This window comes from Metopolophium dirhodum, chromosome 3 (genome assembly GCF_019925205.1).
Source record: "Metopolophium dirhodum isolate CAU chromosome 3, ASM1992520v1, whole genome shotgun sequence".
In the NCBI taxonomy this organism is placed as follows: Eukaryota; Metazoa; Arthropoda; class Insecta; order Hemiptera; family Aphididae; genus Metopolophium; species Metopolophium dirhodum.
This window is the reverse complement of record NC_083562.1, coordinates 9,337,705-9,626,062: the sequence shown is the minus strand read 5'-3', so window position 1 is coordinate 9,626,062 and position 288,358 is coordinate 9,337,705.

The window sequence follows — 288,358 nt, the reverse complement described above, 5'->3', positions numbered from 1 at the left end:
AATACCTATTGATAATATCAATATTATCAGACATTATCAATAATTAGATAGGTACTTGATATTATTATATTATTAGATACATTGAGTAAAAATTGTCACGGTATTTTTGTGTATATTACTTTTATTTAATAGTTCTTCGTGGTGACTAAATGAAACGGTAAAGTGGAAAAGGAAAGTTTTAACAAAATGCATTGTGTTTAAAAATTAAGGGGAACATTTCAATATAACTGTAGTATCAAGGTGCCACCAAGGTGACATAAAATGGGATCAAAATATTCAATAACTTCATTCCTAAAGCTTAAATAAAAACCGAAACACCAACGTCAAAGTTAAGAACATATACAAATTTTGTTTCTGCTCTCCTGAAAAGTTGTAAAATTGTCGCTTTTGCCTTTTACCGATCGAATATTATGCTCAATTTTTCGCACGAATAATTTTACTATGGTATTTAGGTACATCATACATACAGCATATCGTAAATTGGATACGGATAATTGTAAATATAAAGATACGATTAAAACCTGCAGGTATATATTATAATATATGGGTACGTGATTTTTAAATGAATACAAAATATACTCGCAATGGTTCTTTATACTTGCGAATATACCGTATATAATATGTAGGTAGTTCCAGTAAATAGTTATATAGGTAAACAAGCATAAACGCTAAAACATTATAATTTGCATATTAATATCTAACATAAATGTCTATGATTTCATATTTTGTTATTCGGTCGAGGATAGAAAAATAATGTAAATTATTGAAATCAATAAAAAGTCTTGTATACGATATCGTAAAGATTTGCGATATTATTCAGCATATACAAATGGGTACAACAGGACTCTGCTGCAGGGATATAATGTATTATGTATATGTATATTATAGTTCTATACATAGATGTATACAAAAAATAAAACGGCTTGGGAAATATCATATTTTTCGATGAGTCGTGTAGGCGGTGGGTTAAAAAGTCATTAAAAAAAAAAAAAAAGAAAAAAAAAGAGAGTTATAATATAAAAATAATAGCAATAATAATAATAATAATAATAATAATAATAAAATAAAGAGTGCCGAGAGCAGATATATTTTGGCGGTGACCCGCAAACGGTTCGTGTAATTAATTGCTTTTGATGGTTTTAATGTTTGGCTGTAAAACGCAGCGGATGACGACGAAAAGCGACTTTGTTTTGTTTTGTAATTTTTTTTCGTTTTTTTTTCCACCCCGTCCCCAGCCCGGACACGTGTACCGTTTTATGCAAACACGGCGCGCGGGATAGAATGTGTTTAGGACTTGCGGCGCACAGAACGAATCCCCAAATATATATATATATATACACCGATAATATGTATATATAGTGGAACGTTGTACTCACTCGCACACAGCGACCACCGCTGTTATGTGCTCGTATAATACCATAATATATATTATACGCTCATACATGTGCGTGTGTGTGTAAAATACGTTCGCATTTATATCCGCGGTGGATATATTAAACGAGTGTCGTTTATCTGCAGCGAGCGGAACGGAAAAGAAGTGGAACGAAAAAAAAAAAACCCCCGAAAAAACGCTCGTCGGTGGGCGTAAAAACGCCGCTTGTGGGGGCGGGGGGGGGGGGGGGTACAATATACATATATATGTATATAAAAAATATACATCATACGGCTTACAAACCGAAACGGTTGCTGTGTCATTCGCAGAGCGTGGCGAAAATGTGTCGAGTCGTTAACACGAATACGCCGCCGCCGCCTCCTCATCGCCGCCGCCGCCGTCGTCCACCGAGGGGCCTATATTATATACGGTGTGTGTGTGTGTGTGTGTGTGTGTGTGTGTGTGTGTGTGTGTGTGTGTGTGTGTGTAGAAAATGGATCGCAATTATTCGGCACATTGTTTTCTGGGCATATACACGCGGCGACGGCTGTGGTATTAAATAAATATGATAAATTGCACGCACATCACGAGGAGGACACCGAAACGATTTACACTCGTCGGAGCGGTTTTCGTTTTGTATGACGGATAAACACACGACTATATATATATATATATACGCACACGCGCTGTTGCAGTGGTCAAATGATTATAATATAGGGAAGAATTAAACACAATATATATTATTATAACTGCAGCGCCAATAATTTATTGGTGCACACCATTCCCGCGGGACCGGAATCCGTGTTCAAGTGGTCGATATAGCGATATTACTCGCCAAATCTATACCTGTATAATAGGCTATAATACTAGGATTCAATTCGAAACATTTTCGTCATTTATTTAGTCGATGTATTAATAAGTATGGTTATAGATCCAAAGTCAATATATATACGAGTAAGAAAAGTTCAAATTAACATCACTTTTTCGTATCACCTATTAATTTGGTATAATGGCGTACTACTATATATGTAGGACCTGTATATATGCCTTTGTGCATACTGTTTCATCAAATGGGAATAACTAAATAAATTATGATATAACTATGAATATATATTTATAGTAAGTTGTGAAATTACCGTGATAATACGTCATATTATTATTAAATTATAACACTTTTTATGTTAATTAAATATTAATTTATTAAAAATCGATCGTTTTACTAAAAATATATAGGTATAGGTAACTATGTAGGTATATCAAAAAAGTTAATCCAACCTATATAATATCATAATTTAGTTTTGCTGCACAATAAACTTTTTACATATATAATTTTTTACTGCGGGAGTATAATAAGTATGTATTTTTTGTTAAACAACAAATGTGTGGGAAAAATATTTGCGTAATTTAAAATATAAATTATAATTTAATAAGTATGTATATAATATACATGCGTTAGCGCTGTGGTTGTCGGCAACTGATTTAGGGTTGTATATTATGTTTTAAACAATGTGTTTAAAATGTATATAAATATTATATTATAATACAATTGTATATAGTAAAGTATAACATATACAAAATCTGTGTGTATAGAAAACAACAAAATATAATTTTATTTATCAGTATTTGTGTTTTCATGTTTGAAAATCTATCAGCTACTCCATCAATTAGTATTATTTATCAACAACAGCAATATAATTATAAATGTTAATAGGACGTCACACTCATCACATTCTCCACCTTACAAAAGGACCAAGAAAAAGTAATTTGCGAACCAGTTGTCACAACAAAACTATATTGGTTGAAATGATAAAACAAATTTTATTTTTCGACAAAATAATACATGTAATATGACTCACATAATTTAATTACTATGAAAAAGTGTAATACATGTAGTATGACTCACATAATTTAATTACTATGAAAAAGTGATAACAATTAATATTTTTTCTTATTAAAAAACAAAATTATTCATCGTTTATTTGCAACGGTTAAATGTAGAAAGACTTAAAACAATATAAAATATGATTTTCAATTAAAATCTAAAAGACCCAATAACGTCTTTTGTCGAAATGTTGATAAAATTACGCGTCGCGCAGAGGTAAAGTTTTCGTCCGAACTGCACAGAGTTCATTCGCGCGATCAAACAAGTGCTGCAGCTGCCGTATACATTTATATTATAATATACATCATATATTATAATTATACCCAAGTTCCCATTAACAGACCCGGCGGTGTTGACTATATTATGCGGCAGCTCAACCAGGGCGGCGGACAGTATATTATATACAGTTTTTTTACATTAAAACATTCTCTCCTCTCCGACCCGCGTGGTCTATTATAGTCGAGAAACGCTTCGCGAGTAAATCTCCGGCGTGGTTATATAATAATATAAGCTGTATAACATGATATATATTAAATGTACGCGAGCACACTTCACACTGCTGCAGTCGTCCCGCGGTACGAATTAGCGTGCAACAAATTAACAAAGTTAGCCATGCTGCAGCGGCTGCTCGTCTTATGCATATATATATATATATATGTACACTCAATAAATTCACCGGCTCCGACTAATTTTTAATGGCCGTACTAAAAAAAAAAAAAATTTTCCCATTTTATTTCTATATTTTTATATCTTTTTATGCGCCGTGCGTGTCGAACGGCATACCTTCTATGCACCGAATCGCGAGCGCGCGCCGTGGCAATATACATGAAAATAAAAAAAATACAAATACAAACGCAGGTACCTATACCTAGGTATATATTATAGTATGGTAGCCCGCAGCAGCCGACCGCCGCCTCAGCTGTAATTCATGCGAAGTGCGTACTCGTGTTTCTTAAGCGGCCATAAAACAATTTCCACGGACTGACAGTCTTATTTTGATATTAAAAAGTTATATACCTACTCGTATTATGTACACATACCTATATATAGGTACACGTGTCTCGACGAATTCCTGCGAGCGATTAAAATAAAATATAATATACACCTATATATCATACTTAGAATACATATATATATATATATATATATATATAGGTACCTAACTTTGTATAGCCGCGGTATCATCAATTGCGTGGATTCTCGACCGGCGAGTACCTACCTATAATGTGTGGAGAAAACCTATACCTAGGTATGATATATATTATAATACGAATATATACCTACACATCGTTAAAGGTATGACGCACTGTTATTAATTTCGTATATACCTAATTGTGCATGGTGCAAGATACCGCAGTCGGTGATATTGTCTTATTATTTTACCATAAAGTTATTATATAATTAAACTACGTAAGGATGTAAAAAAAAAGGCGTATGGCACTGCTCAACCGAACTACACAATAAGTGGGTGTATGAATATATATAATATACGCCGCCGAAGAAACGGTTATATAGCGTGTATTATATGGTAATATAGTGTTGTATAAAATTACTCAAAGCTTTATACTGCGATTATACGAATTTGTTCTTCTAAAAAAAAAAAAAAAAAATAGGACAAATTATTAAATACAAAAATAATGTACTCGCTATAACAATAAGATTATATAGTTTTTTGAATTAACGGTTTCGCAACACTGTAAAAACTTTTTATGTATAGGCTGTGCGTATATGTCCATGTCACGGCGCGCCAGAGCACACTCGACCTGCACAGTCATAGTCGTCACCGCTGTTTGACAACGCCACAAACGCACAGCTGTTGTAGTGGCATAATATGATGAAATGCTCGAAAAATTTCGGGCAAAATATTTCTACGAATACTATATAGCTAATCACGTCTTGTGGTTCTTAATTGATAATTATTATGTTAATTTAAGGTTAACTACGAGGATTTATAGGTATATATAATAATTATATATAACATTAACATAATATAATTGAGCAGTATAACATATGCGGCTTCACACGATCAAGCTCCTGGACCCACCCGCCCCGTGAAAAAAATCTAGCAACCGCCCCTAAAAAACCACGGTCACCACGTCACTGCAGAATAAATTTACATTATTAAACCGTTTCAATACAATAAAGGTATATGTATATGAGTATATATATATAGTCGCGTTGTATATTATACGTGTGTATGCGGCGCGTGTAACTCCGCAGGTGTGGAAAAAGAGAGATTTGTAAAATTTACAACGAAACTCTGTTATAGATTTTTCCTGGTGAAAAAAAAAAAAAAAAAACCAAAAGCGACTTACGTCGCGATAAGAATGAAAAATCGCCGCCCTGTCGAGAATAAACCGTTGGGGCGTTGTTAAACCTCGGCGTAAATGAGAAAATTCACTTACAGCGTATATACATAATATAATTCAGTGTAGTAGCAGCAGCAGCAGCAGTGGTGGTAGTATAGTATCAACAGTATAATATACAACACAACCCGTCGCGCCGTTATGTACGTTGTAAGCGGTCTAATCTCTAGCCGAATTGCGCGTTATTACAACCACCCCCGCCGCCCCCCCTGCACCCCCTCCACCATCAACAAGAGCGTTGTTGTTCCACGTCCCGCTCCTCCCCGCGCGACTACATTATATAGTGCAAAACGCGTTACCACGAATTATCCCGAGCACGGCCCGATAAGTCTGCAGTATAATATACAACAACATAATAATGTGTATTGGTGCAGCTGTATATTATAATATTATAATGAAGTGTATCATTACATCGCTTAACCGTTCTTCAAGTTTACTGCTGCAGGTCACCACCTTACCTGCCGTCCGCCTTTTAGATTTTCGGGTACGATTTAATATAATACATCATATTATATATTATATTGTTATATCATGCACACGCGCGTATTATGAATTACCGATATAATATTATACTGATAGTATTGTAGGAAATTGATACAATGTTACCAGCAGCTGCCGGATACCGCGGGAATCTCAAAAGTTTTTTAAGTCACGCCTGCAAAGTTTAGTTTTCGATAACGGCTGGAGCGTTGGAAAGCGACCTTTTTCCGTCCAGCGGGCGGTAAAGTGACTAAAGTGGGAATCCCCATAGTGCCGGGTGGTAAAATGGAAATCCCCAAAAGTGTTGGGCGGATCCCCCGCACAACCAGACACTGAAATCTATACCACGGTCCTTATACAAAACATAAACTATAGCTTACATCTTATATTCGTATCAAAATGTATATAACCTCTCTGCATATGACGTGTAAACATTTTTATTTTATGACATTTTTTCGTAGAATAGTCTTGTTGTTGCATTGTTCCCCTTTGCCGTGATCGATGAACGCTGAGGCGTGCCAGAAAAATAGTATGTGTGGCTCGTGCGAGAAGGCAATTATTTCAGTCTTGGGAGAAATGCGGACTTATGGCTTGCGGCTCGTGCCGCACAAGTCGCCCGCGAGCTACGATTGAACTAGCTCACTTCCCCGTCGCCCTGGCCACACGACACACAATTTTCTATTTCCGTTCAGTTTCTATATAAGAAAAAACATGTAAGTTTCAGTGCGGTTCATGAAAGGAAAAAATTGTTTGGGTCCGGTTCTTCAAAATTTAAAAATTCACGAATATAATTTATACATAAAAAAATAGTAAATACAAAACACGGAAAATCGACTGGAATATATTATATTCTAATGACGACTAATAAAGAAGGTTTATCTCAAAATATCGTTTCTGCGTAATATGCAGGTTTCTAAAATATTTAGTTGTGGGCCAGTTATTGCTTATTAGATGTACGTAGGTACGTATAATATCGTCGCCGGCACTCGTCGGTCCGAATATCGCGTGTTGTATATTGTGCCATCACTTTTATACATAAGACATTATAATTTATTCGCCCAATCGATCGCATTACCTATATAGCCACGACGGGAATAAACGGGAATATAATCGATACTTTAAACGGTGATCTTCATGCGGGATGAACGAAATCTGACAAATCGAAAGTCGCAAAAACTAGGGAACCGCGCTGCAAACAGACATCTATATTATAATGACGGTCGTGTACGACAAAAAGTTGTGCCTCTATATACATTATACACAATAATTTACGCGCATGCGCCGTTATCGGGGGTTGATATTATTGTACCATCACACCATAGTATAATATCGTTGTCGTACGCTGCAGTATGCATACCGCGTATACCTACACGATTCGAGATTGATAATATATGTTTACCGAGCAGAAATTACATATTCATAACGCACGCGGACACCCGAGCGACTATATTATGCACCGTCCGTTCGGCTCGCTGTGTGACCCAGCTGGGGCGTAGGTATAATAATATAATAATATGTAATTTAACGACCGAGGCTCTTTTTCGCAAACAAATAATATTATCAGACTATATTTTTCTCTGCAGCGAACTTTCGTCCAATATTATCGCTTGATCTCCGTCCCGTCGTCGTCGCTAAATGACACCGTTTCTGTTCTGTGTTTTTTCGCATTCAACATTATATATATATTACTATTACACGATGAACCAATTTGGCTAAAAAGACGACGGACGAGGATTATATACTATATTAATATTATATACTATAATATACTGTCTAAATCGCTACCGCATGCGATATGTCGTATACCGGACTGCAATAATATATACGATCGCCGCACCATACATCAATCGAAACAGTTTAATTATCTTTATATATATATATAATAATTATATAATAATAATATATAATATTATATATGTTGTACGAGTGAAACGGTCGCGGTCCCCGGGCATATATTGCGGTGTAGCGTGCCGTTTTTTTTTTTTTTTCATCTCAACGTCGGCCGAGATTTGCAAAATGAAAAAACAAACGCAGACGACAGTGTACGTATCGATGTAATTTTTTTTTTCCTTTCTTTGCCGTCCGCTCGGATTCCCAGTACTCGGAACCGGGTCCCATCAGTCATGTCCTCGGCGGCGGATCGTCAGCTCGCGACTAGCATATGTATTCCGCTCCTCCTGCACCACCGCTCCACGATTACTCTCAGACACACACTCGTATATATATATATATGTATATATGGCGATATACTACTTACGTATAACATATATATATATATATGTACACAACATTGTATACCTATCGTCGATCGGACGTCGGATATCTGGCGCACGCGTGGGATCTCTGTCGGGGCACAAAGGACAACGTCGTATAATATAATAATAATAATAATAATAATAATGATAATATACGTATATAAGAAGTAGAAATTATGTCTTCATTAGTTGACAGTCGGTGGGTGGGCACGGCAGCCGCACGGGTATACAGACCGCGTGTGTGTGTGTGTGTGTGTGTATATAAATATAGTAGTAATCCGCCGCCGGCCCATTGTTCTCGCCGGGAAGGGTACGATGGCCTGAATTTAGACGTACAACGACGACGACGACGACGACGACGACGACAACGACGACGACGACTACGCGATGACCGTACGGAATATTATTATATAATATTTTACGATATATATTATATTATGTTATTATATGTTTATACATTATTATACAGACGCATACGCGATCGGATGGAGACGTCGCAAGACGGGCACGACCTGCCTCGTCGTCGTATATGTTCGACGAGCCTATATATATAATATTATAATAATATTATTATACATGGGTATATTATATTGAGTGTATGTATATGTATAATATATACGCAATGTGAAATGTATACAGATATATATTATTATTACATGTTATGACCGATGAAGTATGACCGGATATACACGAGGGATCGCAAAAGATATTTTTTTTTATATAATAAATATTTTCGGTTTTTACTCATTTTTTGTTCTTCGTCCATAACTGCGCGCGTTTGTATTATTTAGTGATACCATCGTTATACAAAATCATTATTCCGCTGGCGTACCACCCCACCCAACCCTGTAAGTACGATGTGTATTACGAACCATAGTGTTAGCGTTACACAAGGGTGTCGCCGTGCGTCGTGGTAACATTGGTAACAATAATATTATATGTGCCCGAAGTCGTTTATTATAAGCGATCGCTGATCGGGTATTCTTGATAATGGGTATAATGAATAATAAGCAATAATTAGATAACTAATGACACATGAATGCAAAGGGGGTCATTAACTTGTTAAAAAGTTAATTTTTTTCAACTTTTTAACTTAACTAGTTAATAATTTTTGTTTTTAACTAATTACCTTATTCAGTTAAATGTTGTATTGCTGAAACTTAACTTTTTATAGTTAACTATCAGTATCGTACAGTTAAGTTAATTTTCTTTTCGTGCCAGTTAGACAGTACCGATTCGTGTTAAATCTTTTTCGATTTTGGTAATTTATTTTCTTATTATATTATATATTATAATAATCTAATTTTGTACAGTGTTAAATGTTCACGTATATCAAAATACTAGGGCAGTTTATGACTAAAATATAATTAATTGAAAAAAAATTAATTTTTTAACTGGAGTTAGTTAGTTTTATTTTCTATCTTAACTTTAAACTTATCTTGTTAAATTTTTTTTTGTTAACTTTTAACTTTTAGCTGAAGGCAATTAAATTGAATTAATTTGACTTGCCACAATTAATTATTTTAGTTAACTTACCCGCCTTTGCATGAATGCATGCTGATATAACACATTATATATATATAAAAACCGTTATGCATTTGCCTTATATTATACAAATTAGGAATATACAAAATAGTTTATTACTGTGAATAGACATTGTAAAGGTTTTTCATACTTTGAAGATTTGTAAAAATACAGTGTATAATACAGTGTCCCAAACACTATTTGTGAAACCGCTCTATTGATGTAGAAAAATAAGTTTCATCAATTTCCAGAACAATTTCAATTTTAAAATAGTTATATATTATATTATATAGTATATAATATGGATTTGTGTACATTAAGCACTGTATAATTCTGTAAAGCCACGAGTCTGTGTATGATTTTTCAAACTATTTGTTAAGGGCTCAAGCCTTTTAAATCAATTGAACGAGTTAGACGTAGGCACCTATACCTTAATGCAACTTTTAAAATATAAGCTACCTACATAATGGTATATTATTATTCACTATATATATGCACTCAGCTAGACTTTAACGACCATGTGGTGGTAAAACGGTTCTAAAAATTAATTATCAAACAAATATATATATAGTAACATAGTATACCATATAGAACCTATATATTTTACTCTCCTCGTATAAGAACAAAAATCATCTCCTTAATAATATTGGTACCGAAGGTACACATTATTAGATTATTTTTGCTCATCTTAATTGAACCATTTTTGATTTTAATTTTTTAATGTTTCAGTACAATTATTATTAATAATATTTATTTATTACCTATACGTTTTTTAGGTGGTTTGATTAAGCCCAACGACTTTGTCCGATTGACTCCGGACCACCGCAAATATTTTGTAAATCATTCGTTACTATTGTACATTTGTAACTCACTTTTAAGAATTTGTAAATATACCTACTTTTGGCACCATCAATGTTTTTTAAATTGTATTGTTCGGTTGTGTCTAAAGCGACGACAAGCTTACCCACATAATATCTATAATATAATATTTATTATTTAACATTAATATATACATAGGCGCAACTTGGGGTACAATTCTGGGGTGGGGGGCTACAGCCCTCCTAACAAAACTATTAATTTAAAATAACCCATAGGCAGTTTATTAAGAAGGAAAGTTTTTAGGGGGATGAGCCCTCTAGGCCCTAGACTTCCCCCCCTCTAGGTGGGCCACTGCTTAGATACCTATACCAATACTGTTCAAACTATTATATTATAATGAAAATTCGAATGAATACAATTTTCTATAATATATCATACAGGTAAAGTATCGAGTATCGGAAATGTTTAATTACAAGTATGCTTGTCCAACGGTGAGAGGAGTCATATAACGTTTCGTTGATTTTGGACTTTGACTGGTGCGTATAGGTTCCCTCCAAGTTCAGAATTTTTTGCCGGACTGGTTGCGTGAGTTGCGAGTTTTTGATAAAACGATACAATGATTAAACAATTATTGCGGTACTGTAACAATTGACGTAAAATTCGATTGAATTCGTTTCGGTATTATTAAAATAATGTTCTTCTTACTTGAAGCTCTTCTTGGGCGCGTTTCACAACAGGTTGTCCATTATACTTGGTGCGTGTAAAACGCGCTGTACGCCTGTGTACCTATAAGTATACACATATTTCATATTGCGTATTATTATGTAATGTCTGCACATGTACAAAGTATGAATTTAAGTAGGTACTCGTATTTAAATACACTATATAGAAACTACTAATTAACGAGTTTATCCTCAGAAAAAAAAGTAACATCGGTATACATTATAATATGTTTCTGTACTTATATATATATATATATAGGTATGCATTAAATATATGAATATACCTACTGCTTTACGCCCTATCACTCAAATGGTTTACCTAAATCCGTTATGATTAAAACCGTATTCATATAAACGAATTATAATTAATGTAAATTAAAATTCCTATACCTAGTTGTATACTCTATGATATGATATGTAAAAATATTCGCATCACCAGTATGAAATGTATAAAATAATATTATAATATAAGTATACAATGTACGAGTTTATTATATTAAAGCATTATTTTAATAAGCAGTTAATATAATAACGACGTGTTGTTGTAATATTTTTTTTACCGCGGTTTATCCGTGTTCGTTCTTAATTAGAATCGTGTAAATTTGTCATGAGCATCGTGTCTGCAGTAATTAAAACATAATTTTATATTTCGTGCAAAGACTTGACCAACGGACCGAAAATAAGTAGACTATATACACCGCAGTATTGAATTATATTATTCTAATCCTTCAAACTATATTAAATCTTATGAAACTGCTTTACACACATGTATAATATATATATATATATTGTACGGATATAACTAATAATTAAATTGTGTTTAAAATAAAACTAATTTTTACAGTTAGTTTTTTTTGGGGGTAAGCGTCTGTATAAAATTAAAATGTTATGTTGCAACGGCCTCAAACAATCAAAAATGAAAAAAGTTGTTATATTCTACTTGTGTGTTTATATTTTTTATCGAGCATGATCTCACATAATTATAAATATTGAATTATACTTTGTATATAGGTACCGTGGTTATTCTTTTGCAGGATAAAGATAAACAATTTAAAAGATTAAAACAAAACTGAAAAAATAATGTTTTAAATAAATACTGTACTTACTCCTAAGTCCTAACAGGGCAGCTGCAGTGCATACGGTTGATTATCTATAGATACCAAAATGGACAATATTTTGTATAATATTTTGCTTTCAATTTTATTTTTCGTTTTCGTTTCCCGCGCGTGGATACGAAATACTCATCCACGTTAGTTATAAGGTGCAGTATTATAGATAAGTATACCTAATATGCCACGAAGAGAAATAATAATGGTTGTAATATTATAATTGTATCGAGCGAAGTTTTTATACTTTTTTTCATCATTCACTTGGATAGGTTACTGTTAAGTATAGAAGTATAATATTAGTGTATAACATACTACAAAATTAATTTTAAATTAACAAATCAACTAAAAATATATACCTAATATATTCATATATGCGTAACACGTAAGTTATTCATAATGGTTGACCATCCTGTAAACTTGTAAAATATATAGAAAAATTATATTTACCATATATTTGTTATACTATACGTGGCATATTATGTGAGATTATTACTTCTACACACAGACACATAATGGTTGATTCGTATCGCAAAGTATATACCTATATAATATATTAATATTATATATATATATATGATTGATACACACCTAAGTTGTCATTAAGTTCTTGGTATCCATTAGTATTGTTTTGAATATGTACATGTTTAAACACGCTGGTATTGGTGAAATAATGTATAAAACCGTTCAAGACTTTGGAAGTTCCTCAAAGTTTAATGTTTACAAGTCAGCGTGAAATGTTGATGCTTCGCGTATACCTATGGCAATCAAATGTCTAATTTACGACATATTCGTTGTTATCATGCAACGTTAAAGTGATATCGTGATGAATATACGTAACTTGTTTCGTGTTAACAGGCTCTTAACTATAAGTAAAACAAACGCAGTCGGGTTTAAAAATGCGTCTTGAACCAACTTTTAAACGGACGGAGCGCAGCAACTATAATTATACCGTATTTCATATTGATGATGACATTTCTGCAAACGCTGACACACCCGCGATTTATAACACTTATATAATGAGTACAATATAATGTATAGAGCAGTAATAATTTATTCCCACGGTACCAATATATTATATACTCGATCATCTTTTTTCTTCGTAATCTGTCTGTACGATAGAATGCGATCACAAGTCGATTACTCTTCAATACTGCAGCAGACTATATCGTACGATTAGTGAATCGAATAATAAAAATTATTGCTGTCCTACATAATATAATGGCGCGTATTCCGATATTACACTTATATATTGCGAGTATAAATTATAACGCTGTTGGTGGTGGTAGGTATACCTATACAGTGCAGGGCATATTATATTGGTATATACAACTTTAAACTTCAATACCTTATAATTGACTCGAGGAATACAAATTTGCGGCGTAAACTTATATAAAAATAAAAATATACAACTCTTTACAGACGCATTTTAGATACGTTTAAAGTGTTTAAACGTAATAATATATAATATATAATATATATGCAATTTATGAATGCATTGTGTGTTCGTTGAATGGACCAATTGAGACGTTAAAAAATGTATATATTATAATATATTCCTAAAACGAATGTGCAGGATAATCGGAGTAGGATATGCGCGTCGTGTTTTCATATAGCTATGGTAATATAATATAATAAATATATCGGGTGATTCTTTTAGTGAATTACTTTTCTTCCATTTCTTCGAAACCAACGATACGTTTTCACGTTTCCACTACATCGCTCATATTTAAACATCAAATACTAATGAATTATAAGTTATAACTAATAAAGTACTCGTTTAAAATTTGATTTTTACAAATCGTAATAGATACTCTGAAAAATATTCTGCTTTGGAATATGAGATTATAAACCTGCACGTCAATATTATGTATGTCATTCAAAAAAGTATAAAACTCAAAAATTATAAAAGGTAAATAAATAGTAAAAATATAATTAAAAAAAAAAAAATTCAGTTTTGCAATGACTTCAAATTATGAATTTTAAAAATACGATCGAGTGTGTCACGTTTAAACAATCACCCGGTATACATCATAAAATAATCACATCATTCGTAATCTATACGCGGTCGCTTGTACAAAACGAATTCTATCTATATAATATATAGGTACATGTGTTGTCCGACGAACGTGTGTTATACCTATAGGTAGTAAAATAAAAATCGTTTGGATATTCATTCGGTTTTTTTCGGCTCGTAATTACACTCCAATACCTACACAGGCTACACACACGCACACACACACACACAAACAATCAAACACACACACACGCGTACACGTCCACTGACGTATATAGGTAATATCGCTTGTCAAAGAACCACCTGTACCTATAGGTACTTAGTTACGCCGACGGTCGTGTCGAGATTGAAAACCTAACGAGTCAGCCGATCTACTCGACCGGATCTATTCATTAAAACGTATAGGTACATCTATATATATATATATAGCTTTTAAGACGGAAGGTACCTCAGCTGTGTATATATTGTGTCATGTCGTGACAACCTATCAATTTGAATCGATCGTCCACATATGCGGTGATGACTTTAACGTCCGCGGTCCGAGCGGACGAAGACGGGGTGGAGGCGAAAAGACGGACGGTGGCGATGAAATAAGAAAGAAAAACCGAATAATCGTCGGATTCGCGTTTAATATTCTCCGCGACGACTGCAGTACTGTGACTATTATAGTATAAAATAATAAAATATATATATATAGCTAGTGCCGGTGAACCCGTCGTCGCGGATGTAATAATGTGTACCTATGCATATATACACTGTACACGTACGACGGATAAATATATTATTATTACATATTATATTGTAATGCTCAAAAGAACGCTTTTATCTACTGGTTCAACGACGATACATAATATAGTAAATACTATTCGAAACTGCGGTTGATTGATGGGCGACGGCGAGCGTTCCTTTATATTATTATTATTTATTATGTTATCGCCAATTACGGGCGATGACGACGAGAGCGCTTCCGCGTGGACACGAAAACGTTTCGGCGTCACGACGGTAACAGCAGCAGCGTATATACCTAATAATATATACCATTATTATATTATATTATATATATATAGTTTGATCTCGACGTAGGTGTACATCTCTGCAGTGTATATACATTATGCATGCTATATAGGTATATATATTGTGGCTTATATATAGTGTATACCATTTCTGGCGTATCCGCAGACGCGGGACGCGAACACGAAGTAGGACAATAATAATAATAATAATAATAATAATATAATAAATAAATCGCCTCGTATATATACGATATAATGTACAATAACAATACAAAATTTAAGCACACGCACCGCACGCAATATAACAATATACACATACGGAATAACGTTATGTCATTGAATTTAAAAAATAATATACATACGAGAATGAGAGGTATACGAACGCGCGTGTGTCTCCGTCCGTTTCCGAACGTTATAATTTTATTTACGTGCGCGCCCGGTTAATTATATTGTGGTTTCCGAGTGTGCACGGTGCAGTGTATATACAATTTAATATAAATATATACACATGAGTGTGTATTATATATAAATAGGTACGCTGCGCTGGTGCGAGAAACACACTATATTATAGTACACACGTTGTTAGGTACGCATATATAGCGAGTATAATGATATACATGTATATAGGTTCTAGGTTATAGGTGTATACAAGGTGTTACAGCGAAAGACTAAATGGAAATGATGCTACGTATGACAAAAATTGTTAAAATTATATGATTAGTAGATGATTTAAGAATTTACTAGTGTCAGAAAATTCCCAATAAAAAATATTTTGAAAAATGTATTACGTTCCAAATTCATTCAATCAAAAAAATATTGATATTTAAAAAAATTCTAAAAACTAAGCTACTTGGCTTAGATAATTGTTTTTAATATCAAAATAGTTCTTATAGTTGGATTCACAAATTTGCTATTTTAAATATATCCAAGAAAATTTAAATTTTTTATGTTCAGTGCTAAAAAATGAAAATATTTTTTTGTATAATATATGTGTAGCGCAAGTGACTATAAATTATATAATATATATAAAAAAATGTTAAATATTGATTAGAACAAAAGTTATTCCAAAAGTCAATTCTATCTGTTACTCCCTGTGGCCATGTAATATACGCGAGTGTGTGTGCAATGGTATACTGGATGCCTCACACGACCCCTCCTAGTATATGGATACCTATTATAAATATGATATATTTATTATTTTATTATAATATAGATATAGGAACGTTTCACGGCGATCACGATAAAACTGCAATGCGAAACAGCAACCGCGGTTAACCGATACTATTATACCTAGGTATATGCACATAATGGCCGTATTGCGTATAACACCGCAGACGATCGAATGTCGATCGCTCCCGCTGTCGCGCGGTTTTTAAACGGCCGCAAAAATATAACGTACCTGTTGTATTCATTGCACGACGTAGGTAGGTACATATTATATTATGTTGAATTCAGTCGAGGCGCACCTTGGAATGGGGTGCTGTTCACGAAGGTGAAATATCGTCTCTCAAACCCTGCATCATTTTCAACATCTTCAAAATTACAATTACATTTATTGGATAGTAATTGGATCAATGTTATTGGGGCTTGCTTTTGCTCAAGTAATACACTGCGCCTTTTGTAAAATGTGTGTGTTGTTTTTTCCGGATCTGATCCGGTGTAAATCACCAATGACTTGGACTGCTGATTTTCAGTAGTTTTGATTATCCAAAGGCAACGGTGGTAATTCATTGAAATATATTTCATATTTTTAATTTACTAGATTTTTCCTTATTATTTAATTTTAATACAAAATTACAAAATTAAGACAGTTTTAAGAAGCTGAATGTACTTTGATTTGAAACTCCGCAGCTCAATCGCGTAACATTATTTTATAGGTCCAACAATACTATTCTAAACAAAAAAGATGAACAACACATAATATTTTAAACCAGATGGTTGTATTTTTTCCATCCAGATTTCCTACTTTTCCAGTGGATTTTCCTAAAATTGTCTTTCATAAAAGCGTTGTCCTGACAATTACGAATACAACAGAAAATAAATTAGGTAAATTGGTATGGGCATTATCAAGTAATGGCGTGACCTGCAAAAGAAATAGCGATTCATTTTTATATAAATTACTATATAGCTGAATTACCCGTCGTTGCCCGAAAAAATAAATTATTCAACTCCTTTTAGGTGTAACTTGTTGTGGAAGCAATGTCTTTTTAATTGTAAATTACAATAGTCGATTACACTTCGATTATACGCTTAACCCACTTATTTTACCGGCCGAATTCTGTGGCTTATCATTAACTATTGCAATACGGGCTCTAAGTAAGCTACTAAAATCTAAATCCTATCAATAAATTCAAAAATCTTACTTTCTCTGAGGCTAATTATTACTTATGAATGTGAAACATGGATACATGGTCTTCAATGAAAGGTGATAACAATAGACTAGCAATATTTGAAAGAAAGGCATATTATGAAACATTTTCGGTCCAATGTACAATGCAGAGTTAGGAACATTCGAAAGAAGAAAAAATGATGACCTATCTAGATTGTATGACAAATTCAATATTTTAACATACCTATCTAAAAGTTAAGAGAATGGCATGAAAATTATTGTATCGATAAAAAACGAACATTGGAATACAAGCTATTGTGGTCATTAGCGAAATCGTAAACCAAATAATTTTTTGTCGTACGTACCCACCTATTTAATCTTCTCATGACAACTATTTTACCGGTATGATACCATTCAAGTCGTCGAAATAATATTGTAGACACCGCTGATGAACGGAAAAACGGGAACACCTAAAAGCAGGTGCGACGCTAAATGTAATGACGGAACTAAGTTGCAGACGAAACTACTGCAGCGGGATATTTCAACAGTAAACCATTTTTTAATTTTTTTAATTAGTTATTAATTATTCATCTAGAATCTAGATAATGCTCAACACTGATTACAGAACATATAATACCTATATTATTATTTAATTTAAATTACACATAATATTATTATCATCGCCGAACGCGACGATAATATTTAAAACTGCACGTTTATACATATAATAATACAGTGCAATATCATTAATGGATGGCTGCATCGAAATGAGCAATTATTGAATTATAAAATATTAATATTAGAAGGTGTATAGTTATTATATGTGTAATTTAAAATTATACTCGTCGGCAACCATAAAATATATTATTTTATAATTTGTACATGTGGTATTTCCAACGCATAATTGTATATTACTGCAGTCGAAAATTGTTGCTACTACAGCGGGAACTATAGCAGGCGCCACCGCGGAACCAAAAATATTTGAGAAACCGGAATCACGCACGGCGAGTTCGTTGTACGTGGACAGGCTGACGGGTAGATGCAACAGTACCGAACCATTTACCAGGTCATCGGTCGGTTGGCCCTATCGGTGCTGCATCCAAAATATGTAAAGACTGCAGGTCCCCGCAAGAAGCTCTCGGCCGCTTCGGTGGATACTACGCATACTGTGTAGTTTACACCATTACACAATCTTAGGTAACGATTTGTCAAATTTACTAGACTGTGGGTGGGTTGCATGAACGTCCTGTACCGACTTACCGAACCGTTACCTAATGGATCTGTAAATATAACTGGGTGTTACTAGAACGATCGTTAGCGTTAACAGATCTGTAACTTATCGGCTCCTGGACCTGTAAAGTACAGGTCCGATTTTGGTTCTGTAACTTTAACAGATTGAGATAAGAAATATCGCGTCATATTATAACGGAATTAAATGCGATATAACTTATTTGGCAACCACGGTTATCAACAAAGTACAAACTTTTAGCAATCTTTTAGCATCTTTATGCAACTCATTTTTTTCTTACATGCCATTAAAACATTACAGAATGAATAAGTTACAGACACTTTAACACATTTACAGATTGCAGTTCTGTGTTCGGCCCGATCATGTCCAGCACGATGTAGTGGCATTGCATAATGCATTTATTAATTTATCTAATAATTTCTAATTTTAATAAATTTACTATTGCTTTTCATGCGTGTACACCTTATCATCAAATTAACTACTATTTGAGTATTCCTGAAAAGTATGAAATTGATTTTATATTTTATCTTTCAGTTTAAAGTTGATAAATTATTTTTGCTCCAGAATAAATGTAATGTACAAACGCAGGTGCTTTTGGTTAAATTCACAATTTTATTCATTAAGAGCTACACTGTATAATTATTATAATCATGTTCGTATAATATGTAAATTGTAAATGTAAAAATAACATTTGTAAGCAACGTGAAATATAATTACATAATAACAAAAAATATACATAACTACAATGTTTTCGCTTGGGAATCATATTTTTAGTAGAATATTATAACTAAACATTTCTCTATTACAACAATGCAAGATACGTGCGTGTTAATTTCATTTAATTAACGTGTTAACGTTGTAACTGTTTTAATCGAGGAAAAATAACGTTTTAAGTATACAGAACTGTTATTATGTTTATGTTTATAATTATTATTATCGAGAGCAATCCCTGACGTTAATTAAAACATACTATAATATATTATACTAGCTGATCCCGTAAATATTTAAAAAGTAAAAATGTACCCTTTTCCAAAATTTTTCTAAAAAATTAACTATTTTTTTAAAGTAAAAAGTGAAAAAACCAAATGTAACCCTTTTAAAAATTAGCCTATCTTCTTCACAGAGGTCTAATATTCACACAAACATTCATTTATATATATTATATATGTATATATAATTGTATCCTGCATTACGGCGATACTGCATATCGGCATAATAAAACAAAGTCGTACGTAGAAAATGCGTGATTGTGTAATTATAATACATTTATTTTATTTTGTTTTTTGTTTATTCAAATAGTTGCTATTGATTACAAAAAAATATTATAAATTAATATTATTATTATTATTATGTATCTATATAAAAAGACTAGCTGTTCCTGCGCACTTCGTGGCCTGTTAACAAAAATGACAACTCTTAAAAAAATTGTGATTGTTCAACTCCTTTTTGGTGTAACTCACTGCAGTAAGTACATATCAGCCACCCTGGTAGGCAATGTGCGAAAATTCAATTTGATGCATGCTTGTACCTGATCTGCCCGATTAACCAATGGCAACCAATCATAAATAAATACTTTATCTATTAATTATTTCTTCTATAACCAATAGCGACCATATATAAACAGACATTTCCACCGTAAATCTCAAAATCCCTGTTTGAGCACTTTCCCAGGCTTCTATTAATTTGTCGTAGCGAGGTGTTATATAGCCTTTCTCGATGAATGGACTATATCCAACAAAAAAATAATTTTTTCAATTCGAACAGGTAGTTCCTGAGATTAGCGCGGTCAAACAAACAAACTCTACAGCTTTATATATTAGTATATATAGATTATAGCTACTCCCGATATAAAAATGTAGGTACGTGTCGCAAACAACGAAGTAGGTCGACAAAATTCGATTTGTCAAAACAACATTTTTCGCTTCAGGTCAACCTTATTTATACATTATATTCGGGTGGTTTGCACAAATATTGAGTAAATAAAATCAAAAATCTCTAACCCTTAATAGTATTGTTTTAACTTATAAGGTCATATGCGGTTTTACAAACTACCACTGGCTCTTGCTCCACCTGATTATATATATTATATTATGTTTATATAGTTGCATTGCTATAATAGTACTTGGATTTTCGGAATCATTTATCTCGTTCTTGACCGAAGATACCTACGCTTGTAACACGAATTATACAATACAATCTATAACATGTATCATCAAGATCCACTGTATGATTGAGCATGTGAACAATTTCATGTTGAGGTTGCATAATATGGTTCTGTAGGTACAATTTTTACAACGTACAACTTACGCATGACGAATAACTTTCTAATCATAATTCTACAGTCCGGTCGGCTATCAGTATATAAATATGTAATAAGTACTATCACGCATAAATCAATGATTTATTATGATGGTAAGTTTTAAACTATAGAATAGGGGCATAAAGATGCAACCTTACCAATGTGTAGTTTCGGGGTGAAATGGATACAAAAGGGGAAAATGCTGATTCGAAGAAAGTTTGAATGCTAGTTTGTAATGGAAAATGTATAAGAGTTGTGACTTGTAATTTGCAATGATACGTCAAATATTTATAAGATTTATGAAAAAGAGTTTAGAGTTCACGTAAGAGTGTGGCTGCACAGTACAACGTTCGAAAATAGGACATGTGCCCAAAAATATTAATTTAGGTATCTACCAGCTATATACTGTTAAAGACAAATGCATATAAAATAGTTGTCCGTGGTTTTAAAAGTGATAATTCGGTACATTAGGTTTTTGATAACCAACTAATAACACTATACGGCTGTAGTATAATAATATACTGCACTCGTATATATATATATTATGGCATAGTATTTTAGCCTCCCGCCCCAGCAACGAAATCAAGAACGATATTAACGCTAAACACCGAGTTTATGATAATTTATGGAAATTGTGCTAGCCAGGCCTCCCTCCGCCGACAACTCTATACCACTACACGTTCGTGTAAATAAATATATATATATAGAGAGAGATAGAGAGAGTGTATAGTTATTAAAGTTCGCCCCGGAGCCTTGTGCCGGAGAGTCTTGTACTACACTACTACCACTACTACTATTATTATTATACATATACATTTACATCAACCCGCCCCCGCCGCCGCGACAATAATAATTATTGTTATTATTCCTCTAAACTAGTAGTTGCCCGGCAGCGGCAATTTCCATCATCTCCGCGACTATATTACACTACTTGTATTACACGACCATTTCTGCTTCGCTCGCATATATACTGCGACGACGACACTATATAGTATGTACATATATTTATATATATGCATTTTATAACGTATATAGGCGAGAATGCGCCTTTAAACGCGTCCAATGTATTCTATGTGCGATGGTAAACGATTCGTTGTATTAATAAACGCCGCTCGACCAGAAAGCGATGGTTGCAAAGTACGACACATAATATTATACATTGGTACTCGTATGTACGGTGCATAATATAATAACGAAACGGATTTCACGACGCATAATATTACACGCTGTACACTCTAATCGCTATACCTATAATAGGTACCTACGTATTATTGTTTGTATATTACATATTATTATATTAAAAAATTGCGCTCTCAATACCGCGATAAATACCGTAGATAAATGTCGTTTTTTTTTTTCGTCCTGCAGCTGCAGCGGTGGCCCGCCCACACGTTTCGGTTCGACGTATTTTACAAGTCGCATAATATGTGACACGACCACGGACAAGTGCGTATTTATACTCGCGGAATGCGTATACATCACGACGGTAATAATAATAATTATCATACGCCCAACAAACGCTGCAAAAGGAAACGGTTTTCAAAAAAAAAACAAATGCTTAACGATTATATACCGTGGAAAAGCCGCGCGAAGAAGATAGATTATACTGCACCGTGACTTAACGACTTGTAAATCGTCGCGTCGCTCTATATGCGCCCTGTAGCATATAGTCTCGTATATACATATGTTATAGTGTAGACTATTTTACACGAAAAAAACGTCCCGAAATATCGTGTTCGAGCAGCGTCGTCGTGTCGCACGTTTATCGTATAATGACCGGAGTGGAAAAAAATCGAAAATATAACGAGTGCGATGTCGTCGTTTCCGCGTGCGCGCACGGATATTAACCCGGCCCGTGTCAATCGACACCGATGGGACGACGACGACGGCGGCGTTTTTTCGTCTGCTCGCGTCTTATAATGATAATAATTACGATATCGCACGATGTTCAGCTGGAGCATACATAACGAGTTGAGAAAATCTCGTCGATTCGGCGCTAATATACCTAAAATAATATAACGACCGTGGTCGTTTAACGCGACCCGTCCCTCACACGTACGGGACAAAACGCTGTCGCGACGGTTTCGACGCCGCCGCGATCGCAACACGTGTGTCCGAGTCCGAAAATACACGAGCAACCGAGCCGGAGCAGACCTTCTCGGGACTTACATAATAATATCACAGTAAATATAACGCGGCGGCGGCGGCGGTACACAGGAGGAGAACTATATTACGAGAGAGAGACTTGCGTATAATTATAAGGTTTGCCCCGAATATATATATCAAACGCAATGGTAATAATAATATATTATTACACATAATATTATTGTCGACGATTGATTTACAACGGTCGCCGGCCGCATGTGTGCAGCACACTGCCACTGCTGCTGCCGCAGTCGTTATTATTGACTGTTGTTGTTATAATTATTATTATTATTATTATAATAAACGCGCGTGTATATCATTATTATTATTTTGTGTTTGCGACACGACACGCCGACATCATAACACAAAATAATAATAATCACACTGAATTTAATATACTCTGTGTAGGTATGTCATAATCAAACCAGCGACGGGGCGGCGAGCCAGCCGCGACTTTGACTTAGCCGAGGACGCAGGCGCGGGATTCCGTCATCGGCGGACGTAATTAGTATGTGCATAATAATATATAATAATATTATCGTTCGTGAGCCGGATTCATAAATTTCACAAAACCGCACACGTGTTTTCGTGGTCCCGCTGGCTTTGATGTTCTCCTCTTATATATCGTGCGTGTGATATAATTAAATTATTATACAGGAGACGACCTTTATACATATTAGATAAAAGACACACAAGACGTCGTTAAACCAGGTGCGAACACAACTGGGACGATATTATTGGCACAGGTCTCGGCGCGTTTTTCCGAAAAGAATTACGCGGACGACGGATTTATAATATCGCCGTCTCGACGATGGCCAAAGGCGAAATCGCATTGGAAATAGAACGAGAAAAAAGATTTCCCCTCCTCGTCTCGGCGACATAGACAGATATAGGTAACTGTAATGGTATAATAATATTGTGCTCATCATATATACGCGAACGAGCGTTATTATGTCACACGTTTTAACGCTTATTATATTACCACGGTCGTGTATGACGGGACCGTACATTTCTCAGACCGAATGAAATCCTAGCAAAAGTATTAGATCATAATATCGTATTGTCCACAAAAATACATTATATTGGTAATATTTATTCTGGAAAAAAAAACATTTACACTTATATTACATTATAAAGTATCATGAAATTTGTAAAAAATAAATTCTTTGAATATACACACCGTTATGCCATTAGAAACATTTGTACTATTTTTCTTTTAATTTATATAATTAAAAATAAACACATACCTACCTTGCAGTCGTGGTACCTACCTATATTTTGTATATAATGACGTTAGCAAAACGTTATTTCTTCCGGTTCTCGCTCATTTAATGTTTCAAACGCGTTTTTTGTGAATAAAATAATTCGCTAGGCAGTATATAATATATATACATGTTATTGTATTTTAACACAATTAACAATACGGTACGTGGGTTTTTAATGTCATTTTCCTTTTTCGAATCGTATAAAAGACACATTCGTCATAGGCGCTTATGGCCATAGATTAATTACAAGGCACGCACGCACGGCTCAACGTATAGTGTAAACTATATGTATATAGGTACTTATCGAGGTTTACAAGGTTCGATTAATGCTCGCTCATTTTGAAGTTTGGTATACCTATTACAATAATATAGTGTGTCGCACGGATATAGTAAAACAAACACTGACGAGGTATGTTCTATCATATAGGTACAATCATATCATTATTGTGTGTGAGAATAGACATGATGTTTGTACGCCGGTAAATTGAACGTTATTGTCGTTATTCACTTTTATCGTATAAGTTCCCATAAGAAACGTTGTGAACACTTTTCATTAGATAGGTGCCGAGACGTGACACCGCAAAAAAAAAATATAATAAAATAAAACCACATATAATAATATTTATTTAACTGTGTACGAGAACGCTATTTGTTGTATGTATATTCGTTTGAATGAAGTAAAGTAGGTGTAATAATAATAATAATAATAATAATACTATTAATGTATATAATAATATATGTTTCTAAGGTTGAGAGTGAGCTGCTGTTGCTGCTAATTATGAATAACAGGAGAGTATAATAATATATAGTCATATATTAGACACCTAATATACGTACGTATTATTCACATATCATGATACCTATGTACGTAGGATAAGTTTTCCCCACCCACCGGTACGTCCATAAGATTTTTATCTAAAACAGCACTTATTTTTATGGGTTGGTTTTATTGCGCCTGGCACCGAAAAGCATTTTTTATTTAAATAATTTGTTTCGGTAACGACCATAATAATACATAACACATATAGGTACATATATTATATCCCTATTCCCATACACAAACGAATGATATATATATATATAGTTGTACATATTATTATACTCTCCAGTATTCATAATACAGGATTCGATCGGAGGAGCAGTCCGTCACAGTTTCGTCGTGCCGTCGAGTACCTATTTAAAATTTAAACGCCTCCTTATCCGCGATCGTATAGGTAGAGTGGTAAATTTGAAATTTCTTAGTTTCGAGATTTTCATCACGACGTGAACCCGGGGGGGGGGGGGGTATTTATAATGACCAACCCGAATAAGGCATCCACTCATCGAGCCACTTCATATTGTTATATGACGTGTTATCACGATATGGTTCGGCGTTATTTCAGATAGTTAGATATTCGTGCGGGATTGCATTTTCAATAATTGTCATCCGTTTTTCGACTGTTAACAATAACTAATACGCGTCGAACCATATAATATTATTATATTAAATATTAGATCTGTAGGTATATAAAGTACAAGACGTGTCATAACGCTTAACCTTTGTCGAAAGCAATTCTGTATCCACTCGCGGAACGGAGGTACCATAATATACGCCGACCGAGACTAAAAATTTCAAAGCTGCCGGTCGTAAAATAATACAAAATGTGTAACACACTACATCACTAATATAATATAATATTTAGAGAGCTTACATTCGGCAGCGGAGCGTTTTGTTACATTAATCGTTTGATTTATGACCCGCTAAAGATGATAACCCAAACCGTTTCAGCGTTTCCGAACGCGCGCACCGTGATTCCGCCGACACGCTTTATTTGGCGGTAATTTTTTTTTTTTACACACACACGCATGACCTTTACCCAAGAACCTCGATAGGAAAATAATTATATATTAGGTATTAATGTTTTATAAGGTCTAACTAAAGACGTCTAATCTTCGTCAAATCCGCCGATAAAACATACATATTGTATACATTGTGTACATTGTATACATAGACCTGCACGCGCCTATAATACAACTATGCGGACTACAATTATTAATTGTTTCTTTTTGAAATTACTCGTGTTATACACCTTACACGTATGGTTGTTCTATTGACGGCATACACTCGAAATTAATCGCTCGCATCTATGTATAATATAATATAACACGTGTAGCGAAGTCGTGGGTCGTGATTTCGATGTATGGAAATTGGAAATGGTAAAACGTAACTAAAATAAAACAACTTCAGAACATAACAACTATATGGCATGTACCGAGTCCATGCATTAGTATCATCATAATGTACAATATATTATTGTTGTAGGGGATTTATCATTTGTACAATATATGATATTGTACCCGTCTTATCGCGCAATATTATATAATAGGTGCGTTTCGTCGATCATTACGCCCGAATCCGTGGTGTGTGGGTTTGACTGTGGATTATAATAATAATAATATATTAAAATTAATATTTCTGCACAGACAAAAGCGAGCTTTTATTAATGTACGCTTATTGACTACATCGTAATAATATAAAGACAATAAAACACGCGACGTATACAATATATTAAATATATCGTGCAACGCGAGTGTGGAGAAAATAATATTAAACGTGGTCCCGGTGATTGGACCGCATTATATATTATTACGAAGCGGTGCAAACAATGAATAAAAGGTTCCAATATATATTATATACCGCGGTTGAAGGTTTAATAAGTCATCGGCAAAGATCGGCCCCCTCTCCCCCGAGTGTCGATTGTTAAAAAAGTTTGCGACGGTCGTAATACAATATGAAGTACGCGAATCGCTCGTATATATATGAAACTCTGCAGTGCTAAGTCTAATAATATTGCAGCCCGACGAATTCGTATAATATAATTTTCCAAAAACTCGCGTGTGTATGTGGGAGGTGGCCGAAATATGACAAAAACGGACTCGGCCGAATTTATCGGTGTTTTATATAAACGCGTATTATTACACACATATACGCACAATACGGTCGTATATACGTCGAGGCTCGAAGAAATATCCGAAGGGCAATTAAAATCTCTGGTTTTGACTCTCTCTCCACATATATAATAATATATATATATATATATACGACCACTATATAATGTGAGATATAATATAAAACATGCCCCGGCGCCGGCAATCGTTTTGTTTTTAAAAACGGGACTTTTCGACCCGAGCGCGTGTTTTCTTTTTCTCCTCCTTCACTGCACGCCAGAGCCTCCCCACGACCGCTTTTTCACCACCCGCACCACGCCGTGCAAGATCCTTTATCCCTCGATCCGACCACTGTACCGCGCCCAGACCCTGTTTAATAACGTTTTACACAAAATGGATGACTATATACCGTATATATACTCAGACACACACACACACACATCCGAAGAGAGAGAAAAACCCCACTCCAATTTTATAAAACAATAAAAGGGTGGAGACGGTCCGCTCCTCTTTCGTACATATACATATATATATCGCGAACGCGCGGTGGCAGCGACAGCCAACTCTCTCGACCTTTTTATTTATTTTACTTTTTTCCCGTATACACTCCGCCGCCGTTTTGTTCGCAAGTCCACCGCTGCTCTTATACACGCACGTATATAATAATATATATATATATAATATAATATGTGTGTTATATAATGTGCATGTGTCCGTCGTCCCATACCACTACTGCACCGAGGCCGACACTGCGGTCTCTCACAGCATTGTTTTTTTTTTTTATGTAAAAATACCCGCGTAATTATTATATCCTCACTCTCTCATCATTCCCACTCGCTCTCTCCCACTCTCTCTCTCTCTCTCTCTCTCTCTCTCTGTCTCTCACACACACTCCCCCTCACTCACTCGATCCATCTTTCGCTTGCAAGCTGTATGCACACAACTAATATCGTCGTGCGAATGCGTATGAAATAGCACAACGACACCGACGATTGTTTCGGTCTCGTTAAAATTCCCCGGACGATTGCCACCCGACTCCGCCATCGAAGTGTACTGCAGAGTCCGCCCGACCGTCGAATGGCGCAGCATTTATGTAATAATAATAATACCGTGTGTATGCTATGTATATAACATAGGTATATCTATAATATATGCGTTCGAGCATATAATATATTGCCCGGATGACCGACTGGAAGACCGTCTCTGCAGAACAGCTATGTTCGGGTTATTTTGAAAATTCTGCACCCCCGGAGACAGGAGACAACACCCATACGTATAATATAATTCTCATAGTACATAATGATACGACTATCGATGTATGCAGACTGCAGTGGCGCGGTTTCAAAGCACGAGCAACAGAGACGTCGGCGAACTCACGACGAGAACTCGTACCATACATGTAATACTGTAATAGCCAATATATATGTACATATTACCTATATACTATAACAAATAATAATGTATTCTAAATAAATATTATTATAATTTATAGTACATAATCAAGATCTGATGTTCCATTTTCTATTGCCAGTGACATAATATAGGTACTTAGGTATATTCGATCAAATTATATATTTTTTTGATAACTAAATTCTAAAAAACTGATTCAGATTTTACTTATATAATATATAACATAATATTATCAATACATCGAATTACCGAATCACTGCATTTGCAGCTGAGTTCTTATAATATCGTGAAGATATTTCAATGTTATTGAAATTGTAAGTTGAGTATCACATAATTATTATTATGAACAATAAAGAGGTATAATTAACCTATAATTCCTTGTAAAATTATAATATAAACATTTAGGAAAGTGTTATACACACCACTACATGCACGCATTTACAATAAATTATATCGAAACTTTGTACGAATTGAATTTCGTTTGTCCATTTCAGCAATTCGAAATTTCGATTATTTATATGCGATGAAATACTTACTACGGCATTGGCCGTCGAGTAGGTACAGGCAAACATTCAAATAATGTTTCTCGCTTCTGAAGAATCAAATTTAAAGGTAGGTACACATATAGGTAGACACAACGTGTTAACACCTTCAAAGTTCAAATATCAAAAATTTCTTATTCTGATACGGTGCAGCCAAACGTGGTTGATCTCACACTACACATCAGTACTTGTATACCTATATAAATGTGATCCCTCGTAGTCACGTTCGGCGATGATTACATAGGTGTAATTTAAATTAAATAATAAATAATAGTACCTATATAAGTGATCCATACTAAAGTCAATGTTGAGCATTATCTAAATAAATAAATAATTAATCATATTTAATCTTATCTAGATAATTAAAAAATGGTTATCTATTGAATTATCAAATTAATTCCACACGCAGCAGTTCCACTTTGGTTCCGTCATCACATTTGGCTTGGCCTCCTTGGCTAGTGCCTGGCACCTGCTCGTCGATTGTCGTACTATAATAATATGTAGTATGATTTCTTGTTTTTTAATTTTTTAATTTCTTGTTTTCCGCTCATCAACTAAGTCGAATTCCAAAAAAAAAACAATCATTCAACTAGACCGTTATAATATATATATATACCATTATTATATACAGTAAATTAAATTTCTTATTCTGTAATTGAGATTATTTTGTAATACTAAAATTTGACAGTATTTCATGTACACCTAGGTTAAGTCCCGTTGAAAAATTTGAATAAACATCGAACCACCGTATGATGTTTATTTTGCGGCAGTGGTGAACGCACTAACTGATAGTATCCCCTTAAAGTGACGTTCAAAACACGCACAGAGTTTCACACCTATCCGCGATACGGGAAAACGCATTTTTTTAATATCTGTGACTGGACGACATTTTGATTAATAGGTTGCTGGTTAGTTGTAATATGCACATCGAATCACACAAATTCGGTCTTATGTGGAAACACGTGTCGCCTTAATTTATTGTCATTATGAAACTTATGCCTTATACAGTTATGTTGGACCATGTATAGGTACGAATAAGATCATACATCACAGTATCACACACATAAATAAATTATGCGTAAGCATATTTTTTATAATGCCCTATACGTTGTACTAATGAGTTAAGTTTGTCCCTATTCCGCACTTCCATGACAAGAACGCACATTAACCCCATCCCCATACGTACCTATACAATATGTACAATATGTGTGTGTGTGTGTGTGTCTATTTATTTGTGTCCATGCACTGCATCGGGCGCGTGTGATACCGCATCGTTTAGGTATTCCAAATTCTATACCATATCATGTTTTTAAAGATGTCTGTATAATATTATGATTTACTATTTACCACGTTTATGCCAAACTCAATCGACAAAGATCTCAATCGAACTCCTGAAACGCTGTATCAGCACTATTATATATACTACGTTTGCCATGATACGAGTTGAGCCGTTCTTAAATCAAACCGATTTTATTATGAGTCGACCTAAATTTCCTGACTTGTTTACACATTGTGTGTCTTTAATTTTAAATCGGTATGTTATGAAATTCATTATTCCATGAAATGTATATTTCTTCCAGCTCCATTATCATATTTAATACTAAATGTCTTATCAATATAGTGTTTACATGTACAAAACTACAACAGCCGACCTTATGTCCTTATTTATTAAACCGATTTAATTTGGTTAAACTTCATACTCGAGCATCTTTAAAATAAAAACGGTTTATGTTATTAAGGTCGCTTTAAAGCGTTTACATGATGCATGATTAGAGCGCTTTAGTTTTATGGACAACATACACATAATATATATATACGGACATCACACATTCACACTGATCGGAAGTAAGTACTTACTATGATTATAGTGCAAAATACACATCGGTATCCTAATTTCAGGAGAGTATACAGCCTAGGTACAAATAGTGTGGGGGGCTCGGGAGGAGGGGCAAATATATTCAATGTTGTTTTAGATTAATCTAATATTAATATTGTATAGTTACTTATTAATTAATAATAAATGTATAGTTATATATTAAGTAATATTTTTGTTTTATAGTGGAGGGGGTGTGGGGGATTTTTTTTGTTAAATAAAAAAGGGTTTGAGGCCTCGTCAATGTGATTCCCTACTTGCACCTGTGGTAGGTATACAGTATATATATAGTAGGTATAATATACGTTACAATAATACGCTATATTTTTTTTTTTCAGTTTATCATAATATTGTACAAAATATTCTTTCATTTCTCGAGTCTTGACCATAACTTATGCCTACATTTTAATTCAATAGTATAATATTATATAAAAATAGTTTCATTGATGGATCCATATAGGTATATTGTATTTGCTGTATCTACTATTCACATACATTTTTCATTACTGAAATTTGACTATTTTCAGAAATAAAATAAAATAAAATGTTTTTTAAACATTGTTTTTCGGCAAGGAATAGATACAACTAAGCGGCATTATGGTACTTACTGGCGGAATTCATCTCCTATGTTCTTTCATTTTTAAATATTTTATTTTTGCTTTTTTTAATTATGATTTATGACAATGTGTAATATTGTTATTATTATTTGCAAAATAATAATAGTAGATAGGTACTGTAGTAGGTATACGAATAATAAATTAATATCAGTACTTATATAATTTGATATAATATTATATAATATCTATAAAGTTGTATTTTATTAGGTATTAAATTATTGTTGGTACTGCAGTATCCCCACTTTAGAATTTTGACCCATGGTGCACGATTAGTTCGGTTACTATATTAACTGTTGGCATAACGTGTGGAAATGTCTACTATTTTCTTTTTATAAATAATGACTTCTATATGGGGATTCTATATACGTATTATTATAATGTAATATATTAGAACACTACTCCGAAAGGCTTACGTTTTAATTATGCGATTGTCTGTCCGTTGTCACTATAATTCATATAAAGGTTTTTGCCCAATTAAGCGGAACATAAATCTGACACGCGCAGTTGTTAATGTACACGTATAGTGCGTCCTATAAAAATTACGTCTATGTGCGTACAACCATATAATAAAATGTGGAGATAGATCAAAGCGGGCGGCGTTGACCGCTCGTGTTTTTGATGATATTGTTTAAAAATATAGTTGTAACCTTTTCTCTTTTTCATTTTTCTCTCGTTACGATCGTTATTACAATTTTTTTCAATGAGGGTCATGTACTAAGTACATATTGTGGCATGGGCGATGTTAATAGCTGACTGCGATATTAAACACATACAAACGTACAGTAATATTTTTAATATACCCATCATTGATCGATGGATGGATCGTTTCCGAGTAATACAAATGTACTTGGGTAATAAAAATAGGAAATCATCCGATCATCGAATTTCCCGTTTCCCGCGCGGTGTACGAACACAGAATACCGTATACCTTCCCGGTACTACACGTCATCGCCGCATCATCATCAAAAGGAAATACGACGGCTTGCCGCTGCCGGCGGAGTACCGTCAAAGGAAAACGACTCAACGGCGGGATTTAGGTAAACATCTAGCGCTTTGTCGGCGGCGTGCATCGAAAATAATCACATTTTCATATTATTATTATACAGGTATATTTAATATCTATATAATATCATATATTATTGTGTGTGTATATTCACTATCGACTGCAGCGGTAGATCAACACCGTATTATGTATACTTAATAATATACACATATAAGTATATATATTTAGACAACGTTAGAGAGAGAGAGAGAGAGAGCGATAGTGCGATAGTGTGTGTGTGTGTGTGCGCGTATTATCGTCTGTGACCCACGTGTGCGCACAAATCTGTAAACGGTCAAATGTCAATATGAGAGGAAATGAGTAATACTACATCACGACGACCGCGAAGAAGAAACGAAAAGCTGTAGCAGCGTAAAAATGAGAGACGACGCGATCTAAGACAAATAGATCATAGACGACGTATTTATAGATCGCACTTTGTTGGCGATTTATCATTGTACGTATTATTATTAAAATTATAATATGATATAATGTACCGTTCGGTCGTTCGTGGTTAAGCTCCAGGATTCGGGTTTGACAATAACAATGTATTATTATTATTGTATAGAAGTGCATATTATTATCGTTTATTGTCGACGAGTTAATCGCAATATATATATATATGTATACAGCGACCGTCGCTGCTCGTTTGTACCGTATCGTCGTCCCGCGGCAAAAGGGTCATCTGTCCACGGTCTGATGCAATTGTGTGGGGGGGCTTCTCTCGAACCGTAGAACAATTTCATTACTATAAGTACATACATTGTACAAGAACGATATCGTTGTATTATTGCACGTATATATTGTAAACCGTACCGTTAACTGTTAAGACTATTATGAGATTTATTACATTTTTTACTCGTTTCACGTGCGACCGGAAACGCATAACAATATCGTATGATATTATGTTTATAACTGCATTACAAGCGTGATACGAATTATTTTAGGCGGTCGTGTATATCCGTACATCGAAGCGCCACAAACTGATTAGATTAATAATGGCAAGATAATATTTGTATCTCGTTCAATTAGTCTACCGCCAATTGTGTTGTTGATAATTCCGACGCATTTAATTACTGAATAAAGTCAGACTTATGAATTTTTGAACGTATCAAAAATTATGTTTGATTAAAATTAGTGATTTACGTTATACATATTATCATACTTATATATTTTGAGCGGCAATATTTATATTAGCGTCAGTGGCGAGGCGTCTCTGAAAAAAATGAAGTTGGCCTCCGGACTTATGCAGACATTTTAAAAACTATTGTAATCAATTGTAAATAACTTTAGAGTCAATTTCCATATATTTTGTAAATCGTCAGAAAGCTATCATAAATAACATCGGGTGTGGGCGCAAATTCACGTTGCACCACGGTTATGGCCTATTATAGATTCCGAACAAAATGGAAAATAATTGTTAATCATTTTAAATGCAACTCGGGATTTTGTTCACATCGTTCGATTCACAATTTTAAATTGTTATTCCGCCACGATTATCAAATTATTTTACTGTCATACATTTGTTATAATAATATATTAATATATATATACGTAATATTATATTGTATACACATAATATAATATAATACGTTCGTAAAACACGGAAACTCGAATGTACGGATAAACGGTAATTATATTGATTGATGACATAAGCACGCATATTATATATGTACCTGGAGTGCCTATAATAATAATATCCTACATTCCTACTTGTGTTTTCATTTAAATATGGCAGGCATACTTATACGAGCGGTAATGTATCTTGAATCGATTTGACGAGTTAATTATACATAGTAAACGTACAAACATATTATTATAGCGTTAATATAATTCCATGTATATAATATGTATGTACAATATCATCATTATTCATAATATAATAATATGATTGTTGGGGGTACACAACAACAAAATGTGCGGTCACGTGTTAACAAACTGAACTACACTAAAATATTTGCGATTCATAATTATTATAAATTATAATGCAGGTAGGTAGGCAAGTAGGCTGCCACTATACCCGGTAATAGGTAGATTTCAAGTTGTGTTTGCGTAACAATACCGACAACGATAAAATAATAGATATGTATAGGCGAGGCGAGGCGCTATCGTCACACTATCTCTGTGTTTAATGCGTTTTGCATTTTTACAATCGCGAGACTCCATTACAAATGTATTTAAATGTTTATTTCACGGATACCCGCGGATACGCCTGTATATACAATATGCCTACATATAATAATAATATAGTATATAGTATAAAATACGCCTGCCGGATAATGTTCGGATATTTCCTGTATATATGTATTTTAAAATGTGCGCTAGTATACGTCATATAATAATATGCTATTTATTTTACACGTGTGTAGAAGAGCTTTGCGGCGGTTTCAGTTGGTGTACATACTTTAATATAGATCCGTCCTTATCACTCTTGAAACGCGGTAATGCGTCGTCGTGGGACAAAATGCATATATGTATAACATTATTATTATGTACCTATACATACCCTAGTCGGGTTGTGTAGCATAGGTAAGTATATATATTATTATTTTAATAGGTTGTTTATAGAGGCGGTTAGTCGCTGTAGTTGTCGGCTAGTGGCTATGCTCGAGGAGGACACTGCTGCGGTGTGTCATAAATGGGTAGTGATGGTGGTGGTGGTTGTGGAGGGGGGGGGAAGTCAAATATTTTGACGTCACTTATCCCCCCGATGTGCGGCACGACGAAGGACGCGCGTATGACGACGGGCACATATCACAATACTCGTAAATACACACACACACATATATATACTTATATATCGGGTTTCGGCGGCGGTGGCATAAAAACGTGAGTTACAGTCGATTTAAAAATGTTTACAGAAAGAATATATCATTAATGTGTAATGAGAGAAAGAGGTCCTCGCGCTCCGGGGACCGATGTTTGCGGACCGTGTGATTTATTGGCGACGGGGGATTTAAAAAGTCTACACACAAATATACACACGCGCGAGCGGGCCGGGCGGAGGGATAGACCACAGCCTGCAGGAGATCGGAGTTTTTGCCGTGGGGGGGTGGGGAGGGTTGTAGGTGAGTACGCGCGGGTCCGGGGGCCTAAGGGGGTCCAGCTGCATGCGCGTGTGAGAACAGGTCATGGTTAATAGAATCGAACAAACACGGCGGACGTTTTTCGTACAATATAATATATAAAACCTAAACGGTGTGTTTACTTTGGGTACTGCAAATGGTTTTATTTTTCGGCGGTTCGTAATATTATATTATACATTATATAATTTAATATTATATTATACCGGGCATATATTATTATTATTATTATTATACGTCGAGGGACACGGACGATCGTGGCTTTATATATTTTGATGGGTCCACACAAATACATATGTACACATAATGTTACTATTTACGCAGCAAACGCATTAGTGCGCATCGTCCTCCCCGTCGAAAACGTAGTTCTTCTGCGTAATAATTATTCGCCAAGGATATGGACAAAATCGGTATGAAATTATAATAATAATAATAATAACAATAATAATAATTTATTGATCGTCCGAGTCGTGTTCCACGTATCGATATCACGAGCTTTGCTCGTTTGAAAATATATAATAATAATATAAACTTTGGACGGATGGACGTCTGTAGTTATACTCGGCGTATCATAATAATAATAATAATATATTAGGTAAATGAGTCAGCGCCGCCGCCGCGTAATTGGCGATGTCCCCGCAAATCGCTTCAATATAATAATAATTAACACAATATCAATAATAATATAATCGCGGTTGTGAACGCAAAATCGACAGTTCTATCGACTGTTTCGATTTGTATACCAGGTCAGCTGTACATATACCGCGGGAATTATGCGTACGTAATATTCATATAATTTTAATTTACAATATCATCATACGACGCGTCTGTCAATTCGGAGAAAAAGCGCGCGAGAGCACTGTAAAATTAATCGAGTTCCAAGTTCAATTCTCAGTATATAATTATTATTAAACGGGAGATTTATAATACTATACGAAACCCGATAGTGAAATATTTATATCGTATGGAATAGAACGTAAAATACAAACGCATATTATAGGTAGTATATAATATAAACAACTTGACAGGGGCGGCCAAACGGTCGACCGGGGAAAATTTCAAAGTCGACCTTTGTTAGATTTATTATTATACATTTAGTATACCCATTTAAAATTCCCGGTCACCGGAGCAGCTGTCGAAGATGGTTGTATGTTTTAGGCGTAAGCTCCTCATAGAAAACATATTATTTATTGAATTCAGTAGATAATATTATCAAAAACAATTTGGCCACCCCTGGTACATATATTTTGATGTTTAATTAATGCATACACTTGCAAAGAAACGGCGGCTGATAATGTGCAGTTCGCATATTATTCTATATTCTAATAAATTAATAATAATATTTCGTGCTAAATATAAACTTGAATCACATCTTCGCTTTTCGCGGTATACTCGTATTTATTAGGATGATAAATTTGTTCCGTTTTTTTTCTCTCTCACTTTATCCGGCATCCGCTACTCATAGAATACATTATATTATAGTAATCGTTTGTGATGTATCGTACATAATAAATAATCGTATACGGTGTGGAAACTTTAGTAGAACAAAAATAAAACCGAACACAATATTACACTTCAAAACGAAAAAAAATAGATAATACGCGAGTAATTATTATGATATCACACGTACCTATACAATATATAACATATGATATACGAACGTTGCGATAATCACACACACACTCACACACACACACACACAGACGACTTCACAATATTATCGTCTTTAATTTATGAAATCGGTGAAACGTGTGCCAAAGGAATATATAGGTCTGCTTATAAAAGAAAAATCTATACATTTTGAGTAATACAATAATAATTGTATACTTATACGATAAATAATTATATGGACACACTTATAGGCTGTATTGTATACATCGATGCATGTATTGTACTTGTATTATTATAAGTATATATTATACCTACAGTCAATACGATGATGAATTAACGTCAATATTGTAAGTTATAAACTTATAATATAGTTTGCAACTCGTCAGTCGTCTGATAAAATCGACTGTTTTATATCGTTCGAGTAATATGTATATGATATTAAAATGTGTCACATGCACTATCACGGTCTTTCGACTTGACCGCAACGGACTATATACTGCGTAGATGACCGAATGACGGGCATAATGTATAATATGTATCAATGTATAATATCTACCTACAATAGTATCAAGAAGACACGAAGATTATACGTGATGTATAATATTATAATAGGTATGAGGATATGATAATCATAATGATGATAATGATACGTAGTCATTAGTAATTAAAACTGAAAACCAGTGTGACGGACAGCGGATGGACGCGACCACCCGTCTGCGGCGAAAGGGTATTGACAGACCGACGAGACGTTCGGGTAACGCATGTGTGTAATATATTATACTGTTATATCGTACATCGCATATAATAATATTATAGGTATACAATTATTGTCCGACGACTCGCGATAATAGTGCGAGCGACGACGTAAAGCTGTATCCGATATTCGACCGTATTGTTGGATACGACTTGCGTACTATATATCATTTATTTAATTCACATGGTAATATTTAGTTTACAAATTAAGATTGATACTGGTTTAATTCTGTTGCGGGACTTTGTATATGAAAAAAAGATATCGATAGACATCGATATCGCAGTGTGTGCAGGGTCGGATTGAAAGTCCTAAACCTATACCAAGTTCAAGAATTGTACCGGCTTTTTTACGGTAAAAGGCGGCCCATGCATAATGTAATCAAACGTACTTAGGAAGGTACGACAAAAATGTTGATATTTGCAGGTGGAATACCGCTGAAATATAAATATATATGTTATCAGAAACTAGACTACCATTTCGAGGGCCCTATGTACAAGCAAATCGCAATGATTGTGTTTTTATTGTACTTGTCCTGCGTACACTGCAAAACAATGTCTCGAAATATCGACATCGATATCGTTTAATTGTGACATCGTGTATTATATTCTCGTAATATGAAATACATATACAGTTCTGCACGCACACAGAGCAAATATAATTTCACGTGTCGCACGTGGTGATTTTTCTTTTAGCGAAATCATTTTCGACAATCGGATGTCAAATCGGAGGGAAAAATGAAAAAAATGAAAAAATGAAAGCGAATGCGCTGCCAATTAAAACCGCGTCGTATATACCTCTATAACGCAGCCAGACAGGTACATATATTGTATGGTATATACTTTATACACATTTTAACGATTTTATATTATGTACATATAGTATAGTGTTTCCGTTTGAGTATATATTAATGAGCCGTGTTGATTTATATATTATATTATTATATTGTTTATCGCGTGCGTTATTTTACACATTATCTGTTAGTACTATATTATTATTTTATTTATTACGAATTGGAAATTGTAGTTCTACAGGCAATCGGCTTCTGTGAAGTGGCGTATTTCATTATATATTGAGCAAGCACGCGGTGAACGTTAAACTCATATCAAAGGATCATATTATTATAAAAAACAATATTAGTGAAATGTATACATATATATATATATATTAAATATATGTATAAATTATTGATTAAACACAAACAATAAACGAACATATTATATTATGTGTTTAATAGTCAGACATCATAATGGTATAATTGAATGATAATATGATCGATTAAAGAGGAAGTAGGTACCTAAATACGTTTTCTTAGTAATTGTTTTTTCACGTGCTATCAAACACAATTCATAATATTTTGCCGTATAATATAATATGCATGCGTAATTCATCCGTTGGCTGAACATCGTGATAAAAATAATATTATGACATCATAATAATATTATTCTTTCTTTGAAATGAATTATCAATTTGCGTATAGGTACTTACCAAAAATAAATCGTATTTTTAAATATGCAGGATGAATGTAACTATAAATAGCCTTTAATGATTTTCCGAGAAAACTCTGAGAGCTACATAACCTTTGGAATATAATATTATCCTATTTAAGTGTATATTGATCTAGGACCTAGTCATATTATATTATGTAGATAGAAATACATACATTTTATTTAATTCGGTATGCATCCATAGACTATGAGAATTTGTCTGCAATATTTGTCAGTTAATGTCGCAATGAGCACTATGATATAATTCAGATATTATTATTATGATTATGTTATTAGCAGGATTGTATCTGTTTCAGTAGGAGATATTTTCAACGACGGACTTTTGTCAGCTCCAAAATAGTAGGTAGGTATATCAATACATCAAAATGTATATACTATGTATATAGGTACTAAAATCATCGGTATTATAGCTTGAAAGCAGCGCGATAATGGCGGCGCATCGTTCGATACGCGTTTGGATCAGTGCTCGTGACAGGACCGGGTAATGTTGGCAAGTTGTGGTGGGCAGGGGGTGGATTCGAATATTCCCATTATATATTATACGTACCGATGACCGCACGCTTCAATACGTATATTAGGTATATATAGTTACGTATTACAATAATAGTCAATAGTCATATTAAATACAGTCTGATTTCCCTCTGCCGCCGTCGTGATCGACAGCATTGCAGTGTCCTATACTCTACACGTCCGCGTGGACTTCTCTAGCGACGACACAATGGGCTTAATTTGACAGTGAAGTGTTTTTTCAGAGGAGGGACGCGGCGGCGATGATTGATCGGGCGCGGGAATCACGCACGCCGCCGCAAGAGGAATTCCCAGTTCGACTGCCCATTCGTATACACTGCTCGTGTGCGTCTGTGTGCAGTGTGTCTTGGATAAACACAGCTTCGATGGTACTACACACACACACACACACACACACACACAAAGACGCACTCGTAAGCATACGGTTTTCGAATGGAAAAATAAAATACAATGAACCGCCGATCCGGTCGGCAAAGACAAACATGTTTATCGTGGAACATGTTTTCGATATACTATGTACGTGTTTCGGATTAGTCATATCCGAGCGGCCCCAAACGAAAACACTCATCGAACCGTGTGTATAAAAATATATGTATATACATCAGTGCAACAATATTACAATAATTCCGAGGCCCCGGTGCAACAGTATTTTACATATATATAGGTACCTACACCTATACGACTACGCTCCTGCGGGTACCGAGTTATGTGTCTTGTGTCATACCGCAGCGTAGGTCTTGTTAACCCGACCGGAAAAGTGAACCGAAGGCGGGCAATTGAAACCGAACTGAAAATATATTGTTGTTTCGTGTTTGTGTGACGGTTCGTGGCTGGTCGAAAAAAGAAAACAATAACGTAATGCCGTGTTACTTCGGCAACCATTAACATCCCTAGCTATACTATAAGTATAATACAGCACCTATATATAGACAACGAAAATAAGAAAACATTTCTATGCAAATGAATTGTTCACATAATTTTAGTCATCTATACTCATCTCTATTCAGTTGTACAGCTGCAGCATACTACTATTCCTCATTCGTTAGTTAAAAAATCAATGTTTGAAGTTTTTTTTTATTATAAACAAGTAATAACTGTTTATTTTTATTTTATGAAATATTATGATGAAACATGTAGGTAATTTGCATAATCTGGATCGTCAAAAATCGACATCTATAAGTTCCCCCTGTTTATGTGCCTCCCCACCAAGACAAATAAAATAGCACTGAGGTATGGAAATACATTTTTAAATACTTACTTTTTTTTATTTAAAAGAAATATTTGCAATCTATACCTAATACCACGATGATAGCTTACTTTAGATAATTGCATTCAAGTATGCGTAATAATATTATTTTAATTCAACATTTTATATTTAGACAATTTAATAAAATATTTTATTATTGTTGATTATAATAATTTATAAACGTTCATCAAGATGCGGTAGTACGAAAACGAAATACCAAAGGCGGTAACAGGCGTATACCACGAGTTTACGCATGAAAGAACGAGACGTGTCATTCGTGGCCTGCAGTAAGTAACTTATCGTACAGTATGACATCCGCTTTTGGAGATGGTGCACCGTCGTTTGAAATCGATGTTCAATTTACCGAATTGGTAAATTCCATCGCTAATCATTATCATAATATACTTATAACTAATTAGTAAGCATTACTAACGACCAGCGGACTTCAGATGCTCAGCTTGTAATTTTCGGTTTTTATATAGAAACTCCGTAAACTAGACGCGACGACGCGACGACGTTCCGTCAAAAATATTTTTAATATTATGTAAATTACTATGCATAATTGTGTCAACATTTTTCCGTATTCGTCTTGACCAAGACGTGGTATCTGGTAGGTTGGGTGGTTGTTCTGTTATGCGGAGTATGCTTCAAAATTAATTTTTATTGTATTATAACCGTACAATACCTATACATGCATATAAAATATTTACTAGTAATATAAAAGTTATGGACAAAAGTCCTTAAATTCTTTATTCGTATTACATCCTATTTATTACCTTACAGCTTCTGACTTCATTTCTTTTTTTTCTCCTTGGTCCGTCTTATTTTTAATTTATTTATAATGTCATTTTTGATTTTAAATTTTACCCAAATTAAATTTATAAAAATAGCAATAATAATATTTAATAGGTGACGTTAATATGTCTCGTTACCAGTATTACTGAGAACTGTTTATTTTTGAAATGCACAGATTTTCTGAAACGTTCAAAATGATTATAATTAAATATTCTAATGTTTTGTATTATATGTTTTTTTTAAATGTGATTGATAAAATCGGATGTTCTAGAATATTATATACTATATAGATTTGACTTGGAGCAGTGACACTATCGATGTATTATAATTTATTATAATATTGTGATCGAGTAGTGGCGAGAAGTGTTGTAGTTACTTAGCTTTCATTGCGCCTTTGGCAAAACAAAATGTTGCGCTCTGTGTATTACTAGACACGTTTTGATAATATTTTACTCCTTATCGCAGTATCTTTGACCATACATATTACGGTATAAATAACCTAAATATAAAATTCTTAAGTTTCACAAATGCACGACATTTATTTTTCCGAATCTTTCGTAAATATTGTATTATTACTTTATTTACTTAATATATGATTCAAAAAATAAATGCATTACAATTTTCCCATAAGAAAATTAAAAGTATTGTGGGTGGGTGGGTTCTGCGCCCGAAACTTTCCTGGGATTTTGGCGATTGCACGTGTCCTCTAGCTACAGTACTTGTGTTGAGTAAAATCTAATTCATTGCCTCGTTTGTTTTTCGGGGCTTTAAACTACCAGGTCGTCCTCATTAAGATTAATATTGGTTTAGGGTTGCACCACGATGTCGAACAATAACGAGTCTGTATAGTCGTATAGACGACTATATAATATAGGGTCGTGTGGTTTACCCATTTCTATTCCGAACACTCGCAAGTTCCAAAAAACCATAACCAAGGAGTATGTACGATTTAGCGATTCCTCGACGATGTAAAAATGAATTGCAGTCTTTAGTAATAATAGTTTATGATATGATTCCGGAAAAGCCACCGTGATGAGTGCAATACACTTAACACCCGACTACCCAAAAGTATGTACTAAGACCGTCGGCCGTTTGTCGTACGTCGGCGAGACGTACGACGATAATAATATAATGTATTGACGATAGGTATATATTATATACAAGCACTTTATCCCATATTACACCTGTCACTGGGTGGTATACTCGAAGGGTTTAAATTAGCTAGTTTTTGGGTGCGTCTAGTGGATGTATAAAAAAATTTAAAACGTCTCAATTTGCGAGAGACGCTTGAACACGAGTAGGGTTCACCCTCATCATCGAGATAATCGAACCTAACGTGTAATATATTACACATTTATATATATATATAAATATATTTATAGATAATATTATATGTTTATACACGAAACCCTTGTCCTTATTTTATCCCACTCGTAACCCGTATTATGGGCGAGGTGCCTTTTTCGACAACACATACTGTTATTAAAATCTGCGGTCCGACAGAATAACTTTATTTATATACTTGAGAGATTTGTATAGATGACGTGATGAGTTTTTTTTTTACCATCGAAAAGACACATAATTATATGATAATATTATACTATATATTATAGTCTTTGGAGATTCGAGACAAAATGTAGAATAAACAGCAATCGTATACAGGGTGATTCACCAAGTATGCTCACCTCCAATTTTTAATTTAATAATACATTTATTAAAATTCTGATTTTTGGAATTTTGAAGTAGATTAATTTAAATTACCTTAATTGTTAATGCTTAGATTTTTTAAGCCATTGAAATTAAGGAGTGGCTATTTCATATAAATCGGAAAAAATTATTATTATTATTACTATTTCAATTAATCCGAAACAAAAAAAGTTTAATTATTTACAGTTATTGCTTATTACGTATTTACACGAAATTGACTTGACGTTTCGTAGGTATACCTATAGGCAACGAATAAAAATAATTGGGTGTGCAGTCGGCATAGAAGCATATTATAGTGTGCCACATCCGCCGCAAAGTAGTTCAAAAATTAAAATAGTTGGCCAAGTAAGTTTCTAATTTCTTCACGAATAAGCTCAATTTAGTTATTTACTTATCATATTATTCGCAGACTTCAGAAATTACGCATAAAACCTATATTAACATAACAAATATGTCAACATTATCAAATGCTTCCAAACATACAATAACTGCAGAATATGGACTAAATAATAGGTTATATTATATATATACTCCGGGGAGCTGTAATGCAAATTGTGGTTCTCTCCCAGGTCCTCGATAATACGAAAAAAAATTTTTTTATACTAGTATTTCGATAATACCTAGGTACAATATAAGTATATGACTGTGCGGGATGGGGTGTATTCACGATACATATTGTTTAGTATATTATATACAACGTGTAGCGTTAACAATTTTCATTGAGGAAAACCCGTAATATTATTATATTTTTATAAATGAATTTTTGTTTGGAAATTATGAAATTTGATTTGTCACAGTCTCGCCCACCCAATATAATATATGTAATATAATTATATAAAATAAAAATTTATGCTTGGAAAGCAATAGTTAATTCATTATTTTACCCTGAATAATAATTATAATTTGTGTAGGTACATAGTAGCATAGTAATGTCCCGTCTACAGCCGTATTCTTGTGCCATCGTTTCCCTAGGCACACATTTATTAAATGCAGCCCCTGCAGTAGTCATAAAAAATATAAATGGTTTCAAATGATTTTTCTACACATTATCCATTTTTCCATCATCTTTTCTTGATATTATAATATAATACTGTAGAATACCTATCGAATTATAAACGGAATTTAAAGAAAATTTGTAGCTTGATATATTCTTATCAATATAAATGAAATATTATATAATAGCACTACGGGTTTTCCTTCCCAAAAAGTATCACCCTGGCCCAGGGGCTCCGATCCAACGTATAATGGATACTATACACACGCATTATACCTATAATACGTAACATTATGTATTTAATTTCATTCAGGGCGTACAACGTGGAAAACGGAAGTTTCTCGTTATAACGCGACGCCAGGGACAAAATACGACGTCAGACGCCCAGGAATTATCGGTTCGATATGTTGTGAGCTCATGTCGCGATATGCGTACACACATATATAACGTGTATTTCACATTGTTATAAATTATAATAATTCATACACACATGTTATATTATATGAACACGTTATATATTATTATTATAACCTACCTGAAATAATAATAATAATAATACGCTCGCGACGATAATATTGTCCGGGTGTAGGTTTTCGTTTTACCCGTCCGGTGTGCACCGGTTGATTTACGTCTGCGCGCACGCACACACATGACGTATATCCACATACATACGCACATACATATATTGATATATACATATAAACATATATACATGTACATAATATACTATATACTTATATGTATATATATATATATATATAACGCGTACGAGAATATACAGGAAACCCGTCTCGGTGTAGCGCTTTTATCGCGGACGACGATCGTCGCGCGACGCGCAGGCTCCTCGCGCGCCGAATCCACGCGACTCTCCGGTAATGAGTGACCCCGACGTCCTTGGCCGGGTAGATCGTATGCTTTATACACTTATATTATACTTGTAAATGTGCTGGTGGAGGTGAGGAAAGGTTCGCTGGTAAGTGTACCTATCTATATATATATGCGCACACGTATAGGTACCGGTGGGGAGGGGCCGCGTGTAGGATCGGGTCTACGTCGTCGTGGGATGAATGAAAGATGGTGGAAGGCGATAGGTGAAGACCGTATGTACTGGACGTGTGTGTGTGTGTGTGTGTGTGTGTATGTGTAATGTTAGGTATATAGGTATAAGGTATATTAGGTATATGCGCGCGCGCCGGACACCCAAAAACGATATAGATAGGTATAATAATATACGATACCGCGTCCATGCAGAGTATATAAGATATTATGTAAATAATCCTACACACACGCGTTCACAATATAATATTGTTATACATGTATACATAAACATAGTACATATAGGTGTAGACGTCTAATTATGTCCGACCGCGTAATATAATAACGCGTATAATTATTATTCTTTTCGGGTTTTTTTTTTTTTTCACGTTTCGTTTTATATACTATTATATTGTACGCGAGCGAGAGAGAGAGCGCGCGCACACTCTGCGCGTTTCGGAGATTGTTATTTATTTACACAACACCTGCAGGACCACTATAATGTGCTATATCAATTGATATATAAGATATTGTTCACATATTATACAAGTGTATAATATCTACCGTAGACATCGTATTATGTTAAGGTATATGTATATATATAGTGTAGGTATATACTATATACGTCTATACGGACGCGACCACGTCGTAAATATAAACGCTTACGTTTTTTTCCAAAATAAAAGACAACCGTAGAAACTCAACCGGAAATATGCGTAAACAAAATAACCTTACACGTTTCTCATCGCGGTTTTCCTTCGCAGCTCCGAAACGTATCGCTCCTCCGCACCGACTGTATTATAATATTACGGTGACCGAAGTGTATGCTGACTTCCAACGGTGGTCGCGACATTTATTATTATCATTTGTATACACATCCATGCACGAGCGTCAACGCAGAAAAAATTATGCTCACATCGCAATATTATTTCTATTTTTCGACGTGCGTTCAAATCTTCTAAATAGTACGCTTAAATACACTCCTACGAAATCGCTGTTTGTGCAGTGTTGTGTACCGTTCGATGTATACATACAAATTATTATGTGATTCAACTCGAGTTCTATGATGGCGGTTTATAATAAGTGTGCACATTTTTATTTTTTTTTCAACAGACCGTTTGTGTTGACACTAAAACAAATTATCATACAGAAATCGTACGTGTTTTACGTGCACCTCCTATATATATACATACACAACCTACGCATATTATAATGCAAATCGTTCGAAATCGACGGCTATAATAACACGATATTATAATGTATATTTGCGCGTTCCGACACGTATTCAAATATCGAAGACACATACACACGACATCATACACGTTATATATATATACGTATGTGGTGTAATAATAATAATAATACGCTTGTCGTCGATATCGCGAATTGGATTTGAAAATCAATTTTACGCAACCCTCGGCGCGTATTATTTAATTTATTCACGCGAATCGTTATGATAGTATTGGCGTTCGGTTCGACGCGTGCAGAGGTTTAGCAGTTACAATATCGTATATTATGGCTATCGTATAATACCGATATAATGTATTGTGTATGTGTATGTATATGTATGTATATCGTATTAAATCACGAAAGTATAATATTATAGCGGCGATATATAGGTATAATACAGGTGTTATACATACTATCTTAGTGAGATCTGCGTGTGATTAATTATACTCGATCGTATATTCGCGTACGGGTACCTCTACCTCTAACTGTCCGAAATGTCAATTTGAAAAATTTTATTTTTAAATCGTTTAATTAATTACACCGGACCGATGTCATAGACGCGGACGCGGGAAAGGCCGTGATAGGTACGATAATATAAAAAATAGCGAAGCGTGTATAATATTAATTATTAACCTGTATAATATACCTTTATAATATATGTGTATATACCTGCCTGCCACCGGCATAATAATAATAATATGTATAATGTTATGTGTTCCGTTAATTTAACGACCGATGAGCAGGCTCCGTTATATTTTAAAAGCGTATAATTATTGTTATATATACGCTCATGATAATATATTAATATCGCGGACCAGTGTTCGAACGCGGAGACAAGGACAGGCACGTGGCATACAGCTACTTGCTACACGACCGAAACGACTGTAACATTAATTATTAATAACCTATACAGTAGCAGGATTTTCTTCGGAGGGCGAGGGGGTTCGTATAATAGAGGGGGGGGGGGGGGTAGGTGACCACCCAAATCGCTGTTGAGCTAAGAGTTCTAAAGTATATGCATTTCTCAATGTATTTTCGTTTTGAGATATGGCCGAATGCATTTCATTGTCTGATTGTTGGTTCAGATGGTTCCCGTGTGTCTGGATCGAAACGATTCTTAAAGTAATCTACATCTACAGTTGACAGTTTACAATGACTATGACTGTAAACGAGTACCTATAGTTATTGGTTTGCAAAATTTGATATATAAGCGGTTTCCACCCGTGTGATACAGTTGTAGTTTCTTGTTTTATTTTCAAATAATGGCATAACGGTTTGCCTATCTTGACGTACAACAACAAAAAAAAACGTTTTTACACAATTCCATCAAGCTGCCACACATCTTCAAAACCAAAAGTCCTTCATTCAAAGCCCATAACATCTTTTACTGTTATTAAAAGGAATGTTTTTGCAAATCTGAGTTAGAGTTTTCATTGTCAGTTAAATAACTTAAATAAGCACCGCTACACCGCTACGGTTAGTCAACAAAATCCAATCTCTTTTGCTATATATTCGTTTTCCTTGTGAATTTAGGTTGCAATGTCTCGTCAATTTGAACGTCTTTATTGTGTCCATGGTCCGTCCACCCGTAGGTTTTCGGAGTTTTTTATAATTTATTCCATAGCACAGATTACGCGGCTCATGGCATAAATATTAAATTGTACAAGACCATAATACTATTTCATTAGACCGTCTAGCGAGTAAACAAACATTCACCACTTAATTGACTCTAATATACAACTACAAGCGAATTGTGTACCTATATCATGTAACCGCAGTAAAATATAGTTACAAAACGATCTAGATAATATAAATTACTATGAAAAGTTGAATCGTCTTTTTCAAGCTCTGGTAGTTTGATATCATAAAATATATATAATTAAAAATGAAAAAATAAACAAGTATACAACAATTCAGAATGCAGATATAGGTTAGTACGTTGATCATCCGATGTAAGTACCTAATATTGATATTATAACAGACGCTAGACGCGTTCACAGACGAAATATGTACAGCGGCCTGCAGTAGCCCGTAGATAATGAAAAAATGCGCATTTTATGATACATGATGCTTTGAAACTTTACAACAACATATATTTCCATACGAGGCCGTGAAATAAGTTTAAATAACCAAAGTAAAAAGTGACTTATACGATTTACCCAAGGTGGGCCTAGCAAACCAAAGGTACATGGATCAGCTGTTTTGATTAATTGTCTGGGCCCCGTAAAGAAAAATTGTGTCTAAAAATTACGTTCTATTAAATATTTCGACACACACTTTGCAGAGTCCCTACTCCCTATATAGACCAGGAACACAAATAATCAAAATTTAAAAGATCCTAAAACAAAAAACGGAGTGGCCCCGGTCGCGTTTGTGGTCCAGTGGCCATGACCAAGCCGACACTGGATTTACCGGTAACTAATATTAAAAAAAAGCCTATTAACTAAAATAAATTAATCGTGTAAAATACTCTGATGAATTCACCCTTTGGTTTGTATTTGGTGGCACATTTTCAAAAAAATCAATACCGGTAAAACTTATATCACGGCGATATCGAGTATCGGTTCCGTAATATTGATCTGCACCCCTAAACTTATAACGCCGTGATATTTCGTGTATTCAGTCGTGTGAGTTTGTTTTAATATTCATTAGATATATATAGTATATATATATTATAGTGGTGTAATAATTGTGAGTAGTTATTTATTTAAAATTGTTATTGAATCACATTTGTAATCCGTCCGGTTACATATCAAACGGGTATAATATATATAATATATATGTATAGGAACATTACCTATACCTACATTTTAGTTTAATTATTATAGACAGTAAAAATACTGCTCTGCTAATAAAATAAAAAACCAAGGATAGACAGGTGTCACTTATGCGTGCTCACTCGTATACACTTATAATAATATTATGTGGATTGATAATTAATAGTTCTTTTTAACCCTGTTTCCCAAGGTCGGTGCCGTTCTATATATATTATATTATGCGTATTATACTAACGTAGCTTAAAATATCAACGCTAAAATATAGGTCACATAATAATATGATATGTAAACTTCTGTACATCATATACATACCAACTACGCCGTACTGCAGCTGCAGACAGACAAATATGTATTATACATAATAATGATTGACATATGTCCGTTCCATTGGATGTTATCATCTATCAAATGCGAATCCGAGTGCATTAAATATATATTATGGTTAAATTAAAGAACTTGCGGATAAATTGTTTGCGAGTTATAATGATTTATTCAAAATGCCATATAATATTTGAAATCACATTGTGCAGGTATCGCGGCCAACCGGTTAATATTATGTCGAGCGTGTAACTGTAATTACACATGGGTATTATAATAGTATAGTTATAATAGTTGTGGTCCTAAAATGACAAATAGTTTATTTTTATGAACTCGAGTAAGTATATAATATAATGTATTGTACGAGCCATATTAGTAAACTGCTGTGAAACCTCTTCGATTAAAATATTAATATATTATGAGTATAATACGACGCGTCATACCTATAATATGTTTCCGCTGGGCAAGAACAATTTACAGGTACCTACATAATATATTATGTAGCCGCGTATTTTGATGTTTTTCATAAAACATAGTTTTATCATCGATAAAAATTATATATTATAGATTACTGGTTTACACTATATCGCGATACGACCATGACAATTAATGCGTACAACGTTTTAACTTGTAGTATTAGATTATTATGTATACCAACACTACTTTAAAGTGAAAAATCAAATTAACATATTATGTTATGCAAATATTAATAACTTGGCAAAATTCGATATTAAATATTTTTACAAGTAGATAGAATATATATATTATATTATACTTTTAAGTTATAATTTATACTAAAATATAACGATTTATACTTAAATTCTCCTTTTGTCATATTTATAATTTATATGCGCAGTGCAAATAAGTGCATCACGCACCGATGGAATAAATTACCGTATCCAATTTCCACTAAATAGTTCTAAAATATTAATATTCAATAGTTAAGATAAATACCATACCTACTTTCTAGCTATAAAATATGTCATCGAGATCTATACAGGCTATCTAGACGATCTAGTCTTCTAGGGACTTTATACACAGTATAAGACGGTTGAAAAAAATGAGTAAGTATTTACTAAAATATTTGTTGACAAAGCCACCGATTTTATTATTAAATAAAAATACTGTTCGCTTGGTGTACCGAATAATACCGTAATTATTATTGAATATTGATGATTGCCTCGTAATATTATTATTTCAGTGGGTGTAAAATAACTCAAAATATCCATTAGAACGATTTAATCTTGAAAATAAGAAAATTAAAGTTTTTATAATTGTTAATTTTGACTCTGCAGAGTGAAAAAAAATACTTATTTTATTGAATAATATGCAAGACTGTAAGAGTGTTATTCTAATGCAATCTACATCTAAAAACTATTTTCATGGAGAAGTTTCCACTTTCGGGGGATTTCGCATTAAACATGCTTTTAAATATTTATACTTTACTTACAATAACTATGCATACACCGAACTGAGATGGTTATTTTGAAAAGAAATTATATATGGTTTGATCCGTGAAATCGTTTGTAATTGTATATTAGTAAATATTTGTTGTTTCATTTTTAAGTCCCGGGCCATTTGTTTCGCCGACAAAACATTTTATATAGATACATAATAAAATAACAAAATAGGTAGTGTTTCTATTCATCGTCGTCATCTCGCATACTGTAATATATATATGATAAACCTAAGACCTAACTATAATACCGTATACCTACGCCCGTACGCCTGTTCCTCTGCTATATTGTATTAAATGGATGGATAGATATTTTTCATAAGTAAAAAAAAAAATACACGTCGTAATACGCCTATTATATGATGTGTAAAACGCATTAAACGACCACTATACATACACAATACACATTAATACATTATATATATTTATAATAATAATAATAATAATAAGGAGTTATAATTAATAGTTAGGCACATATAATATATATATATATGCTGATGTGACTAACATGATTTCATGACGAATAAAGTAGGTCTCGTGAAAGTTCTTTATTCATACAATCATACATGAGATATAATATTTGTATTAATATTCTGAATGTACCTACCTACTATATTATGACTATATTGTTGTCGAATACCTCTGTATACAATGTATACAGTGCAAGGCTTTGGAGAATAGAGCCTGTCTAATATTATATACAGGTACCTAGGTACTATTATATATTCAACCTACCTATATAGACTATAGCATATAGGCAAGTACTGCAATATTGAACAAAATAATTTTTGAATTTGTGTTGGGAGCGAAAAAAATTGTATTCCCATTCCGACCGGCGATATAAATTATTATAGTAACAATAAAGTTGATTGGCACGTGCCCATACCTATAATATAATACGCCAGCTAATATATATATATATTTAATGATATAATTTTGATCTATTGTCGTATAAATATAGGCATATGCCATATCATAATTATTTGGAAAAATTCTAGATTAAGCCACGATTGATGGGGAATAAAAGTGTATTTTTTTTAACCTAAATTACATATTATTCTGTTCGTGGAAAACGTCATATTTAATTATTATAAATGTTATCCGGTGGTGTCGAGTTGTATACATATAATATACGAAAAGATGAAAAATTTAATTTATTGGATCGTATACCTACAAGTGTCTACATATACTTACTATACATAAATACTCGATAATATATACTTGAATTATTAAGTTGAACGCAATAATTATTATTTGCCTGGTACCGGGTACGTCTTATATAATATTAATAATTATTATAATATACATATACCTTTTATGAATACGATTAACCAGAAAAGCAGATTGTAATGTATGGTCAGATATTATAATATATAATATGACTATAATATGGACTTTAATATATTACATATGCCTAAATATAATATTTTGTTTCTCGTGATTCAAAATGTCAGTGTCCTCGAATAAAAAAAAAAAAATAAAAACTTGTAATAACTTTGCGCGTTCATGTGGGTGAACTTGTGTGGAGTAAATACCATACTTAAAGGCCACATCAGGGGTTGTCAGCTCTATAGGAAACAACCCCTCAAAGACATAACCGGTCGCGCCTCAACGGAAAATGTGTACCGTGAACATAGTTTACATGTATAATATTCACGTAGTATTAAATTACACTTTCCAGCAGATATTATAATATTTGTATGACTCGGCGCGGCGCAGTGGCTGAAATTAATCACGCGACGTGACTAAGAGTAAGCAACGGCTGCTGCCACTAGTTCTCGGATGGGTGACCATCTGGGTTCGTTGTGCGCAAAAACCTTGTCCACACATACACGTGTTCCTAACCGACCGTACCAACCCTACCAACGTTACAGGCTAATGACCTCAGTCGTCAAAGCCTTAAAAAAAAAAATATAAAAATAATATTTGTTTATTCAAATACCATGTATATACGGGATTCCATGATTGAAAAGCACTGTTGTAGCCATAGTGTGTTGTTAAGATTTTATTTTTCAAACAATACACAGCGTTTAATTATGTGGAAAGCTATTATTTTGCTTTTTTACTGATATTTTTACTTTAAAATTTGCTTATTTTGCCCCCTCCAGTGCCCTTAATCTTTAAAAAGTAAACCTATAAAATATATATTCTGCGTAGCGAGCTGAACACAAAACAATTTGCTAGGAGAATTTATGCGGTGCATGTCCCGTGGACATTGTCCACACATTAGTATACTATAACCGCTATACCGCTGCATGCTGCTTTGTGGCCGTTGTTCATTCCATCCGTCAGACACACGGACGACTGAAGTCGTATAATCGACGTCGGCCGACGAAAGACCACAAAAAAGTTAGAGTTTTTTCTAGTTCTTTAGTTCTAAAGTTCTGTTTACTGAAAATTAAAAGAAAGTTTATCATGAAGCCACATAGTTTTTCTGAGCAAGGATATTCATGCGTAAAACAACGATTTCTCATCGAACAATTTTTGTTATTTTGTTGTAATTATAAAACAATATATATCATTCGTATATATATAAACATGAAACATTAAATATATTATAACAACAATATTAATTTATGAACATATTTAGGCACCTACGTGTTACACTGCTATATGGTATTCTGTGAATATGCGATAAGCCTCAAACGACTTTTCTGTTGAACACAGCATAGCACCTCCACGAAGCAGCTCCTTACGAGAGATGACCATCAGCCGCACTTAAATTTTGACCGATCGTTCGGTTAAACAAACACGGATCAAATACTGCAATAATCCATAATGATACATATATAGTATATTAGGTATATTATATAGACGGTGTCCGATTACACGACTAATGCATTCGATGAGAGAACGTAGCGCACGAGGTCTTCGTCTCTCACCACCCTCTTCATGACGCGTTTAATAATGATTATTGTTCATATTATAATATACACTACGTTATACTATTATGCATGAGTATATTATCGCCAACACCGGCTGGACGTAAATGAATAGAAACATTTAGATGTAATCTCGGGGGGGGGGGGGGAGGGGTGCGTGTCCTTGAACTGTCTGAACATTTTCAGGCCATGAAATATTATGTCATTTTGCTCGCAGTCTCGCCCGAAGCATTTTTCATCGGGGGGTTGGTATAGTTTGGTACATTTTTTCAACGTTAAGAGACCCACACGCACACACACGACTGCCGTCCATCGATCAGCTGCAGATTAGTCAATGCATAGAGTTTTAAAAGATTATAGAAAATATTGAAATTCAGATGTTGGTAAAAATATGAAATGTCGCGGCGACGAAATTGTGAATGACTGTGAGCGTACATATTACAGCGACTGGTTTTGTAGATAGAACTTTTTTTAGGAAAAAATAAGCTTGCAGCCTGTAGTATATTTTTTAGTTTTTCAACAAAAAGTATAGGTTTATATTGACGTTAGTTAAACATATCAGATACAATGTAAATTAATTAATAATAATAAAACTAATTATTCTATATTTAGGTTGTTTGGAGGTCTTTATATCCATAGATAATATTGATATGTATACTATATAATATATATAATAAAATAGTCAACGATATTCTTTATATATTACAGGGATTCCATTATCATCTGATTAGATCAAAACCCAATTTGAAAATGTTCATATCGAACTGAACTCGGATGAACTCAGGACTTCGTCTATAGACGTTAAAACCATGAAAATAATGACGTTTTATAAATCATGTATATTATATATTTTATGTCTACTACTTACTATATCTGTACTGAATTTACTTAACTGTTTTCATGTTCATAATTTCAATTTCACAGTGCCTCTGTCAAATCGTACACGAATCATGTTAACCATCGCGTTGTATACGATGATACTATTAATGATGAAAATCCTCCGAGTTCAAGAGTTGCTAAAGTCTTTGCAAATATATAGGTGTTCACACACACACACACACACACACACACACACATATATATGTAATATATCGTTTCCAAATCTACGAGGGTCACTGATGTAATTATAGAAGAACAACGTTGCACGTGAAGTGTTGTATGTGTATAACATAGACACATATATAGGTGCCTATAGTATATATATATATATGTATATGTATCGTATATACACGCTTGGAGCAAAGTTTTCGGGTAAACCCTTTATAAAGTTTATAGATCAATACAGTATACATATAATATAGTATACAATAGTGTGTACGTGTACTATATAGACGTATATACAGATAGGTAGTGTATATACGTGTATATCCGCATATGTGATCATAGTAGTCTTTGTAAAGTTCACTAAAGTACACACGGTTAATCTGATATAATGTAATATAAGTATTAGTGTAGGTAGGTGTATATAAATATATAATATAATATTCTGTATGTATCGTGTACAAATGTGCGTTCATTATAGCATGTTGGTGTACGTGTGTGAACCGTAATAATGTATTACCTCTGCCCCCGGTGGCAGGCTGCTCGATATATATTCTTACCCCGAGCTGTAAGTATATTATAATGTGTCGTGACGCATCGTATGTTAAAATATAACCCACACTATTATACAGGACGTATGCTAGCTACTCTATGGATTACAACGTTCTAATATATACCTACATGGGTGTAAGTTGAATTAGTTTCCGGCTGTAATACACGGTGTACCGATAAAATGTTCGCATTCAACCATGACGCGATCGTTCAATCATATTCCTAAGTATGTATATTGTGTATATACACGTGGCGATGTGAAAACCCCGAGCCATTGAATATTATGTAGTATGTGTTATAGGTAAATTGGATAATCGCGCGGGCTATATAATATGTATTATGATATATAAATCTATATACTTCATAAGCGAACCTGCACAGTGAACCAGCTGGCCAAGTATATTATTATTGGGTATATGCTATATCGTATGGCTCACCAAGCATCATGCGCATAGACCTTTTATCATACTTATAGTTTAAGTATATTAACGCATTTATTCAAATTCTGGTTTTAGGGATTTTAAGTATAAGTATAAAGACCTTATACATTCAGATACTTAGATTTTTTATACCAGTTGAAAATTATCATTTGTCGGTACAAACTTATTTTGTTCAAATGAGAACCACCTTTTTCACTTTAAATTATTGAGCTCGTGATTTTTGGAAAATTCTGATGCATCTAATCAAAATTTGAAAGAGTGGCTTTAGTTTTTACACTGTATTTGTATACTAACTATACTAATCAATAGTAAGCATAAAATTCATAAAATAATCTCCTTATTAATGGTTTCACATATAATTCCAAATATAAAATAGATGTAATATATTCGGTCTAATGTATAGGTACCTACTTATTATATTATATTAAGTTGGAAAGTCGAATCTAATTTTAAAAAACCGAGCCTAACCCCGAACTCGCACAAAAAAGTTCGAAATGCAATAATTAATCTGAATTCCAAAAAAATGTATTAACTCATTTTGGTTTCAGTCGTAATTTAATTCAAAAGCTTGGTCCGAATTAAGTTCGGTATTAAACAAAATGTTTGGTACGGGTTTGGATCGATGTTGAATATAACATATCGTTTGGTTCGAGTTCGACATCAGACTGACTTGTTGGGTTGAGAACTCGATTAAAAAGTCTGGTTTGAGTTCGGTTCGACAATCTATTAAAAGGTTCGGTTCGAGACGATATTGTTAATTATTGTCGAATTTCCAGCGATAATTTCAACGCCCGAAGGTCGAAATGAAAACGAAAAAGTCCGCGATGCTGGTATAAAGTATGGTAGGTAAGTCCATCATATTTTACTATTTACGTACAGCACTAATCCGTTATCGAATATCTTATACTAACGCATCACTTTATACAAAAGATCGATCTAAACGTCAGAAATACGAGAATATACGAGTAAAAACGACCCAGCATGTGGGTGTATTATGTCGCGCGCGCCTGATAGCAGACAGCGGTATAATAATATAGTATTCAGCAAATCACCGCCTCCCACAGCAGTCGCCCTTTACTGACTCACACGATACACACTAAACGTTTGCGTAAAATCAATATAGGCACTTGTCTCGTAACCGTAATAATGTCGTTTAACGGATAGAGTTCGGAGTCGTTAGTATATACGGACATAAAATAAAAAGCTTCGCTCATACGTGTACATATATATATATAAGTATACATTACATATTGTATATGTATATTGGTACTGCAGAGGAGGAAATAAGCGAACACTGCGTATAGACTGTATAAGAGCGGATGGGATATACGAGCAGGGAGATATATATATATACGGTCGTTATTGGGGGCGCAGGTTATACATTCGGCCGTCGTATAAAGAATATATATTCGATTATATTATTATGTACATCGATACATATATATATATATAAACCACACGTCGGCGGTAGTTGAAGAGCAAACAAATCAACGTCGAAATTGTTTTTGGATTTACCGTGACCGGAGCGGGCGAGCAGGAGATTTCTGTTCAAACTCGAGTCCGCGCGCTGTCGTATGTATATACCATATACATATATCATTATGCGATTACGATATTATATTATTATTATGTTATATACGTTTGCGGGATACTCTATACGCTGGTTTGTTTGTCTTAACATCGTCGTCGTCGTCAGTGAATAATATCATAATATATCCTTTCGAGCGGGTAAGTCCCTTTGACGTCACGTGTGTCTTGATCATTGTAAACACGCAGGCGGTAGACGCACATAATAGTAGGTATATATATATATATACGAGAGACTTGAAATATGACAAAAACGAGGGTCAAAAGCACGGGATTTTTTTTATTTATTTATTTTTAATCATACCCACTTTGCATTTTTCAGCGTACAATAATAATAATAATAATAATATTAATACGATACGAATAACAAAACCCATTTTGCAGGCCGCTGCTAAAGTATATACGTATTTAGGTACCAATACGATAAACAACTAGTGGCGGGCACGGGGGAGGCGGTACACTCGCGATTGACATGACCGCCAAAGCCGCCCTTTGCAAATTAATTCTTCTAAATTCGATTTCGAAGCGTGTGTGGTGTGAGTGCATAGTAATATAGGCGTATACTCGGACGGCGATCAATTGAATATTATTATTATAATAATAATAATATAGTTGGTGTGTGCGCGACCAAATGGATGACAAAAAAAAAAAAAAAAAAACCATCTCTGTCGAATATTTTTTTAAATATTTATTTTTATTATTATTGCTGCCACTGCGTATATCATAAAATATATTATATACGAGTGTGTGTGTGGTTTTTTCACTCCGCAGTGCACTATTTGGGGAGGTTATATCACGCGGTGGTGTACCTATATGCCTGTATGTATATATATATATATATTATACATAAATAAATAGCCGTTTAAGTCGCGCGTGAATAATGGACAATGTGTGTGTGTTTAGTGTTTACTGCTGTCCGCGAATTATAATCGCAATAAAAATCGAGATATACGATTATGCGCGTTTGCGTGTTCAATAGCTGTTATATTCCCCGTGCCATATTTCCATTGTGTATAGTTGTACAACGACGTTGTGCAGATGGCTCCCCCTCCCCCCTCCCCTGCATCAAATACCCACCCACGGGGCGAATATTATTATTATATTAAATATATTATATGCGCGGATTTCGGATGTACACGTACATAACATTATATATTATTATTATTGTACATGTAGGTATATAGAAACTCACGCTGCCAAGGTGCGACTTGTGTGGGGTCACCGCTGTTAATGGATCCGATCTATACGATTCCGCGATGTATATGTATATATTGTATTGTATAATGTGTGTATATACATAATATATCGCCTAAGTCGTGCTCCGCGTCCCCGCTGTTATCGATCGTCGTCGCGCGAACACACAATATCGTATTATAATATTATCATATATTGTATTATGCGTGATAGCTGGTAGGTAGGTATGTACATCGTATTATTATTATAAGCAGCAGCAACAGCAGCAGCAGGGCAGTAGTTATCGATGTGGTTTTCGAATCGTAAATACGGACAACGGCACCAACTACCCTCTTCCCCTTATGTTGGCCGCAGTCGTCTGTTAAAACCATCTATCACTGAGCGCCGATCATAATACAATAATAATAATATTATAATATGTGTACCTACGATAAGTTAAACACTGTACGACGACGTCACTTAATGCCCTCTCTGGTCCCTCTCGATTCGCATAGTATACGTGTTTATTCGTGCGGTTGTTCCAAGGTTCCCTATATTATGTTGGATTGCAGTTGTTCCATACGTTTTCTATAAACAGTTTATTGTGTAAAAGCTCATTACGATATTATGACCGTTTCGATAAAATATTATTGTCTTGATGACTTGATTTATAATGACTTAAACGCGGTTATATTGCGTGCACTCGAATAATATCGATCGCGAGTATGTAGGTATACGTGAAAGTCGTTACAACTTAATATAATGTACAAGTACACCTATACTAATATAAGAAAAATGTAATTTTTTTGCATGATGTCGACGAATCGTAGTACATCTACACAATACTCGAATAAGATTTTTGCTGTCAAAAAATCACCAATTTGATGAACCGTAATGATATGCCGTATGATATTGCACAATATGATGTATACATAATTATATGATATACAAACACAGTTGGATTTCGATCGTGTTGGATACAGAAATGATAATATTATAACCCAAGTATATAAGTGGGATACGTGAGTAGTGAGTTTACACACATTAAATATATCAGGTCGACTCGACTGCAACATGTATAGGCTGCAACGAAGACGTGAATAACAGGATTAGCCTCGACGCAAATAACAACTCGTGTAACATTTCGAATTGAGACGAACTACAGTCGAATACGTTTGGTGCAATGATAACACGGAGAAGTGTCGACTGTAAAAATAAATCCGAACGTGTATAGGTGCGAAATAACAATATTATATTATAATATATTATATAATATAAAAAAAAAAAAATAATAAATGAAAACACAATGTATACTTGTGGAGAAGATTACGTCTTACTTACCCGGTGCAGAGGGTGACAGCAGTTGTACCGATACACAATACGAATATTATTACGCATACAGCCGTGTGGGTCGCTATAGGTCGCTTATATTATATACCTTCGCGGTCGTCGAGAGGATGAGATGAATGAAAATACTAGAATTTTTTTTATTGTTATATTATATTATTTATTTATATATATGTATATATATATACACACGTTTGGATGAGGTATATACATATGCCTACGGGAATAATGCGATTTTAAGACGACAAAATTTCAAACATAATATATACATATTTCACTCCGGCATGTATCATAACAATAATACTAATAATAATATATGGTATTTATGCGGGGGCGCATCGATAGATAAAAAATAAAAAAAAAGAGGAAAAGAGAATAATAACAAACGGGTGGCGGCCTATTCAGTCGAAACGCTCTATAATAATAATATAATAATAATATTATTATATAGGTTATTGTCGAGTCGAAGAATCAATGACAAATGATAACGTTTGCGATGCCCATATATATACCGTAGTTATCGTTTTACTCCCGAAAATAGGACCACTTTTTACGAGTGTCTTGGCAGGTTTATGAGCCAACGTGAATTATATTAATATATCATTTCTTTATTTAACTCACTATAGCCTGAGGTCTCGGCGAGGATCCGAATGATATTTATTGTTCGTCGAACATTCATTTTGCGCTTGTCAAGTTTAATATATATTACGTAGTTTAGTTTTGTACAGTTTATTTTATATATCGTACCGGTATACTTATATATTATTAGGTATATAAATGTATATCACACGAATGTTACGCTTAAATAAAAAAATATAATATAATATGTTTCAAACATCAGTTTCGAGACTTTCAAGCTCAACATTATTACGTATGGCCCCGGTATAGGTATACGAACATTAGGCGTTGCATGTGGCGAAAATCTGCGAAAAATCGTTACACGTTAACAAAACCTAGGTAGGTTAAATATATTAAAACCGCGTGGCTGCATCTTTATAGGTATCACCTACCGTACATCGGCACGGTCTATATTCAATCATTAAATATTATTATTATTATTATCGGCCATAAAAAATTGTGTGATTAAAATATGTTTTATCCGTATACGATGAAATTACACTCTATATCCATGTGCACACTACGTTTTCGCTCGAAACGAACGCGACACACACGATAACGTACCTTTGTATAATGTATAGGTACATATTATACAGGACGAGTGAATCGAGAGACAAAAGTATATTGTGTCCTATACAATATAATTAAATGCAGTGGCTGCGGCGCATCTATAGATATAAACTACACACACACTATATTTCACGGAATTGTGTCGAATTCGTGTTTCGCATGGTACTATAATATAATGTGTGGAAACTGCACTTGATCATCGCACAGGAACTGTGTTCTGCTGTGCCTGAAAAATTATGCTTTCGACAATAAAGCCCTTTTCTCTCATGATTAATTCAATTACTTGTTCCGACAACGTGGCAGTTATGTTACCTACACGGCAATGTGTTGTCGAACATAAAGGGCCCCCTTTCGTCGGATAATATTAATTAATCTTCGTGCGGTTTATATATATATATATATTCAACTTGGTCAGCGAATTCGGCACGCCATATATTATTATCGTGTAGGTACCCATGTTGCGACTGAGTGAAATATGGTTTTGTATACACATGAACAACTGATAGCATAAATATGGCTAGTAAATGGAAAAAAAACGTTAAATACGAATCGTTTAAAAAAAAAATGTCTTTATGTTATCATCGTGACCAGAAAGTTGAATATTGAAAATTCCCGGAAATCAAGAGAAACACATATTGACACAAATTATTTGGATTTTTAAGGAAATCGTGAGTGAGGAACGCGAAATTGGCTTTATCGTGTCTGTGTATTCGCGAAATATTGGCCTATCTTCACGAGGTCCATATTTGTATAACAAACTATATTTAATATTTTTAATATCTATGCCATATTATAAATATAGCTTGTTGCAATTTATACCCGGCATAACATACATATATATATATATATAATAATATTGTGTATAATACATAAATCTTGATTCTTGGAACACAGCGATATTGTGTTAGGTTTATTGCGTTTGAACTGCGTTTGATATAATATAATATAGTGGGGTAGATTGTTGGCGATTTACCCTTCCATAGGCTTACGATTTAGCCCCTCCGCGGGCGTCTATCTATACACTGTCGAAAGAGCATTTATACGTATATAACATGTTTAGCGTTTGTTAAGTTGTGTTGGTTAGATATAAATGATAAAATATTTTAGACAGCAGGGGCGTCGATACGAGTGCTATACGCAGTCGCTCTCAAACGAATACACTGCAAGCGGATATCGGGATATGCGACGTGTCTTATAATTTGCATGTTTTCAAATTTTCCCACTAAGTTAAACTTCTGCGGAAATCGATAAGCACGCAGCTACGAGTAATAAATATATGTGCACAGTGTACACCGGTTTTCAACAAATCGCAACGGAGCGATTCGTTTTTCGTTGGCGAAATGATTTACAGTCGCTGTCGCGAGCACCAGCACGGTGGCACGCACCCAACTTAATTTTTTTTCCTTTCTTCTCTTTTAAGAAATATTTTCAACCAGTCAGGTTGATTATTGTAATTTTTTTTTTTTTTATTAACCCGTAGGTCGGTTTACACTCCAATTCTCCATTCTGACCGATTGCTCGCTTTTTCTTTAAATTCCTTAAAGGTTTTGACTCTTGCATCACATTTAAATTGTGCTACATAAGAGTAGCTTATGCAGTTCTCTGCAGTTCTCTTTCCTTCTATCGTACCCTATAATGTTATATTATGTTACTCTTCGCCGTATATGTCTCTGAGGGTATGTCCAACCATTTTCCAACGCCTTTAATCGCGTCTATGAGTATACGTTTTTCTCCCTAGGTTAGCCCCCTAGTTTTATTTAAGCCCCCTTAAGTTCTTAAATATATTCATTCTTAAATCCGCCTATTAAAAATATTATGCTAGTCTGTATTGATTTTATAAATTTAGCCCCCCCCCCCCCCAAATCAGTTGTCTAAATTGCGCGTATGGTGCTCAGTACTTGTTCATATTTTGTTTTCCGCTCTATCCAACTCATCCTTTTCATACGCCTCCAACACCTCATTTCAAAACCTTCTAGTTTTTTCTTTTCTGCATCATTTATTATACCCATGTTTCACATCCATATTTTCAATATTGCAACACTCCTCTCCATACATAATATGTGTCTTAATAATTATCGTAACAATCAAACGAAAATATGGGTACGTCGATACACTTTCGGCCGAGCTAAAGAATCTGTAGTACAACCGCTTCCGTATAATATAATATGATATATAATAATAATATAAAACCCACCGGAGAAACAATAAGTTTAAGGCGAAAACCATTATTTGTACAACCGGCGTATATCATATACGCAATAACGTGTATTATGCCGGTCCCCTCTTCTACTATATTATTATACTACACGAGATTCCGGAATGATCTCCAGCGTTATCTATATAATATAATATATATATATATATTATACATATCCAACTGTCATCTCCCGCGATGATCTATATATAATATTATATATCTGTACGGAATTCTTCGCAGTCCGGAGAACACGCGGACGATTTGATGTATGTGCGCTCGGTGGCGCAGGTATATACGTGGTAAGCGAAAATTGTTGGGCTAGGGGCGGTGAGGGGTGAGATTCAGACAATAATAATATATATATAAGCATATTGTCCTAATGTTCTCGCCGGCGAGGGGTCTCCTGCCGATATTGAAGCAAATATCGGGAATATTTGTCCAACCGGGTGCGCGGAATTCGTTTAATAAATAATATTATATAATATTTATAATATACATACCGCCAAAAACAATAAAGTCACACAGGCTGCGAAGGAAACCTCTCATAACCGGCCCGTGTCGCCGTCATATAATATGATAATAATAATAATTATTATTAATATATCGTAAGTTAGTGTTGATAAGACTAGTAGTTATAATATAGCCTTATATTATTATCCTATGTAGGTATACATACTATATACCTACTTGTTGGTCACGAATAGTTAAGGATAACTACCATAATTATACGCACCGTAACGACGCTTATAATCTCGATATATTTTTTATTTGTATATACACAGAAAACTGTAATACCAGCACGGAAAAGAAAAAATATCATTGAAAATTAAAAAAAAATGTCTGAGAACTACGAGAAATGTTTGGCATTCCATGACGACACGTCTTATATTGGTATACGACGTATAATATGAAGGATGTGTATTGTGAATAATTTTACGGGTTAATTTTTTTTCTCGTATTTTTTCATATTAATCACATTATAGATGAATAGTTTCCATACAACTATTATGCTATATAGTTATTTCTTAACAAATCGACAGAATTATTTCAATATAATATATCTAAACTGTCGATAATGATGGCTGAAAAACGAAAGAATAATAATAATTTTTATATAAAACCAATGTTTAATCATTTACTATAATTCTATTCGTGAATATAGATCGAATGATGTATAATATAAGAAATTATTATATGCCAAGCCCGAATTGTGTTTAGATGTCATTGGTTCAATCCAACTATCCTGCAAGATAAATTGATATTCGTCTGTTTGATCCATATCGATCTCTGATTTAAAACTGCCAGGACATTAATTACTTATATATTTAGTTACAGTCGGCCGTTTATGTTTTCAATACAATAAATGATAATATGTAAGTATGTATTTTTTTTTCAAACGACATAGTATAATTTTACGTAATATATAATCATCAATACATTTTGCGCAGATAAAAAACTCATCACTCATCAGGAACGGTTTCGGGCGCTCTTAACACTCTCCCCCCTTATAATATGTGAAGCTATAATATATGTACAGAATAGCACCCTTACGCCGTCGTATCGTGTATGTATATTATGTTTACCTCCTGTGAATATAATCACTTATACTTGATAACAATACCGCGGCATAATATATTATAATATGCGCATATTCTCAGGATTTCTATACATTATAATAGGCATATATTAATTAACGAGTATAAGTGCGAGCGGTTTGTGGATGGAGCAATAATTTTTTTTTATGAACAATCAAGAGTTTCTCAAGACTTGACTACGTTATCACGCACGTACGCGTTGCATACGGTATAACACATTTATTAGGAACGCTAACCGTTGACCCCTATAAAAAAAATTTCGTTGCGTTAGTCTGTAATTTATAAAATATTATACCTATATACGCACGTTTGTATGTGCTTTTCCGCTGTCCTCGTAAATTTCGTTTGACATATTATTGTTATAACGATAGTATATTATATATACCAAATTATAATAATTATATGAATGAAATTCGTGCAAATCGCGCATATCATGTTAAAAATGTCAATAATGTCAATATCGTTTTAAATGCCTATTATATACGCGCGCACATATTGTACACGCACACAGACACACTCATATAAACAGACCGGTTACAGAGGAGAGTTCATGGAGGTCTTTCGACGAATATTGTATAGGTATAATATATTATTATGTATACGCAAACACCACACACACACAAACACACTCGAGCTTATGTGGAAGCGATAGGAAAAAAAGAGAAAACTGTAAATCATAATTTTTTGCCTCGTTTTGGCATTTATATGAAGAGGAAAAAAAAATCATATCATCGGTATATATAATATAATTGAACTCCTCACACCTTCGGCGTTTTGTCGAGGAGGATAAAAATATAATTACGCAATTATTTGCGGCGTCTTTTTGCCGCCATTGCTGCAGCGCGCACGCACATATATGCCACGCCGCCGGCTTTCACAAAGTTTTTAATCGGTGAAATATGCCCGAGACAATTTCACATAAAAAATAATATATATTATACAGGCGGGTATATATGTGTACGATTTTTTTTACACCGTCGTTTTTTTCACTTATCTGTGCGCGGTCTGTACCGTGTATGTATACGGTCATAAATCGTTGTCATACGAAAATGTCCTAGAAATCGACGGCCACTGCGCAACGTTATGTATATAGGTAGGTATATATATATAATATATAATATACGCTGCAAGAGCCGGCCAAGGTCCGAAAACGATTTCCCGCCACCGGGGATGGGCAAAACGTGTTCTCGCGAGAGGGAAATAATAATAATCATAATAATAATAATAATAATAAATGTGAAAAAAAACGGTTCGGACTTGAGGACAAAAAAAAAAAAAAAAATGAAAAAGAAAAGCCGACAGGTGTGGGTATATATACCATTCCGTTCCGCAGTGCGGCGCACGCGGGTTAAAAGTCAAACGAGTATTACACGATATGCTATGCGTTTCATTTTAAATTGTCGTATATACATACGCGTGTATGTGTGTGTGTGTGTGTGATCATTATGTAGCCATGTTTTATATATTATTTATTTGATAAAAAAAAAAAAAAAATGATATATAAAAATCGTATCTAGCCGGTTGTGGTTGATTTATATGTAACGGGAGGTTGGTAACCTGCAGCGTCGCGGTATATTATGTTATGGATATATATATATATATATAACCGTTCGAATGCATATATATAGGACCCTGCGTAGTCCGCAAGGTGCACGATCTGAACTGCAGATGAAAGACAATTGGTGGTAGAAGTCGAATCGCTGCAGCCTTACGAGATGTGACTATAAATCGCTGGTATAACCGAACGTCGATATTGACGCAATTTTAGGTACGAATCGGCAAAATATTATTGAAGAATTTCAACTAAAACCACGGCGGCGTTACAAATCGAAATCGTAATGAAATATTTATGTGTAGTCCACGACAAGAAAATATAGGTACATTGTACTATGTGAACTGATCAAATTTCCTTTTGCGATGCATCTTTAAAATCGACTTTATCTGCAGGCCCGAAGGGGTATCCTATAATAGTTATAACAGGACACACTCATTTAACTCACTCCTTTCACTTCAGTCATAACCAAAGAACCGGCCCCAACATGCGACACGGGCAAGAAAATCATTACGATCAACCGCATTGTCTTTTAAATGTCCTATAACCACGCAAGAGCGTGAAGAATCTTCACCAACTCAACCACAATCCAACAAGCTCTGAATGGAGAAAACACCAAAGTTATTTTTCTATTTTTCAATCATATATAAGCTTAAGAAAAAAACTGTAAATAATGTAATAATTTTTCTCTTGATCTTACCTACAACTTTGAACTTATTATATATGTAAGTTAAATGTAGGCTATATACCCTAGATGTTGAAGTCTTACAGTTAAATAAATGAAAAAAATATTTATATTTATACGATAGAACGAACCGTATTAAAGTTATTATCGCTGCTGTTCGGTTATTATATTTATATTAATTTATAATATTATTCGTTAGGTATATAATATTATTGCATACACGTGTTTAAAGCAGTTTAAATTGCTTAAATGTATAATATTATTTATATCAAATTCTGATTAGATCCATAAATTATAAATCAGTTAAGCCGAGTAAAAAATACACGAGCAACATGTGTTAAATTATCTAAATGTTTAATTATAAAAAATATCATTTCGATAGTGCCTACTTATAAGTATTATAAACAAATGTAATTATATATTATATTATATATAAATATATATTTAGAATGCAATAAAAATAACCTAAATTTTTTTCCAAAGACATAAATCAAATTTAATAACTGAGAGTTGCAGTTTTTTATTTTCTAATTGCGTTATTAACGCGATGATAATAATATACGATATTATATGTTATCTCCCATCTGGTACATACACGCGTACTGTCTGTGTTACCTATACTTCTTGTTAATAACGCAATTTTGGCGAGGCGCCTGTCCAAATTTCACGCACACATGGTAATAAAATCATATAATGAGTGTGATATGAACGCGTGATATAGGTATGATACCTATATATCTACACTGTTCGGCGGTTAAAAGAACACGCAAAACTGCTGATTCGGTGAATAATAATTTTACTCATATTTCACTTAGCCGTGTCTTACCAGTCGCCAATGATATGTGATGTGTGTAATACAGGAGGTACATATGCGCAGTGTAACGTCAATATCGTCCAGACTTTCGCGGTGGTCGTGTGAGGAAAGCCCAAAGGCCTTACAAAATGACACACACCTGCGACATACTTAGATCTCTATATTGGCTGTATTGGTGTTCTAAGTGGAAAAACGCACACATGTATATGCGCATAAATAATGTTTCATTTCATATATGATACCGGTCGCGGGGTCTCGCCCCCGGTTAAGTCTGTATAATACAGGACGTACATGCGCAGTGTAACGTCAATATCGTCCAGACTTTCGCGGTGGTCGTGTGAGGAAAGGCCAAAGGCCTTACAAAATGACACACACCTGCGACATACTCAGATATCTGTATTGGCTGTATTGGTGTTCTAAGGGAAAAAACGCACACATGTATATGCGCATAAATAATGTTTCATTTCATATATGATACTATGGTTGCGGGGTTCAACCCCACGTTAAGTTTGTTAGTTGATAATTGCAGTCGCGACACCCCCCTTCCACCGCAGATAAAATTATACCTCAAAGTCGTATTACTGATGCAGTCCATTGCAGCATCCCAGCAAAGCCGCGTGCTAAAACAAAAAATTATCTCGACCCGTATATTAGTCATTACAACCGAGTTGCTTCGAAAATGTGTTCGACTAATTTTTTTTTTTTTTGAAATCGGTAGTTTACACGTTGGCTGTCGTTGACGTGGTGGTGGGGGCTGGAGGGTAAAGTGCAGACGTATATAGAAGCCGGGAAAAAAGCGTCGCGTTGGATTTGGGCCAGCAGTATATACCTATATGGTCGATAACGCAACAAAACCGATTTAATTATACTCGTATCATATTATTATTATTATTATTATACCGTTTACGCACCGGTGCAGGTGTGGTATATGTATATTATACCACTATAGGTACCTATATATATTATAATACGATTGTAAGAATTATAACGCTCGGTGGCCAAATCGAGCCCGACATAAATAACGCGAAACCTATTCCGCGACAATATCTATTTGTACAACGACCACTCGGACACCAACCGGACACGGTATATTATTATTATATTTTTATAAAATAATATGCTTAATGTTTATTATATATGTGTGTATGAATTTAGCGGCAGATAGATACGTATCGCGCGCAAACCGTACAGGTATACGCGTTTATAACCGGGGGGATACCAGTTTTTTTTTTTCGAATATAATATTGTGTAGCAGCGCACACATTTTGCGACGGTATATTTTATAATGTGTTACTATATTATTATTATAATATATATATTTTCCATACGCACAAACAAACACCTATATGGTATTAATATTCATTCCGAACACGCGATGTGTGTTAACGCGTGAACCTTGCAGTCTTTTATGTGTGTTTTATACCAAACCGTTTCAATCATTATTGCATAGAAACTATGATTAAAATAAAAAACTTGAAAACTGCGTCCAAGACATTTTTATTATCAGCCGAAAAAAACGAAAACGAATCACTTGTTCACGACGTGTACCCGACGAGAAGCTTTATCCATACGAACTCTTCGGTTTATAATATATCATACATATTATTATGATATTTGCAACATATGTAGGTTACTATGCTATACCGTAGGTTCTTTACAATTTGTATAAAAATATGCCTATTATGTAGAGCAAAGAGCACAATTTTGAAAGTTCCACCATATTATTTATAATGATGTATAAATTAAATATATTAAAATGGTCGTAGTATACTACCTTGAAGGTTGATCGCTTAAAATCAACAGACTATTGTTAATTTATAAGTATTCAACGTTTTTAATTTTGTGTGCGTTTGGGGAGGGGGAGCGGTTGTTTTTAATGCACTTGTAAAATTTTGAACGAAGATCAGTAACAACCATACCATTTTCCAAACGTCTTATAGTGAGTGTTCTGATGAAGGCTATTACATGCCTTTATTCGTGCATATAGATAATAATAACAATATGATAGACCACGATAACAAGGATTAGCGGATGCCGGACACTACACTATACTGCCATCAGATATTATGTCGATGAAATAAACAATTAAAACAAGGAGCGCATCTTTATACAGATAAATACGGGTACGACCTTCGAAATATGCAGCAAGATATATATTATAATAAAACATAATAATAATAAGTGCCGTATTCAGGTATACAATAATACACATAATATCTAGTATACAATTACGTATTGTGTACATTGTTTGACTAAGCGTAAAATATGTTGTGTGCACAAAGACACGCGTATGAACTTGCTGTTTTAACCTTTAATTACTCCATAATAACCCCATCGGAACGCCACGCTTCTATATCTAAGTACATACACCTATGCTACAATATTATCCTTAGAGTTTATTCAAATTACCTCACAAATTACTTTTTTGAATGCGGATTTAGGGCCAAGACAAATTTCAAACAAAAATGTTACACATTATAGTTTTTTTTTAAATATTTTTGTTTCTAAGCAAAAAAGTTCGAAAATTGAGCACAATATTCCCATCCGCTGTTTTTTTTAGCGATTTAACAATATTAAAAATATATATAAGCACGATATTTTTATAAGCGTTTAAATTCAAAATGAATATTTAAGCAAAGAATAATCTCATGGATCCAGTAGGTATTTTAGTATTTACCATTTATTATACTCAAACATTTTAACAAATTATAAAATGTTGAAAGATTTATTTAATTACCTACTTAAATTTTTACATCACCATAGCCCCCGTACCTTCCAAACCCATCGTAATAATCCTATAATTTTAAGTGTACAAAAAGTTTAATAACTCAAAAATACTTGTTCGAATTCAGATTTAGGTATATCAGAATCCTTAAAAAACTTATCTGATTAACGATTTACCAAAAAATAGTGTGATTCTCAATTGGAAAAAGAAGTTGGTATCGCTACAGTGCCTATAATATATATAATAGGTACAATCGAAATATTTGAAAATATGATCTTTATCGAGTACCTAGGAATATACTTAATAATCAAAATTCGGATACATTAATTAACGAAAGAAAAAATGAGGTTTCTCATCGGTTGATTATGCCCTGTACATAAACCTGAGAAATCATGATATTATTATTATGACATTGCCTCGTGATTAAGAGACTAAGTGGGGGATTGATGACATATTTTAATTTACGAGCTTAAAATAAATAAATTGAACATATATATTCGCATATTTTATGCGTATTTGTAATGTGCCTATATATATATATGACGTATATAATCAAACATATATCCACTATCACGTCGACGATGACATCCATTTGTTCTCTAAGTCAACACATTTTGAAAGCAAACGAAACGAAAAAAAATATCTTCAACGGTATACTCGCTCTATATTTAACGAGTATTATATCATGGGTATGCAGTACGTGTGTGTGCATATTACACACACACACACATATATATATAGTGAACTAAAGTACGGCGTAAATGCATATCGATTTCGTTATTTATGCACTATATAGCTGTTAGACGTTCGCGAAACAAGTGTAAAATAAACACTATATATAATATGGTGTATAGTAATTAAAACGTGACGCTTCAATGCTGGTAAACTATAATGTAAATGCACTGTTAAATCACTTTAAAGTATCCGATAGGCGATATTTAGGTACTCCAATTTTCAATTAGACCTCGATAGAACAGTGCTTGTTGTGTTCGACGTGAAATGCTCGGTAAACTGCAAATATATATATAATATCATATAGATAGGTAAATATACGTATACTGATAATCTGACGTGTTTCGCTGTCCTATATTTTGTTGATGCATATAGCGAATTACAAAAAATTATATCGAATGTTAATTGAATTTATATCGACGTTACACGTACATGTGCCTGTACAGCGAAAACATATTGTGAATGTGTACCTAAATAATGACTCATTATGTTTGTTATTTGTGAATATTAAATATTTTTGGTACGATAAAAAAAAAAATTACAGCCGTTTCGTGCCGACAAAAAGCTATTGAGTTATAGACATTCAGTATTTTCGCACGAATTGGTTTTGTACGAGATTACATTTCATTGTAATTTGTTCGACATGATGTATCCGGCTTGCCTAAATTAATATAAATTCACATCTGAACACGCTATTAGATTAGGTAACTTCTATTTTTGTTTGTGATCTCATAAACCACGCGTGCCTATTATCTAATTCGTTCGTGGTTTTTATTTGTAAAACTGAAAACAATATTTCATAATATTGCCACCAATAACTTTAAAAGTCAAGACTATAAGTACACGTTAACGCAATTTATAATATTATGTTAAGACTATATTAAAATATGTGTTTTGAGTAAGTAATTAGTTGTGTTAACTCCGGGGAGTTGATTATACAACTTGTACGAAAAGTCCGATAGTTATCAATACTCAAAACTGTTTAGACATAATAATAAAGTATAATAAAACTAGCTGTTTAAAAATCGTTGGTCTATTTAAGATACGGTGGCCATATAAAATATGATGAGATTTGCAGGGTCGGCTCAAGCGAAAACAGTGCACTAGGAAAAATAAAATTTATCCACCCCTAAAATAATAATATTATCACTTTTTTGAAAATACAGCCCCCTACTAAGGCAGGTGCCTAGTCCCCCTATAACTTGAGCCGGCCATGGAGATTTAGACTGTTATAATTGTTAATAATTTAATGGTTACTAATCAAAAACATAAATAATCGTACCAATACAGAATGCTAATATAAGTATGATAATTTGTTTAGTATTTTCATTTCTGATGCAGTATATATATTTATATTTTCATCACTAAATCTACAGCACCAAAAAGCTTGAAAATTTTGATACTGTTAGCTAAAAAAGATGTACAACATTTAAAATGACCACCCAATCTCACTCAATATTGCTAAATATTCTTCTAGAAAATAATAATCTATTATCATATACATACAATTTGGCTTTAGACTTGTAAAAACACAGTTTAAGCTATTGAAATCCTATGAAGGTATACGAATAATTTCTTCAAAACTAAAAAGAAGTATTACTTACCGTTCTTTTAATCTAGCAAAACCCATTCTATACTATAAAGCAGGAGTGGCCAACGATAATAGAGCCGGGAGCCACATAGTTTACCTAATTAAAAATAAACAAGAGCCAAGATCGGGATAAAAAAAGTTCTCAAATATCATAGATAAGATAAGATATCAAATGTAATAATATTTAGGTCATATAATTACATATAATGCAAAACAATATAATAACGTACAATATTATGTCAGATTACATTTTGTATGGGACGATTGTCTTCACCAATAAATTATAATTATATTAGTAAAAATATGTTTTGCTTCTTACGATAAGACGTGAGCCGCACGAGTCTATGACGATGACGCTAGCTGCGGTTTTGCCACCCCTGCCATAGAGTATAGACACTATTATAGAATGACCACATAATTTTCCCACGACGTTAGAAAAATTGTGTCTTAATTATAGGTAACCGTACACTTTATTTAGTTCGTGTTTACACTATAAAACACGTTTGAATCAATAAATATAGAATTAAGTCAATAAATTGTAATACTACCTATGTAGTAGTATTGTGGTGTACCTACCTCAAGGGACTATCTTATCTCCTTCGCTTTTTAATGCATACAAATTATCTATAGTTTGTTGCATGCAGCTGGCTCAGTATTTACTGTTAAGAGGCCATTTTTGGGATGATGCATTTGCTTGTGTCTATTTAGGTGTATAAATGTGACATATAATCGTTTAGAATGACCATATTATAAAACAATAACGATTGTACCTAATAAATAAAAACAATCTATAGGCTCTCAAAAGCCTAGCTGATATCTTAGAGTTTATGAAAATCAGAATATCAACTATTGAGCATCAATGGTCAATAGATCTACTATTAATCATGGGCCTCCCACAAGAGGGTCACCATGGGGGCCATTTCCGCTCTTGGGAATTTTTAACTGCATATACTTTAAATATCAATATCGCTGTAAATAATTTTAGATTATAAGTAATTTTTATGTGGCCCCGGGTGGGATTTTATCCTGCGGACGAACTTGTTATTAATCGTGGTATTTCCGTATGGGAAGGTACTTTTGGAATAACTATATTATAAAAACTACAAAATAGAGCATTAACAATATTATAATAAATATTAAATTCTAACAAAAAGCACACAATATTTTACATAAAATACTTAGGTTACCTTTGCGCTTACAATAAAGTGAACGTATTATCAGTAAATAAATTATTTAACAAAACTTAATATTATCAAAAGTAAACTCATTTCCAAAAATGTACACGAGTACATAATATAATATATGACAATTATTATCAATCATCTAGTACCAATGAATCGGTTTAATTAATTCCAACCATATGCATGTAAAACTAATAGATTTAAATCATATATTATAATATAATATAGATCCAGAAATATATTTGGTAGACCATTATTCCAAGATTATTAAAAAAACACAATTTAGCTATTTTCTCTGTAATGCAAGAACAAAAATACAAAGCATAGAAGTAGTACTATATAGCTGTATTAGCAACTAGCAATATTCCTTTGTTTGTATTATTAGATTAATAATATGCTTGTATACTAAACGATTTATAAATATAAAAAATGAATTTATAAACAATAATAAAAGTATGGGTTTAGACCATGTTTTATCGGTCAACTGAAAGAAAATTAGTCCCATGTGCTATACAAGAATATGGAACAGCGGGACATCATCCACTTCATTCATACTGCGTTATATATTTTTTTTGTGTTAAAAAATGTGTTTGTTCCTTTTTTTACTGAGTGATATAATCACAGGCAAGCAATAATAATATATAATCATTTAGTTGAAAAATTAATGTATAAGACATGCGTAAACGAGTTTACCGACTAATCAATCTTACATTTTGCTATGACCGTAACATAATAATAATAAATTATGTATAATTAAACGTCAATAGTAAAAATGATAGTAATAAATACATTTATTTAACTCATGGACGATCAATTGAGTCAAAAAATAATACAATAATAAAGTTATACAGTCAATGCAAAATAAAAAGATCATAAATAATAACATTAAAGCCAATAAAACACACAATAACGCACTTAAGATTTTTAATTAAGTTTTAGGTACCCATATTAGAATTTCTGATTTTTGACAAACTCAAAAAAAACCGTATAGTATAAAATAACATCTTTCCAAAAAAAAGGTTACTGTTTCAACGGTTTGCTAGTTTAAATTATCAACCAGTTAGAAGTTGTTATCGTACCTAGATTTCGTTTTTGACTGAAACTAGGCATTGAACACCAAAATGATGTTCAGAAAAATACGGATATTAATTGTATAATATGTATAAAAAGAGGAAATATTCATTATGAGTTGTACGACTGTACTTTCAGTCTACACGTATAGGTATACATTTAACATAATGTAACATAATATCTTTCTCTGTATTACATAAATTGCATTTTGTTTTATTTATTATTATCATACGTTACTTGTGTAATTTAAATCGTCTACTTGTGTAATCCTGCTGTTATTCATAATTAATATTATTTTATAATTTATATTTCCTACGATGCGTAAATTAATAATAAATGAAATAAATATCTAACTGCAATGTAAAACGAAGACGTAACTGCAATATCATCCGCGTTTAAACTTTGAAAATACTGAAAATTTATGCTACGCTACGTACAGTAAATTGTAAATAAATTTAACTGTCTACCTGTACCAGCTATAAGCCACTACAAGTCTACAACATTCACAATGTTATTTTGCATTTTTGGCATCTATACTATATAGTGGATAATCAAATAATAATTATAGCGTTAAAATCTTAATAATTCTACGGGAAATGAAGGAGGTGAAAATCTACATATTTGTAAAATATTGTTACACCTATAATATTATTTAGATCAGTACTTTTTTTTTTAAATATTAGGCATTCGTAAAATAGTATAGTATTAATTTTAGAGTGATGAATAATTCTGTAAATCACACGTGTTATCATTACTTCTCATTTTTTTAATTAGTATATCTATTATAACTATTAAGTGATACACTGTAAAAACCGACGAGTAAAAATGTAATTAAACAACATATTGTTTTTGTAGTTAATATGTATTTCGCGGCTCTCTCAAAAGAATAATCAATTAAATATTTCAATTGAGTACCTATACTGTAACTGGTAAATAGATTACACAATATTTACAGATAAAACAATGATTTATTGACCGAATTTTATCTTTTTGAAAACGTATTTCCTACCGACAATCGTTTATATAGTTAAAGTGTTTAATGTATTGTTGAATAATAAGAGGTTAGGCAATCATTAAAGTGTTATAATTTTTACTAATTTCTCTAAACTAATTCAAAAAGCATAATCTCCGTAAAAAACTTGTATCTAGTCTCATAATAATATGTATTGGTCTTAACGTGTAAACTAAAAATCAAAATAATCGTTAAACATATTTTATTTTTATTTCAAAATAGCTAATAGGTTGAGTGTCCGTTAACTTAATAACCGGAGATGATAAGAACGGCCCTTGGTTCCCCAAAAAACGTAAGTATTACAGTAGGGATTCTTAATCGGAAATTGTTAAATTATTTGACTGTAGTAAATATTTTTCATACAGGTTCCATACAGTAAGCAGGCAGTGTAGGCACTGTAATGCAGTATAACAAAAAGAAACTTTAGAGAACAATGGAAATGGCTTATCAATACCTAAATTATAAAAAGTAAAATGTATTAAATACATATTTTACGATTCCTCGAATCGAGCGTTATAAATCGAGCGCGGACGAACAATAATAAATCAAAAAATAGCTACTTAATAGCGCGATAACTATATATAAATGCAGAGTATATTATATTGCAAATATATAATAAATTATACTACAAATCGACGAAAGAACATCATATTATAGAATACACTATTGTTTAGTAAAAATATCATATTGGACAGGGAGGCGCGAGTGACCGCAGCGGTGTACCCTTAAACCTGCCTATATAATATATTATTATCATATAATAACTATTGGAGTTTCCGACGGTTTGAGACATACGTTTCGGGTAAGACCCCGTCGGCGGGCGCATATTCAAGACGTACATACGGTCGCAACACAACAATCATAATAATAATACGTCCAAAATAGGCTGTACGGACGGGCATATGCGCGTGTATAGTGCGACAATAATGGAACCGCGTGCCTCTCGAATTCGGTAGTCGGAGAGTCCGCGGGGTGACGCAAAAATTCGATTTATCCGTTTCCGGTGTGCCCATACGCGGGCATTTGTATTTCGTATAATATTCACCACGCATGCACCGCCGTTACAATGATTTCATACTGACGAGTTTATATATATATGCATGTGTGTGTGTGTGCAGGTACGACGAGACGGATTGACGTGCGTTTAGATATATTATAAATTTTTTTTTTCCACTCTCAAACGTATCCCGGAGTACAGTCGTTCCCATTGTGCGCGGAAATCATCCGGCTCGGGGAGACCGCACACGGGGCAAATTGGATTTGCGGCGTGTTCCCGACATTTATACATACACATGCGACGTGTCACGGCCGTTTGACGGATGCTCGTTCGGCGATTTATAAATATAAAATTTTTTTTTCGTTGTCCCGCTCGTACACGCACGCACACACACACACACCCGTACGATTTACCTATATATTATGCGTATGCGAGTATTGTGATGATAATAATAATAATATATGTTTTGCCCCTTAACGCGCGCGCCGATTTTACCACACGCGCGATTGTTGCGGATTGGCAGCACCCGGTGTCGAATCGATCGCGGTCGAAAGAGACCCGTCGCATACGCGTAGGTATATAATAGGTACCTATCCTATACCTATGTATTATTGTACCGTGCCTATTATGTGTATACGTGTAATGTGTGTGCGCGAAAGGTGTGCAAATAACAAACGCATAAATGTAAACAAACCGGTTCGGCCTGGGTATGCGGACAATATTTAAATACACGCCGTACGTGTACGTATATGTATATATATATATATATATATATTACAATATATAAGCGTAGTGATGCACTGCAGCGGCGTGTGCAGTGTGTTTAAAGAGTTCACACGTACGTCTCCGAAGAGTATTATAATGATATGTATAATAGCGCATTGTCTCTAAAATATATAATCGTTGCGGTATATACATACATATGTATATGGCGGCTGCTGCTGCTGCTGCTGCGGTGTTCGAAAATGTGTTTCTCTTTTATTACTGCATTTTCAACATCGCTAAACGTATATAATATGTCTCCGCGGCCGACTTCCCGGGGGCCCGGGCATGACATTAATTACTATAATTGAGTATCATCTAGTAAGAAAATCGATTCGATTATATACAATATACAGGCATAATGGGTACCTACATGTGTACACCGATGAGGATTGAAAGTCGCTACGGCGCTAAGTCTAATAGGAAAAAAATATGCTCTGCTGTAAAATTACGACTGCTGGTATAGTATGCAAATGCAGAGAGAGTTTCGTGATCGTAATATACGCTACTTTTTAGATACAATAATAATATCTATAATATAGGCTCTGGTTAGGAGAGAATATCTCAAGCTCAACTGTATATAGTCAAACCGGCCGTTTCCGAAAAATCGCAATTTAAATTTTTTGAATCATGAGCTATAGTAATATGAGGGGCACATGGCAGTGATATGATTATAGTATAATTTGTTAGCATATTGTTATAATATAGAATGGATGGGATTTATTTTAATTTAGGATAAAATATTATAAATATTTTAATTGACCCTTGTAAATGAATATAAAATGTATAGTTCAAAATATTTAAATTTGTGCTATTTATAATAGGAAATTAATAATTATACAGTGTGTCGGTTTTACTTTATTATTACCTATACGCTATATTTGAATCGCTCAAAAAAGTAATGCGCTAAGACTGTACAACGGCGCTGCAAATATCGTCCTACTTCCAACCTGTGTAATGTGTGTGCAATAAATACATAAAAAGATCATACATATCAGACGCCGATACGCAGGTATCTAAAAGGTACATAAATCGGTGGAAAACATTTTATATTGGCTCGAGTTGATACATATTATACAATCAATAGGTTTAAGTTTAAAAATTATATGAATCAAATATAGCAGTACAACTTAGCCGAAAACAATTATTATACTAGGTGTATTTTTTATCATCAAATTGGGAGATAAATTTAAAAAAAAAAATACTATGAAGTAATTCTTAAAAAGTATAATGTCGGTTTTGTGCAAAAATGACGATTTAGTTAGACGTTCATGACAATCAACTGATATTCTGTATCGGTTTTTTCGTTAAATTACCTAATTGCAAATACATCTACCTAATAATACTATTATAGTAATAGATAAAATGTAAATTTAAAATATTTAAAATGAAATATGAACAATTAACTTTAAGCGTTATTTAACCATATAGTTATAACTATAATGGCCCACATTTGTATAACACATGATATCGATATCATATATTATGAATTGTCAATATGGGTAAACATTTAGGTACCTGTATGCACTACAGATAATGAACCAAACTTGAAATAAATTATGATAATGCGCGTTTTTATAAATTGTACAATGTACTAAAATGTTCATACTAGATGTGTAATGTGAATACAATTTTTTTCTTACAAGACGCGTGTAACACACTATAGTTAATCACTAGCTGACTATAGACTATATAGCTTTCGATAAGAAAAATCAACTTTTCCAATACAGTTTAATTAGTATATTTTCCCAAGTGCTTTTCTATAGACTATAATAACATTTAATTAAATTGTTATTTATTACCATTACATATCATAAATGTATAATGTTAAAGTAGTTATACTAATATTATGTACATAATATAATATAATAATATGATTAGAATAAACTTTAAAAATCTATTATAATATAATATGTGTTTTAATAAAAATATTTTATCTAAATATTTAACTGAAGTTCTACTAATTTAATGTGTTAAAAAGCTAGTTGCAACTTATTTAAAAGAACCATGTAGCACACTAGTACTTATAAAATATTCTAAATTTCGCGGTTTGGAAGTCACACAAATATCATTAAACTAATAGTAATAATATAAAGGTAGGAACCGTGTTTCTCAAAGTGTTTACTGTAATATATATATAATATTACAATATGTTAATCGTGAATATGCGGGCCAAACTATTTTTATTATAATGTAAAAACATCCACAACTCGTGTAGCGATGCAAAATGGATGTTTCGAACATTTTACTAAATGTATCTTTTAAATATCACAGAACCATTTGAACGCCTCCTTATATTGACTTCTACTTTTCATTATACTAAAAGCGATTAAATAACATGTTTAAATTCATCCCATTAAATATAATAGTGTGTTGAACCGGTTTCCCGAGATAAAAATATATGGGCAAATTATAAAAACACAAAAATCTTTGTTTCTTCGGAAAAAGTTGTTCACATGCGCGTTATTTCGAAGACCTATTCGGTAGACTGTGTATTATACAAGAAATTCATAAATCAATTTTTTCTTGAAACCTATTATAATCGCTAAGTAGTTACTCCTATTTTATTCCAAATACACCGATACACATTTGTGCTTTAATGGTATAATATATGTTGTAGAAATCGTTTTTTTTTTTCATTAATAAAATTACCCTCGGTGACATGCAAGTATTATTTACATCAAGAACTTATTCCAAAGTGGTATTAAGACAATTAACACAACTAGTTATTAGTGTACTTATTTATAGAAGTTTTTTATAGTTTGTTTTGAAGGTTTCATTTAACGATGATTTCGAAGGCGGCTGCGAGTGAGGATCTGTTATTGTAGTCGAGTGATTCTGAAAGGTGTTCCGGAAGTTTTGCGATCGATCGAATTGTAGAAATTATTATTATTGTATTGAATAATGAATAATCAATTAAGTTATTTCAAACTCAAATTCGCTTTGAATAATCCTTTTACAAATGTAAAAATCGTGTCCACCGAATTGTCGAATTTGTTTAGTTTTTTCTTTTACAATATTTCCCGAAGCCCGAACCCTTTTTTAAATGAATTTCTCTCTATTTGACATGGTATAATCTGATATCGATTTTGGGACAGTATATGAAACATATGTTGGTAATTTTTTTTACAAAATAATGCTCTTAGTATTGCCTCAAAAAAGATCCTATCGAAATGACACAATACATTGAATGTCGAATGGCCTAAGGTTGACCCTCGTATAGTCGAGACAGGTGACATTTATGTCCTCCTCTGAATGAAGTCGTAAAATGTTTGGAGACATTTGAAAGAGACGCGTGGGAGCTGAGTTTGCGTTTTGTAATACCCTATGGTATACAATGCATACGCTATTTGGGTGTTCCAGCCAAATTTGAGTTATTTCCGTAGAAAATCTTGTTTTTGGATCTATTATATTCCGTACAATTAATATAAAGTTTATTACCGATAAATTTATTTTTTGATTTCATCGCTAATGGAAACTAAAAAATAAAAAGAATAAATTACAAATCTCGATAGTCATACTGAATGAGAATGCATACGAGTATACGATTAGTGATCACGTATATATAAAACACAACATGATATATTAATGTTTTGATATAAGTGATATTTTATATTCTCTGATCGATATCGTGTAAACCGAAAACAAAATATAATTGATCAGCTTGAACAGAATATAATAATATTAAAATGTCCATTGAACAAGACATCGGACGTGATAACTGTTTAAATTCAATTATGACTGGATTTAAACCCAACGTTATGATATTCTATTGAAAAAAAATCTTGCAGATGGAAAAGCAAAACGAAAGAAACGTTTGGTAATAAAATCTTTAGTTATTTATTTCCCATCGAAAGTATATCATAATGAGTATATATCATATAACACATTTACATTTAGTACAAGAAACACATTGCACAATTTGGAAACATTAACTGTTTGTACCTAAAATATTTTCTCAAGTCCAGTTTTATACGTACTACGTACACGACTACATACCTAAGAAAATCTTGTTGTATCATCATCATTCTGTCCGTCTCAAATTTATACGTTTGACCATATAAATATTCCTTTCGTTTTCATACCACATTATATTATATAGCAGGCCGATACAGCAGGGTGTCCGCTTTTCGGTTTCGTTCGAAAATCATAAATCCAAACGGGGTGCCACTATATAATATTATATTATATATAATACTAAACATATGACACACGTATTATATGCATTATATATATATAGCTAGTCGTGTGCGCCGGTTCATTGTTGTTATCGTATTGTAAACACTGGTTTGGGGGTCGCCCTTAGTATAAAATAACGACGGAGCATCGAAAATGGACCAAGATTTTTATCCGAAACACACGACTTGTCGATTACGGAATAGACGAACGTTCGATCTCCGGAGAAAAAAAAAACAAACACGGTCCTTTTAATAATAACGAGAACCCAGCGCGATAAACAAAACATCACACGAGCTGTAAGTGATAAATAATGTTACTCGATGGCCGAACAGGGGATCCGACGTGTCCACGATCACGTGACTACTTATATATACGTACGGTAATATAATATAACATTATACGAGCGTAGAGGTATATGTCAGTATACGCATAAACCGTGTTTTGTGACCAGAAATTGTGATGTCCGTTTTAAGGAGAAGTATGGAAAACATTTTAAACACGTGCCATTCGGACGGCCCTAGCTGGCGTTCTTCGCACAGGAAATGTATGTGTGTTTGTGTGTGTAAATTGCTAGTGTGTGTGTGTGTTATTCGTTTATATATTATTATATTATGTGCATATGATATGCGGACACGTTACAGAAACGAGGCCAGCGCCATATAAGAGGAAACAATTAACCCCTCGTCACTGCAGTGTTTGACTGGATATGATATTATGCGTTTCTCGGAAACGACTCTGCGGCTCGGCGGGCGTCCCGTCGAATATTTTATGAGCGATCTCGTCTTAAGGGCGGCTATACAGTGATGGTTTCAGCTAAAACCATATGCTCGCTTAAGGGTAGAAGCTACGATTATCGTTAGAGTTCTGTTTTTAATGTAACGAAAATCGTTTAGATATTATTCAATTTGAAAAAAAAAAAAACCAATCGAATAATAGTCGAGAAAAAATTATTGCAGTGGGCACCTATTTGTTTGAACGAAAACCGTATGTAAACAGTAGTTAAAGCCCGAGGGATACAATGCATCAAATACAGTTTTTAATAATTTAATTTATAACGATTCGGGGGTTACAGAATGCGGAGCTATTATAATTTGAAACAATCCGAATATTATAATCGTTAGCATTACGCGTATACATTATTAGGTTATAACATTGATACATTTAAAACAATATTGCAATTATATATAATAATATCATGTAGTATAATACTGTGTATAATATACATCTATCCTTATATTGTATATATTGGTAACACGCTAGTAAACAGAATAAAGCACGTTCGTCTAGTATATCTATGGGATGTACAACAATAAAATTGGTTACATCATCCGAAAATTACCTTTATGAAAATCCAATTTGAATGAACGCCGCGGCAATATTATAATATCATTGTTGTAATATTATAATATTACAGCGATGAGGGACCAATGTGATATAATATATTATAATATTATATATATAGCCACTGCCACTGTGCCACGCTGTTACAAAATATCGTTAGCGACAATAAAATAAAATTTGCATTGAATACGTGCCCGTGCAAACATTTTAGTATGCACAAATGAAAATTCTCGCAATCGTTTGCGGAGAAAACGCTATTCAATTCCCCGGGCTGTCGAGAGTTGTGAAATTGTTGATATAGGCACACTGCAGCGGTCTGAGCACACATTTTACAGTTGTGTGCAGTTTTTATTTTAGATCGGAACGAAAAGTTTATCGGAAAAAAATATAACGGTAGTCTGTTAGATCTTTTGATTTCCAACCATAATATTTTGTACCGAAATTGAGAAGGTGTTGTAGACAACTAGACTACAACTAACCTATATAATATATATAATCGTGGTAACATAGGTATATCGGATGGTAACCGTGGTGGGTGCGAACAAACATTTTTTGCGCATGAGTCTTCCCGAACCCATCCAGAAAAACGTAGGTTCAATAAAAAATTGTCGGTTTTTAAATAATATTTATAATATGTACAGGAAAAGAACATAAATAACAAGCAAATATGTCATACCTACTACAGTCGGCGGGGCTACCTTATACCCGGGTCTATCCGTAGTGTACGATATGATTATTAATTTTTATTATAAAAAAGTTAGAAGAAATATTAATCCTAAAACTACATCAATAAGTTTTTTAAGATTCACGTTAAACAAATAATAATTGCCAAATCAATCATAAATAAGCCAAACATATATTGTTTTAGGTGCGGGTACTGTGTTACTGTCACATTTGTACGATTTAATGCTTAGTTATTTGCTCATTGTTACCTATTATATTTATGACTAAATTAATTTATGTGGGTTGGGAAACAATCAATACCTAGTTACGTAAAAACATAAAAAAAAGATCTTAAGTACGCGCCCGCATGATATTATTCAAGAATTTCCAAAAAGTGGTTTCCGTTTTTAAATCTTTGTTTATTTATTGATACAAGATTTTAATAATTCATAATTTATACACATTTTTTTACTACTGCCTGTAAACTTTTTTTTTTTATGTGAGGTGAATTATGTTTTAAGTGTTGAAAACCTGAACGAAATCTTTATGTTATAGGTACCGTATAATTTGTATTTAGTTTAGGCTATTAAAAATGTCTAGGTTCACATATACATACTGTACTAATATGATTACAATTAATATGTTTAGTTAAATTGATAGCTGAACATAAAACTAACAAATGCACGATAGATAAGTATCGCTGTGTTAATTAAACTCATATTTTAATATGTATAATTTATATTAAAATAAATTAATCGTAAACTAAACAGAAAATCCGATACGAATATTTCATATTATAATATTTACTAATTACTAAAACGTGATACGTCTTTGTAGTGAACGCTGTGGTAATATAGTAATTAGTAGTGGTATTTGTATTTTGTATAATATTAAAACATATTATATTGGATTCGTATAGGCCATAGGGTATAAAAACTATAGAAATATATTATATCGACCACGAACAAAGTGAACTGTAAAAGATAAACCTAATATAGGAAAGGAACGAGTTGTTTACGAACAAAGAGACAAAAGTATAATCGTTGCGACTTTTGATACACGCGCACTGCAGAATGATAATAGTTAATAAGTGAACTTATTAAAATGATTTCAAGAATTTTTTGGGCTCGACCCACGTCCGAAATGTCGCTCTTTCCTCCGTCGCCACCGCGGCTTTTGTTCTCCGGTCGTCAAACGCCCGTATACGACGGTAATAATAATTATAATAATAATAACGTTAACGTTGTGTTCGTACAAGCCAAATGTTTTCATAAATATTTATTGCGTGTATAAAATATATGTACAAATAATATTGCGCTCAGCGACCGTCGCAGCCGTCGTCGGTGCGATAAATAACACAAGTCTGGTGCTCCTGCTGGTCCTACTGGCTGCTGCTGCTGTTGTTGAGACGGACGTCATCAATTCATTAAAAACCAAATACAAAAAAAAAAAAAAAAACCGTAAACAAATATTATAATATAGGCAAAACGCCGTCGAGTTTTACATTATGTACACACACACGCCACCGACCATAATAATAATATTATCCGTCTTAACTATTATAGCGTGTCGACCGTAATAGGTGTTCGACGCTCGCCCCGCGAGATCGTATTTTTTTCTTTATTAATAATATTATTGTCCGTTTTCGTGCGTGTGCTGTGCTTACGGGTGCTGTGCGGTTACCACGACCGGTTTATTTTTTCGGGATCGGTTCTTGTGTTTATTTATTCAAAGTGTCTCACGCCGAGCACGCGGCGGCGACAACGATATCGTGTCGGGTGTATTCGGGTCTTCTTTATTCGGCGGCGGCGGCGGCGGTGGTGGTAGGAGAGACGGAAAAACAATGACAACCAGACTTATTATGGTAATTAATTATTTCCACTCGGTGTTCGTGCCGATGTTTTCACCTTGAACGGTGGCCAAACACCTTTCGGTTTTTTTCTTCCTCGTCCGCCGTGCAGAGCCCTCTAGGAGGGACCGCGACGACGACCATCGACGGTGGAAGAACGACGGTGAGAGTGAGGCGAGGGACGAAACCCTAATGCGCGATGAACCAGTCCCACTGTCGTCGACGATATTTACATAATATAATATTTGTTGTCGTGTCGCGTCGTCTTCTCAAAAACTTCGATCGAAGCGTATACTCGACGTGCCCTGTGCGATCACTTCGGCCTGTTTTTAAATTCATAGGTCGTGTGAGTGAGTTTGTCACGATTGAGCCGCGCAAACGTATCTAATAACATAGACACGAGGGAGCACTCTCACTGTGATCTTGGAAAAGGTGAACCTGCGCTAGCCGCAGAATTTATTATTATAAGACGAATGAGATTTCATCGAAATATACGAATAATAATAATAATAATACATAATATTTTTGAATTATTGGTTTTTTTTTTCCACGGGCATTTCGGAAACGTCTTCCCGCTATAATATTAAAGTATTGCCCAGTTTTTTTTCAACTGACTTAAAAAACAGTATATATTATTATTATACAGCTGATATTTTATTGATAGGTTTAACGCAATACCTCGTTCGTTAATGATGTTATCGAGGTGTATCGCGTTGATTGATATATGCGGCAACGACGCCGAGGGATTTCGTGATTGGAAATTGAACGAGTGGATGGAAAATAACGGAAGGAAGATTAGCGTGTCGAAAGCGGATTTGCCGTGCGCGCAAATGTATATTAGGCCACCGGAGGAAGGGAACAATAATAATTGGCTTTCTGATATGCGCGCGTGTGATCACATCTGCGAACGATCGAGAAATGTGTAAAATATATTTTGGGGCGTCAAGGAGATTGTAATATAAGTATAATATATATATTATACGCATAATATTATGTATACATTCGTTTGGCGGGAAGCGACAGACACACCGTATACGGCATTATACCGCGGTTGGTAGTCAGCAGGCGTATTGTAAAATCCACTGAAGTTTGATGACTAATTGCAACACGCATATGCCACGTCGTCGCCATATCAAAATATATTTCGTTTGGCAAGTGAGGATCGGACGAGAAGAGAAGTTAAAAACGTTAACTCTGCGATGGTGAACTACTGCAGTCAATTTATTGTCAAGTATATAATATTATAGATGTCTATTACGATATACGTACATTCAATGGCGACGACCGGACTGGACCCAAACTTATACAGAATTTACATATTTTTTTAATGCAGTATACATCGATCGTTATTGTAAATTGTAGTTGAAAATTTTAGTTTAAAACACCTTCAACACCGTAATAATTCATGGGCAATAAAAACGATACACGTTATAATATAGGCTATTAATATTAGGATATAGTAATATATACAGTGGATAGAATACATATCTGATATGCAATATCTACACGGACATTTTTAGTTTAGATTATTATTAAAAAAAGAGGAAGAGTAGGTAACCACTATACTGTGCACTAGGTGTCGATTGTACCTAGTAACATATCCAATATCCATTTCAACGACGTGCTCGACAATAATTACTGTACAACAGAGCGGTATTGACTTGTCCATCTTTTTTTTTTTTTAGTTTTTCCTTCATATTATTTTAAAAAGTGTTGAGGATTTTCAATTTTTGCCTCCTAAAAGTATACCAACTATATATATACTAGAAACTTCTACAGAAGTTGATGACCGGAGCATTTTTCCACTAAAAGTGTCTATTCAGACAAAAAAAAATTTTAATTTAAAAAGAAACATATCAATATAAAATCAAAACATTCAGCATCTATAATGAAAATAGAATGAAACCATGTTAAGAATAGGTATACAGTTTTACGTGTAAACTAGCTTACAACTATAATTGACCTTTTTTTACAAAGTTTGACGATAGAACCATGATTATTTTGTTCGTGAATCACAGGACGTCTTCGAGAGAATATGTTTTCAAGTTTCAATATTAGCCGAAAACTTCAATAACAGCGATTATATTAAGTAAAATATTTTAATTGACTTCATAGAGGACTGGACGACTAAATGTGAAAAGTCTATTGGTCATACTAGGTCAAATTTATCCCCACTTTGGACAATATAATGCATGTGCGTAGAATATGGATGGTTGCGTTCCTTGAGTTTTTATATATCAAATTAAACATGTTTATTATATGCGTCTTGGGCCAATGTTTTTTAATAATTAATATGCGCTAACAGTATACCATATACATTTAAATGTATATTTTGGGAGGTTCTATGCCTAAAAGCTTGGCCCCCTCCTCAAAAAAAAAAATATTACGGTCCGCCTCTGTGCATACTATTCATGTATACTGTACTAATATATTTTTCATGTACAGAATAAACATTGTACAGCTGTAAATATATTTTGTTATTATATAATAAACGTTATTAAAAATGTTCTCACTAAATAATGATCAGGTAATACCAACTACTTCACTAACGAATATAGAATTTATTATAATAATTAAGAATTAAACAAAAATGGTTAATATGGCTGGTTGGGTTTTGTGCGGAAATTCTTAGGTATAATCACATTGTGTGTAGTTTTTTAAATTAGATAGAAATAAATAGCATGTCACAATTTTATAGTTGGTTAATTCATTACATAAAATAAACAAGTTAATTTGAGTGCTTTAATTTTACACTACAATGCATTCCAAGATAATAATTAGAATTTAAGAGAGGGATAATTGTGTTATAATAAAAGCCGATGCATGAGATAATATCAAAAAAACGATTGTTTCAAAAATATGTATAATTAATATGATTTCAAGTTCCGTTAATTAGGTATTTTCGGGATATTTTAATGAGTACCTAGATAGTTTGGCTAAACATCATTAATCCTGAATATAAACTAATATGGTTCATTTTTATATCATGATTTTATTTTAGTGAAAATTAAAAAAATAAATGTATTTCAAATATCTATCTTAACTATAGTAACTATATGTATAGCTTAAATAAAAATTAAATAAAATAACCAACCTAATTTTATATTGTATAAATTAATAAAATAAACCTAATTATAATATTGAATTATGCATATTATATTTATCACCAAATTATATTCATAGTATTGTTTAATGTTTTGGTTATATTTGTTCATATACAATATTTTAATCAACTAATGTAGTCCAACTTTTTCATGTATTAATCCTATAACTCTATAGTGAAGGTTAGGTTAGTGTTTCTCAGTATTTTTGATATGGCAACTCTTCGTATTACACCCCACCTATTTCTAGTAATTTTTTTTGTAGTTTTATTGTTATACTGTAATAGGTTCAAGTATAATAATATAATTTATTATATTATATATATATATATATTTTTTTTATAAGGAAACCGTCCACGACATCTGTGGTCATTGGACGTAGTAACATTACACTGCATATATAATTTATAAATTACATAATTATTTAATTAATGATAATAATACAAACTGTCATTTTTAAGGTATAACAAATAATGAGAAACAATAAATTATTAAGTATTATATAATAGTAAATAACAGTAGTAATAGATCTTGATGTTATATATTGCTAAGCAGAAACGCATTACAAATCATTTAATATTATTATCTTTTAATAAACGCTTTTGTAACCCATTATACAATTTTGCGACCCAAACTCATGTACCGACCAATATGTTGGGATACACTGTGTTAGATGCAATGTTGTTATGTTTCAAACAAAACAAATCGTTAGAAAACCAGTTTAAAACAAAAAATACAGTTTTTTTTGAAAAATGAAAAAAAAACATCCTTTCTGGTTAGATGGATATTACTAAAAATCTATTCATTGAATTTAGCTGAAATCAAACGATTTCGTGTTATTTTCCACGAGCTAATACTTGCAGTGATTGCTACTGTTTAACATACATTTATAATTTACAAGTAATAGGTATTTTGCAATGTGCACTTAGAATGTTTTATTAAAAAAATTTAGTATAGTGACCTGAAATGCACAATAAAACTATCACATTACTTATTAAGTTTTATTCGAATAAGTGTAAGTCTTATTCATTTTAAATAATGAGATAATATGAAAGATATTTCGAGGATTACGTTAGTTCGATGGACTGTGGTAGAAGCGTTTACAGAATATTTTGACCATAAAATATAAATTATATTCTTTTTAAGTATTTTGATTTTTCAAATGTATTAATGTTTATAATTTGAAATTAACTTGAGTTGTTTATCATTTAACTAAGTATATATTCCAATTCGTATAATATGGTTATATTTTATTGTGATTTATTGACTTGAAACGTGGCGTGTAGAACAACTGTAATGGAAACTATATGGGAAAAGTCTGCGGGGGCACTCCTTCTTGCACCCTTGAATAGTTACGGTTGTAAAACATTTACCTTTAGGAGCACAATCTGTTTAGCACATTTCGACTAAAGTTCCAATTCATTCACAATAACTAACTTCTAACTGCACTTATAATTTAGTTGTAACTAGATTTTTGGAATAACTTGCACAACTGTAAAAGCCATAGCTTGGATTCCTCTGTATAAGAAATAAGTGCCTACATATTATTATGATATATTTGTCTTATAATATTTTTATCAACATCGGTTTCAGTCAACACTTGCAGTTAAATGATGGCATAGTACATTAGTACACCTAACAAGGTTATAGGTTGCACCAAAAGCCGGACGGGATAAATATCATACAGCGACAGGATACTTTTCAGCGCAGGATTGTGCCCATATAATATTATAACGGGGTTAATTTTTAAAAATATTTAAATATTTTAAATACAGTGATAAACCATAGGAGTGGAGACGCCAGACGTGTAGTTCGATTTACTATGTATATTATTCTTTAGTAGATAATTGTACTTAGTCTTTAGCTATTTATAAAATATATAGTTTAATATTAATTACCATTGATGATAATATGAAGATAACATAGTATGGAGATGTGAATGATTTGTAAGTATATTTGCAACTCTTTTAATATCTAAAGGCCAACGCCAAACAGGATACAACCTGAGAAAACCCATTTAAGCCTAAAACCTGACGATATTATGATAACATTCTATACTATAATATAATATAATAAATAAATAAATATTATAAATAATTTACTAGAAGAATTGAATATGGGTAAGTATTTACAAAATATAAAGTGATATATGAAACTATTGTATAATATAATATTGGACTTTATTTTAATGCGAATAAAAGCCATTTAATACATTATACTAATATTATTTTGCATCAGTCTATACATCACTAATATAAAAAGGTCAAAATCAACAGTAACAGAATTTTTTATTTTAGAAAAAACCGATAGGAATCAAAACTAAATAAAAACAAACGTCATTGTAAAATCAATATGCGCTCATATCGTTTCGGTCAGAATCTAAAACGGTTTTGAACTTTAATCCGTACAAACATTTTTCGCGTGTTGTACACTTAACCATGAATATAATACACGTACGCATATTATAATATTATATAGTTGTACACATCATATTTATGGCAATATCTTATTTTATACTTAACGTACATGTCGTATGTTAATAATAATAATACAATATAGGGCCATATTCAAAACGAGACACTGGTGCGAAGGCGTGAATAATTTTAAATGCATTGCGCCTTTAGCCAATGGATATAATAATACGGTGACAGAAAAACGTTAACCGAACGTTATAGTATAACATGACAATTATTAGGCATTTCAAAGCGCCGGATCGGGTTAAGGTATACTTCTGTACAGGTAATATCATTTTGTTATACTCAATGGCAATAGCGGTGGTATTATAATAATAATATGTATCTTACATGCATGCAAACGACTTTCTCGACACATATCGCACGCAGGCTACTGCATTTCCGGTGCACCTTACGATTAGATTATACGACCCTACACGCGGTCCCATATGTAGGCACAATGTATAAATTGTGCACGGGCTATAGTCCTGCAGGCCATTGTCTCGGTAATCTATCGCGCAACAATTTCGCGTTCGTCGCAGCTGATACTATCGTATTCGTCGTCCCGAGACAAAAATTTCGAACATGTAACTATCATGTGTACACGTTTATATTCTACAAATATATATAATATAATATATAGACGGAAACACGCATTTTTATCGCCCACGGATACCGGTTTTTTTAAAAAATAATTTTACAATTTTCTTGTATATATTTTATCCGTGTGTTTTCGTAACGAAACATTTGTAATTCCAATGTTCTCTAAGATCCGAAAAAAAAAAATAAAAACTGTAAAATTCAGACATTTGCATTCAAAAAATAAAAATAAATAAATAAAAACCGTTGACCTCAGAATGTATATCGTTAAACGAAGACATCATTATTTTATATACGATCATAAATTATAATGTGCTGTTGTAATAGCGATCGAGGGTTGAGAATATTACACGGACATTTCAGAAAACTGCAGCGACATGACCTCTGTATAATCTCAACGGAGCTCATGTAGATAATCCTTTTTTTTAATCCGATGAACAATTATTCGGACACTCTGTCACTTCATCCTGAGTAATATAATTATATTAAGTAGATGTATATATACATCGTATGAACCACGTGTTTATTCATTTAAGCCGTCAAGTTAAAAATATTAATAATGTTGAACGAAAATTGCAAGCGATTCAATAAACGGGCTATTCGATAGATTTATATGATATAGCCATTAAAGAAAATTATTAAACACGTCAATTTACTATTTAGGTATGTGGAATTCAACTGAATTTTACTGAATATTTTACACCTTCTTGTTCACTTCGGCGATGATGATGAATGATGACTGCCACTTTACATTTTCTGTATGAGCGGGTAGGTAACGTACAGTTTATAATAAGATATATAAACACGATAAGCATGTTATAATTATAACAATAAACGTAGGTATGAGGTACAAATGTACAACGTTAACGTACGAACAATTAAGTCGTATAATATTCAATTTAACGTTCAATTTTCCATTAGGCATAAACAGTTTCATTAATTCGTGTTAAAAAAACTAATTTTATTTAATATATAATATATAGGTATATCATTATTAGGTACACCTACCAAAAGTGATGATAAGAGTGATTTTTTAATTAATAAATCAAATATATTTGATGAACTCAAGTAAAAGACGTGCGATGAACATTTTCTGAAATTCATCATTAAAAAAATTGTTGTTTTTTAATTATTTTATGATAGTATATTATAACATTATTCATTATTCATTTATTTGATGATTGTAACATTTTTAGTTAATTTTATATATTTTCAAAAACTAAATAATTATCACATCTAACCATAATATTACAATATTATGTTTGAGTACTTTACTACCTAAGTCGATAAGTTGTAGTACATCAACATCGACGTTTGGATCTAGAATTGTAATTATTTCATAGAGCTTAAAGACTTGAAATAATTTCCATTATTGATACATCCTATACATTCCTATGCGTGTCACTGTGTGAGGAATAGTAGGGAATAATGATAACAAAACTCAGTTTGCGGCGTTCTCAGATATTGTTGACACATTTTTGGAAACATATAAAATGGAAAAAAAATGGGTAGGTAAGTGGGTTTCTCTCTATTATAATGTAGGTGTGAAATGGTTTACTAAAATGAATATGTTCATTATAAATATGTGTACGAAAAACAGTTCTGAGCGGAGACGGTCTTATAAAAAATAAAAATAAATATTGAATAGACAATTATTTAAAAAAAAGTATAAATAAATAGAATATAATTTTTCACGCCTATAAATAGATTAAAAAGACAAAATATTTTGAAAATTTTGTATTGTATACTAATTACTAATTAGTCATATAACATACTAAATACTACAATACTAAATTTGGTGAACATTTCAAGTGACTTTGCCCCCCCCCCTTCTAAGTACCACTAATGGATTTACTTTCTACCAAAAAAATGCTGAAGTAGAAAATCGATGCATTTTTACTGCCACAACGGCAGATAGCAGACAACGCTCTACTCAGAATCTAAAATGGTTAATATTATATACGATTATATTATGATATGTGATTGTTTTAGTTTAATGTAAGTTGAGATTCAATGGTATTTACTATTTGCATTAATTTATTCAACTTTATAAAATATTTAATTCTTTATTATTATGCATAGGTATGTATAATTTTAGATATCCGTTCATAGGTTTGTTGCACCTAAAACATGTTTTTTTATTGTCATTGCTTCTTGCACGCTTTACCATTATATAAACATATAAGAAGTTAACTGTAGATGACTACTTATATACATTGCTATATAATTAAAACTTTGGCAGAAATCCAAAAAAACAATAATTTTCAATTATACAACTAAGAACCAAGTACATGTTAAGAAATAAGAAGTCTTGATCACAAACCTTTTTTAAAACTAGGTAAGTGATTTCAACAAAAATTGTATTTTAAATAAAAATATAATTGGAGCTGAAATCGGAAATAGAGCTGAAATGAATACAAATTGTATACGTACTCGGTAGAGATGGTTAGAAAACACTAACACATGGTTGCCTAATGCCTGAGTAGTAGTATAAATTATGCTATACCGGTGTATAATTCTTAATTGTTATTTGATTTCTAATTTTCGTATGCTAATTCGATAATCAACGGAGCTATAAACTGTAGTAATCACGAACAGACAACCATTGTGCTAGGACTTAATGAAAACCACTTTTTAGTAATGTATAGTAATGTGATTATAATATATTATATATCTGCCGGAATCGTTTTCCCTGCAGAAGATTATTGTCCGACGGAAAATGTTGGCTTATATTATTTTCCCACGAGTGAATTTTCCTCCTCCTCCTCAAACCGCGAACGGATTAAGTCGGTTGTACATCTCAATAATTTTTCGTCTTTCGGGTAAACACGCACGCACGTGTACGGTGTAAACTATAAACCCGACACACGTCGTGATATTATACGGCCACAATAAGTACCTCGAAGTGCGTTGACTATCGCCGCCGTCACTATACATAAGATCGGAACGCAATACGGTTATTACTATTGTGGTGCATTATATGCATAGAGAGCGCACATATAATTATATTGTATTATTATTGAATCGTGTGTAGGCACCGCCCGCGTGCCAACGAATATAGGTACGAATAAACGGTGTGAAATTAATATTAATATTGTCGTCGGGGACATATTAAAATATATGGGAAGGAAAAAAACGGATATTTTTACGCGCGCGCGACACGACGAAAGCGCCGCTATTGTACATGGGCATATAGGTGTCTACATTATACGCCCCGCAGTGCGTCGCTTTGTGTTCGAGTGGCTCTGTCGGACGACGATATTTTTAAATAAAAAATCGACAATAAATATAATAACACTATTGTACGCGAACGCAAACAAATCCGTGATATATATATATATATTGTACATCATCGTTGGATATATTGTGTGTGTACGGGACGACGGAGGCGCGAGGGGGCGACCGCGAATAATTAATGAACGCGTCGGGTGCCCGCCCCCGGACGTGTGACTTCCGCGAGCGGATTTTCAAAAGGAACGCAAGACGCAACTGTTGTTATTGCTATTATTATTATTATAATATACGCGCGTACGTATATGTATAATATTTTGGGGAAAAAGAAAAAAAAATAATAAAACGGAACGTTATTCATCGCGAAAACGTATATGTTTTGGGCGAGTGTAAATCTCTCGGCGTACAATGCGGGACTCCCGACCGGGGTGGTGGTCGTCTCGATAGGTTCACACGCACGACCGCGAGTTACGCGCACATACAAACACTTATTTATTACTTTATGATGATACGCGTGTATACAGTGTGTACATGTTATCATGATAAGTGTGATGATTTTATCACTGAGCCTGGAAAATCCGAGGAATATTTAGGTTTTTATTCGTGGTTTTAAGAACGAACACCGCAATATAACAATAGACCCGCTACCCGTGGAAAATAGAAAACGGTGTGGTTCGAAGAAAAAAAAAACCGTAGCACGCCACTCGATGGTATCTATTTCCTCTACATGGGTAATCCGTATGAATCATGAACATGTTTCTTGAGTATAACCATTACGAAAAATCTGCCGGAAACAACAACGCGTGTATCCATTATCCAGCCCAAAAACAGAGGTACTCGTGTTAAAAAAAATTCTTGAAAATTCTTTTTATCGTTTTTCACCTTAATATATTGCTCACGGGGAAAATGATACACCCTGTACGTGAAATGATATTGAGGTATATAATAATATTATGATATGCGTACACACATAAATATGAGGTATAGGTACCGATTTGCGAGTACCATACAACTCACTACTGCGGGCCCACCTGCGGACACACACACACGGTCAATGTACATATTTTGTTGACATCGCGCGTACACAGACACGGGAGTCGTATATATAATATTATATTATAATCTCATTAGTCGCGTCTACCGGTCGATCGGTAAAGGTATTTTTATTTTTTATTAAACGCTTTTTTTTTTCGCTCCAGCCTGCAGCCACTCGATCCGGTCGCGCACGCACTCCTGCAACAAACGACGACGTTATAATATCATTATCGTCGTCGTCGTCGTCGTCGTCGTCGCATTATAACGGACGTGAAATTATATGATAAATCTGCAGTCGTACAACAATATACATATACACGCATATACGACGGGGAGTTTTTCGTCCATTCTTCTCGTGTATACGCGTATACAAATATATACAATACATCACCCCGCACGTACGTACCTATATACTAAACAAACGACATAATTTATAAGTCTGCGCGCTATTTGTATCGCCCCGCCCGCTCGACACCGACACCGCCGCCGCCGCCGCGCGAGACCGGACGGCGATAAATAATTATATAATATTATGTGCCCGGAGCGACGGCTACCGCGGGGTTTATGTTTTTTTCCCGCGTTCGCCCATTCCGTAGGTAGCTGAAGCAGTGTAGGAATTTATGATTATTATATTATTATTACCGAACAACGCCGAGCAAGACGAGCGATATTATAATAATTTAAGGACACGCGTATTCGCGGGCCGGACGGAAACGAGCGGCGCAGAGGTGCGACGGTGCACACGCGAAATACGCGTGTCCTGGCACGGAAACGACTCGCTCAACCCGTTCGCCACCGTCGTCGCCTCGATTCGAAGCACATTATCTTATATTGTGCATTAATATTATTATAATATTCTAATATGTATAGGTTATTATTATACACCAACACCGCCGCTGCTGCAGATAGTCATCTATCCGTGGCATGACTATACTAGGCCGCACATTTGGGACAACGCTTTTATAATTTATAATGTTGCGACGTAGACTATAATATATTATATAATGACGTGTAGGTTATAAATACTGTAACATACGCCGGTGCAGTTCGAACAGGTAGAACGGATCGGGGCGTCAACCGTACACAAGTGTGTCGAATTTAACATCGTTCGTCCGCTAAAAAAAAAAAAAAAATTCGTATATTTCATGATATTATAATATTTCACAGCGACACGCCATGCTGAATTCGGGACTCGGAGCGGGTCCGATGTCTATATTATGTTATTATCAAACGTTCGTTGTACACAATATATTTTAAGCGCAAAGTGAGTACCATAAGGTGAGTAAAGTGAGTACCGTAGTAAAATCATTTTTAAGGTTTTTCCGAAATCTAGCATTGAGGACGAGGCCGCGCCTATATAGAGCAATGGTTCTACAGTTGAACAGTTGCACCTTCGTATGGGTTGAAAATATTATCTATATAAAATACCGTGTACGACATATTTTTGTCGTTTTTTATCAATGTTTTTCTCAAGCGGTTAGGGAAAAGTCCCCCCCAGGCAATCAATTTCGAATGTGTTTCAACAGGTTCTATGGTGTTTTCACTCTGAATCTTTTTTGATTTTATTTTATAATCCATATCATCGATTTAATGTTATAATATTCTTCCCTTTCGATCTAATATTAATAAAGAGACGTCTAAAGTTCAAACTTACATAAATACTTACTTAAATTAAAAGTCAAAGTAAATTTATTTCTTAAATGTACAGCAAATAAAGACGATTTCCAATCATATGAATCTTTTTGAGATAAATATCGTACGTTTTCCCGTATACGTATGTAATATATACCTACATATGTATATTATGTAATACGTATGTGTGTAATACTATGTATTTACCTATATAGCAAATTCTTAGACATATATAAATTGTGAAATAAATTAATAAATTGCGATAGTATAAAAATAAACAACGGTTTAAAGATACTGTAGCATACTCGCTAGAGGTAGACGAGCGAATAGGTGTTCGAAATTGAACATGACATTCACAAAAGTTAGAAGATGTTGTACAATTTTCTACCTAACAATATTGTATGGAAAAAGATTTTTTTACACATCACATACACATATATAGGTATTATTTATAGTGACGGAAATATACATTTGAAATGATATATTATTATAATAGTAGAACTGCATCATGTGTTACTTTGCTAACCATATGTCAACAGTCGTGACACGTGTGTAATCCGGGAGAGGGAGGAGCATTATTTTTTTCCATTGCAAATTTTCTCGATGAATATACTTTTTTTTTTTGTCGGGTGTGCAAGCGCCAGAAAAATCATATAAAGTCATCATATGGTCCAGTGAACCACACCAGACGAAGGATATTAAAAAAATATTAATAACGAATTCTAGTTATTTGTTATTAATATTATTATTATTATTATTTATTTATTTATTTTTGTATAATATATTTCAAACATATACCGTAGTGTATATTATTATAGGAACTGCTTGGACTTAATTTGCAGACAGTAAGGCCACTTGGAAAACGTATTTCTCTTTTTTATTTTCATTTTACCCCGCAAAACCGAATTTAAATTCAGCCCTTCGAAATAATTTTTGAAGTATTATAATGTATATATTTTTTTTTTTTTTTTGTTTATACCACAGACGAAGACAAATGCGACCGCAATATAGCCAATACGCTGGGGTACTATTCAAATGATTTGAAAATGACGGGAGAATTCTTATACAGCGGGGAGTGTACATTTTTTAGGACGGAGAAACGGGAACTTAATATTGAAATGTAGAAATAAGAACTTTTGTCGGGTTTTCTTTTATTAAAAAATAAAATAACTCTTATATACACGTTTACTATATTGGAAACTCGTGCCCCTCGGCTCTTACCTCCCTTTATATATCTTCCCGTATATACTTAGGTGGCTTATTGAACTGCAATAATGAGAATAAAAGTTATTATTGCAATATTGGGTATTAGAATATTCTGGAGTACCCTTACATTTTCAGATTCAAAGATAAACACGCGGTATAACCGATCGTTTCGAGCGGCAGAAAAATGCAATTACGTGAAAACCCAAGTAGAACTACTCCAGTGGTATTTATTATGGCGAACCTGACGAACACGACATTTTCATCATTAATCAAAATACATCATAAATAAATAGTGATATTCGTGAGGACTAAATATTGTGCAACAAATATAATTTTTTACTTACAATATTTCAGAGCTATATTTCTTTACTGAATATTAATTATTATTATGACTGTTTTCCCAGCACAAAGCGAAATAATCATATTAATTCATAATAATTGTATACCTACCTACAATGGTACATCTTATAAGGGTTATCCCCATTGTGATAATATATGGATGCTAATAATAATTAAAAGTTACTGTAACAGTTGTCTGCAGTTATATATTTTATACTAGGTATTATTGTAGTAAAAAGTTAATTATGGAGATCTCTGAATGTAAAAAAAATGTTATACTAAATTATATACCTAATACTGCTCCAGCGAAAAATGCATTATTTCAATTTTATGACGTTTTTTTTTTCGATTTGTTGTTACTGTTTTTATGAATTTCCAAAGAAACTGATTGTAGCTATAATTTGTAGGTACCTAAATGCATATCATACATTTATATATACATGCATAAATAAAAAACAATTTTATAATTTTATAATTTAATTATAAGAACATTGATATTTAGGTGCAGACATAATTAAAGATAATTATACCTATCCGTAGCGAAAAACTATTATTTATACATATTACCGAAGTTAAATTTGACACATCAATACGAGTAAATGGTTTATGTTTGAACTCAGTTATGTTAATGTTTTGGTCTGATTATTTGCATGTATATATTATTATTTAATATTAATTATTATACTGTAACGTCTCCTCTCCACCTTTCGCTTCTTACACTGTCGTTCTGTTTATATTTACGAGGTCTCGGATTTGTGTTCAAAAATATCTCTCGTGACATGTACGAAAGTTGACGAATAAAAATCGAAAGTCTGCAGCCAAGTCGCAAAATATACGTCATGGCACCGTTGAATATCGTTTCTCTCAGAACAAACTATGAAGCTATAACAACATTGGCGACGGTATAATGGTTTCCTGCCGCATAACAAAGTATAATGTCATTAAAAAAATATTAATAAAATACGCGACGTACACTCCGTGTAAATAATATTAATTATGACGATGGTGCAAACATATTATAATTACAACAATAATAGTTTATAGAAGGGTCTGTTTATTTATCTGTATGGTAAATCCGTAGTCCATCAGTACGCGAACACACCACACCATATCACATACATACGCACTAACATAATCGTATCATTACATTCGATACGATATAATAATATTGTTATAACTTATAATATATTATGCGACGGAGAATTATCGACGCGGGGTGCGGCGACGTGACGATGATGGTGTCAGCAGATAATAATAATAATAAGGGTTGTCAGAAACACTTATATATTATAATATTGTGTCGACGTGGTTCCATAATGGCGACGGGAAAATTTGCCTATGAAAAAAAGGATGTACAATAGTGTCAAATTGTACTGATGAGAGTATATAGCCGACAACGCCTCTCCACGACGGTGTTAATGCGCGGTAGTGGTCGCGGATTTGATGATGATAACACGTTATATATATATATCGGCCGAAGGAAATTGTATAGGAAGCTTTCGTGGAGCGGGCGGTTGGCAGTGGAATCGTGTACTTTGGCGTGGCAAGGTAGGGGGAGGTGAAAGTTTCGGTAACGGATGACGGAGCCATCATCTCCGTTGGTCGGACGTGGAAGGGTTGTGCAGCAGCGCTCCGGGAGGGAGGACGGGAGCTCTATCCCCTTACACGAAGGGTTTTGTGTGGTGGGTCAGGCGCGAGGGTGGACGATCGGCGCCCGTTTAGTCGCGAATAATCGTTTTTTCTTGCAAATGAGAGATTTCCCGCAGAACAGTGTCGCAACACACTAAACAGCGTATACCTATATAATATTATATAGGTGACGAGACCGCCACCGCCGCACATTTCTGCGTTCGCGTTTTCGGCAAGCGTATTATATTGACAAACGGTTGCCCTGGCAATACATACAATATATATATATATATATTGTTTGTGTACATAGTTTTGACTTTTGATGATACTCGCAGATTTTCTTTGTTTGTCCGCACGTCCAAGAGACTTTGTTACTGCGTTTTGCAATTTTTAACCCTTTCTAACCCAACTGACCCTTCGTTCGGTAATTTACTTACATACATACCATCATATCACTATGTGTATACACAGGTATATGTATTAAATTAAAATAGCTTATCCGAATCATATTAAATATAATATTGATATATATATACAATGCAGATAGGTAAACCTTGACGCCTCCGCAGATAATATTACATCATATTTGGTTAATCGAATACAATGGTATAGTATATACTAATATATTGTATTATAATAGTTACGCACATTATGAGTTTTGATAAAACGAATTGACGATAATCATAGGGTAACAATTTGTTCTATGTACGAAAATAAAGCTGTTTTTGACGATTATGACACCATGGCGGTGGGTGTATTATACATTGTAGTACATATGTTCAAAAATTACTAATATTATAATTTACAATGGGATTTTCAAATAATGTTAGACTAGTAAAATTTAAATCAGTAACAATGATGGTTTCAAGATGCATAGTTGATTTAGAAATTATTTTAAATTCTGTGGACATCACAACTATTCTTACTGTATTGTTTATTTAATGTAATATAGAAGAATTTCGGTTTTTAAGGCAGATACATGCATTTATAATACTTTAGACTTTAGAGTATAATTTAAACTATATAGTTAGAGTTATAGTTACACGATATCATGTGATATATTCAATATTATATACAATAATAATTTCAGTACATTTTAAATATTAATTAAAATTTGAATTAAATTTTTTTTTTTTTTTACATAATATATACATTATTATTTCATTTTAATGATATTTATCGAGTACAATTATTGGAAACACATAACATGCAATTGTAGGTATATATATATTTTTGTTTTCATAAATGTACATATTGTATACGAATTTCTAATATGAAATATTTGAGTACCTCGTTTGCAGAATATACCTACATTAGTATCCTAGTTTTAATGGCTGGGGACAACTTCTGAAAATTTAGCAGTGAACTCATTAGCAACTCTAATTCGAGACTATACTAGTACTACTACACGCAATAAAATTGTTTAGTACATAATTTATATCTGAGTTGAAATGATTATCGTCTAAAAATAATCGTTAGCGTTAATGTTTTGATAAAAAAAAAAAAAAAAATTACTAAAATCGTTAAGTCTTGTTTTATAACTACTCATTTGTCGTAACGTTTTATTGGTCACATTAAACTAAAACCATTTTCGTTTTAGTTTTAATGTCTATGTCGTGATGATTGTATTATCGTGCGTCTAAACCGTATACCTACACACGAAAATACACAATACGATTTTACGGACCATCTGTTAGTATATTTTTAAGCACACCGCAATATATATTATACAGAGTAAACGACAGTTATATAGGTGTATTAAGGTATGCGTATACCAACCATTGAGTTTCAGATTTTTTTATTGATAAAATATATACAATCACACACACACACACACCTGTAGTATTATCACGTATATAAAATACTTATGAATTATTTGTCATTACCTAGGTATATTATGTTCATGAAATAAGAGTATCGAAACCGGCGAATGGACGGTACGCAAATGGACTATATTATATTACATTAATATATTATTATAGATATTTTAGGAACTATCATTGATCGCACTAATACAAGTATAGGTATTATATATTGTATAAATTGATTACTCAAGCATTTAAAAAAAAAAAATATTAAATTTCTGAGTCCATATACTACATAATATAAGCTTTCATAATTCTGGGCAATGTTGGCATCAATAAAATTCTGAAATCACGCGAGTGATAATAATTATTATAAAACAAAGTTGCCCATATACCTAGTAAAAGCGGTGTTCATATACCTAAGTATTACCATTCACTTTCAAATATTAAATATGATATTAAGACACTGACATCTTGTGCGAGTGTAAAATAAATGTACGTACAGTCAGTAGTATTAATCATACTTAAAACCACAATATTACAATGATATTTTAGAAGTATTAAACTAAAAACATTACAAAATAGGTACATACAAATGATATACCCGATGATACTGATTGTAAATAGAATGAAAAGAAAAATAACTTGAACTATAAAAGTACTTATATAGGTAATGCACTATTTTAAACAACGACACATTAATCAAGCTTAGGGAACCTAGTGTTCTAGTAATATTAATTGTCTATTACGTCACCTAGGTTATACGTAAAAACAATTCAAAATTAATTAACATTCACATCGGAAAATGGTCTATTTGTTTTATACACGTTTTCTGGAACGTGGAATTTGTATGGGGCTTCCGTAATATTTGGATAGTGGATGACGATGACCTAACCTAATAATAATGTAATCTGCATGCCATTGCCATGGTAAATCAGCACATTTCGATAAATAAACCAAAACAAATCTCATTTAATGTGATGATAAGTAAATATTAATATCCTGTTGCTGTTACAAAAATGTCACACTTATACATACACACACATAATATATACAACATACATTATGACGTATAGACGTATAGTATGTAAAGTATTGTATAGTTGTGTATTATAATTTCTTACATAGTATAATTTTATTTCATTAGTAGCTATAATAGCCAAGTCTGCTATAGAAGTAGTAAAATGTACCTATATGGTACAATTAAACCGTAATTGAATTCAAACTTAACAAGCTTAAAAGTTAAAGATTATTAATCTATAATACATTTAGGTATGCAATATTATACTAGGTAATAGGTATATATCGTTTGATATGATTTAATAAATGTATGGCTATTATATCCACACTACAACTTACCTATACAATATAATTTATAATATTTTGTAGTCCTTTAAAATAATATGTGACAAATTTGAGAGAGGTTTTTTTTTGTATGTTTTTTGCATGTTTCCGATTAGTGAAAACCTGACCAAACTTGATGTATAGAGTGTCTCATAGTGATAATATATATTACGCCGTTCTTTTCCGTATACGTATGTACTGGTCCACTTGACCACCTAGGTATATTGATATATTCATCTGATACCTGCCTCTTGAAGCCTAAAACTTTAAAACTTACATAGCTGCATGTTTGAATACTTAATTAAAAATAATAAGTCAACTTTTAAAATATTATAACATAAATTGCCTCTATAAATTTACCATCATAGGTACGTATATATTTACCTATATTTTTAATAAACACAAAAACAAGCATTTAATTTTTTTTTTTTTGTGAATTTCAGTAAGTATAGGTACTATAAATAATAAGTAATTGAACAGTAAAAACAAATAATAATAAGTCAATAAATTATTTTTAAAATCATACTTAAAATATGGATTAGACAAAAAAAAACCAAAAGAGGTGATGTGGACTAAGACCGCGGACATTCTGTAAAGTGTATGGTTGACACTCGCATAATATATTATATTATAATATGTACATATAATATTTTACAAACATGTGGGTTATGTTTGAGATGTTTGATAACACGAGACGACAAAAATCACTAAAAATGTATCATTGTGACTTCGAATTTGTATATATCTATAATGTTATTATTATTATTATTATTATATAATATATACGCATGTACAGGTAGCTAGGTAATATGGGTATTCGTGGGTAACATGTATAGGTTACAACAATATGTTACTCTGTATAAGTGACATACGAAAACAGAATCGTTTACGGTCGGCTACATAATATTGTACTTAACGCATAGTATTTTTATAATCCAATAATAACGGAATAAATAGGCATAATTGCATAAATGCATATAGTGCTCGGAGACTTACAGCACGATTATACTTTCTTATTAAAACGGTCAGTGTACCTATACAGTATAATATACGTTCAGGACAAATATAAACACTTAAGATAATTATTGCGCTATTTCCATATAAAGCGTAATATCGGCTTTGTCAATAGGCTGAAAATGTTGTTCGAATAATCTGTGTGTTTTCCATTCACGGTACATTTATATATTTAAACAAATCGACAGCGTAATTCATGTATATACAGTCAACGTGGTTTCAAACTCATAGATTTTTTTTTTCCTGAATATACACACTATTAGATTTTTGAATTTTTCAGATGTTAATAACTAATATATATAAATAGGTATGATTATTGAATTTTTTTTTATTTTATTTCGATAAAAAATTTTTTGATCGGTGAAGTATATGTTGAAAATGTAATACAAGGGTCCTCGTAACAGTTGTTATTGCATGGAGTAAATTCATCTTTTATCTTTATTTTTCTCTTAACAATAGAGACTGTCAACTAATTTGGGCCAGTTGTTTAAGTATGGACTTAAATAGTTGAATGTATCAAAATATTCAAAATATCTCCCTATGACCTTTTTTCGGGATCACACGCATATCATTTTTGCCAGTGAAATCACTGGTTCCCGATTAACAGTAGTTAGTAAGAATAAGGATTTAGGAATCAATTTCGAACTGTTGCATTCATATTGATTTAATTACTCGGGCATGTAACCTTGGTTTTGTTAGGAGGATGTGTTCCAATGTTATGCTACTTGTTCTTTATTGTTCATTTGTTCGCTCTATTCTTGAATACATTGCTATCCTCCAGGATCCATTACCAGGTAATATTTAAAATTAAACGTGTTCAGAGTGTATTTTTAATTTTTTTAATTCATACGTAAAAATTGGTCATCAACATCATGATTATGCCCCAATATTGTCCACTAACCTATTGGGTTGAGTTCCTCAGCTGGCAGCGGTGAACTTGCTCTAATTTTGTTTTGCTTTTATCTAAGGGTTTTCCTGGAGAGTTATTAATGATACAAATAATAAGCTTTTATGTAAAAAATTAATTTTATGCATAGAGTCCATTCTTGTTAGTCTTACCTTTTTATAGTCCAAATTAGTCCAACAGTTATTCGTTTAACAAGCCATTAATTGTCAGAATATAATTATATAATATTAATATAATAATAATATACGATTTTGTGAGTAATGATTTTATTCATATTATATTATTATGAGTTATGACCAATTTCCGTTGTAACGACAAGAGAAGGCTACATATCGCTTACCGCCGGTCACGAACGACTTTTGTTCCTTTATATAAACTATACATATTATATTACCATAGTCCGTATAATATATAATTATTTTGATTGTGTACGTTTGAAATCAATTTCACAATATTAAGAAACACACGTGGACCACAATCCACGAGCCATATCTCACTGGCACACAGTTGAAGACTGAAATATAGCCATTAGCCATTTTGTTGATGAAATTATAACAAATGGTATAAACTCATTGTTAACCATCTAACATGAATTCATGATATATATACATTACAATAACACACAATGCGGAAATCAAATATCCAATTACTGTTATAATTATTACACGTCATAACAAATTATTGTGAGTAAAATAATATACAAACGAAAATTCATCTACAAATAATTTATGAATAATTTCAGTTTCCTGCATAACAATAGGCCAATATTATACCAATAATTTTCTCTATTGAAGATTCCCGTTCTTAATTATACTACTATTACACCTATTCTTAAACAAATGCTGAAATGATATGCTTGTATAGAGTGTATACTGTGTATAGTGTGTACGTTTAAAAGAACAATAATATTACCATATTTTTACTCGCGTTTCCCAATTTTTCGATCTCGTACGCTTCGGATACAGTTTCTATTTCGGTATATCTTACACCCTGACAAGACATATAAAATATATTCTAAACTTTTACATCGACTATACACATACAGCCTAGGTATACCATTAACGCTATTGTTTAGTTTGCTTTATCCGTTTTGAACATTACGGACGTGCATTATACCTATATTTTGCACACGTACAATATTTTCAGTATAATATTTTCTTTTACGCCGAATAGCTACATAATATTTGGGCAACTACTATGATATGGGCAGGAGGCAACTATACTGTTCGAGCTCGCGCTATATGAACGCGCGAAGAACTTATAACGTTACAAACAACTATAACCGATTTTGGTTACACAACGAGAAAACGACCTGATTATCTGGTGCAGTAGTGGCATCTGTTTGTGTATAATATAAGATATATATACATATATATATTATAATATAGTGCTTTATCGCCACCGCCGCCGAAGCCGTTCGGTTTCCAAGGCGATAATTTCGCTATTCCACTCCGTGCCCGCCACCACCGTCGTCAAAGCGGATGTGTGAGCGCGTGTGTGTGTGTGTGTGTGTGTAATCGAGAAAAACTTTGTCGAGGCCGCCATTAAAACCCCGTGAGCGTGTGTATATGTATTTAAACGCGCGCTCAACTCGGCGGCCAACTCTTGTAAATTACATCGGCCGCAAATGGCTTCCTGTCGAGCCGAGGCTTGTAATTGTGTATATATCCCTTTAAATCCCCGAGGGACGCTTCGCTGTATGAGCGTGTGTGCGTACGTGTATCGTGTATGGCATGTTCATATATGTATATATGCGTACACGTATGTATATATATATATATATACACGATATATGTATAGGTATGTACGCACAAGCACACACGATGTATAGGCACACATATATATATATATATATATACAAGTACATAATATATACACGCCAGCGATATAAACTGCAAACATATTTCCACAAACGCACACGGGAGCGGGCGAGCACACACGCACGCACAAGTTCGGGGCCCGGGAAACGTGTGTTAACATTCAGCCAAACAAGTTGGAACACTGGTCTTAAACGCTATGTAAAGCCATTTATTTCCTCGGGTTTTCCCAATTGTATAGCGCCGCCGGCACAGCCGTTCGATATAATATATATATTATATAATACGCGAGCTTTCGTACAATAATAATAATAATATATGTGAATAATATATATAATATATTTCGTCAGACCGTGCGAACGACGTGTACAACAATACAATGTACCTACGATATAATATACTATGCTATGAATATATATATATCATACGTAGTAATATAATATATTATATATACACGGGAAATTACTATGGAAATTACTGCTGTGCAATTGAAAGATTACATACTATATTACGCACACGAAACGATATTATAATGTAGAAATATATACAAATCATTAAGTATTTTATGATGGTATTTTTTATATTGCATTTGCCACTGCGGTAGGGCAGTCTTTGATTGCGAGCTGAAAAACGGGGAAAGTTCCGCGGTAACTCGTCTTCTAATATTCCCGCCAACTCTGTAACACGCAAATCTCTAGATATTGTTGTAATAGAATAGATAGTTACGTGTCTTTTGTTTTTAGTAAACCGTTGGTATCTGTCATGACCGGGTGGGGGATGGCGGCACTTGTTCTCCGGACACCGTGACTTGTCCGTAGAAAAATGCCGCCTATGGCCGAGGTATTGAACCGGCGTCGGTGTGCGTCGCAACCGACGCCTTAGTCCGCTCGGCCACTCCGCCCCCCAAATGATTTTTATCACACGCTGAAAACGAAAAGTCGAAAATGTGTACGAGTCAGCGAGTTAGATTAGATAAATTAGTTTGTATAAGTACGTACTTACATTGTAACAGGACAAATTTCGTGAGCCAGTACTGTCCCAGCATCACAACGCATGACATAGAATAATATACTCGTGACGTTTAATTAATATGCCTGCAAAGCTACGGACGAAAACAATATCCGAAACAATATGGAAAACATATTTAAAAAATGCTATAATGTTGTAGGCATCACTGCAACAACAAGTAAACAGGTACGCGAGACGGACAATATGATATTTTATTACAATATTATAGTGTTTGTTTCTATATATTACATTGTCGTATAACAATATGATCATATTATTATTATTATGTTATTAAACAGGGTCGACGAGCGTGCAGTGCCGCATAAACGGAGGCGTTTAATAACGTGACGGACCCATTATAATATGTCATTGTCGCGAGTTCAGGAATAAAAAGAAAATAGGAAAAAGGAGAGAGAGAGAGAGAGAGAAGAAGAAGAAAAAAATGGAGATGTTTAAAATATCGACTGCCCGCCCCCGTTTTGCCCGGGTGGCAGCCCCCCGCGCCGCTGCCACCCACCACCCACCGCCTTGGCGTCTGTATATATGTATAGGTTTATATTTGTTATCGCCAAGTGTTACAATATAATAATGTTATGTCGTTCGAGTGACTGTTGCCGCGGGCTTTCGACCTTTCGGCCGCCGTTACCATGGTTACCGTGTCGCGCGCCGTGTGGAAAATGACAACGACGACGACGACGACGTCCGGTGTACGCATGTCTTTTCCCCGTCGGACGACGACGACTCCGACTCCTTTTTCACCGCGACAACCGTCGATGCGAGGGGATGATGCTGGGGGGGGGGGGCGCTAGAACGTAGGGGAGGGTACCCGCGGCCGCCCGTCAAGTATAACCACCACCGCCGCCGCCGATCGCCCCCTCGTCGCACGTCTTCCGCCCCGTCACGGTTACACGGCCGGGTAGTAGGTATATTATATACCACGTCGATGTGTCTCTCTATCCGATCCCGAGGCTGGGCCCATTGTTGGTACGCACTCACCTACGATTTTCAATTATCATTTGTCATAATATTGTAGGCGTGTAACGAAATACGATAGCAAAACGTATGGAAAAACTGAGCAGCAATACTATACACGACCATTTTTGGCGACATTGTGGAATTGATCGTTTTAAGATGACATCGCCCCACAGTGAATTTTTTAAACCGCGAGTAACCGATTTTGTTCGGTGTAAAACTGTAGTCTGATATCATAATATTGTCTGTCTTCACGCTAAATATTAATTGTCATAATAATAATAATAGTCCCACTTAATACCGCGTTGTTATCGGAATTCACGCAGCCGCTACAGTGCTACAGCAATAATGGCGGCATGTGACTATTGTTTAGTTGTTACATAATAAACGTATAGCAGTGCGTAAAAGCGGAAGCGGATTCGTTTACCCGGAGTAGGTACATTCATTTGAAAATCAACTGTTGTAACTATTGTAGTTCTCTTAAAACAGAGAATGTTCTGTTGATTGTGTTGTGTAATTGCTTCAAAGTTACCAACAAAAAAAATGTCATGTAGGTACTTGTAGATATTATATACCTGTATTGTACATTACCTGTACAACAATGTGCAAAAAACACAAAATGTAGTTGAAAAAAATTCAGGCGTGTCATAATTAATTATAAGAATTATACGCATGCACCTGAACATAAATAATAACTTAATAGTCTGATATAATAATACTTTTTAGTTGTTTATGACGATCAGATATAGAATTTTATATAGCACTTAAAAAGAATTCTTGAATTAATTAAATATGCACAAAAAATAATGGACTTACGACGATAAACGGATAAACTCACGTTAACTGAAGTATACGGTCTACTAGTAATATTAAATACAATTTTGTATATGTAAATACATTTTGTTGCGAATACTGAATGTGATGACGACAATTTAAATAAGTTAATAATAATTGACTGAAAAATATGATATGGAATATATATGTAAAAATACATACATGATGAACCAAGCTAAAATACGCTTGGTATTTCAGGAAAAATTAAAATTTTGGCTTATACTTTACCAAGATTTTATAGGTATTTATGAAATTTATATCGTACAATCACAATTAAATAAAATCAATTTAATATTATAATAATATATAGAGTACACAAACAATATTATAATTCATGCTGTTGCTCCGATGCTGTCGGTAATATATATCACATCACATCGGTACCGCATTCAATAATAATATTAACTGCAGTGTGCGATCGTGCGTTATTATACATGTTCAGTGTCGTAGGTGCCTAAAAAAATACAAATTGCCCACCTCTGAACAGAGAATTTTGTAAACGAGTAAGGGCACACGACACCTGTGGGACTCCCCTTGCACTGCGTGTATACTGTAACGGAGCCTCCGTATGACTTGATAGTTACCCTTTATTATATGATAATACGCATTATACCACGTGCGTTTTTTTCCTAATGGGGCCCATTATTATATATTCAGTGAAGCGCTCGCCATGCATATAATGCACGCGTATATTGCAGTAGGTAACATATATTAGTATAGGTATGCATTATTTGCAGCAGACCGTTTTTCAAACTTTCATCTGACGTTTTTTACCACTCTTATAAACATGTATTTCTACATTGCATATCGATTACTGTAATATATATGCATATTAAACCAATCAGAGTATATTCCATTCGACGTTTATAAATGAATTAGGTACCTTCCGTCACACTGATCAATCTTTTCTTTTTTTTTTTTTTTTATATAAAAGTTTTCTCCAAATGAACAATCACCGAAGAGATGGATAGTAAAAAGTTCATTTACCATTTTTAGTCTGGAAATCTTTTATAGTTCAATAAATAATAACATATATCATATACACTCTATGATAATAATATGTACTATGTAGGTGGTATATCCACTACTCAGTAGTCAGTTGTACACATGCACTGCAAATATTTATGCAACAAGTGGTACTGAACAGTTATTGTTTTAAAATCAATAATAGTTAGTATTTATATTTATATTTTTACCTACTATTGAATACATTTGATGAAAATAAATTATAATTGATGGTTTTGATATTATATTATATTAAATTTAAATTATAAGGACTCAGTACGCTTGTTGGCTTGTATGCTACACTGCCAATATTTCTATATCTGTTCCTCTCCGACGGCTTTACAGGAAAAATAACCAAATAAGTCACTCTGCGTAGTCGTACTTGGATATACATCGTCATTTAGTAGATTATTATAATAGTATAATGGGATGTGTTAAATCAAAACTAAATGATAAAGCAATATTGTAATATTTATTTCATTATACGGTAGATTTAACTAATTGTTGTCAAAAACATGGCAACATGGCAAATATTATATGATATAATTTACATTATATAAGGTATATCATAGTATATAATATATTATTTTATTTTTATAAAGTTAAATAAGTCAATACGGACGTACCGTAGGTATAGAACGGTGTGAATATAGATTCGTGGTATAAAATTTAAATATAGCTTAAAGTTGATATATATTAAAAATTATACAACCATATCGTCAAGAAAATTCTAATTTAAATACACTTTAAAAGTTAAAGTCTAACTGGTTATTAGTTTTTGAGTTATAGCAATAATAGGTTTTTGCGTAAATATTATCGGTTTTCCTTAATCTTTAGTTTATCCTGATTATTTTGAAAAGTTTTGGGAGTTTTTTCTTTTTTACAAGCTGAATCGTTTAAGTACGTCTTATCAGGAATCATTTATAACATTGTCAAGTTTTTTGATTAAGCTTAAAAATCCTTTTCTATACATCATTTTAATTTTACTATCTTAGCAACCATTCGTGTATTTTTATGTAAATTTAGTAAAAATGTTATTCAGAATCTGTAAAGAGTGAACTATATGAGTGGAAAATCGTCGAATAATACATAATATCATCGTCGACCATAACATCATAACCAGCTAAATACTTATCTATATTGTAACATTACACTATATTATATGATGTAGTGTGTTATATTAATTTGTTTAACTTCCTACAACGATGAACTCGTTTACTCGTTGAAAACAACAGCGCGTGTTTTAGTATTCAACATTCTTGCTAGCCCCTAAATCATGTCGGATAAAAAATAAACGTATTGCATTTGTGTGGACATTATAATAAATTACTAACAAGCAAGAAAATAGATTCTACTACCAAACTTATTAAATTCTTCTGTCGATGCTACCACACGTTTTGAATAATCTTCCACAAATTATTATTCCCATGAAATGATGGCTTTAATAAAGAAACGAATATTTCATAAAACTATCTGAAGTTTACAAGAATCTTATTTTGTATATATTATTCGAACACAAAAAATGCATATTATTTTTAATATTTAAAAACAATGCGTGTCGTACCTACAACTCTGAAGATACTTTTTTTATATAGTTTAATGTTACATATAATATCTATAAATGCTTACTAAATTATTACAAACGTATGTATAAGCGTATATATATAAATATTAAAAATGTGAGATTATAGCCATATGCAGTTATTTATTTATTTTTTAATATATTGTGATTCACATCGCTATCACACATTGTTCTCGATAACACTTAATACATAAAACAGTTATTTAAAAAAATATTTCATTTATATTCATTAAATCTGATATTATAGTCATATTTAAATATATTTTATTTAAACATATTCTACTTTCTAAAAAAAAATCGGCGTGTCATATTGAATTAAATGTCTAGAGCCTCAAAACGTTATAATGCCATCACAGCATAAGGCACAGTGTAACTGGTCCTTATAATAATTAAATTGCAGTTAAACAATAAGAATATTATTACTTAAAGATGATAATAATATTTATAGTGACGAGTGGGCGTATGCGTGTGTGCAAACGGCAAACTCTATTATCGGCACTGACAGGTAAGTATATTTGAAGAATACGTCGTCTTCGTCGGTGCCTGGGCATTTTTAAACTTCCCTTCGGGAAAGGGATTGTTGACATAATTGGGGGTAACCTCAATGAATACTAATAAAGTACACACACGACGTAAAGGCTTTTGAGATACTTAATTTTGTTGGTTTTTCCGTCAAAAGTCTTTTGGATTTGTCATAATGCTTTCGTCTCCTGTATACGACACGAACACCATACCTACTCTGACTATATATAGATAGGTAGTCATAACGCCGCACGAATGATTATAATAGGGCATTTTCTTCCAACATTTAAAACTTACAGTCAAACGTGTCTTTAAGATTACTAAACCTAACGTGAATATCATACAGATTGATATCATTATTAATTATAAACAATTACCATAATAATACATTTCAAAATAATTACCCTATATTATGTGTTTAATAATGTAGGTAGGTTAATAAGCTAATAAATATGTTACATCATGATTCGTGATGAAAATAATATAAATTTATGGCTCATTTTAAATACAACGTTGTAAAACTGAATATTATTTTTATTTTTATATTTATATTATCAAATAATCGAGTCTATAGAAGTATGTCAAACACAATATAACATAATATTATATCATAAATAATTTTATCGACTCAACATAGGCAACGCGAGGTTCATGCTTAGAAATGTTCAAAGGGTTTCCTGAAAACTAAAGTAATCATTTATTTATATTATCAAAAATAACTGTACATTGTAAAATAAATAATAAATATCAATATACAGGCACTAAAAAATAAATAAATAAAAAATGTGTGGTATCAACCATCAGAAATATAATAACATTATGTTTGACATTAATCATGATAATTGATATTATATGGTCGCACCTAGACCTAATATTTCAAAATATATTTAACGAGTCGTTAAATTACTACTTTGAATTTTTGGGGATAATACATGTTATTCATTTCATGTCAACATTGTTTAAATATAATATCCCAAAAATTACTGAAATGTAATGTCAACCATATCAACAATGTGTTAAATGTGTATTTTTGCAAACATCTGTTTCAGATATATATTACATATATTGAAATGAAAAGCAAACACTATATAATATATTAAAAATAATAAAAGGTTGTGTACATAAATCATCTAATTTGCTTTCATACCGTCTAATTGGGGTCTTGGGGACCTTTTTCGAAATTTACTTCCAATGTTAATTTACAGCTCCTGGTTGACACATAAATTAATGTGCTAGAATTGAAAAATCAACAGTTGGACGTGTCTCAGAACACCTGCTGGTTCAGACAACGCGCTACCTATAAGTAGTTATATATTTTAGTTGCGTCAAACCAGTAACCACAAAAAAAACATTGTAGGTATCTAAGATGACCTATAGCTTACACTGTGGAATAGTTTTGTTTTCGATGATATAAAAAGTACATGTGTGTATTAAGACGTCATTAGTATAAAAAATAAATTAACGATGTAATTTAGAATACATTTAAACATAAAATGTTTTTGGTGCTTTAGATACGATCAAGTAAATCTAAAATAAATATGATTAAACTGTTTCTATATATTTATTCGATTTTTATTGCATTATAAAAACTAATAGTAACACTTAACTTATTTCGAAACTTGCAGATGGTTATAGGTTACGAATGAAAACGATAAGTTATATACCTAATACTATTATATTATATTATATAACGTCAATTCGTCATACAACCAGCTATAATATACTCTTACAAAATATATATTATATGTATATTATGGATTTTTGTACGCAATGTACATTATACTTATATAGTATGACTTATAGTATGTACCTATAACAGGCCCGAAGCCTCCTTATTTTTGTGAACATAATCATTTAATGCTGTTGGACTGTATTTATTATGTAAATTGTAGTTATATGTATTATTAGATACCTAACCTATTGATATACATTTATTGGTAATATAATATTATGTCTTAATATAAAGGTGTTAATGTTTACGACTTGGTTTGATAACAACGAGATATGACGACCGAGAAAAAACTTGTAACAATTTACCTATTTTTTTTACTTATAATAGTGAATGTCGAAAATGTATATCAAATAAAATCGTCCTTATACTACAATAGACGATAGGATATAATTTTTGTATTCTCTTGAGACGCCAATTTTTTTTTTTTTTTTTACGCACAATACAACAATCGAAAAATATCATGCTTATTGGTATTCGAGATCGGTATTCGGCAATCCATATACGACGTGAATATGTCTTATAGCCGCAGAATAATATTGTATTATTATATTATATTTAATGATGACGGAGTGGGTATAACGACAGTGTAATGTGCGAATGCCGTCCGTGAACTTGCCGCGGGTCATTTTCTACGAATCGCCCGGACCGGGTCCGCTGCAAACGGGGGCCCGTCGTCTCCGACATACACCTCTTGTTTCGCTGGTGGTGCCATTCAAAAAGCAATAAATATCCGAGCCGTATAATAGTAATGATATAATATAAATATATAATATTATATATTGTAATACGCGCGGAGTCGTCTCGCACCGTCACCCATCCCCCGAACGTATCAATTTCGTTAAACAGATGTTCGAGAGCACATAATAAACGTTAAAGACGAGTGAAAAAAAAAAAAAAAAAACGAACATTTTTAACTCCGAACGATCCATTCAACAATACGAACGAGCGCACACACACGTCCGACGAGCTCGCGCGCGGGTGACTGTGGGTGGCTTCCTGCTGCAGCATAATATTATATTATATTATTATATTATTATTATTGTAAACGCACTCTTTCAATACGATTTTCGTATTCTTAAGGTGTCATTATTATATTATTACGTATATAATATAATATAATATATAATACAATATTATTATATTATATTGTGTGCGTGTGTATTATTATAATAACTATATACGCGTGTACGGGGGAGAGAGGGGCCCCACGACGACGGTTTCGCGTTTAGCCCCCATAACTCATCGCGTGACGTGTGTTTCTCTTCCTCCATAACCGGACAACCACCATCGTCGTCATATTATTATTACTATTATCATAACTATAGTAATCGTCGTCGTCGTCGCCGTCGACGTTATTTATGTACGGTTTATTATTTATTTACACAAAACACTGTGTGTGCCAACCATTGAATGACTCCTACCGTTTTTATGAACTGGTTTTTATTTCACGGCATTATTATATGGTCGCGTATGCCTACACACACACACACGCGCGCGCGAGCACACATTGGTGGCGATAAAGAAGAAGAAGAAAAAAAAAAACGCCGTAGACGAAAAATAAAATAATAATGTCAATGAATTTCCAACGGACGTTTCTCGCGAATCGCGCCACGAGACGTCGCGTCCCAACCACCGCCCCCTGCACCCACCGACCCGCCGAAGACGATGTTCTAACTGCGGGTCTTCTCCTCCGTTCACCATACCCATCCGTGGCCTGGTGCACAGTTCTACTTACGTGTACATAATATTATAATATATTATATTATTGTATACGTTCCCAGTGACCGGTAACAACAGCGACAGCGACACACACACAGACACACACACACACACACACACACACACACACATACATACAACCTAAAAACACGTGTATACGACCGTGCCGGTGAATTCGAAGTAAATCTATTAAAAACGAAAATGTGCAAAACCGAACGTTTAAAAATTCCTTTTACACACACACACACACACACAATGTTCGGGGACATTATTGTATTATCGGACGGCAAAATTATGGATTTATCACAATGCACGATATTATATTATCAATATCGAAATGGAATTTCACTTGTCCGCGAAGCGTTTAGGCATAATATATGTGTATACGCGTTTTAATACACCGTTTTACCAGCTATACCTACTTATATATATATATATAGTGTTATGCCACCTACTGAGTACTGGCATTATATAGCACGGGCATCAAATGATTTTATTCAGCAGTATATTATGATATGAAAATATCGAACGTGTAATAAAGTATTTCGGATAGAGAAAATGTAATATTTTTATAGACGCGCGTATAGGTCGGTACCACGGCGAGAGTGACATTTTAAACATTTTTTTTTACCTGGCTATGAATTTTCAATAAATTACTTTATAGACAACGTCAAGACACAAGACAATCATAACATTGTGTATAGTTAAACATATATTGTATGAATAACGATATAAAAATTGATGTACCTATGATAGGCAATAATAGGTATAACTTTACTGGTTTTTATAAAGTTCAAAATATAAATAAACCACCCATCACGTTTGATTGGTATACACAGACTATGTGTATAATAGTATTATATTGTAATAAATGTTTCAATTAGTTTCTGAAATAATAACTTACTATGCAATTTAGAATATTGTTCATACACTGTTTTATTAATATTATATTTTTTTATACTGTCGTATACTGTAGATGGTCGTCAGTGTAAAATGGCCTAACCTATGTCAATAATTTAGTTTAATAAGTTCCCATCTATATTACATATATTATATTAAATATATTAAATAATATTCAGTGACTGTCTACAATATACATATCTATAATATGGTCTTATACTCCCCGTCACACAGTGATTAGTAATGTCTACAATATACAACAGTACATTTTAAAATGTATATTCATTATAATTTATAATATTATTCACAATTAATATTATATTTGGTTATTAATTTGTAATCATTTTTTATAGTATTGTTTCCCCTCCCCCCTCATGTTCCGTATTGAATCCGATACGAGTGTCAGAAGTCGAATCGATCACGAATCCGTCGAGCCGTATATTATATCGGAAACCGAAAAAAACACTCACAAACATAACACGAGAAGACGTCATGACAAAAGGTCTGTGTGTGTCAGTACAAGGTTGGATTTTTTTCCCTCTGCTATATGCTGTACAGCGGTGATCTTCCCCCTGTTATTTTATTATTATTATTATTATTTTTTTTTTTCAGTTTATCGTCTAACCAAGCGTAAGTAATCGCGGCCCACAGAAGGCGTTTTTCGGGGTGGTAAGGAACCCGCGGCTTAATAAATCTGATATTAAATACCCACCATTGCCGACGAATTTTCTAACACATTTAACACGAATGAGGAGGGGACACACTCGGTGGCCTATTTTAATTTTTTCCTGCCATTATTATTTATCATTATAATATCGAAGCGAATTCGCCGCAGTGATTACGTGCTTTCGCGTACGTTTATACGCGTATATACTACACAGAATGTCGCGTGTGTGTGTGTGTGTGTGTGTGTGTGTGTGTGTCGAGCTGCATACGTTGAACCAGATGCTCGCGGCGGATATCGGGCGAGGGTATAGGCGAGGTTTATGGGTAAAGGATTGACGAATATAGTGTCTTGTCTACCGCTAAAATCGCGGTAATCATATTCAAATCTATTCGACTATGCAAATACATCATCATCGTGATACATCTCCACTACCTATATATGCCGCCTGTGCAGCGTTGTGTGTGCGCGATGATATTAGACACGGGTAATCCGTTAACGAGACGTGATTAGAAACTGTAATTTAGACCGTTGCGTGATCGGGTTAAGTGTGATGAATTTCAATGAGACAAAGACGGCGGTCGTGAAGTCAAAATTATTATATATATATATATATATAGAGAGAGAGAGAGAGAGAGAGAGGTTCCGGTGAATATAATAAGTAAAATGCGTCGTACGTATATTATAGGTGTATTATATTATATTATAATATTATATTATACATTATGATATCATAACTGCAGTGACGGTATACCTATTCTGACGAACGCAGTAATAATTTCAAAATTGCCTTAAACAACAATCTAGATTCAATCGAGGACTTAGTTTCAAAGTAATCAAATGAATAATTAAATACAAATAAAAACTGTTAGAAGCTTAAGCATGATATTATATTACATTGTGAATATGCGCATGCGTGAACGGCAGACTGAAATAAGATGTTTAAATTAATTAGTTCGATGTGAAGATAACCGTTTATTTCTACAAAAGGTATATAATCAACGATTTTAATGCTATATACTTTGTTATAAATGGTGAATTATAAATAACAGATAATTTATTTTATTTTGCTAAACTCGAATAGTTTATAATTGAAATTACGTGTATCAATGAACAGTGGCCTAAGCCCATATAATTTATAATGTATAGGCGTATAAATTACAAATACCTACACAGTGCTTTACACTTTACAATATTATCAACTTTGAAATTAACACTGCTTCGCGTTTACGTATATTATATTGCGTTTATTTTAAAACTGTTTTCCGTTTGATAACGGTTTTAAACATAATATATAATACATACACCGTCCCGACGCATAAAACCCCTCGTTTGTATGTCTACTTTAAATTAAGAACTACAGGCGAAAGGGTAACCCGAGTCTTATTAAGTACAATAGACATAAAAACGTCTGAGCACCGAATAAACCGGTGTTTTCATTAGTCACGAACACACAAAGAAATAATGACTCATGTAGTATATTATGATAATAATATTATGGAAACATCGTCGTAAGATATCAATGACACTACACAATAATGATGACATTATGCCCACAACAATGATAATATTACAGTTGAATGAAAAATACGACAATTATAAACCTACAATAATATTTTCGCTACGTTTCAATTCAAGTCGTATGACCGTACATATTAAAACGACATATTAATTCATTACTTACTTTATTCCAGTATTTTATTGTAAAATATTATGTTTCTTTTAAAGATTTTACGACCAGCTTGTATTATAAGCCGTGTAAACTGTTCAAAATTTTATGGAAATCTCAATTATCTTTACTGCAGCAAACTGAACACAACATTGTAAATTTTTTATCAAGATTCAAGCAGTGACTTTTTGATGGGCCATTAATATTTCACGGCACTATTTTTTTCATATTCGACTAAATAATAGTAAGTTACCTAACAAATGATTAAGTTATTTGTAATTACGTTTCTAATTTAAAATTATTTTTAAGTACTCACATAATAAATTAAACTTTTATATGAAAACGTAACTGCGATCACAGCATGAATATCTTAATATTTTTAAATTTCTCAACATTTTTTCAGATGCTTGAAACAGTATTACTTCTTTCGATATATTATTATAGTTAAAATCATTATTTTTTTGTTATTTAGATAAGAATACTTCATTTTTTATATCAAGCCCGACGTTATATTAATATGGAAAACTATGATTTGATTTGCTAATTTTACACAAAGTCGACGTTTTGACTTTTTTCCAATAATAGCGGTCTTAAGAAATATAATATAATATATAGCTGTATATTTCCTGAAAAACGCACGTGCAGAAATCCACAAAAACCATTAATAAACATTTTTAACCAATTAAAAACTCTATACAGAGAAAAATCACTCGTTAAGCTAATCCGGACCGCAAGCTGTGAATACGCGTGTTTTTCGTTCACGTGTACAACACACATAATATTAGGTATACGTGGTATAAACCTTTATTATTACATCGAGCCCCCCGAGTAGCGGCGAACAATCTATCGTGCGCAGTGTGATGTGTATACTATTATTATTATATTATACACACCTACCCCCCCCCCCCCCCCATATATGTATACTTGACATACTTCCATCCTCGTGGATCTTCCCGTAAACTCGCGGCAAGTATTTATTTTTTTCACCCTCGCCGTGAAGTTGACGACACGCAAATGCGGCGGCGGGGGAGGTTTTTACACTTGCCACCGCGCAAGTATGTGTATATATAGGTGTATAGACCTGCACGTCTTGTCATTTTTCATCGGCCTACCACGCCGCCGCCTCCACGCGCGATGTCGCCGCGAACAACAATTATACAAAACGATTTACCATAAGGTGTCTCGGGGGCCCCGAAAGTGGCGGCGCAGGGTATACAGATATATACATATACGGAGAGACTATAATATTATATATACTTCCCCACGCGCAGGGGTAAACCTTGTCTGCGCGCTTGGATTCCGGTTGACATGAATTGATGATTCGGGCCCTTCATCAATTACCTGACTTACCATCAGCAGACGAAGAGTGTGCGTATATATAATAATATAGACAGACGCGCGGGGAGAGAGTATATATATATTTATGGTGGGCAGGCGTGCGCGCGAGAGAGAGAGAGAGAGAGAGAGAGAGATGAGAGAGAAACGGGAAAAAAAAAATGCCTCATCGGTTTACCATTGAACTGCCACCGGTGCCGGTCTATTTATTAGTTCATATACACTTTTTTTTTACTGTCAGCCCCCCCCCCCCCCCACCACCACCAACCCCCACTCACTCTCGCTCTATTTCGGTATGCGTGTGCAGCACACTCTTTTTATTCAAAACTCCTATACACCTCCTCGGTCGTCACCCCCCGCCCCACCCACCCCCCCATCTTGTCCGCGGGATCGCGTTATTAATCACCGTTGATTAGCGGTTCCCCGGGTACCTCTATCGCGCGGCCTGTCACAATGACAACGACTACTAAATTAATCCATTGCCGCCGCCACCCCCCGCCACCCCCACCGCCGCCACCGCAATCCCGCGCACCTGCCCCAGCTCGTCGTATATATCCGCACCCAGTTCGGAGCCGTCTCGGAGCTTTTGTGTTAATGAAGACGTTTTATACACATTACACACACGCGCGCGCGCAGGCGTATACAATATATATTTTATATTATTATTATTATTATTATATTATAGACGTGCGTGTGTGTGTGTGTGTACGCGACGACGCTGCCGTCTGTTCCGAATTAGAAGCAAAGAAATAATATTCGACGAACGGATCATTAATTATTTTACACACGCACGACTGCTATATTATAGTTACCCGCCGCCGCCACGCCGTTGTGTCGCGCGTGAATATTAAGACGCGTTGTTTGTTATTATTATTACGACGATTCGTCTGCTGCTGCAGTAGTCGTACAAGGCGGCCACCGTTTCCCGTCCGAACACCACAACTCTGCTGTTGCCGTGGTACGAGACGAAACGTTTCAATTCGATTATACATTCTATTGTATACGTTGTACGCTGGGATGTGATAATTGTATGTACCGTTACTTAAAAAGTGTAAGAGATGAAAATTGTCAATTAATATTCAATATTTATCAATTAAGTTCTTATCATTAAACTATTAAATATATATTTACAATTATTGCAAATGTATACATTAATGATAAGAACCGTGTTCCTACACAGGCTCAGCTTTAGGGGGTCCTGATAATATATAGTTACCCGCCGCCATCATCACAACGTCGTGTCGCGTGAATATTACGCGTTGTTTGTTATTCATACGACGATTCGTCTGCTGCTGCAGTAATCGTACAAGGCGGCCACCGTTTCCCGTCTGAACACCACAACTCTGCTATTGCCGTGGTACGAGACGAAACGTTTCAATTCGATAAATATTGTATACGTTGGACGCTGGGATGTGATAACTGTAGGTATTGTTAGTGAAAAAGCGTAAGAGATGAAAATTGTCAATTAATATTCAATATTTAGCAATTAAGTCGTACAAGGCGGCCACCGTTTCCCGTCCGAACACCACAACTCTGCTGCTGCTGCGTCTATATTGCCACGGTACGAGACGAAACGTTTCAATTCGATTAATATTGTATACGTTGGACGTTGCCACGTTGGAATGTATATTTTGTAGGTACCGTTAGTGAAAAAGTGTAAGAGATGAAAATTGTCAATTAATATAATATTAATATTAATTTATCAATCAAGTTCTTAACGTTAAAGTATATATTTACAATATTGTACAACAATTGTAAATATATACTTTAATGATAAGAATCGCACCCCCGCACAGGCTCAGCTTATAGGGAGTGCTGCAATTTTACACTAATATTTTGAAATAATGTATAATATATATTATATTCTATAAAGTCGCAATAACGATTAAGATTATAATGTCAAAAATTATTGAGTTATTACAAAAATGTAGAAATTAAAATCTATTCAACCTTAACCATTTCAGACTGTTACCATTTTTAATATAATTGAATTCAGTCGATTTGAAATAATTTTAACGTTGGACTATATCGTTCGGATTCTGGACGTATTATAAAACAAACTTAAAGATTTAGTTTAAATTTAAAATAAAAAATGGTCAAATTTGTTGTTCTACTGCAAATACTGCAAGCAATCATTCAATATTATTTGAATTTTGTCTAAAATTACAATTAAAAAAATTTATAAAATCTACTTTTTACAAAACGTATTGATACAAATTCTCAAAATTGTCAAAGTTACGAAACTTACGAATACAAATAAATTATAGGTACCAAAAAACATTTGATTTTTAACAAAAATGTATATTAAACAAGAAACGAAAATGAAAAAAAGATAGGTACCTAACCTATATGGATAGGTATACCTATTAAAATTTAAAATATCAAAACGCTCACTTAAATAATTAATATACCTACGTACGAAAAATATATGACCGGTTCATGATTATTATAATATGTAGATACAAATTTTATTTTTGGTGATTTTTTTTTTTAATGATTTTACTTTTATTTTAGTAATCAGATTTGATTGTCTACTAACCAATTACCACTATAATAATGAATATGTAGTTATTAGCTATAGTGGCAACCACATGTCTAAATTAAACTTAAATAAACTAACTACCTTTATTATAGCCTTCAAGTAAATTACTACACAACATGAAAGTAATGTTACCGAGGTATAACAATTGTTTTAATATTTAAAATGAATAAAATATTCCAAGATAAGATTTTTGTATTTTTTAATACGTACTTACGTAATATAATCTATATAAGTAGGGACAGATCATAACACATTTAACTTACACAGGAATTAGTTTATCCATTTCCAATTCCCATTGTTAAAACTATTTAATAGGTACCTAGTATATTCTCGGGGATGACAGATAACTATTATACATAAAATATAGGTAAATATATATTATTTTTTTATAAATGTAATTGCATTTATTTAAAACTATATTCTATTTTATTAAATTAAATCATGAATACAGTATATATATATTGCTATTTATATGGTATCGTATGAACTATAATAATTTTCAAAACTCATTGATCAATATAAATAAGCAATAACCTTCAATAACTAATAACCATTAGAGTTATTGAAGTTACTAGGAAAACTAGTATATTTTCAGAGAAAAAAAAATTATTATGTTTGTTAAATCTACTTTCAAGATTTACCGATATTTTTTTAAATTTTTTTTTGCTTAAATAATAATATTATTATGAAACTAAATCATTATTATATAAATAAGAAACTTAAATTTAAATTATATATAAATATTAATTTGCGCTCTCTGTTAATGTTATATAAATTGATAAATAATTAAGTATTTTTTATATTATAAGCTGTGAAATTTTACTGATAAGACATGTTAACAAGTTACACAATTTTCTAGTCATTGAATTTAATTCTCCTAAGAGTTTCTGTATATGATTTATTAATAGTAATGAATAATACGAATGATTAATGCATTAATTTTTTTAATTGACATTAACTTTTAAGTATACTAAAGGTACCTACTATTATACTATTAACCTTGAAATGTACCTACAATATATTTAAAAAAAAATATTTTATATGCGATATTGTAAGTATAGGTTCAATAGTGCGATTAAATGATTTATGACGTTTATTATTATAAGTTATAACACATGTAACGTAAAATCGCAGTAACCTGGTTACATTTTTTATGGGGAGTGTAGGTATATGTGTTTAGGTATTATTGTACTAATGAACATTTGATTATTTTATCTTATAGTATTTAAAATTAGAGTACTATTTTTATATACGTTTATTTTAATTTGTTATGTTTTTTGTAGTATTTTGAAGAAATTTAATATATTTTCAAGAAATTGTTATTTAATAGATAGTCCTCAAACAGTAAAGATTTCAATTTTTTTCCAATGAAATATATAAATGTTAGAAAGTAACGCAAATAAGTATAGATAATTTGTGTAATAATAATAATACCCGTGCATTTTTTATAATATGAGCTATTTATTTATGAATAAAAGATTAATTTGTTGAATAAAATCATTAAAACAAAATTGTCCAAATAACTAAATAAATACTTTTTGACAACTGTCAATTTTTGATATGCATACCTATGTATAATGTATATGACTTGTTTAAATTCACCACTAACCGATTTAAACGAATAGACATGGTCAAAACAATAAACAATATAAAAGTGGTCAGTGAAATTTGAGTCCGATGAACCTTGATTATAGTATATTATAGTGTCATTAAAAAAAAGAAAAGTAATATTAATTAAAAACGTAGATCGTAGACGAATAAATATAGTTTAGACCGCGTAAAATATATTTATATTATATTATAATATAGGTACATAAATTTAATCGGTTACACGTATAGAAGATTGTTGTCAGTCTTTTGACTGTCACTAAAAATTTGCATACATAACTTTTGCCATCGTAATAATTATTATCTCCGTCGAATGACATGTATAATAGCTTACACCGCGTGTATATATTATTTATACGAGTATTTATATATATTATGAGAACACAATACAGCACTTAAGCATCGAATTTTTATCGAACGATCAAATGAACGACAAGTAGAAGGAGCATCGAATGGGTGTATAATGTATATATTTCTATGTCTTTCCGGTTCTGACGTCGAATTAACGTCGTGTTAGTGTTTAGATAATTGAAAATAACGTTTTTCGTTATTTTATCCAAATAACGAATGCGTTGTATACAAAAACATATGCGTGCAGTGTATTTGGACAAACCGTAGATAACCTATTGACACCGGATGAACATCTAGGTACCCAATTAGTCGGTAATTTATACGACGAATATTGTTGATAACTATAATATTATTTAATTGGTATAGTGGTGGAAGTCACTGCGTATGGTCGTATTATAGTAGTTGTCACTGTGCACAAAACGGAGAGCTAGAGAGAGGACCAGCGAGAGAGAGAGACAAAAGAGAGAGAAAATGATAATGGACAGGAGAAATTAATTATATTATTATTATTTTTTTTGTTAATCCAAAACCCCCTTCTTTTTCTGCCCCGTTGTCCGTATGTCAACCGTGTTATATGCACAGGACAGATGAGAGATTAGCACCGGTTTGTGTTTTGACTTGAACTGTTTCCTGAATTACATACATACGTATACACATTATATACACACATGCTACCCATTATGTACACACTATACAGTGTAGGTACATTTTTTCTCATCCTATTCTTATACAACCGTCGCGGACGCAAACAAAAAACAACATATGATAAATCATGTCGTTTCGGATCACAGTCTCTTGAATGGACACAATGGCGACTCGTGGGGAGGGTGTTCGCTACGGTCTGCGTAAACGATAAAGAATTATATCAGGTCACGAGTGATAGAAATTTATGTATTTGATTCACGAAAAAAAGTACGTTTCTATACACCGTCGCCTTATATATTATATTTATATACAACGTTTTGGCTTAGATGTTATTTTTTCGTTTTACACTGTTCGAAATAATGGTTTTTTCTTCTCTCACATATACCTCATTCACTCGTTTAGAAAAAAAAAACATTTATACGGTCAGATAACATTTATTTTTTATTAATCCAATCCTCTAAAGGGTTGTATATGAACATTATATTATATCATATTCGAAATTCTAGGTTAGGTCAAGTGATATGGGCTCGTTTGACAACAATATATTTAATTTTTAAATGTTTATAAAATAAACATTGTTTGTTAAGATCTTTGAAATATATTGTATTAAAAACAAAAGAACCAGTGGTGTATAACTTTTGTGCTGATCCTCTAAACCAGTAGAAAAACCTTTATCCTATATACAAAGAAGAGCCATTTTAAGGTGGGTGTTTAATGCCATGATCATATCCAAATATTGTTCACAACATTTAATGGACGGCTTGTCTATAGTCCAATAATGAGAGTATAATTAACGTAGTATAATTAAAACAGACAATTAGCTACTATTATTATAGTCTTGGAATCACGGCTGGTAGTCGAGACTCGAGGTAACGGAAAAGTACCGGAATATTGTATTTTAGTATTATCGTGTAGAGCTGGATCAGCAACAAGTGATGATGAGATAGGTATTTAGATCTATTGTCTATACTCTATAGGTATATATTTTATATAATATTTTACACTATATTAAGTTGTAGGAGCTACCCATTACCTACATTAAAATACCAATATCATGTTCGTATATTGCTGCTGCTAGCACTTGTGGCCGCGTCGGTGTATCTATACTATATTATACGTACGTTTCTCCAGCCCCCCCCCATTTCGAATTTCAAACTTTTTTTCGGTTAAATATTTAGCGTGCAATTAGCGTGAATTGGCGTGACTGGTTTTGAAATTTGCGTGGCACTAGGTCAGGTTTAAAAATGTAAACAAAGTGGGGGGGGGCTGTAGAAACGTTTCTACAGCCCCCCCTCATCCGAATTTTGAACTTTAAGGACTTTTTTTTGTCTCAATATTTAGCGTGCAATTGGCGTGAATTTGCGTGACCTATTTCGAAACCGTAAACCCAAAGCCCCAAGTACCGTGGGCTTTTCCCCTTTATTGCCATTTCCCCAGCCCCCCCCAGACGACAAAAACATTTTTTTTCGAATATTTTTCAACGCCAATATTTAGCGTGCAATTGGCGTGAATTTGCGTGACCTATTTCGAAACCGTAAACCCAAAGCCCCAAGTACCGTGGGCTTTTCCCCTTTATTGCCATTTCCCCAGCCACCCCAGACGACAAAAACATTTTTTTTCGAATATTTTTCAACGCCAATATTTAGCGTGCAATTGGCGTGAATTTGCGTGACCTATTTCGAAACCGTAAACCCAAAGCCCCAAGTACCGTGGGCTTTTCCCCTTTATTGCCATTTCCCCAGCCCCCCCCCAGACGACAAAAACATTTTTTTTCGAATATTTTTCAACGCCAATATTTAGCGTGCAATTGGCGTGAATTTGCGTGACCTATTTCGAAACCGTAAACCCAAAGCCCCAAGTACCGTGGGCTTTTCCCCTTTATTGCCATTTCCCCAGCCCCCCCCCAGACGACAAAAACATTTTTTTTCGAATATTTTTCAACGCCAATATTTAGCGTGCAATTGGCGTGAATTTGCGTGACCTATTTCGAAACCGTAAACCCAAAGCCCCAAGTACCGTGGGCTTTTCCCCTTTATTGCCATTTCCCCAGCCCCCCCCAGACGACAAAAACATTTTTTTTCGAATATTTTTCAACGCCAATATTTAGCGTGCAATTGGCGTGAATTTGCGTGACCTATTTCGAAACCGTAAACCCAAAGCCCCAAGTACTGTGGGCTTTTCCCCTTTATTGCCATTTCCTCAGCCCCCCCACCACCCACCAGACGACAAAAACATTTTTTTCCGAATTTTTTTCAACGCCAATATTTAGCGTGCAATTGGCGTGAATTTGCGTGACCTATTTCGAACCCTGCATTCAAAGCACCAAGTACCAGGAGCGATACCATTTTTTAGATATTTCTCCGCCCCCCCCCCCCCCCCTAAATGACAAAAAAATTCTTGGGCTTTGCAAATACGAAATACGAAGAACATACGAAATAATTTACGAAAGTTATAAACTATATAAATATATAGGTATGTATTTATTGTTTATTTATGTAATAATATGTTTTTATTATTATGTAATTATAATTTTGTTAATAAAACAAAACCATTTTAAATTTGAATTTCAATTGTACCTACCTAACGTCACTTTGCCTATCGCCTAAGCCTACGGGATAACCTAGCTAATCAGATGATTTTTCCTGCAAAAATTCGAGCATTTAAACTGTTTCTACTCAGCGTCGAAGACTAAATTAAACATTATTTAACCGTTTTAATTCGTATGAATATTGTGTGTAATAAACCTTAAATCGCTTATTTGTACCTACGTATTCGGTGAATTACCATTTTTAGTATCAATAATATTATATACCTACATAATGTAGGTACTCAATTATATTATATCCATACACTTTTTAAATATTTCTTTTATTATTATTATTATTGTACATATTGCTTTGTCTTCGGTAGCCAAACAGACCTTTATTTATAATATATTTAAGCTCAAGTAGACGACGGTTTTTACAGAGACGTTGATCGACAACTTCCGAATACTCCTACAGATAATATAGGTACTACAATACTTTTTATAATAAATTAGAAGAGGTAATTAAATAGCTACTCAGTTACATCATGAGTAGCTTACATGTTATAATATGTAATGTAATATATAGTATACTATATAGGTATATACCTGTTCATCGACAACATTAGTATCAGACATCAGTCTGACTGTACTGCTACACATACTATATATATACATAAATGTTACTATTGACAGGTAAGTTAACTACTATGAGTACTCTATCATATTGATCATTCAATATTGAATTAACCACACAAACGGTGTAACCAATAACCATTAAAATAATTAAATTAAATGAATGGTATAAACGGCTATTTTTTTTAGCATAATGTTATAATCTTTTTTTTTTTTTTTTTATAATTTTAACAAGATATATACAATCTGTACCCATTAGGCACAATAAGAATATGTGATATAATATTTTGTACATGAAATCGTGAGGGAAGAAGCCAACCAGTGAAGGCACTACCTAATTGTATTTATATAATATTATAATATAATAATATTATTTATATATATTTTTTTTTTTTTTTTTTTTATTAATTATTTGGATTATTCATTTAGTAAATCACGACACCAATTTCTTTTTAGTCGTCGTGAGGGGTTGCCTGGAATTGTGCGAGAAGCTAAATTGGATATAAGGGGATTAGGATGATGTGGAAGTCTGTTATGAAATCTTTTGTAATAAGTTATGGCTTCAGCATGAACAGTTTTTATGTTTAGATCTGTGTGGAGAGAGTAGTTGGAGACATATGGTGGGGCTTTAGTGATTAATCTTAAAATTTTATTTTGAACGGTTTGGATTTTATTTACATTAGATACTTTCGCATTGCCCCACAATTGTAGGCCATAAGTCCACATGGGCTTGATTAATGACTTATATATGAGAAGTTTGGTGTTTAATTTAGTGTGTTTGTTAGATATTAGTGGTTTAACTGAGCGTAGTCGTTCGTTTAGGGCGAGTTTTTTAGCTTTGATATGGGGTCCCCAGGTCAGGCGACGGTCAAAGATTAGGCCTAAGTACTTAACGGATTGGGATGAAGGGATTGGCATGTTATTAAGAAAGACTTCTGGGCAGGGAGGGAGACGAAGAGTGAATGTAGAATGTATGGATTTTGATTGGTTGACTTTAACTCGCCATTTATCATACCAGACAGACATTAGGTCAAGGTGGTTTTGAAGGTTTAAAGAAGCAATGTGAGGGTCTTCATGTACTGATATAATTGCCTTATCATCCGCAAATTCAGCTACAGATGTTGTTGGAGAGGTAGGTTGGTCTGCTGCATATACATTGTATAGTATAGGTGAAAGAATGCCACCTTGAGGGACTCCTGCGCTAATTTTTTCAATATTTGAAAAGGAAGAGCCAAACTTGACTTGGAAGTGACGATCCGCAAGGTAAGATTTAATGAGCAAGAAATATGCTGTGGGAAGAAAAGCTTTTAGCTTAACTAGTAGCCCTTCATGCCAAACCCTGTCAAAGGCTTGTGAGACATCAAGGAACACGCACGTGCAGTATTTTTTCTTTTCAAGAGAGAACGAAATGGCGTCGACTAGTCTATGCAATTGATGAGTTGTAGCATGAGAGGCACGAAAGCCAAATTGCGTGTTCGGAATTATGTTGTTTGAAAAAATGTATGGCAAAATTCTTTTAAGAATAAGCCTTTCAAAAATTTTTGCGAAAAAGGGCAAAAGACTTATAGGACGATATGAAGAGAGAATATCAGGTGGTTTTTTTGGTTTTGGAAATACAATTATTATTGAAAATTTCCAAAGTTGCGGGAAGTAAGCTAATCTTAGGGAGGCATTTATCAGAACTGTTAGCAGGACAATTGCTCTTTTTGGGAGGCATTTGGCAACTTCCGCAGTTATTAAATCATAACCAGGGGATTTCTTAAGGCTGTAGTTTTGAATTGCATTTTTGATATCATTGGGAGTAAAATATTTCGATGGAAGGGTAGGTGGAAGAGGGCTGTCAAGAAATCTGTTAACTAAAGCTGTGTGATGGGGAATTTGTATATCAGAATGTGGTGTGAAGATTTTTGCTAGGTGATTTTTCAACAATTCAGCTTTATCAGCGTCTGTAGTAGCTAATCCACCGGATGGATTTATTAGTGGAGTATTCGGGGCTTGATGTCGCAGGGACTTTTTTGTGGCTTGCCAGAGGCTACCGTCTTTCGATGACAAATTTGTAAGGTAGTTGGCTTGTGCTTGATTTTTGTGGCTCGAAAGAATTTTTTTTAGAGAGTTTGCCAGGTTGTTGAAATTACGCTTGAGGGATGGGAGGCGATATCGTTGGTATAGGGCCCTTGCTCTGCGTTTGTTAGCTATTAATATGCGAATATATTCAGGGATTGAAGGGGAGTGGTTAAAGTGTTGTCCGTGTGAAGTGCTAGCATCCCATGCTGCGGTTTGAATAACATTCGTGAAATTATTAATGGCATCATCAATTTCTTGGGTGGTTTTAAGACTAATTTTAAGGTTAATGTTTCGATCAACCAAGTCATGGAATTTTTGCTTATCAGTGGTCGAGTGGAAAAGCTTTGGTGGACAGGAACGAATTGGGGGAGCAGCACTAACAGTTAAAAGGACAGCGGAATGGTCCGAACTAGGTTCAAGCAGGTTACTAGTTGTATAGTAAATGTTGCTCGGTGTGTTGGAAACAAAAATGTCAAGTATATCGGGTTTTTTGCGAAGTGAGGTTGGCCAATAAGTTGGTCCAGGGGGAGCAAGAGCTTTGAAGCCTTTCTGAGTTATGAAATTGTGAAGTACATTACCTCTAGGGTTGTTTGCGCGGCAGCCCCAGCTGTGATGTTTGGCGTTATAATCGCCGCCTATTATAAAATTATGGCCAAGTGTGCTAAAGTAGTCAGCGTAATTTTGAAAGTTCATATTATGTCGGGGTGGAGAATATATTGCTGCTATTGTGGTCGGTATGTTGTTGAGGTATATTAATATGGCACAAGACTGTAAATTTGGTTGACAGAAGTTAGGAAGGGCTTGGTATACCAGGGAGGTTTTGATATAAATTGCAGCACCTCCATGGGCAGTATTATCTGGATGGTTGGTTTTTAGCAGATTATACCCAGCTATGGGAATATGGGAATATTTTGTGAAGTGCGTTTCAGATATTAGAGCAATATCAATACGTTTTTCTTGTAGTACTACCTGTAATTCATTTTGGTGATTTTTGAGGCCGTTAGCATTAAAAAGGAGAATTAGAAGTGAGTTACTTGTAGGAGATGACATGTTTTTTAATCTAGAAGTTTTGTGATTACTTTGGTTAGTAGGGCGATTAGAGGATTAATTAATTGTTTAAACTCGTCAATGAAGGTTGACATTATTTTGTTTATGTCTGGAGCAGGTGAAGGTACCGTATGATTGGTATGAGAATTGGAAGTAGCTTGGGCGTAGGTAGGAGTCGACTCTGAAGGGTGTGTTGTGGAGGCTTTCACTGTGCGGGTATCTTGTACATTGGTATTATTATAGCTAAACTTATTAGATAAGTGATTACTTGATTTTGGATTTTTTCTTCGTTGTAGATCTTTATAGATGGTGCAGCCTTTGTAATTGGAAGGATGATCGCCAGAGCAGAGAGCGCACTTGGGTGGGGCATCGCGGGTGTTCGGACAGTCTGATGATAAATGATGACCACCGCAGCGAACGCAACGAGCTGGATAGCCACAATAGGATTTAGTATGTCCGTATACTTGACAATTGGTGCATTGGCTAATAGTTTTAGGCTTGTAAGGTTCCTCCACCTTTATTTTTGTGTGGAGAAGAGACGTGAGTTGAAAGATGTCGTTGGATTGGCTGGTTGGTTCGAGGTCCACAAAGAACAGTGGTAGTGGATTTTTATTTACTTTGTGTAGGACGGCTGAGACCTGCCTGACTTCAAAGAGACGTTGTTCGAGCTCTGATTTGATTAACTCCGGCGGAGTAGTCGGATGAAGATTGCGAATGACAACACGAGTTGGTTTATCTTCTTTAAGCTGATAGGTATGAAATTCAGCTTTTTCTTCTCTTAAGAAGCGGACCAGCGTTCTGTATGAGTTTGGATTGGTTGTTATTATTTTGAGGCGGTCTGCCAGAGCTTTGCAGTGAAAATTGTCGACACCAATTATCTCAATGAGCTTAGTGCACAGATCAGTAAAAGTAACATGTAGTAGTCTTAAGAATATTGGTGGGGGTAAGGCGGTCTTAGGTTCAACGTTAAGGGTAGCCTCAGGTTTTGTATTATTATTATTAGTTGAATCAGTCATTGGGAGTGTTGACTCGTGATCATTTGGTGATAAAACTTCGTAACGATTTGCGGAAAAAAAAAACTTTTTATTTTTATTCACCGAAGTTTGTGGGGAGTTTTGTTCGGAAGAACTAGAATGATTACGTTTACCATCCTTTGTTGATTGGACCATAGTCCAATTCATCGGATTGTCGTCTATGTTGTCGACGTTGTCTTCAAGATCATTAGTTGTGTTTAAATGTGTAGATTGTGTATTATTATTATTTTTACTTTTGTTTTTCTGTTTCAATAGCAGATTAGGAGGCCGCGACATATTATCTTGAGACTAAAGGTCGTCGTGCACGTTGGAGCGATACGCGACGAATGTTGTTGAATTAACGGTAATTGATTGGTTTTAAACGCACAATTTTTATTTTAACATTTTGAAAACGAAGCGCATTGAGCGCACTTGCACTTTTATAAGTTATATATTATTATAAACTAGGCGATTTTGAATTTTTTGGTAGTAAACTTGTCGAATTCGAACGCGAAATGATAACGGGATCGCAAAAATTATAGGAGCGTACAACATACGTGTGTACCGGGCAAGGTGCAAATCGCAACTATGTTATAATCTACATTAATAAATATAGGTACTCACGTATATAGCCTAACATAAACACAATTCTGTAGTATGATTTCAATTAATTTATTCAAAAATACATACATAATAATAATAATAATAATAATAATAATAATAATAAATAAATAAAAGACAATATTATATTAAACTGACCATTATAATGCTAAATACTATGATATTATACTGGATTTTATAATGATTAATATACTCTACAGTCTACATTTAATAATTAACGTTCAATTGTATATAATGCTTTATTAATATATTTATTAATGTATTAATTTTCTTCATACCATAATATTGTCATCTCTGTGATCAATTTTGTTAATTATATGCAATATAATAACAGTCAGATCACTAATTTTCTTTTAATAAATAATATTTAAAAAGTGTATGGATATAATATAATTGAGTACCTACATTATGTAGGTATATAATATTATTGATACTAAAAATGGTAATTCACCGAATACGTAGGTACAAATAAGCGATTTAAGGTTTATTACACACAATATTCATACGAATTAAAACGGTTAAATAATGTTTAATTTAGTCTTCGACGCTGAGTAGAAACAGTTTAAATGCTCGAATTTTTGCAGGAAAAATCATCTGATTAGCTAGGTTATCCCGTAGGCTTAGGCGATAGGCAAAGTGACGTTAGGTAGGTACAATTGAAATTCAAATTTAAAATGGTTTTGTTTTATTAACAAAATTATAATTACATAATAATAAAAACATATTATTACATAAATAAACAATAAATACATACCTATATATTTATATAGTTTATAACTTTCGTAAATTATTTCGTATGTTCTTCGTATTTCGTATTTGCAAAGCCCAAGAATTTTTTTGTCATTTAGGGGGGGGGGGGGGCGGAGAAATATCTAAAAAATGGTATCGCTCCTGGTACTTGGTGCTTTGAATGCAGGGTTCGAAATAGGTCACGCAAATTCACGCCAATTGCACGCTAAATATTGGCGTTGAAAAAAATTCGGAAAAAAATGTTTTTGTCGTCTGGTGGGTGGTGGGGGGGCTGAGGAAATGGCAATAAAGGGGAAAAGCCCACGGTACTTGGGGCTTTGGGTTTACGGTTTCGAAATAGGTCACGCAAATTCACGCCAATTGCACGCTAAATATTGGCGTTGAAAAATATTCGAAAAAAAATGTTTTTGTCGTCTGGGGGGGGCTGGGGAAATGGCAATAAAGGGGAAAAGCCCACGGTACTTGGGGCTTTGGGTTTACGGTTTCGAAATAGGTCACGCAAATTCACGCCAATTGCACGCTAAATATTGGCGTTGAAAAATATTCGAAAAAAAATGTTTTTGTCGTCTGGGGGGGGGCTGGGGAAATGGCAATAAAGGGGAAAAGCCCACGGTACTTGGGGCTTTGGGTTTACGGTTTCGAAATAGGTCACGCAAATTCACGCCAATTGCACGCTAAATATTGGCGTTGAAAAATATTCGAAAAAAAATGTTTTTGTCGTCTGGGGGGGGGGCTGGGGAAATGGCAATAAAGGGGAAAAGCCCACGGTACTTGGGGCTTTGGGTTTACGGTTTCGAAATAGGTCACGCAAATTCACGCCAATTGCACGCTAAATATTGGCGTTGAAAAAAATTCGGAAAAAAAATGTTTTTGTCGTCTGGTGGGTGGTGGGGGGGCTGAGGAAATGGCAATAAAGGGGAAAAGCCCACAGTACTTGGGGCTTTGGGTTTACGGTTTCGAAATAGGTCACGCAAATTCACGCCAATTGCACGCTAAATATTGGCGTTGAAAAAAATTCGAAAAAAAATGTTTTTGTCGTCTGGGGGGGGCTGGGGAAATGGCAATAAAGGGGAAAAGCCCACGGTACTTGGGGCTTTGGGTTTACGGTTTCGAAATAGGTCACGCAAATTCACGCCAATTGCACGCTAAATATTGGCGTTGAAAAATATTCGAAAAAAAATGTTTTTGTCGTCTGGGGGGGGCTGGGGAAATGGCAATAAAGGGGAAAAGCCCACGGTACTTGGGGCTTTGGGTTTACGGTTTCGAAATAGGTCACGCAAATTCACGCCAATTGCACGCTAAATATTGGCGTTGAAAAATATTCGAAAAAAAATGTTTTTGTCGTCTGGGGGGGGGGGCTGGGGAAATGGCAATAAAGGGGAAAAGCCCACGGTACTTGGGGCTTTGGGTTTACGGTTTCGAAATAGGTCACGCAAATTCACGCCAATTGCACGCTAAATATTGAGACAAAAAAAAGTCCTTAAAGTTCAAAATTCGGATGAGGGGGGGCTGTAGAAACGTTTCTACAGCCCCCCCCCACTTTGTTTACATTTTTAAACCTGACCTAGTGCCACGCAAATTTCAATACCAGTCACGCCAATTCACGCTAATTGCACGCTAAATATTTAACCGAAAAAAAGTTTGAAATTCGATATGGGGGGGGCTGGAGAAACGTACGTCTATATTATACTTTTACAATATGTGGTGATCATAATGAAGGTATCGCATTTCCTTATGAATATGAACAGCAATATTGGATTTATAAACTTTAAAAAAAAAAACATTATTTCATATAATTTCATATAAAAAAAAATCCATGGGCAATCTGCTGATTCACCTACCACCTTTTGTATACACCCCTGCATTCAAAGTCAATATTACTTTAGTACCCATATAGTATATACATTATATTCTTATGTACCAAACACAATAAACATGTTGCCTACCTTGTATATTTATGTGAACTATAATTGAATCGATATTATAAATGTATTGTATTTTTTAAAAATAAATGCCTCGTTAAATAAAAAAAAAAAATGCAGTTCTTATATTATTATTTTATGTTATTTTTTCATCTATAGTATTAGAATAAAACTAGAATAAACATAGGTTATTCATTTCTCCATTGAAGATAATAATATTTGTAAATCGGAACTTTGAAAAATTCAAATAAGGTTAGAAAGTCAAGTACTCGGCAATTATGAGCACTTGTAATTATTATGCCATGTGTTAATTATATGACTTGATGAATAAGTGTTTAACTATTTCATAATATGTTTTTATGAGTTCAATAAAAAAAAAAAACGGTGAAATCGTTTTCAACACGGCTGACGTATTATGCTTTATGTTCTTCCTACTCGTAAAGCCTTCCGAAAATGAGTGTTCACATCACACAGGCTATAAAACACTTTTATTCATAACGTAGGTAGGTATTTATATATATGCATAAATATTTCTTTGATATTCTCGAAATTACCATCACACGTGGTGAAACATTAATGATAGTCTGTTTAACCGTTCATGCACGAACAAAAAAAAAAAATAAAGAAGCACGATTTGTGATTGTATTTATTTCTTTTAATCATAATTTTCATAATTTTAGAATTATTTGCAAAAAATTTGTTTTTATATTTTTCACTTGTGGTTATTTTATGACACGATGCATACCATTGTAAACTCGGTTCCCAATAAAAATATAAACATAGGAAATGTCCACTAGTAGGTACTTATAATCAAACAAGAAAAACATAGGTATTATAGAACAAATCAATTTTTGGTTTACCACAATATGCTTGAAAGCTCTGCGAGGAAGTTCCAAGGATATTTTTACAAACAGCTTTCTGTTATATGAAACTGTGGTTCGACACTACGAAAATAAATAAAAACATCAAATTGAAAAACTTAAAATTTCAAAATATTAATTAAAATAATTGTACAAGACTCAATTTTAAAATGAATTATTAAATTTCACTTAATAATTACAGGATACGTTTTACAAGACGTTATATCAAACCAAAACAGTTAGTTAAATTTATACTCATTTAATTGTACATGCAATTTAGTACTTTTATTCTATTATTTTAATTTGTCTCACGTTTCAAACATTATGTATATATTTTGAGCATTTACAAATGAATATAGTGATGTAATTATCCTCGTCACTTATAGTTTGAACTTAATAAAAAATAAGTTTAATAATTAGTACGGTATATTCGGTAAAAATTATATATGGTAACATTTTATCAAGTTGATTTTCTACCTATATATTTTTATTGTACACTGTATGAAAGAACCGTTATAAGTTGGCATTTTAGGATTCGTTTCAGAAAGACTATGAAAATATTGTGGGACGTCACTTTCAAAAACGTGGTGATCCGCGTGTGTTTTGTAAACATTGTATAAACACGGTTAGGGTGGTGAGGTTGTGTATAGCATTTGAATTTGAACGAAAAATCACCGGGGTTTGATGATAATAATAATTCGTATCGGTCTGAGTCGGATTATGACTGTATATATATACAGTTGCTGCGTGTTTGGCCAACAATGCCGCATGCGATAATCCGATTCCAATTGTACGTACAAATCACACACGCACACACATCATATAATATACGAAAATCATCGTCCCTCTCGTGTGTACGCGGGAAAAAAAAATATAGAACGCGAAATGTCCACATATTGTATATTATAACTGATGTGGGAAATATACAGACCGACTGCATCCCCGCCGTACACAAGCCAGCTCTCTGCGACCGCGACGACGCCTCCCGAAGGATTATGAACACGTCTTAAAATCGTCTTTTCAGCGCTGAATTATTGGTACACAAATATTTGTGAATCAACACGAACAGAGTGCCGGGCAACCCATAAATCATAGAGAGCTGTCGTGTGCGCGTAAACGAAACAGAAGTGTTTCGCCGAGGTCGTCTTAGGTATACCTATATATGGTACCTATATATATATTATATGTCCTATAGGTATACGCGGTAACACCGTCACTTTTCGTTGGAACCATTCGCGTGTAACTCGAGTTTCTACCAACAGCGTACAACGGGTGGCCAATAAGTGATAACTAATAGCCATTTACGGAGCTCACTTTATAAATACATTGCATGGTCGATATTCGAATAACTTCCTATAAGATTTTTTTAATTGACTACGCGTCGGTTAGCAAACTTCAATTATAATAATTATTTTTGATATGAAAAAAACAATAACGGAGAAAGACGCGCCACAGTTAAAATCCAAGAATTAAAACAAAGTAAAAATCTTTAACTCACAAGGACCTATACATATACAACTGTACCTAAATTATGAAATAATGAATAAATAATTTTCAAGATGGCCAACCTCATAAACGTTGTACTATTATTTTAAAGCTCCCGGGTTATCTAAAGTTTTTGTTTATTATTTGAATCGAAAAACGGGACTTGTAAGACATCGAAGGAACACTATCCAATTTACGACTAGGATTTCGCTTGTTCCATGATATGGAGGGTCAGAACAAAGACTATATGGACTCTTAAAGTAACCCCAAATAGGACAGTGTATACAGTACAGTTAAGCTCTTGAATCTTGCGTATAGCTTTTTATCGATTGGTATTTGTTGGATATTGAACGGAACCATAAACTGAACAAGAGACATATAGAATAAGTAACGATTTCTTTTTAATCTACTCCGTTGTTTATCTATCACATATATAAGTATACATAAATATATCGACTACCTCCCCCATATAAAGACGGAACATTTTTTTTTTATTCTGTAGCTATTTTTATTGAGTAAATTAATTAAATATCAAATCACCGCACATACATAATATTGTTAACATCATATAGGCACCATTTATTCAGACATGATTTTTATAGAGTAACATTTTGTACCTATACGGTACACCTAACATACGCGTAATGACTCAGTAACTAACATATTATTGTGTATATTAATTTAATAGTTTTTTTAATGATTGACGTTAAATCGTGTTTGATATGATACGTCAGTCCAGTTATAATAATGCGAACTATAATTATAATAATATGATATTATATAAGTCATAATGTTATAAGCACTATTAAAGTATTAACTAATTAAAAATACCTAACGTGGGAATCATCGATCTTAATAGGTGTTGAGATTTACACACGTCATAGAATTATAAATGTTTATGATATTTATACGGTTGCAGGCATATTATATTAAAAAATTTAAAATCAAATTAAAATGTAATATTAAAAAAAATAATAATAACATCATTAAGATCATGAAAACAAAGGTAAACCTTACAACAAATCGATTTTTAAATAGTTTTAATGTGAATATGAGATAAAATAATATTCGTTATGTGTATAGTTTATTATTATTCATTTTTTTGGGATGTTTATAACTGTAAATGTTATTCTTATATTACGAAATAGTGAAATATACCATCGATACATGATTGAGAATATGGTTTCTTAAATTAAATTAAATTTTGACGATTGATATTTCATTAGAATATGACGTATACTGTATAATATTATTATTCAATTTATTTAAAGAAAAAACCTATAATAATATTCGTTCGTTGGCATAATAATATTATATTTGCGAGTGGTATCCGACGTTAAGCGATTTGCAGCTGCTATCGAATCAAACAAGATGTATCAATTACCATACGTCTTCGCTAAAGTAGACGAGTTCATTTTTATGCTGCCAATGTTTACATAAAACGTCTGATCGAAAAAAGCGATTTCGTGGGTAACCGGACCTAACACCGTGTCAACCCTGCAGTGTCCCCCACCTGTCGACGTGTTCGACATTTCCTTTACACGTATTTACATTTTAGCGACCGGAATAATATACGCGGGCCTATAATACATATATTATTATAATATATAATGATTACGAACATACTTATATATATATATTATATTATATTATATATGCATACACACGAGTACCTATGTGTGTAGTGTAAACGTGTAATGGAACGATCCGTGAAGGTCGACGATATAATAATGATAATAATTTAGGTCCGACTGCAATATTTCGGTCACGGTGGCGGGCCCGTCGGGCGTAGGTATAAATCCTCAGACGCATTCATAAAAATATCAACGAAACGAACAAGACGTGTCGTATATTGTCGTTATACTGCAGTGGAAATATGACTCGGCGCGATGTCCATACATTACAATATAATAATATAACGAGTGCGTTGACAATATCGTCGGGTCCCATCACCGCCGCCGTCATCATGGCAGCACCCGGTTTCGGCCAATTTATCATGACACCGAATGGTATATACATCATATACATATAGTACGCGTTTAGTGTGTATGTACGGAAAAGCCGACGACAAGGTTAGCGTACACGTCTGTTGGTCCCGACGACGTTGAACGGCAAATGATTCGGCACAATTTCCCAACGATGACTGTTATTCGACGACCGTGAACAGAGTAAAATAATAAATAATAATAATAATAATAATAATAATAGAGATACACGCGGTAGAAAACAATATTTTGATGTTTGTGAAGTCACGCCAAGCAGGGTGACGCGTGTGTGTGAGTGTGAGTGTGTGCATGTGTGTGTGTGTGTGCATGTGTGTGTGTGTGTGTGGGTTGGTATATGTCGTGTGTTGTTATGTATATACCTATGTGTGTGTGTGTGTGTGTGTGTGTGTTTCTTTTTTCCCCGCAAAGAGTGATGAATAGTGTAGACAGAACCAATTTATCTTCGGATTTTTACGCTGCCCTGGAAAGAAATCCTCCAGAGACGACACGGTGTGCCTCAGCCGAGACGAGCTGAATAACAAATTATATTGTCCGGACCAATGTGCAAGCGAGGTGGTGGTAAACATAAAATGAAAATAACAAAAAAAAAAACTGAGAAAATATCATAATTGAAGAAGGGAATGTCAAAAGAGTGTAGCGGATGTTGTCTTGGGCGGGTCAACATGTGTTGGATGCGTCCCCGGGGAACTAGGTCCATTAGTGTTCGCCGCCGGAGCCAGGTGATCATATTATACACCCGTAAGATTGTATAATAATATTATCTACATGATATGCAAACGGTATACACAAACGTTACGACCCGGTGCGAAATAACTATTATTTTTCACGCGCTGCAGTTGTATACCGAAAAGAAATATAACGGTCGAAGAGGTTAATCCGCAGGTAGGTACCGCATATTCGATGATAAAGGCGAATTCCGCGTCGGGTAGGCGTGAACGTATTATATAAATCGAATAACGATGTACGAATGTTCGAGTATACATATTATTATGATTTTCGTCGATGATCAGTAAATATTGTTCTAAAACGTTTATATTATCTTTTTCAGTCGGTGAATGGTCCGTCGCACGACAATCGGTTACGCGTGTCATTAAAATTCAGAAAAAAAAAACTGTTAACCAATTTACATAAAAACGAATACTATACGAAACGAAGACTAGAAAACATCATTTGTATTCTGATTTCCGATTTGAAAAAAAATATGTAACTATACAACTTAAAAGTATTCGAAACACTTTTTAAAAATATTTTTATAGAGCCGTTGCGTTTTAAAAGATTAAAATACCGATGATTATTATTAAAATATAAAATATAATATTTTTTATGAAATGATTTCATAAATTGTAGGCATGACCTTTGAAAATTGAATTTGTGAAACTTTAGAGTGTAAATAAATAATATAACTATTTAATATTTAAATTCATAAGCTCATTCTCCTTTGGATTTGTTACAAAACTACTTAGTTGCTATCAACCGTGTAAAACTCATGATATAATTATTCACTTTAAACAAAGCTAGCACATTATACATAACAAAATATTTAGTTTCATGTTATCAACATCGTTTTATGCTAATAGCAAACGTCTGCAATTTACCCACGTTAATTTCGAAACGCTTTTAACCCTGTAATAGATTATAAACTTGCAGTCTTTTAGGTGTAGGTATTCACGGTAAATAAAAAGTCACGAATCTCAACATTTTATCGTGTAAAATGTATAATATGCATTAAACTATCTTTTAAATGAAACTTAACAGTTGAAAAACACAGTAGCGCAAATAAAGTGACTACATTCGTATTTATGGTTATATGAAATATTTTTTATTTAACAAAACTAATAATTATATTGTTTTAAAATAATTACAGGGTAATATATTGTATTAACTATTTGTCTTACACGAAAATCGATAGGATCACAATATTGATTGTAATTATTATTTAGTATAATTTCTGATACACCATACAGGCATGAATGGTTTTATGATTTATTGTTTGTTGATAATTTATTATGTATATGTACCAAGTTATATTACCAAGTTAAGCTAAGTTATACTATTAAACGCTAAAATTATATATTAGTTGATTTTGCTCGGTAAAAGCTGAAAATCATTTGTTAATATGCATCTATTTTGTTTGATAATTTTATTATAATTATACATTATTGAAACAAATTAGTGATATTTATTTAAATTATTTATAAGAAAATAAATAATAGTTTGAGAAAACCAATTATTATTTAATTTCACAAGGTATACCATAAGTCATTACTCATTACATAGTATACCTATACTTAATACTGAGAAATCAATTTGATTTTTGTGAAAAACTGTTTTCCATTTATTTAAAAACAACAAAAAGCTAGAGGCATATAATTATGCACGTTCATATTAAGCTGTTACTCAATTTTCATCGTCGGGCGAGTAAGGATTTTTGAGATGCAATTGCCAGAAAACACGAGTAAAAAGTATCTTCCATCTTTATATTATATTATGAATGTAGTAATAGATGCCTCCACAATTGTACACCCTGTGCAAATAAACAATAATTAATCGGTCAATTAATTGTCTTAAATTACCTATTATTTTTTTTTTATTAATACATTTTCATAATTTAATTTAATAATATTCTGAATATTCAATCAAAAGAAATGTATAATATCATTTAATATATAACATAGTTTTTAATTTCCAACTAAAATAATTAAATATTATATTATTATGCGGTACTGATGGGTATGATTACATTTTTGATATTAGTAAAATTCATATTAGTTTTTTATTGTGGATCAAATAGCTCTTACTGACATGATTTTGTACATCATAGGTTGTACAAAACGATTTTAGAAAAAGTCCTCTGCTTTTCAGCCTTTACTTAATACGGTCAGTAAATCCTAGAATTGACTAGAATATTATATACACATTGATTTTTACTATGTATATGATTGATTTTACAGTGTAGTATATTTCTATTGCACTTTCAAAACTGAGAATAGAAAGACATTTTCATTTATTGACGGTGAAAACTTTGGATGTCCGAACCCTTTTGGGATACGACAGTAGTAAACCGCACGTGTTGCTCGACCGTAAGGGTAAGTTTAATATTCAAATAAACGGGGTCGTTTTTTCTTCTTTTATTTTTTATTCCAAACGACGTCAAAATACTTAAATAAAATTAATAAAATAAAGAGGGATGGGTAGGAGGAAAACGGTTTCATGTCGACTTGGGTATCGGAGGGATTATAATATCGTATTTGGGGGCAGGGTAAAAGCGTTGAGGGTTTAAGACTACATTCCCTTTGCACATTCGCAAATCGTCAACACACGGCCACCCCCTCGATTGTATTATCGTCTGTATACCATCTGCAATTGAATTGCCACGTTTAATTGAAAAATTATATTAATTGAGAATGTTTTCAGCCTGGGGCGTTATGGTGTTTTTTTTTCATATATTTAAATGTAATTGGATTTTCATAGGCGTTACACCGATCTGTGGGGCTTGGACGTGTCCGATGCCAGTCATCGTGTGAAGACAAAGCGGAAGAGAGATTATGTGACAATGTGTTCGATTAAATTTGTTTTAAAGCCATTAAACACTATACTATATCATATGATTATAATATGCTATTTTTCAAGTTATGGAGGACGTTAATTTGTTTTAACAAGTTGTTTAAGCACGCCTGGAGCTTAAAATGGTTTGAAATATTGTTATATGGTATACATATAGACGAAGTACATACAATCATGGAAGTAACAACTTCGGTGTTGTTGAACATGTGCTTCGTGAATTACGTACTTGGTCCTCAGGGGAATGGAATAACCTTAATAATTTGTTTAAAATTACACTAGTTTGGTATAATGCTATAAGGATTAAACACGTTGCAAAAATTTAATGATATACTATATACATGCTTAATACGTTTTAAAACTAACTAGTTATTTTTAAGGGTAAACTTTAAAGTTGAAAGTGTTAAAACTTACAACATAAATAAATTTTCATTTATTTTTATTATAATATATTATATAAAACCATAGAAAATACTTTGAATGTAAAAACAATGTTTGGTACACTGTGATGAATTAAATTAATTTAAAAATTGTATGTCTTGGATATTATAAAAATTGTTTATAGCGTATTAATATTATTAGAAACTATAAATTAATCATATAATATTTATTTATTTAAAAAAATTTATAATTTAATATTAAAATTGAATGTATTTAGTTTTGTACTATTGTTTCTTGTAATTTAAAAATTATAGATTTTGTATAAATAAAGAATATACTTCATTGATTATTACTACGAATACAACAGTTGTGTAAAACACATTCTTAAAATACATTACATAAATTAATTTATGTTTTACATAATAATAATTACTTATCACATTTTATATTATATAGTTACTATATAACGCTATTAAACTCAAAGTAACGCACCCTCAGTAATAGAATATTTTTAAATTATTAGAAGGGGCGAGTAAGAAAAGAGGGGACAAAAAGTGTCATTTATATAATTTCGTAGGCGGAAAAGATAAACACAATAAACGACATAATAATATAACATCACAAAATCTATTTAAGTGTTCATTTTTCTTTTGCCTATAATAACCATACAAATTGTATAATATTTAAATATGTAATGTTGTTTTAGGCAACCAAAAACTAGTTAAATTATAATGTTCATAAAATATGGAATGAAATGTAATTTTTATGTTAAGAGGACGCCACACCCGCACGTGCAGTTGTCTGGTGATGACCGTTAATAATTGTTTTATTTTTGATCCGCAAAAATTCAAATTATTTTGTAAATTGTATTGTATAAGTTTGTTCATCGCTCTATCACCTATCAAGAGGGAGTAGTCAGTGACTTCACTATGTAGATTGTGAGTTTATTGTAAAATACATATTACCATTCAGTTAAAAAGAAAAATTTTCTAATAATTTATTACTATAGACATTTATAGAATATAAATAGAGTTATAATAGTACTTTTTTAACTGGTACCTATGTTTTTATCTTAGTTTATTGTAAGCTATTATAATTCATTTTTCCTATTATTCTGTACGTTTTTGGATGATAATAAGTTGTTGTATTTGTTAATGTTATCCTTTTTTATTTGTTGTGATAAACATATATTTTTAATATTTTTATTATTTTATAATGAAATCCAGAATTTTAAGATGCTCAATAGCCTTCACATTAAACACCTATTTTTAGTATAACATAAATATCAGTATATAATATAAAAATTATTTTTTTGAGGTTTCTTAGTTTCTTATAACTTTGAAATATCCAAAAATACAGTTTCTAATATAAGTTTTGTACTTAGAATAAAATATCTAAAAATATCATTGAACGTTTTATTATATTATAAAGTATTATTTTTTTTTAATGTTGAGAACTTAGTTTTCTTTACTAACAAATACACTGTTATCCTCATAGCTCAGCGAAATCCCTGAGGTAGTACGCGGTTTTCGTTTTAAAAATATGTCGTAAAAATATGTTTTATAACTCTTAGAAACATCCCAAAAGTGTGAGAAAACACCAACCGTAAACACCTCATGGGACTAATAAGGCGCCACGTGTTGCCTAGCTTTTTTCATGAGGATGTCCAAATAAATATCTATCGAACTGGTTCCACAGGGACAGCGACTTCTGGGGTAGTTCAGTAAATAAAAAAATAAAAAGGGTTTATACAAATCGTTATTAATGATCCTTTTGTATACTTGCAGGTCCTTCCGATGGTCATCATTCACTCAGGACTTTGGTTTTTTTTTTATTATTCACACCAAAGAATAATAATAATAATATAAAAAAAACATAGATCGTTCTCTTTTCCCCTAATTTTTTGTGGGCTCATCATCAGGAAGTGCACCGACCGGCGGCCACACGTATCAATGGCCAGTCACAATAGAGATGGTCCATTAATTTCGCTTCTAATTTAATTAACAATGGGCAACTGAAGAGAAAATAACAACGAAATGAAACCGCGTGTTCAACTATCGTATATGCTTTAAAAAAAAAAACTGGCGTTTCATAATGGTCAGCCTTTATGGACTACATAAAAAAGAAAACCGGACAGAAACCTTATATTTTTCATGAATCATTGTAAAAAAAAGGTGCAAATTCAAACCCTAATTTCTGCATAGTTTTTTTTATGAATACTTTTATCCTAACGACTAATTAACTTTATTGTCAGTATAGTCATAACTATTGCTTTTTAACGCAAAAAAGGCATTAAATTGAAAATAATAATTGATATCGAATAGAATAAGGCTTTTAGGTCTGATCAGGTATAGTAGTCTCTGACACATGCATAATAAAGCATTGTACTAATAAAACGTTTTAAAATATTTCATTGTATTAAAGTTTAATCAACTATCGTTTTTCATGTACTTTAAATGTGTATAATACTTTATTTAAACGAACAAACTTACGTGAGTTATAATCACTAATGATTATCTTAATTAATATTATAACTTCTGTCTTTACTTTATTTCATGTGTTTAGTATATACATATATATATATATTATATATGTTTACCAATGCGTTTGTGTAGGTATCACATAATATTAGCACTGGTTTTTCAGATATTTTCAACGTTTTAATTATATGTCAGTTAGAAAACTTTAAATTTGGCTGTGCATTATGTATGTACTTTATCTATACATTTTTTTAAATATAATTTACAATTTTAAAATTGTAACAAAAACGTTTTTTTTAAGTAAAGTACCATTTAAATTTTAAAGTAAAGAATAATATCTATTACATTAATTAGAAAAGAATTCATGTGTTAATACTAAATATATACATATTATAATAAGTAATTATAGATATAGAAAATGTTTGTAAAAACGTATTTATAAGAATTATTTTTACTTTCAAATTTTAAATAAATATTGAATTCTACGCCAATAAAATATAGGTAGTACATTCTATTCTTAAACTTTTACATTTACAAGGTTTAAGTCGATATCATTATGATTTATATAAATAATATTATATCTTAATTACTCAAAAGGAATAAGAAATTAATTGGTTCTTAACCTATTAACATAAATCAATATTGATCTAATATTAATTGTCAATAGTTAATTACAATTAAAAGTTAAAGTTAAATTATTAATTATTATTGTTAGTAAAAACTAAATAAGCAATATTTACATTATTCGATTAAAGCAAAATGCAAATTAACACCAAACGAATTTGTCCAAAATATGTTTAATAACACATCACCATTAAATACGTAGGTGTATATTGTATTTACGAGATTCATGTATAATAATAAATTACGTAAGTTCTGTTAAACGAATAATAATATTATGAGATCATCAATTAGGGTGTATTATGTTACTCTTGGGGAAAAAAAACAATACCTACGTGTTATTGACAATTCAATTTGAAAAGGAAGAAAACAATTTTCATTTCAGTCAATTTCAACAGCTGTGAACAAGTTTCTGAACCATAAAGTCTAATGGGAAATGCCTACACTGCACGCCGTTCAATAAAGTGCAATGAAGATTGAAATATAAAACGCACATGCAAACTTTGTAATGCGTTTACCATCATACGTGTATGCATTTTTACGGTCTCATTTCATTATATTACACGGGACCTACAGCTGAAATTATCATGAAGGAATCTTATATTACACGTATAAAACCGATAATCTCGGAGAAATTCTGCGTGTTAAAACTGTCACCCATTTTCTGTATACAGCTGATACGACGACATCGGTGCGGAAACTCGGCCAAATACGATTATATTATTATTATTATATTATACAACACAATATCGCCAATAAAAACATCCATTGAAACGCATATCCTGTTCCAAGGGGCACGACGATAATACTTGTAATATTAGGGGGCCTATTAGCATTACAGCGGAGTACAATGGACCGAGACGGTAATAATAATATAAGGAGGATATAAAGATACATTCGTGGCACGGCCACCGGTAGACGTCTTAATGCATGTTTATAATACAATATATATATATATATATATTATATACCTATGTGTATATACGGGAATCCGGATACAACAAAACGAGGCTCATCGATTATGACCGAGATGGCGGCTAAGGTGGTTAAGGCCGAGGGGGTGGTGTATATTGTTGGCCGAGAGTGTTTACCGAACTGCGGGGGTTGGGAGGCCTTTAGGGTGTATATATAGAGTGTTCTAATTGTGAAAGGTGTGACAACAATAGGGAGATATTCACCGTGTGTGCGTGCAGCGTATATGTATACGACGTGTATGGGATTTCCAAAAACGAAGACGTTCGGTCTTTGGCATCTGTGCACGCTGCACAACATATATTTCTGGGAGGTCTTGACGTAACCCTCGCGCGCTCTTTCTACACCTCCCCACATTACTCCCCCTGATTTATAATATAATAACAGCGACTACTATACACTGCTGCTGCTTGTGTGTGCGCACCTCTTATATAATAATAATAATAATAATAATGCGGAGAAAGAGACGTTTCTGCCGATGACAATGATAATAACACCTACAGTGTATACGGTAATTTCTTTAGACGTTCAATCCAATCAAAACACCACGCGCTACCAGGTGTGTGTCCGTGCCAATCCATCAAAACCCCGATGCCAGTGTACAAAAACGTTATTGTGCACGTCCGGCGCGATATTCCGGTCAATAAAAACGTCTAGGGCCACCTCTATCGGGGGACAGCTGCAGCACCACTACACTGCTGTCGCGCCAAACGGATAAGTCGATTCCCATGGCTTATCCACGTGTGTTTTATTCGATTTTTTCCCATGTTCAAAATTTGTTTGGAATGTACTTGCTGGTTGATCACAGTCATACTTATATTCCATTCAATATATGTGCCCGACGTCGGAATATAATAATAAGGCACCGTCGATTCACGGCAAATAATATATTATACTATTATGTTTGTGTATATATATATATGTGTTTATTATAAATAAGATATTAAGATATTATTGCATTTTTGTGGAATTGAATCAAAACCGGAAGCTGTTTTATAGGCCATACGATTTTAAATAATTCCATCATGCGATGAGTAATAACTTATAAGTAATAAAAAGAATCTTGAAAGTACCTATACTCGTATATACGTCTTCGCGAATGCCAAAGTATTGTATAGATAGTTTGTTTAATAAATAAAATGAGACAACGAATAGATATATATAGTCATAAATAAGTGATCATTAAATATTTATGCATATTCATGTACAATCATATGTACTACTTATTTAATATATCTATTTACAGAATGGAGACTGCCAACTTTTAAAAACCACAAATATTAGATGAAATACATGTTATATGGTACGTATTTATGTTATTATTGGTACTATTATAATACGTCAAACATCTAATTACCGAGTTAGGTATATTCAAATATATAATTTCAGGTAAAAATGTCTAATTTGTAGGATTCTTAAAATGTTCTAAATAATTTGTCTTTAATCCTTAAAATTCAGCTCCTTAATCATGCTTGAAATATACAAATAATCTTTTTTTTTATGTAACTATAAACAGCGTGTGTCTTTATGTAAATGTTCTAATTTTTGTAAAAGTATACAATTAAATTCTGAAAACAGTATGATTTGCTTTAATTTTTGAAACGAAGTTTTTAAGGCACGATGCGGGCTGGCCGGGAAAAACATTCCTGATGAAATAATATCATTTATAATATATTGAACAGTTGAACAGTTATTTTAGCCAAAACTTCCAATTTTTATTCCATCATACTGATTGATCTAGTAATGCGATAATACTTTTTAAAACTGATTTGAATTCGTTATTATGTCTACTTGAGATTGGCTAGTTCACTTTTTCCAATTTCTCCCCCCCCCCCCCCCAACATCTATAAATTTAGCTTGAGTATTTTGAAATTTCAGAATTTTCAAACGTTGATTATTCGGGATTTATTTGGAATTTAAATCAGAAATCTTAAAATGTGGACTGACAGATCTCAAATAGACATTCTAAGGAATTCAGATCAGTTTTCTGAAATATTATCGCATTATTAGATCGATCGGTAGGGTAGGGAACAAAAAAAAAAGCGGGAGCGGTAAGTTGTAGATTGATTATAATATATAATATATCATGCGTATATTGATAACATAATAATTATTGATAATATATCACTACACCACGTATATTATGCATTTATCATTATTATAATTAATAAAATATATAAGTAATAAGTATATAATACTTATGTATTGAATTGTACGTAGGTGATATATATTTTTTGTCACGCCTGCACCGAAAGTTTGGTTTTCGACCGCGGCTGAAGCAAAGCGACCTTTTTCCGTCCAGTGGAAAGTGGGAATCCCCATAGTGCCGGTCGAAAGAGTGGAAATCCTCAAAAGTGCTGGGAGCGTACATCGCGCGTATTCCATGCACAACCAGACACTGAAATCTATACCTCGATCCTTACAAAATATAAACTTTTGGTTACATCTTATATACAAATTACATCACAAACACACGTATCATATTTCAGTTATCTCAGCCCTGTAATTTCGATTGTTGAATATGATAAATATAATAGTAATAATAATCATTTTCATTTTCATTTATTTTTCACATTTACTTATTGATATTGTTGTCTCTGGTATATGATAAATACATTCTTAAGCATTAAAGAAATAAAATAATTATTTGGATGCTATGAGTCAATTAAAAAACATAGAAAAATGATATTGGTCCAACAAAATTTTAAAAGAGAAAAATCAAGATTGTAATAGTGTAATATCATTATTATTACCTATGCATTAAAGATTAAAATTACATGAGTTTATAATGGTACAAAGATTTAAAGAAAAGGAATGAATAAATTATGAATAGAGACCAATTTATGTATAGAAATGCCAAGTATTTATAATTTAAACAGAGCTAAATGACATATTTTAGAATATTTTTTATACATTTTCTTGTCGAAAATGAGATCATATTTTATCAAAATAAAACCGTATGACGCGGGATTATTTGTTGAACGCTGTTTTTATTTCTATTAAATTGTATGCTGTACATGACGTTTATGTTGAATTTTAAACGAATTATTATATTTTGACCGTTCAAAAGATAAAATGAACTTCAAAAAGATGTGGTTGGACATTTGTGCGACAAACCTTAAACTATACCTACAACCGGATTAAATACCATAGGGGTTATTTGAAAATGTTGTACTTTAAAAGTTATATAGTATAGGTAATAACTTATAACGTTGTATTTCATTACACAAGTGTTGGATTATTTTCAAGAAAAAAATGTTAGTTATACGTCTGATTGTTGACAACAACTATAACGATACACGACATTAAGAGGTGGCTCAGAACTTATTGTGCTATCGCAAATGTATTATTACTATTATTTTATTTCTCTAATGCTGCCGATCATCAGTACAAATTTTTATACAGATAATTTATACTTATATTAGGAATATAAATGCGAGAATTGTAAGACATGAATGCCACGGATAACTGTTTCAGTAATAAAAAAAACCCCCGTGAGGAGGGGGGGTCCCAATACAGAGAATCCTTTGTGATTTCCGAGCTTCTTGCCACTTTTAAACTAGCACCATATTTCCAGTAGGAGGTCGATATAAATATCAAATATTATAGGCGTATAATTTTTAACTAGATAAAAATACGAAGGTATTTTAATATTTTAAAAGTTAATTTTCTCTTTTAAAAGTACCACTGCTTTCCCAGAGCTTTCATAATCCGTATTTCATATTTTCTATTAAAATTCTTCAACGAAAAGTCTTGAAATAAAACTCTTGACATAAAATCACGATGATGTACCTACACGACGTATATTTGAAGGATATAAACATTCAATTTGGGAAAGGGCCATTGGGCAATTTTTGAGCAGTCTATTTAAGTTCTAACGATAAGAGTAAAATTCTAACCAACGAAATTAATATATCTCGAACATTATTTATGTTAAGTTTAATTGTATAATTCGAATGCATTTATTTAAGAATCGGTTGAAAAATAACCATCGCTGTTTGACGATTCAAACATTTAATAGCCCAAATCAAAATACACGAGTAATCCAATTAGATATGAAGTTTATTACTTTGTAGACTTTTATTGCGTCAAACTGCATAGACTACTCTAAAAGCACAAACGTACGTTCAAAATTATGATAGATCTCAGACAGGATGTAACGTAAAACTGTAAAGCAAAGTGATGTGGTTTTTAGCACATTTTTTTTTTTTTTAGAGTGGAATGCGAATAATAATAATTATCTAATCAGAAGTAATTCATTATATACGTATATACCTACCTACGGTGAAAAAGTTGATGTATCAATTCACAATAGTGGAATAATAAAAATGAATAATGCTAATCTTATATAATATAATTCGTTGTTATAGTGTCTTCTCAGTGTTACAAGTGTTCGATCTTGTTCCGACTTAATTATTATACGATAGCTGTATAGGATAGTAAATACCGGATGCAATAAAAACGCGTTTTAAATTTTTTACGATCTTAAGGGCGAGGCTGTCAGATATGTCCGGATTTTTGTTATGCTTAAAACTCTCTTACGGTGTAAGTATTTTTTGTTCAAAAGAACTTTGTAGTTAATGCCGAAAGCACTTGTAATTGCTTTTATGATGACCAGTAATTGCCACGGGCTGCCCACGCATTTACTTGAAGTCTATGTGGGTGTGTAAACATTTTAATCCACTATTTAATACGTTTTTAAAGTAGCCAATTTTCTTACGCTCTTATTCCCCGATGCTAATATTTGAGTTAACTATAATTTTTTTCCAATCTTTTTACTATTAAAATGTTTAAGCGTACCTATATATTGTAATAGGTATACAAATGTATGGTATTTAATTCACGCAATATTAGATAAGTGTTAATTTTCATACATTTTTAAAATATAAAATAATAATTAATATTTAATGATTAAAATAAAAGTATTCTGTAATAATATACAATTAATATTTATGAAGTATAAAGATAATAAATAACCGTGTTATTATATAGGTACCTACGTTTCTTTTGTTCCACTTGAAACAACTTATCAGTAGATTTTTACAAAAAAAATTGCTCATGTAGCCAGACAATATATTTAAGTTCAAATGACCAAGTACAAAGTTCAATAGTAAAGAAGTAAATATCAAAGTAGATACTAACTATACTATAAGTAGGTACACAATGCAAAACTATATTTTTAAAATACACTTGGCTGTAATTGTGTTGACGATTGATTTAATTATATAGCTTATTTTATTTTAGAATAATATTACAACTAAACACGATTGGGACATTTATAGACATATGCCAGGAGAACATTATTGGGATACAGCCAGAAACAGGCCACAGCTTGTAATAGGTTATGTTGAAATTCTTAACAATCAGTCTGTTTTACAATTTGAATCTGCAGTAATGGAGCTGACAAAACTGTTAAGTAATAAAAATGAGATCGTATTAAAAACCCGATGACGATTCACGTAATAAATATTATAATAGAAAAAACTAAAATTAAATAGTTGTTGAAAAACGACCCTTGTCAGACCAAGAGGGATAAATATAGCTATATGAAGAGGGGTTGGTTTACGGCCGTTAAATTAACTGGCACTCGTAAACGTCATCGTAATTATTGTAAACATCACTGCTAGACCGTCTAGACAAAATCATATTATTCCTTTTAATTTTGGGTAAATACTAAATTCACTACAGATATAAAATTGTCACGTTACCGAGAATTTTGATTCGACAAAATAAATATCAATATAACTGTATACAATACTTATATACCTATAGGCTATAATATATGGAGATATATATATATATAGGTAATGTTTAGTTACATACCTACTTAGAAGTTATTAAAATTATAAAAAAAAAAGAATAGCTTACTCTTCAGTTCATATATAGGTGCTAAATAAATTTATTCAATTTTACACTTTATGCATTTCAAGCCGCAAACACACTCGGTTATTTGGAGACTTCACTTTAAAAGTTTTTTTTTTCCAACAATAATAAATATATCGTAATATATCATATAGAAGTTAATTTACATAAAAGTTTGAACACGCGTGCGAATAGATAGCTTGTGGTAAGACCGCATCGGACGATTGTCAGACATATTATTGAAGATTACGTGTGCCAAGATTTTTTTCACCCTCTTTTCACGTATACATATTATATAGCGCAGTGTGTGCAGCAGCGTACAATATATATCATAGAGAAAAATCGTATTCATAGGGTTTCACCATCGGGGTGGTATAAATCAAATTTGACGTCGAACGATTTCCCCATTCCATCGCGGATTTATTCATGCGCCTCCGCCCCCCCCCCCCCACCCGCGCCACCGGCCCAAAGATTCGAAATATTCTTACGCCATAGGTATATACAATATATTAATATCTATATATATATAAGATATATGTATACATAAATATATATCGAATCCCACACATAATATATTATATACGTATAGATATTTATTTAAAACGGCACGCGGTGTTTTATCTTGTGAAATAATACACAAAATAATATAATACCGACATTCGTGTGTGTGTGTGTGTGTGTGTCGATTCACCGAAATATTATACTTAAAGGAATAATATTATACGAAGGGTGTGAATAACGACCCCGCGTGCCGAGGTGCTGCGTGTTAAACAATGACTCGGCGGCCGCGATAGGCCCACGCTTGCACTCCGACACGTCTCGCGTAATAAATAGACCACGCGCGCCGAGCCGGGCACGGATTTCGCATTTCAATATCGCATAATATTTTCCTCTCACCCTTTCGCTTCTCACCTATATAAATCGTGGGGTTTCGGTAGCCGGAAGGGTGAAAAATCAGAAAATATATTACGGTTTCGAGAGAGAAAATTTGTAGCACACCGCGCACCTATGTATATAGGCGCCCGTCGAACGCTAGAAAACCTGTATGGCTATAGTTTATTTTTAGAAATAGAAACGGTCATGGGTCGTTCACGTTATCGCGTGGATGTGTTGGAACAATATTGAATAATGACGGTTTTTACGTCGGTGCGTGTACCGATTTCTGCTGGTATTTTGAAGGAATTATCAAAATGGTAATTATAATATGGTACATAACGTGGGTATAAAGCGCAGTTGTTCCAGAGCAGTATAAAAGGTACGATCGTTTATTAATAGAAAAATATCGCTAACCACTCATCAAATAATATTATACTTTTAATTTTCATTTTTAACTTGTTTAGGCACCTACATATAATTGTTGTGAATCAAAATGTTCGTAAATCATTGACTGTTAAAGTTAAAATGTAATCTAATAAATAATGTCTTAAAATAAATACCTACGAATATACTCATATAGTATGTGAACAAATAGGACAATAATAGACAAATTGTAAAAATATAATATAATAAATATAATCATATAGGTACTTATGACTAATATGGTTTATATTTTATTAAATTGTCTTTAAAAAGTTTCGAAACGCATACACATATTTATGTATTATTTTATATATCCATATATAGGTAGGTACTATTAATGTAAATATGAACTATATAACAATAAATTATTCACTACCTCAGATTTGTACATTATTTTTAAATAAATGAGATATGATTTATTATCTCATGCATTTCAAAATTGTCAAAATATAATATTCTGAAATGTAAATATAAACCATAGTATATAACTTCTAAATTAATTTTTGAAAGATAGCATCAACTAATAATAATTGTAAAATAAATATTAACTATACTAAAAATGATTATAGTTGTTGAATCAACGTTGCCTCCTATTTTATATAAATATAGAAACATATTATTTGTATATATTTGTTAATCTACAGTTGTATTTTTTTTTAAATAAAACATCAATCACAAATTGTTTACTAAATTAATCAATCACTAAATTCACAAAAATAAAACTGACTAGCAAGTACAAAATTGGTGATGAGGTATAATAACTAGAGATATTGAGATATTCAATTAAATATATAAGACATACGATTTCGATATTTATAAGTATAACTTCAACAAAGTATGTTCCCTTAGAAGGAATCTGTACGCAATTTCATAAATTCTTTTACTTATCAATCGTATTTCGCTTCTTATTTGTTAAACATTTGAAACATTGAAGTTAAAATTTTCTAGAATATTTCAAACAAAAAATACTTAGGTACAATTCATGGTATGAACCTGGAATAAAAAATACATAATTAATAGATTTATTATTGCGAATATGATATTCAATTTAAATATTAATCTTAATATTTATTTAATATTTTATGCACATGATTAAATTTTTTTTTTAATTTTAAATAAAATGATAAGATACTTATTAGAAAAATAATCCAATTTGATACATATAATAGGTTATTATGTTATGAATTATGAATTATGATCCATATATAGCTACACAATAAAGTAATATGTTATTTTATTTGTTTACATGTCTGAAATAAATGAGTACATAAAACAAAACGTAACACTATCGAATATAGATCATTAGGAAAATAGGTTTAATTCGATAGAATAATGGTTATAGGTATAATGACGCAGGAGAATAATGGTCGGTTTTGTAATGTATTATTATTACTTAGAGGCGAAGTCGTGTGATCAACTTTACTGTGGGTTGATGGGTGTAAAATACTATATATTATACAATATAGGTGGGTACATAATACATAAATGATATGTAGCTACAAGACACGTTGCGGAGACACTATACATATTATCTATGGGTTTGTAGCGCTACGCCATAGGATTGTTGTCGCCTATGGGTTCAGTTTTCCATGGGCTATATGCCTGTATTTATGTTTATGTAGGTGTATATTATGTATATAATATATACACATGCGCCCGTCAAATAAAGGAAGCCCATAAAGGCTTAACGGGCATACGACATCGTCGCAAACACAAGTAATTAAATCCCTTCACCTTACTTATCCTCCAACACCGTCAACTATATGGTTTAAGACCGCTAAAGACTTTGGCAAGGGTGTGTGATGTGTGTGTGAGTGTGTATTGGAGAGAGCTCGGATTTTACAAGTCCTACGGGTTCGGGTAAATTAATAACTCAGACTACGCCTTCCCTTACTCACCTCACAGACACGACTTCCTAGGTGTTCACCTTCTCTGCCATTTAATGGCCGGATGTAAAGTGATTACAGTCCATACCCAACAGCTTTAGGTATTGTCAGGGTTGGTGTGTTTGCACACCGGTTTAAATGGCTAGTGAACAAAATGTTTGACCTAACCCAGCTACTATATATTATATCGTTTAAACGGCACCGCGTAAATAGGTCAAAACAGTAAAAACATTGTAAATATTGTGAAAATTGTAATTTACCACTATTATAACACTTACTTTTATAACATAAACGCAATAATACAATAATTAGCAATATCAAACATAGTACCATTGATTATAAATACTAGTTTTATATTATATAAAAATTTTATATATCATTTATAATTTATTATGTATAAAAACTTTATTTAAGGCTACATTTTAGACTTCTCTACTATATTTTAGATATTTTAAATATACGTCGTTATTTACAATTATTCCAGAAGTATAGGTTTAGATAAGTCATTCCTAAAAATAAAAACATTCAAAAGTATATTATATTGGTAACAATTAACGTTTATTTTATTTTCAATGTTTTCATTGTAATAAATTATTGCTTTTCTATTTAAAAATCCTATAAATATTTCATGTTCATTAACAATACTGTGGTTAAAGAGGTAGTAATATAATATATTTTGAAGATGAGATTATGATCAATTTTCAATCTTCATAAAAGTAATGCGTAAAACTTTTTAAGCTTTTTTATTTCCCCCCTCTTTTAAATCAACATTATTGTAAAATCAATGGCTCCTTCACTACACCCAAGATACCTAAATAGTAAATCTTTACACAAAATCATTTTCTTTTTTACTTTAATTATTTAAAACAAGTTATAGACCTAGGCACAATCATTGTAATACATAGAATCACGTATTTTCAAAGTTAACGAAATTTGATTTAAAATTAATAAAAAATAAGGTGGCATCAAGATAAAATCAATAAAAAAAGATAGATGTTGGCGACAATGATGAATATATTATTGTATATTATAATAAGTATAAAAAAAACTATATGCCTACATTTTACAATCACAATTATAAATATTCTAATTAAAAATCTATACAGAAAGATTATTTTAATATTAAAAAACCATTGATAAATAAAATAAATATATACTGCGCGGGTATAAATTTAACAGAATATTTGTGCACCAATCCATGGATGTACCTATACCGGTGATTAATATAATAATATCGAGGAGTGTATTACGATGAAAAAACCACGAATTATAGACGAGTGACGACTTTTTATAATATTAGTGCATAAATTAAACATGATATACATACATGTATGTAATATACTTTTATCTAATGTCTCTCAATCGGTATTTTTATTAAATAATTCATAATTCACCATTGGTTTTCTATGTGCTTTGAAAACTCCAGTAAAATGATTCAGTATAATATAAACAGAACGGAACAGAACAAAACCTTATAATATACCTACCGTTTGTATAAATATAATAATTTATATGTATACAAATAAAATATATTATTATGATTCTATGTGTTTAATATTTATTTATTAATTTTTTTATTTGAAATTAAGGCTTCGACAACTGAGGTCATAAGCCTGCTCTTGTGAGGTTAGGGTACTGTTGGTTTGAACACGTGAATGTGTATATGTATAGCAAGGATTTGTCGCTAAAAATCCCAGGTGGTCACCCATCCGGGATCTAGTGACACCAACCGGTGCGTACACTATGAGCACATTCGTGACTGAATGCTAACACTGCGCATCACCGAGCCACATCAATATTTATTTATTTTTTATGAAATACGAATACTAAAAGTTTACAAAGTACTCAACAAAAATAATACGAATGTTTTATCGTTGAGTATTCGTTATTGATATTTTTGTAAGTAAAACAACAAAAGAAAGTATAATAGTTCGAATGAAGTTATAGAGATATTTCTATATCCTCAGTTTGATATAAACTTTTGCTTGGAAGATTGTGTTAGTTTTCTGTCGAGTTTTCAATAAATTATTTATATTATATTATATCAACTAGACGGAATGAGTGTTCATAGGATTTCTTATTCCATTGAGACAATTGAGTTTTGAACAACAAATCGAGTGTACTTATAGATTACCAATATGGTAACGAATCAGATGTATAAAATAAAAAAAAAAATGTGTTTTTAAAATATTTGGAAGTGTTATACTGTATATGTATATAGTAGGTATATATTGAGCAGTAGCTTGTAAACTTGCAAACCAATTATAATTTCTATTCCGATATTATATTAGATGTTAATAATTTGATAATAGACAAGGGGACACATAATGGTAACTTTTAAACATTTGTGCTGCACAAATGATTGTTTCGGAATATATATATACAACAACAAAAAATAAATACAAATTCAACGATGAGAGCAAAATTGTATAATATAACATGTTTGCGAGTTTAAAGTAAACCGAAATTATACAAGTGTCTACCTATAATATATGCAGTATGGTTCGTGGAAAATGGCAATTAAATAGAGACACATATGGCTCTATATTCATACTATATAGTATACGCGCAATACCTATATACGAAATACACGCGCAGTGATACTGTTAAATTTTCTACCGTTAAATTTGTCATATCAACCGACTCGTAAACGATATAAGTCACATAGAAGACACATTTGCAAGCGTTTGCATATACGAGAGGGTGTATTGTAAAACGCTGTTTGGGCGAATGAATATGAATATCTCAGTCTCTAGCCCCCGCATGTCGCTCAGCTATCTCACTCATTTCTCTCTCTATGTCTCTCTCTCTCTCTCTCTCTCTCTCTCTTTTTCTCTATCGCACTCCATATCATTATATTTTAACGCACCTACGTCGAGAAAATAACGACGAATTGGCAACCGTGTAATGATTTTTTTTTTTGTACGATTTAGAATAGAGTACCTACAAGTTTATACGAGCGCGTGTGTAGGTCGGGGGAAAAACGCGTTTTGTCTTACACGAGCAACAACGCAAAACTTGATTTTTTTATGTGATTTCTGTGTATGTTCGTTTGTGCCTTCTGTTCGGTACAAACGTATAATACGATATAGGTGCGCACACTCTGTACATTAACCACCGTGTCTTGCAGTCTCTGAAGATGGTTTTAATTTGTGGACAAAAATTAAAAACGTGTTATATTACCGCTAACTAGGTATGTAGTAATATGTATAGCTAGACTCGTTCAAGATTATAAACGATGCTGATCAACGTGACGGAAAATTGAAAAACGAAATGGTTACTAATTTGAATTTATGTATACACGTACACGAGTATACACCATCCATCGTGTGGCGCACTCGAGGTGGCGAAAGCCTGCTTTAGGGGTATATAAGCAATACCTATAGTATCTATATTTAGTATCTACATTGGAACGTTATATGAACCAACGATATACTAATACACGTAGAGTGTATATGATATTTTAATATAAATTATGTTGTAGGTACTATACCTAAATTGATAACACAACACGTCACGCGACGGTTTTACGCGAAGGTTCAACTTGGATATAGATACAAGCAATACAAATGCATTGGATAAAACACATTCATCGCCCGGCGTAGTGGACGTGGAAAAAGCGGCCGGTGGCAACCGTTTTCCAAGGACAGACAAACGCGGTTACCTGAAATTCATCGTAGTTCGGGATTCGCAGTCGAAAACTAATTGTTGCCAGCTACAAAAACAGACAACAGTTATTGTAGAGCGAGATTTTTACTCTATATTATTATAATAATGAATGCATTCGAAGACGATGACTAGAAAATGATTTGATTGAAAATCAAGAGGAAATGAAGAACCCGAATAGTCTAACGTTTTCATAAAACAGAAAACATCGACATATACAGGACGTAGGTACAACATATAACTATGGGTACATTCAGTTCGGATACGTTAGCTCGCGGGCCGAAAGATTGCCGTCGAAACCGATATCAGAATTTATTAAGAACGAGCAATGTATTACAAATTATATATGAATCATGATAAAATTTTAATAAGAGTTTGTGATGTGTCACACCATAGAACATACCACCTGACCTAACCTACATAATTTATTATTCATTAGAATTGCGGTCCCCGACAATCAACGGTCATTATTTTTTTCCAATCGTCTCACAAAACCCGATAAACCATAACAATATTATGATAGGCGACGCCTGCGAGTCTAATGCGGTTACTGGTTGTCACCAAGCCACCGCCGGTACTCCATCTGTGCCCAGAACCCGGAACTACATTATACGCACGTGCGCGCGACACGACGATAATGTGTACCTGCAGACGCATCACAAAGTGTCGCTCGCGCGCACCGCCGCGGTCGTCGTCGTCTTTATCGCGTATAAGGGCTATAGTCTCTCTTATTCCCTCGTTTTCGTATAATATTATTATTTTTCTCGCCGTGTCCCCTACCGTACGCGCACCTACCGCCGCCGAACATCATCGTCGTATAAAATATATTATACTTTTTGATAGCGCTGGCGGTCGTGGGGCCCGTCGGGAGTGCGACGGCGGGGTGGAAAAAAAATCGTTAACGCGCGTCGCGGCGCGGTATATTATTCACACGCATACACCGACACGGCGGCGGCGTGTTACTTTGATTGGCCACGGCTGTCTTGGGGCGACGGGGGCGTGAACCCGCTGCCCGCGTACCGCTCCTCCGCCGCCGCTCAGGGAACAGCCGCCGCGCTGGGCCCCGCAAGACTGTACGCCGACTATAATATTATGACGACGACGGCGACGACTGCGACGACGACGACGACGATCAACCCGGCGGGCAACGCCACCGCCGCCGCCGCTCAAGTGGAATAATGAAATGTGAACCGCCCGTCCGGGAAATTGTTATTGCGTTTTCCGCCCGCCCGCCGCCACCAGAGATTTCCCTTCGCCCGTTTTGCTCGCCGAAAAACGTCGTGTTTATCTCCCCCCACCACCACCACCCCGCACACCCGCACTCCGGGCCAACTCTTCTCTCCCGGTGCAGCTACTACTACTACACTATATATATATATATACTACCACTACGACCGCCACACTTTATATACGTTATATGTATTGTGTATAGTTGTAGTCGTCGTCGTCGTCGTCGTGTAATAATATCGCGTCCGCCATTTTTGACGCCGTCTAAACATATATATATATATATATAAGTGCCTTTTGTGCTCGACAATGTCATATAACACACACACACACACACGCGAGTGAGTCGTATACGCATGTATATAGTAAACGACAAAGTCGTGTGTGTGTGTTCGTGTGCGCGCACATTCGGACGGGAATTATTAAAAGATTATAAACCGCCGTGCCAGCCTCTCCTCCTCTCGTACACCACCGGCCACCTCCACCTCCACCGACGGAGCTCCGGGTTTTCGTTATTAATTTTCCCGTTTGCCGAAACGCTCCCGCCACCGCCGCCAACCCACACACGCGCCAGCTACAACCTTATTGCCCAGGAGGCGATGGTGGGCGGACGGTGAGACGCGCGCTAACTGTGCCGGTGCTATATATATATATATATATATATGATATAACACGAGACAATAATATTATAAGCGACGAGTGTTTGTGTGTGTGGTTTGGAGTTTTCCTCGTCCAGTTCACCCCGAGTGTGTTTTTTTCCCCGAGGCGTACGCGTTTTCGGTTATTGTCATTACGTCGCTTGTCTATAAATTCGACGGCGGAAATATTATACGCGCGCCATCCCCCATAATTTATGATCCATTACCGTCACGGTATCACGGGTTTTTTTTATTCCGCAGAATGGCTATCATTTGTGTGGGCAGATATTAGAATACCGTAGGTATATACCTATATATACACCTAATATAAGTAGGTATATAACGTATAGGTTTTCAGACGCGGTTTGCGAATAAAAAATAATAATATGCTGTAAAAATAATGTGCGAGTTAGAGGTGAAAAGATAATAATTAATATTATAATGATGCTAATACAACAGTGTCCACCACGAAAACAATAATTGCTGAAGGAAAAAAAAACATTCGAACCTATTTGAATCAATTTCGAAAGCCCGTTTGGGTGTATGATTTGAAAACAGTGTGTTGGCACCACATCGATTTCATTATAATCAACAATTGAGATCAACAATTAAAAACTAAAAATACAGTTTCAACAATACCTGCTATGCATGTTTCCGGTATTTTTCCATGATTATACGGTGCCAAACCATACATTTTCCAATTTTTTTGCGCCTCCGCCTCTATATAGTACAGTATTAAAGAAAAAATGGTATAGTTTATATATTGGCTGTTGCCTATATTATGAATATATATTGTGTAAGTACTTGAACATAATAATCGGCATAATTTATTAATATAATCCCATAACGTGCAACAACACATGTTAATAGTTCAAATTTAAGTTTTAGTTTTAAATTAAAAACAATTTATCGTTCGTTTAAGGCACTTGATTAGACTACGTTATAGTCATTATATAGTATATACAAATATAACTTATCGTGTTTTTATATTTTAATAACATTTGTATCAACTGCTATTCTATCATGTCCACAAAAACATATTATTATTACTACATGTATTTGTTAAATGGAAATAACGAGAAACATTATAAATTTTAAACATTTTCTGAAGTTATAATTTGAATAGAAAATATGTCTTAAAAAACATTTATACAAATACATGCCCACATAATTTTTAGTTACTTTGGTTGGTATTGGAACAGCGTCATGATTATGTACCTAATAAAAATAACAATATAATTTGCTTAAGCAATCCACATTTAATATAATATCAGAAAGTTTTGACGACCGTTGTACATATATACCGATAACCGATGATGTATACCTTGGCAACTAGGTCAGACTGAATGGTGGTCACTATATAATAATGTATTTATACTGTTCTCTGTTAACAGTATTAACTTGATCATATTAACTATGTGTCTATATAAGAATAAAATATTAATACATAAGGGTATATTTATGACGTTAACGTCACCACCTCTTCATCGCAGGTCGATACTATCTCTATTTAAGAATTAGTCCGTAACATAAACCTGCAGTGTTTTTTTTTTGCCTATTTTATCAACTATATATATTATAACTACACCCGAGTATTATGCAATTTTTAATTTATATGCAATTTTTTGTCAACGACAGATAAAATGTAAAATGTACTATCAAATTTGTTTATACAATCCTATGATAAATCCATATGATTCATTAAAACTAATTAGTAACAATATAAGAGCCATGGTGTATAATCCGTCTTCTCGTCATAGCCGATGACGATTCTAGTGACGATCGTGAATATAATACACAACCCTTTGTGGTTAATTATTCTTCTCTAACACAGCTACACAACTATAGTGACTCAAATACCATCATGTTTTGCTTTTAGGTCGGACATTTTTGTATATACATTAACTTTTAAACGATATAATAACTTATCGTAATTGATTCCACAGCTAATAATATAACAATTCCTTCCCATATTATGTAATTTTAATTTACTTAAATTAATGTTAAATATAATTTTTTTTTTTAGTAATCTATATAGTTATTATAAAAGCGACACGATGCAATATTTTAAATATTTAACCAAATTATAAATATTAACATTTACATAATAATATTCAGGGCCCCCATATGGGTTGATGTTAGACTTGGAGTACAGAGGCCCGGCTATTTTAAGGGCGCGTTGAAATGAATTTGTAATTTTTGACATTTTGATAGGAATACTTATTTATACTTGTTTTATATTCTATTATATAAAAATCTCGTGTCACGGTCGCACTCCTCCGAAACGGTTAGACCGATTTGAATGAAATTTTTTTTGTATATTTGGGAGTTATGAGAAAAGGTTATAAAGTATATTTCACCCTCTTACCCTCACTCTCAATTTTTTAATCTCAATTTTAGTATTTTTTCTTTATTTTTCTTTTTCTTGTTTATCTATACATACGAATGTTTGGTTAATTTTTTTATTCATCGCACCACGCGGGGTCAAAATATGAATTATGAGTTGCACTTATATAGCCGCATATTGGCGTGTCCGCAATCCACCTGCTTGATATGCTGTCGCCCATTGTTCGCGATCCGACGTAGTCTGATGCCTACCAGGGTGGCTGAGTTGCACTTACCGCAGCGAGTTGCACCCAAAAGGAGTTGAAAAAATCACAATTTTTTTAAGAGTTGTCATTTTTTACGGGCAACAAAGTGTGCGGGATCAGCTAGTTCAATGATATTTTTAGGGCCCGCAAAATCATTTAGTACAGGGCCTAATATTTGATGTGGGTGGCCTGATAATATTATCTTATTATGATATTTTGTCTTTGACGTACATTGCAATCGTAAAATGACGGCGTCATATATAGGCAGCTACTAAAGGCCCACCGTCGACGGTTTATTTTCCGGTCAGGTTAACATAACTTACGATGCAGTACGACACACAGTACCAAACGATACTGAATATCGATTTACAATGATGCTGCATCATAACCAAACGGAAAACTCTGTCCTTAGTGGCGTATATACGACATGCCCGAGCAGATCTTATTGTACGCCACTGACGACGCTTATCCCTTCGTACACTTGAGGTAAGTACCGGTTTCAGTATTTCACACTAATATAGTTATTTGGATTTCTTATGGTGGGGTCGTTTGAAATCAATTTTACAGTCAGTGACCTCAATCTCTTCGGCGCACTGTGGTCTGAAATATGAAAAAAACTCATTGTTAATCATAAACCTATATTATGATATAAAATAATATATAAGTATATTATACCGCCAAATAAAACAAGTTAAAACAGTTATCGATATATGCGGTAGTACCTATATGTACATGTATAATAATCGTTGATTTACATTTTCCATAAATGTGACGCACGTCTTCGTCGATGTCACATCATATTATATTCATATCGTTACTTAAGTTTCATAGTAGTATTTATATGTGTATGTATATGTATATAGGAAGTATCCGATGATAATAATATTCTACTCAAACTATGACTAAACAATACACCAGAGATGATTAATATTTGTGTACAATATGTTCGATAAAATTATATTTACCTATAAGCTGTAACTATATATACTAATTATAAAGATTATTTAACTTTTAACTTTACCTACGTGGCAATCATATAATATTATATAATATTATACTCGTTTACAGTTAAATAAGTCATATACTATATGGAAACAAGACACGCGCGCGCACCCACTCAACGCGGTATTGCTGCAGGTGCAACTGTTGCACGAATTATTATAATATTACCTACGCAAGAAATATAATATTATAATATTATGATAAAATTATTATTTTTATTTTTATATTTTATGTTATCCCTATAAAAATATAACACGCCGACGTTATAATCTGTTAATAATACGACACTTTGCACACTCAGAAAAATCATTTCAACCGTTTCGCGTCGTGACTTTTTGTACGACATCGTCACGACGCGTGCAGCAGGCACCATAATAATAATATGTGACTTGGCCTATAATAGCTACTTGGCCATAATATTGTACAGCCGCAAAATATACGCAAAATAAGTAGGCGCGTCGTCCGAGCACGATCCCGTGGACACTGCGTGCGAACAGGGAATACCGTATTATATATTTTGTGTTTATTTTTTATAAGTCGACCTCTGCAGCCAGGCACGCGCGTTAAAATGCCCGAAGACAAGTGCTCTGCAGGTATTTATATATATATAATATAGTTATAATAGTATGGTATTGCAGTATTATAATAATAATATATCGTGACGATTTCGAGAACCGACGGGAAAACGTACAATGTATCATTTTATATACCTAATAATACGATATACGATTATATAGGGTAAAAAAAGGCCGACCCCCGTCGGCGGACGAGAGCGGATCGTCGACTGTCGCTGCTGCTGCTGCTGCGTATCATATCCATCGTCGTGTGTATACTGCACACACGCGCGCGCACTGCGTCCGTGGTCGGGCGTAGAGAGTATAAAAATATATAAAATAGTATACAATATTATACGTCCGAAAAAAGTTAATCCACGCGCGATTGTTGACGCTGTTCGAGCAGAGCGTATATAGTGGCGGCCCGGCGGCAGCCACCCCCGACACGTGACCGGGGTCGGTAATCCTTTGCCGAGATGACTTCATCTCTTCTCTCTCTCTCTCTCTCTCTCTCCGACACACACGCACGCGCAGAGCACACGTAAATACACATACCCACCCTCGTCGTCGTCGTCATCGTGTTTTAATTACTATTCCAAGTCTTTGACGCGACGCACACGCGCACACCCAAAAGGCTTTAGTCATTCATTATAACAATATTATACGTTCTGTAGCGCGTGCTGTACACAATCGATGAGATCGGGTCGGCTATGCGATACGGGTTAGCTGAGGAGTAATAGGATAAAATAAAAGAATAACTCCTAACCCATCTGTGTGTGTGTGTGTGTGTGTGTGAGAGAGAGAGTATATAGGTATCAGTATATATATATATATATATAATGTAAGTGAGTTGAGTATATCATACTTAACACACCGCGCCGTTATCAATCGTAAACAAATAATAAATGATTAGACATCAGTTGTATACAACAAATATTTCGACGACGGTGCGACTATAGCTAGCAAGTCACAACGGTACGTATAATATTGTACGATACATTCGTATATACCAAAACGGCGTATATAGGTGTCTATTAAAACAAATAAATACTCGTTTTAAAAATGCCGCCGCCGACGATTGTTTAAATCGTCTTATAAGGTGACAAACAAGACATATTAAACAATATCAGTAAATCACTATATTATTATGTAGGTAGATATATATTATATCTATGTCGAACACGTTATCGTAATATTTATTTTTCGAATCAAGTGATTTTTTTTATTTTAATCACTTACATTGCATTTTAATGAGTAACTGGTAATTCGTGGTATATTAATTTGATATAACAAAACCACTTAAACTTTATAGGTTCGTGTTAACAATAGAGAGCGCGTGTGTTGTGTATGTTATCGCATGGTAGGTACCTATAGGTACAGCCGTACAGGCAGATAAGTAACTCAGAAATCTAAAAACCAATAAAAAAAAAAAAATCGAGAATATTAAGTCCAATAGACATGTGGAATTAGATATGTATAGAGCAGCTATAAGATATTTATTTATTTATTATTATTATATATTAAGCATTAAGTTATTATAAATTGTAATAATAAACCCAAATCTCAAAAAGTCCAACAAGGACATAATACAATTATTTATATAAATCACTATAAGAAACTTTATAATATTCGATAGAATAGTATATTCAAATATTCAATTTTGTATGTATGAAAGTGTTGTATACGAAAGTCATAAACTTAGATTGTTAGATACGACTACTGTTTGTGACTTTTGTCAGATAGCATGTTTTAAACGACTAGGTATTCACAAAAGTTAATGTTTCCAGTGAATGAACTTTTAGAAAACAAAAACAAAATAGGTATCTGACAAAAGTTTTGTTTGGATAACAGTTGTGAGTTCTAATGCGATACTAGTGACTTTGAATTAAAAGACTAATGTTACGTTGATAAATAGTGAATTTCGTTAAAGCTTAAAAAGTCTTAAAGATACTTAATTTAAGATGCAGATTAAAAGTACTTTAAAAATAATATTTGGCTTGAATATTTTGTTTAATAGTATAGTATTATTATTTTCGCGTTGAAATTAATATATATTGTAACAATTATTATAATAATATTAATATTATTAGTTTGCCCTCGTTAAATAGGAGGTACCTACTAATAAACATATATTTAAATATTTTTAAATTTGTAAACTATATTAATTAAAAACTTAATTGTTTATGTCTTTTACTTTATTGAACGGTGTTAACATTTTACAACAAATAGGAGGTATTAGAGTTATATCTATCGAAAACACTTGGAAATTCAAATTCAACGCAAAACATATTTTAACTTTGTGGTACTTAGGCAAAGCACCAAAGAGTTGTTTTCGAAACTTTCTTATATTCACTCTCTACGTGTATGTGTTTTATCCTATAATCCGGACACGGGCACTATCGCCACAGGGTGGTAGGGGACTTTGAAAACATTTTGATGGGCCGACAAACTTCCCTATCTCCTGGTGTATATATATATATATATATATATATATACGGTGTATTATTAAAGTCGTGTGGGAAGGAGGTAGAACGGTTCTAAAACTTTGCGATTATTGTTTGTTATTGTGTCGAACACACAGCCCAAACACGCCCGGCGGGGGCTGATGCACTTTTCTCCCGAGCGTTGTTGCCGCAAGAAAATAAAAATAAAAAGAGATACGACTCGGTTATTCACATGTAAAATATAGAATGACAGACGTTGGGTAGTTCACACAGTAATACAGTATATAACGATACACGAATTTGAGACGTCACCTTCCTAGGCGCAATCATATTGACGCATGTATTGACATATTGCAGTATTTTAATAGAATTTTTATCGACACCTTTTTGTCGGGATTTATATTCTTAAAAACTATGTTATTATAACATAATTTTAGTTTGAATTAAATGTCCACTGAGCGTTAAAATATATTGTATGTAACTACGATGAAATATGTAATCTATATAAACTATAATAATATAATATTGAGTACTTATATATACATAATTCCATTGTTGTGTGTGAAATATGAATTAATTATGAGTTCTGAAAATATTATTTTTGTTATAATGTGTTATTTATATTGTGTTTTTTTTGTGTAATGTCATCCAAGATTATAGTTTTAAAATAAAAACTGTTGAAAGTAAACAATCTATTAGATGCAATAAAAGTTATTAGTATATTTAATATACTGCCTGAGAATACTTCACTATTTTGTGTCAAGTACCTACATTAATCATATAATATGTATTAAAATAAAAATAATTAATTACTTATGTGTGATTCATGTCTTGCAGGGTTCATTGATTATTATTTATTGCACTTAAAATACAAATTATATTTTATATTACTAAATCATAAAGTTGAACATTAATATTATAAACTTATTAGTTAAATTAACAATATGTAGTATGTCTGTTAATATATTATATTAGTCAATTAATAAAAAAAAAGTTAATTTTGATATTACATATTAAATTATTGAAATTTATTTATTTAAGGTTTAATATTTATATGTACCTAAGCAATAGATAGCTAGCAATAGATATGCATATTTTAAGTTTTAGTTATTAGTATTATTTGGATTATTTTTTTATACGAAAACAAGTATATATACTATAAAAATGTAATAAAAATGTTAAAAGTGAAATAATTTCTAAAATAAATCGGCCAATTTATTTTAAAAGTCCCTATATTAATATTTAATACCTATATGTATAATATACTTTTTACAGATAATTCAGTGTATCATTAATAATAGTTTAATCAACCAATGTTTCAAATAAATCTGTGATTCTGTTCAATTTGTTTATACAGAACATTGCATTTAGAGATATTTTTTCATTCGCCCATCAATATTGTAGGTAATTTATAAATATTATTGTACTATATTCTACAACAATTGAAGCAGCAAAAAAAAAAAAAACATTAAAAACGCCATTACATTTTCTATAATAATACAGCCAATTATAATTCCGTTAATACATTTTTTTTTTTTAAATTCTAATAAACTGAGTTTTAAACGTTTAGAAAGGTTATTTGAAACCCCATTTTTTGAACATTTTTTCAGCGGTTCATTTGTGTAATGTAGGCAAACATTTTTCTCTACTTCCCTTCAGGCCCGCGCGTGCCGATATTATGCAAATGGTTATCTTCTTTTAATTCTCCGTTTATGACGTTGGTTCTCGGCTAAATCCGGCTGACGAGATCCTATTAAATCGCACTTTGGCCAAAATGTAAACGCCAAAAACTGGCTGTGTTATATGTGAGGGGAGATAAGTGAACCCTTTACTCGGTCATGGAGTTGATGTCTAAATAATTAGGTATACGGTTGTGTCTCTTTTAGGAGCTTCACCACTACTTCCCTAACTTTTACGATAGTTTTTCTCCCTTCTACCCGTTCTCTCACGCTCACTCTTTATCCCACGTTTATTGTTTATACAATGACGCCATCACAAATCTGGTGTAAAAATTGATAATGTTTGCCATTTGGAAGCTGCCAGAACTCAGATAAGCGCGTATTAAACATGGTTTTCCTGGCTGTGATAGATCGGTAGAAATTGAACTGATAGCGGACCACTGTTTGTTAACCGCGTCAAGTGATATACTTTATTATATTATAATATATAATATAGTTAGATAGTTGTGTACAAAATTACAAGAAGAATAAAATGTATCAATACAGTGTACAGTTCATTAACTGGATTAATTTATAGTAACCTAGGTACTACGATTTTATTTAATAACTATTTGAATTTTAAAAATCAACCGTATAAGTACTTGAATTGTTTTGAAATTAAATAATTTAAATGGTTAAATATTTATTAAACACTTTAAATTAGTTTTAAATTATAATTGTCGTTTTATTTAGGCAAAATTATGAAAACACGGTTAAAAATATATGATATAAGTATACTTAGGTACTTACTATATTGTGTAGGAAATTAGGAATTATAAAAAATAGTTATGATTATAAGACAATGCAATTTTGAAAACATTAGATTAATAGGTTTATAACAATGGATCTTTTCCTCTTAGTATAGGATCGCAAAAAATTAAAATGTAACATTTTTGCACATGTAAATTAAGTTTTTTACACTAATATGTAACAATAAAGTTTTAAAAAAAATTATATTTTCACTGTAGACATGGTATGTCTATTTAGCAATAACTAGTATGTTGGTCATACTATATGTGAAAAAAATATGATGATTGAATAAATGAACCTAATGACTTTTATAAAATATTACCAAAAATTACATAGGTACCTATAATACTAACATTTGCACACTGTACCACAGAACTTATTTTGTATAATTATAAACATACTTTTATCATACAAATTGCAATGATTTTTATTTTTATTATAATAAATAATTTGTTAATAATTATAGTTAGGTATGGGGAAAATGCCAGTTCCAAAAATATTAAAACAAGGAATTAAACTGTATGTCAGTAAGCCCTATGTATCACAAATTCGAAGCAATAATAATGAGTGAAGTTTAAACTATATCTATATACCCTATACCAAGTATTTTAGTTAAATTTTGTAGGATTTTGATAAAGTTGGATTCCCAGGAAAACAATAATTTACAATTTTAAATAGTAGATAGATAATCTGTTATTATTTAAAAACGTCTTTTATTTTCAATAGAACATACACAATTAATCAAAGTACCTGAGTACCTATACCTATACCTATACCTAAGTAGCTTCTAATATTTACAGATTATTTAAAATTTTATTTTTACAAATAAAATCCTATTCAATCTTATTTTATTAATTTAGGAAATTTAGTAAATTTAATTTACTTTGTAAAATATAAATTATTGTAATTACTAATTTGTAATTTGATACTGATGTTTTTAAAAATACCTGTTTCTATCATCTATGTAGGTACCTATTATTAGATATAAAACGTTAATTTTATTTTCATTCTTTGTTTGTTCGTTTGTTCATTCGTTCATTCTTTGTTTAATAATATACAATTCCTTTATAATACAAACTTAATAAAACCATTAAAATATAAACATTTTAAATTAAAAATCCTATTTTAAAATGTGTACGACACATAAACATGACCACGGTTTATCAATAATTATGAGAATGGCCGCCGTTAAATCTGGTCAATTAGGGTTGTTTTTTTTCGTGACAACCCTCGAAAATCGCTGTCAACCAATATATTACCACGGTAGCGCCCTTCGATGGCAACGTTTAAAAAATAAAATAAAAAAACGTACCAAAACTTATTTACACGTCGGACGCTCGTATGTTGACACATCACTGACCTTTTTTTCATTTAGCCTGTCATGGCCGGCTCTTGCAGAGTGTTTACCTTTTCGTAATTTTCTTTTTTTCTATTAAAAAAAAAAAAAAAAACACAAATAAAATCAATAACGACAAAATGATATCGGTCCGTTAGAGATAAAAATAGTTAAAGTGGGAGTGTGTGGTCCAGTTATCAAAGGGTCACTCCACAATAAAATAAAACACACATCAGATGTTTATCGGTCGCGTGTCAAGTGCGAATCAATTTCGACAATGCAAATATATGCCACCCCTGAAAGTATTTTTTACATTTCATTTTCATTCGCTTTATCGTTGTAGGATTTATCCAAATCAAAAAGCACATTGGTTTTTCAATTATCATTGTGCATACACCGTGTTGACCTGCTGGGTGTCCTAGATATCTATATATACAGCGAATCACATGCCCGAGTTAGGGTAATTGAAAATTTATCGCCAATTAATCGAAATTTATTATTATATTATTATAAAACGACGTGATATGTACACATGGTGATAAATCACCAAATAGTGGAGTTTTTCACTAAACGTGTTATTAATCTCGTTTTTGGAATGCATCTGTTTAAATTGAGTCTATATATATATTTTCATTCTAAAAATGTATTTATTTATAAAATAGTTTTATTAAAAAAAAAAAAATTAACAACTTAAATACCTATCTATAAATTTATATATTTTGTCTTCATGTATAATAATATATTATACAAATAGAAAATGTTTATTATTAATATGCTTTGTAAGCATATTGAACACTTTAAAGTTTAAATTTTATTTATTTTTTTAATTAGGTACTTAAAAATCATTATATTCAGTATATCAATGATTTTTTTTATTTTTAATAAGTATATTTTGGCGAAGAGCTATAGTTTCTACAAATAATTTGGCAGGATAAAATGTGTATATAGGGTTTGAGTCTATTTACAGAATAAAAAAAAAGAGAATAGAGTGAATGGATTTTTCTTGACCCCTAAGAAGTTAGTCACCGTAAACATCACAAATACGTTTACTCTGGTGAAAAATAACGGTAGCTGACGGATAATTACATTCGAAGGCGAAAAAGAGTATATACTCCTCTTTGACATTTCCATGTATTACGGCATTTCGTCCACGTCCGCATTCAAAAGGTGCCGTCTCTTTTTTTCCCGTATCTCTCATTCCTTCTTAAAGGGCTTATTTGTATTCGTCGCGTGTCCGGTGTTGGCGACGCGAAAAGCCCCGCGATGCCAGAGATTTGATTGTCCCCAGGACCTTTTTTTTCAAGCTCTCCAATATTATACAGCAGACACTGTCATACATACATATATATATATATATATATATATATGTACAGAGAGGGTGAAGAGCTTGCGGGGAAGTGAAGAAGGGGTGGGACTATCATTGTAATGGCGTCGTGAGCACACTGGATTCTGATCGTTTTTCCGGAGCAAAAGCTCGTGTATGTATATAATACGAAACGGCCGAGGGATGTAGAAAAAAAATCTCCAGGGTAAGGTTTATCTTTTTGCGAAATTTTGTCATTGTCAACAGACCTGGAAATAAAAGTATATAGAATATTTTTTACTTTTTACTTCTATTTCATAAAAACCGTAAGCCTTTCGAAAAATCTTCCTATCTATATTTTGGTTGGTTATACACGGTGTATGCGTTTACACGGTTGGAACTTTGTTAAAGTTTTTGCACACATTCGAACGCCATGTTTTTATTTTTTTCTGCAGGGGGTCGGCATTTTGAAAATTCAAAATAAAAATAATAAAAAAGAATAAATAATCATAATTCATTTTAATGTTGACTGTTCGTTTGAGATAAAGGGATCCCCGACAAAATAGCTCTTTACAAGTCCTCCGGGTGTTAGTAGCCGTATACTACAGATTATATTTTACCCGGTAATGTATTCAAGAGCCCCCGGGGGCCAAAAGCCATTCTTAAAAAAAAAAAATAGTAGTGTTGTGTGTACGCGTAAATTCTATTCATTAAACCTACTCACCGTCACACGCACAGTAACAGATTACTCCAGAGACGTCATGCCGAGAGGCTTTTGCCAGGGGGAGGGTTTCCCTGGACCGTTGGCCGCCAAAAAAAACTCGGCCAATGGTTTAAGTACCACACCTATTTTATAACCACCCTAGTCGTTATTTCCGTTGAGGTTTCGTATTACGTGTTACGCGCTAATGGAGAAGTATCTATTGTTTACGTAGTAACAGATGTCTGAATCGTAAATTATATACCGAAATTGACACATTAAAATGGGTGTAAAACTGTTGGCAAATATATTCGGCCAGAGCCCTTTAATCTTTTTAAAAGTTTTAATTAAACGCTATTCTAATTACTCTTCAGAACCAAATCCAAGCCAATAATCTTTTTGGTTTCCATTCCACAAAGAATAAGGAAAAAATCCTTTCGTTTGTTTTTTTTTTTCACGTCTCCCCGCTTATCCACTATTCGTATAATTGGTTCGTTTCAAACGATAAAGAAAAGGTTAATTAAGGCTGAAAGAATATTAAAAGGAGTTTTGTGTAAACGAGGGCTTAGAAAGGGTGAACGAGAAAAAAATATACCACTATTTTTTTCTCATCGCTCAGTCCAAACCTACCAATTGCTTGCCAATTAATTCACCATTACTGGTCAGGGTTGAAAAAAAAGCCATAAAAACCAGCTACCCTTAGCTGGCAACGTTACAATAATATTCTTAATGCTTTCAGCATTAAACTGTTGTTAATATAATATTATAATATAAGGAACAGAAAGTGTTTGTAACCTCAGATATATTAATTTATAGATAACTGCATAATTTTATCACGATAAGAATAAGTAAGTACCCAGGTACTGACATATACTACGCATAATACGGATAAATAGAAACGCAAAAAAATAATATATCTTAAATTATAAGAAGTTAATTTGTATTTAGTAACTTTATAAAGCATGCGTTCAAATTGGTAAAAAATAACCTAATTATTTATCAGTACCCAAGTATATAAATTAACGATTTTAACAGATTTTATACCTTTATTAATATAAGTAACATATTATACAATATATGTATATAAAGGTTATAGGTTATATAGGTTATAGATTATATAGGTATACTACCTAATAAATTCAAGTAATAAAGATTTTACAATTCACACAATTCACACAATTCAAACATTATCATTATATAGACTATAGAGTATATTATAATATAATATAGATTATTATTTTTAAAATAGTATTATTGTAATGTTTGATTAAATTTAAATTAATAATTGATAACGCAATAAATATGCAAATTCACTTAAATAAAATTATTTAAAATAATGATTGATAGTTATTCTAACTATAGTTTGTCGATATACCTACATATAATTACTTATTGTTTTAAATTATATGTGTATAAACTACAGGTATTCGTTTTAAATTTGCATAGTAAAATATTTCCACATATTAATGAGAATAGGTAGGTATACCAAATAAAAGTTCGAGCGTTATCCTCTAAATGTCCTAATTTACCTAAAAAATTAAATGTTATTATGTACGTACGCATATGTATAATTATTTCTATACGTATTCAAAGCACCAATCATTTTTCCATTTTTTTTTTTTTAAACGTCCTTAGTTTGATTATACGTTTGTTCAACGCAAAACGATTTATCAATGTAAGACATTTAGAAAAAATTAATGTTTATTTCTCGGACGAAGCCAGGTTATCAGCCGGTTACAGACTTACAGTGTATTTATTTATAAACACATAGGTAGGTAGGTAGGTAGGTAAACCTTATATAGAACACACCGTTTCAGTAATCATTTCCAACGAATCGTTTTTCGTACCACAACAATAGCTGATATTATTATAGTTCTTTGCTAACACACGACCGAAAACAATTTATCCGCGTCACGTGGTCTTTTTTTTTCCACCAGGAAATGGAATAATTTAAAATATACACGTTCTCGTACATATCTGATAAAGACGACGGGTGGGGCGGGGGGGAGGGGGGGTCAGAGGGGAGGTGGATAAGGGGTACTATGCACACCGGTACAGTTACAAGCGAGCGAATATTCGGATACTATACACGATAGCATCTATACAAGACGGTTGGTAAACGGCCAGGGTGTTTGATTTACGCGGCTCTCGTATAAGGCGTCTAACACGCCTACTTATATATATATATATAGACTTCGCGGCCTGCGCAGGGAAGATTTGTGGTGCGAATTCATCACGTTTGTCCCACGGTGGATGTGGCGAGGAAATAATAATATGGGGTAAATGATTTACGTCACGGAGTGCATGTCCACGGCCGGCGAAAGCCGCGCGAAACGATATCGACTCCGAGCCCGCGTGATCGCTGCGGAGAATAATATAAATACGAGTGTCGAGTGTAATAATACCATCGTAAGACGTAACGGCGATCTCCGCCGGGTCCCCCGTCAACCCGACGATTGAATGGCATAACAACGACCATACCGAATCGTCATATTATTACATTATTCGTCGTGTCGAAATTTCTGTGGTTTTTTTTTTGTCATTTACGAACTAGGTATTGTATAGGAGCTCTTAATCTGCTGCAGTGGCCCGCGCGTTATATTGTATACTGACCGCATAGAGGTATATATTGATTCATAACCCTCACGAACGGAAAGTTTCTGATGAAATATCTGCAAAAAAAAAAAAACATGTTTTTAAAACACTTATATACATATAGTCTATACCAAACGAATATAACAAACATGACGCATTTCGACATTACCGCAGGTTTTGTACATAGGTCGTCTGTTAATTTTCTACCGATTTAGTCTTACTGTACACAGAAATCAAGGAAATCCGGTCATCGGAGTTTTAGTAACGAGTGGAAACGACAGAGGTGATTTTGAAGAGACGGTGCGCAGTGTGTTTTATGGGACAACACAACAATGGGGGTCGGGGGTACGGCTGGCGTGTTTGTGATGCGTCTTTTATACTATTCTAAAACAACAATCATTGATCAAAACAGGCGAAGGCGGCGATTAGCACAGGCAACACGCGCCCACCCCAGCAGTCATTGTATACGCGATAATAATATTATTACCCGCCGGAGTGGGGTTTTCGAACAATCGCGCGGGGGTGCCCCCGTTTGTTTTACTCGGGTCGTAAAACCGTAGGACGGCCCGTATTCTCTCTCCTGTACACTCTTACTCACTTTCGGCGCTGACGATGACACGGTAACATTAATAATAAATATTATACAGTATAAAAATGACGACCGTTTTTATATTATTATTATTATTATTATTATTATTATGATTATTCGGATATTATTCGGCGGTGGCGGTGCGACCCTATTCCGAAATTGGCGGCTGGATTAAAAGCTGAGCAATAAAAACGACACGGGCACAAGTACGAATAAAACATCACACACATGCACACGCGCGCGCGAGCGAGACGGAGGGAGTGGTGAAAAAATATAATATATAAATGCTTTATTTTTCCTCGTCTGCAAATTAACCACGGTTAGAGGGGAAAGAAAAACTGGAGGAAACGATAAACTGTGCGAATATGTGTGTGTGTGTGTGTGTGTGTGTGTGTGTGTTATAATACGCCGTAAAGCTATTTTCTTTTTCTGCCTTCTCCCTGGGCGATGGTATGGGTAATCAGCAAAACGCCCGACAAACACCGTGGCGGGCGTGTAAATTATCGACTGGTTTTTACGACTTTTCGGGCACTCGGGGTCATATTTTTAATGGGTAGGTACCGCCACTGACGCCGCTGACTGCTTATTATCATTATTATTGTTATCCGCGATACTTGCGTCCGGTAACTTGGTGTGTTCGTTTCTCTTAATGTTGTTTTACACGCGTCGGTGCGCGAACTTTCGTGGGCTAAACAAAGTTGGGCTTAACACTGGTTTGGAATAAGAATATAATATACAGGTGGTATACGGGACACGGGTAAACAATGTATAATACGCGGTTCAACGGACGTGTTTGATGCGATATTAAAACTAATTTTAAAGCCGTATAGTCAAGCCTTAAGTCTGTAAAATGTTATTATTAACATATTGTTGTTTTTTGTTAGAAAAAACTTATTGTTACATCTAAAATCGATTAAAACCAAAGAAGGAACACGTTATTACTATACTTTAATAATTTAATAAATATTTTAACCCAAATGAAATGTTGACTTTGATATTACTTGTTTATTCATATTGTATACATAATATAGTTAATGAACATTCACTTCTTAATAGATTACAAGTAATTAAAAACAGGCGGGATTAAAATTCAAGTTAAAATGAAGAAAACGAAATTTATAATATATTCCTATAGTTAAATATATTATGGTTCATGATATCACTTATAAAGTCATAAAACGTCATAATTTAAACAATCTGTAAATGCAAAATACACCAAAACGCATAGGTATGCAATAATATGCATTATGTCTACATATTATATAATATAGATCATTGACATTCGAGATATACAAAGTTTTTGTGAACGCTATAATGTATAAGTAACTTATATTACTGTCGCATTAAATCAAATACTATTGATATACTTGTAAAATTGTGGTTTTTGTATTAATATGGATTTGAAACAGACTGTCATACAAATTCAGCATACAACATATTGTTATTATAAGACATTTTATTTTATAACTGTATACAAGGCTAAAGCCAAACGAAATAATAATAGATAAAGGTCATATTATATTAGGTATATATATGAAATTATGAACACTGAATAGTGAACAATATAACGTCTTGTTGGGTGGTTAATAGTTTAAAATTTATATAACTATTTATAAGTGTATACCTACATTAAAAAACGGGGTTCCTCATTTACAAGTCACATAATATAATACGTGCTAAAACTTACCGGAAAGTGCAATAAATAATTAGTAGAAGAAAAGAGAACGTGAAAAATATGAAACCTTATTTTGATAGCATTGCGTATGTACTAGTTTAAAATTAAATTGATTATATTTAACTGCTTGTATATAGGTTGGTATTAGCAGATAATCTGATATGTGCTAAGTGAATTGATTTTTTTATTTAGGTTAATTTACCTAATTAAATTATACAATATAGGTTACGTATAAAATAGTTTCTATAACCACAATAAAGTATTAAGTATACCTACCTATACGTAGGCATAAAGTTTTTTTTTGGAATTTATAATTTATCCATTTTTTTTTTCGTACAATACGCAAGACTTTTTGGTTATTAATTTGTATATACCTACAATATAGTATAAGATAATTAATTCCAAAATATTTTTTAATTTACAGTCGGCCATGGGGCACCTAATAATAGTGTTCATACTTCACCACTGAAAGCATGAACATTTACCATATAAAAAACAACTATGCCTCAAGTGCAAATATATTATAAATAAATTATGAAACAAATTAATTAAATTTGGCAAGGTTTTTACTACTACGAACCCGGGTGGTCACCCATCCGGTAGCTAGTAGGAGAGGGCGTTACAAAGTAGATATTATAATACTCATAGTGGAGCATTTATGGCTTTTATACTAAAATATTGATGATAAAAGTTATTTTTTTTTTAAATATTTCATATCAATGGACGTAGATGAAATATATTATAGAAATTACAAATTACGATTTACAAACGTAAAAACCGTTAGAATCTGTTATTTTTGATACTATTTTCAATCAATTTGTACATAGTTACCTTATGTGAGTGATTTTAACTACTACATATTTTTTTAAAAATTGAATTAATTCATTGTTTCAACATACTATATATTTTTTTGCAAATCAACAAGGTAATTAAAATCGCGGTGATCAATAATTTATTTTTAGAATTTTATAAGGCCTTTATAATCCCCTCTCAAGAAAAAAATCGTAAATATGCCATTGAGAAACGAATTGTATAATTTGTATAATATATAGGTAGGTAATGATAGTGATTACTATTGATATTAATTAGAAAAATAAAAGGTTTGAATAATATGGATTATGTCTTATAAACTTATAAGTAATATAATATATACGATACTTATACACCTATACTTATGTTATACGTCTTTATGTATAATTGTATATATACGTACCAACAAAATTAAAATCTAAGTTGGTATATTTTGCTTATTATATTATATTACCCATAAGATGATTTTTTTACCAGCTTTCGGATTAAATTAAATTTATTAACATGTGACATGTTCGTTGTGGTACATATAATAGTGCATTGAAATATGTAGGTGTATATATATATATATACATGTCTATTACTGGCAAGCAGATTTTAATATATAGTTGCTTTGAGTCCAACTATTATAGTCCTATACGTTATAAAACTGAATTAAGTGTATATAGGTATCTACTAACTATTCTAACCACATGGTTTATCTACATTATATATATTTTATGAATAGCAACGAGTGTACATTTTCATTCTTCTTTTAAAAATGTATCTAACTAACACAGAAAATATGTAAAGTACCTATATTACGTAGGTATACCTATAATGGTTATTCATATGTGGTAATCACTAATTGATATTCTTAATATTTTATTAGGTACCTATTCAAATATCGAGTATATAATATTATATAATATTGTTTTTCCATGAGTCGTTATACTATACTTGGGTTTATTTCATTATTTACAAAATTAGTAATTAATCACGAGTGTTGTATTGTAAACGTACACATAATTTATTTTACGCCCATTTATAGTGTTTATCAACTTATCGTTAGCAATAGTGTACGATGGGTACTCGAAATACAAAGTATAGGTAGGTACCTATCTTCTATATTATATTATACTATATTAAGTATTATTATCATAGAATTTATGAATAAAATATATTATATTATTGATATGTAAATTATAATGAAATATATGTTTTTACTGTATAGCTTAACAATATTAGGTATAAGGGTACGGCAATAACCCAACGGAATTACAAGGTCGTCATTGTGTATATATATAATATAGGTTTAAACAAAAGTATTATGTTTAAGACTTATCCAATATTTCAACCATCTTAAAAGGTTTGGTGGTATTATTTTGTAATTTAAATACACGTTTCAATGTAATTTGGTTCGACAACATCGAATGACAAGTTATTATAAAGATAAAAAAAAAAACAAAGACAGTTTAAAATTTTAAATTACCAGACGGCGCGGCGTGCACGGGTCAATAATATTCTTAGCAATGGGCATAAAAGATTACCAAGGATATAAACATAATACAATATCCACATAAGCTGATTTAGAAAAGAAACAATACAATAATGTACGGCAGAGATTAAAAAGACAATGCGCGCGTATCAGTGTGTAGGTGGACCAAAATTTTGAAAATCGGGTGCGCGTGTAGAGAACTTATAATAATAATATTATGATAGAATACAATCAAATTATAGATAAATACCGTCATATCATATTGTGTAAGGTTCGTATATGAATAATTCGGTCTTAACATAATATTATTATCCTGTAGGAGGATATTAATACAAAAACAAATTCTTTCACCGATGTTGCAACTTGGTGTTTTTTCAACGATAGTACAATGTGTACACTCGTCGATCCATTAATCGTTGTAGTTTCTCAGACAGCGATGAGACGGTGTGTGTGTGTGCGTGTATACCTATCGTGTATGTTTGGATATTCGTTGGCAAACCACCCGGATCGCATCCGTCTTGTGCCCGAGAGGCGACGAAAAAAAAATTAAAGAAACAAACTGTCTTTTTCATACGTTTATGAAGTAGAAAATATTATGTCTGCGTGTATATCCCGTTTGATGATTTATATAATGCGGCCGTGTACCCTGGCAATTCATGTGTGAGTGCGTATAATATATAATATTATCCGTTTGTTGAAAGATATTCTCTCCCGTGGTATGATTGCAGTAATTCAAGACCGTAATTATAACTTTTCAGCGGGCATGGTAAATTTAGCGTAGGTATATGAACACTTGTATCGTTTTATACGAACGAAAGAAATCTACACGAATACTTGTACCGATTTGAAAAATGAAAGTCTGATAGAGCTGCATGGTTGATGTATGAAAATATTCACTTGTCAGTATAGTATAATCATAGTAGTTTTTACAAAAATTACAAAAATGTAGGTATACTTGTATAGCCTATACTTAAAACGATATTTTATAATTTCTTAAAATGTATTCTATACTTCTATAGTAGGTACCTATATTATACACGACACATTTTAAAACATTAAGTTTGAAGTGTGTTCGGTATTATATTGTCGATTGCGTACTGTGGTTATTCGTAGTCAGTTTTATTACTCATGAATCCACCCTAGCTAAATAAATAATTCTAAAAGTGGGACATGAATTTTAAAATAATGTCAACGTAAAATCGAAAATTTATAATAATAAAATAAACACAAAACCATAATATGCATATAGTTCAACACCTAAAACTACATGATTATTGTTTCTGAATAATATCGCATTGTATGGGAACACTATTTTTGGTTTACCCGTGGTTGGGTTTAGGTATACGGATGAATGAATCGTCGTCTCGCGTGATCGTTTCAAATAAAACCGGTACGCCTACGGTGACTGTTGCCGCCGAATTATGTAAATATTCTATCAATACACTGCGTACGATGAATAGTGATCGAAATTCAAGTTATTTTTTTTAAAAGGATCCATAAACATGTCAACGGGTCATGTCCAGAAGTCTATCGGCTATTATAGAAAAATATTCCTATATACCCTTTATACAATTAAAAAAAAAAAAAAACAAGTATAAAAACGGAAATCGTTAGTTGTCTCCTGAAAGGTTAAACACGAGTAAATTAAATATATTTACGAGACAAAAATTAAAATGATAATTTTTACTTACTCGTGTGCACAAGGGTTTTGAAACGATTTTGAACTGATCTAAATATGCTCCATTGGATTTATTAATATATATAAAATATAAAAATTTGTGATTAATTAAATTCGTTTTTAAAATTTGATAAATATATTTCTACTCTGGCGAATGGTTTTAAAACAGTGATTTGTGTATTGTCTTAACGATAAAAAAATATAAGTTTTATAAATGAATAGTCTTATCTCAACTAAAACATTTTTTTTATACTAAAAGTTAGACAAATTTGATGAAAATTGATTAAGTAAAATTAAAAACTCTGTGTTATATAATAAACAGTAAATGTGTACATTGAACCAACATTCTATTATAAACAACAAAAACTTTTTAATTATATGTCTGCAAATTTGAATGATGGATTAAGAGTAAGTTATTTCACTTATCATTAAACCTAAAGTTTGTCATTTTATTTTCAATTATTTATAAGTAGGTAACTTACATTAAAATTATTATATAAATTATATATTAGGTAAGTATATAAGCTATAAGACATTTTGTTAACATTTCATCACAACAATTAGGTATTTTATTTAATATGTTTAAATTTACAAAAAATGATAAATTAATGTAAGTACTTAAGAAACAATAACTTTTTTATATTTATTATCTAATACGTCGCATCTTATATGAAAACAATGACATAAACTATTCCTACTATATTCAGTATAGGTAGTAGACACTTTATATAATATATGTATCTAACTATGGACAATGTATACAATATGATCATTTAATCAGGTTTTAAAAAATAAACTCATTGATATGTCATGACAACTATTACAAGCAAAACGATTGTAACTACTCGTCATGAATTTCCCGTTTGAATAAAAACGACAACCGTATATTTATTTCTTCATTACATTGATTACCTGAGTTACTTCTTGAAACTATTAGTCTTGTCACATTAATCATGAACTATATATGGTACGAATCCATAACGCCTTTCTTAATGCTCTGAAATACATCAATATCCGAACGAAACTTAAAAAGGACTTTCTTGTAACATACTAATAATCACTTGACCTTACACGATAAGTTGTTAAAATAACTTTCCAAACGTGTTCTATTATAGTTCTATACAAAACAAGTTGCTTTTATTAAAGAAGACAATAAAATAGTCATAAAAATGATAAAATTTAAAAATACAAAAAAATCCAGTTTTATAGGTACATATATCTAATCGTCACTGATTGCATTCGATCGACCTGCAGTGTATGGGGTTATTTTTTTAATTAAATAATTAAATATTTCCTGATTATATTTTGCACTAATCTGCTGCAGTAATCAGCTGATGGCTGACAACTTATTATTATTATTATTATATCACTATTGGTTTTGGACAGTGTCTTAAGAGCATCTTGACCGTGTAATTGACACCGGTCAAGTGTCTCGGTTCGGCGTTCCCAAGTGGGTCGTGTGTGTTTCAGAAGAGAACACGTGTTAATACACTCCATTGTGGCCATCGAATAAACACTTTTAAGATCCGTGACAACAATTTAGGTCTGCCGACTGAGTACTAACCAACCGTTTTTTATTTTTTATTTTTTTAAGTAATATATAATGGCCCCGTGATTTATAGTCAAAACGTCTGCCGTTGTCATTGATTTCCATCCCCGAAGGAAAAATAAATTACCTGAACGTTTGTTTGACTGGTAGGTAGATGCGAGGTTTCACTTTATTTGTAGATGCTAAAACTATTTGTTTAGTAGAAGATGACAGAAATCTTCAGTTTTGACACTATAGATACCGGTTCTTCAAAATATTTTAAATATTGAACCATGTCAGTAAATAACATGTTTAAAAATATTTTCGATAACACTTTACTACAAAGAGCTGGAATACGTATTCCATTTTCTCTTTTTGGGTGTACGGTGTTCCTAAATATATATATATATATATCTATTGGTATTACATAGTATATATTATTATATACCTACCTCGCGAAAAACAAGTATTATAATATTCTATTCATATATTTTACTATGATGTACCAATAGTATGCTGAAAATATTATGAGACAATCTTACATTATTTTTATTAAACTAGTTATAATTTTTAAGAATATCCGTGTTCCTATAATACGTACCTATATTGTAATGTTCAATACAATATAAATAAGTAATATTAACTTGTATTAATAGGAAGCTACATATTCTTAATTATAAATTTGAACAATAGATAAATTATTACAATATGTAAATAATAGGTAGGTATTTAATTGTTGGTAACATGCAATTTATTACCTATACTTTTGTATTTCATGTAGGTATACATAATACGTAACACAACTAATTTTCTTTAATCAGCCTAATGTATCAAATAAAAACGAATTTTACAAATTATTTATTTGAAAAAATGTCGTTTTTACTCTGATAAATTTATACTGATAAATATAATATTATAGTCTACCGACTACTTGTCCAATTAAGTTATGTAAAATAATTATTTTATTCATCATAGTTGATATTGACACACAATACCTACTATATGATTCATTATATGCGAGAAGTCGATTACCTTATCCAACTATACCCATTAATTATTATTCATTTTATTATAAATTAGTAAAAATTAAATACGTAAATATTGTCCAATAAACAAATACCTATCATATAATTTTACTGAAAGAAATACATTTTGAGCAGGTTTGAACGATATAAAATATAATATTATGTATATAATTTATAAATTGTTTTATTATTATTTTATTACGTTATATTGTTCGTTAAACTTGATTTTTCAATGAAATTATATTTTTCTTATAGTTATGACTATAGTATACTATATATTAATAGCTTCTAAAACTAAATATATAATTTACATAATCATCTTATCCATGTTACTTAAATGATAACTTTGGTTTGATCGTTAAAACGTTTCTTTAAGTATATTATTTTATTTGTATAAAATCGAATTATGACACTTCATATTAAATATAATGAATCTTTTTAGTTTTTGTTTTTAAGAAAAAGAAAATGTTAATTTTTAAATAAACGAGTTTTGGATTTAAATTTTACATTATATTCATAATGTATACACATATATACACATACATTATATTTGAGTACTTATACATTTTTCAAATAACTGTAAACCATTAACTAAAAAATATCCAATCATCTAAAATATAATACACTTTTAGTACCTAATAGGTATGTTATTAATTCTTTGAAAAAAAAAGTCTAATAATTATTTTACCTGACAATTAAATTGGAGACTGTTTTTATGATAAATATTATGTTGTACTTACCTATTAGCTATTGAATTATGTACTTTAAAGTATAAGTTTTTTGCATATAAATGTGTTATTTAAATTGTAAACAATGTAAAGAGTCATCAGAGATTAATGTAAATGTTTTAAACATTGTTGACATTTCATATTCTTACGTCAATAGATTATAACTTTTACGGATGTTCATAATCTTTCTAACAATAATTTCCGATCTTTCCGTACATAATATGTATATAAGTAGTATGTTTTAGGTGGTTTAAACACACTAGTCCCTATAGTCTATACGAGTCAATGCCACGCGCTATCATTCCCCTCCATCCCAGCCTGTAATTATATGTTATCACAAACGTGCCCCTCCCCTCCTACCCCTGCCCGGTCTTACCCCTCCTATCCGTGCCCAGCCTTACCCCTACCATCCTATCCATGTATATACCTTACCTACCTTAAGACGGGTTTGATGACTATAGTCCCTATAGTCATCCTAGTACATGTCGCACCATACCCTTCCCCCCATCATTGTCAAGCACATACCACACCACACCCCTCCCCTCCCATCAATGTCTATCACTAAAAATGTAGATATTATATAATTCTTAACATGATGACAACTATATAGTTATCCAAGACATCATTATAGGAGGTTGTTCTCCGGACTACTGCACCGTGAATTGTCCGAAGACCGTGACCAAGGAATCGAGCCGGACTTAGACAGCTCGGCCACACCATCTCCCTTATATTTAATTGTATTATGTAAAATCTTTCAAAAATAGTCCTAATTAATGAATTTATAGAAATAGTGCACAATTTATTTACTGTTAAACTTGGTTCTATTATGGTGAGTTTTTTTCTTCCATAAAAATTATTTTCTAAAACAGAACAACGTTCATTTTTTTAAAATGTAATATATTATTTATAATTGATATTACAGATACTATTTAATATCCGATCTATAAATAAACTGTACAATATGTCTTAGCCTATAGCCATAGGCACACGTAGTATATTATAATATGGCTAATGATAAATCACTGTTAAATGCCAGTACTTGAGTATACCTACCTACAGTTATTTTGAAATGATAAATAATTCTTTGGTTAATAGGTATAATATCTTACATATTATAACCTATGTATTTTATGGATACATACTGTTTACAAATTACATATTTATTTTATTATATTATGTAAAATAAAAAAAACCGTATAGTTCCGTTGATTACATAATGTTGTGCCGTATATACAATACAGACTATTGTGGTTCACCGCAGGCGTAGGTATATTTAAATTAGTTTTTCGATTTCGATACTTCGTAAGTTATTGTGTCTGTAAATTTGATTTTTTTCGAAAATTTTATGTTTAATTATAACTTACCTAGATATTATGTACCTATCATTAAATAATATTATATACTATATTATGACGGCGTTATTAATATCAAAAAAATGTCTGTTATTCTTTCATCGCGAGCATTATACAATTTACGAATTTACTCCCGGAATATAACCATATAATATAGGTACTCATTGAGGTAGTCTGGTAGTGAGGTTATACCGGAGTAGCACGTGTGTTCTGCAGTGTATATATATATAGTATATGTACACATATTTATTATTTATATATACATATAATATACTAAACGTCTAAAAGCGTGACTTAAAATAAACGACTTGGTGTGTGTACACAGTCGTACGCGTATATAGTACGTACCGTATTATAATTTCGGCATCGGTTGTGCCTCAAGACGCCGCGACAGGCGCTATATAGGTACACCACGTGTACACGAGAGCATGACAAATTGTCGAGGCGCGTGATTAAAAGTGGTTGCACGGAGTGCTCTTAATTAAATCGGCGGCGTGACGATGATAACGAGAAAATATAAATCTGTGTTTTTCTTTTCGACGTTCGCTTGAGTTTTATGTAAATGTCGAGAGGTAAAAGAACAAATGAAAAAGTTTGCTGCTCCAGCTGTACCTGTAGCTGTACCTGCCCGTACGAAATATAAATCGATGATTTCCTCGCAACATCACGATTACTAGCTGTATACATAATATTATACATAGGTACGCTTCATAGGCGATGATAAAAAACGGGACTGATATTTTGACCCAGACCGACAAAGTACGCATATACTGGCCATATATGGGCCCATTCATTTTATTACGCAAAACACTGTAGTAATAAGTATTCATTTATTTGTATAATATATTCATTACCTGCTTATGACTTCTAAACATCTTTCGTGCGGTACATTTATGACCAACCCTTGAATATATTGTTGGTCATATTTTATTTTTAGATTTTGAGCGAGGAATGTATAAGGCATATGGTAGGTATATGGTTTTACAGTTTCTGTGTCTGCAGCAACGTTTTGGAGCAGACAAATTTGTTTTATTCTTGATCATTGATGATGCGGAGTCAGGTAAAAGTTTGATCTATAGTGAGTATTTACCTATATTACCAAAACAATATAGATCAAACATATGAAATTCACTGTATTTTTCTTAACAATTGAGAAAATCTAACAAAAATAGCGGAAATACTGAAATATTTACGCAATATCAGTTTTTGACAAACCAAGTTTGGTTTTTACGGGGATTCTGCAGAAAGGAATATCTGAGCAAAGATTATTAAATTTAAACATTTTATAGGTTAAGTTTTTACCCGAATATATGATTTTATTGTACCTAATTTCAAAAACCTATCTAGATATAAGCAACAATTCTTTTTAGAATTGTAATTCTAATTTGTATAACATTTAACAAAATCTATGCAAGTTATAATGTATAAGGTTATAAGCTATAAATGTATACAATTTTCAACATTAATAGATTATATTATATTATGTAATGTTTTCGTCAGACATTTGTTATGATTTAAAATTCAACAATAATTATTACCATTAACCAGTATAATGTGTCAAATAATAGTAATAAATAAATAAAATGATAATGCAAGTATTACCGTATAGTATCTATCTATTTAGGAACACAACTCTGCAGCAATGAGCTTTTTCTTAAATCTTGTACACCTTCACTTGTTGCTTACCGAGGTCCTAGAGATAGACGTATTTTTGTTTATAAATTATAAGGCAGCTAGGCAGTTATAATAATATGTTTATATAAATATAGTGTAACGAAATGACTATTATGATGATCCATTTGTTTTCATAAAGAAAACATACACTATTAATAATTGTATACGTGTGTAGTTATACTGTATTAGTGTCGATTTCACCATTCTATAGGCTCTTTATTTATTATATAATAATTGTATAACCATCTCTTTCGTTGTTAGCTGTTGTATTTTTGTACACCTACCAGCTATACCTATTGGTTGGTATACAGTATACCCATACTTACCCAATAATGTACCATTATATTTAAATTTAACACGTCCCATTATTCATCTTTTAAGTACCTACACTATTTTATTTATCCTCTATGAATGATCTATTCAATGACGAGGTAGAGTGGTAGACACTTCCACTCAAATCCTATTTATTATATCGCCTTGCTAAATAATATAATATGTATAGCAAAACTATGAGTTCCCTTATTTTTTTATATACACAGGTATCAAATTAACTACCTATACGTATTATATAATATTTCAAGCAACTGAGCATCTAAGACGACTATTTCTACAGGATTTGGTTGGTTATATGAACACCAAAATATTTCACAGATACAGGCAATACACGATAATATATGCCTAGTAGGTATATACTATACATATTATATATTACTGTACCACCTACCTACATATCATAATACGTCTAATATTAAGTTATTATAACTTTAAAAATACCTATAGGTATATAGGTATGATCGTATTCTTATATTTTTCAGACGTGTAATATTATATATATTCATTTTCCTCACAATAATATATTCTTCTATCAGTACCTATGCATAATGCTGCAGCCCGCAGGTTGCCTACCTATATACATATCGTATATTATATAGGCACGCTATAGCGACCGCCCACATCACACCCGCGGGTACGTAACGTCGTGTGTTTGACTATATAGGCTTGAACAGAGTAAACGTATATGAAAAAAAACGTATAATAATATATACCGCAGCGGACTCGCTTTGGTCAGGTATATATGTACACGTGTGGGACACCTGACAGGTATATACCATATATATATATATATATATATATATATGTATATGTATACACATAGTGAGCGGAGTGTATACAATTTAATAATAATATATATATGCGTACATCGTACATGGTAAAACGAAATCGGCGGACCTGAAGGGCGGGGCCCGACCGCGAACAGGTAGCCCGTACATTTGTCGGACAACGGCGGGGCCACGCCTCCGCGCCGCCGAGTTGCCGTAATTATTATACGACGGCCGCGTGTTAAAAACCGACCGAGTTAAACGGTACCGGTGCGTACGCGTATAAGAATAAATGATATAACAGTGTAACGGGGCCGCCATCGCCGCGACAATAATTGGCCGACAACCAACGCGCGGCGGCGGCACCGGAGACGATCGCCGCCACGGCGGCCAGCAGCTTTCCTAGAAATTCCGCCGCTCGCCTTTGTCGTCGCGGCGCGCGGCGCTACGGCGTCTGCAACACGCGCGCGGCGTTTCTCGTCCTATAACAATATGATCGTAGTTGTTGTGCGTTACTATTGTTTTTTTTCCATTATTATTATTATTATTATTATTGATATTTCTGTCATTATACTATTCTTTATGTCTCGCTATATATATATATATAAAGGTACTGTATTGTATACATGCCACTCGGTCTTTGTCGCATCACTCGGTCTTTATAGGTATATAATAGTATATCGAGTTAGCCTAACCTAACCTAACTTAACCTAACATAGCCGCGACGAATGCCCGTAGTCTCTGCGTTCATAATATTATACATATACCTTTGTACATATTTATACCGGTTAACCGATATATTATTAATAATGCGATGATTTGGCGATGGGTTCTTAGCAGGGGCGTATACAAGGGGGGGGATGTGGGGGTCAGATCCCCCCCCAATAGGCCTTTTTTTAAATTTTATAAAATAGTGTTCTTAATGACTTAATGTAAGGAAATTACAAGGAAAAAAAATGGCAAGGATTTTTTGTAAATTTTTATTTTAACACATTCAACAATTAATTAAAAATAATTTACTTAATATTAATCAGTAATCATATATTTATTTCATATTCATATAATCGTATTATGTGATATTTGATAATATGTATATAATATATACAAGTATAATAAATTATTATAAGATAATAATATGTGGCAGACCAGCCACGGGCCGTCGCCAGTCGCCACCGTCACCGATATCAACGCGGCGAAGACGACGCCCGCATGTCCGTGCGTATAATAATACATTTTCCTACACATTAGAAAAAGAAATATAAAAATAGCTAAAAATAGCTTAAATAATAAATATTATTATTATCTAAAAACAAAAATCAACCACAAATATTATGTCAGTTGTACGAACAAGTCATAACTACATATAAGATATAACTACTTGTAGAATTTAAAATAAAATGTATTGAATATATATATGTTTTATCATTTATTAGGTATTTAAATGTGCACATACCTGGGTTTAGGTATTTTTGTTCCATAATAATTTGTTTGCAACTGATCCCCCCCCCATACAAAAGTTATGTATACGCCACTGGTTCTTAGGTTATATTATGTAGGCATAATTTTTTTTTACCAAGAACTTTCAGTATAAACTGTTATATAGTTCAACGATTACGATATTGATAGATACGGTGATACGATAGTAGTAATAATTGGTAATTAAACATAATGAGCATAATGATATATAATAATAAATAAGATAATAATGTCAGATAAGAAATAAACAAAACGGAATATTAGTGTATATATAATAACAGAAATAATATTAAAAGTAGATGCCATAATTAACTGGTTATTAATATAGCGGAAAAAAAAGTATTTATTACGGAGGTTAAATAGGTTAGGAATTTTGAAAGAGCTAATTTTAAATTTGAGTTTTGCGGATTAGTGTTCAGTTTTGATCCAGAAATAGCAGCAGCATATGATGGGATGGATTGAGAGGAGTCAATGGGGAGGGACTCGGGGAATAAGTTTTTTGTATGTGTGATAATTTTTTTGGAGTTTGAATAGACTTGATTTTGTGGCGATTTAGTATATTTTGGTAGAACTGGCACCCCTTGAAGCTGGCCGTATGATTTTTGGAACACAGGACGCATTTAGCTGGACTAGAGTGGTCCTTGGTGCAATGTAGGTATAATATATTAGACGGCCTTTTGATATTTAACATTTTAACCTGCACGTGGGTTAATAGTTTTGTGTCATATATTCCTATTCAATTAATACTCCAAGTCCTTAAAGTCCATTTTATATAGTCTATTCTCGTCAAAATATGTATATAAACGCACTATTGGTAGTATACCTAAATAGGACACATTCAACAGTCAACAACGGTCTTTTAAATAATAAAATACAAATAGTATAATATACCCATCTCATTATGTATAAGTATACTATATTATATTGTTATTTTAATAAATTATGATACGTACCACGCGTGCCCATATATTAATTATACATACATTTACGATATATAATAAGTGGTTTGATTTAAGAAACACATATCGTCCGATGTTAGAGACTATACGTGTTGTGTCCATATCTTTAGCTTAGGTTGTATACATGTGCAGTGTTGTGTGTAGATAGGTACTTTAGATACTTACAACAGATTATATATACAGCAAGAACACTTGTTATATATCGAGAATATTTTTATTATAATGTTAACAACTGCATTTAAAAATCGAGTAGACCATATAACTTACGACCTGATTCCACTTGTATTAATAACCTATCGTTTTAATTTTGTCATATACTATTCCTATATATATATATGAGTTATACATACAAAACCCTGCGCATAGTCGCTGTAAGAGTAACACAAGACTATTTATTATTAGAGGTATCTGGTATAATTATTATGATCTGTTAGAAAAAAAAAAAACGATAAATGTCGTACCGATATATAGCTGCAGGCCGTGCAGTCGTCTATATGTATCTTCGCGCAATATTACAATAAAATGTAGGTACCTATATACTATATAGTATATACCTATACTTTAAATTTTTATCGACGGCCTCATCGGTCACACGTACACTTCAGTTGCATCGTGTACACTATATGTAGGTAGGTATACACTGCATTTGTATGCACGGGCAATATATTATATAATTTATAAGTCTTATCGTGATTTTTTTTATCGTTGTTTGCGGCATGCGGCGCCATCGCCCAGAGATATCCTTGCCGATTGGCCACATAGAACAGGCTCGGTCACGTTAAACCTGTAGAAGATAGGTTACCTACATATATATACACACCTCTATAGGCTTTGCGCACAAACGAAAAAATAATAATAATAAAAGGTGTCGGGTATACCCGGTACTCTGGGCGGCGCCCTAAATGGCAAGCCGAGGCGCCCGTTTTCCGCGATGCATATTCCCTCTCTGTACCTTATATTCACGCATATTATACATATAAATATAGTATAAAGGTAGGTAGGCAATGGGATATTTGTCCGACTATATTATACCAATGCAGCCACAGACGTACTACAGGTAATAATACGTATGCGAGTATAGATAGTAAGGTATATATAGGAACTTACCTATTATTTTATATAAATCAATTGCCCTATATGACCGTGATAGTAGTTGTAGTAGTAGTAGTATAAATAGTAGTCGTAGGTACACACCAGCTATTAGATGTATACTGGCGGCGGCATTATTATTACCTATATACCTAAACCACATACCGGCTGTATATACCTACCGCGGTCGTCGTCGTCGTCGGCGGCGGCGGCGGCGGCGATTTATACGGCGCCAGCACAACGCATTGTCTTGTCCGTCAGTTGCCGTCCTAGTGCGAGCGCGCGCGCGGGGTAATTGCCGCGCGGTAAACACAATGGACCGCCGCAACCGCCGCCGCCAATGGACACTTGTTGTTTACCCGGTTATCACCGGTTTTGTCCGTTTGCGATTTATCGGTAGGCATACCCTCCCCTCGTCGCCGTCACCGTTTTCCACCGCCGCCCCATCCTAATCGATACTTCTCTCCCCGGCAGGTCATATTATATTCCATACGATATTAACGCGAACAATAAAATTCCGTAAATTGCTCGCCGCCGCCGGTGTGCGTTTGTTTGTGTGCACACGCATCATCGCGTTTCTCACACCTTTGGAAATTTTTTTTTTTTTTTTTTACACGCGTTTAATGCTGTAGGTATACCTATACAGAGGTAGGTACGTTTTCCTTATTATTATTATTTATTTTTTTCCTCTCCTGTTTATTTTTTTTCACGCGACTCCACTCGTGTGATTTATTTTTGAACCGTCCGTGTGCCGCGTGCGCTCGCCGTGTGACGGGTACAAGTGGAATTTACAACAAAAGGCGTCCGTCGGCATTCGCGCTGTGCAGCAGTTTATAGACGGACGAGCAGCTCCGATGGTGGTGTGTGCGCGTGTGTGTGTGTGTGTGTGTGTGTGTGTGTGCTTGCGACGGGCGTATTATTTACACGCGGGCACGCGGTTTGTTACCAATTTAGAGATGGTGCACAGTCGTATAAATTTGATGAAAATATTTCCTATTCGTATATATATCACGTGATGCGCGGCGACTATGACTGCTGCAGTATAGTGTGTTATAATAAGAAAAACCGTCGTCGTTATATAGACTGTCGAAAGAATTTTACGACAAACCTTTGTACAGTTGTATATAGGTACCTATATATATATATTATATATACACGCACACGAATACACAATACTGCACTATATTATACACTGTCTGTACTGCACATACGCGCGGTCGTGTAAAACACATATCCGCTTCGATTCTGTGCGTATGAGACTGCGTACGAGAATCGTGTTGAAACGCATTATAGAATTCCGTTCTAATAAAATAATAGACGATTCAGACGGCAAATAGGTTGTCATCGATTTCAAATTTATAGTGGCCATAGGTATTATAACTGTATAGACATCATAGCCCATAAGATAATAATATAATATGTAGGTTCCATGTATATGACATTATGACAGTGCGGCATCCTGCAGAGTTGGCCAGAATTTACCTCTTATACAATATATATTATAGTCTAATTGATACTTTATTATATTAATGTCTTAAGATATATAGGTACTTTGTACAACCATACAGTTTTGTTATCAAGTTAACACATAACTGGTAACACAGTTGGGTTACATTATCGTTATTCATTGATACTATATATATACATACGCTACTTGGTTAACATGATTTGAATGAAAAACACCAGCCATGTTTCGATTAAAAAAAGTACCTATAGATACCTACACCAATCCGACCAAAAACGTAGAATTCTGAGCAATTTAAATAATTGTTGTTCTGAAACTTAACAATATAATTTGTAATTTATATTACCTAGTTTATTAGTATATTGAGTATCAATAATTATAGTTTTTTAAACTTTTTCATAGATAAATATTTTAAATCAATTGTTCAAATTTAAAAAAGAAAAATGGGACAATAACGTCATACTCTTTGAAGAATACGCACATAAGTATTTTGTTCGTTTACCTAATATTATGAAATATCTATGAAAACAATTTGTTTATTATGTAATTAAGATACAATTTACTCTTCATAATCACATTCATATGCGAAGTGCGTCAATTATTAAATTTAAATATCCTTCCGGGTCGCTGGATAACTTTATAAATTGCATACATTTCTTCTCAAGCTCTATTGTTTGGCGATACAGGATTTCCTTCATTGTTGACTCAAATCATTCATGTACATTAAATATCAAATATACCTGATATCAAAATCCTACTCACTTGACTAGCTATTATACACTTCCATTAATCATCACGTCCACTTCTTCAAACTATATTTATCAAATTATCTTTTGTTATGTGTCTTTATTAAACAAATACCTATGTATAATAAATATTCATTTATTGTATGTATGTACTCTTATTTTGGAATTTAGTTTAAACTTTAAAGCTATATTGTTTTGTTTAACAATACCTACTGCAGACTACTTCATTATTAATTTAGGAGACAGGAGCTGAGTAGTATAATAATAGGGTCATATCTGTTACATATTAAATTGCATGTTTAATGTGTATGAATAATTTTGTTATTTTATAATATTTATTAGGTATATTATTAAAATAAAGATACCTACCTATTGGTATTAATTCAAATCACTATAATTTAAAAAAAAACTGTCATTCTAATTTCTAGTTAACATTTTGAAACGACATACTTTAAATTTATCTCAATTCCCCGACTGCCTAATATTATTGACGTGAATACTTCATGGCCGACAGCGGACCGTTTAACACATTTCAAATATTAGAAATATTTTTTTTTATTTAATCAACTAAATACAATACAATTATAAAAATGTGTCTCGATATCCCTCGTACATGTTGTGAACAATTTGAATAATTTTCAGAATGCAAATTAAGGTAACCGTTGCGACGTCTTGCGTTGGAATTAGAGTTATTTTCTGTTTGAATTAAAAATAAATGTATTTTTAGATTTTGTTAAAGTACGTTTGTTGGTTATCTATTTTAATTCCAATCAAAGTTTAATTCTATTTAATAGTATTCACTTTTGACGTGAGTAGGTACTTACACAGACACAGACACATATTTTATTTTATTATTATTCTTTCAATTTCATTTAATTTGCGGGATAGAAGATACATAATATATTTTTCGTTTATTATTTATAGATTGAATATACATTTATTAAATAATATTAAAAATTGCAAAATATATTGCACAATAATGCGTCCTGAAAACCGAATTACATCATAATCGTTTATAAATATTATTATAAGTATTTGTTTAAAATATAAGGATGATAAACAAAAAAAAAATTTATTTCTACGTGGAAACGTGTAAAAGTGTAAAATTGATGTTATAGGTACATAGATAATATATATTTAATAATGCATACCGACTCACGCACATAGGTATATGACTTATAACTTATTTAATTGTATTTTATAGGATTTAATAATACAAACGCAAAGGAACTATGGAAGAAATAATTATTTTATTTATTTTATTAACAATTTATAAAAACACAATTAATTTTTTCTTATGTTGTTTATTATATATAGGTAGGTAGTAGGCCATTGAGACATTGAGTATTAGATAAAACAGCGAATCTATATACACTATATAATTTGTTTACTCAAGTAAAATTAAACTCACAATATATGTATTGAACATTTGAATGTTAATATTTTGTAACATCCTTGAGATATGTACAAAATAAATAATCTAGTTAATACAAAAACAAAATTTATAAATTATCGAGAAAGATAAAATAAAAGTAATAATTAGGTATAGCCGTATAGGTATACAAAACAAATACAAATATGCAAACTATCAGTATATTATAATAAGACGACTATATGGACCAAATAATATTCTTTACATAGAATGTGAAATATTAATTTGGCTTTGTAAGAAGGTATTTAAAAATCGTAATAATTAATATTAACATAATTATATGTAAAAAATTATAATACGTTATGTTGAAGACTCAAATGGAATCATATTGTGTTAACTGGTGACACGTGGGTGACAAACGAGTTATTTAAAGATTTAAAAGTAAATGTTTTACACGTTGCAAGACGTATACGCGTACACCTATACATTTTAATTATGAGTATTAGAAATGGAGCGCGTATATAGAAACTATACAAATTGTTATGATTTATGAATATATTTTCTACAATATTATTTACTCGTAAACAATATTGTACACGGAACCGTAAAAAAAAACAACAACAAATTCGTCTAAAAAGTGACCAACGGTCAAAAATAGGTCATTATATAGACGTTCCGTGCCGGGTGCAGTGTATATATATTATAATATCTTAGGCCGGGCGCACACACTGCGGGGCCCGCGTGCTGCTGAGATTATAATAACATTGTACAGCACTTTGTTGTACACCCGAGCGGGGCAATGATATATAATAATATTATTACCATGCATAATATATTGTATAATATTATTATTGTACACACATATTTTTATATAGGAAGAAGATAAAAAAGTGAAAATGTAAACGTCCGTGTCCGTACGTGACTCCCGGGCTGGTAAACCGTAAATCATACAGCGCTGCCGCTGGTAAGAATTAGCCGTGGGATAGTCTGGCCGGGCTCTCGTATCACATGCTATATAATAAGACTCTGGCGGCGGCTCTGACTCCGGCCCACGCACTCGGAAGAGGAGTACATAACACAACACACACACACACGCCGTGTACCCGGAGCGAGGCACATAAATTTCGACGTATGCGGATTCAGAAACAACGACGTGGAGGAGGAGAAGAAAAAAAGCAGAGAAAAAAAAAACAAATGCGCTTGTACGACTTTCAATCGGACACATGTTAATAATAATTCAACGAGGACATAATATCGTAATGCACACCGTACAGAAATATTAAACGTACATCGGTTTCATGCGCATATTGTATGTTATATATTTGTACGTATATAGGTACGATATACGCACATTATATCATATATATATATAGGCGTACGCGTTATATTGTTATTGCGTTACGACATGATTTTCAATTGCTCCCCATGGTCACCCGGTACATATAATATAATCTCGAACAAGCCACTACTGCTGCGACGAGAACGGCCGAAGAATATAATATAAAAAGAACAAAATATATTATTATTATTAATGTACCTACCTCTATCTTATATTATTGTTATGTGTGCTTATGCGCGCACATTATAATATTATTCTGTGTGTGTATACGCGCTTGTCTATTTACCAATAGACCGCGCTTAGTGCTCGCGAACATTGGTACATTCGGCCGACTTTGAAAAACATAAAAATAGTACCCGTCTATACATATATAATATATATATATATAGGTATACAGTTGATATCATCGTGATCGGGGCACGAGTTGTATACCTACTTATAAATGTCGAAATCTTAAAATATGTTTTAAAAATATAAGATAAATAATACAGTTTCGCTGTGAAAAAGTTTATCAAACAATCATAATAATCAATTAATGTAACAAAAATACTTCATTGGTCAAGTACGAAGATCTATTGACAATTTACTACGACTTTTAAGGTTTATGCGGACAACTAAAGTTTATTGTCTACATGCGTTGTTTGTAATATACATATCATATACACCGCAGTTTTGTCATATAAGCCCGGATGCGATCTTCAAATAAAGGAATTACCATTTTTATACCGGAAATTTTTAATATATGTGTTATTATTTGCCCCAAAACATTCAATATATCTAAAAGTTTCAAAATATGTTCTCAATTTCAAATTTGATATGATATTATATGCTCAAATATACAGCTCTGAATTTATGTGCAGTAATGATAAAATTTGGAAAAATTATAAATAGGTATAAATACTTTCCTAATACATGAGACATATTTGTAGCGATCGCGTTGTAACCTTTCTAGAAAAATATGAATACCAGAAGTACTCAGCCATAGTCATTATCTATAATGCCACTACTTCGCGTTGATGTGACAACACTCAAAATGTTCTTCATTTTCCACGTCTCGTATAGGTATTGTAATCGCTCTCACGCATATACGCTGCTGAAGTAAATGGCGTAATAATGATAGCCAATATATAGTATTATTATCGTCATTATAGAGAATTCGTCAATTTATAGTCCTTGTATAGCTATTATTATAGGTACGAGTATTAGTTATTACTGTTAACGGGTTTGCGTGTGAGGTGTTCCGTTTGAATTTCGGTTTACGATTTTTTTTTTTTTTTTGTCCGGCATTTAGGTTTTTTTTTTTATTATTATTTTTATTATCATTATCATTATTATTTTCAATACCGATGAGAGAACACTGCGAAACCAGTATCGTGGCATCCGGTGGTGGCCACCTGTATGTATATATATGTACAACGAGTCAAAAACTCAAAACGCGTGTTTCCCATTTTTATCGACCCGGCCAATCGGAAATTTATTGCAGTTGAACGGATCAAAGGCATTCCTACGCGTTCTCGATTGTGTCAAAACCATGGTGTGGTCTGTGCCCGTCACGAGGCGACTGCACCGGCAGACAAAATGCGAAAGACTGTAGTGAACTTTTTTTTTCTTCTGGTTTTTTTTTTTCCTTTCCAACACTATACAGAGGTTCGCCAAATACCTATGCACAGAACAGTCATTCTTGTTTTCCTCTTCGCTCCCGCCGTTCGTTTCGCCTCCCTCTGGTATGCGCTATTGGCTTATCTATACGGACAAGTATCGAAGTATATATATATATATACATATTATATATGATCGAAATTTTATTCCCGACTAAATGTACGCAGCAGCACTAACGAATTCCTCGACCATCGCCCCCCTTCCGAAGTGGGTTACATTTTTCTAAAATTATAGTTATTATTATTTTCTCTGTAGATGGAGCTTTGACGTGATTTAAATACATTATATTATTATATTAATTGGGAAATAAAAGGAAGTTTATTTATATAAAAAGCATGGTTAGGTGTTATAATAGTTTGTTAAGTATTAACACTAGCATGTAGCATGTTTATATTATGTATTACTGTCATACATATATTATATATATACAGTATAATAATCTATGAATTAATCTTTAAAAGAAATATATTTGTTATATTTATATATAGGTTGAATAATTTATTAAAACTTACTATCAGGAAAAGAACTTTGTATTAGCAAAAGCTCCCCTTAGCAGTTCAAACGATATTGTAAAGTTGCAAGAGCACTCCGTCAAAGGATTCACCAAGTCGTCGAGGGTCAGAGACGAGAAAAGAGGGAAAGAAAAAAAAGTATACGATGTCAAAATTAATGAAGATTATGCTTCCTGAAACCGAGATCTCCTTAACCCTTTTTTTTTCTTTTTGTGTAGTCGGAGAAACTTTATTGTCGACAAAGATATTGTCTCTCTCACACTCGCGGTATTTCTCTCTCGCACATTCGCGCTGTACCCCTTTCTATCCCTCAAAAATATCCATCCTCGTCCACCTCCCAGTACTTCGCTGTTATAATATACAGACAATTAATATCAATTAGAGTTGCAAGAGTTTAGTAATTTCGTTCCGTAATTAATTATATTGTTGACGTGTTGGAGTGACGGAGCCAAGAATATTATCTTTGGAAAGTTGAAGGAGGCCCCCGTCGTTGGTGGGGGGGGGGGGGTAGGAGAAGTAGAACTCGTTATCAAACACAGACATACACACCCCCGTTTGTCCCCATTGTTTCGTTTTAATTAATGGACTCATTTTGCAGCAGCATCACTGAAGCACTGCGCATACCACCAGTCCATCTAACCCACCGATGGCATATTGTCCTCTGCAAGACGCGTCTTGTGCCTGAGATAAAGAATCTTAGAATAATCATTTCTGATCGGTGACAAGGATGTTTAAAATTGTTTTAAGCACTGTAGATGTATAGTGCATAGCATATACGTCATAATAACAATACATAATATACTTATATATAGAATACACCACGACTGCTGCAGACTCAAAGTTGATCCAAATATTTATGGTATTTACTGCAGAATCGTTGTGCCTATAGCTTACACACACACACACACACACACACACACACACACACACACACACATAAATATATATATCAAAATATAAAAAAGATTGTGTATTTGTTAGTACTCAGTAATCTCTAAATCCTAAAAATCTATCGGAGCCATAATCACATATAATTATTAGGTTTGATTGGTGTTTTAAATGGTGATTTTGATTTAAGTTAGGTGCCACCAAAAAAAAATTCTTAACGGGCAATTCAACATTTGCCAATTGCCAGGTCACTTATACCTATTACCTATGTATAATATATTTATACAATATACATAAACTATTTGTATAGTTTTATTAAGTATAATAATATTACATTTTATTCTTCCATACAATTCTAATATTATTAAAGTACCTTATACATTGAATACCAACATAGTTGTTTTTAATCTAAACAATTTTTAAATATAATTCTGGGTATTAGTTGGAATTATTATATAATTTACACTTATGAACAATGAATTTAAATTATACCATTAAAGTCATAAAAACTTATGAAAGAATAAATTTACTTTTATACTTTTAACATAATTAATTTACCTACTTTATAACTACAACAACTTATTTTCATTAACTCATTAAGTACCTAGCATCTTTAGACAGACCATTTTCCGGGAATTGGGGGGGGGAGATTTCCTCAATACTATATATATGTATTAAATTATATTAGTTATACATCAATACTCGGTATTAGCATATTCTGACGAGTCCACTGTTTGTACTAAAAAAAATCGAGTCAATAATATTATCATTGATACGATTTTTAATGATGTAATATTAAAATAGTTATTCAAAATGTCTAACTCACCTATACATTTTTTTAAATTACATTAATTGTATGATATTAAGGAGATAAAAGTATTCATTTGTTTTGAAATTCCTTTAAGTATAGATACATTTTAATAATAAAATAATTGATTTTGTATAGAATTTTAAACTTAAACTATAACAATTCTATCACGTTTTCGAGTAAATACCAGCCAAAATGTTGTTATGGCAATAAATGTTTATGGTACATTAATAATTCATACGCAGTAAAATTATACTGCACATACATGGAAATATTATAGAGTAAACATAATTTTTAATTACACTTACAAGAAACAATATAGTAAAAAACATTGCCTATAAAGGTATATAATATTATATAACATATATATAAGCTAACTACCTATGTATGGTATAATACAATTTATTTCATTGGTAATGAGTGCAACATCATAAAGTTTATATCCAACAAATCGTTATTTTGTATTGTTACACGTATTATTAGATGGTCGCATATTATTCTCTTCGGAGCAATTATTAAATTTTTGCCTCGGAGAATAATCAATTAAACACGATACAGCATTTACGTGCACACCAACCAATTGCAACGACTCCATAAAACTATCGAATGTCCTAATGGTTCGTGTCGCCCAGGATGTCTGAGGTATACTCGACAAACACGAACGAGAATGGCATTTATTGTGAATTAAATGTACTCCGCGAAATTGAAACGCACCTTATAAGGTATAATGGACGAGAATACTGTATTAAATACTGAATAAAAATTCTCGATGAACATTATTTTGTAATTATAAAATATTTTAAATAATATGTTTCTGGAAGATAATATATTACATGGTAATAATAATAGGTTCGATTTTATGTATTTGCATTACTATATATTATACTTCACGGGATAAACCAGTTTTCACTAATGAATTTCTTTCAAAAACATAGCTGCAGACTGCAGTAGGTATACTTAAATTCGTTTGTAAACATTTATCACATGATTGACATTCGCGATTTAAAAGTAATTCAACATTAGTGTTAAATGTGAAACGATATGAAATAATTTAATTTTAAAATATTATCCTTTTGTATTTTAAATCAAATTTCAACTCTTTATTTTTCATACAATATTTTCAATGTTGTTTTTAATATTACTTCAATTATTTATAAATATATTATTATATATTATACAGTACATACCTATAGATACATTCAGTTTTAATTTTCTGTCAAATGCCAAGTATCATATATCTATAAATGTATAAATACAGTCCTTTTTAAATATTTGAGATAGAAATTGAATTAAGTTTAACATAAAAACATAAATATTGACATTATTAGGTTATAACTGTCCGTAAGCTTTTACTTGCTCGTGAAAAGGTATTCAATAAAAAAAAACTTGCGAATAATATAATATTAAAAAAACCCAATAATTATCCGATGTAAAAGTTGATTCGCAAAGACTTACTCACACGCACGCGCATATATAGTATAGTATCTATAATTTGATTGATAAATTGAATTTCGTAATGCTCGTTTCATTATAATATTGCCCACTGTAGTCACTATATATATACTATTGCAGGCGGGTATGTTGGTGATTTACAAAATGCGAAGTATACAAATAAAAATAGCGGTTTACTGCTGTTTATCCGGTGGCATACACATTTGGTTCGTGCCGTATTCAAAAGCCTGTATAATGGGAGGTGCGGGAATTCTCTCTGTTCGTCCTCATATAAGCGGTGTACTGCACGGGGACGGGGTAGGTGGTTGGAGTGAGTGAGCCGCACACTAAATTGAAAATAACGCCGTAAAAATTAAGCCCTGGCCACAAATTCGGTGGAAGCCACACGGGTTTCATTTCATTGAGTGTATACGTATATACACGCGAACACAATAATGGTAGGGGAGAGGAGAAAGATCCGAGAGAAACATTTGCATAAATGGTTTTTCACGACCCCCGGTCCCGTTGGTTGTTTAACTGCTATACATAATATAATACGGGCGTTTTTTTGCGAATCAAATAAATTCAAGAACTTAACTTTTATAGAGTTTTTTTTTCTGCGCCTTGAAGGGTGCAAAAATAGATTTAAAAGAGAGATATATACAACGCGAGTCCACGTCGTTAATGGTATTCTTCGTGACAAACGTATCCTGCTTTGATTGTGCACTTATCCCTAGACCACCCTCGAACCGTCTTTAGGCGTTTTATTAAGGAGAGCTTAACTTGTCCAAGGTAAATATCCACTCCCTGGTTTGGTGTTCCATCATCGGTGGCGGGTATACATTTTTAATGACGACAGTGGAACCTGATCTGAAAGTGAAATCGTTTCTCGGCACTTGTCTTTTGTTTGTCAAACGGGTCGATACAGTGTCGTTTTCGAACAAGCACTGCAATATACTAGGTATATCGTATATATATATATATAAACATTATACTCTTTAGGGGAAATCAGTTTTTTTTTCTCTACGACAATGTCGTGCTGCAAAGGTTTCGATATGACGATTTGCGTTTGTCGAACTGTCTGATTTCCATTGTGTGAACGTTGAATAAATACAGTGAAATTTAATGTTTTCAGTTTATAGTTCGATGTCATATTTTATGAGAATTTTAAAAATGATAGATAACGTAATCGGTGTACCTATAAAGCCTTTGGTACAGCGTACTTATATTAATTGTGACAATATTACCAAACAAAATAAATTACACAACATATTGTAGTGGTCGTTGTACATATCAATCACAATTTATTATGATAGTCTGACATTAGATTATAATATATAGGTACGTAGTAGATTATATTATTATATTGACATGTTTTCGAAATAAATAAAATACTTACGAAAAACCCACCCGTGATAATTATTTTGACGTAAGTTATATTATCTGGATGAGAAACGTTCTCGTTTGTATTAGTATTTTTGTCTTCTCTGCTATAGAAATAAAAACAAAAACGTAGTTTATAAACTGTATACGTCAACTGAATAGGACCATACTATACATATATACAGACATAAACGCAATTACATTTTTTTTGCGTTAAAAGTTTCAGTTTAGAACCGCTGACATTTATGACGTTTTTGTTTTTCGGGAACCTAAACTTATGAAATTAATTTGTTGACATCTATCCTATTAAAAATAAAAGCAAGTTGTACACAACAACGGATAAGTTTGAAACTTTTAAAGAACTTTTGTATCTGATATTACAGCGCGATCGGGAGACACATCGCGAAACAGCTTTAACGCGGTGAAAACGTTTTGCTTTAATTAATAATCCTGATACAATAACGACGTGATGGTGTTATATTATTTCATTATCCGTCTATTATATACGACATAATAATATATTATGGGTAATATATGCGTTTGAAATGTCTAAGACGGTAAAAAATCAAATTATATTATGATTTAGTATAAGTTCAAAGTTGTGTCCTATTCGCTTTTCAATATTTATATAAAATAATATTATATAACTAAAGTTTAATCGCGGTGCTTTGGCTGGTATATCATATTGATAATATATATATTATATATATAGTTATATGTACTATTTCGTGTGTGTGCATGGTAACTGCGAGCGAGTTCAAGACTTACACTGATATTTGGCAGTCGTTATATTATTTCATTATCCGTCTATATACGACACAATAATATAGGTAATACATTATGTCGCCTAATATACAATATCATGATACGGACGTTAAAACGCACGTCTGAAACGTCAAAAACCGTAAAAAATCTAAATTTATCGATTTCAGCGAACGCAAGACAATAATTTTATAATTCAGTAAGTAGTGTCGTTGTTCAACATTTATATAACATAATATATGACTAAAGCCTAGCCTTTGGCCGGTATATCATACCGATAATATATATATATATATATAGTTGTGTATGTACTATTATGTGTGTGTGTGTGTGTGTGTGTGTGCATGGTAACTGCATAACTGCGAGCGAGTTCAAGACTTACACTGATATTCGGTAGTCGTACAAGCTTTGCAGGCGAATCGCGTTTGCCAAACGACCGTCACGCGGTCGGCCGCTACCACCACCGCCGCCGCCGCCGCGTTGTTCCCGAGCCAAAGGTTATACGGACAATCAGAGGCGACGACGGACGAATTCCTGCGGGGCCGTTGCCAGGGTATTCACGCCGCCGCCGCCGCCGCCGTGTAGGTCGGACAAAATGCTTAACCGTTTTACAAATAGAATCCGATCGTGTACCGATATATTTTTGGCACTCGCGAAAACTACTACTCCGTACACGCCGCCGTCGCCGAAGCAGCATATAATATACACAGGTATAATACGTATTATAATACGTGTTTGTACAGAACGATTTTATGCTACAGAACCGTCGCTCATTAACTCGTACGATTTTCGTGTTCAAATTTTTTTGAAGTAGGTTATCATATTATAGTATACGGTGTGAATATTATACAACAGCGTTTTCGGCCAAACATTGGAGGGATCCAACAGAAGAGTTTGTTCTGCGTTTTTAATTCAAACTGCGTCATGAAATAATATTGTGTATAGCCAAGCACGACAATGTCGTGCAGAAAAATCACACTACAATAATATTATACATACACCTATATTATATAATATGCTATTTATTGTAATATTTATGCGCGGGAATAATGTTGTGCGACTATCATATTATAATATGATTTGAACGATACGTAGGTATCTGACTAAAAAAATAGTTTTACGAATTCTAACCGTCCGTTGCACCCTGTATTGCCGAACGCGTACAACGTTGTTGGCGAAAAAACAACGATTCCGTGTCGTAGGAGAATACAGTGCAGCACTGCAGCAGCGGTATATAATATAAAATGGGTGCTGAGGGGGTGAGGGGGTTTAGCGGGGAAACGAATAAATAAGATGGCCAGACTTTGCAGCAGGCCGAAACAAAAAGTGTGCATACATATATAATATGTATACACAGAGGCACCTTTAAAAATAATCCGCAGGTCGTTACACGCGGTGAAGGTGGTCCGAGGATTATTAAAAAAATAACCCCCGCGGTAAAAACAGAGGAAAAACCCTATCGTGACAAAAACAGTATAAAAGTTTTATTTTTTTTTTTTTTTACTTGTTTGAAACGCTGCCGCCATCTTGAAGGTGTTTCATAACAGTTACATAAACCACGTTCAACTTTTGTAAAACCACCGCTTGCCGCCGTCCCGAGCACGAACCCTCCCCACATACCCCGTGCGGATTTCGGCAAAGAAATAATAATAATATAATAATGTATATTAAATATATAAAACAACTTTTGGGGCGAACACGCGGTGAAGGTACACCGCAGCGGCGGCGGTGGCGGCGGCGCCGACGCCTCCGGTGTCGGTGCGCGGAGAAGGGGAAGGGTCTTATTTGTATGCAAATGCGTTAGATTTTTATACACCAGAAGAACTGCAGAAAAGGACTTTTGGGATTGGAAGTTAAACAAAAGCACGCCGGAGCGTAAAATGGTTTTTGGCGGTGGTGAATAAAAAAAAAAAAAATAATAATAATAATAATAATGATATTAATAATAAGAACACGCGAATTCCACGAAAACGTATACAAATTAAATTATTTTTCCGACCACAAATTATACGTTTTTAAATATTTTATCCATTATATATAAGCTTCCGCCGTGATCGACAGGTGTGGATAAGTCACAACGGCCATGTTCGAAAAATTGGGTACACAATCGTTGCAAACTTACCGTTTTATATTTTCTTCCACATCATCGTTTTCGTTTCGTGCGTAAGACTATTATTATTATTATTATTACGTTGTGCCGTTTTATTATGTTGCACGCAGTCGTGTCAGTACGACAATTTTACAAGTCTGCGCCGTATATTATCTATATTTACATAACATGTTCGAACAAGAGATGTCAGATGATGATAATAAAAAATAAATAAAATAAAAAAAATAATAAAGAAATATATTGTTTATGGACATTGTGACGTGGCTTCAACTGGCCTCAAGTTTTCCTAAAGGTCATTTCGCTGCAAGACATTTCACCTATAGGTAGGTACGCGTATCTTTTGAAGTTTACCCGATATGTTTATCAATTCATGACGGTAAATAATATTATAATATTATATTATATTATGCATATAAAATGACAGTTACTTTTTGCATATGAACTGTGCAAACTTTAACCGAACATAATTAATTCCAAAATAATATTTTTTTAATCATCTATATAATATATATTTTGCTCGAGTCTGCTTTGAGTTTTTAATCATCATATACCATTAATTAGTTTAATAAGTAAACTCACTCGATGGTCCTAATCCGAATATAAATATTAAATATATATAATATTTATTCGTTTCGAGTGTACGACGATCGAAGGTTCAACCAAATAGAACTTTGCCGAACGCGATATTAATTATAGGTACACGTTCTATTATTATTTACCAACCTATATATCTGTGGTAATCGAAACCGAAGGCCTTACAGGAGTGGAAAAATTGTTATTTTCTAAAAGGAAAGAATGTATATTCGTGCTAAACGCACGGTTTTTATCTGATCTCCATGTCCATTTTGAGCATGCGTGCATCTCTATTCACCCTCGTGTAGTTCCAAAGTCTGCGGAGCGTCATCGTGAATTTATGACTCCGGTCGCTCGGACATGTATTTCTTGCGGAGGTTCCTGTTGTAAATTCTTTTGTTTTCCCACCCGTATAAAAAGCCGGTTGTCTCGGTTAAAAAAATATAATATAAATCGTTTTTTGACAACTCAACACAGTCATTTTTGATGTACAATATTTGTATTTCGTGCGTCGTTTCGCCCGCCAATGTTTTCATCTCACTACGTCATCTGTGCGGCTCGTATATATTATTATATATATCGGACGACGTTTCACGAATATTGTCATTTATGTTGTGTTATAGTGTATGGTGCCTATACAGACAGTGTACAGTCGCATAATTTTTTTTTTTTCGTTTTATTGAATTGAATACCGTTCTAGTTATTATTATTATTATTATTACTGCAAACTGGTTTTGTATATCATCCATTAATCTTTGAAATATTAAATATTAATTTAAAAAAATAAAAAAACTTGTATTCTACGCGGACACGCGTTTATGTGTGTATAATCGTTATGAAAACCCAGACACAGTAATAATAATAATAATAATAATAAAAAAAACATTGAATGTACAACGTCAATAAAAAAATAAATAAATAATGTTCGGTTTTAAAACGCCGACTTCCTAAAGTATAAAACCCAGACGCCGCACGTACCTATATGTATTGTATATAATAAAAGATAAAAATATGTATATAATGTCTATACGGAAATGAATGGATTATTATCATTATTATTATTATCGTGTTTACAATTGGTTTTCAAACTGCAGAGCGCGTTCAACGGACTGATTATAATAATAAATACTAATTGTAATATTTTTCTTATTCTATAACTCACGTATGTACACACATATATTATTATTATTATTTTTTTTTTTTGTAGCTATTGTAAGACTTCTGTATTTATAATGGTGCAGGCTCGGTATGATAATATGTGCGCAATGCTAATTTATTTTGAAAAAAAAAAATCAAATGACTTATCGTATGTCTCTAGGGAAATCGTGTAGTACAATGCGTATAATAATGCATAATACGTTTACTAGGTACATACATATATTATATTGGTGGTATAGTGTGTACCTTTATGGTTAATGTATAAATATATATTATATTATAACGATTTGAATAAACGGACATGTGTAGAAAATATTATTATGAATGAGAACTGAAGCGATGATGGTGAGTACTATACCCATTGTGGGTGTGTATTCAAGATATACCTATAGGTATGCATTTGTATACCTATGTAGAGCTGGTGGTATTGAATTATTATGAATTTACCTCAAAGGCTTATTTCTCATGATAATATTATTATGCATCTTATTACAGTGTGGAAAAAATTTTGTTCGATTTTTCTATACAGCTATATACCTATACTACCTGTAGATCGGTAGGTATTATATTATGATAATATAATTAGGTATGTGTATACATGTATATACAGGGTGGTTTCTCTTATCATAAATCAGACATTATTCTACGATTTCAAATCTATTTTTTTTATCTTTTAACTTCTGATGGCCTAAATTATACATATGATGTGGGAGAGGGTATAGGTACTTCTACTGTGATTTCCCGATATTATTACAACACTTTTGGCGTTGGTTCGTTACACTCGTGTCGTGAACAAAGGATAACGTGCTCTTATAATTATTTGGCCTGGGAAAATTATAAACATTATTATATAATACAATATATTATATGCATATTGTATATAATATTATGTATAATTTATGTAGAAGTCGGCCGATGAACTCGGAACCCGGTGGGGCGGTGACTTTTCCTTCCGTCTTCTTTTTTTTTCGGATGTTTTAATTGCGCCACTGCCGACATCACCACCGCCGCGGCGTCCTCCCCGTCGCCCCAACCCTCCCCCTCCACGCCGACTCGCACTCAACGGACCCGGTTGAATATTAATTGCGACCACCCCGTGTCAAAAAGATGGTCCGAAACAAACACCGTCGCCGCGCGAGAGAGGATAAAACGTTTTAATATTCATTGACCACTATATACACGTATAACGTATATACATACTATAATGCATCCGCGACCGGACACACAGCGAGCAGAATCCGTAAGTGGAAACAGTAGTTTTTTTTTCTGTGCTCCGACTTTGATACGGGTCCCATTTACATATATACGCGCGTCGTATATATACAATATATGTACATATATTATAAATCGGTAGGAGCACATATATATATAATATATATATATTATTATAGATATATATTCCACTACCCGGTGTGCAGCGACGGTAGCTGATGCAGGGCCGGAGGTATAATAGCTACTGTTATATTATTATATGATATTACGCGTAATGTACGTATATATTATTATATTATTACAATTATTATTATTATTACTGCCAAGTCAGCTGAGCACAATCGATATGGTGTGTGTGTGTGTGAGAGAGAGAGAGTGTGAGCGCACTCGTACGGTGCGGGATGAGACAAAATGTTAAGAACTATTGTGATTGCATCGGTTATATTTTATCATAATACCCATACTTCTATAGTTTAAACTTTAAGATATTTTGAATTACACAAAATTACAGCCATGCAGGTGCGGCAAATAGGCACAAATAGCGTTTGAGATATGGGGGGGGGGGAGCTGAAGCACGAACTATAATAATATAAAATAGGCTTAAACATGAATTTAGGAAATGTTGTAAGAAAGCTATTGAAATTCTGATTTCTGGGGGTGAGGGCTTAGCCCTTAAAGCCCTATTTTCGCCAATACATAAACCAACATTTTGATCAATTTTCATTTTTTCATACAAATTTATTTCACCATAAAATAGAGCAAATCTGTTTTAATTTGTTAATTTGTATAGTGAAAAAAAAGGATAATGTTATTTAGAAAATAATACATAACCTAACCTATAGGTAGGTGTATTTACTATATTATAATACAATTTGCAGTTGTTTGATATTACCTAAAAGTGCGGCTGCAATAGCTAAGCCTAAAATGCTTACAAGAAATAAATAGGATATGCAAATCTAATATTTGCTTAGCATATATCATACATGGTATAGGTACCTACCTAGAATTGATGTAAAAATATAATATACTATTGTAATTTCGCATCTCGTACTGGACCTCGATCACCACAGACGGTATTGCATAATATACCTATGCAACCTTTATTCGTCGCAGTCGTGGTCGGTGTGATATTAATAATATATTTATAATAATCGTATAGACTTCACTGTACAATGTACATAATACATTGCTATATATATAATATATAATAATATGTATTATGTAGGTAGACTGCAAGTCCACTCATCGGGACGTCTATTATCTTGCGAAAGTGTCTGATGTGGTGTGGTAACGGTTAATGGGTCGTGAAAATAAAAAAACTATGTCTATATATAATATATTATATTAAACAATTCGTACGTTACAGTACTGCTGTATACTTGCCCTGTATTATTTGATATAATAATGTAACTGTGTGATAATGTGTTGTAGTGCAAAATAAGGTCTGATCGTAATATATAAGGACCAATACATATGGATAATGATTGTTTTCTGAATGAGTTTAACATTTTTTAATACTAGATTTTAGTATAATCCGTACGATGGTCAACGGATACAAACAACAGATGTCAAATTTTAAATCCAACAAATATAAAATCACCTTAGGTCTTATGTGTCTCAATATTGCACCCCGGGTGGTATTATTTGTTCGGTTTTCAACGATGGTTGAAACAATTATACGTGCGCTGCTGTGTATATAGGTAGGTACCTCTGATACATTGGCGTGCGTTTGTCGTAAATCACACGATGAAAGTGTGGGAAAATATTATTGAAAGTAGATTAAGCATAGTAGTGAAGCACTGCGTCCATAGCATAATATATATAATATCAGTTGTATACATGCACCATATGTACTACAGTGCATTATATTCGCAGCACCGTATAACCTGTTTGATGTTCCTCGTTAAAGATCTACATTGGAGACAATTTTATTTTGTGAGACGCTGTAAAAGAAAAAATATGTTTAAGAGAAGTTTTAAATGAAAAAAGATTTGACAGAACCTTCCACGGTGTTGAAAACTGCAGTGTTAGGCGCGTCGATATAACATTTAATTATTGAAATAACGAAATGTCGTAAAATAAAAAATTCATAATAATTTAAGTCTTAAATTGTAAAGAAACCCAAATAGAATCAATAAATTTATAATAATTGAGTATAATTAATGAGAGATATAGGTAAATGTTTAAATCAAAATAAATGAATCAATCCCTAGTCTATAGGTACATTAGTATATACATGGTGATTCACTAAGCATGCTCGCCCCCAATTTTTCCTTTAATAATAAAAATATTCAAATTCTGATTTTTGAACTCTTAAATATAGGTAAAATAATAATATAACTACAATATACTCAAAGACCATTTTTTTAAATTCTTGAATTTCTTCGTAGTACTTAAAGAGTGTTCTATGGCAACTTTAACTACTGTTTTTCAAATGAGAACCTCCCTTTTTGACTGTAATTTATTTACTAGATAATTTTTCTGGAAATTTTGACTATCAGAATCAAAATTCAGACAAGTAGTTTTTGAGTTCTTTCACTTTGTGTTATAATATGGTGATTTAAAAATGTTGGTTATTAATATTAATTTATCAACACTAATAATTTGTAAAAATGGTCCAAGTATAATGAATACTAGATCCAATACTATGCATCTGTCTTATATATTTGTAAAACCACTTTTAAGGACTATTATCCTTAGAATAAACATTTTAATATCTGAGCAACTGCTCGTCCGAATTTAGAACTAGATACATCAACATACTCAAAACATATATCCACTGAATAATTTACAGTAAAAAGTGGGAGAGGCTATCATTTAAAAAATAGAAGTTTGTTTAACTGTATCGTCATAGGTCCTATTAATGAGTAATCAAGAATTTGGAAAAAAGGTCTTTGAGTATATTTTAGCTATATTTAGGTTATATTACATTGAGCACCGTAAAATGATGCAACTAGTTAAAATATATTTATGTATATTTGTATATACGGGCTTTACATGAATTGCATTTAATAGAATTTATCAAATTTATTTGAAAATTAGTATATTTTGACTTATGTTAGTATATTATGTTTAAACTCGAACAGATAGTATTCAAAAACAAGATATGCTAAATTATCCAAAAAAACATATTGATAGGTACATTCACAGGTTATTCTTATGCAAATATTACTATTATTATTACTATCTTTCTTATTTTAATTAATTTGTTAATTTTCCAAATAATTAAACTAATTATCAGAAGACAAAACAATAACTGCTATAGGTACTCGGCTAGTTATTACTGTATTATTCTATTTAAGTCAATATTATGCGGTACACATATATTTCACATTATCAATAAAATATGTTTTTGTTTTTCAGCTTTCTGCGTGAACACGGAACGGTATCAGATTTTAAATACTGAATTAAAAATTTTAATCACTGCATTCTTGTGTATTAATATTATATTACAATATTATAAACGCGTTATATCTTAGAACAAAAACTTAAAAGCAATTAATATCACTATGTGACGTTTTTTGTGAGTAGTGAGCACATAAATAAAATACATACATACGACGTTCCGATGTTTGAATAAACAAGATCAAGTGTAACACAACCGATCAATAAAACCGAGTGGTGCGATTTATTGTTTCAATTAAATGTGTCGGTATATAGTTAGTGTTTTAGCTTGTCGTAGATAGGTTTTAAATGGCTTTGGCACCGAAACCAAACAGAGTAATACTCTTAATTAACTACTGTCCCCGTCTCCATTGCTGACTTTGAAATTGTAATTCACATCTAACATTTTAAATTTTATATAATATATTATGCACAAAAGGACATTATTGTCTACTGACCTAACCGGTATACAGTTATAAAGAAAAATAATCTAATATACATAAAACGTATTATTATACATGTATAATAGTGTTACAGGTGTGTTGGATCCAACAATTTTAAAATGGAGGGAACTAGAAATCTTTTGATGCAGAAAACTAGAAAAGCATGAAGCAATAGGTTAAACCTACAGTTAATTAATTGTTTACATATTATTCAAACATTTTCTATTTTTTTTCTATTTTTTATTTAAATATATTTAAAATAAAATTAAGCAAAATAAACTCCTCAAGCGTGTTAAATTCCCGTTTTCTACATGAATATATTATTTTGTTTTTAAATTAATCTTTTGATCAGTGAACTACAGTACCTACGTTAAAAAAAATTCACAATTTATGCCAAATTAATGGTATGTATTTACGTAATAATATGTATCTTAAACTTATGGAGTATAAAAGCATAAATCTATAAGTGGTTTTGTATATTTTACTATATAGGTACCTATATTCAATTTAATAATAACAATACAGAAACTATACCTACTGAATGGTAAATATAATTTTTTTAATATATTGAGTATTGATTTATGAACAACTTGTGGTTATTTTCATTTAATATTATATTAGTATATTATGTATATATACTTATTATGAATTAAAAAATTACCATTTTACCAATATTATATAGGTAACCATAGTAACGAATTGATAGAACAGCAGGACAGAATGACACAACAAGGATTTAAGGACATAAAATAACCTATACACACGTATAGAAAGCAAATATACATCGGTACTTATATATACCTAAAATAGCTAAATAGTAAATACTAAATACTATTAGGTACAACTAAATATATTTATTTGTTTGTACCCAATCTTCTATAGTCGTATTAGCAACAACCTTTGCTTTTGTCTAGACAATTTGTTGACTATTTAATTCACATATAGGTAATCACGCATTAATTTATATATGTATTATATTATTTATGTTCAATAATTTAATATATGCTTAGTTATTTTGTTTATTTGTTTATAAACTATAAAGTATTTAACTAAAGGTATGTAGACCATTATATACGTATTGTATCATAGTTTACCTCCTTAAGTGCTCCTATGATTTTTAGCCATCTGAGGGTAGAAAAAGATCTTTTAGTTGTAGTCGTGATAGTTATAAATAGCTGTTATAGTAGCGAACATTTTTCTTCATCTCATATTAGGTATTATTCTAAATTATATAATTTAAAAAAATATATGAGTACCTACATTTACCGAGAAATGATAATTGAATATTATATTTAAGTGCATTATTTTAACAGAGATGATTAGAACAGAAAATATTGAATGAAAAAAGTTAAGTTAATACTTTTTGAAGTTAAGTCAATTGATATATTGTAGCATGTAGGCCTAAAATATCGAAGTCAACTAATATGAAATAACATATTTATAAATAGGTAAAACATATTTTTGACACATTTTATTTTTATTGTATTACATGCATAATATTTTACATGTTAGTATGTTACAGACATGTGTTTATACAAATATATGATTTTTATTTATAACTTACTATAATATATTATATACATATTATAATATAATACTCATTATTATATTTCGTTTTTTTAAAATTATGTGTTGTGAATCTGGTCTTTAAATTCTTGTATAAAAGTTATTACGATTTACGATGTATTTGCACGCAATAACATTATTATTTCTCTATTTGCCTCATGAATCAAATAATATAATATTAAAATCTTTAGATATGAACGGTGCACATGCCGTAACAGTACAAGGCACACATTTACTTTTTTGCATTATTCATGCACCGACTTAAATGCTCTCGATTAATGATGATTGACTCGACCATGGTGTATTTATGTCTATAGTCGCAATCGAGTACTAAAAAACGACGTATCTCGGCATGGTCTTCTGTTTCTTACTTCCGGTCGCAATCGTTTCGACGGCGGTGTCGGTGTGATCACGACGACGACGATTTCTGCGAAACCGACCGTGTCTTGCCGGACACGTTTCCGTTAAATGCGTGATTCTGCGTTCGATTGTAGTCGTCGCCACCTCCGTGAACCTCAGACAAACGATTTTCCGAACAGTTTCCTTGGTCTGCAATAAACAGACCCTATACCACAAGTGGTGCACTCAAAGTCTCTACGACGTCGTAGTCGTTGTCCTCCAACACGTGATTGCGAGGACCGTGCGATGTACAAACGTGCGGCGACAGCGGCACACGACTGTTCGAAAATCTGAAGGATTCTCGCCTCTTATTAGACCTGTGTTGTGGCATACTACTCGAAAGTCTTGACGATCTGTTACACGTCTTTAGGCACGAGAGCATCAGCTATTAACCGTTCTACAGTCGCGTCGGTGATTCTGCAGGACTATTATATATAAGCATTGAATATCGAATAATATTCAATGTTTGTTATTGTTAATAATCGTTTAAAGTTGGGGAACAGTGTAGAAAATACGATGTGGTATACTGGTTAGGTTAGGTCTGGTTAGGTACTATTCCATTTAATTTTTGTACAATAACCTAGTACCTACCTATCTGCTTAAAATAATTAGGTCATTTATTTTCCATACCACAATAATCGTCTGAAACGAATGCAATTACATTTAAAAAATCATACTCTGTATAGGTATCTACAGTAAATTAAATAATATTATTATTCATCCAAATAATATCACTTATTATAGCATTAACTATTATTTCACGAACATTGAAAAGTCTATCATTTAGATATAATAACCAATAAATTATTATAATTTATGACGTTGACTCTTGTTATCGCGTTGTACTAGGTACATAATTATAAATAATCGCGGTTTGTTTAAAATCTCAATACGTTTCAGCACGATTATCACAAAATCACATTTTGGTAATTATTATTTTTTCATCAACCATTTATAGTTGGGTAATTATTAAATGCAATTAAAAACGTTCTCTCGTACGTATTCAGATTTGTCAGTGTTTCAGCGAAAAAACAAATTATAAAACAATTTTGTGCGATGATATTGGTCCAAACGCTGTTAGGTACTATATGTCTATAGTAAATTATATTTATAGGTAAACAGCTATTTTATTTAGGTATACACTATATAGTTCGTACTACAACAGTAGTAGTAGTAGTAGTAGTAGTAGTAGTCGTCGTCGTCGATATACGGTGTGTTCACTTGGCAGGTATGATAGCCCCGGGACAAACGTCGACCATTGCACGGCGTCACGACGACAATATAATATACTTTAATGTTGCCTAATTATTCACGTACGCAGTAATAATAATATAATAATAATGATAATAACGTATATGGAAACGTTGACGTCTCTCGAAGCGATTGAAGAAGACGAAGAAAAGGAATAGTAGGTACCTACACATCATACGCTGCACTCACGCGCAGACGAGCGCGTTTAAAGCCGTTTAAGTTAATAACCGTTTATATAATATTATATTATTATTATATAGATACTGACATGTAGAGCGTGCAGTGTAGGTACGACTACGAGGGGTGGGGATGGCGAGAAAAGGAGGAAAGAGATTATTATTATTATTATTATTATTATTATTATTATATTCCAACGAGGTCGAGTCGTAAACGGGCCAGCAGTAAAACACTGAGCGACCGGGGCCCATTAAAATATCGGGTGTTATCATTTTATAAAACCCTACTTGTTTAATGTTTTATATATATATATATATAGGTACGTAAAATGTGTGTGTGCTCGCCCGCGCGCTTGTGCGTTAATATAATAATATTATAATCGTTATTCTATTATATTATAAAGTGTGCGAGTCTGGTTGTATATAGAGTCCGCCGCCGTGGAAAGTGGAAGCGAGGTGGAGATAATAATATTTTCTTCTTTTGAGCACCGCTACTACGGCGCAGCGATTAATTTTTAAATGTGTAAAACACACACGCTCGTGTGGTTTTACGACCGTGGTCCGACATCGAACGTCACGTGCGTCGTATACTCTGTATAGATCGGCTGTACACATAGGTATAATATAGCTGGTATAATACCTCCATAGGTACTTTGTCTGCACGTCCGGCACTATAGCCCGCCATACGTACACTATTGCGGTACATCACACGCAGATCGGTCGGTATATTATTATAATAAACCTATAACGCGTCTTTTATACCTATAACGGGCAACGGCTGTATAATTATATTATAATATACAATACTATACTATTATTGTAGTATAATATGATAAATAATTAACTTTTTGATCAATGATCAATGCGCGACGCACCGTTCAAGGTTTACAATGGGCTAGCTGCGAACATTCCGATTTTCCCCAAACACCATTTTTTGTACAGCATTTAGAATGAAATATCGAGTTTTCGAGTACACGATGTGTGAGATTTAAATGTTTTGTAAAAAATATCTCGACGTAAAATACCCGGTTATTTTCAAAACATTTTCCTAGATTACGTCGTATATACTCTGTGAGATCGGCTGTATCCAGGTATAATAGGTACCAGGTACAGAGGTACCTCCATATAGGTACTTTGTCTGCATGTTCGGCAGTTGCCGGCCCAACATACACTTGCACTATACATAACATAGATCGATCGGTATATTATTATAATTACGCGTCTTTTATACCTATAACGGGCAATGGCTATACAATTAATGTACAATATTATTATACTATTATAGTATATTATGATAAATAGTTTTAACTTTTTGATCAATATTCAATACAAGACGCACTGTGGCGCTGTTTAATGGACTATATAGCTGCGAACATTCCGATTTTCTCCAACACCATTTTTGCAATAACGAGTTTTTGAGATATTTTTTGGTACCTACAAAATGTGTGAGATTTAAATGTTTTATGACAAATTTCGATGTAAGTATGATATTTTCAAAACATTTTCCTAGATTCCGAATTATCTATTATACCGTTAGGACATTATTGTTTTAACTTTGTTGTACAGTATTATTTTCCAATTTTATTGCGATAACATTTAAACGGTACTTTGTACATATTCAACAGTTTTATAGATCATATTCAACAGTTATATAGATCATATTTTAACACATACATATGGCTGTAGAGGTAGGAAAATATAATTTGAAATTGAATCAAATGCAATATATTAAAATAACAAAATGCTGTATTAATAGGATATTAATTAACTGTTGAATGATAATAATTTAAAATATTAAAATTAAAATTTAGAGTCATTGGTGAAATATATGTACATAATGTAATTATATTTACCTAACCGATTTAATTTTTTTTATAACTTATTCTGAAGTATGCAAATCGTTATGCCATCGGATTTACTTAAGTTGCAATAAGTTTACTTTAATTTGATATTTTATAAGTTCTCTACTAACTTCACAACACTTGAAAGAACTAATAACATACAATGTATTATATCTACTTATTATATATATGGAATATATTTAACTTTCATTTTAGCCCCCACAGATATTTTTCATAAATTACTACCCCTAAGAACAACAGCCGTTACATCAAACAAATTTCCGAGAGCACTGCAGTAACCCGCGATTAATATTTTCCGTATCACTGAATCTTACAGCGCGTGTTTCCAAAGAAAGTTGTTTATATATTACCACTATTTTCTCGTGAAAACTTAAGAAATTCAGCTCGCAGTACGAAGAAACAGTCTGCCGTCATATTGAATTAGAAAACACCAATGACGACGCCCCACGCTGCAGAGCGAGTTTCATTAAATCGGCTTTAGCGCGATGTATTGTAAATTTTATAATATTATGCGTATATTGTAAGACAACGCGGCGGAAATCGACAAGTACATATCATTATTATAATATATTACCTATTACGTATAATATGCTTTAGTTATATTATATAGATTTCTGTCTGGTAAAAATTAACTTGCACGGTAGCTATTGTATAATATAGCTATAGTATGGGCACGATAGTATATTTTTTCGCAGTGTGTGAATTGCGTGTGTCTTTACCTAACGTGCTACTCGTTTTTTTATTTCGGAGAAATAGATTTATTTCTGTCGCGCGTGACGTGTAATAATATAGTCGATCAGCTGACGATCCGCATGAAAACGCGTACTTCATTTTATCTGCTCCGAATTCATATTTTGCGAGACCGTTCAACTACTGCTACACCATTAAGGTAGTGACAAACGAAAAAAAAAAAAACCTCTAAATGGCTAATTTTTTTTATGTTCTCCGAGTCGTTAAGCAACTAATCTGACAGCAATAACAAAAACCTGGATCTCCTTATTCGTGAACGTATACGCTTGTAGTACAATTTTTTTTTTTCCCAACGTCGTTATCTGATTTGCGGAACGTACGTGCGACTGTTTGAACACTATATACAATACACTCAGTTTGGTCGTGTCAAACCTGATTTTTTAACTTGTGCCAAAATATTGATTGGAAAAAAACTACGAAATAACATAGTTCCTGTCATTTTGAGACCCAGACAAGACCCATAACAATATATAAGGCCCACATGTACCTATATAATATTATATGTATAACAACCAATCTCCGATCTCGATTGATATCGTATTTTTTTTCTAATCGAATTAACCGAGCTAGAATCGTGTATATATTTTTCAATTGTGTTCAATCGAATTTCAACAGTGTATATAATCTGATAAAACAGTATATATACAATAACTAGGTACCATAATTCATTTAGGTACTTACATGATAATATATTACCCACCGTGGTAACCTCACCATATTGCCGATATATGTACACGAAAATATAATAATCATACATAGATACATAGTTATTTCCTGTTTCGATAAGTTTTTATTCTTCACACTCGCCTTGTGCTGTTGACTTAAATAGATATTGAATTGACCAATTATTTAAAATTCGAAACTGTCATCACGGTGTGTTGTCCTACGATTTTGGCATAAGAATTTGATGACCCTATTATATACAAATTTACATCGGCTGCAGTATTTTCTCCTCCTCAGTATTACGACTCATTATATGCCTATACATATATATATGTATATCGCAATTATATCGCGACACCTTTCGATCGATTTTCGTCTTGGATCGCAAATACACCTGCTGACGTGCATTTTTTCAAAATCCTCATTAGCAGAGTTATTTCAAAAACGAAGGTAAAAGCAAACTATAACAATTTGCATAATATATATAATCCACGGTTGCCGGCTGCTGGGCGGAATGTCGACTGTATAATATGCAGTACGATATACCAACCTACTACGACAATCACGTGTTGCTACTGCGGAGCTATACGAATGGACAACACCATCCGATTTAGCAGACTTTATAATATTATAATATGTACTTTGAGGTTGGAGAACTACCATTGACGTATACTGATTGATTCGGTAGTGGCAAAAGCAATACACCGATTTAATTGTAAACATATTTCGATACGCTAATCTTTACGAGTAATTACGTTTTTGACTATTTTGGTTTTATTAAATATTGATGACTATCGGTAGCGTGATAAGTTTACTCCGAATTCCAGACAATCGACCGCGATCGCACAGACACGGTGGGTCGTCTGGTCGTCACGAATCGTCCGCGCTCGAAACAGATGAAAAAGATCGGCTGTTATTGTATTATATTATACAGATACGTATATTGTATTATATTATATATTATGTCATATTGCATTGTATTGTATGCGACGCAACATTTGCCTCCTCTCCGAAGACGTATTGCTGCAGCGTGCAGACGGCGAGCGGCGTTCCATTATGATATCATGATACACCGAGCGCGAGTGGCGAAGAGCTTATAATATATACGCGGGCGCGCAATGCTCGGGGGATGATGGTTCCCGACGACGAGGGGTTGTCCGAGTCATTATTATTATTATTATCACTATACACATTGACACCCCGTCCCTATATATTTTTAATAAACGCTCCGACGCCGCTCCCCCGCGCGTATACCGCCGCGATTACTTTACGTACACAGTGTACGCGTGTATGATGTATAATAATATACGATCATCCCTGGCTGCGATGTTACGTCTGCCCCGGCCAAGTCCCGCGAGCGACGATGTCAAGTAGCTTGCGGGGATAATGTGTCAGTGCGGCCTACATGTGTATATATATATATATATATTTAATGTATTTAAGCGCGCCGGGTGTCGTGGTAGGTATATATATATATAAGTGCGTGTGTGTGTGTTTATATATATATACGAAATTGACTCTTATCTAACCCGCGTTCGATTGAATAACGTGGCGGGTAAGGGGTCAAAAGTCGTCGCGAATATATTATATTATACTCTCGCGCCTTCCGCGAAGAGACCTTTAAGCAAGCGTCATTCGCGGTGGTGGGCTACTCCAACATCAGCTCCTATTATTATAATATAAGTTATCCGCTTACACCTATAAATATACAATAATATAATATACCGGTATGGAATATAGAATCGTTATGTTTAATAATTCATTTTTCAACTAAGGGGACTTCAGCACTTCTGAAAATTCAAATAACATTCAAATATATATATATCCTTGCACTCTTTAAATTTTATTCTGATATATGCCGTCATACATAAAAACAACTGATATAGCGTATATTATGTATTTATGTATTTACATATAATACAATAAATTAAATAAAAACACAGATAAAATACCAGTATTATTGGCTATTTACTATTTTGAACGTTTAAAATTAAGTTCAAAATTTCAAAATTTCTGATAAACATACGAAAATAATTTTAAAAATCTTTTTCGCGTTCCTGAAGATTAGGTAACATGGTAGAAAACGCCCCTAAGCACAACCGAAAAAAAATAATAGTTTTACGTAATAGTCAATTATTCTTTTAACTATTTGTGTTTTTTTCCAATACAGTATCACCTAATGATAATTTTCTAGATATGATTTTGCTTCTACAGCGAATTACACCCAAAATGAGTTAATTAATGACAATTTTTCCCGAGCAACGCCGGGTATTCAGCTAGTTTTTAGATATGATTTTAGTTATATAGTTATAACTCAAAATATATAATTTGCAAAGGCTTGAATATTTTCACTGTTAGGTACGTATATACTAATATAGATTATAGGCATGATTATTCTCTATTATACCTACACAATTGAATTTTCAAAATACTAAAACTAATCTTAAGCTATTTATGTATACTACTATAACCTATTCACACAATTCTATACGGTACATCAATATAATGACTTTTAAGTTATATGTGATGTATTTTACGAAAATGATTTCAATCTGCGAATTAAGATAATGCTAGGTAATAATAATATAAATATAATATGTAACATAAAAATAGATGCTGATTAACCTGCCTCTTTATCGCTCAAACCCGCTTTTTCGGTTACCTAATGATTTAGATATTATTGTATTACAATTTAACACTTTCATTAAAGTTCGTGTCTTATAAGGCAGAACATATTAGGTATAGAGAATATTATGTTATAGCGGGAAAATAAAGATAAAAAAAAAAGTAATATGAATTTCACCTCCGGTTTTTTAAATATTTACTCGGTGTTCTTGGCTACAACAGATGTTTCGCCATAACGCCTTGGACACTTCACAAATTAAATCGTTTCACTGAATTAGTAATAACCATGCCGGGTCGGTTGTCTGACAATTTAATTACGTTAAGGTGACGCGCTTGTAACGCTTTTGCGTACCATTATCATAATGCAGCAGTTACAACAACCCTTTTTCTATACTTATATCACTCTCCTGGTTTTTGTATGGCGTAGGTAGGTACACCTCTACCAGCCGATAAAGTCTTTAACAGATTGTGAACACGATCATGAATATTTCCGGCTGTCCGCCCAAAAATTATACTCGGCTTACATTGCCTATGACGAACGGTCATAACCATAACATATACCGCGTGGCGTGTAATATACCTTACATGCACACACACACACACATCCTACAGAAATAATTACAGTTTTAGTTTCGTTTAATATCATATCGCGTATCATGACGTCCACCGTGTACATATTACGTATTTTTTTTACCATCATTATTATACATTTTATACCTAGGTACCCACCAGTCCGCGCGAGCACGAGTCGGTCATTATCGTATTATTATTATTATGATCTAATAAGTTGTATATATAATAATAGCCAAGTTTACAATGTGCGACAACCGGCAATTATAAAAATAATATTAATATGGTAATATTTTTATAGCGACAAGCAATTAACGGAAACACGCTTGACGGCCGGTACACGTGCACCGATAATACGAAAAATGTACACTCGGAGACGGATCCGTCAAATTGTAAAAAATGTATAATATTATAGTTTCAGAAGTCGCGAGACCACCACCGCTACCACACCGGTGCAGGTAGGCGTAAACTCCATGTCACAGGTATAACAGACTTACGTTTTTTTCCGGTCCTGTACTATATAGCTACATGTTTATATATTATATAATTGGAACCTTTGTATTATTAACGACATTATTTGTATTAAAGTAAAAACGAATTAAACCTTTTCATTGTATACCGTATTAGGGCGAAAAAAAGTAAAACGTCTTAAAATTTTACGACAACGAATTTATATCTCGAATCTTGGTCGAAAACTTTTCGAGGATACATTTATTTGTTATATAATAATTGATGTAAATGAAGAACTTTTTAAGCGTACGAATTCGCTGTCGTACAGATGATAAATTCTTAATTAAATTAAGTTATAAACCGGGTTTAAGTTTAAATTGTATTAAATAATATCTAATATTTATCATTTTAATTTTCATATTATTTTAACATTTAAGTATACAGCCATAATACACTCGAATATACTATAACATGTTACACCAATATGACATCGCGAATTCATGAATAAAATTCAATTCGATAAAACAATAAGCAGTTGAACTGTTCGAGAAGAAACAATATACGTCTAAGTTATATTATTAGATACCTATTTAAATATTTTACAATGGGTAATATATATTAATTATATTATGTCGATGTGGTTGACCTCTTATATTAAATGTTGGAATTGTTATATACCTATATAGTTTAAGTAACTCTCATAAAATAAGGGTACTTTTGATTACAGTTTCCTAAAAAAAAAAAAGGTTTTATAATGTAACTATAATGTAAAATACTTTTAAAATAGCTATGTAACATTACAATATGATTTATATTATATTATTTTTATTTGTATTATATTTCCTATACATGGAAATTTCGATTAAGATGATGTTTAAAACCCAATAAATAATGCTGATTTTGTCTTTTGAAAATTCATATCACCTACCTATAAATATAATTATTATTTTTACCAGGTATCTAATTAAGGTTAATGTGGGCGACGGGCGTATAATATGTTCTATATACCTAATAAAATAATTTTAATTAACAGAATGTGATTAGCATTAATATTTTCTTTTGTCGGTACACCGGCCGCTTGCATATTACTTTATGATGTATATGTATATTTAATTACTCCTGGAAAGGAAATGGCACTGATAAAAAGAAGTTGGAACATATTAATATTATTAACACATTCTGTTTATGTGATATAACTGTTATAAATGTTCTACTAGCTATATTTTTATTGATTTCAAAACATTTATAAAAATAAAATACCGCAATATACGCGTGAACTTTTTCAACCGTATAAATTTAATCGATATCGCCGTTTTTACTTTTTTTCTTCTTTTTATAACCAGCTCAGTGTGAAATTTGCAGCCGTCAATGTAAAAGTTTATATCTTAAGTTTTTTCTGAATTTTCACTCGATCTATACCTGCAGCTCGCTATAAATACTAATATTATACACTAAAATATACACCTCGTATCACTGACTTGTCATATAATATAATTATAATATACATTATATGACATAGATATACGTATATTATTGATAAAGGTGTAATGCAGTTAGTCGCGGTGGCGCAACCAGGGGGGTGATCCCCGGGTCCGTACTCCCCCCCCTTGGATCGTATTATGACTATTATACGTAGATACCAGATTTTTTCTATACTGTCGAAATCGCACTATGTTCAAACAAGGACCACCCCTTGAAAAAATTCTGGTCGCGACACTGAATACTGTTTTTTTATTCAATATTGTGTTGTATATCAGTTTTCTAATCGTATTTTTTAAGGCTCAAGGAATTTGCACACCGTAAATTGGTATTAGGCTGATATTTGACAACACTCGTGGGCCACACGCAATCAATTAACTCGTGGTGTCCAATTACAACGTGAATTTATAGAGCCAAAATTCGAAAAATGTCCGTGTAGAGGTTGGCGTGCTTATATACTGACTAGTAAGGCATGTAAATTAACACCGCGAATGAACTGTACGTGCTATACACGCTACTCGTCTATACGACATCATTCGACCGTATAGACAACTCGAATAATTTGTTAATTGTTTTTATTTTATTTAACAATACACAGTACACACACTCCATAATATTATGTGGGTCGCAGGCATATAAGTATATTATTATACTCTGTTAACGATAGGACTGAGATATTGTCATTAATAAAAAGGTCATTGTTATACAATTTTTTTTTAACACAATATAATATAATAATACGACTGATGCTGGTGGCTGGTGAAATTGACGCGACGCGCCAACTGACGCGAACGGACGTGTTTCACCACCGCCTGCGAAATATTAAACAATAACGAAACCAATATTATACACTTTATTACTGCACTATGTGTGTGCTTCTGCGTGCATCGAATCACTATACATAAATATATATATATATATGTGTGTGTGTGTGTGTGTGTGTGTGTGTGTGTGTGTGTGTGTGTGTGTGTGTGTGTGTGTGCGTGCTCGAGTATAATATATTATTGTATATACTATACGCGCGATGGTTCTATTTTCCCTGTAATACATTGTTTTTGCGGTTTTATGATCAGAAGCTATACCGCTATAATATACAGGTACGTGATCAGAAATCGGAAGTAGTGTAGTGTCCGTTTCTTATAATTTCATCCTCCTCTGTACTACACTCGTTGCATCGTCTCACGCGTATCGGCAGCCGTTCGTTCATCTGCTGGTGCAGGTTCTTCCCCTTTAAGACACTCTCTTTGTCACGTCGGCCACACAAAACCAATACATACACTATAGCTTATACATATATATGTGAGTGTGTGTGTGTGTGTGTTTGAGTATTGCGTGTATGCGAATGCTTATATACTGAAGTCTAAAATGAAAACCAGGATTGCCAACTGAAGTGTTCTATTATATATATATATATATATATATATATATATCCAGGGACACGTTTCAGACGCATAATATAATAAACTATACATTATATTCAAAATATTTTACGAATTTTTTTTGTTTATATTTCATATTTCATGCATTTATAGTGGTGGTAAGTCTAGAACAAACTTGAACACAATACGATACACTATATTTTATAATTTTATGGTACCTACTTGATATATTTTACACACTAAACAATATATTATAAGTATTCCGGTATTCGCAACTACAACATTAAACCACTTTGGAAATTTGTAATCGTGGTTTAATTTCTCCTCAAAAAAATATCTCGAAACTATATATTATAAATTTAAATTGGCAATCAACTGCCGGCCTATTATAGTATAAACCTATATTATATTAAATACTATTAAAATGTATAATGCAGGTACATATGTATAGATCGTTCCCGTCCATGCAACGAACACTTAAATCCAAAAACATGATTTTTGAAAATCGGCTTTCGTAATTTTTTCAAATTTTAAATGTTTGCCAAATGCAACCAAATTTTGTTTTTGCTGATTTTAATAGATTTTCTTTTAAGCAAAGTATGTATTTATGAAAAGTCGTAAGTAATATGACACTGAGAAATTTATAATTTTTATTATAGTTAAAATACAAATTACCCGGTTAGACTTTGTGATTTTTACATATAGTTTACACAGACTATGTGTGTTTTAAAAGTTTATAATTGTTGATCTGGCACAACCTAAATTTATCAAAATCAATTCATTGCCATACAATAATTGTACTAATTAATAGTACTAGCATAATAGTATTATTATTGCTTAGTTATAATCAAAAATATAGATATTTTTTTAAACAAAAATGTTATTTACATTTGTCATAATAACGCATGAAGTCCACACCTGGACTTTGTTGAATAAAGCATAATATTGTAGATATTTTTAAACTGAATTCTATATAATAGTAAACCGGAATATGTTTGGGACTTGGTGTGCTTTGCACGAACGGATAGTATATATATATATATATTAGAGCATTGTACTATTCTATTATAGGTATGTTAGATAGTATATATATATATTATGTTTATACAGCCATTCTGAATACTTAATAATTATATAATACATAATGTATATAGGTACCTATATATCGCAGCCGTATTGGTGCGGAGGTAAATGGCCAATGGGTATCCGCGGACATCCGTGCATTTCGTATTCCATATAGTGGCTGGAGAGTGGAGTGCGTTTCGGGTGGAAATTTACGACGAAGGTCGAAGACGGTCTTTAATATTTTGATATCGAAAATTCTTGAGGACACAACGGGGCAGAGTGCCTACGTGTATATCTAATCAGAATCGGGCACGATATGTGACACGTCGTTCACGTTGCACGCGACGCGAATAAACGAAAAGCCCCGGGCGCCATTCCCTCTGCACCGGTGTATTGCGTATTATATGTATATATAGTACAAATATATTGCGTACACGAGTATATACGAAACAACCATAAAATAATATACGCTCGTTTTACTGAGTGATTTATGGTGTTTTAATTCATCGCAGAGAAAAAACAAAAAAAAAAAAAACATTAAAATAATAACGAAGTCGCGTGACGATACTCGTAGAACTTGTACGTCGCGAATAAAATTTGTTTTATATGTTTCGGTTGTTGGTGTCACGTTGTTCGCTGCAGTATAATATACCTATACCTATGCACCGGTATTCGGCGGCCGATCGAACGATAAAGCACTCGGGGTAGACGGTTTTATATTTTTTTTTTTTCGATTTGACTTTGTTTGGTATAACTTCATTGAATAAATATCGAATATTTACGCGGCCCTTGCGGGTTGTTTAAACTGCGATTGGTGATGAAAATTATCGCTCAAACCGTTATTATACGGCGTGGTATTAAGAGCTGTCGCTAATTTAGTTTCACCCATATAAAATGTCTTGGGACCTTACACGTCCTCCTATCGTCATGTTCTCTGTTGCTAAACCGTATACAAGCCTATACGGTGCACATAAAATCGTTTATTGTAATATAAATTACACATACGCGTATAAAAAAAGACACACGTACTTATAATATAACGTAAACATATAATACCTGTTGTATAGCTAGTATAAGTATACCTATACCATGTCATATACTATCCGACAGTGTGTGTAAATAATTTCGTCTCAGCGCGCTGCGCGTCGTTAAATCGACACATTTCAATTTGTCGGTGTGCAGCGCAGGTTGGCGAGCGCACAAGATAATGTCACGAGGGTCTCTAGCTATATTATACAATGTATAAGTATTTATATGCATAAAAAAAACAATATATATACGCGCTAATTTATGTCGGTTATTAATACGGTGATTTTATTTGTTATATAGATCTCCCCCCCCCCTACCACACACACACACACACACACACTCAGCACTATAAAGGCTTATAACGGACGACACTGCTGCAGCCGGACAGAGTCGTGTTTGCAAACGACGTCTCCCCGCGGGGCGCACTGTATATACGTCATAATATAATAATAATATATTATTATTATTTGTATTCGTATATTTTCCTTCTCTCATCCTGCTGCAGCTCGTCCTCGTGTACGTATCGTTACGCGCACGGCGTGTATTATAATAATATGATATTATGCTATTGAAGCAGTTAAAAAATATAAAGCGTACCCGTGCGTACGTTTGAAAAAAAAAAATTTCGCGAAGCGCGTGTGGCGGTGCAGAAGACGGCGTCGGTAGGAAATCTTCACCGTCGTGCCACTTCGACCTATACCACACTGGCCTGCGTGTATCGAGAAAGTCAAATTTAGGACAACATTATTATAACGTCGTTGAGAAAAAAATGCATTGCCGTTGAAGCGCGGAATCAAAATATATTACGGCTGCCATGCCGGTTCGGTTATCGGGATCGGGAAAAAAAACAAAATTTCGTCGATTTTTCACGCGTACCTACCTACGTTGTGTCATTACCGAGGTGTACTCCGACTCGGTGCTGCATATATAGGTTATAGGTAGTAATGTATATATTCTCTTCCGGATCGGACAGATTAATCGTCCCGGATAACGATCGGGAGGCGGGAGGTGAAGAAAATCCTATTACACAGACCGCATCGCATCGCTCTGCGTGGATATATAGGTCTTCGGGTCGAGGAATAGTCGCGGGCGAGCTGTGGGGGGACCATACAAAGGGAATCAATGGCCGTTTGTATAATATAATATACTACCTATATTATTACGGTGGCGGCCGAAGATTCGGTCCTATTTATTGTAAATAAATTACAATAATGGCCTAAGTAAGATCAGCTATTAAACTAAGCCGATAAACGCGATAAATTATCGCGGTGCGTTATCGCGCATCTTTGTTTTAATTATTTACTTATTTAACGGTATGTCGTTATTTTCAGTCTCCGTCATCATTATCGGTCCCGAAAAAATAATGGACAACCGTTAACCGATTATATAATATACATTTATGTGCTCCTCGCAAGTATATAAATTGGTGGCGCTTAAATAGATAAATACAAAAATAGTGCTGTAAATCAAGAGATCCAATGGTCGATAACCACTGCGCAGTTTCCCAAACCAGTAGAAAATAATTTATGGCATATGTTTTGATAATATAAGTTAGGGTTATGAATTAAATGAAAAATAGGTATGTATACTCATTGTTATAATAAGTGAGTACAATGCATTTATATACTTTTCAATAGATGTTGTCGATATTTTTCCTGCAGTTATATTATATAGTTGATCGATCGATGATGTTTGAAATTTCTGGTTTACTTATTATTTAGACTTAAAATAATATAATCTTAAACTGAAAAAATTATACTGAAAAATCCAATCACTAAATTACACGTATTACTCAACGAGGTGTGTGTAACACCTACGTGCAGTGTTTTCGTCCATTGTTAATCTTCTGCAGGATTTGAAGAACCATTTTTTAACTTTCCACCGGCGCCATCTATAAACGAACCGCAAATGGCAGAGTAGCACCCGAAATTTGAACTGAACTGCAACATTGTCGCAATTTAAGAAACAAAGAAAAAATGTCTTCTAACCCGCGGATTGTTGCACTCGAAAAATCATAAATCTCGCGGTTGGTCGACATGAGCACGCACGTGCGCGATTCGAGTACCGGACGTTTACGCGCGTACACTTCGCAGTTATTTCCAGTAACTTTTATGGGGTTACCGCATACGCTTCTTATAAATTATTATAATACAATATTATTATTATTTAACGTGGTCTGTGTGAGCGGCTCGTTAAACACAATCAAACACGACTTCACAGTTTTCCGGAATTCGAAATTCGACTGCAATAAAACGGTCGGGACGCGCGTGTCGTATAATAAAACAATTTTTTTACACTTTTTAGTTTTAAATTTACGATTCGGAGACCGGACGGCACACGACTCGTGTATAATGCAACACACACACACACGACACAGTGTTTTTTTTCTGCGGCGTCGGCGGTGGTGCTGACAATAATACTTTATAATAATACGCACGCGGCCAACACGCGACTTCTCCGGAGGGTGTAATAATATTGTTAAGGTTACCATTTTTTCTCTCTCTCTCTCGTTTCCACAACTACTCCCCGTCCGCCGGCTAAATCTATTCTCTCTAATTGAAGAGTTGTGTTCGGAAAACCATAACGTGCGACCGTTGTTCGTTGTCGGTAGGTACATAATAAAAACACCGTCGCGATGTAGAAGAGGGTTAAACAAAAAAAAATAAAATAATAATAATAATAACCACGTGTATATAATATTATATATATATATTATAATATAATATATATATATATGAACACGCGTCGTCTTGTCGGACCCGAGCTGACTCTGAAACACAAGTCCGAACAAAATATAATCTGTGTAGACGCTCCGATTAGCGACCCCCGGCGCGAGATGCAGTATACACAATATATACATACATGTACGGTCTACGATGGTATAATATTTTTGACTACCGTGTTATATACATATTCTTCGGCGTAGCCTCGTGGGGTATCACGATGGTTATATTATTATATTTTGTGTAAAACAATTTTCCTATACGTGTGTATCGCACCAGGCTACCGAAAACAACATTATACCCAACTCCGTGTGAAACAAACTACTGTACGCATATAATATAAGTACGCTATATAGAACAAGTACACAAACACGTTAACGTATAATATTTTAGGCATAAAAAATTGACGCAAAATTGATCGTACAACTTACTATTAACAAAGGACGCTATACTGCGAACGATTTAGTTTATACTATATTATATAATGTGTATTATATATTATACCCATTCTAAATCCCATAATCCCATGATAATACATTATAGTTAAAAATGAAATTTTGTTCGTGGGACAGTTTTTATATGTTTTAGTTGGATAATAAAATTCTAATTTATAATGTACCTTTATACAGAATGTACTGCAGGTACAGTGCGAATTTACTTTTAAAGGAGAGTATAAACACGATTTTTTTAGCATACTCAAAAGCACTTCAATTTATGTGTGATAAATATAATATAGGTTTACGCGTATCAAATCGTAATTTATAGATAATAACTTTGGGAAAGCCATTAACGTTTGACTTATTCCCATCGGAGTTCCTGACATGGTGGCCTTGGTGGCATCGGGAAAAAAATATTTTTTTTTCACTTTTTTACGCATCGTTAATATTACACGAAGCTAAATTTGCCGATTTTTTTTTTCCAGTTATCCGCAGGGAAAAACTTTCACCCCACTTTTTTCTCTGTTGAGTGGACTTTTTTTGTTCCAGGTACACGCAACATAGCGAACGAGATGTCAACAACAACGACGGAGCACAACAAAATTAGACCCTTCTTGGGGTGTTCCCGCGGGCTGACCAGCTCCGTTACCGGCCCCGACGAGTCCTGAGGGAACACCGAAAACACGGTGACCACTAAGGGTTGGATATTTTTTCCACACTCTCTTTCTAAACAGTAGGAAATGGATTATATATTTTTTTTTACCCTCTCCTCTGTTAATGCTAAAATGCTCCATCTCACTGACAAAGGTCATATTCAGGTAGTAAACGTGTGTATATCCTCACTTTTTTTTCCCTTTGAAACCGCCTTCCTAAACATCACTGTCATTATAGACTTTATCATAATATAATATAACAGCAACAATTCAAAACACAATTATATTTTAGTGAAAATTAAATTAAATATTATGATCTTAAAAAGGTACCTATCTATATCTAATATTTTTTTTTATATTTAAAAAAAAATTACGAGGAAAAGAGTTTAAATGATTATTGGTATAGTCATCATAAAATTAATTATACATAACTATATAATTATGTTTACTACGGTTATTTGGAATCTGCACTATTTAGTTGTATAACTGCAATAATCAAAAGATTTTAACTATCAGGTAGGTATACCTATATATATTAATCTATATTCAACATTAAAAAGTTAAAAAGTAAAACTAAATTAGGTTAAAATGTTAAATTGTAGGATACTTAATTATACAAATATATTACGAGTAGTTACCTACATGAATGGTTAAATTAAATTAATTGTGGCTATTGAAACATTAATATTTTCTTTCATTATTTATTGTTAGGTATTTTAAAAAGGTTAAGCTTAAAATTATTGTATTAAAAGAAAAGTATTTAATTTATTATTTTTATATACTATCGGTATGATAGAATATATTATATTGATTTATTTAATTTTCTCAACACGTATTTATTGAATAGGTGTAATGAGAAATAGTAATTTTCAAACACGGTTGTGTCCCTTTCGACTAACCATTGGACATTTTAACAGTATTTTATTGTCCATCCTTAGTAAGAACTCTCAATTAAAACAAAACAACTTACTGTTTATTATAATTAGAATATTTAAACACGACGGTTGGGTCGATAGACAACAAAACACCGTCGAACTATAAAAAGGTTGTTATCTTTTAGACAAATCACCGCTGGACTTGGGATTTTTTCTGTAGAAACTGTCCGATTTAAACACTGTACCTATAATAGACTATAAGGATGTCAATGCGACAATGTCGATGAATTTTAGCCGTCCTTAAGTGCTGTCGTCACGTACTGTTTATTTAAGTTCGCTCCGATTAGCGCGATCTAGTGATGTTAGTCTATGTCTATGATATAATCACGACCGCATTACGACCTTTAGCGGTTCATAAGGGGGGGGGGGTATACTTGGTTGTGTTTACCAATCAATGGAAAAAATAAAAATACAGTCCAGTTCTTATCCCTGTTTGGACATATTTCTTTTGACATTGTCATTTAAAGTACCTACTCATAACTGTATAGGAATTAAAATACTCACTGTTCAAAAATAATATTAATAATATCACCATCGGTGTACTACCTAGATAATGTAATATTAATCAATGGTATAACCCACATAAGATTTAAAGTAAAATACTGAAATGTTACTTTTTTTTAAATAATATATAAGTTTAAATATAGTTTAAACTCTTTGTTATTGTATTTAAATACTTAAACAACTGAAATAATAAAAAATATTCTTTCATTTTGAAATTACTAGAAATAATGAGAATGGTTATTAAGTGTTATATTTTACTGCACATAGTGTTTTTTAAATCAAAATAAATATCTTTTAAAAAATCGAATTTTTGGAAGTTTTAAAACAAAATTGTTCATATTTTCATTAATTCTTTTTTATTTGTTCCGCACCGAGGTGCTTTTTTGTTTTAGACATTACTTTCGGCACTTATATATTTTTATTTTTATAATATTTAAATACTCGTACACGCATTTACTTGTATCTGAATCGGATTAGTCAATTTTGATCTAATGCCCAAAATCGTATCAATGATAAATATACTCGACAGGTATAGGTACTATAACAATTATTATTGTTCTTGTTGTCGTCGACCCTCGTAACCCATTTATTTATCATAAAATGTAATATTTTTCATTATAAATAGAGAGTACAGATGCCCACTATTAATAACATTTTAAGCAGACAATACGCCCTTTGCATAAGTGTGCCCCGGAGACGTACCCCCTGGCCTCCCAATAATCAGGACATGGATAGTGGATGTATAGTGTGTAAAGTATAATTACCGATAATGCGCGTTGTATCATAATTCACGTTTCATAGAAATTTCCAACGAAAAAACCACGACCACGGTATAGGTATATATTCAAGGTATCCTCTATATTAATCGTACTGTATAGTACCAGCTGTGTGACTGTGTTTCATGATATAGGTATAGTATATTGTTATGTAATTTATAGTTTACAATCGGTTCTAATTCGCAGTGCTGCGCAGCTAATATAGCCCGCAATATCGTGCCATTTTATCTGCGTGCTGCAGGGACATCATCATCCGCCGAGACGTCTCAAAAACGGCACTAGGTGCGTAAATATAAACAGTAATTTTCCGGAGTGGTTTTAATCCAAGATGGTCGGCGTTGTCGTCGAAACTATATAGGTAATAATATACACAGTGCAGTGTATAGGTATAATATAATACTTATAGTCGTATGGTATTTAATATTCCGGACGTGCCGCTCCGCGCTAATGGCGTGTATTTATACTGAACTCGCGCCCCGTGCTGTATATACATATTATAACATTATATATTGTTATAACAACGTTTGTATATAAGCAAAAACACACACACATATATATCTATATACATGCTATATATACATAGTGTCGATGGATGCAATGTCCTCATGGGAAATCGACGACGGGCTCTCTCCGGTTGCCTTTGCACGCTGCTGACTTGCTGTTTGCGGACTGCAGTGTGTCGGCGGCGGCGTCGTCCCCGGCGGTGTCGTTTTCGTGTTTATATATAATATTATATTATTATGGATTCACGACCACTACGTCACATAATATATAATAATAATAATATCAAAATATTGTGCGCGAGATATTTCGTGCTAAACTGCTATATACAAGGGACAAAGGTATACGACGACACAAACGGTAATAACGACGCCGTTTTTCCGGCGGGGGCGTATTAAATTAATAATAAAAGTTACACCGTGAAGACGTGCACGTTTATAGTTTATATATATATATTATGCATTGCACTTTTGCGGGGTGTGTTTCCGCGTGTTTGTCACTGTCAATAGCTTTTTTTTTTTCAATTATAATATAATCTTAAAGAAGTTGTCACTCTATAATATTATTATGAAAGCCTCAATGATTTAATTATAATTTGGAATGCTTACTTATACTTTTACTTACCTGTACTTTTTTTTTTGGGTTTACTTAAACTAGAAATATAAGTTACACAATCACCTTTGTTTTTGTGTTTTTTGATGGGAAACACAAGTCAAAACTGATCTTTTTTTTTACTAAAACGGATCTATCTTATTTTATTCACCGTACTGGTTAAACGTGGATCACCTTTCAAATTTCAACTAAAAATTTCAAACTGAAAATTGATAAATTTTAAACAATGATTTTACGTAATTGAAAAAAAAATATAAAAAATGTTCCATCAGCGATGTAAAGTAAGCTTTATAATAAATTGAAATAGGTTTTCACATATTTTCGTATCGTATTTCACTAGCTTTATTAAGCTTGATACGTTAGACAAAATTGATTATTTCCCATTACAGTTCCACACACACTAATGATCAGTATTATATTAGGTTCAATGCTCAAATTCACACGACACATATGAAATCACTAAGAAAATTGCCTATATTGAACTCCTTAAAAACGGTCGGTACATAATATTATATCGAATACCTTTTAATATTTTATTTTTTCAATCATATTTTAACTTATTTAGAAAACTGATTTACCTATGTAAATATTTTATACAAGTGGGGTGGAATGGCCGAGCGGACTAACAGGCGTCGGTTAAGACGCGCACCGACGCCGGTTCAAAACCTCGGCCGCGGGCCTTCGTGCAAGTCTACGGGTGCCCAATAAAGAATCTGCCAAACTAACAAACACACGTGTTTACAATCTACAGTACCCTCCCCCACAGTTAAAAACCACCCAATGGCCTAAATTGCCGCGGGTTAATTAAGAAAAAAATTTTATACGTTTAATATTATTTCTTTCAAATAGTGATGTAATAACTAATGAGTCATAAAGTTTGGAGGGTGACGTGCGAGTATGTACTATGTGAAACTGTATACTGACTGTATACTATGTACCTGGATTATATTTATACCTTTAATAATACCGTTTAAAAGTTATATTACAGCGTTAGATCGTGTAAAGGCTTGATCTGTTCCGGATTCATCTCCTATACGGCGGTGTTAACCCTATATACAAAATTATATATATGCTGTATATGTATATTATATAGCCGATGGTTGAAATGTGTCTAAAGCTTACAACGAGCGAGAAAAAAAAATGCAATTTTCACCGAAACAAATAAGAAATAATATTGGATCCACGACCGGCATTTATTGATTCGCACGACGAAATACGGATTGGCGATGGATATAATATTATATTACGGGTATAAACCTGGGCACTATAGTAATAGCTTATTATATACCTGTTGAGTTTTATGTGTGGTGATGGGTTTCGCGCACAACACACGCGGGGAGGAGACCAACCGAATCCATTTTAGTACGGTCGTTTCTGCAGCAGTCATCGTTATATAATATACCATATACCTACCGTATCGGTATATTATACCAGCAGAACGGGAAACCACACGCACGCGTATATAACGTAGGTAGAGCGGAGGTAACCGCGGTGTGCACCGCCGCCGCCGCCGCCGTTGCGGTATCGCTTTTACGGTTTTTACGACGTCCGTTTTATTCGCTACTGTATTATTAGCGGTAATACGCGGTGACGAGAAAGTTACGGGGCGGCCGGGGTGGTGTTGTAGTCGAGGATATAGGCTTGACCATCAAGTTGGTTAGCTTGAACTGTCGTCATCGTCGGCCCGTACACGCAAAACCCCTTTTGCCGCCGCCGCCGCCGCCCTTTTCCCGGCCGGTCGGCAGCCGCAACCCTTGCGCGGATCAGGACGCGTTACATGATTTTCTACTTAACGGTCGTGACTGCGCGGAGGATGGTGTATCGGTGTATTGTTGGACAGCGAAAAAACTCAAAGGCCACGCGGACCTGACGGGCGGCGCGGGGTCGGAGGGACCGGCGGACGAGGGGGGGGGGGGGGGGGGTGAAAAAAAATCTAACCGCCGACACTGAGACAGCTACACCCCGCCGCCGCCGCGCCCGCCGGCCCGAAGAAACGTGTTGAATGTGTCATCCGGTCCCGGCGGGCCGCGCATTTGGGGGTTTGTCCATTAGACTCAATTAGAACGGAGGATATTCCCGTGTCCGGAACCATAATTTACGATACGCGTGTGTGTGCGAGTGTGTATATCTGCCGTAATTGACAGTGCGCACTTCTTTGGAAATCGCGCGTCGTCCAAAAGTTGCGGCGACGGTACATTATATATTATATATATAGAAAATCAAATACGTCCGTTGTACTTGTATATTATCGTATTTGTATGTAGGTGTAAAATAGGTATAGTATAGGTATTATAGTGTAATAATATCCATAGGCGCAACTATGGTAAAAATTCTGGGGGGGGGGGGGGGCTAACAAAACTATTTATTTAAAATAACCCATATATAGGGGCCTTATATCTAAATCAATAAGGGATATTTGTGGGGGGCTAAATCTTAGTCAGGGGGGGCTAAGCCCCTCCCCCCAGTTTCGCCAGTGATAATATCGTTTTACTGCGTATACGACTCAACGCGATGACGTGTAAAAAATATAAAATAAACATAATATAGATATTATAATATCTATACTTACGTGTTTGACTACCGATCTAGCAACACACACTTGTGTATTTATTGCACTCGTGTTTTATCTTCCGATAGAAGTTACACGGTACGAGGCTTTATAATACGATGTACTTAAGCTATTATCCGGAAATATGACTAATATAGTTATATTACTCAACGTTATTTTAATTTAATTTATCAATAAACTACTTTGTCATTATAATATATTATAGTAATAATCAGTCAATTGACAATTGCAAAATTTAACTACGCTAAATCACGTGTTAACGTTTAAAACATATCTCTCTGAAAAAATAACTATCAGTACCTAACTAACAAACAACCTACAAAAACCATCAATACTAGATTAAAATCTATCTATCTAAAAATGTTACACCCGTCATTATATAGTCACCCCAAAATACAATGCCAAGCCAAAAAGTTTCACTGAAACAACCGTCAACGCAACATTTCCGAAAATTAACCAAGCTACACAGTCATTAATTTAGTTGACGGTATTAAACAAATCCAATATATTACTTCACTCGGAAATATAAACAAAGCCTCCTACATGATATCCAAAATAACAGATTTTTTTATACTCTTAAAATACTTAAACAAACATTTGACAGGGTGTATACGTCGATGTTGTCGAAACATGAAATATCGACACACAAATTAATAAACCCATCAAAATGCATTATTCTATCAAATGTTTATCCAGCTAAACCTATATATTATACATTAACAAATAAATAAATAAATAAATATGTAATCTCCGGGGCACTTGAAAACCTTGAAGTATTACAGTATATCGAATATTTATTATGGATGACACAGTCACTTGTTTCCTCTGACCTCATTAAACGAACAGCCCACGTAACTTTGCCATGCTATATAAAACATTAAAAATTGACTCCACTCTACCCAAAATTTTGAACACATCAAACAATCCATCTCCAAGTATTGTGGAAGACAACAGCGATAGTAAATTATTAACTAATAAAGACACAGAACCAGATATAACCAGTTCAAACATTACAGATGCAATCAATCAGCTCAACCACCTCACCAACATTGAAACCAAGCAGTATATTAAGCATACCGACCTCCAGCACGTCTTGTATAAGCCTGACGTTTTTCACCGTTATTTCCGTCATCAAAAACTCCACTATTTCAACCTCAATGATGGAAAATTTAGAACCCAGCAACTGGAAAAACAAATATCATCATAAACAAGCTAAAATTAGATCTCATTCTACTTATTTATCTCCAAGAAGCTGGGCAAACAGTTAGATAACCATTAAATAATATTTTTCAAATCAAAATGGAACCGAAGTACCAAAACTAATCGCAATAGACAGTACCTATGGATATTATGGTTCTCCCTGCACTTTTGAACAGTAACAAAATTATCATATAACATTCTATCCAACGACTTTTTTACAAATAATTAATTGTTTTGTTATAAACCGTGTTTTGTTCTATTAATTTTAACGCTGTCAGTTCAGTCAATACGAATAATACAATTCATACAATAGAAAAGTTGAATTAACTTCATTTTAAGTCAATTTCAATGCATATATAGGTCGGTAAACATAACTTATTTTGTACCAATATAGTATATTTGTTACATTCACTCCTCATAGTAATACATATATAGGTATGGGTTATTCTACACTGTATATAGCGTATACCTCTATACCTATGCATTATGATATCGTATAAAACCATAGGACCCGGATGCATTGTATTAAATATAATTATATTGCATCTATTATTGATACACTAATGTATCATATTTTGGTTTTTTTTTTTCATTTTGACACGTGCGGATAACAAATGACAATGCGCTGACCGTACGTCCGAAGCATGCATCCAGGATGTAATGCGAGTATGTATACAATTAACGTTTTTCTTTTTACTGCTTCATAAGATTAAGTGAACCACATAAATAAAATATATAAGTCTCTAAAAAAGAAAATCAGGTCTCCCGAGAATACTGTTGAAAACGAACGTCGACGCGTCGCCGTGTTATATTTTCTACCTATCGTCACACCCTATAGGTCGGTCGTCGGGGTCGGACGAGCTAAATCCATGATCCCAAGATCTAAAGACATATCGTACATACTACGTACCATATTATACATACCAAGTAATATTATTATACGAATAATGTTCCTCTTTCCGTTCTTTCAATCTGCGAAGATTCAAACCTTTTTACGCTGTATATAGCCGCGTAGATCAGGCGTCCTTAGACAGTTTTCAAGGGGGGGGGGGGCGAACATATTTTTTTAACATATGCGTATTTTTCAAAAGTTTGGGAAAACTTGAGTCAATTTTACTGACTTAATTTTTTTATAATGCTACTACATTACAAATAAACCCGTTACCATTACAATTTCGCCCACTACCATGGTCGTCTTCGCGTCCAGAGCAAACGCGCCCGCGACATCGTCCGCCCCACAGGACCGGCCGTGAGAATGGTGTAGAGGTGACCAGTGGCCATCATCGTCTGAATCACCACTCACATCCCCCCACATCAGGGGATTTTTTTCATTAAAATAATTATATTTATTGTTTTTTGCAACTTTAGCTGTATCGTATTTCATTTTTTCGGCATAATTATTATCAAAATTGTAAATCATTCATTTAACATGAATTGATCAATAACTTTTCATTAAATTATAATGTGATAAAATTATTCTGTTTACACAGTAAAATGTTGTTTCTTGTTTTTCCCATTAAAGAGTACGATTTTATTTATTTCAACAAAATAATGGCCCCACTGAACATGATTATATTCACGTGCAGAGAGTGTGGGACGCACTGCGACCTATAAAGAACATTAACTAAATTTTTTTTTCGTTATATACTTATATGTACTAAATCTTAATAAAATAATATATTGAAGGTTTTAGCGAAGTGAAAGTATATATTATGTTTACAGGTGTGGTGACATTTTTTCTGCCCCAAAATATGAGAAGAGGCAGAAATAAAGGGAATTAAAATAGCACGCACAGATCATTTTAAAATCAATACATTAGAATCTAAAATCTAAAATAATCTAAAATAATAATAATTATGACTATTGTTCTATGAACCCCACAACTTTAGGCTTACAAATATTATTAAGGCCTATGAAAGCGGGTCAATTTTTTGTACATTTAGTCCAATAAGTTCAAAAAATATTTGAATTTTTTTGCTTATTGTCTGTGTTTTTGTAGGAAATTAATTTTTTTTTGTAACACTAAAGTAAAAGTAAATTTAAAAAAAAAACATTATTTATCATTTTATTGGTACTATACCAATTGAACAATAGATGCAACAAATCGATATCCTACGACCTACATACCCTAGAAATGAGAATAAGGAATTAAAATATGCAGTTATCAAAATTAAAATCCGGCTTTCGGTATTGAGCGAATATTCTTACGTTTTTTGAGATTTTCATGGGACTTGATAACTTTTGATCTCAAAAAATAGTGATGCGTGACTGCGCGTATGAACGTTATGGATTTCCAAAAATCTTATCCGTAGTTTACCTTTAATAATTACATAAAGTGTTGGGGAACTCACGCACACTATAATGATCAGTTACTACACAAAAAGTCACGTAGCACTCACGACGGATATGGAATATTGCCTAAGTCTGACACGTTTAAAATGGTTCGCTTTCATCAGCCTTGATAATATATTACATACTAATATAATATTATGACGTGGAATTATACATATACCGGGATCCTTTTTTAAAGGGAATATACTGGTCGGTTTTGGTAAACAAATTTTTATTATAAATATACTAATAATTAGCGAATTAGCCAATATATTCGAGGACCAATATACGTGATATTACTCCACCGTCATTCTTTATATACCTATTCTCATTTCTCCCATGGTAGATCGCCGCAGCAACTTTATCTCCAGCAGCTCCTTCGGCATATTATATAATACGCGAGTGTGCGATTTATCGGCAGTAATTAAAATCGTCCGTACCACTATAATATATATATATATTTATAACTTCTGCGAGCACGCGGGGACAAAAGGGGCCTAAATATATATTATCAACCCGGGCCTAAGGACCTCGGAAAATCGTATTTCATATACGTGCACACCGTGTACGCCCCCTTTCGCCACAGATCGTCACACGTGAAAACAATGAAAACTTTGGTGGCTCTTTTTGGCGGCGAAGACTGCCCCGCGCTCGTTCAATAACACACGCGCGGCACTCACACTCACGATCGCACTCCCCTAAACTTGTGCTTATAAGCACGTACGAATATCCTCTCGCTCGCTGCCTCCGAGTTTGGGCCTCTGGCTGATTGATTTGCCGACAGCGCGAAAGCGACCTAAATTTCATCACCACGAGATTCGCGCAACGCTTGTTTCTCTGTGTACGTTTCTCGTACGGGGCTGCAGGCTACGCGGAGACGCAAACAGTCGTACCTATATAATCCAAGCCACGTATAAAACTGGTGACATGGTGATTTCTGTGATGATTAGGAGTTTGATTGAGAAGGTTGAGGGGGGGGGGGGGGTGGGGTGGATTGGTTAAACTTTTTTTGGTTAAAATCTGTTTTAATGATACGATTATATACGAATCAGAGGCTGGTTTAGAGTTTGAGAACATCATCACTGTTTATTATTCGCAAAATAACTATTGTATCAGTATCTCATTTTCGCCAATATAGAACGACTTGGTGACCCCGTGCACTTCGTTGGCCGTTAAAAATGATTCAAAACAATTCAGTGAGGCGTTCGACTATAATATCAACAAAAAATTATTTATACTTGTAAATATTTCATGATGTAAAAAAGCGAATATATTAAATAAGTAATAAATTAGATAGCAAAACTATTTTATTATTATTTAGTTTATTTTCTTGCTGGACAGATAGCGCAAATTTTGTATTTTTCCATCCAGATTTCCTACTTTTCTAGGGGATTTTCCTAAAATTTTCTTTCATATTGACCTTGTCCTTACAATTACAAGCACAACAAAAACAAGAATCAGCCAAATCGGTTAAGCCGTTTCGGAGCCAATCCCTAACAAAGATTTCTATTTCACTTTTATATATATATATATATATAAATAGATAGAAGATTTATGAAGTGTAATCCTAAACAATAATTAATCAGATCATTTGATTTATTTTTCAATATATTATTGTTAGGTGGGAACTTAAAAAAAGTTTACTAGAGGTAAGAGGTGTCAAAAATAAGTTGCAAAGTTGCAGCAACGGTGTGAATACCTAAGACATATGGGATATGGCATTAACCAACATTCAATTTTAATACATGTCGCATACAAAACGGTGGTAGAAAATATATAATATAATTGTTGAAAAACAAATACATATCCGGTATTATAAAAGTATAATTTCCGAACGACAGTTAATTAAACAAAAAAAACCCTCGGTGCTCTGTATATAAGTGTTTTTAAATTTAAATCGTTTCAGTTATACGGTGATTGCGCAACCGAATTCCGCATTTACAATGAAAATACACAGTCGAACGAGTAATTTCGGTCAATCAGTAGTCCAAATCCTCAGAGCTCTAAACCCATTCAAAGGGTAGATCCGACAATATTATATACTCTCCACCCCACCACCAGCGCGCACGCTGTACAGTAATCCTACCACCGCCACCGCTGCTCTTTTCCGCGGGTATGCGTCGGTATATATACTTATTGTAAGACCGATCCTATACTAGCCGGAGAAAACGGATCCCAAAGCCGTTGGATTTATACACCACGCGGAGACTCGCCGTGCAACATTTTGACACACTATCTAAATAACGATTTAACATTATCCGGTCTGCCGAGCACGGGAACTTACAGCACTGTATAGTGTCGCTCGTATATATACATATACACTATATACATGTACACATATATATATATATATATATGTATGCATAAATACATTATATACCTATATACATGTTATACACTCCGTAGGAAACACACGCGCACGCGAACGCGCGCATATTATTTGAACGAGTCGTCGGCGTCGGTGTGCGAATAACTACGTTTGGCGGGAATGGAAAGGCGAGAAGACGATGGAGGAAAAATAATGCGAAACAGTGGCGGAGAGAAAAAGAAAAAGACTTGGAGAAAAAAAAATCAATGACGTAACCGTGTACAATAAGCGACATCGAATAGCGTCGCGGTGTATATTATATTATATTATATTGTATAGTCGTCGTCGTCGTCGTCGTCGTTTCTTCGCGACAACAATAAACCTCTCGACAGTGCGTCTGTTGTGTGTACATATTTTATTATTATATATATATATATATATAGTGACGGCGGAGGCGGCAGTTCCGGGAAAACAAGCTATTCTCGTGTCGTCTTTTTTTATTTTGTTTTTTTTACCCCACCGAGAAAAATCAGTTCGATTTTCCGAACACCAAACACCGCGGGTATAAAATAAAACGCTATATATAGTGTATATACGGAAAACGACGATCGCGAGCTTGTAGATATATTATATTTGTATCGCATCTGCAGGGAAACCACATATATAATAATATATATATATATATATACTCGTACTTATATACCTGTGCGTGCTATGTATATAACCGTAGTACCTGCCTATTAAACATACGTGCTAGCGCGTAGAAATCGGCTTTTCTCGAAAATAACGTCGCAGCCCCGCGGGGAATACGTTTTCGCGTTTACACGTCGACCGAGTGCTTTTCCGGTGTAGTATACTCCACCTCCACCGCCAAATATTTTATTGTATTATTTTATATTATTATAATGATGTAACGCGCCCAAACCGACCGACCGACTGTGTCGTGTATATGCGTACTGTATTATAATCAGATATATTATTTACTGTTATTATATTGTATTAAGCGCATTTCATTATTATACTTATATTCTGCAGCTGTTACACTAATTGGCTCGGCGACGACGACGACGGGCCATGTAATATGTTTAATGTGTATTGTATAGTATATATTATATTGTGTTATAAGTCCCGGCCGTTTGTTTCGAAAAAGAAATGCATAAATAAAACATAATCCGATAACGCACGGCCCGTGTACAGGCTCGCGGCCAGGATTTTTTTAGGGAGGCGCTTTCTTCTGCTCTTTACACGCACCGTAACATCTCACACTCCCCACCCACCCCTCCGAGCGATCGTCACGAACTTTATAAATTACAAATCGCCTTTGAGCTTAACCTTATAGAGTATCTTTTGTATTTTATCGGCTACGATAATATAATAAAAAACAAAGACGGCTAGTTAATACTGCTGCAGCTATGTAAATATGACAAAACTGATATCAAAACTACCTCTGCACTATATAGGCACTGCAGACTCCAGAGACACTGATACACATAATATTATAAACACCAAATAACCAATTTTCGACGTAACGCAGCCGACGGGTGGGAGTGTTTTTACATTCAAAACACCCACCCCCTGAATAAATAATTTATAGGTACTGAAATATTGTATAATATAGGTACATATATTATCGTGTGTATACACTGTGTATAATATGTAGCTATTTTTACAGCGCGGCGGAAGTCCCGCAGGATCGCGAGAGACGGATCGGCCGACGGGCTGAGAGGGCATTTGGCGCGTATACACAAGCTAGATAATATAAACCTTTCAATTTAAACGGCGAGGGTGACACACACACACACGAGCCCGTGTGCACTCGAACAGGGAGGGTTTTAGTATACTGCACACACACACACAGTATTTATGCATGACCCCCGGGGACGCCGCTCGACTCCTCGACCCTCGTGGGTCACACCCCCAACCCCGCCGTCAAGCATATATATCTGGCTCATTTACAACTGTTACCCCATTGTGTCCCGGCCTAATACCTTTTAAGCCATTTAGAGTTTCGTTAAATAATAGTCGGTTTCAATTAGTTTTGTACCCCCGACCCGGGAGTTTGTGTTGCCGATAAGCTTCGCGAACGACTACGACTACGACGACGACGACCATCGCGCGCGCCTCAGTCGTCGTTGTGTCACTACGTTTGTCGAATACGCACGCGATATAATAATCGCCAACAGCTTTACAAAACTGCGCTCCGAGTCGACGACACATGGCACATCAGCTGTATCGACATCAGATATCGCACCGATCAAGTTATTGTTGAATTTAAGTTTCCTAGTCACTAGCTATGTGTAATCTATTTAATTTTTTTTTGCAATGTTTTCATTGGTAGTTTCGTTGACATACTAATTTCAATCACATCGTATTGCAAATTATATTGTGTATTCCTTATAAATATAATAATAATAATGATAATCGGCAATCTTCTTATTATAATATTATGTTCACTGCTCTATAGTTTAGAGCAGTCAAAAATACGAAATCGTTAAGTGGGAGAACAATAGACTCTTTTGTCTGTAGTTGACTGAGTGTATAGCATCGTCTCGTCATATCCCAAAACTCTGTTTAAAAATTATTCGTTAATGTGTTTTTCCTTGGTGGTGGTTTATACGTACATTTAGCACAACACCAAACAAAAGTTATTTTCCATTCTACCCACTTATAATAACTGATAACAACTGATGTTCGGAATAACATTTTTTCGCCATTAATCATTGTTTACTTCTTAGTTTCCCCTCGAAGTACATCAACTGTCGAGAATTTCAACAAGTGTAATGACCAATGAAATCTCGTATGTAAATCAATTATAAGACCCCCACATCATTTTTTGCTGGTATCGTTAAAAATTCAATTATTGTAAATCCACTAACGCGCAACCTTTATTAAGCCCTCTATTGTAGCATATTGACATATTGTATGTTTTATGAAGTCAACTTTATTTCTATTATAGTTTCTAATGGATACCTATCAAATGTATATAATTATATCCACGGTGAGTGTTTGTCACCATAATGTGTTCAAAAATAATTGTATATTGTATTCATTGAAGACGATATTTTATTGTTTTGACTTCCAAGTTATTAAATTATTATAAAAACTGTTTGGCCTTTAATATAAATTGTCGGGTATAAATCAATATAATGTAATATTTATAGTGTTCATATTATTATTAGAATATATTTCACAGATATCGGTTAGTATAATATGGTTTCGAAATAAATCATTAAGTAAAATAATTTCGTTGATTCGAAAACATGAACTGCGGCGGCAGGCTGTGACAACCTGAAATATTATATCGTCGCACATTAATAATTTCCATTTGTTTTATGTTGATGTAGACCATATAATATAATATAGTCCCTACCGGGCTAAAAAAAAAAAAAACGAACAAACAAACAAACAAATAAGTGGAAAATAATGTCTGCCGAGCATGAAATAATGAAATTGTATATTTTTCGTAGGCCCCATTAAGACTGACTAAATATCACACATATATTATATATTTATTATATACAGCGTACACACTCACATCTACATTATATATATATATATATATATATATATATATATATATACAATATACATAATAATATAATATTTAAATGGTGTGTACAAGGTGCTGTAAATGTCGCTGGGGATAGCACGTATATATTACATATGCGCAGCTAGTGTTCGTAATAATTAGAAACACACCGGATTGCGAGTGCGTGTCACGCAGCAGTTAGAACGGAATGAACTCGTACACCTATATATAGGTATATAGACATATATATATATATAGTATTATATATTCGAATAAAAGCTACTTAGCTGCGCGACCTGTTCTAAATAATATTGTCCAAACACGACGAGAATGAATTTTTTCTTTTTCGAATCATAAATTATCCCGCCACTAAGGTATACAATATAATAATAATATTATCATAACGAATGGGAAAAATATATAAAAAAAAAAAAAAAACATGCAAACAAACCTCGGGCAGCCGAATGTACCTAAACATAGGTGTATATATATATATATATACTATTTACCTGCCTATATATGCGTATACGATTCGTGTGAATATTATATATAATATCTGCGTTAGGTACATTTTCTATATAGGTAGGTGGTAGTATTATACGCATTATAATTGTATAATATTATGTGTAACGTCGTGTCGTGGAACCGTTCGAATGGGTTCAACTCGTATTTTATTTCCGCTCGTATTTTACGTATTATTTATGCGCACACGATGTACAGTATAATATAGGCACGCGTTTCCATAATAATAATATATATTTATATATCAAAATGTTATAATGTCAATAATAATATCGCATTATCGCGAATGGCATCGCCACCATGGAGAAACCGCGAATGCTGAGCGGAATAAAAAAACTATTTCTCTGAACGATTTTAGTGTGTTTTTTTTTATGCGAGAGGCGTTAATAATAATAATAATAATAATACGTCTACGGCGGAAGGGCGTTCGCATTGTAATAATATGCAAATTCGACGTTAAACTATATAGTATATATATATATATATACAAATCTATAATATTATTGTCGACAATGTCGTTTTCCGACGGAGACCGACGCAATACGCAAGATAATGAGATTTGTATTTGCCCACTGTTATCTATATTATAATTTTTCAATGTTGATTAGTTATTTTATGATCGGGCAAACCTTGTTTGAATCCGGAAACAAATGATCACGTGTAATGTCACATTAATTAACTTTAACAATTCATTTACTTTGCGTTTTACAAAAAAGGATATTATAAATGTTGTGGTCAATATTTATATTTTTGATATTTTTCGTTATTTATAATTTTTTTTTGTCATGCATATTTATAATTGAAGACGTGGGTGCAACCATAGTACTATAAACTAATGGACAGCGAATTCCACTCCGCCCTGCCATCAATGCACGGGAATCATATAAAAGAAAGAAAGAAGAAAGAACGAAGAGAGAAAAGAGAGAAAGAACATAAAGGAGGTAATCATTGACGTATGAAACTAATACTATATTTCCCCCACGTTCTCTTTTCTCTTTTACTCTATATCGTACCCCTGACCTCTCTCTCTAAGCGCTGTCCATTAGTTTATAGGTCTATGGGTGCAACAACCAGACATTTCCATTTTTCAACAAAAATTGGTTTTTTATGGAATATTATTCATGGAAAAAATATCTATATTTTGGTACATAAATCAGAAAAATCTATTGATTAGTTCCAAAGATGTTGCAAAATGATTTTTTTTCCCGCCATTGGTGATAAATGAGATGACAAATTTTCTTTCGCTTGTCCTGAAAAATTGATAAAAACGGAGAGGTCTGGTTGTTGCACCCACGTCTTCAATTTTAGTATTATTTTTGATCGAATTGTCCGGTTTTCTCAATCCACTTTTCATCTACTATGTATTTATTGTTTATTTCGTCAAGTAAAAACGATATTTTTAATACAGAAAATTGTCTACTTTCAGTATTTTTAACATAGTTAACATATTTTTAATATAATGCAGTATCAGTTTTCACTCGCAATTGCATTCGTCGTCTGTCGATCGTTTTTCGTGCACATAATATTATAATTGTAATATGTAAAACACATTTCACGGTATTCAGTACGAAGTATTACAATATAATTCGAACGCATATTATGTTTTCAAGGGCTGATATTGATTTGCTATCTCTGCTGTAGATGAGTAAGTAATAACGATACACTGTTTTTTTAAAAGTGTATATACTTTTAGCGGTCGCATTATACTATAATAATCAGCTCGCAAAATAATATCTGGCGCGGTATATTCTGCTGATTAGGCTGCACACTGCACGTAAGCCTACGGTCATTCGGATATCGATTAAACGTGTGCAAAGAGAGAGGTCTCTGATCAAGCGATTATCCGCTATCGTGCCGTCACAACACTGTCTGTCCAACGGACCGGCCTGTATAATATTATGACGGATGAGCTCTTTATACGATGTGTGTACAATATGATATTATATTATAGCAGTTCGTACGTTTTAGGGTGAAATACATAAACACGCTGGGCAACGTGTTATAATCATTATGACATAATTTCGTATAAATTTACAGACCAGGCTTATTATAAGCGAATGTGCACATTCGTTGTATTCGAACGAATTACAAACGACGGCGTACACCTATAATATTTAATATTATTCATCATAATATACGATGTAGTCACGTCATCGCCCATGCTCTGCGCGATCCAAATAATGATTGTGTACACACAAACCTTATGACGTTTGACCGTCGAGTACGCAATATCTTTCGGGTGTGCATGTTCCATGTTTATTAATAAATATTATACATATTATATATAACTTTATTCATCGCCATACGTGGGTATATGTATATATAAGCGAATACGTTATAACGTCGTGGCGATACAACTTATCCCGACGAAAACACTCCGCCAAACTCCGTGTAAAAAAACCGCTAAGTATAAAAAAAAAAAACGTTCACCAATCGTGTTCTACCCGAGCCTTTTTGCGTGCGTAGGTACTGTGTATAGATTCCTAATCGTATTTTCATCGTTTTTGGGTAAAATATTTGATATAGTGCGTATATATGCTCTCCGCAGGACGCCACTATAATATTGCATGTTTTTACATTTTTTTTGTGTACTATATTCAAAAGTGCATATTCGCGGACACGGTGACGTGGATTTGTAGCGGTGGTGAGGGGTGAAATAGTTGATGTGCTAGACGCACGCTGTAATCTGTCGATTTCAAACGTCGGAGTTTTGGACTTATGTTGTCCTACAACTGTAATAGTGTACGTATAATATATTTGTATTAACATACAGATCAAATATTATACGCACAGGACTCGTTTGCACCACGCAATACACAACGGACCCCGCACCCAGACCCGAGCGATGATATTGTTCTCTTTGGCAAATAACGCCGATTGCACGCCGCCGAACGTGAGTATATACATACAGTTGACTGACAGTTTGACGGGCTTTCGAAATACTTTTTCCAATCAGTTACGTAATAATAATAATAATAATAATAACGTATCGTCGGCGAGGGTGCAGCGGCCGCGTGTCCCGAGAGACGCGAGTGCCCCAACCGGGGTAAAAACTAAAAGAATGGGCACGGGTGGTTTCGAAATTAGGCGTATACGTTTCGCCGATGAAACCTGTCAATCGTGATGTACACGTATGTAATATTTATGTATATATACATATAGGTATTATATATAAATATATATCATAATATACACCATACACGTCGTAGTGATATTTACCATCATTTACCACCGGCTGTTGCTGCCGCTGCTGCGTGTAAAAACGCTTCGAGTGCCTTTTGCTCGTCACCGCCGCGCCTACGTGTCAATTCATTAAAACACTGCGCGTGTGTGTGCGCGTGTGCGCATTTCGACGACCGGGATGTACGCAATTTTATATTATATATAATAATAATAATATGTATACGAGGGGGTGAGGGAATGCTTTTTACTCACACGCGCGCGGGCACTCGTGACAACTGTCTCTGCGCGCTTTTACGGGTCGAAAAACATTATTATATGGACACACGTCGGAGAGAGGCGGCGATAGAGCGGGTGCGAGAGATACAGACGGAGGGAGCGAGTGAGAGAAGTTATATGATATTATTGTTTAGCCGTTGGAAAACGAGACAATGGCCCCGGTGTTTACCCCATTCCACCTCCGTATACACGCATATACGAAATAATCGAGTTTTAATCCCGTTTAAATTAACTGTGTTTATCCGATGTGATACAATATAACGCGCGGGCATTGTGCGCAATCGACGCGCTCGGACGGTGGACATATCGCGTACAAGGTTTGTCCTGTTTGTACACTGCTGCAGTGCACGCATACACCGAGTAGTGGTGATGATCCTCCATAATATAATAATATACGCTGTCCACCATGTCGGCACGAAAAGGGTCGTATACATTTTTATTATACAGTGTATATACATATATGTTATTGTCGGCGGCGCCCATCATATATATTAATATATATTGTATCGGTGGAGTCCAACTCCGCGTGTACGTGTGTACGTGTGTGTGTGTGAGTGTAAACGCAAACTGGCAAACACTACCACTAGACACTAATAATACACTATAATCACTACGGTCATAACGGTTCCGTTTATATCATTTTATTTTTATTAATTCAAAGATAAATACAAATTGCAAAATATATTTACTGCAGGACAATTTTTTTCGATTTACCTATCTCTCTTAAACGCGTATTACTTGTTTTGAAGGTATAGGGAGTTAACTGTATTAGTATATGTAACTACAATAGATAATATGTTATCGTTATGCATACCTACAACTTGCGATAACTGCAAGATCATTTAATATAATATATATATATATATATATACATATAGGCAATACGCATAGACCTCATATTAATAAGGTATGTATATAGGTAACAATTATAACTGATATTTGATACACAAAATATAGATTGAAAGTAAATTACCATACAGCGTTAGTAAATATTATCAATATACACATGTAGATAATGACAACTAACGCAGGTATAACATAATGTGTGAATCAAACAGTGTGATCATATCATTACAATAATACCTTAGATAAAAACTTGTTCTATATTCAGTAATAACCACATTCAATTTTATACGAATCAACTTTTTTAATCAACTTTTGAATTTTTTATTATTCTGTTATAATTCCTTCAAATGTAGATTTTCAGAGATGTAACATATTGGACCAGAATAATACACAAATCTTTTTTAATTATATTATTTTATTTATTTTAGCATCATGTGTCCAACTTTTCCCCAATAATTTTTTCAGTCATCTATCAGTTTTCATATTCTTAATCACCCATATAATTTCATATTTTTATAAATTGTTTACTGCGGGCATTCGTATTCATATTATACTTAAGAGTGTGTACTTTGTAATGTGTATACCTACACAGTTTTTGTTGCATGGCATCTCGCTATACCTTTATATACTTACGCAGAACACATATTATGTGGGGATCGCGGACAATTCACCGCCAACATTTCACCGTATTTACAATTCACCGCGGTTACAATTCGTCGTGGCTATAGTAAAATGTATTAATAAGTAAATAACATAATAGTAAAATTGTTCATTTAATTATAAATTAGTTTATGCAAATACATTTACATACTGTCCTAAAAAAATAATATTACAATAAATTACTATACCTACATAAATAATCAAACATTTAACTGAAAATTATGGGCTATGCCTCTTAAGTAATCTTCTATTATTCTATTACGATAGTCATCACACATATTTATTAACCTTTTAGCAAAGTCTTTGTATTTTCTTTTAACGTCCATAGAAAGGCCCGGCTATAAACTGTTGATGGATTTTATTTAATGATTCTTCTTTTTTAAACGCCTCAATACACAATCAGTACCCAACATATGTAATCGTATAACATGTATGCCAATCTGGTGGTTTTTAAATTTAGAATGAAGGATAAGGAAATCACTTTGTATCAGTAAGAAGTAATTTAATATATAAATATCGACTGAAAAAATTGGTTTTAAGATACTGTGTTTCAGCATTTTACATTATCTATGAAACAACTGCGATGAATTGGTCGCGCGGTGAATTGTGCACGCGGTGAGTTATAAAGGCTGTGAATAGTCGCGCGGTGAATTAATTGCGGTGGAATATCCGGATACCATTATGTGGTGTCATCCGATGACCAGGACACCACGTCTCAGATAATATAAACTGACATAATGTAGGTATCTGGTATATATTATATTATGTAATAATATTTATATGCGTTATAGGTACCCGCACATGATCAAAATATGGTATTGTGTTGAATTGTAATCAATGTTTTACACTTTTACGAGTTACCATTGAACATAAAGAATTATTTGTAAATAGTTTGATAGTTTGATTTATAGTCAATAGTATTTCGTACAAAAAACTTATGGTTCATAAATACAGATTTATTTATTTTCTTAATACAAAATAATATCGATACATTGCACACGGCTTTTGATAACCCGCATCATTACTGTATCATAAAAATATACAAAATCAAATAAGCGAACTTCGGATATTTTTATCACTTTCTCAATTATCAGTATCACTCGGTTCGCGGCCATTACTCTATTTCCTGTGTATATATCGCTCAATTACTTCACAGCGGGTAGTGTAAAGTATATACGTTTTTTAATACTTCTTCTATGTTTTACATTTTTAATACAGTAGTAAATAAAGATATAAAACATTGAATTTAGATTATTTATCACATTGAATTTAGATTATTTATCGCATTAAATTTCAAATACATATCATCTTTAATTGTCCACACTATGCGTGTGGCCAATGGAACTAGTATAGTGGTATCTGTGAACAGAAAATATATAATATCCAACAAAAACATTTATCTAAGAGCTTATAAAATAAAAATGTGGAAAATGGTTTATAAGAACAGAAAACTTTTTATTTTATATACTGAGTAATTTTATTATAATAATAATATATTGGTTATACGTCGATGGTTATTTTAAAATATTTCTTTTCTGTGAACATTTTTTTGAGTAGCACGATGAAAGCGTTCATTGGACTGTGCATTTAAAAATCAAAAATCAAATAAGGTTTTTTGTTTACGCTTAGGTAAACTTTTGAGAAGTTGCTAAAATTAAATCTTCTACCATTCATACTAGATTTTTGATAATTAAACCTATATGCATGACCTAACTTTGAGCATTTTTTCTAAAGTTTTCACAGAAACATATAATACCTACAACAAGATCATAATATTTTAAAACCTAGATGGCTAGATTAATAATTATAATTTTAGTAATATATTCTGTTATACAATTACAAAAAATTATGGTTTGTGCAACTTGGTGGATTTTTTTCAATAGTTCGTCAATAAAGATTCTACATTCTAGAATATACCTCGGACAAACTGATTTTTATATTATATAATTTTTAAAAATTTCCATCTCATATTTTTCTAATAATACAAAACCCAGTTGGAAATCAATATTTTAAATTTTGCTATATAAATCATTAACTTTATAATGGCTGTAACCATAACTATAGGTAGGTAATAATAGCTAGTATAGGTATTTTATTTATTTTTATTTACTACACTTACTTATTAAAAACAAAAAACTATTCATTCGTCCTTAATATATATATATATGTATATATATGTATGTGTGTGTGGGTGTTAAATATATACATATTTTATATACTGAAATAAATATATACCAGTTATATATAGCATACATATTATATCAGTATTTAAAGTTTCTTTGAAACAAAATTCGTGTTTTTTTTTAGGAACATATATAATGGATGAATAATTTAAAATAGGGAAAACGTTAACGCCGTCGCAGTCTGATGAAGATGTATCCGACGTCCGAATGGTTTTAAAACAATACTATAAATGCAAATTCAAAAACAGGATGATAGTTAAAAAAGTAAGTTTATATATATAATATATATTATGTTATTATTATTAAGGTCGAATGAAAATGAACTAGAACGTGTTACCGCGTAATTATGCCACGGTGTGAACATTTCTTTTTTTGTCTGAAACCCATTTTATACCTATGGTAAACGACCACATTTATTTCTCGGGTCGTGTTTACTGGCTTGTCGTTTCTGGGGCTGTTTTTTTCCATCTTAAAACAATATATAAAAATACCTCGTGATAATGAACTGCGGCCAGAATATAAATCGGCCGATTTAAAGTGCGTTTAACTATCTTCATTTATTACCCTTAATGTTTCTGGATCTGGATTAGATTAAATATATAAGGATACCTTAGGCAAAAAAAAATAATAATAATAATAATAATGTATAATGTATATATATATATACACACTATACACTAAATCCTCCTGGTTACGATCGAAGAAAATGATCTCTTTTTTTGCTCGGTTTTCCTCTCATTTCACTTCCCCGTGTGCATTCGGACACGGCGGCGAGGTGACAAAGAGTTAATTTCCGCTTTCGCCAGAACCATTTATTTAAATGGGACAAGATAATGCCTAACCTTTATAAAATGTATTGGCCGGAAGCGACGGGCAACCGGAATTCGACGTTTTATTCATGACCTAACTTTTCTATTTTTCCCCCTCTCTCTTAGCACACATATATTTATATATATATGTACACACTATTATACCAACTGCGAAGACCGCCCTACCGTTTCACATATAGGTTAAATGGCCAAAAGTTTGCTTCCGATTTTACTACGACCACATATTATTATGTATAGTGCATCCGTCGTTTCGCATGACCTATACAAGAATCGAACTAAAAGTTTATACTACTTGCCGCTTGATTTGTTATACGATTATGAAAACATTATTTGGGCTCTGTTGATTAATAGGCTCACCACAACATCCACTGCACTACCTAATAGTAGAAGTATTTTGAGTGATACACAAAGTATATCGTTCACAATCTATACGTATGGTATTATACGCGAAATGGATCTATCCGAATCGAATGCCAATAAAAACTTAATATATTAAATAGTATGTTATGCTGTAAACGCTATAGTGTACCACAGTATCACTATATAATATTATATTCTTACTTTTAAAAAATCGTGATAAATTAGAATGAATGCGAGTTTAAATGAAACGATATCGTTTTGGTATTATTTGTAGTTATGTGGTTAAGAAATTTGCAAGTTCTATATGTAAATTATTATAGTTAGGTATATTAATAAATGTTTGATTTCAAAACTTTAAAAACGCCGATTTATTCTACTACTATTTATTTATACTAACGATTTATTTTCATTTTTATATCAAAGTGTGTCATATAATTACTATAGCATAGTTTCGTGAAAACGTAAATAATTTTCAAACGTATACTAAAATCCACTAATTAATATTTTATTAAAAAAATACCTAACACGCCGCACGCGTGGAATATTTCAAATTTAGACAAACCCATTATAAACACATCATGCGAACCGTATGGCACTCTATATGGCAGCCGCGTGAAATCAATTTGCGCAATATTAAATTAGCCAAATAAATCCCAATATATGATATTAATAATAGCGGAGTGTTATTGCGTTCGGTTTATCATCCCGTCATGGGTAAAAAACTGTTCGATAAAAATTACCGCTATATGCCCATGACAATGACAACATTATGCATACACAATACACACACACACACCACACACACATGTATATTAATATTGTACTGTTATAGTACTTATATAGGTACAAGCCACAGTGGACATTATTGTAACAGTGTATATAATATAAAGGCGGCATTGTACATATTATATATACATACCTATTATAAAACCCCATATGGTAATGGCTGTCGACAAAAGCCAAAAACGTCAATGTCTCTCTCTCTCTCTATATATATATATATGCATATTATAATAATTATATATATATAGATGTGTATTGAGTGATAAGTATAATGCATATGATATATTTATCATATATGCATATAAATACGAACGTGTGGTTGTGATGTGCACTGTGACGACGTCCCGTTGAAATACGTGGTATATACATATTATAAAAGAGGGTGCGGAAAGTGCGCTTTTAATAATTCGATAAATACTAACCAGAAATATTAAAAGGCTGCGTACTATTATACATACGTACGTTATATATTTAAAATATTATATATGCACTGGGGTGCAGTGTATATGTACGCCGACCCGTTTAATTAAATTTCAACCACTTTGCGCGCGATCCTTTTGGGTGGCAGATTGACGCAATCGATCTATATAATAATAATAGTGCCTTGTACGGACGCGGCAATAATAATATAATATACGATCGTTGTGCTGCACATCGTTCATTATACATATTTTTATACTAATATGCCACTGCAGTCCCCTCTTGCGCTCTATCGCCAGAACGGTTTTTATAAATCCATCGGCGCCATCGGATGCATATAATAATAGTATAACACAATAATAATAGTATAATATGGGTCGTATTATGTTTTATAACGTATATAATAACTCCGGAATTTGTCTTCCGGGTGTTACGAAAAATGTTTACAGCAATTTGGTCGCGCGGGAAGGGGTGGACAAAAGAAAAAATTCGACTCTAGTACGTGATCTCGAATAATGTCACCCAGCAGACCGGCAGATGTTCCGGAGACATACATTGCGCTATGTATATATATGGTCACGCTATTGTTGCCGTCAATAAACAAATTCGTTTTTGTTATTCAAAACCATCCGAGACTGGTCCATATATAATTATATATACATAGGTATAATATACATTGTATAGTTGCATTTAGGCTCAACGGGATTTCGCGCGCGTAGTTTACTATCACGGGCTACACATTTAACGATGACGACACGATACCATAACAGCGGAATAGGTATAATAATATAATAGGTACCCATAACCGCTCAAGGCTCAAGTGTCCGTTATTAGGTTTCATCCGATGTTCGTACGTGGTCCTAGTACTACCTATTATCCATTATGAATATGTATTAATGTATTATATAAGTATATAAACGCCTATGAGTTTGGAATTTTCGGAGGATTTTGTAAAATATGTATTAAAAGCCGTTTTCTAAATATCATCCATGTACGTATGTGTAAATTCAGTGTTAACGACACGTGCGCCCTTTGCTGGATAAACCATATTATATACCGACTGAGAAACTCGGGTTTCCGATCAACAAACTCTCATAATATACCTGATAAGGACCGAATTAGAAGAGCGATGAAACCGGCACAAAAGTTTACCGGGCACCAAATGAGCGGTATCTATAATAATGTATTACACTTACGGTGTGCACTCTTCGAACATAATAAACAATAATAAATTATGTTCGACAGCTGTAATAATTGGACGTGGACCGTGTTTAAAACATTTCGTATTACTCGTATATTGTATAGGTATGACGGAACAGTCTAAGTGCTACATTTTGGACGTGTATACCGGGCGGTTTGTACTTAAATCCGGAAGGATACTTGAAACAAAATGCGTATATTTGGTGCAAAATTTCTACTGGAAAAGATATTTACGGAAAAATAAAACACTGCCGACCGCATACACAATATTATACGTTCTTCGCTTCATTCGGTGTAAAGAAACGGGTCAAAAGTGTAACGGTTTACGGAAATATAATGTGTACTTATTCATATATAAACTACAGGTCGGCGGGGACGCGGAGGATGGGTTGTTTTTTCTCCATATAGATGTCCACGTGACTTATAATATGCGTCTGTGCGTACAATCGTATCGAGTGTTCGATCGTCGATATAGATCCGTAAATGCGCCAACCAAATAGATCAATATCGGTATAAGACACTACGACGACGCGTTACAACGATAACGTCCGTACAGACACTGCACATGGGTATGTGGTGTAGACTGTGCAGTCGGGACTTTGCATCGCACCATCGTAGTACATGATATTATTATACAAGCATTCGATGTATTTTTATAATGGTGCGTAAAACGGCTTTTGGACACGCGTACGAGAGTGACTGAGAGAGAAAGGATAGGGATGATCGACCGTGGCGGGTTATTAGTGTGTGGTGTGACATTGCGGAAAGAAGAGTCGCGACGAGGGCGGTGTGCGGTAGACGACGATGACCGCGGCGGGGGTACAGCAGGGGCAGGGACGTAATGATGATTGATTATGTGACTTTTGCTCGCGGCGGCGGCGAAGGGATCAACGTTTTTACAACCTGAATTCGTGGGAATCGCTGTGGCGACGGCCATTATATTATTATTATATGTATACATAAAAGGTCTGGCGAAAATATTGTGATTACAAACAAATGCCTCTCTGGCGCGCGCGCGAGCGTTCGGCTTTTGAGCGGACCATTCGACACGCGACCCGATTATCTCCAGGTGTGTGTGCGTTTTGGTTTCCTGCGGCTATATGCGCACTATTATAATATTATATATTATTATGACGGCCCTGCCGGGGGAGAATGCAGTCATCCCGTCGCCCCACAATGCTGCATGTGTGTTTGTGCCGTTCGTATTAAGGTTTTCGCTGATAATCCTATCAAATGTCGACCGTGCAAAGTATATATTATACAATAAGTAAACATATATAATGCGTACACGGTGAGCGTTTAAAAAGAAAAATCGTATTATGCTCGGGCGAGAGAGACACATTTTGCGATTGTTGTACCGCATTGTGCGCATTTGTACATGCAATGAGAACGCACCCGATTGTGTGACCTAAAGTGCACAAAAAACAGAGTAGTTCATTTGATTAAATAAATTGGGTTTTTATCATACGATTTCGTTGCTTAAAATGTAAAAACGTCAATACATAATAATGTCATACAAAATATATATTATAAATATAGTATAATATAATTATGTATTATAATTGTCTGTCCTAAGCAGAATGGTTTTCAACCCCCCCCCCCCCCCTCCCTGTATAAGGCTCCGCCAATATGACTCATCCTAAGCAGTTAGTTACAAAAGCTTATAGCCTACATAACATATACAGTTGTAAGAACTTATATGGCTCATCGCGCGAAAATGTAATATTGTATACTGTACAGCGTATACACTGAAACGGACTTTTGTCCGAACTTGTTGATCATCAACACACATCCGTGGCTCAATTTTATATGGATCATCGCTACGATGATAAAAACATAAATGGATATATTTTGCGTTTGTTATTATTGTGGTGTGTTATGTAACTTATAACCGATTTACGGTGAGAAATAATAATTCTTTGGTAATGTTGCATGCTAAAAAAATGTACCTGCCTGATATTCGGTCGTAAACCAGCGCGGCGGCGGAATATTGTTGCCCGGACGGCTGGCGATATATATATAGCAGATATTATGTTTATGCGGAAGACAAATTTAATGTACATTAAAATGTTACGCCATGGCGCGAATATTAGATGCCTGGAAGGCAATAAAAATGATATATTTTTCCTATATAAGCACGAAAAGAAATAAAAACGGAATTGCTTCACGGTCGGTTGTGATAAAATGCCCGGCAATGATTCCACGCAAATGAAAAATGAACGTGGAGAAAAAAGAAAACCGGCGAGTTTTATGATGATTTTTACCGATACAAATCATAAACTATATATACGTGTACATATATTTATATGTATAATATCATGTGTAATGTGTATATACCTACCACACCACCGCCAAAAACCCGTAATCGTAAATTCGCATATGACGTGAGTTCACAAATTACGCAATTTCCGTTTATATTAGAACTTTCGAGCCGTCGCACATAACATTATTTTACGTATATAATACGTATACATTTCAAAAACGTTTTAAGCAAACACGCTTATTGTGAGCCTTGCAGAGTTTAATTCGACATTTTTATTATTTTTATCATCATTATTATTATTTTTTCGTTATTTTGTTTGGATAAAAATATTATATTATTGTACCTCTATGGACAAATCGACAATACTCAACCCAATCAACATTTAAGTAGAAATCATACATCTCTATGCATATATTTTACAGGAGTAGATAAACATTATATTATATTACACGCGAATATTTGATTATATTATGCATACTAATACGTAGGTATTACATATTATTAGGTTATATATTGTTGGTATGCATAATGTATATTATATAATATGGATACAACATAATTTTATATTTTAATATCATTCGAATAGAACATATTTTATAATTTTTTATACTTAATAAGTACCTATTATTTTTAACAATTCAGAGTTTTGTTAAATATTATGTTTTTACATTCATTATTTTGTTATATTTTATTTGAAATGGAAGTAACCACACGTCATAATTTACCTACGTGAAAAACGTATTGGAGGAATTGATACTGTATTGATAGCTGTTTCGTATATTACGTATGTATGGTGTATCTGTTGCACTGTACTGTACAAGTGGATTTTCATCGAAATAAAACCACAAATACATGAGTCATTTTTTTTTTGTAGTAGATCGTAAAATCTATTTATTTTTTTCACTTTATAGTTTATTTATGACACACTTTTCATCAAGTATTTTTTTTTTTCATTGATAAAGTATACTTTTTATGATCTAGTCATCACATTTGATTTCATAAAACATTTGTGATTACTGTTCGCAGTGTTCATTCAATCTTAATAAAATATCTATTTTAGTCCGCAATAAAATCTAGTTCAAACACTAATATATAATTATAAAATACAGGTACGCGTGAATTCATTATGTATTTTTTTTTAAACATTATAAGTAAATAGGTTTTTGGATTTTTAAAAACAGTATAATATAAAGTTTCGTCAAATATTGTATTAGTTTCAGTTTTTATGTACCTTCATTAAATAATTTCTACAACAAGTTTCCTCGTAAAAACTATGTTTACACCCTATTTTAATTTAAGTCGTGTATATTTTTTTACTTAAGAATTCTTTAAGCATTTTAACTACCTATCATTGTCACTTTGTCATCCCCTCTAAATATGTCGTACAAAAAAAAAAAATGTTCTCTGTCCTTATTCGAACACTTATAAATATATTTGTATATTTTTCTTGTGAACTACGAGATGGCAATAATAGTTACTATTAAACTTTTCACATTCTATGTGGAGTTAAAAACTTTTGTTAGTTGTTAGGTGACTTTAATTATATATATATAACTGTTATACTATACATTATATTATATTATATACCAAAACATTAAAATGAATAGTAATCCTGCAAAAAAATTATATTTTTTAGAATCCGTCGACTTTGGTGCGAAGGTACTTATCTATTTTTTTGTTTGATATTGTCATTATTCTAATCTCGTTTCGATATAATTACTATGCATATATTCTATGTATACGTATATAATGGTGCGTGGGAGAGACAATCTTTATTATTATGCGACTCTGCGGGTTTAAGGTAAACTTGTAGAGGTGGGGGTGGGGGGGGGGGGGGGGTAGGTGCGGACAACGGGAACTTTCAACACCGGCATGTAGTGAGAGGAGGGTTCGCGGATGGGAGATCGCTGCTGTTTAATTCAAAACGTCTTACGGCCGATGGCTCGGAGGGAAGCGGGCGGCGCATAGTAAATGTGCCTTTGCAACACAATAAAATACAGAGGAGCCCGCCGAGACTGCAGGAAAACACGAGAAATCACTTGTCCGAAATCGTCGACAACCGTTTTTATTTTTTCCCCTCGCGCCCCTCTACATTTGTACATATATATATATATTCTACTCTCTACTCTCTTAGCCGCACCAAGACGGTATTGTCGTATAGGTCTCCATGGTGACGACGCGCGGGGGTAAGGGAGGAGACCTTTCCTGCTACACCGTTTCAGCCGACAATGTAATAATAATAGTAATATAAAATACACGGCACAATGCACGTTTTCACACGGTAAGTCGGCGTTTACATTTCATAAATTATTATATATATATATATACGCGCGCAGTCTCCGTCGCGGCCCCTTTGGCCGCCGCCGATTTAATATTTTAATCTCGTCGAAGTTCTCCGGGCGCGCCCGCGCATATAATAATACGTATATAAGCGGCGTATATTTACGTAGGTATACATACCGTATGTATATATATATATGTCGGGTCGGAGTAGGAAGGATTGCGCGTATCTTTGATCGACGTACCGTTAACGTGTGTAAACAAGAGTTTAGATGCAAATATACACGGCTTGTTTGTCAGTCTGAAGGACTTATGAGAACGCACACAAATTGTATACGCGGGCCAAAGGACTGCGGAGAGGGTGAGAGAGATAGATGATGAGGGGGCACTAGAAAGGGCAGGGGTGGCCTTTGATTCACTAGACCTCTCCGTCCGTGAGAGTCGAGTCCTTAGGTATATTATATAGTATATATAATATGTACTCATAAATATATATATATATATATACATAAACGAACATATATACATATATTGTAATATATACACACGTATCAAATCCTGCGCTGAGAAGCTTTTAATTAACTCCCGACCACCGGTATATAATGTTCTCTATATATATACAAATATATATTACTCCGGAACACGCCGACAAACGGCGTGGTAGTCGGCGTACGGGATTGAGTTTCAATTAATCGACTATACACATTACCTATATTATGCAGTATTGGTTGTATTATAGGCATAGGGATTTCCGCTCCGCACACGTACCTCTATGTATAGGTACCTACCTGTGTTTAATTACGGCCGGCAAAAGCCGTTTTCTCGGAAAAGCGCCTCTACAGCTCGGTGCAGCAAAGATTATATAGGTGGTAACAACGACTGCCGCGGCGATGATATGCGATAATATTAAACTATTATGTGCCTTTGTATGAAGTGTCGCCCGTGCGTATCGGTGGAGGAGATGTGTGATTATAACTATATGGGTGCCCAATAATAATATTATTCCGTAAACGGCAAACACACCGCAATATTGTCCGCCGAAAAAATTCAAATGCTCTAGAAAACTTCGTTTTTCGACCATCTAATATCACCACCTATCCATGTTTCACGCCGGCCAAAGATCCGGTGCGAGTCGTGCTGAAGGTTTGTACAATATCATCATCGTATAACAGCCATGTATATATATATTATATAGGTACTGTGTTAAAGTTGCAAATAAATCTAAACGTTATAAGAACGAAAAACTCAAATCGACAAGTATCGCAATATATATTGTTATATAGTGCCTAGAAATTGTATGGGACCTTTATTATTATTTTTTATTGCGTACAACCCGTTATTTATAAATTATAAATAGTTATATTATAATATACTCCGGAAATCTGCACGAAGGGCTTATCTTAGAAAATTACATTTTTTAAATGCTATATAATATAATATACTTTTAATTCAGCTCTTCGAACCGATGAGTTGATATTGATAATTCGCATATGGGGCGTATATTTAATTTTCGCGTTCGTGATGATCATGCCGATGTAAGTTCGATAAAATCGTCAAAACAACGTCGTTTACCTAACTCAGGGCAAATGTATTATATAAAATACGTAGTATATAAACGTATATTACTTGGTTTTTGTTTTTGGTCGTTTAATACGGCCACGTCGATATTGATTACACGATTATTTCATTGAAACAACAACTCCATAAATGGTGTATATTATGATTTATTTTGTTCGTCAAAATTAGAAATAATAAACGAAGCGAGACTGAAGTGTATATACAATAATCCAGGCCTTGATTTGTTTGGACAGTTGTAGGTATAATAATACAGTGACATTTATAATATTTTTAACTGTTTATTAAACTCGATCGCTTTTTATAAATTAACGCGCGTATGAGTAATTTCACTTTCACAAACTCACAAAATTACATTATCATTGACATTATTTATGGAGTTCTACCCCAATGTACGATTATATTGCTATCCACCGCGGTGGTAACAATATTGGAAATCTCTCACAACATCCATTAATATCGAATTCACTCAATAATAATAGTAGCTTTAGATTTTGTTTATGAACAATACAATAGCATTTGGTAAAAACATGTAATCCGACAACAGATGTGAGCATAATATGAATTTATCGTAAGAATTACAAATATAATAATAATAATAATAGTAATTTATGCGGATCAGTTTTCCATCATCGTTTACGGGTTTTCTAAATTAATATAGTTTTGTATAATTTTAATCGTATTATTATTATGAGTACGATTTCATATGCAGTTGAGCTTTATAATAATGCATAGCGTATATTATTACATTGTATTATTTATTATGACAAAATTACAATTATACTAATATGTAATAATATTTCACAGAATTTTTTTGGTAAGACATATGGATTTAATTTGATAAAGAAATAGATTACTAAACGCAAGTTCACACGTTGAGCTATTCGAAGATTTTTACTTTAGATACTATAGTTACCACTGTTCTATTTTAGATTTTCAGTGGAACGATACATTTAATGATTTTACAATGATGTAAGTGTGTGTTTTTGTCTGCCAGTCACCACATTTTGAGGCAGTAAAAAATATAGTACTTTTCAAAAAAAAAAAATATGTAGGTACGCTAAACCAGTATATATTTGACAAAATCGATATTGGTTATTATATTGTGTAACTCAAAAACGAATAATCTTAGATTATACTATTGAAACTTTCATTAAATGTTTATATTAGCACTTTCTATAAGTACGCAATTAAATTTTCAACATTTTTCGAAAATATTTTGGCAATTTATAGACGTTTAATATTGTTGATAAAATGTCGATAAAAAATTGTTTTTTTTATTTTGTAACTTCAAAAATGTAACGCTAGCTTCCCCACAAGTTTCTCATATACAAATTAAAAAATTTCAAATACATTGTCACAATATTTTTTTAAGAGTTTAAAGTTAGAATTCATTAAAATGTGAATGTTTGCAAATCATTTTATAGTGAAAAATTCCTAAAATATTCAATATTTATACTAAGATTTTAAAACTGTATGTAAGGTTATAAGTTTTTATTACTGGATTTAAAATGAAAATTAACGTAATTCCATAAATATTTTTTAAGAGCGTCAAAATGTATGTTTCGATAGGCATTTGACTTAATCGATTTTTAAAATTTCGTATTATAAAATATGTCGATAAACAAATTGTTGAACAAAGAGTAATACTATCGTTACACTCAAAATATCACTTGTTGTGATAATATGGTCTCATGTATGCAATATACAGTATTATCTAATAAATTGGACAATTCTAATTTTTATTTTTTAGGTTCAAACATTTAATTAAAAACATAAAATAATGTAAGGGGCTATATATTATTGACTACTGTGTTTTCTTTCAAGTAATAACTTCATATATCAAAATTCCAAACTATGTGAGAAGAACATAATAAGGTATGTCAATTATAGCCAAATATGCTGCAGGGCAAGTTAATGAATAATTTAAACTAATTTAAATGTTGAAAAAGAAATGTATAGCAGTAAAAGTTTATGGTTAATTTTGTACGTAGGTACATGAAGTTGCATATAGTGGACTGTAGTATTAATAATTTGTCAACAGTGTCGACATAAATAAGTAACAGTTATGGCCGTATAAGTTATAAGTATAGGTTATGAGTATAGGTACCTATTAAATTTAACCGGAATTTAATTCAAATCTACGCTCGTTTTTTTTATCATATTTATATTATAGGTACGTTATATTATGTACCTATTTATAAAATAAACCTATAGTGAAAAACAATATTACTCTTATACTTAAAAAATTTAACTTTAACTTATAAACTCGTAAATGCCCAGGCTTGAATATGTTATGTATCTAGTTGTATTTATTATATATATTGATGTCTACGTGTACAGTGTTTAGCTGTAATAACTTATGGTAATAATGAAATGTAATAACTAATAACTAAAAGTCTAAGACGCATACTATTTACAATTTTTTTTTATCGATCTATAATATATTATATTATAGGTACGCGTATGCATAAATAATCGTTTTCTCCAGCGTATACGGTTAAGCGTGTTGACGGGTTAAACGATTTAGTAGTAGATTTAATCTCTTCTCGAAAAACATAATAATATCGAAACCCGTTTACGAATGTAGGTACATAATATAATAATATCCTATTGAAAATTAACGATTCTACACGAGGGCTTGAATGAAACGACAAAAACCGAATGGTTCCACGACGAATTATACCTGCTATTAAAAAATTATATTTTAATAATCAGTAACAATAATCATTATTATTGTACGCGTAGATATCAACTAACATTATATGAGTGAATATTATACATTTATACAGCTATCGAATATTACCGTCGTAGCGTCGTACAATTAATTGAGTATAACTCGTTTTGAAGTTTTGGTCAGGGAACAAACACCAAATTGACTCAACTTATATCTTGTTTCTAAGCTTAGAACCAATATCAATATCACCGAGATGATCTTGGCAATAAAATATTAATGAAAATTGTATAAAAAATGTATAAAAATCATGTTATGTAAGCATTATGAATGTTATTTTGATACACGTTTAGTACTAATTTTTACTTAATGACAAGACAAAAACTAACACTCATATTGCATATCAAATAACTAACACAAAACCTTAAGACCTTAACTAAAATTGAAGGCGGGGAATTTAATGTTGTGAATCACCATTATAGTACTTATATTTTATCACTATAATATATTTTACACATAAAATAATTTATTCCTATATATATATATATTTATCCCAGACGAGTGTGTCATCTTACATTAGTTTTGTACCATCACAGAGTCCCGCCATACTTCACTATTTTTAATTACCTTACAAAATGTATAATAATCCTTCAGCCCGCTTCATAGGCACATATGTGATACGTATACATATAATATACATGTACCGAAGACCAAAGTATTCTCGTTTTATCACTTGCTTCTTTTATTGCTGCCAGGTCATCGATAAAGTAAAATATAAGTACCTATTATGTTTACATTTTATTTTAATATACGTTAAATTGTTCTCGCTATAGCTAAACGTGACTTGTCTGATTTAAAATCAACAGCCTCTCTCTAGCGTTTGGTATTAATCAGTTAGTAATGTAGTACGGAATCATGTATCGACAACGAATTGTAGCTCATGTCTTACAATATAGGTCCTCCTCGGTCGTGTAAACAGTGTATGCCGTGACCAAAATAGGTAATAGATATAACGCGAGCGCAACAAGTGAAAACAGTGATCAACGGCATCATAATATTATTGTAATATTTCAGAAAACCATATGTCCGTCAAGTTGGCACCGGCACTTTCTCCAAACAACTCAAAATTAGTATCAACATTTTGCTACGAATTTGCTACATTTTGCTACACTATTTTTAATATTTGCTACAATTTGGTTTTTCCGGAATTCCGGAAAATAGAAAATTTCTCAGCGCCGTTACTTTGACCAAATACCACGATATAATAGGTATTAACATTTTTTATTTTCATAGATTCCATTCATGCGCTATAATGCGTTTCACAAATTATGAGATATATTAAATTCAGAACTTTCTTCTGCTTTGTAAGTTTAGAATCTTGAAATACTTTTAGCGCCAGCACTTATTATACATTTTTAAAGCCTATAGCATGGGATATCAACAACAAAAATAAAATAAAATTTAAATAGATGTTATCAATATTTTAAATTTCCAAATTTAACATATTCCAGCCAATATAATATGTTTAAACCTATTTTCAACATATTCATTTTATAGTACTGGACAATCGTTGTCTAAGTATAGTATATATTATAAATAAATGAACTATAGAAATTTATTTTAGTTTTACCATTTATTTGACTCAATAAAGAATATAGTAATATAAAAGTGACCGTATTGTTTAGTAAATAAATAATAACAATCAAAAAGGAATAATAATATTAATAATAAAACAAATAAACAGCTTGGTTGGCATATAACTAACAATTAAAAAGTGAATATTAATTAAATAGACAGCCTAATTGGCATATAACAGTAACAAACAAAAAATATAATCTTAAAAATGCTTATACAAATAGTTCATACAAAAGCTTAAATGGGCTTCAAAAGGTGTAATAATTGCAAGAAAATAATAATATTGCTAACGAAATATACAAAACATATCATAAAACAAAATATATACAATAAATTGTAAAACAAACACCTCAAAATTCGTATCAAAATGTTGATACCAATTTTGAGTTAATTGTAGAAAGTGCCGGTGCTGGGATATTTTCTATTTTCTGGATTTCCGGAAAAACCAAATTGTAGCAAATATTAAAAATAGTGTAGCAAAATGTAGCAAATTCGTAGCAAAATGTTGATACTAATTTTGAGTTGTTTGGAGAAAGTGCCGGTGCCAACTTGACGGACATGAAAACCATCATATTATTGTGTGTCATGTCTCGGGGTAATATCTGCAGAGCATCCGTGGAGGTCTTGTAAGGTGAAACCCTTCAGTAACAGGTCGTTGTCTAAGGGTACGTTCTTCGGAGTCTGGACACGGCGTCTAGCGTCAACTACACCGGTCCGGAGGCGTCACGATGCTGTTCCACTGTTTCACTGACGCTGCGGGTTGAAACGTATACCTTAAGTCGTCGCGACGACAAACCCTGGTAAGGGAATTGCGTCACGTACGCTTAGAAGCACACACGCGCACACAAAAGTTACATATTATATTATTACGTCATAGATATATTGTAATAATTCATACAGTACTACACAATAATAATAATATATTAAATGTGTTTTGACCGTTTGTCGTTTACACACACTCACTCAAACATTTGTCGTGCACGAGGAATTATTATAATATATTATTATATATATTTCATGTACGCGCGACACCGTCGATGTCACCGCAGTAGTATGTGTATACTCATATATATACGTAATAAAAATATATAGGTACATATAGTAAATATATATATATATATATAATATATTTATATTATATATGGTAAAAATATATACATATATTATATTGTACATATATTTAGTGACACCGACCGGCGTGCGAGCCAGCGGCCGTAGCGGATTATCGGCGCGCGGTGTGCGTATTGTGTGCCGGAGGATTAGCCACGCGTGCCCCTTCTACCTCGTCCCCTCCGTACCCACCGACACCATACCCACACCACCGAAACCCACCCCTCCGCAAGTCACAAGTCGATCTTGTGGGAAATGTAAACATCCCGCGCCAGAGTTTGTTGCACACACGTTGCCAAACGCACACCGTGACTATATATTATAAAATTATACATATCACTATACGGATATTGGCCGTTTATTACACACACACACACACACACACACGTCTTATATAGTATTTTATAAGTAGACTCGGTGATGATATATTATGCGCACTGCAGGGCCCTATAATGGTAATAATCATGTGTGTGCGTGTGTGTTTGTTTGTTTGTTTGTTTATTTATATTGTACGCACACGTCGGTAATCGGTTGCGACGAATCGTCGCACGAGCCGAAACGATATAATAATATATCAGAAAGATTTCGCAACTCGTACAATACGATATAAATCTATGCTCTTTGAGTGTTTCTCCAAATCGAATATCATGACCATAACACTATTGCACACATAATGGCATTGTGTATAATGTATAATATGTATGCGAGAAACTATCCGTTCGCGGTTTAGTAGCGTGTTTACGCGGGTGAGTATTGGATATAAGGGTTGGAAAATTCACAGGTCCGTTTTAGTAGTTAACGTTCAAATGTTTTGACGAAATAATGTCAAATAGGCAACAGTAATGATTAAATGATTAGATGACGCACAAATTCCTAATGTTGATTCTTAAAAAAATAATCATAGGATATCCTATATGTATACTGTATTATGCAACTATAAAGGTATTGTGTAGGTACAATTATTATAGGTACCTACTATAATAATTATTATAATTATTATTATTACCTACTCATGTACTATAGGATAATGTTATGTTATAATAGTTATTGCCTAACTGGCCGAACTATATCACATTATCACACCCGCGGGTAAGAATTGACTAAATGGGTTGGCCTCATTGGCATATCACCAGAATATCTAATTTACGCTAGATGGAGGGATCAATGAGTAAAGTCCAAAAAAATACATAGTTGGATTTTGTGTTATAGCTGTTAATAACCATGACTAGAGATACATAAATAATAAAATTTACTATTAATTAATTTAATATTACTAACGAAATAAATAATAATAATGTATACATGTCACATAATATATAAATAGGTATTATTATAATATTTGTAATAGCATTGAGTATATAAGTTTAAACTATACTTAATAAACAAATGTATACTCAATGATAATTTATCTATGTATTATATATTTTCAATTCATCAAAACACATTTAACCTCACAAGTAATAGGTTATAGCAGGGGTGGCCAAATCACGGCTCGCGAGCCGCATGCGGCTCTCGTCACAGTCGTATGCGGCTCGCGGTCTTATTTACAAAAACCAAAATATTTAAATTTTTTTTGTATACATTTATAAAAAAATATTTTTATTGTATTTATTTAAGGCTTAGAACATAGAATATAGATTAAATCAAACAAAAAAAAAATTAATTAATATGAATAATAAATTAAAAAATTAAACATTAAGCTAATTTTGTTTGCGTGGTATTTTTTTCGTGTCTACTTTTTTAGTAAGCTTCTTAAGATCTGGTTGAATTGATGTAAGAGCAGTTCTTAGTAATTCTGTAAGATGATCATCAGTCAAATTTGAACGATATTTTGACTTAATTATTTTCATTGTTGAATAAAGTGATTCACATGAATACGTCGTTCCAAAAATTGATATCAATTTTACCGCACAGTTTTTAATATTTGGGTATTTTAATATAGAAATATGCTTCCAAAATTCCAATATAGAGGGACAATTGTTTATAAACTGCTTAAGACCTTCATCTTCTAATAACTCCAAGAGTTCTATTTCGAGATCCTCTTTATTTGTGATGATAGGATGTGATAATGGACATCCCTTTTCAATGACATTAACTAAAAATGGATTTTCTAAAAATCCGAATGAGGGTTTTATGCCTTTAGGTCTCGAAATCGTTCTTCGAAGTCGGTAAATAGAAATTCAAGTTTAAGTACATAGTCGTCACAATTAATTTTTATTTCTGATTCTATCAGGCACGCTTCTATTTTTTCTAAACATGAAAAGTGAGTAAAATTGTTTGATTGTAAATCTCGTATGAAAAGTTTTAGTTTATTTTGAAAACTAAATACTTTTTGCCCTAGGTCATTAACTAATTTATTTCGACCTTGAAGAGATACATTTAATGTTGATAAATGTTGCATGATGTCGGTGAAAAATGCTAAATCTCTTAACCAATTTGAATTTGAAAGTTGAGGAAAACTTTTATTTTTTTCTATTAAAAATACTTTGATTGGTTCTATTAATTGAAAAAATTTAGTTAAAATGTTATTGACCGACAACCATCTAACTAGACAATACCATGGGACATCATTAGGAATATCATCTTCTATGTCTTCTAGGAAGTTTTTAAACTGCCGATGTGTTTTTGCACTTGAACGTATTAGATTAGATAATTTGGCTCTTGATATAATTTTATTAATACATGTGGCTCGCGTACATAGTCATGTTGGCCACCCCTGGGTTATAGTATATGTTTAATTAGTTATGAAGTTATCACAAATTTAAGGTGACTTTGTAAGTAAGGGGGCAAAGGCACCATGAGTAGGTAAGTTAATGCTATGGCCATCATCCCCCCTACCCAAAGACAAAATATTAAACACACCGCTGGTTGAGTTCTCCTCTAGATGGCCGCAACAGCGAACGTGTGTGACTTTTGCGCTGCTGTGGCGGAAAACAAAAAGTACGATACTATTGAAATCTATAATCACAATTTATAATCGCAGTCCATGTCGTTGTGTACAGTACGAAAATTCGATTAATCTAATGTGTAATATATACGATTACACGATTATACACATTTTAAAAGTGTATACCTTCATGTGTGCGTTCAATTCTCTCAAAATGTGTTTAAAAATTCGACTCTCATTAGTTTTCACTAATTTACAAAAAAAAAAATGTGCGGTATTTTACTTATTTCATTTTTTATTAAATGTACAATCGTTATGCAATTATTTATAAAAATATTTTAGTGGTCTCGTTTCAAAAATATTGAGAAAAAATTTGTACCTATCTATGTTACTAAGGACCACCCTAATATAATATATTATCTGTATGAATTATGTAGATGATTGTACGTTTTATGAGTTATTAGTCTATATTTTATAAGTAAGTTAACTAAATCGATGCAATGATTATTCTTATTCTATCATCTTAACTTCAGTAGTTTTAGTTTCTGGGCGCTTCATATATCCGGAGCGATGAACGTAGTGATTTAAAATTCACAATGCAGTTTACTTTTTATTGTATCTATTTTTGTGCCTGAAGAAATTTTTAAAGTAGTTAAAATGTTTGAATCTTCGACTGTGCGTGAGAGGTTTCTGGTAGAAAATAAAAATTTAGTTTGTAATTTTTGGGGTTCTATATTAATTTTTTTCAGTTTTTTCATAAATAATCGGGAAAAACAAAGGAAAATTATGAAAAAATAGCTTAACAATTTAATACAAGATTTGTCACAAGTTCCTAATATAGCAACTAAATACTAAATACATGGACATATTTTTTTTTATTGCTTAGATTTCTTTATGTTCATTAAATTAATCAAAATCGTCAAGATTTACTAAATGCATCAAATCGTAAATATCATTCTTATTGGAACTGGCAAAAAAATTCTAATAATGTTCTTTCATTGAGTAAAAGGGTTTTTTGCTATCCTAAAAATTTTACATATCGATTTTATGTGCCGGTATTTATCATACTTTATGAATTAAAGATTTTATATTATTATATAGAAATATAATTGTATTTTCATCTTAATCAACTATCTCTATTTTCTCATATTAGAGTCTTTCTTATTTATATCTGTATAATATACGTTATGTACCTACACTTCAAGCTCTAATTAAAATATTAAATACACTGTCATGAACCACTTGCATCCATTGAATTATTAACATTAATTATATTATAATGTAATGTAATCATAACATAGTAATCGTATTGTATAATTATTATATGTATATTTATTTTCCAATACGATGACAAGGTATTTCACTTTATTAGCTAAAAGAAGTAATTATAATCATTCTGATTATGCTGTCTTTCAACCCTCGACCCTCAATGCTTCTAAATGAGTATATTATAGTATATACATCTTATTTACAATATACCACTCGGGTATTTTTTTAATTATGCATTCGTTATAATATGCTCACAAAGTAAATATTTACTTGACGTCCGCGCACTTGACGCACACTCGGAACTCGAAAAACCAATTTAGATATTAAAAATGTCGACGGACATTGTCTTTGATAATCGAGACAAAATAAAATAGGTATCTATAATATGTAAACAATATTTTCATACTGAACTAGAAAAATATCGATTTTTTTTAGAATTTTTACGTTAGTGACTAAGTTAGATGTACTTTATCTTGAAAACCTACCTGGGACAATAAAATTCCGATTATAGGTCCATCAAAAGCTGTATATTATAATGCACACGTATACTCCTAATCGATTGAAAACTTGACATGGGCGGTAGTCAAATTTAGCAGAGAAAGCAGAGGCACCTGGGTACATTTTTATATTATTACAATCACGGCAGCACATCAACAGCATCCTGCACGTGCATAAGTGTATACGTCATATTATGACGGATTCATTTATACATTATATTATTCCTATTATACTCTTTTTTTTTTCTCTACTAATTAATTTACGAATTACATTACAAGTTGCAATTATTTCGCTAAAAGGAAACGTCCGGAGATACGTTATTGTTGTCGTCGGAATAACATCTATAATACGCGACGACGACGACGACGACAACGACAACCTCCTATCAAAAACACATTGTTATCGGTGGACAAAAGGAGCATACTATATACAACTACACAACATTATATTATATTGTGCGCTACAGCAACACGCATAATCAACTCGGTGTATACTCATTTCGCGTAATACTGTGTAATATTAAAGTATAAAGTAAAAAAAATAAAAATAGGGTGTTTTGCATTCGGCGTACAAGAGTATAATTTCCTCCGGTCTAGGCGGCTGCGGGGCTCGGGAAACGGGTGTGGGCCGCCGCCGATGGCTGTATAATATGTATGTGCGAAATAATGACGTAATGGTTTTCGCTGTTGTACCTTTGTAGTAGTAGTGACATGCGACATATATAATAATGTTTATTTTTTTTTTAATGATGTCGTTCCCGTGCGCGTTTGACGTCCGGTCCGACGAGACGGGATATAAAGCAGCCTCCAGCAAAAGAACTCGGGTCGACGAAAATAAAAAAAAACATAAGACTGGGAGAGAGAGAGAGAGAGAGAGAGAGAGAGAGAGAAAGAGTGAGACAGTAGGTATATAACAATGTAAAAATATCTTTCCTATCGGTATATAAAGTGCGCGCGTGTATATATTATTATACATTATTATAGAACCGGGGTAGGTACACACACACACATATATATATTATACATTTATATTATGTAGGTATGTAGTACTTCAAAAAGAAAGCTCTATATTATTATGTGTGTGCGTGTATATACATTTATAGGTAGCTGGTATATTACATAAGGCCGTGATGGACGAAGCTCTGTCGTGGCGCGGGAAGAGAGGAGGAAACGATCGGATTGATTGAGTTTGTGTAATTTCACTATATCATGTTGATGTCTATATATATATGTATATTGTGTGCCTATAATGTGAATGAGTGTGTGCGCGCGTGTATGTATTTTCGTTTGAGCTGTATAATCACATTATAGACGATGCAATTTCCGAACGGTCGTTATGAAAACGTCGTTATACTTATTATATAGGTATACCGTCAGACGTCCAATGCATAATGCATTTATACATGTATAATATATATATATATATACATACATGTTTACTGTCCATAAAAGCAAAAAACAAGATGTACACCGCGCTGTATACACGTATACGTGTATATGTCATTGCGATATCGTCTAGTCGTGGCGTCTATAGGTTATACTGCAGGTAATTGGTATACGTTGACGTTCGTGATTTAAAAAAAAAATATTATAATGTATAAGATACATTTGGAAAAAAAAAAAATGTTTATTTGCTTAATCGATAACTTTTCCTCCGTTTTAGAACCAATGATAATATATAATGTTCTATAACGTTGATGCAAAATGCACTTTAATCAATGACATCTTGTTTATATATGTTGTATAAATCTTATACCCACGTAAACGTGCCACATCATATTATTATATATATATACGTTGTATAGACACAATTTGTTCACTGAATTAGTGTATTTTTTGTAACACACTGATACTTTACCCTCGGGGGCGTTGATTTATAGGACAAAGGTATCAGTTAGTGGTAGTCTGTATAATATATTCAATAATACCTCCATAAGAAATCAACTCATGAAATCATAACTAATAATTGTAACTGACATAACATTAACTACGAAGCGAAGCGAATATAATATACATCTATTTATGTATATAAAAATGGATGTTTCTTTATTTTTCCAGTATAGACTAAAAAACTACAGTAGCCGTTTTCAATACAATTTATATCAATAGATTCCTTGAAACTCGGTTAGGGTTTGTGACTACGTATTTATATTTTTATATTTTGCTATAGGGTAAATCACACATGCATTTTGTTTCGTCTCACAAAAATCAAATATTTTTTTTTGTTCATGATAATAATATTATATTATGTAATAAACAAAAAACAAAAATATTATACTATATAGAATTGTCATTATAGTTACAGATTAATAAATTAAATCGTAGAATTATTATGATTTGATATAATTTTCTGTATTGGATTATATTTTGTCTTTCAGGCTAATAGCTATTCTATATAAACGTAAAATTGAGCAACCACTATTTTATATAAGATTCAAAGTGTATGGTTAAGGTAAGGTATGTATGGTAGTGTAGTGTAAGGCTCTTAGAATCAAAAAATAATCGACTGATTTTGACAATTTAAGGAAAATTTAGTTAATATATTGGACTGCAGTAATTTTATGGTTACTTATACCCACCATTTATAATATTGAAACCATATAACCACATTTTATTCATTTATTCCTGCTTGCAATTGGTTACACGTAAGAAAAAAAGTTAATTATTACTATCCATCGCAGGTGGATTGCACATTTAAGTTTCATTTATTATCCCCGGAAAAGCTGGGTGCCTGGTTAATAGTACTATACTTAATTGATTAGATATAGGTACTTTGATTTATAACTCAATAACTAAAAACGTTTTATACATTATATATACATTTTTTATATAAGTTTACAACTGTGATGCGTTGTTATTGTATTCAACTGTTTTTCCTGCAGTCCTACAACATTTTCACGATTAATTCTACTGCATTCGTTGTTTGTATGTAATGTACTTTTACCTAATCCTCTCTTTGACAATTTGTTGTACAAAAATATACATGAGATGACATTTTACGACGTGCATAATCATGAGCCACGGCACAGAAAAAGTAAAGATTGTACACCGCAAGGATTTGCATCTGAATTAACTGAAACTCATGAGTTTATATGCAGATAACCTAAATACCATTTCCTCAAAACAGCAACATTTCCAAAACCTTCCTAGTTTTATATTTTAAAAGTGTCATGCGATTTGTTGTTTTTAATTTATTTTTGCAGTTAAATAAATTTTGTAGTTGGTTTTTTCAATTGTTTCAAATTTCAATTGTTTGAATTGTTAAAACTGTTGGAAATATTTAGGCTATATTTTTTTTTCTTTTTTTTTTCTTATCAAAATAAGATAAGATGCTCCTATTGACTATCTACATCTAATGATATTTACAATGGTACATTTTTAACAATTTGAATATGATTATTAATTTATAGAAATTTAAATAGTAAGATGAATTTGCTAACTAGTATGTACGATAATGATCGTTAAAATTAGTGATAGTACACCGAGACGTAACTGACTATAATTTAAGTAAGTAAACTGATATAATAATAATTAACAATATAAAGAAAAAATAAACAGGTATAATATATAGAACAAGTTATAAAGCTTAATATTAGTCGCTACGAGTAATGACAGCTGTTGTGTATTGTGTGGAGTTGTTAATTTATGCTATTAAGTGAAATAAAATGATTTTCATCGTTTTTATTTTTTATCTAAATTAGTTATTACGTAATCATGGTTATGTTATACTTATATTGTAGTAATGTATTTTATGAGTTAAAATAATAATCTATAAATATCTTATAAATTATGTAGGTATCTAGTTTTCAAATTAAGTTTGTCTTGGACTATTTGATACCCATGCGACAGTGCAGACCATATATATTGGAATAATAAAAGTTATGCACGTCCGAATGTTTGCTTAACATTTTTATTCTGACGATATTATACAGGTACTTATTTTATCGGTAAAATGGACACGCAGCTATGATGTACCTAAATAGTCTAATCATAGCGCCGTGTGATTATGGTTTTATTTTATAATATTGTTTTATCATGTTGTTATTGACATTTAAAAAATGTATTTCACACTTACTATAGTTATAGCAGACCAACGACGGTCTTTGAGGGAAAAGGCACCGTAACTGTTTTTTTCAACTGTTAATACAATTTTACACAATTATTGTGCATAATATTTAATAAACCACTCATCACTCATCTAACGCGTATTTCCCGAGGTTGGTGAAAACCTATACATTACTAGTAAAATATAAGGATGGTCGGCAACTGTTACTTGCTCAGTCAATGTAATGTACTCAAGGTGATGAAAATATTAGTAAAAACGTATTTATACTACAATAAAAATAAATTATTCTTAATTTTTTTTATTATTATCATTAGATATTTATATAACTTAATAAACAAATATATACAAGTACGCTGTTGACATAATGTTATACGGTTTACCTGAAGATACTCACAGATATTTAAAAAAAAATTATCGTTTGCGTGGACGTATTATTTTTGTAAGTTTTCAACATTTTAATTATTCTTAAAAATAAACCTATTCAATTCACAATAATTCATACAAAAATAAGATTCAAAATTAAAGTAATTTTCAGTGTAGGTATAAACTTTTTTTAAATAAAACAAAATTGTAGACACTAATAAATAACTCTACAGCAGTATAGCTTGATTCTCATTTAGCAATTCTACACACTGATTATCATTATTTATATTTACTTTTAATAAATTATTACTTTATAATTAAACACATTATGTACTATTAAAATAGCCATTTTTTCTCAATTTATAAATTATAAATATTATAAAAAATGACATAGTATTATTTTTTTAAGTGACAGATATTTAAAAAATATTTTAATCACATCATAAGTCAACACAAAAAAGAACAGGTAACGGAACAAAACATCAAAATAAACTTGTTGCGTAGGTTTTTGGTTCCATTAAACGTTATAAATTGTGTCGATACACAACGAATTGAAATAGAAACCACGAATGTTTAACGAAGCTACAGGTGCCCGTCGAGAAGCCCAATCTGTTGACCGATTTCATTGGTAAGCGTAACTACAACGGTGAACGGATCTATTTTATTATTCAATGAAACTGACACGATATAGCACTTCGCGTCGCAAAATGGTTTGAACCCAAAATGTGGTTAGCCTATAGTATTGCTATATTAGTGTGAAAAGCATCACTCTGTACGAACACAGCATCGGTACAAACATGTTTCCCCCCTCACGTCGAACCAACGATGTAAATATTCATAATTAATATTTATTGACAAGCAAATTGTAGTGTATTTATAATATTATTATTATTATTATTATTATTATTATTATATATTTATACTGTTCGCGAGGAACAGAATTGATCTGAATTGATGCATCAATCGAAAATCATAAGAACGGGAAACGGACGCTGTCCGCCAACGCACGGTCAGTTCTGTCGGCCGTTCGACGCGATGCTGAACAGTGGACAGCACACATTAAGTCAGCGCAGGGGCGTATTTAGATACTTTTTTTTTTTGGGGGGGGGGGCTGTGGTATTTTCTCCAACTAAAATTCCCTAATTCAGCCTATTAAAAATAAGAGTTAGAAAATTAGTACACAATTTTAATTTTTGTCATGATTTTTAATGTTTTCAAAAAATTTATAATGAAATAATATTATATAATAATAATACGATATTAATATAACAAATCAAATCAAATTTAAATTTCTTTCTTTCCCACTGTTAGCAAATTTATCTAATAAAATGTCATCTGGTATGTCAATGTCTCTATGAATAGCTAAAAGGGCAAGTCTCACTAGTCTAGATTCTGAAGTTGTATTTCTTAAATACGTTTTGAGTCTTCTCAACGTTGAAAAGCTACGCTCAGCTGTAGCGGTGGACACTGGTATTATATCTAGTATTTTTAGTAATTCATACATGTTTGGATACATTAAATTATCACAGACACTAATGCTCGTATAGTTATTGTACGGTGATTGAAACGCGACAACGCGTGTATAATATCAGTAAATCAAATAAAATTACGATAATGCAGCAGTACCGCACGTCAAAATTAAGCATTATGTACCGAACTCAAAGATATAATCGTTACGATCAAAATCGTCATTGACACATTATAGTATGAATAACTTGTTCGTTGTTAATAATAATTCTTTATAAAATTATATTGAACTTTTACGATTTTACATCTAGTAGAACATAATGAGTAGACTTAATAAACAATTCCTAGATTTCGGGGGGGACTGAAGCCCCCTCAGCCACCCCCATAAATAGTAAATACGCCCCTGAGTCAGCGGATCAAAAAAATTGGGAAACACGTAAGCACACTGCACGATATTGTTTCACGTGGATATGCTGACTTTTGTCCAACCGACGATCTATATTTATTACCTCGTTCGGTCGATTGAAGAAGCCGTGCATACCATCCAAATAAAGAGGCAGTTTCTGGGCTACCACCGTTTTCGTATCGTATACCATCCGATCCAGTTCGACGTGGTGTTATTAATTGTTGACGGCAGAACGGTAACCAATCGGCAAGCGAACGACGAACCAATCATCGCCAACCACGTTTCCCCAACTCTCCACAACCATTAATATTATTTTTGCAAAGTCCATTTATATTGCATACCTATTGGTATAATAAGAAAGTATTTTATACTTACATGCGTGATGAACATGGTCATAGTAATCGCGATATTGATTGCGTATACAAAATATTGACCATTTCGCGGTCAATATTGGAACCCCGCGGCGTAATTTGGTGAACTAAATCCGGTCGAACAATTGAAATGAGATCCACCGACATTGGCCACGCCTTTTCTATTATTTCCTATAGTTACGTCAACAATGCGAGATCGTATGTTAGGTATAAGTGTATAACGGATCTAGGCTTTTGAATAGTTGGACTCGATATTCCGTCTTCTCTTCACCGACGACCACGTTTTATGCTATATCGTTATGAATCATAATAATTATCGT